The sequence below is a fragment of the Jaculus jaculus genome, chromosome 7 (genome assembly GCF_020740685.1).
Source record: "Jaculus jaculus isolate mJacJac1 chromosome 7, mJacJac1.mat.Y.cur, whole genome shotgun sequence".
Lineage (NCBI taxonomy): Eukaryota > Metazoa > Chordata > Mammalia > Rodentia > Dipodidae > Jaculus > Jaculus jaculus.
Window position 1 is genome coordinate 126,861,668 of NC_059108.1, and position 207,507 is coordinate 127,069,174.

The window sequence follows — 207,507 nt, forward strand, 5'->3', positions numbered from 1 at the left end:
TGGATCCAGCCTAAATGTCCCTCAACTGATGAGTGGATAATGAAGATGTGGCACATTTACACAATGGAATTCTACTCAGCAGTAAAGAAAATGAAGTTATGAAATTTGCAGAAAAATGGATGGCTCTGGAAAGTATTATACTAAGTGAGGTCACCCAGGCCCAGAAAGCTAAGCGCCACATGTTCTCCCTCATATGTGGATCCTAGCTACAGATGATTGGGCTTCTGCGTGAGAAGGAAAATACTTAGTAGCAGAGGCCAGTAAGTAAAAAAAGGAGATATAAAGGGAAGAGAAAGGAAGGGAGGAGGGTACTTAATAGGTTGGTATTGTATATATGTAAGTACAGTGATTGAGATGGGGAGGTAATATGATGAAGAATGGAATGTCAAAGGGGAAAGTGTGGCGGGGGGGAGGGAGGGAATTACCATGGGATTTTTTTTATAATCATGGAAAATGTTAATAAAAATTAAATTTTAAAAATAAATAAATAAATAAATAAGGCACACACATCTGAAGTGTATTTGCAGTGGCTGGAGGTCCTAGCATGCCCCTTCTTTCTGTTTGTCTCTCTTCTCTCTCTCTCTCTCTCCCTGCTTGCAAATAAATAAATAAAAAATAAATGGGTGGGGTGGTGCACATCTTTAGTCCTAGCACTCGGGAGGCAGAGGTAGGTGGATCACTGTGAGTTCGAAGCCAGCCTGAGACTACACTGTGAATTCCAGGTCAGCCTGAGCTACAGTGAGACCCTACCTCGAAAAACCAAAATAAAATCAAATAATTTTTTTTAAAAATCTGGGCATGGTGGCACAAACCTTTAATCCCAGCACTCTGGAGGCAGAGGTGGGAAGATCACCATGCGTTTGAGCCCACCCTGTGACTACATAGTGAATTCCAGGTCAGCCTGGGCTAGAGCGAGACCCTACCTCAAAAAAACAAAATAAAGAAAAAAGATAGGAAGGAAGGAAAAAAGGAAGGAAGGAGAAAAGAAAGGAAATGCTAGGCCAGATATAGTGGTACATGCCGTTACTTCCAGCACTTGGGAGACAGAGACAAGAGGATCACTGTAAGTTTGAGGACAGCCTGGGACTACAGAGTGAGTTCTAATTCAGCCTGGGCTGCAGTGAGACCCTACCTTGGGAAAAAAGGAAAAGAGAAAGGAAATGCTGGCACACTTCTTTAATCCCAGCATTTAGGAGGCTGAAGTAGGAGGATCACCATGAGTTAGAGGCCAGCCTGAGCTATAAACTGAGTTTCAGTTCAGTGTAGATTAGACTAGTGACACCCTGCTTCAATAGAATAAAATAAAGTCACAAAGGGACTTCATTTATTTTAGAAAGTCACGAGTAACTAGAGTGAGAAGGTTTTTGTGGTCAGCACTCCTCATTTGAGATTCAGCTGGTGTTTGCTAAGTGCTCCCAGCATTTTGAGGAACTGTCAGACTGAGCAGTGATTTATGGGCAAGATATGGTTGTGGGAAGCACAAAATCTGTCTGGAGGTTTTGTCAGCAACTCTGGCTTCCTCATCCAGAGCCTGGGGAAAGTGTTCGTGCAGATTCTCCAGGGAGGGAACCTTCTTGAAATCTCCAGCTTGAGCTCTAGGGGAAATCTGATCTTAAGCACGTAAACATTGGAATGGGCTGGTAACAGGAAGATATCCTTTGAAGAGTTTAAGCAAGGCTGGGCATGGTGGTCCCAGCACTCTACCTTGGAAAACAGCAACAAAAAAAGCTATATAACACATGATTCTATTGTATGAAATGGCCAAAAGGGATACATATATATAGAAAGAAGATAAAAATGAGATTAGTGGTTCCTGGTACCTGGTGGGTATGAATGGGGAGAGATGAGTCTGCCTCAGAAAAGCCCAAACAGGGTTGGAGAGATGGCTTAGTGGTTTAGGTGCTTGCCTGCAAAGCCAAAGCCAAAGGACCCAGGTTCAATTCCCCAATGTTCATGTAAGCCAGATGTACAAGGTGGCGTATGTGTCTGGAGTTCATTCGCAGTGGCTAGAGGCCCTAGCACATCCATTCATTTATTTTCTCTCTCTCAAATAAATAAAATATTTTTAGAAACACAAACAGAGGGGTTGGAGAGATGGCTTAGCAGTTAAGGCCTTTGCCTGCAAAGCCAAAGGATTCTGGTTCGACTCTCCAGGACCCACATAAACCAGATGCACGAGGAGGCGCATTCGTCTGGAGTTTGTTTGCAGTGGCTGGAGGCACTGAAGGCCCATTCCTTCTCTCTTTCTCTCTCTCTCTGCCTCTGTCTCTCTCTCAAATAAATAAAGTACATTAAAAAAAAAAAAAGAAACATGAACAGAGCAAGGCAGGGCCACTAGTTTGAAGAAGTCCTGACAAAGATGATATTTTAGGCCAGATTATGTCTTCTCATTTTGTTTGTTTATTTATTGAATTTATTTATTACAGTCAGAGAGAAAGGGAGAGTGTGTGAGAATGGGTGCACCAGGGCTTTCAGCCTCTGCAAATGAACTCCAGATGCGTGTGCCCCCTTGTGCATCTGGCTAAGGTGGGTCCTAGGGAATTAAACCTGGGTCCTTTGGCTTTACAGGCAAGCACCCCACCTGCTAAGCCATCCCTCCAGCTCCCACTTTATTTATTTATTTATTTATTTTGGTTTTTCGAGGTAGGGTTTCACTCTGGTCCAGGCTGACCTGGAATTCACTATGTAGTCTCAGGGTGGCCTTGAACTCATGGTGATCCTCCTACCTCTGCCTCCCAAGTGCTGGGATTAAAGGTGTGTGCCACCACTTTATTTTTTTTAATATTTTATTTTAATTTATTTGAGTGAGAAAGAGAGGGATAGAGAGAGAAAGAGAGGGAGAGAGGTAGAGAATGAGCATGCTAGGGCTTCTAGCCACTGCAAAGGAGCTCCAGATGCATGTGGCACCTTGCATATCTGGTTTACATGGGTCCTAGGGAATTGAACCTGGCTCCTTTGGCTTTGCAGGCAAACACCTTAACCACTAAGCCATCTCTCCAGCCTCCTCCCCACACACACTTTGTGTTTTTCAAGATAGGGTCTCACTCTAGCCCAGGCTGACCTGGAATTCACTATGTAGACCTAGGCTGGCCTTGAACTCACAGTGCTCCTCCTGCCTCTGCCTCCAAAATGCTGGGATGAAAGGTGTTTGTTACCACAACAGGCCCCACTTTGTTTTGAATCTGGCCTTTCTCTCTGGAAATGACTTGGTAGGAAAGTTGCTGTTGATTTCTTTGTTTTTCCTCAGGAAAGTAAAAAGTAAATACCTTCTTTTAGTTTTTGAAAATGTTTGGAAACGATACTGGCTCTGTGAGACTAGGTTGGGAAGTCCTAGGTCAACTGAGCTATTGAAGCTGGCAGAATCATATGACTCTGAATTCAACATTGTTTATTTTTTGTGTGTATAGGTGTGTGTGTGTGTGTGTGTGTGTGTGTAGTGTAGTTTTTCAGGGTAGGATCTCACTCTTGCCCAGGCTGACTTGGAATTCACTATGTAGTCTCAATCTGGACTCAAACTCACAGTGATCCTCCTACCTCTGCCTCTGGTGTGCTTTGATTAAAGGCATGGGCCACCACTCAGGGCTTCAACCCACTCCTTTCAAGATGAGATGGAGTTGAAGATGCCAGGTTCACCCAGGACACGGTGGGGGTTGGGGAGTGCTTAGCTCAACTGAGCTGAAGTACTCTAGACAAATCACCTGACCCGGATCAGTCCACATGGTCATAAGAGAGCCAAAGTCTGCAAAACACACCTGCCCAGCTACCAGGAAATGCTTACAGGACAAAGGAGGAGAGGTCCACTGGGTGGGTAAATAAGAATGACTTGGGCCTGGGATGGTGGTGCCCACCTTTAATCCCAGCACTTGGGAGGCCAAGGTAGGAGGATCACTGTGAGTTCAAGGCCAGTCTGAGACTACAGAGTGAAAAAAAAACAAGCATTAGCTGGCATGGTGATAAAATAGTCAGCCTGGGCTAGAGTGAAACTCCACCTCAAAAAAAATTAAATAAAATATTAAAAAACAAACAAAATAAATAAAAATAAAAACCTCCTAAGTGCTAGGATTAATTAAAGGCATGTACACCTACGCCTGCACCCCCCTTTTGTGTTAAAAGTCTAACTCAGTTACTAATGCTTAAGCCTGATTCCAAAAAGTCACATCTTTTCCTCTTAAGAGCACAGTTTTGCATTGAAAGGGTAACTTTGAGGGGAAAAGTGGAAACTAAAGTAGAAAGCACATACAATGTGGGTAGAATGAATTTGGAAACTGTGAATTGGGTTTCCTTTGGGTGGACCATGAGTTTTCAACGAGACTTATGTTTATTAGTGCGTGTGTCGGGGGGTGGGAGGATCTGGGAAGAGCTTGGTACTGGCCTTCCTCAAGGCGCTCATTCTGCATCATTCCATGACAGAGGCCAGAAGGCAGGTGTGTGTGTGTGTGCAAGAACAAGAATGCTTCATTCATGACACACCCACTCAAAGTGGCCAGTCAGAGGCATTTCAGAGCCTTCTGATTTAAATGATTTTCTTTCAGATTATTTATTTATGAGAGAGAAAGAAAGAATGAGCGTGCAGTACCTCTATCCATAGCAAACAAATTCAAGACATTTGCACCACCTTATGCATTTGGGTTTACGTGGGTACTGGTGGGTATTGGGGAATCGAACCTCTATCCTATCTTTTGGCTTTGCAGGCAAGTGCCTTAACTGCTATGACATCTTTCCAGCCCTCTTTCAATTTTTTTTTTTTTTTCGATATAGAGTCTCACTCTCTCCTAGGCTGATCTGGAATTCACTCTGTAATCTCAGAGTGGCCTTGAACTCATAGCAAGCCTCCTACTTCTGCCTCTGAAGTGCTGGGATTAAAGGCATGCACCACTACTCCCAGCTTCTTTCAGATTTTTAAAAATTATTGTTTTAAAGATTTTATTTCCATTTATTTATTTATTAGAGACAGAGAGGGAAGAGAGAGAGTGTGAGAATGGGCACTCCATGGCCTCCAGCCACTGCAAACGAACCCGGGATGCATGTGCCCTCATGTGCATCTGGCTTATGTGGGAACTGGAGAATCAAACCTGGCTCCTTAGGTTTCACAGGCATGCGCCTTAACCTCTAAGCCATCTCTCCAGCCCTAAAAAATATTTTATTTATTTATTTGAGAGAGACAGAGAAAGAGAGATTGAGAATGTATGGGTGTGTCAGGGCCTCCTCCTGTTGCAAACAATCTCCAGGAGTGGCACCACACATTGTGTATCTGCCTTTACATGAGTCCTGAGGAATTAGGACTCATGTAAAGGCAGATACATTAGGCTTTGCAAGCAAGCACCTTTAACCACTGAACCATCTCCCCAGCCTGCTTTCATATATTATTATTATTATTATTTTAGGTAGGGTCTCACTCTAGCCCAGGCTGACCTGGAATTTACTATGGAGTCTCAGGGTGGCCTTGAACTCACAGCGATCCTCCTACCTCTGCCCTCCTAAGTGCTGGGATTAAAGGTGTGCGTCACCACACCCGGCTGCTTTCAGATTTATTTATTTTGTTTTTATTTATATATATATATATTTATATATATTTATTTGAGAAGGCCAGAGATAATGGGCGTGCCAGGTCCTTCAGCTGCTGCAAACAAACTCCAGATGCATGCGGCACCTTGTGCATCCGGTTTATGTGGGCCCTGGGGAATTGAACCTGGAACTTTTGGCTTTGTAGGCAAGCGCCATAACCACTATGTCATCCCTCCAGCCCTGTTTTGGGTTTTTGAGGTAAGGTCTCACTGTAGCCTAGGGTGACCTGGAATTCACTATGAAGAGTGGCCTGTAACTCATGGTGAACCTCCTACCTCTGCCTCCCGAGTGCTGGGATTAAAGGTGTGTGCCACCACATTCAGCCTCAGATTTTTTTTTTTTTGAAGTAGATTATTCTTTCAGACTGTCTTCCTAGGAGTAGAAACAGATGGCTGTCCCCAGATAATCATTCTCTCTTCCTTTAGTGATAGAATGGCGAAGCATTAGTTCGAAGCCCAATTAATGGCTAAATTTCTTAGCCTCTCTGGATGTTTCCTTTAATAATGTTGAAAGAATCAAGGCAGGTAAGAATAGTACATTCCCAATCATGTAAAGAAAAGCTCAAAGATAGACTACATCTGTTTTTCATAACTATAACAAAACACCTGAGGCTAGGTACTTGTAAAGATATGAGGTTTATTTAGCTCACTGTTTTGGAGGGCTGAAAGGCCAAATCACACAGTGCTGGGTCTGGTGAGGCATCTTCACCCCTGACTGAGTCACCTCATGTTGAATTTGCCTTCTCATTGCTGAGACAAACACCCACCCTCCTATAAACAAACTGCTTTTGGTCCAGGGTTTGTCCAGCAACACCAAGCTGGGAAGATGATTCAAGGCTAAGAGTGCTTGCTACTTAAGTATGAGGGTCTCTCAGGCCAGAGACTGCTGAGTTCAGTTCCCTAGCACCCATGTAAAAAGCTGGACATAGCCATGAATTCCTGCATGTGGCTATTGGAGAAACACTGGAGCTGCTGATCACAGCTCTGGGTCCAGGCAGAGACCTTGTCTCAAGAAAATACATGGGATTGAGTACAGGAAAGGTGGAGAGAGGGCTAATCAAAATCTAGGAGGATATAAATAAACCGTATGGAAACCTACTTTTTTGGACAATGGAACACTCAGGAGCCATAGATTGTTGCTTGAAAATTTTCACTGCCAGTGATGGGATATTCCAGTGAATTGTTGGCCAGGGAGGTCCCTGATGTCTCCAAAACATAATAGGCCATTGCTGAGGCCCTTGGTTTCCCACCAGGAATAGATGGTAAGACCCTATTGCTGAAGACTTCACATACTTGTATTGCAAGGCCACTGAGAAATCCTGCTGGAACTGAGCTGATAACCTCCTCTGTGTAGACCAGCTGACAGAAAGCTGGAAGAAGCCATTCTGCATGCAGTTCAATGGCAGAGAGAGAGAAATCACCAGTGAAGATACTCAAAAGTGGAAACTACAAACCTTATATTTGGCCAGCCAGGGCAAATGAGCCAACAGGTGCAATAGTGGCATGTCTGTCATGGTGGAAACCAACTGCCCTCTAATTGGACTGAAAGCCTGCTCCATGGAAGGGAATACATCCCTGATACTAAAAACTTAAAACAGGGATGTTTGTGAGCCCTAGGAGTGTAACGTCTGCTGCTGTCTGGCTAAATGTATATATTATGCTCACCAAACTGCCCAGGAGGCACTTTTCTTAATATTCATACCCTTATATTAATGCTACCCTCACTTTTGGTAGAGAACCTTCTCTTTTCAGATGGCAGTGACCTTGGGATCACTCAGAAGTCCTCATGGTGCTGGAAAGAAGTGACAGGAGTGCTCAACACTGCAATATCTCTATCATACTTTACAAGGCTCAGGGTCTATTGTGGAAGGGGTAGTGGAAAGAATGTAAGAGCCAAAGGAAGGGTAGGACTCCTTACATCGTGTTCCTCCAGACACAAAATGGCCTGGATATCCATGACCTCACAGTGCCTGACATTACCTACACAAGACCATCACAATAGGAGGAAAAGATGATGACATCAAAATAAAAGGGAGACTGATTGAGATGGGGAGGGTATATAATGGAGAATGGAATTTCAAAGGGGAAAGTGGGGGAGAGGGAGGGTATTACCATGGGATATTGTTTACAATTATGGAAGTTGTTAATAAACTTGAGATAAAAAAAAATTTTGAAAAGAAAATACATGGGCCGGGCATGGTGGAACATGCCTTTAATCCCAGCACTCAGGAGGCAGAGGTAGGAGGATTGCTGTGAGTTCGAGACCACCCTGAGAATATATAGTGAATTTTAGGTTAGCCTGAGCTAGAGCGAGACCCTACTTCAAAAAACCAAAACCAAACCAAAAACAAAACAAAACATGGAAGAGTGATATGAAGAGAGCTGGCATTCTTTTCTGGACTCCATATGCATACACACATGTGCACAAACACACACACACACACACACACATACACACAATTCTTTTGTATATAGGGGTACAGTATATTATACCTGCCTTAATTATACCATTGAAGCCTTTTTTTTTTTTACTGTTTACAGAAATTCTATCTTTATATTTATCTTCTATATTTATTAAACTTAGTTTCACCAGTTATGGTTTGGCATTACACAAATCATCTTAATGACACAGTAGAATTAAAAAGATTTTTATAAACTTAAATGTGATACCCTTGTCTCCAAACATTTTAATTGCCATAAATTTGTTTGAAAATACACATTAGACACTCTAAAATCTCTATAACCTCAACACCACAAATACATATAGTATATTATACAGATGTGGAGAAATCTAGTTAGTAGATAATACTTGGCTCGCCATTAACAGCTTTATTATGTGAAATGCACATGCTGACTTAGAAATCCTAGCTTTGGAGCCCCTAAGTACCTCTGAAGTTTTAATGTATTACAACAACAACAACAACAAAAAATCACAGTATATAATTAAAATTTTGGTTAAAAATGTCAGATGCCTAAATATTTTCAATAAAAGAAACGTCAGACCAAGATTTGGGTCATGTACAAAATAAAGGCATCCTATTAGTCAATAACAGGATCTTTCTGCAGGATCAGCAGGACCATAATTTACCAGCAACATTATGGCCCCTCCAAAGCCTTCCCCAAATATCGGACCATTATTTACCAAATAATTTTAATTTCAAACAAAAGGATTTTCAATAAATATATAAGTGTTTCCACCTTCCATATACAAAATTTCTTAAAACCATTCAAAATGGAGGCTGGAAATTTCCCTAACTGTGCTTACCAAACAGACATCAGCCCTAGAAAGCAGTGCCTCTGTAGCAGGGTCAGCTGAGCATCTCTATTTATTTATTTATTTTTTTTGACATGTATTGTGTATGATGTGTGTGCATGTTCATGTATTTGAGTGCGGGTGCACGTATGCCATGGCATGCACGTGGAGGTCAGCGGACCGCTTTGTGTAGGTGGCTTTCCATTTTGTTTCAGACAAGGTCTTTCATTGCTATGCACCGCTGCTGGATTTAGTTACCAGGGCAGCTGGCCTGTGAGATCCTGTGAGATTATCCTGTCTCTGCCTCCCTTTTCACCATTGGCACACTGGGACTAAAGATGCCCATCGCAGCTTCTGGCTTTTATGTGGGTCCTGGGAATCTGAATTCAGGTACTCATGTTTGTATGACAAACACTTTATCCACTGAGCCATCTCCCCAGACACCTATTTATTTTATAGTGCTAAGAATTGAATCCAAGGCCAGCCAAAGGCTCTACTAATCAAGATGCACCCCAGCCCTATCATAACATTTAACTCCATTGTTATACATTCACTGGATACCTACTCTATGACAGCTGCTTTCATAGTCACGGCAGTATAGAAAATAATCCGGATCTAAATAAGACCATGGCCGCTGAGCAGTTTAAATGTTAATTTTCAGCTGGGAAATTAACAAATTTAGACGTTTAGAGAGAAAAGCTGGAGGAAGGATAGATGGGTAAAATAGCTGTGGGCTGCTTCTGCAGGACAGCTGCTCCGAGGAGGGGCTGTTATCAGGGCCTCTGGAGCCGGCTGTGGGAGCAGAAGAGGAAGGACCCTGCAGCTGACTGCAGATCCAAAGACTGAGCCCTGCCTTGTGGCTGGAGCTGGTGAATGAAGTGGCAGAAAATGAAGTCCCAGGAAGAGGCAGTGATCAGATGATAGTGGCACACTAGGAATTTATTTGGCGATGGATGGAAATAGCTTTGGGCTAGATGTCATGACATAAAGTTTGCAAAATAACAGTTACGACTGTGTGCAAGATAGTGGGTTTCATTGGCACCAGTGATCACGTACTTCAAAATGGTTAACATGGGGCTGGGTGTGGTGGCACATGCCTTTAATGCCAGCACTTACAAGGCTGAGACAGGAGGATTACTGTGAGTTTGAGGTCATCCTGGGACTACAGAGTGAGTGCCAGGTCATTCTGGGATAGAGTGAGACCCTATCTTGAAAAAAACCAGACAAACAAAAAATAAGATTTCCACCAGAAAAGTCCTGGCTAGAGATTGGTGAGGCCAGGTGTGAGCAGGTAATGTCAAAATGTGTTAGCTGACTATAGATATGGAACCATTTCAGAATGAAATATGATTTTCTTTTTCCAGATTGAAATGATTTTATGGTTGAACAGTGAGAATGAAACAGGGTGTTAGGGGTTCAGGAAAGTCCTTGAACCCCAAACCCTAGGTTTATGTCTACCTTTTGAACAGATTTTATTTTATTTTTGAGAGAGAAAGAGAGAGAGAATTGGCAGACCAGGTCCTCAGCCATTGAAACCTAACTCCAGATGTTTGCACCACCTAGTGGGCATCTGTGGCCTTTCTCCTGACTCATCTTTGTGTAGCTTACTTGGGATCTAGAGAGTTGAACATGGGTCCTTAGGCTAAAAGCAAGCACCTTACCAGCTAACAGCTAAGCCATCTCTCCAGCCTTTGTGTCGACTTCTTTTTTGTTTGTTTGTTTTTTCGATGTAGGATCTCACTCCAGCTCCGGCTGACCTAGAATTCAGTATGTAGTCCAGGGTGGCCCTGAACTCACGGTGATCCTCCTACCTCTGCTTCCCAAGTGCTGGCATTAAAGGCGTGTGCCACCAGGCCTGGCGTTGGTAACTACTTTTAACCAAAGAATTGACTAAAATAAGACTGAAAGGATAATGATCAATTTTATTTTTGGTTTTTGAGATAGGATCTTGCACTAACCCAGGCAAACCTGGAATTGACTATGTACTCTCAGGGTGGCCTCGAACTCACGGCACTCACCTCCTACCTCTGCTTCCCAAATGATGAGATTAAAGATAGTTACCACCACACTCGGCTCTTTACTTTTTTTTTTCTGAAAATTGTTGTATTTATTGAGGAAAGCACAGAACCAAGGGAAGGAAACTGAATACACCCGTGTGGTCTGACAGCCCACGAGGTGGGCCTGGAGAAAACATAAAAAGAGCCTTAGAGAGGGAAGAAAAGAAAGTACAAAGAGCTCCTGCCGTGTAGAGGGCAGCATGTGGCGAGTAGGGATCAGAGGGTTCTCCCCTCATGTCAGCCCAGCCGAGCTGAGACAAGAGAAAACTCACCAGAAACTGGAGGTTCACGAGTGGTCAGGCAGCCCAGAGAGCGTGCCCTTCCCTCACAAATGTACTGACAACCTGGCGGTGGTGGGCCCTAGCTTCTGGGACAGGTGAGCCAGAGAGACAGCTGACTGGTCTGGGCTGTCTCAGGAAGAAGCTCGCCATGATGCCAAGTTCTGGGGGCTGAACTTGACCGGCCACAATGTTAGAAGAGATTGAAATCCTAGCAAAGACCTCCCTCCCGGGAGGGGCCCAGTTTGTTGATGGAAAACCAGATCTCCTGTAAGGAGTCAGATCATCCATTGATCTCTAGCACAGTGGAGACTACAGGATAGGCCAAAGACATACCTGCTTCTTAACTTCAGGGGCCCAGTCACCCCCAACTGCTTAACAAAGCTGCCTGATCCCTCTTCTCAAGAGATTAAGTGAGAGATTAAGACTAGAAAGCAAGGCAGGAGAAATGGCTGCCAGCCTGGGTTTGGCTCCCCACACAAATCCTGATGCACAAAGTGGCTAATGTGCCTGGAGTTCATTTGCAATATCAAGAGGCAGTGGCATGTGCATTGTCTCCCTCTCTCTTTCACTCTCTCTCTCATATCTATGTGTTTTCTATTTGTTTTTTGAGGTAGGGTCTCACTCTGGCGTAGGCTGACCAGGAATTCACTATGTAATCTCAGGGTGGCCTTGAACTCACAGCACTCCTCCTACTTCTGCCTCCCAAGTGCTGGGATTAAAGGTGTGCACCACCACACTCAGCTATATGTGTGTGTGTTTTTTAAATAAAATGATTACAAGGCAACCAGGGTTGGGGAAAGTGTAAATAAAGCCTGTGGGTTTGATTGAGAGCACTTTTTTTTTACCTTAGCACTATTGACATTTGGAGTGTGTAATTCTTTGTCTCAAGAACAGTCTTATGATATGATGGAGAGTGGAATTTCAAAGGGGAAAGTGGAGGGAGAGAGGGAAGGAGTTACCATGGGATATTGTTTACACTCATGAAAGTTGTCAAAAAGAAAAAAATAAAAGAACTGTCTTATGTACTGTATTTAGCAATGTCCCTGGCCCCTACCCACCTAATGCAAGTAGCAACCCTTCCCCAAATTGGGACAACTAAATCTCTTCAGGGCTGGAGAGATGGCTTAGCCGTTAAGCGCTTCCTGTGAAGCCTAAGGACCTCGGCTTGAGGCTCGATTCCCCAGGGCCCATGTAAGACAGATGCACAAGAGGGTACACGCATCTGGAGTTCTTTTGCAGTGGCTGGAGGCCCTGGCACGCCCATTCTCTCTCTCTCTATCTGCCTCTTTCTCTCTCTGATGGTCTGTCACTCTCAAATAAATAAATAAAAATAAACAACAAAAAAAAAATCTCTTCAGATGCCGCCAAAAGTCCTCCTGGAGGGGCAACACACACACACACACACACACAGTTGAGAGAATCACCATTTTGTAGACAGGACTGAATAGATTCCTACATACATTTATTTATTCATTTATCCTGTCTGATATGTGATATGAGGCTTGAAAACGTGAACTCTATCCAGAGGGCCTGGATTTCAATCCTAGCTCTGGTACTTCCTAACTATGCGACCTCTGACAGTCCTTTCATCTCTCTGCTCCAGGTAATCATTTGTAAACTAAGGACTGACCATCACAGTGCTCATTTAACCCCCAGTTCAACCATATTGAAAGGTGTGGCCTTTAAGACACACAAGCCCTCATCTCATGACCTAATGGATTAACACTATCATTGCAAGAGGTATCACAGGAATAGGTTTCTGATAAAAGCCTCTTTCTGTCTCTGTCTGTCTGTCTTTCCATGCTCTTGGATTTCCCAGCCTACAGCACTGTGAGCCAAGATAGATTTCTGTTGTTTATTAATGACTCTGTCTGTGTTTTTACTTTAGCAGCACAAATGGACAAGCCAGTATGATGTAATGTAAAAAGCTTAGAGCAGAGTCTTACCGTGCGTCAGCTAGTTAAAAAGTATAAAATAAAGCCGGGCGTGGTGGCACACACCCTTAATCCCAGCACTGGGGAGGCAGAGGTATGAGGATCACAGTGAGTTTGAGGCCACCCTGAGATTACACAGTGAATTCTAGGCCAGCCTGGGCTAGAGTAAGCCCCTACCTCAAAAAGCAACAACAGCAGCAACAACAAAAAAGTTTGGCTGGGCGTTGTGGTACATGCATTTAAGCCAGGCACTCAGGAGGGAGAGGTAGGATTGCTGTGATTTTGAGGCCAGCCTGAGGCTACAAAGTGAATTCCAGGTCAGCCTGGGCTAGAGTGTGATACTACCTTCAAAAACCAAAGCCAAAACAAAACAAAACAAAAAAGTCTGCCGGGCGTGGTGGCACACGTCTTTAATCTGGCGGAGGTAGGGATATTGTTGTGAGTTTGAGACCACCCTGAGACTGCATAGTGAATTACAGGTCAGCCTAGGCCACAGCAAGACCCTACCTTGAAAAACAAAAAACAAAACAAAAAAGTCTAGTCTTCCAAGAGGTCCTGGTTTGCTTATTTTCTCTCTCTTCTTTGTCTCTCAATCTCTATTGGAAAATAAATGAATGATTAAAAAAAACTTAAAAACTAGGCTGGAGAGATGACTTAGCAGTTAAGGCATTTGCCTACAAAGCCAAAAGACTTAGGTTCAATTCCCCAGTACCCACGTAAGCCAGATGCACATGGTGGCACATGTGTCTGGACTTCATTTGTGCACCCATTCTTCTCCTTCTTCCTCTCTCTCTCAATTAAATAAATAAAAATAAAATATTAAAAAAAAATTCAAAAACCTGGCTGGAGAGATGGCTTAGTAGTTAAGCGCTTGCTTGTGAAGCCCAAGGACCTGTTTTGAGGCTCGTTTCCCCAGAACCCACATTAGCCAGCTGCACAAGGGGGTGCACGTGTCTGGAGTTCATTTGCAGTGGATGGAGGCCCTGCTGTGCCCATTCTCTCTCTCTCTTTCTGCCTCTTTCGCTTTCTGTCACTTTCAAATAAATAAATAAATATAAAAATAAACAAGAATACCATAGTATTAAAAAAATTAAAAACTAATCTGAGCCTTGAGGTGGGCTTCTTTTTAAAAATATTTTATTTATTAGGCTGGAGAGGTGGCTTAGTGGTTAAAGCACTTGCCTGCAGTGCCTAAAGACCCAGGTTCGATTCTCCAGGTCCTATGTAAGCCAGATGCACATGGTGGCAGATGCATCTGGAGTTTGTCTGCAGTGGCTATAGGCCCTGGCACGCCCATTGTCACACACACTCTCTCATCTTTCTTTCCCTCTCTCTCTCTGTCTCTAATTCAAATAAAAATAAATCTTACAAAATTTTTTTAAAAAATTTATTTATTTACTTGAGAGAGAGAGAGAGAGAGAGAGAGAGAGAGAGAGAGAGAGAGGGAGGGAGGGAGGGGAATAATGGGCACACCAGGATCTCTAGCAACTGCAGACGAACTCCAGAGGCATGTGCCACCATGTGCATCTGGCTTACGTCGGTTCTGGGGAGGTGGGCTTCTTAAAACCTCTCATCTCTTTGGGCGAGAACTCTGCATTTCTTCTTTCTCTTAAATTCTGGGCTTACCCATTTCTGGAAACTCTACTTTTGTTGATGTTGTTGTTGTTTTTCAAGGTAGGGTCTTGCTCTAGCCCAGGCTGACCTGGAATTCACTATGTAGTCTCAGGGTGGCCTTGAACTCACCGCAATCCTCCTACCCTGCCTCCGGAGTGCTGGGATTAAAGGCGGGCGCCACCACGCCCAGCTCATCTTTTAAATTCTATCTATCTCAAATGAAACTTGTAAACTTTACACTCTGGTCTGTGGATTTCAATTCTTTGAACTCAAGAATCCAGAGGCATCCAACATTCCCATATTGTATCAGTGCATTGGCAGAAAACACCAATTTCTTTATCAATACCATTCTTGTATGAGTGAGTTAGTTCTCCTGAGAGAGGGTTTGTTACCCCAAGATCAAGTTGCCATAACAGTCTGGCTTCCTCAGTGTTCTCTTGCTTCCTTTTGTACCATGTGGCCTTTTCTGACCTTCCATGTTCAAACATAGCACAAGGCCTTGCAGATGCCAGCCCCATGTCTCTCGGGACTCCCAAACTCCTCCAGAATGAACCTTTTTTCTTTTTAAATTTTGTTTTCTTTTCTTTTTTGCTTTTTTCAAAAATATATTTTATCTATTTATTTATTTATGACAGAGAATGTGCATGCCAGGGCCACCAGCCACTGCAAACGAACTCCAGACACATGTGTCCCCTTGTGCATCTGGCTTATGTGGGTCCTGGAGAGTCGAATTGGGATCCTTTGGCTTTGCAGGCAAACACCTTAACCTCTAAGCACCCTCTCTAGCTCACTTTTTTTCCCCTAATATTTTATTTATTTATTCACAAGGAGAGAGGTGGGCAGGAGAGATGAGATGAGAGAGAATGAATGGGTGTACCAGGGCCTCTAGCCATTGCAAATGAACTCCAGATGCATGCACCACCTTGTGCATCTGGCTTTACGTGGGCACTGGGGAATCAAGCTTGGGTCCTTTGACTTTGTGAGCAAGCATCTTAACCACTAAGCTATCTCGCCAGCCCCACTTCTTTTTTTCTTTCTCTCTTTCTTTCTTTCTCTTCTTCTTCTTTTTTGTGTGTGTATAAGGTAGGTAAAAAAAAATATATTTTCAAGAAGTGAGCATGAATGGGCATGCCAGGGCCTCTTGCCATTGCAAAGAAACTTCAGATGCATGTGCCACTTTGTGCATCTGGCTTATTTGGGTACTGAGAAATTGAGCCCAGGGCCCTTAGGCTTTGCAAGCAAGTGCCTTAACTGCTGAGCCATTGCTCCAAGCCCCTCTCATGGGAATTCTACTAGGAGCATTTGAAGAGGCAGACCTCATGTCTACACAGTCTTAGGGAGCCTGGTAACCACCCGTGCAAGGGGTGTCCTGTTTCCTGGGATTGTGTGGTGTTTACACGAGCCAATGGGGCTTCTTATCAGTTTAGTACCTCACACCCTGTGCTGCCCTGTGAGTGGGTGCCAGAGTAAGGCAGTTTCCTCAGCTACTGATTTAATCATATATTCTCCCTCTCTCTTCCCCCCTTCCCTCCCTCCCTCCCCTCCTCTCTCCCTCCCTCCCCTCCTCGCTCCCTCCCTCCCCTCCTCTCTGTCTCTCTCACACACACACTTCAAAATGGTCTCACCCAGGCTGGCATTCAACTCATGACACTCTTCTTGCATCAGCTCCTGAGCACCAGGATTCCAGGTGTCTACCGCCATACCCAGCTACCTAGTTTTCCTCGCCAGAATGCTCAAGTTACACCTCAGTGGCTAAAGAGACCCCCGAACCTAGATGGTAACTAATATTTAAGAGACACATGCTTAGCCAGGTGTGGTGGCACATGCCTTTAATCCCAGCACTTGGGAGGCAGGGGTAGGAGGATTGGCTTGAGTTCAAGGCCACCCTGGACTACATAGTCAATTCCAGGTCAGCCTGGACCAGAGTGAAACCCAACCTTGAAAAACAAAACCAAACCAAAGTGGGGGGGTGGGGTGGGGAGGTGGTGGTGCTTCATGCAAAGCACTGTATTATCAAATTAAAAAAAAATTTATTTATTTATTTTTTTTACAAGGTGGTATTCACTATGTAGTCTCAGGGTGGCCTCAAACTCATGGTGATCCTCCTGCCTTTGTCTACCAAGTGCTGGTATTAAAGGCATGAACAATTACTCCTGGCTCTCAAATTTAATTTTCAGAGATTATTTTTTCCAAGGTAAGGTCTCACTTTAGCCCATGCTGACCTGGAATTCACTCAGTAGTCTCAGGGCGGCCTTGAACTCATGGTGATCCTTCTACCTCTGCTTCCCAAGTGCTGGGATTAAAGGCATGTGCCATCACGCCCATCTAATTTTCAGAGATTTTATAATTTATCATTTGGGGACTCAGCACTAAGAAGCTAAGAACTCGCTCAGGCAAAACATCTTGGCAGAGTTGGGGTCTGAATTCAGACAGCTTGAGAATCCACAGGTGCACCCAGACCCCTTTGCAGGCCCCTCTCATCTCAACCTCCGTGGCCTGGCCAAGCCACCAGTAGGCTACTCCTATCACCATGGCAACCCCTTGCCGCTCCCCCCATAGACTCCCCACTTCCAGCTACTGTCTCCTGCGGCGCTCTTAGCCCAGGCTGTTAGCGAGGGAGAGAGCAAAGGGGCTGTCCTATGCCCTTCATTTGCTGAAACATGCCAGACACCAGACCGTTATTGTTTGTCAACCTCTAAGGCCAAGGCTGACCATTTATCATGAGTGAAGTAGGGAGTGGTGAAGGATATACTTGTTTTCCCTACTAGACAGTGAATTCCCAAGGTGAACAGGTGGTGGGGAGCAATGTCCTATTAATTGCCAAGCTATATCTCGGCACATAAGAGGTGGCTGGCTGGTAGTGCTGAAGAAATGGCTCAGCAGTAAGGCGCTTGCCTGCAAAGCTTAATGACCTGGGTTCAATTCCCCAGGACCCACAGCAGCCAGATTCACAAAGTGGCACATGCATCTGAAGTTTGTTTGCAGGGGCACCCATAGTCTCTCTCTCTCTGCTTGCAAATAAATACATAAAACATAAAAAAGAAAAAGAAAAAGAGAGATTGCGTAGTGGTTAAGGCACTTGTCTGCAAAGCCTAAGGACTCAAATTTGATTCCCCAGGACCCACATAAACCAGATGCATAATGTGGCACATACGTCTGGAGTTGGTTTGCAGTGGCTGGAGGCCCTGGCACACCATTCTCTTTCTCTCTCTGTACCTGCCTCTTTCTTTCTCTCCCTCTCTCCAATAAATAAATATTTGAAAATAAAAATAAAAAAGGTGGCTGGTAAATGTGTTGATCCAGTAGATGAATGAGCTTCAAATTCTCCCCATTGTGGAAGACTTGACAGTACAGTGGTCATGAAAACTGGTTTGAAACACAAGGCCACTTCCAAGCTGTGATCTTGGGCCTTATGCTTAACACAGGACAAGCTTTTTCTTTTCTTTTCTTTTCTTTTCTTTTCTTTTCTTTTCTTTTCTTTTCTTTTCTTTTCTTTTCTTTTCTTTTCTTTCCTTTCCTTTCCTTTCCTTTCCTTTCCTTTTCTTTTCTTTTCTTTTCTTTTCTCTTCTTTTCCTTTCGTTTTGTTTCTTTTCCTCCTCCTCCTCCTCTTCCTCCTCCTGCTTCTTCTTCTTCTTTTTTGGAGGTATAGTCTTGCTCTAGCCCATGCTGACCTTGAATTCACTATACTCTCAGGCTGGCCTCAAACTCATGGCGATCCTCCTATTTGAGCCTCCTGATTGCTGGGATTAAAGGCACGTGCCACCACGTGGCCCACTTTTTCTTTAAAGGGTTAAACAGTAGGTATGTTCAGCTTTATGGCTGTGCACTCTTTTCCAGAACTATTCAACTGTGCCTTGTGGGCAAAAATAGCCACAAACAGTACTTAACCAGTAGGTGTGGCTATGATCTATTAAGCCCTACAAAATGTATCATAAAGAAAAACATCTATGAAAGAAGATCAAAGAAGAAGACCCAGGAAGGTAGCCCTGGCTCATGCCCTTGATGTCTTAGGCAGGATTGCAGTTTTATCACATCAACGCAAACTCAATTTACTCAGTACCACAGCAAGGCCCGCATATGTAAGGTATTTTATTTTCTTTCCATTTCCCTGTGGGATAATGCCAGACATTTGAGAAGTAGCGGTGGTAAGAGATTAAAAACATAGGATTCAGGGCTGGAGAAACGCGGTTAAAGGTACTTACTGGCAAGGCCTGCTGGCTTGGGTTGGATTCCCCAGTACCCACTTAAAGCCAGACACATAAAGTGGTGTATGCGTCTGGAGTTTGCAAGGGCTGGCAATGGCAAGAGGCCCTGTTTTCTCTCTCTCTCTCTTTCTTTCTCCTTGCAAATAAATAAAAATATTTTAAAAGCATAGGGTTCAGGAAGCAGACCGCTAAGGTCCTGATTCTGGCTTGGTCACTAAAGGCATATGGCATGGCATAGTGGGAAAAATTAACCTCCTAGATTGAGCTGACCTCCCCCAATTGTCTTGTCTGTAATGCTGGGGCGGCAGTTACTGGTTCCATCTCTCCTCCAGTTGTGAAGAGGACTGGATAGTTCTACACACCCCAATCTCCTGGGGGAATCTTTGAAGCTTGCAACCCAGACCACAAGCAGACCCATGAAATCCTAACAGCCCTTGACCATGGGGGACAAAGAAACAATCGAATGCTCGACTGTCCCCTGGGCAGGTCCCGTGTACTGGCAAGTTTGGGTGAGCGTGTCCCTTCACTGCCTCTTGCGTCCCTGTAGCTTTGGCTCAGTACGCCAGAGGTGGTCTAGTCTTGGGGGGCTGGGGCCGAAACCGCCGAGTCCAGAAGCCCCGCCCACACGAGCTGAGATTCAGGCCTTTTGGCTCCATTTTCATCTCCTATTGGTTTTCGCAGCTGCCACGCCCCGAAGCTTCACCAATCACCGCGGGCCATAGGTCCCAGGCGTGGGGAGCGGCGCCCAAGAGGCTCAGTCCCGGCTGGGAGGACGTCTGGGGTTGCTGATCCGAGGCTGCTGGGCACCCGGAGTTCCCACGGTCCTGCTGTCGTGCTGTGGCCTCCCACCTCCGCCGCGGTCACCCGCCGCAGGTAACCGCGGGACCCCCGAGGGTGGCCAGGGCTGGGCCCCGCACCCCAGGCGAGGTGGCTCTGGGCTTCTTGGCTGGGATTTTCCCCTGCGCCCTGCCAGCCCCGGGTCTTGATGGTGGCGGATCTCTGGTCGCGCTTGCTTTGGTTGGGACGGCGCTTGTGCTCTGGAGGGGGAAACTGAGGCGCGAGGGGGAGGAGATGCGATTTGCCGAGCGAGCTCGGCCAGGGAGCCCTGGGCTGGCTTCCGATCTTCGCGAGCAAAGAGAGCAGTTCAGGCTGGGGATGCTCGTAGGGGCAGGGCCGTTCCCGACAACAAAAATACCTACGCAAACAGAAACACCCAAAATACCCACTTCGAGAAGTCAGAGAAGCTCCAGTTCTCAGAGCGGAGCTGGTGAATTTCAGAACCGTTTCAGGCTTGAAAGTGAAAGTCAGCGGTGTGTGATCCCCTGCCCCTTTTAGGATTAGAGTATTTTAGTGCGAGCCCCGTAGAATGGGTGGATAGGAAACTTATAGTTGAACGTCCAGGGTTTGAGACTCATCTTGGTCTGTTTCAGAATACCAAAAACAACCCAAACAAACAATAGGCTGAATAGAGCTGCATAGCAAACCTGAGCTTCACTAAGCGTTTGCTTTGTTTTGTTTTTGAGACAGGGTCTCTCTGTGTTGTAGCCCAGAATGGCCTGGAACTCACTGTGTAGTTCAGGCTGTCCGGGAACTCTTAATCCTCCTGCCTCATCCTCCCTGGAGCTGAGATTACAGCTGAGTCAGCCCTTGATTAAGCTTTTTATTTGTTTGTTTGTTTAAATTTTTTTTAAAAAATTACTTGCAAGGAGAGGGAGAGAGAGAGAGAATGAGATGAATGAATCTGAATGGGTACATGCCGGCATCTCCAGTTAATGTGGGTACTGGGGAATTGAACCAGGGTCATTAGTCGTTGAAGGCAAGCTCCTTAACTGCTGAGCCATCTTTCCACCCCCTAAGTATTTATTTGCAAGGAGATAGAGAGAGAGAGAAAAAAAATGAGAAAGTGCACATCAGAAGCTCCTGTTACTACAAATGAACTCCAGATGCATACTTCCCTTTGTGCATCTGGCTTTATGTAAGCACTGGGGAATTGAACCTGGGCCGAGTCTTTCTTTTTTCTTTGGTTTTTTGAGGTAGGGTTTCACTTTAGCCCAGGGTGACCTGAAATTCACTATGTAGTCTCAGGGTGGCCTTGAACTCACAGAGATCCTCCTACCCCTGCCTTCCAAGTGCTGGGATTAAAGGCGTGCAAGCCAGTGCCTTAACCACTGATCCACCTCTCCAGCCCCTGGCTAAGCTTTTTTTGTTTGTTTTCAAGGTAGAGGCTCATTCTAGCCCAGGTTGGTGATGGCACTCTGTAGTTCCAGGTTGGCCTCAAATTTACAGCAATCCTCCTACCTCTGCCTCCCAAGTGCTGGGATTAGAAGCATGTGCCACGATGCTGGGCCTTGGTTAAGCTTCTTTTAATTTTTATTTTATTTATTTATTTGTAAGAGAGACAGAGAGAGAATGGGCATGCCAGGGCCTACAGCCACTGCAAACAAACTCCAGATGCCTGCGACCCCTTGTGCAACTGGCTTACATGGGTCCTGGGGAATCGAACCTGGGTCCTTTGGCTTCACAGGCAAACGCCTTAACACTAAGCCACTTTTCCAGCCCCTTGGCTATGCTTTTTGAGCAGAGATTATTTTGTAAAGGAGAGAAGTAGTCTCTTGTGAATGAATTGTGGGGCATCAGTATACGCGTGTAGAGGAACCCAGCGGGCTGTGTGGGAGGAAGTAGGACTTCATGGAGATGGGGATGCTAGAGTGAGGTAGGAGCAATGGGCAGGAATCAGTCATCTGCAAAGCAGCGTGGGTTGCATTTGGACCTGGAGTTGCAGAGCCTGTTTGGAGCAAGGGACTCCCGTGGGTGAATGGAGTCAGGTTACTGCAGGCCCTGTGGCATGGTGGGGTATAATGATGTTGTCCTGAATACCCAGGAAGCTGCCTTTAGTGTAGATCTGTATCCTAGACACTCTGCAGGATAGAAAAGTGTTGGAGAGAAACCACACTAAAGACCAGAAGGGTATCACTGTAGTCCCCAGGAGAGTTACAGGGAGTTTAAGGACAGATACACTGGAAGGGAGGGGAGACGAAGAGGTTGGAGAGCGGTTAAGGAGAGACTCCACCATACCCAGGGTGGCTCAGTAACCATCCAGTCAGGCACTGCCTAATGACAGGAGGTTCTGAGAAATGTGTCAGTAGGTAATTTCATTGCTGTTCAATCAACATGGAGTGCTTTTTATGAACCTGGATGGTATAGGGTCACTACTGGACATAGCCTCTTTATCTGATAAAGCTGTCCTTCACCTCAGTGTGTGAGCCTGCCATGGGGATCACGTGACAGCTGAGTCACAGAGCATTTTTCATTTAACTAGGAGCACACTGGAATGATAAAACATAGTGCTCTAAGACATACACCAGTTAAGTACCATGTCCTGTGCATGATGGCATGTGCTGGGTTTTCATATGACTGGCAGTCCATCTGTGTGGCAGCGTCACCACAGTATCCTTGGTGATGGGGAATTTTCGCCTCTGGTGTGATCCTGTAAATCCGCTGCTGTGTGTGTGGTGTGTTGTTGGCCACAGTTATACTGTGCAGCGCTGAGTGTTAGGCTGAGCTTTGCCCTGAACTCTCCTCACTAGGACTGCCTTGAGAAGAAATGCCTGTTACTGTTATTGAGATCAGGTCTCACTCTGTAGTCCAGGCCATGTAGAGATCACTGTAGCCCAAGTTGACCTTGAACTTGAACTTGGAATACTGAGGCTGTGTCACCATACCTGGCTTTGGGGTTTTTGTTTGTTTGTTTTGGTTTTTCCAGGTAGGATCTCCCTCTAGCCTAAGATGGACTGAGTTCCCTTGAACTCACCATGATCCTATAACCTCTGCCTCCTAAGTGCTAGGATTAACCCAGCTCGGTATTACTTTTTGTTTTTCGAGGTAGTTTGTTTCTGTTATTGCTGCTTTTGAGAAAAGTTCTGCAGCCCAGTCTGCCCTCACATGTGTATGAGATTGAACTCCTGATCCTCCTCTCTCCAGCTCCATGTCCAGCTCCAGTGTTATTATTTCAAATTACTTATTTGTGTGTGTCTGTATATGCCTAAATTATCTATTTATTTGAGAGAGAGGAAGAGGCAGAGAGAGAGAGAGAGAATGGGTGAGCCAGGGCCACCAGCCACTGCAAACAAACTACAGACACATGTGCCTCCTTGTGCGTATGGCTTACATGGGTCCTGGGGAATTGAACCTGGGTCCTTAGGCTTTGCATGCAGGCAAGAGCCTTAACCACTAAGCCGTTTCCCCAGCACCCCCTTTTTTTTGAGGTAGGGTCTCATTCTAGTCCAGGATGGCCTGGAACTCATAGTGATCCTCCTACCTCTGCCTCCTGAGTGCCAGGATTAAAGGCGTGCACCACCACACCTGGCTCATGTCTGTAAGTATATGTGTGCCACTTTGCATCTGGCTTTATATGAGTGCTGGGGAATTGAACTTGGTCAGCAGGCTTTGCAAGTCAGTGTCTTTAACTGCTGAGCCATCTTGTGCAGTCCTTCAGCATTATATTTATTTATTTATTTATTTATGAGAGAGTGAGAAAGAGGCAGATAGAAAGAGAATGTGCCGGGGCCTCCAGCTGCTGCAAACAAACTCCAAATGCATGTGCCACCTTGTGCATCTGGCTTACATGGGTCCTGGAGATTCAAACAGGCGTCTTTTGGCTTTGTAGGCAAGTACCTTAACTGCTAAGCCATCTCTCCAGCCCCAGTATCATCATCATCATTATTATTATTTTTTTCCGAGGTAGGGTCTCACGCTAGCTCAGGCTGATCTGGAATTCACTGTGGAGTCTCAGGGTAGCCTCGATCTCACGGTGATTCTACTACCTCTGCCTCCCGAGTGCTGGGATTAAAGGCGTGCGCTACTACACCCAGCTGGTCCCAGCATTATTTTTAAGATGCAGAAAATTGCTTAGTAATGATAATGAAATCTCATCTTATGACTGGGAAGTTGTCACATGTATTGAGTGTGTTGAAATTTGAGTGATTAAATGAACATGTGATAAGACTATTTTTTCGAGGTAGGTATCACTCTAATTCAGGCTGACCTGGAATTCACTATGTGGTTTCAGGCTGGCCTCACGTACCTTGGCCTCCATAGTGCTGGGACTAAAGGCTTGTCCCAGCACTCCTGGTCAAGACTAATTTTTAAAAAATATTTAATTAATTTATTTATTTGAGAGAGAGAGAGAAAGCGCATGTTTGCACATGAATGAGTATGCCAGGGCCTTCAGCCATTACAAACTCCAGATGCTTGTACCATCTTGTAGGTACTGGGGAATTGAACCTGGGTCCTTAGGCTTCACAAGCAAGCGACTTAACTGCTAAGCCTTCTCTCTAGCCCGAAAAATATTTTTTATTTATTTATTTATTTATTTGAGAGCGTCAGACACAGAGAGAAAGACAGATAGAGGGAGAGAGAGAGAGAATAGGTGCGTCAGGGCTTCCAGCCTCTGCAAACAAACTCCAGACACGTGCGCCCCCTTGTGCATCTGGCTAACGTGGGACCTGGGGAACCGAGCCTCGAACCGGGGTTCTTAGGCTTCACAGGCAAGCGCTTAACCGCTAAGCCATCTCTCCAGCCCCCGAAAAGTATTTTTAAAATTTCACTGTACAGACCTAAAAATGAGCATGTGTTAAGGATTTCATTTAACTTAATTTGTGAGGCACTTTGAGGTATTACAGCCAGCTCAAAGCATACTCCACAGTACTGTCACATCTGTAGACTAGAAATATTGTAGTATGAACAGGGAGCCCAAAATGGCTAGGAGGAAGGAAGTCCATTGACCCTCCATTTGGTAGAATTCATTTGCATGTCTGGGCAGGAGGTATTTGCATCTCTCCTATTACAGGATACAGAGGTGGAGAATAATTTTGATGGAATCAAAATTAGATAGCCTTGAAGGGTTATTTAGTCTAGAATTTAGCTTGTTGTAAATTTCCCTTATAGGGAAGAAATGATAAGATGATTAGACAAACACACTTTTTCATTTGAGATAAGATCCAGTTATCTTACTTTTATTTTATTTTTTGAGGTAGGGCCTTACAGTAGCTCAGGTTGACCTGGAATTCACCCTGTATTCTCACAATGGCCTCGAACCCACCTCCCAAGTGCTGAAATTACAGGCATGCGCCACCACGCCCAGCCAGGTAATCTTATTCTTTAGCCAGAAAACTGAAAACTTTGAGAACTGAATGAGCCCTTACTATCTCATCCATAGATGGGTAGTTAGGGCCAAGAGAGGGAGATGGTCCCCCTGAATCACAGCTGAGGGTGCTGTTTTTGTTTTCCTTTTTTGTGTATGGTGGGTTTTGAGGTAGGGTCTCACTCTAGCTTAGGCTGATCCAAAACTTATTCTGTAGTCCTAGGCTGGCCTCTAACTCATGGTGATCCTCTTACTTCAGCCTCTGAGGTGCTGGCATTAAAGGTATGCACTACCACACCCAGCCCTCCCCCCACTTTTTAAAGATTTATTATTATTTATTTATTTGAGACATAGAAGGAAAGAGCAAGAATGGGCACACCAGGGCCTCTAACCACTGCAGATGAACTCCAGATGCATGCACTACCAATGTGCATCTGGCTTACGTGGGACCTGGAGAATTGAGCCTGGGTCCTTAGGCTTTGCAGACATGTGCCTTAACTGCTAAGCCATCTCTCCAGCCCTCTCCCCCCTTTTTAAAGGAAATATATTTTTATTTATTTACTTGAGAGGTAGAGGGAGAGAAATACACACACACAGGAAGAGAGAGAGAGATTGAGAACACAAATGAGCACTTGGGTGTGCCAGGGCCTCTTGTCATTGCAAATAAATACAGATGATGTGCCACTTTGTAGGTCTGACTTTATTTTGTAGGTCTGGAGAATTGAACCTAGGCCCGGAGGCTTTGCAAGCAAGTGCTTGTAACTGTTGAGCCATCTCCTCAGTTCTGAGTGTCCAGTTTTAAAGAGAAATGAGGGATTAGGGATGTTGCTCGGTGCTGGAACACCTGCCTTGTGTTCCAGAGGCTCTGAATTCAGTCCTCAGCATCACAAAACAACAACAGGACTGTGCCAGGCTAGGTGGTACCTGACTAGTCCCAGCCCTTGGGAGGGCAGATAAAGGCAGGAAGAGCAGAAAGAAGTTCATGGTCATCCTTGACTCCATTACGAGCTTGAGGTCGTTCTGGACTATATGAGGCACTGTCTACAAAATCCCAAAATCAGGTGGAGACACACAGTGCACTCCTGTAATCTCAGCATTAGGGAATTGAAGTCAGAAGGATTTGTGAGTTCCAGACCACAAAGACTGTCAGCTCAGAAAGCTATTTCAAAGATGTCATCACCTAACTAGCCACTTGGCTTGGCTTTGGTGACTTGCTGTGCGTGTCCCAGAGCCAGCAGCAAATGGAGACTGTCAGTGACAGGTCATGCCTGCGGTGGTTGAGGTGTGGGCATTGATGTTGTCATACCTGACTTTGAACTTGACCTAGCTGCTGAGATTGCCCTGGCTTTATTAGGATTGCTCATGACCTCACTTGGTCCATGACTTTGTTCCTGAGCTAGGGGCAGCCCTGTAGCCCCACCTGGCCCATGGCAGAAATGGCAGAAGATGTACCTTTGGCACTGTTGACTTCTGGACTGTGTGGCTCAGGGTCTCCTCTGCTGAGCAGACAAGCCTTCCTCTTTATTCAGAAACACTTGTGCCTTAAGATAGTAGGTGAGTGACCACCATGGATGTCCTGCTGGAGGAACGGTTGCGGCTGTTTTTGTGCTTGGGCCCCAGGCTAGGGGTACAGTGCCTGTGGTTAGGGAGCCCACCAGCCTTTCACAGTAAGCTACTATTTTTGTGACATGCAGGTGCTGCCGCGGTACAAGCACGATCTATCCAGGCAGATGTGTGTGCTGTTTGTTCCCAGTCATGTCACTTACCAAGAAGTTTTGCACCCCTCCCCCCTCCCCGCTTCGGCTTTCTCCCTTGTCTGAAAGGCGCCACAGCTCTCACAGCAATGCACGTGCGGTAAGAATGAGCTAAATAAAGGGCCTTCAGTTGTGGGGAACGTGCAGCACTTGCACTTATTCCATGCCTGGTGTTGTGTGCCTCTTGGAACTCTTTTTTTGTTCCTTAGGCGGAGTGATGACTCTGCGTTTGTCTTAACCCTTGGTCGTCCACAGACTTTAGGGTATCACTCAACCATGTGCTGTGGAGAGCTTCCACTCCTGGCCCATCGAGACCCGCGTCACGAGTTTCTAAATTCACTTATCTCATCAAAAGGACGTACCTGTAGGAACTGTGGTCAGGCTGATGGGATCTTGGAGGAGCCACCCTGGTACTTATTAACAGGTCAGCAGGTCTTGGCACTGAGGCAGCTTCAGCAGGCCACTCGCCCCAAAAAACAACCCAACAAAACATTTTTTTTTGTTTTTTCTTTTTTAAAAAAATATTATTTTATTTATTTATTTGCGAGAGAGGGAGTGGGGCAGAAAGAGATAGAGAGAGGAGATATAGACAGACCAGGGCTTCCAGCCATTGTAAATGAACTACAGATGCATGTGCCCCCACCTTGTGCATCTGGCTAACGTGGGTCCTGGGGAATCGAACCTGAGTCCTTTGACTTTGCAGGCAAACTCCTTAACTGCTAAGCCATCTCTCCAGTCCTTTTTTTTTTTTTTTTCTCCAGTGTAGGGTCTCTCTCTAGCCCAGGCTGACCTGGAATTCACTATGTAGTCTCAGTGTGGCCTTGAACTCATGGCGATCCTCCTACCTCTGCCTCCCAGGTGCTGGGATTAAAGGCATGCGCCACCACGCCTGGCAAACAAAGCAATTTTTTTAAGCTGTTATCTGTCCATGGACCTTTCAGTGGAGGTAAAGAAATGTGAAGTGAAGCCAGCACTGTGATGTGTGCTGACATCCCAACCATTGGGATGCTGGGAAGGGGAGATGGAGAGTTCCAGGCCAACCTGGGTTATTTAGTGTGAGATCTGTCACACACAGAATGGGGCTGGGGGAATGGCTCAGCGGCTAAAGGCGCTTGCTTACAAAGCCGGAGTTTGATTCCCCAGTACCCATGGAAGTCAAATGCACCAAGCATACACCTGGAGTTTGTTTGCAGTGTCATGCCCATTTCCTCTTTCATTCTCTCTCTCGCCACATCTCTCTGCTTGCAAAATAATAATAATAATAATAATTATAAATAAAGAAGGAAGAGGAGGAAAAAGAAACCTGACTCTGGCACTAATTGAGGCCTATAGATGGAGAATTCAGATGCTGAATCTGGATAGCCCACAGTGATGTCGCCTCCCAGTGCCTCCCAGTATGTTGGCCAGGACACTACTGGGCTAAGGGCCAGGAAGGACTGGAGCCCGTGGGCTTGATGTGGAATCTTTGTCAAAGTGCAACCCGACGCTGGCTGCCTCCGTGTTCCCGGGAATTGCTTCACAGTGCAGACCCTCTGCCAGGCCTGGACTGCGGGTCGGACCCTGCGCTGGGCTCCCCAGCCGAGCCGTGCGCCTCTGGTGTAGCTGCAGATGCACCCGCTCCCCCGGCGCCCCGAGCGCTTTCCACCCTCTCCCCTCATCTCATCTCTCGGTCGTTTGGTGGCTGGACACAGAAGGCTAGAGCTTCCTCACTAGGAGGGGAGCCCCCCCCCCCCCGAGCTGGCCGAGGCTTTGCCTCTGTGTCCGCCGAGTTCCCAGCACCTCAGTCATAACAAGGCGGGCAGGTGTTCACGAGAGTCTGGCCAGGGCAGGAGCAGCGAGAGGCTGAGATGCTTAACCAAGTGGAGGCTGGCTGTGCCCCCACCTTTTGAAGACTTTTTCCTCTTATCACATAGTTGCAGGCTGGCTGTATTTTCTGTCACAGGAAGTAATTTGAGAACAGGATCAGGATATGGGGAGAGTCATGCCTTAACTTGCACAGTGGCAGGACATGGCCCCAGGACTGCCCTATATGTTCACTTCCCCCCCTCCCCCCCGAAGCAGGGTTTTACTCTGGCTCAGGCTGACCTGGAACTCACTCTGTAAATCCCAGGCTGGCCTTGAACTCACAGAGATCTTCCTACCTCTGCCTCTAGAGTACTGGGATTAAAGGTTTGTACTACCATGCTTGGCTCCACATTTTTTGGGTTTTTTTTTTTTTCGAGGTAGGGTCTCACTCTAGCCCAGGCTGACCTGGAATTCACTATGGAGTCTCAGGGTGGCCTTGAACTCACAGCCATCCTCCTACCTCTGCCTCCCGAGTGCTGGGATTAAAGGTATGTGCCACCATGCCCGGCACTGTTGTTTGGTTTTGAGGTAGGATCTCACTTTAGCCAAGGCTCACCCTTGGGAAGCCCCAAGGCACAGTGGCCCGGGTTTACGTTATCCAGGTCATCACGTCCATCTGCACCAAGCTACAGAATCAAGAACATGTGACTGAGGCGCTGTGCAGAGTGAAGTTCAAGTTTGCTGGCCACCAAAAAATCCACATCTCAGAGAAGTGTGCCTCAATACGTTCTGCTCAGATGACTTTGCAGATATGCTAGCCGAGAAGCAGTTCATCCCCGATGGCTGTGGGTCAAATACATCCCCAGTCATGGTCGCCTTGGGGATCCAGGTGCTCGATAGCATCTTGACATCATCTTAGGAGTTCTTGTTCCTTTAAAACCCTTCTCTGCTGTTTGCTTCTAGCTGCTGTGGTGGACGCTGGGGTGCAGAACCATGTGGGAAGCAGCTATATTGCTCAGCCTGGTCCTGGGTGCTGGGGCACTGCCCTTCGGTGTGAATGATCCTGAGGATGGGGGCAAGCACTGGGTGGTGATTGTCGCCGGCTCCAACGGCTGGTATAATTACCGTCACCAGGTAAGAAAATCATTCTCACAGTGCTCCTCCTACCTCTGCCTCCCGAGTGCAGGGATTAAAGGCCTGCACCACCCTGTGTCCTGTTAGAAAATAGTTTCTTTTACGTCACTGCCATTCTGTCAGTAGTCCTGGACATGAATTGTTTGTGTTGTGACAATGTCTCAGTTAGTCTAGGCTGGCTTTGTACTGTTCTTTTCTGCCTTTACTTCTCAAGTGCTGGGATTATGGGCATGTGCCACCACATTTAGCTTTTTTTTTTTGAGGTAGGGTCTCACTCTGGTCCAGGCTGACCTGGAATTCACTATGTAGTCTCAAGGTGGCCTCGAACTCTTGGTGATCCTCCTATCTCTGCCTTCCAAGTGCTGGGATTAGAGGCATGTGCCACCATACCTGGCTTTGCTTTTGAATCTTTTATTTTAAATATACTTTTTAATTTTTATTTATTTACAGACAGAGAAAGAGGTAGAGAGAGAGAAAGAGAGAGAATGGGCATGTCCAGGACCTCCAGCCACTGCAAACAAACTCCAGATGTGTGCGCCCCCTTGTGCATCTGGCTAACGTAGGTCCTGGGGAATCAAGCCTCGAACCGGCCTCCTTAGGCTTCACAGGCAAGCGCTTAACCGCTAAGCCATCTCTCCAGCCTATGCTTTTGAACCTTTTAAACAGAAAGTTATTGTTAGGACTGAAGAGGTTGCTTAGTGCTGAAGGTGTTTGTCTGCAAAGCCTAAGGATCCAGGTTTGATTCCCCAGATCCTGCATAAGCCAGATGCACAAGGCGTTGCATGAGTCTGGAGTTTGTCTGCAGTGGCTGGAGGCTCTGGTGTGCCCATTCACTCTATTTTTCTCCCTCTCTCTCCCTTTGTCTCCTTCTCTCAAATAAATAAAATATTAAACTAAGTAAAAACATATTGTTGGTTGCCCTAGGTAAAATATATATTAAAAGTATGAAATATATATATATATATATATATGAAATAGGAGAAAGGAAGAAACAGAACCAAAGAAGTAGCTATAACCCAAAATCTCTGTCACTGAATAAGACATTGAGGCTGTGTGGTGATCACCTGCAAGGCCATGTCCCTGCTGGGCTCTTGTGTTCCTGACTCTGGAGATTAGTCACTGAGGAACTCTCTACACTGAACCTGGGCAAGCTGTGTGTGGGATTATGTGTGGTGTGTGCACATGTGTGTGTAGGAGTGTGTGTGCGTGTGTGGAGGCCAGAGGAGAATTCAGGATGTGTGAGGATGAGCATGGACTCTCCTTCAACCCCTGCCTGCTGTTTCCCCCGAGAGAGCCCCAGCAGTTCAGAGTGGCTTGAGTGACCACACCCAGCTCTTCACCTGAATTGTGCCAGGCCCGGCCCTCACGCTTTAAGCAGCAAGCTCTGTTAACCCACGCCTCCAGTCTGTGCGGTTGTAGCAGGATGTACTTACAGAGGCTCACAGAGTCCCTGGACGGACAGGAGAGTGCACGGCCCCTTTTGTTTAGGAAATATTAACACATGACTACCACCCCGTTCTTGTGAAGGGCTTCTCTACACTCATCTGTGTGGTTATTTCAACTTTTTTTTTTAAGGTATAGTTTCACTCTAGCCCAGGCTGACGTGGCATTCACTATGTAGTCTCAGGCTGACCTGAAACTCACAGGGATCCTCCTGCCTCTGCCTCCCAAGTGCTGGGATTAAAGGCTCAACTTTGTTTTGTCTGGACCAGATTTCTTTTCCGTCCTGGAACAAAAGCAGAAGGCTGGGTTGGAGATGCTGGCAGGAAAGTCTGCTTCCAGCATCTAGAACGGAGGGAAGGCAGGAGGGTGCCTCTGGAAGCCCAGGGCCTGAGAGGAAGGCCTGGGTGACGGGCTGTGATCGGGAGAGGCCGGAGAGTGAGGTGGGTGGTGTGGAGAAGGGGAATGCCTTCCTGAGAGAGCTGTGTGGAGGGTCTAGCTGTGGTGGTCAGAACTGGGAAGAGGGGCCAGAACTTGTGAATTTGGGCCTGATCCCCCGGGATGAGCCGAGAGGAGCTGAGTGGCGGGAAGTGACCCAAGTGGGAACTGCCTATAAATACTCTTCCTCGCTCATCCTTCCAGGCATTTGTGAGTCAGGTGTCATTCAAGGAGATGGCAGGAAGGAAAGCTCTCTGTCCTGCCACGCCCACCTTCTGGCATGAGCATGCTGCCTCTTACTGAGTGGCAGGCCCAGTACCCAGCACTCCGTGTTTGCCTTCCCACTCACTCTTCAGACCACCTGTGTACAGGTGCTGTGACAGACCCATTCTAAGGCGGGCATACTGAGACACAGAGGTTAGGCAACCTGTCTCAGGTGACGTAGCTGGTAAGAGGGATTTGAAACCAGGCAGTGTGACCATACAGTCCATGCTCATAGCTTCACCCAGTCTAGTGACAGGGATTCTGACACGACTATCACACTTTTGTTTTTTTTCTAGGTAGGGTCTCACTTTAATCCAGGCTAACCTGGAATTCACTCTGTTTTCTTTTCTTTTCTTTGGGGGGGGGCGGTTTGAGGTAGGGTCTCACTTACTGTAGCCCAGGCTGACCTGGAATTCACTATGGAGTCTCAGGGTGGCCTCGAACTCACAGCGATCCTCCTACCTCTGCCTCCCGAGTGCTGAGATTAAAGGCATGCGCCACCACGCCCGGCTTCACTCTGCTTTCTCAGGGTAGCCTTGAACTCACGGTGATCCTTCTACCTCTGCTTCCGAGTGCTGGGATTAAAGGCGTGTGCCACCACACCTGGCTCACACTTTCTTTTAAAAGTTTCTTTCTTCTTTTTTTCCCCTGAGGTAGGGTCTTACCCTAGCCCAGGCTGACCTGGAATTCATTAGGTAGTCTCCCAGTGAAGGTGTGCACCACCATGCCCAGGCCAAGTTCTATATTTTGATGAGGTCTAATTTATTCATATTCTTCTTCTTTTTTTTTTTTTTTATTTTGGTTTTTCGAGGTAGGGTCTCATTCTGGTCCAGGCTGACCTGGAATTAACTCTGTACTCTCAGGGTGGCCTCGAACTCATGGCGATCCTCCTACCTCTGCCTCCCAAGTGCTGGAATTAAAGGTGTGCGCCACCACGCCCGGCTCCCGTCTTCTTTTTTTAAAAAAATGTTTTTATCTATTGTACAGAGAGAGAGAGGGAATGAACACACCCAGCTGTTTATGTGGGTGCTGAGAAATCAACTCAGAAACTCAGGCCCTCATGGTTGAGCGGCAAGCACTCTTACCTGCTGAGCCATGTCCCCAGGCCCTCCATCTGCTGTCTTGTCCCGCCTTTGTCATGCTGGGTGGTTTATACGGTCCAGGCGTTAGGGACCTGGGATATGTGTGTGTTTATTATTCTGCCTACCACAGTTGGTGTTGGAGTGATAGGAACATTTTAACAGTTCATGCACACACAGCCCGGGTCTACCTGTGCAGTGCGTCTTCAGGCAGAAGCTGGATGTGGTGTGTGATGAACTATATTTCCTTCACCCATCATGGTGCCCAGCTCTGTTTGGAGTACCCTGTCGGCCTGAGGGAGGTCGATTCCCGGCCACACTCGGTGCTTACTTGAGTCTTTGTTCCTGGAAAGACATAGTTAACTGTCAGCAGAAAGGGAACATTTTCTCGTCTGGCCTCAGCTGACTTCTGATGAAGGGCAGTGTGAGTCATCTGCAATAAGGAAGCACCGGCCTCACCCTGTGGGGCAAGAATTCCGTGATGGATGGCTTTTTTTTTGTTTTTGTTTTTTTTTTGAGTTAGGGTCTTGTTGTGGTCCAGGCTGCCCTGGAATTAATTATGTAGTCTCAGGGTGGCCTCGAATTCACGATGATTCTCCTACTTCAGCCTCCCAAGTGCTGGGGTTAAAAGCGTGTACTACCATGCCCAGCTGGATGGATTTTTCTTTGTTGTGGAAGTTTACAGTTTTTTTTTTTTTTTTTTTGAGGTAGGGTCTCACTCTAGTCCAGGCTGACCTGGATTTCACTATGGAATCTCAGGGTAGCCTCGAACTCACAGTGATATCATCCTACCTCCATGCGCCACCATGCTCGGCATTATTTAAAATATTTTATTTATTTATTTGCAAGCAGAGAGAGACAGAGAGAATGGGCACTGCTGGGCCTCTGGCCACTGCAAACGAACTCCAGACACATGCACCACCTTGTGCCTCTGACTTTATGCGGGTCCTGGGGAGTCAAATCTGGGCCTAATTAAATAGCACATTTCTTTTAAAAAGTATTTTATTTTTATTTATTTGACAGATAGAAAGAGGCAGAGAGAGAAGGGGGGGAGAGGGAGAGAGAGATTGGGCATGCTGGGGCCTCCAGCCACTGCACACAGACTCCAGACACGTGTGCCACCTTGTGCATCTGGCTTACGTGAGTCCTGCGGAATCGAACCTGGATCCTTTGGCTTTGCAGACGAGTGCTTTAACCTCTAAGCCATTACTCCAACCCAAGGAGCATATTTCTTATCCTCAGCACCTTTGTTTTATGTGTCCTGGGGATTGAACTCTGAGTCTCATATGTGCTGAGTAAGCGCTCTGCCACTTAGTCACACCCTCGGCCCTAAGTTCTGTTCCTCATTCTAATTCCTGACGAGGACTTTTTGTTTTGTGGATTTGTTGTTGTTGTGTGTTTGTATGTTTTGATTTTGGTTTTCTGAGGTAGGATCTCATTCTAGCTCAGGCTGACCTGGAATTCACTATGTAGTCTCAGGGTGGCCTTGAACTCATGGCGATCCTCCTACCTCTCTGCCTCCTGAGTGCTGGGACTAAAGGCGTGCACCACTACGCCTGGCTGTTTTGTGTTTTGAGACAGGGTCTGGCATAGCCCAGGCTGGCCTTGAACTGCTGATCCTACAGCCTCAGCCTCCCTAGCACCATGCCTCGCTCTGAGTTGGACTTTGGAGTCTTCACCCAGTTCTGAGCAGTGACAGGCAGATGGAGTTCCGTAGATCAGAAGGGTCCAGCACAGCTGCTGAGCCGTAAACCTGCTGGTTCATCTGTCTGAATCATTCTGCTTTTGAGACCTAAATCCATGCTTTTAGACTTTGTTTTTTCAAGGTAGGATCTCACTCCAGTCCAGGCTGACCTAGAACTCTGTATAGTCCCATGGTGGCATCAAACTCACAGTGACCCCTCACTCTTTGCCTCCTGAGTGCCGTGGTTAAAGGAGTGCACTACCATACTCGGTTATACTTTTCAACTTTTTATGTATTCTAAAATATGAAAATTAGTTTCTTAGGACTTTCAAAGGCTCTTGCAGATGTGAGTGTGTATACATGGACATCTGCCCATGTGTGAAGCCCACATAAGAACTCCCTTTCCAGTAGGTGAGCATGAGGATAATTTGAGTGATGGGGATCTTTTAAATTTGAGGTGAGAAAACAAGTGATTTCTTTCAAGGTTTTTTTTTTTTTTTTTCTTTTTTTGCTGAGCCAAGGCTGATCTGGCACTTACTTTTATAGTCCCAGGCTGGCCTCAAACTCACAGCAGTCCTCTCTCAGCCTCCCAAGTGCTGGGACTAAAAGTGTGCACCAACATACTTGGCCTGAGAGAATTTATTACATTAAGAGAAGGAAAGAGGAGCGAGTATGAAGAGTTCCTACCCAGCAAAAGACAGGAGGGGAGGATATAAAGCCCCTGGATGATTTTTTAATTTTTATTTATTTGTGAGTGAGAGGGTAGAGAATGGGTGTGCCAGGGCCCCTAGCCACTGCAGATGAACTCCCGATCCATGTACCATCATGTGCATCTGGTTTATGTGGGTCCTAGGGAATCAAACCTGGGTCCTTAGGCTTTGCAGGCAAACACCTTAACTGCTAAGTCATCTCTCCAGCCCCCAGGATGTTTTTAAAAGCAATCATTTTGGGACTTGGAGGTGGCTCAGTGGCTAAAGCACTTGCTGTGCAAGTGAGGGCTTGAGTTCAGATCCCAGCACCCATGTAAATACGCAGTGGCAAGGGCACCCTTCTGTGGCCCCGGCTCTCCAGAGGCAGAGACAGGACACCTGGGCAAGCTGGCTAGCAAGACAGACCAATTCAGGGGGCTTTGGGTTCAAGTGAGAAACCTTGTGTCAGTAAATAAAGTGGGGAGCGATTGAGGAAGACCCCTGACATCAACCTGTGGCCTCCCACACAGGCACACCCCATACATACAGACACACACACGTGCCAGAAAAAGCAACCACTTAGGGCCAGAGAGATGGCTTAGTGGTTAAGGCGCTTGCTTGTGAAGCCTAAGGACCCATGTTAGACTCTCCAGGTCCCATATAAGCCAGACACACAAGGTGACCTGAGTGCACAAGGTCACACATACCCACCAGGTGGTACACACGTTTGGAGTTTGATTGCAGTAGTTGGAGGCCCTGGCACACCAATTCACACACACACACGATTTTCTTTCTCATAAAAAGGGAAAGAAAAAAACTGGGCCTGGTGGTACATGCCTTTAATCCCAGCACTCGAGAGGCATAGGTAGGAAAATCGCTGTGAATTCAAGGCTACCCTGGGACTACGGAGTGAGTTCCAGGTCAGACTGGGTTAGAGTGAGACTCTACCTCAAAAAAAAAAAAAAATTAATTAACTAACTAATTAATTTGACAAGTAAAGGACAATTCACAGCAAGTCTTCTGTGAGATGGAGCTAATGTTGCTTACTGGGGCTCCAAAATAGACCTTCTCTCTGGCAATCATCTAAAAGTTCTGGGATTCTTTCTCTCAGGCAGACGCGTGCCATGCCTACCAGATCATTCACCGAAACGGGATTCCCGACGAGCAGATCATCGTGATGATGTATGATGACATCGCCAACTCTGAAGAGTAAGTAGGGAGCACTTTCAACTTGGCCTCACAGGGCTGCTTGGGACCATGGCCTGATGTGGCAATGGGCCAGCTCCAGATGAAAGGCGGCAGGTGTGCTTCCTGGTGACCTTTGATCACGTCTTAGGGTGTCCTGGCTGTGGCAGTAGATGGGAAATGAGTAAGAGAAGTTGCTTTGAAAGGCTGAAGCAGAGCTGGTCCTTGGAGTCTGTGGAGCCCACCCTAGCCCAAGGAAGGCTCTAGTTTGGGCGGCACAGCTTACTGTGCTCCTTTCTGTACCCGTTTTCTGTTATGGCTTGTGTCTAATCTTACACCTGTTTCTCTTGTCCCTTTATCTGAGTTCTTGAGGAATTGAGAAATACAGATAGAGCGCCAGGCTCATGAGATCCTGGGTCCCTGGCTCCTGGCCACCATACTGAGGTTCTCAAGAGGGCCATGGCATTGTACTGACATCACACTTGGGCTCTGGCAGAACCCATCTGGAGCCTTAGTCAGCTGCCAAAACCTTGCATATGGGTGACCTTGTAGGTGACAAGAAGTGACTTTAACAACATAGTTGTTTGCAAGTTTTTTCACATAGCAAAGGCTTATGTGTGTATGTGTATATATATATATATAATTTTTTATTTAATTGAGAGAGTGGGTATGGGTGCTCTAGGGCTTCCTGCAACTGCAAATGAACTCCAGATGCATGTGCCACTTTGTGCATTTATCTGGCTTTACATGGGTACAGGGGAATTGAACTTGGGCCTTCAGTCTGTATAGCAAGACAAGGGCTTAAAATTTTTTGTTTTTTTACTTCTGTATTTGCAAGTAGAGAGAGAAAGAAAAGAGACAGAGAGAATGGGTGCATCAGGGCATCCAGCCACTGTGCGTCTGGCTTTATGTGGGTCCTGGAGAATCAAACCCAGGTCATTAGACTTTGCAGGCAAATGCCCTAACCACAGAACCATCTTGCCAGCCCCAAGGGCTTGTTTTTTTTTTTTTAATTTTTATTAACATTTTCCAAGATTATAAAAAAAAATCCCATGGTAATTCCCTCCCTCCCCCCGACACTTTCCCCTTTGAAATTCCATTCTCCATCATATTACCTCCCCATCTCAATCATCGTACTTACATATATACAATACCAACCTATTAAGTACCCTCCTCCCTTCCTTTCTCTTCCCTTTATATCTCTCCAAGGGCTTGTTTTAAAGATTGCAGAGACATGTCACATTGTGTGTTTCAATTAATTGTGTCCTTTAATTTTCAGCAACCCCACTCCAGGTATTGTGATCAACAGGCCCAATGGCACGGATGTGTATAAGGGAGTCCTGAAGGATTACACCGGCGAGGTAAGGGCATTCCTGCCTGGCCGTCTCATTGATGTTTCCCTCTTGGAGTTCTGGAATCAGAATTTGACTACACTTATTTTTAGTTAGCATTACATGTTTGTGTTGGAATTTGTGCTTGAGATATAAATGGTGATACGTTTTCTTACGGGGAGAGTGCTGAGGGTCAAACTGTGGCCTCACATGATGGAGGCAGATGCTCTACCAGTGAGCTGCATCCCAGGCTTCCGCTTTCTTTTCCTCTTTTCTTTCTTTCTCTCTCGTTTGAGATGGGTTCTATGTTGCCCAATCTGGCCTTCTCCTGGACTCACAAAATTCTCCTGCCTCATCTCAAGTTCCTAGGGACTACAAGCATGTACCACTATATCCAGTTCAATTATTAAAGTTTTGAAAGCAAAGAAAGATGGGAAATATTCAAGATGAGTTAAAATCTACTAATATTTAGTTTCTAGTCTTTGTATAAGTCAAGGTGGATATTACATTTCCTTCATTAACAACCTGCTCTTCATGAGGTATTGCTGTTGGTCTAGTTATAGTTTATCTAAGTTCTTTCTTAAAAATCCATTTTCTCAGCCCAGGCAAAGTATGATGTGACTTTCCTAAAGATAGGATTTTGGTAATTTTTTTTTCAATTTTATTTATTTATTTATTTGACAGAGAAAGAGGGAAAGAGAAAGAGAAAGAGAATGGGTGTGCCAGGGCCTCCAGCCATTGCAAACAAACTCCAGATGCATGCACCCTCTTGTGCATCTGGCTAACGTGGGTCCTGGGGAATTGAACCTGGGTCCTTTGGCTTTGCAGGCAAATGCCTTAATCGCTAAGCCATCTCTCCAACCCTTGTTAATTATTATTATAGTACCACACTTTTCAAAAATGTTTAGATTCCTCCCAGCTTATTGATACTGTATGAATTGTTCAGCACCAGAATGACTTTAGTCACACATTCTCTGCAATCTAATTTTCTTAACTTCAGAAGAGAAGCTCATATTTATGGTAAAGAAATACTCACCTGAGTTTGGCACTTTCAGTCTTGTTTTACTTTTCCTTTCTTAATTCGGGTAACATTTAGTAGACATGTGTAGCATAGCTGATCCAGGTTTTATCACGTTCTTTCCACATAGTTCTACAAGGATATTTTAGAATCTAGATGGTCAGATTTTGGTGATTTTTCTTCCCCCTTGGTACTTTTTTTTTTTTTTTCTCCTTTTGGTTTTTCAAGGTAAGGTTTCCCTCTAGCTCAGACTGACCTGGAATTTGCTATAGTCTCAGGGTGGCCTTGAACTCACAGCGATCTTCCTACCTCTGCCTCCTGAGTGCTGGGATTAAAGGCATGTACCACCACGCCCAGCTTCCTTGGTACTTAAAAAAAAATTAATTATTGAAGAGAGAGAGGGGTAATATGTGTGCCAGGGCCTCTAGCCACTGAAGTTGAACTCCAGATTCATGCACCACCTTGTGCATCTGGGTTTACATGGGTACTAGGGAATCAAACCTATGTCCTTTGGCTTTGAGGCAAGCACTTTAATCACTAAGCCGTATCTCCAGCCTGGTATTTTTTGTTTTGTTCTGTTTTTCAAGGTAGGGTCTCACTCTAGCCCAGGCTGATCTGGAATTCACTATGTAGTCTAAGGGTGGCCTTGAACTCACAGTCATGCTTCTACCTCAGCTTCCTGAGTGCTGGGATTAAAGGCATGTGCCATCACACCTGGCATTTGGTGCTTTTTTTGTATTGCCTTTAATGCTCAAGTATTAATTTTCAAAATTCTCTCTACATCTGCCTCATTCTTTGGGACCCAGGCTCTGAGGTGGCCAAAGGGCAGACTTGTTGCCCCATTTCTGCTTCCCTCCTTGCCCTGTCTGTGGGGTGTTTTTCTCTGGTGCTGACAGAATCTTTGGACCTCTCCACACACATCCCATAGTGGTCATGATGGGGTGGAAGGCTCGCTGAGTGTCCGTTCTCCAAGAACAAGGTGGTGTTCACACACAGTCTGTACATGGATCTCCAGAACACACCATGCCTGACCTGCCACAGATCCATGAAGATCTGGCCAGAACTAACAGCTGCCTCTGATTTTGACTCCTGATTCTTTGCAGGACGTTACTGCACAAAACTTCCTCGCTGTGCTGAGAGGGGACGCGGAAGCTGTGAGGGGTAAAGGGTCTGGAAAAGTCTTGAGGAGGTAAGGTGTGTTCTGTGTATTCCCCTGTCCTTGACCCCATGCGGAGGACTTACATGGGTGCTGGTATTGGTCCTGGTCACCTGGGAGGCCAGGAGCTTTGTCCACCGCCGGGGCCAGTGCTTGATGGCTTCTTGGAATGACATTCTGTGCCATATTCCCCTGTGACCCAGGGTCCCTCTAAATGTTTTTTCTGGACTGAAGATTGAACCTACAACATCATGAATGCTAGGCCAATTCCCTACCATTGAGCTATGGTCCTTTGGCTCTTTAAAAAGTTTTTTTTTTTTAAATATATTTTTTTTGTTCATTATTTATTTATTTATTTGAGAGCGACAGACACAGGAAGAAAGACAGATAGAGGGAGAGAGATAGAATGGGTGCGCCAGGGCTTCCAGCCTCTGCAAACGAACTCCAGACGCGTGCGCCCCCTTGTGCATCTGGCTAACGTGGGACCTGGGGAACCGAGCCTCGAACCGGAGTCCTCAGGCTTCACAGGCAAGCGCTTAACCGCTAAGCCATCTCTCCAGCCCAAAAAGTTTTTGTTATTATTTATTTATTTGGTTTTTCGAGGTAGTGTCTTACTCTAGCTCAGGTGACCTGGAATTCACTATGTAGTCTCAGGGTGGCCTTGAACTCACTGCAATCCTCCTACCTCTGCTGAGTGCTGGGATTAAAGGCGTGCGCCACCATGCCTGGCAACCCTCACTGTTCTTAAACGTGTGTGTGTGATGTACATATGTGCATGTTCATGTATGAGAGTGCTGGCATGTGCATGTCATGACACACCTGTGGAGGTTCTTGGCTCCCACCTTGTTTGAGCAGTGTCTCTTTTTTTTTAATTTTTATTTTTTGTTTATTTTTATTTATTTATTTGAAAGCGACAGAGAGAGAAAGGCAGATAGAGAGAGAATGGGCGCGCCAGGGCCTCCAGCCACTGCAAAGGAACTCCAGACGTGTACACCCCTTGTGCATCTGGCTAATGTGGGTCCTGGGGAATCGAGCCTTGAACCAGGGTCCTTAGGCTCCACAGGCAAGTGCTTAACCGCTAAGCCATCTCTCCAGCCCCAGTGTCTCTTAATTACTGTTTCATTCACTAGGAGGCCTGTGAGCTTGTGGGAGATTCTCTCTCCTCCTCCAGTCTTATCAAGGGTGTGCTGGGATTATAGAAGCTGGCCATAGTTTCTGGATTTGTCTTTGGGTCTGGGGATTCAAGCACTGTACTGTATGGCAAGTTACCCACTGAGCCATCTCCCCAGCCTTTCTTTAAACTATTTATGCTGGGTGTGGTGGCACACACCTTTAATCCCAGTACTGGGGAGGCAGAGGTAGGAGAATTGCTGTGAGTTTGAAGTAACCTTGAGACTAAATAGTGAATTCTAGCTCAGCCTGGGCTAGAGTGAGATCCTACCTTGAAAAACCAAAAAATAGGGGCTGGGCTTAGCAGTTAAGGTGCTTGTCTGCAAAGCCAAAGAACCCAGGTTCAATTCCCCAGGACCTACCTAAGTCAGATACACAAGGTGACGCATGCGTCTGGAGTTCGTTTGCAGTGGCTGGAGGCCTTGGCATGCCCATTCTCTCTCTCTCAAATAAATAAAAATAAAAGAAAAATAAATTTAACAAAAAAAAAGGTTTGTGTTTGTGGGCTCAGGTTTGGGGACGTATGTGCACATCACACATATTGGCATCAGGTTTCTTCTTGAGTTGCTCTCTGCTTTGTTTACTGAGGCAGGGACCCTCACTTGAACCCAGAGCTCACTGATTCAGCCCCTCTAGCTAGCCAGGTTGCCCTAGGAATCTCCTGACTTTTCCTCCCAAGTGCTGGGGTTCCCCATAGGCCACTGTGCCCACCTGGCATTTTCATGAGCGCTGGGGATCTCAACTCCAGTGTTCAAGGAACCAGCTCTCACTGTACTGAACTGTGTTCCCTGGCGCTTAAACCCACTGGTCTTTGTTGTCAGTGGACCATAGTGCTGGTCTGTCCCATGACCCAGCAGTACACACTGACACAGGTATGCAGTTTGGAGGACTCCAGCCTGTATTCGGATCACAGGTCAGCCCTGTGGGGAGGACTAATGCCCATACTAGGGAAAGCAGCTCTTGGCTTGCTCCTCTGGCTGTGGGCTAGAGATGTCTCACCACTTAGCGTTTCTTTCTGTATTTCAGTATCTCATGAGATATTGGCCACTCTAGTAATATTCCCCCTCTCCATTTTTTGATTTTTTTTTTTTGAGGTAGAGTCTCACTCTAGCCCAGGATGACCTGGAATTTACTCTGTAGTCTCAGGGTGGCCTTGAACTTGTGGTGAACCTCCTACCTCTGCCTCCTGAGTGCTGGGATTAAAGGTGTGCGCCACCATGCCTGGCCTTTTTTTTTTTTTTTTTTTTGAGGTTAATGTTTTGAGACTTGCTTTGTAGCCCAGGTTAACCTGGAACATACTATGCTGGCCTTGAACTCAGGATTGCTGTCCCAGCTTCTTCTTTTTTTTTTTTTAGAAGAAGCAAAACTAAGTTTTATTTTCAGAGTCTTAATTTTAATTCAGACTGAACAAACAAGCAGAAAAGTGAGGAAGCTAACTCCATATAAGCAGACAGATGCGCCAAGTGTGAGACAATGGCTTATTAACAACTATTCACATGCGTATTCACAAGCAACCCTTTTACACATAACTTTTACTTTTAGTTAGTTGGAAAAAAAGATTTGACAGTAGGTAAAAATATTACTTAAATAGGGCTGAGGTGGCACATTATAGTAAAAGTATTAGAAAAGTGACCCTCAAGGTATATGAATTATAAAGCAGATGAAAACTTGAATGACAAATATCTAGTACAATTCTCTAGTAAAAAAGTCAATGCAACCCATGCTACAAAGTAAAATGAGAAAGCTTATAAAGCAGAATAATACACTAGGACTGAGGGTAACAAAGTTAGTCAGGTGAAACAAACAAAAAACAATTCTTGAACTGGGAGATGAAGAGTCTTGGCTGTTGCGCTGGAGTTCTAATACTCCCCCCGCCCCCATCCTCCTAATGTCTGTCCCAGCTTCTTGAGTACTGGGATTGAAGGCATGCTAGTTAACTTGGTTTCTTTTTTTTCATTTATACCAGAAGAGAGGTCTGGGCACCGTCTTGTGAGGTAGATCAGAGGTGGGCAGGGTGAATGGATTGGCTCAGAAGCATGTGTCTCTGCGGCCATGGAACAGTGGCCTCTGAGAGGAAGCCTTGGGTTCATGAGTGGGCGACATCTGAGTCTGAGGTTTGTGGAGAGGCCTCAGGACTAAACCGCCTACAAGTTTGGCTTCCCTTACTCTTTTCTTTTTCTTTTTCTTTTTTTTTTTTTGAGGTAGGGTCTCACTCTAGCCAAGGCTGACCTGGAATTCACTATGGAGTCTCAGGGTGGCCTGGAACTCACGGTGATCCTCCTACCTCTGCCTCCCGAGTGCTGGGATTAAAGGTGCGCACCACCATGCCTGGCTCCCTTACTCATTTTGGCACAGTCTGGCTGGAGACTGTGGCTGCCTGGGTGAGGTCTGATTGCCAAGGACCCCACTGTTCAGGTCATGCCTGGCCATGTGACAAGCCCCCACCAAGCCCCTTCCTCCACGGCAGCTGTCACTGCAGCACAGAACCTGTGGCTCAGAGTCACCGCTGGCAGAGCGGAGGGAGGAGCTGCGCCCGCCCAGGGCCCTCGCTGGGACACTATGATCCTCAAGCTTCTTACCTTTCTGGTGAAAACAGCTTTTCAGAGACAGGGAACTGGAACAGGAAGCAGGTGACCGCTGACCCTCGTCCCTCTGTTCTCTCTGCAGCGGCCCCAAGGACCACGTGTTTGTTTACTTCACTGACCACGGAGCCACTGGGATGCTGGTGTTTCCAAATGATGATGTGAGCTTTTCTGACCATTTTGATCTTGACTGTTTATTGGTTTTGTGGCGCTGAGAACAAATGCAGGATCTCGTGCAAGTTAGTCAAGTGCTCTACCACTGAGCTATAGTCTGAGCCGTTTTTCTTAATGTTTTTTTTTTTCCCCCGAGGTTGGGTCTTGCTCTAGTCCAGGCTGACCTGGAAGTTACTATGTAGTCTCAGGGTGGCCTCAAACTCATGATGCCTCTCCTGCCTATGCCTCCCTAGTGCTGGGATTAAAGGTGTGTGCTACTATGCTCGGCTTTCCTAACATTTTAATGACAAACTTGGAGAGCAGAAAACAGAGTTCACGTGTTGAGATTAAACTTGTAGAGTGCATTTTCTAATGTGCCACCAGGACTGACTCATGCCAACCAGGTGGATGTGAGGAACAAGGGTGGCATCTGGAAGTCTGTCCAGGGCTGTCTCTTCTAGCTGTTTCCTCCACACTTCTCTTCCTGCCGCAGCCATCAGTCCCTGCGTCAGGACTGGGTGCATTGAGCCACACAGTACAGTGAAGTCTCCGAGTGCCAAGGACAGGGTCGTGAATGAAGAAGTGTCATTCTCTTCCTTTATACATGATATTCTGTGGTTTTAACCAATTTGTTGTCACTACCGCTAAGGATTGGAAAAAGGACTTCGGTGGTTCTCTTGGTGTGTTGGGCTGAATGTCCATGTCTTACCTTTCAGCTTCATGTCAAGGACCTGAACAAGACCATTCGCTACATGTACGAACACAGAATGTACCAGAAGGTAATGCCAGTCCCACAGCAGTGCTTACCAGCCCTCTGACTGTGTGGCAAGTCTTCTTTTTTTTTCTGGAAGATTCAGGACATTTATTAGAAAACTTTGCTTGTTCCCAATCCAACCAAAAGGCATCACTTAGCACTCTGGAGGTTGTGTCTTTTCATCTTGGTCTGACTAGAGCAACTCACTGATCCTTTTCTGTCCTGTGCTCTGCTATGAAGAGAGGATGTGTGATCACATCAGTGCATGAGTGACACAAAAGGACACACAGGGTGACATTCGACAGGCCAGATACACCAAAAGGATGGGAGCTAATGGTGTGTGCCTTGTATAAAACCACCCCCAGTTTTCCTAATAGAATTTTCTAATCTTAGCTGTGGCAAAGCTTCTTGAAAGGGTTTTGTGTGGTCAGCTTTGACCGTTGGGGGGGGACCCTGGATTAACCCTTTGTGATCTGAAGGGTTTAGCTATTCAGTCAGACTCTGGGGGAGCTTGTTAGGACATGGAGTGTGGGACTACCCTCAGCTTGGACCCAGCAGCCCTGAGTGGCTGTGCATTAGCTCCTGAGGCTCAGGGGTCAGATGAGGCCCTGCTTGTCCTTAGACTGTTCCCAGTGTGGGACAGTTAGGAACACCCACCATCTTATTCTGTCTTGTCCACTTAGGCCCTCCCTCTTCCCCTGTCATAGAAACTCTATACGGCGGGGTGTTCATGACAGTAAGGCGAAAGGACACTGACCTGTGACGTTACTCTTTGTATTAAGCAGTGAAACCATTTTCCTCAGTACTGTACAGCAACAACATCTCTGAGCTATGCCAACTCGCAGATGATTTTAATCCTTTAGCCATGGAGACATTTAGGTCTGATTTCTCCTCGTCAAATAACTTCCGTAGCCTCTGGCAGCCTGTTATGGCAGCAGCATCTCCCCAAAGGCAAAACAAAAGGCCAGCAAGCAGTGGTGGCAGGTGTGACAGCCCGTGCTGGCTGTGGGGAGCTCAGCTCACCTGTCCTGTCTGCCTCACAGATGGTGTTCTATATTGAGGCCTGTGAGTCTGGCTCCATGATGAACCACGTGCCCCATGACATCAATGGTAAGTGGGGAGCAGAACCAGGTGCTCTGTGTGAGCCGGGCCCTGGAGGACAGCCCAGCCTGCAGACAGGGGGAGTGTTTAGCTCTCGCTTCCTCTGCCATTGAGAACTCGTAGTCGGAGGATAGACAGTCTGCATGTGAGTGTCACAGTGCACATCCCCGTGCAGGCAAAGCTGCCTCATTCCAACACCATGTTGGCTGTGGACCAGCCGGGCTGCTTTGGGATGAGTTAGTCACTTGCTCCCTGATCCGGGGCAAGTGACTTCTCCTCATGGACCTTTGGATGTTCCCATCTATACAGTGGGGATGGAGATGGCATGTTGGGAGCTATATTTTATTTTACTTATTTAAAAAAAAATTTTTTTGTTTATCTTTATTTATTTGAGAGCGACAGAGAGAGAGAGAAAGGCAGGTAGAGAGAGAGAGAGAATGGGCGCGCCAGGGCCTCCAGCCTCTGCAAACGAACTTCAGACGCGTGCGCCCCCTTGTGCATCTGGCTAACGTGGGTCCTGGGGAATCGAGCCTCGAACCGGGGTCCTTAGGCTTCACAGGCAAGCTCTTAACCGCTAAGCCATCTCTCCAGCCCTATATTTTACTTATTTTTTTAAAAAATATTTTTATTGCTGAGTATGGTGGTGCACGCCTTTAAAAAAAAGTTTTTTTGTTTTATTTTTATTTCTTTGAGAGTGACAGAGAGAAAGAGGCAGAGAGAGAATGGGCACACCAGGGCTTCCAGCCACTGCAAATGAACTCCAGATGCTTGCACCCCCTTGTGCATCTGGCTAAGGTGGGTCCTGGGGAATCGAGCCTCGAACCAGGGTCCTTAGGCTTCACAGGCAAGCGCTTAACCGCGAAACCATCTCTCTAGCCCGGTGCACGCCTTTAATCCCAGCACTCGGGAGGCAGTGGTAGGAGGATCGCTGTGAGTTCAAGGCCACCCTGAGACTACGTAGTGAATTCCAGGTCAGCCTGGGCTAGAGCGAGACCTTATCTCGAAAAACCAAGAATAAATAAATAAATAATATGTTTATTATTTGAAAGAGAGAGAAGGACAAAGAGTGAGTATAGACGGGCTAGGGTCTTTTGCCATTGCAAAGGAACTCCAGTCACACGTGCCATTTTGTGCATCTGGCTCTTCATGGGCACTGTAGTCTGAGCCCAGACCAGCAGGATTTGCAAGCAAGCTTCTTTAACCCCTGAGCCATCTCTTCAGCCCAAGGAAGTTGCATTTTACGTGGTAACATGTCTAGCACAGGTCTGAGCCTGTGGGAAATAGAGAGTAAATAGCAGATATTTTAAAGGTTCTGACCTGATATTTTATTTATTTATTTTTTAAGTTTCTGCAGTGCTAGGGATGGAACCCAGGCCCTTGGGCTCGCCAGGCAAACACTCTGCTACATCCCCAGCCCCCGTCTCCATATTTCCAAATAAGTGTTAATATTCTCTGGAAACTACATTAGTCCCACATTCTTCAAATTCCCCAAGCTATTAAAATCTGTGAGACTAGTCTGGCTAGAGAGATGGCTTAGCAGTTAAGGCACTTGCCTGTGAACCCTAAGGACCTACATTCAACTCCTCAGATCCCCCATAAACCAGACGCACAAGGTGACGCATGTGCAAGGTTGCGCATGCATCTGGAGTTTGATTGCAGTGGCTCTCATAAAAAATAAAATAAGATGTGTCAGACTACAGACAGATGATTAAAAATAAGTCAAGAATTGGGTGTATACATATATATATAAAACGTTCACCAACTTGTGCAAGTCTTGGAATCTTTTTTTTTTTTTCCTGAGGTAGGGTCTCACTCTAGCTCAGGCTGACCTGGAATTCGCTATGTAGTCTCAGGGTGGTCTCGAACTCATGTCAGTTCTCCTACCTCTGCCTCCCAAGTGCTGGGATTAAAGGCTTGCGCTACCACGCCTGGCAAGTCTTTGAATCTTATGTTCCTCTGCTGTTGGAATATTTTAATTTTCATGCAAATATTTTCAAGTAATCGCTAAACAAATGCACACCATAACTTTGGTATCAAATATTATTTTTAACTCAAATCTTCAGCTATCCCTCTCAAAAATAAAAATATGTCTGGATTCTTCCATGATAACATGCTCGTTCATTGCTGCCCTGACACCGGGCGTGGTGGCTCACATCTTTAATCCCAGCACTTGGGAGGCAGAGGTAGGAGGGTTGCTTTGAGTTCGAGGCCACCCTGAGACTGCATAGTGAATTCCAGGTCAGCCTGGGCTAGAGAGTGAGACCTTACCTTGAAGAGCCAAAAAAAAAAAAAAAGAAAAAAAAAGAAAAAAAGAGTCCCTTACTGGGTTCTCCTCCTCCCACATTCAATTTGAGAGGCGCATCTCTCTGAGAGGACGAGGCTCACAGCTGCATCTGCATGCTGTCTGTGCTGAGTACAGGTGGTGGTTTCAAGTGCATTGTCAGCTTCATGTTCCTGGACAAATACCTGACCAAGAACAGCTTATGTGAAGAAAGGGTGTATTTCAGGCTTACAAATTCCAGGGGAACACCATCGCTGGGGGAAGAAGCTGGCTCATTTCCATAGGTGCAAATAGAGAGACGTCACCAACACTCTCAGCCACACCACAAAACAGCCAGAGCTCAAAGTGCTCTCTAACAAAACCTTAAGTGACGTGTCCCTGAAGCAGGGATCTGCCTGCTCTAGACTGCAGCAGGAAGTGCAATCTTAGTAAACCACCTGAGGGCTGGAGAGATGGCTTAGTGGTTAAGGCACTTGCCTGCAAAGTCAAAGGACACAGGTTCTATTCCCCAGTACCCACGTAAGTGAGATGTACAAGGTGGCACATGTGTCTGGAGTTTGTTTGCAGCAGCTTGAGGCCCTGGTGTGCTCATTCTCCATCTGCCCCTCTCTCTCTTAAATAAATAAATAAAATATTTTTTTAAAATACCTGAGATATGGGGCCATACATTCAAACTACCACACCAAGGGAGAAGGGGTCAGCTCAGCTTCAAGTGTAACCCTACACAACTCAGAGACACCTTTAATTCCTCATAGTTTATGCAACGACTGCTGCCAACCCTTCTGAGTCATCGTACGCCTGCTACTATGACGACAAGAGGGGGACATACCTGGGCGACTGGTACAGTGTCAACTGGATGGAAGATTCAGACACGGTAAGCCGTTGGGGGCCAGCCACTCAGCTGTGGTTCAGTCACTCTGCAGTCTTCGGAGGACGTCCATGTTTTCTTTCTCTCAGGAGGATCTGACCAAAGAGACGCTGCACAAGCAGTTTCTGCTGGTGAAGTCCCACACCAACACCAGCCACGTCATGCAGTATGGAAACAAAGTGAGTGAGCAGTCTCGCCCTCCCATTCTCTCCTCCTGAGCCCCAGGCAGCCTCACCTGGAAACTGTCTCTTGGCAAAGGGAAATGGGATGGGATGAGAGATGGCCGTGGCAGATGGCACCGCCTCGCAAGCCTCTCCTGTCCTCGGGACTCTGGCTTAGAGCCAGACCTGGCCAGGGGTGCGCTTGTGGACTTCCCACTCTGGACAAGCGCACAGAGAAAGCCACGCATAAGAAACACGCAAGAGGGCTGGAGAGATGGCTTAGCGGTTAAGCGCTTGCCTGTGAAGCCTAAGGACCCCGGTTCAAGGCTCGGTTCCCCAGGTCCCACGTTAGCCAGATGCACAAGGGGGCACACGCGTCTGGAGTTCGTTTGCAGAGGCTGGAAGCCCTGGCGCGCCCATTCTCTCTCTCTCCCTCTAGCTGTCTTTCTCTCTGTGTCTGTCGCTCTCAAATAAATAAATAAAAAAAAAATTAAAAAAAAAAAAAAAAAGAAACACGCAAGAAGCGGTCACGTGACAAGACGTTCCTGGGTCCAAAAGCAGCTCTCCAGGTTTCATGGCTTCGTCCCATAGACCCTCACACCCTGCATTCTTCTCCCAGGTGCTGCCAAACCGCAGGTCATTACCTCTCCCCTCTGGCTAGGAGTTAGAGATAAACCCCCCATCTCTGTCCATCGGTCATCTGAGGTGATTACATAGCTCATCGGAAGTCTAGGGCCTTTGTAAAACTGCGGCGAGCATTGGGATATGCAGCTTGGCTGAGAACCCTGCGCAGGGCTTCTAATGTACCATTTTCCCAGGCCCTAGAGCTTGCCTGCTGAGATCTGTTCTTGGGTGGAAGTCCTGGCATTCTAGAAGAAAACAGGTGTCAGAACATTCATGCTGTATGTGACCCTTCCTGTAGAGTGTGACCTGGGGTACTGTGAGCCGGTCAGCAGTGGGCTAGCCACAGGATGCAACAAGTGTGTACAGGATTGTGTTGTCTGGCCCAGGCACTTGAGCGAGTGTAAGAGGGAACAGAGCAAGGTGAAGGTGGGCAGGTGACTCAAGGAAGGCCTGGACTGCCCTGGGATTTCCATTCTCTGTACAGGTCCTTCATGTGGGTCATTAATGTGATTTGGTGAGGGAGCATGGGTCTTTTGGTAACTTTAAGCTTTTGTGCTTTTAGTTTTAGAATGGTTTGGAAGAGTGTTGCTTTCATTATTGGAGATTGGAGAGATGGCTTAGCAGTAAGGCACTTGCTTGTAAAACCAAAGGAACCTAAGTTCAATTCCCCAGGACCCATGTAAGCCAGATACACAAGGTGGCACATGAGTCTGGAGTTGGTTTGCAGCAGCTGAAGACCCTGGCATGCCCATTCTCTCTATCTGCCTCTTTCTCTCTCTCTCAAATAAAAATAAACAAAATTAAAAAACATTAAGCCAGGCATGGTGGCACACACCTTAAATCCAGCACTTGGGAAGCAGAGGTAGTAGGTTCACCATGAGTTCGAGGCTACCCTGAGACTACATAGTGAATTCCAGGTCAGCCTGGGCTATAGCAAAACACTACCTAGAAAAACAAGACAAAAAAAAAATTAAAAAGAATAAAGAAAGAAAGAAACAAGAGGGCTAGTGAGATAGCTGAGTGGTTAAGGCACTTGCCTGCAAAGCCTAAGGATCCAGGTTTGATTCTCCAGCCAGATCACGTAAGCCAGATGCACATGGTGGCTGATGTGTCTGGAGTTCGTTTGCAGTGGCTAGAGACCCTGGTGTGCCCATCCTCTCTCTTTCTCTCCCTCTCTCTGTCTCTAATGTATAAGTAAATTGAAAATCTTAAAAAAATAAGTAAAAAAGAAACAAGAATAGTGGCAGAGTCTCTTTCCCTGGGACCAGGTCTGCTGTGGTCTGTGCAGGCAGACAGGCTGGAGTCACGCTCGTTTTGTTGGTGCCCAATGCCCAGGGGCAGCCTGGCCTCTGTGGTGCTGCATTGCTGTTCTCAAAACTCAGACATTAGCTCCAGCCTGGGAAGATGCTTGGCACCTCCCTGCTGCTAGACCTTGTTGACAGGTATGGGCACCAGGGAGGCGAGCACCTCCCAGGGTCACCATCTGTCTGTGCAGCTGGTCCGAGCTCTGCTTCGCTGTGGACCAACTGCAGTTGTCTTTGCGTGGGGAAGAGCAGCTGCCTGTCAGGAAGCTTGCTGGGCATTTCTGAAGTTCTTCAGTTGGGGAGTTCAGGCATGCAAGTGGGTGATCTTGCCTGCTGCTGGGGGTTGACCGTGTATTTTCACGCTGTGATCTAGGGCCTTCAAAGGTCCTAACTAAGAGCAAACCGTGCTCCTCCCATGGAGGGACTGAGCTGGGGGTATGTTTGGAACATCTGTCTCACAAAAACATTCCCCCCCCCTTCTCTTTTTCTCTCTCCAGTCCATTTCTACCATGAAGCTGATGCAGTTTCAGGGTACGAAGCACAGAGCCAGTTCTCCCATCTCTCTGCCTCCAGTCACACGCCTTGACCTCACCCCAAGCCCTGAGGTGCCGCTGGCAATCATGAAGAGGAAACTGAGGAGCACCAATGATGCAAGGGAATACCAGCTGCTCAGCAGGCAGATCCAGCACCATCTAGACGTAAGTAGCGGCCGGTGCCACGGCCTGTGTGCATGACGAGCGCCCCACATCCTGACTTGCAATTGGTGCTGCTCAGAACCAGCCACCAGAACCCTGGCCGACCTTCTACGGAAGGCTGTGGGAGGGAGGCCCGCTCCGCTCTGGAGGACAGAGCGGCGATTGTCTTCACTGTCATCAGTAAGCTAACCTTGACCTCTTCAGCAGGAAGCCAAGGTCTGGGAGTCCAGCTCCTGGTATCATGCCAGGAAGCCCTGGCATACAGTTCTCTTGTACCTTATTGCCCAGAAAACATTTCTCTTTTGCTGCTTGTTGACTTACTAGCCAATCATGTTTGTTTCTTTCATGTGTATGTATGATGTATGTGTGTGTGACTGTGGGTGTACACATGCCACAGTGTGCGTGTGGAAGTCAGAAGACAACTTTCAGTGTTAATCCTTACCTCCACCTCCTTTAAAAGCAAGCAAACAAACAAAAAACATTTGCTTATTTGCAAGCAGAGAGAGAGGGGGAGAGGGCAGGAGAGAGTGAGAGAGAGAATGGGCACACCAGGGCCTCTTGTCATTGCAAACGAACTCCAGATGCATGCACCGCTTTGTACATCCAGCTTCACATGGGTACTGGGAAATCAAATCCAGGTTATTACGCTTTGAAAGCAAGTGCTTTTAATTGCTGAGCCATCTCTCCAGCCTTCTACCTTCTTTTTTATTTTTTATTATTTGGTTTTTCAGGATAGGGTCTTGCTCTAGCCCAGGCTGACCTGAAATTCACTGTGAAGTCTCAGAGTGGCCTTGAACTTGTAGCGATCTTCCTACGTCTGCCTTCCAAGTGCTAGGACTAAAAGCATGAGTCACCACGCCTGGCTTCCTTTTTTTTTTTAAAAAAAAAAATCTTTAGGGCTGGAGAGATGGCTTAACGGTGAAGACGCTTGCCTGCAAAGCCTAAGGGCTCATGTTCAACTCTCCAGATCCTACATAAGCCAGATGCACAAATGTGAGGCAAGTGCAAGGCCGCACATGCCCATGAGCTGGTACAAGTGTCTGAGGCCCTAGTGCACCAATTCTCTCTACCTCTCTCTCTTGCTCTCTTTAAAGTAAAGTAAAAAATATATTTTGATTTATTTATTTGAAAGGGAGAGAGGGAGGATGGGTGCACCAGGGACTCCAGTCACTGCAAATGAACCTCAGATACATGTGCCACCTTGTGCATCTTTCTTACGTGGGTGCTAGGGAATTAAAACCTGGCTCCTTAGGCTTGGCAGGCAAGATCCTTAACCTCTAAGCCATCTCTTCAGCCCTTTACCTCCTTTTGAGACAAAGTCTGTCCTTCAGTGCTCCATTAGCCAGGCTAGCTGGCCCATTAACTTCAGGTGCCCTCTGTCTGCACCCCCTTCTCACTGTAAGCGTTTTGGGATTATAGATGCCTGCTACAGGGAATCGGACTCATGCTCACATGACAAGCACTTTATCCACTGAACCATCTCCTCAGCCCTCATGTTTGTTTGTTTGGTTTTTTTTTGACTAGGCATTTTTTTTTTAAATTCTTATTAACAACTTCCATGATTATAAAAAATATCCGTAGTAATACTCCCCGCCACCCTGGTTTTTTTTTTTTTTTAAACTGGAGCAATGGCTTAGCGGTTAAGGCACTTACCTACAAAGCCTAAGGCCCTAGGTTCAATTCCCCAGTATCCATGCAAGCCAGATACACAAGGTGGCGCATGCATCTGGAGTTCTTTTGCAGCGGCTGGAGGCCCTGGCGCGCCCACGCTCTCTCTATCTGCCTCCCCCCCCCCCCCCCAGATAAGTAAATAAATAAAACACTCCTTTAATCCCAGCAGAAGTAAAAGGTTTGCCATGAGTTTGAGGCCAGCCTGAGACTACATAGTGAATTCCAGGGCAGCCTGGGCTAGAGCGATACCCTACCTCCAAAAACAAAAAGCAAGCAAGTCAAACATCCCATCTCCAAAAACATTCTTCTGCCTCAGGCAATCATGGTTGCAGGCTGAAGCTCCCCCGGGCTGTCCTTTACCACCTTCCCGTGTCTTCTGCGGCTCCTCACTTGTTTGGAACTGGCAGAATTCTCGTACTCACTGCATGCTGGCTACCAGGGCTGCCTGTCTCCTCCAACAAAGCCAGCTCTGTGCTAATGCCTGTCCCCAGTCAGCACAGCACGGAGATCACCACACTGAATGCAGATGGATGTTCTGGAAGTTAAAAAGAAAATCCACGATCCAAATGTCTGTTTCAAATGCTTATTTCTTTCTCTCCTTTTTTTTTTTTTTTTTTTTTTTTATTCATGTACGTGTATGTGTAGAGGTCAGAGGATAACTTTGGGTGTCGCCTTTCCACTCATTTGAGGCAGGCTCTCTCATTCTCGTTGTCATTGACCGCTGTGTTTGCCTGGTCTCTGAGCTTCTGGGAATTTTCTCCTGTCCCCTCCTCCCATGTCACTGTCAGGGTGCTGGGCTCACAGAAGTCAGCTGTGGCTTCTGGCTCTTACATGGGGTCTGGAGATCTGAACTCTGGTTCTTGTACTTGAGCAGTTAGTGTGCTGTCCCCAGCTCCTTAAATGCATGTTTCTGATTATCCCAAGAGTGAGTACCCCGTGGGTGACAACTCGGTCAGCAAGGACATGTTTCAAGTTGGTGTCACACACAAGGGACACATGATCCTTGTGCTTCTAGTCTGGGCTTCTGTACACGCCTTAATTATTGATGGCAGGGCGCTTTTGCTTACTACCTATGTCTGCTGATACTCCATTCAGAATTGTAATGATGTAAAACAAAGGACTACCGAGAAAGTGAAAACTGAGATAAAAAAAAAAAAACAAAAAACTTCTGAAATAACTATAACAAACCCATTCGATGTGTATATTTTATGGCCAAAACAAGCACAATTTTGGTGAGAAGAGTGGCATTGCTTCACATTTGGCAAGCTTCTTCCATGTTAAGCATACTAGAAGATAGCTGTGTTTACTCTGGGGACTTGTGGTTTTGGCTGACGCATAGAGGAGACCCTCCAGCCCTGTGCAGACCCAGCAACAAGGCGTGAGAGAGATGTGAAAGGAGTGTTGACCAGGGCTGTAGAACTCTGGACCCTGTGTTCTGTATGGCACCTAGTGGATGAGGAGTGTGGAGGCCAGTGCTGGGTGGACGCTGTGGTTTGAATGTAAAATGTCCCTCGTAGGCTCATGCATTTGAACATTTGGTCACTGATGACTGTGTTTGAAGGCTGCTTAACAGTTCGGAGGTAGAGCCTTGCTGGAGGAAGTGTGTCACTGGGCGTCTTTGAGATTTTAAAGCCAGCCCCACTTCCTGTTTGTTCTCCGCTTCTTGACTGTGGCTGCAGCGTGACCAGTTCTGCCTCCTGTTCCTGCCATCATGACAGAAAGTGCTTCCTTCAAACTAAGCCAGAATAAGCAAGCATCTTTAACCACTGAGCAGTCTCTCTAGCCCCCTGTAAGCCAGAATAAACCCTTTCCATTTTTTTTGTTGTTCTTGTTTGTTTTTCGAGGTAGGGTCTCACTCTGGTCCAGGCTGACCTGTAATTAACTATGTAGTCTCAGGGTGGCCTCGAACTCACGGCGATCTTCATACCTCTGCCTCTCGTGTGCTGGGATTAAAGGCGTGCTCCACCACTCTGGGCTCCCTTTCCTTTCTTAAATTGCTCTGGTAAGGTAGTTTGTCCCAGTGAAGTAACTAGCAGAGTGGGTCAGAGATCTTGATGGAAAAGTCTAGTTTGTATACCTCAGTTCTCTTGTAGCACTCTTCTTAAAAGCATTATGCATTTGTTTATTTACTAAGAGAAAGATGGGGTATAATCAGGGCCTCTTCCCACTACAAATAAACTCGAGATGCATGTGTCATCTTGAGCATCTGGCTTTACGTGGGTCCTGAGGAATTGGATCTGGGTCATCAGTCTTTGCCAGCAAGCGCCTTTAACGGCTGAGTCATCTCCCCAGCCCTGCAGTTACCTTCCTGTTGCTAGGAAAAAACACCCAACCAGAAGCAGCTTATGGAAGGAAAGGGTTTATTATTCCAGTTTACAGTTTCTAGGGGAAGTTTCCTCATAGCAGAAAAAGCACTGCAGGAACAGAGAGCTGAGCATCGCATGAGCCGGGAGGAGGGTGAGCGAGCTGAGTGTGATGGGCAGGGCTGGGCTTTAGCGCCCCAAGGCCCGCCTTCAGCAGCACACCTCCTCCAGCAAGCCTCCATAAACACCACCGCCAGTTGGGGATTAAGTATAAAGGCTTACACTGAAATGGAACTCCAGATGCTTGTGCCACCTAGTGGGCATGTGTGACCTTGTGCTTACCTCATCTTGTGCATCTGGCTTACGTGGGATCTGGAGAGTCAAACATGGGTCCTTAGGCTTTGCAGGCAAGCGCCTTAACCACTAAACCATCTCTCCAGCCCTGTTATACATTCTTTGTTGGTTTGTTTTGGTTTTTCAAGGTAGGGTCTCACTCTAGCTCAGGCTGACCTGGAATTCACTATGGAGTTTCAGGGTGGCCTCAAACTCACAGTGATCCTCCTACTCTGCCTCTGGAGTGCTGGGATTAAAGGTATGTGTCACCACGCCCAGCTCCTGTTATACAATCTTAAAGGACATAATTGATAAGCTTGGAGGTATGTAAATAAACATAATTTCTAAAATGAAAAAACAAAGTATAAGGCTTAATCATAAACACACGAAGGGGGCATTTTTCATTCACCTGACTGCATCATTTAGGGTGCTACTTTCATCCTCCGGGGAGAATATGAAGCCTTTTGTGTCTTCTGTCCAGTTATTGTTGGTTTCTTTTTGTTGTTGTTTTCTTTTCTTTTTCTTTCTTTTTTTTTTCTTCAAGGTAGGGTCTCACTCTAGCCCAGGCTGACCTGGAATTAACTGTGTAGTCTCAGGGTGGCCTCGAACTCATGGAGATCCTCCTACCCCTGCCTCCCGAGTGCTGGGATTAAGGGCATTAGCCACCACGCCCAGCCTATTGTTGGCTTCTTAAGTGGGCACAGATGTCCATGAGCATACAGTACCATCTAGTAGGGTGTCGTTTGAAGCCTGCTTTGGGACATGGGCCTACAACTTCTTTCAGAGCACGTGTAAGCTGCCTTTCAGGTAACTAGGACATCTGGGAAGGTCAGGCACATCCAGCATCCCAGGAGGCATTCACACCTGCTTTCTCTTAGGTGCATTTATTGGCCAATGTTTTAAAGCAGTAAGTGTTGGGGACTTTGTGAAGACAAATCTGCTTTGTTAAATATCTTCTTCATTTATTTGAGAGTGAGAGAGAATGGACTCATCAGTGCCTCTCGTCACTGCAAATGAACTCCAGACCCATGTGTCACCTTGTGCATATGGCTTACTTGGGTACTGGGGAATTGAACTTGGGTCCTTAGGTTTCTCAGGCAAGCACCTTAACTGCTAAGCCATCTCTCCAGCCCTGAAGTCAAGTCTTTAAATATGCCTCCCACTGTTCTGTGGAGCCAAGTGAGAGAGAGAACACTGAGTCGCACTCATTTTGACAAGCCGCGTTTCTCCCTAGGCCAGGCACCTCATCAAGAAGTCCATGCAAAAGATTGTCTCCTTGCTGGCAGGGTCTGAGGACCTGACCAAGAAGCTCCTGTCGGAGAGAGCCCCGCTCACAGAGCACGACTGCTACCAGGCGGCTGTGACCCACTTCCGCACACACTGCTTCAACTGGCACTCCGCTACGGTGAGTCAGCCTCCGTCCCACAGGTCTCCCTGCGCCCGAAATCCAAAAACTAAATTCAGGTGCATGACCTTGTACCCTCTAGGTCGTAGAGTACTGGGTGCTGTAGATTACAACGCCCATGTTTTGTTTTGTTTTTTTAATTTTATTTATTTGAGAGCAACAGATTGAGAAAGAGAGAGAATGGACACATCAGGGCCTCCAGCCACTGCAAATGAACTCCAGACACATGCGCCACCTTGTGCATCTGGCTTATGCGGGTACTGGGGAATCCAATTTTGAACCAGGGTCCTTAGGCTTCAAAGGCAAGCACTTAACCACTAAGCCATCTCTCCAGCCCACAATGCCCATTAAAAAAAATATTTTATTTGTATTTATTTACTTAACAGAGAGAGAGAATGGGCACTCCAGGGCCTCCAGCCACTACAAATGAACTCCAGATGCATGTGCCCCCTTGTGCATCTGGCTAACATGGATCCTGGGGAATCAAACCAGGTCCTTTGGCTTTGCAGGCAACCGCCTTAACCACTAAGCCATCCCTGCAGCCCACAATGCCTATTTCTATTGGCTTCAATTCATTCTTTCTTTTCTTCACCCTGTGCTGATTCCTACCAGACTCCGTCCCTGCCCTCTAATCTCTAGCGCCCAGCTTCTGCCTGTGTCTTCTGACCTTGCCCTCGGCTTTATTGTTGAAATCACTCTCTGGTCCACAGAGAAGGAAGAATGAAGTTTCTGCCAATTATAGAATGCCAGAGTTAGCTGATCCATAACAAGCTCTGTGGTTACTACTGTGTGATGCCTGATTTTGTTAGAGAAAGGTGTGCAAGCCACAGCCCGAGGTCCCAGCCCTGCCCAGGTCCTTTTTCTCTCCTCAGAGCCCACTTGCATTTATGAAATGGTAATAGAACATGGCCACACTCTGCATGGTCACCTGCTGTCCACAGCTGCCGAATCACAGTGATTATTCCATCATATATATCCATATCCATTTGAGACAGAGACAGGCAGGTAGAGAGAGAGAGAGAGAGAAAGAACGGGTGGCCAGGGCCTCTAGCCACTGCAAATGAACTCCAAATGTATGCGTTACATTGTGCACCTGGCTTACGTGGGTCCTGGGGAATCGAACCTAGGTACTTTGGCTTTGCAAGCCAGTGCCTTAACCGCTAAGCCATCTCTCCAGCTCAGTTGTTCCATTTTTCACATGCTCTTCATGTTCTCAGGCTCCCCTGATGTTTCCGTAAGATAAACACCCGGGTTATTTTAGCCTGCCGGATTTGGCAGCTTGCTGATCCAGTTTGGCATTTAGTTACCATTGCTCTGCCCCAAGTGTCTCCCAGAAGGAGGTTCCCAGGCAGACTTTAGGGGAGGTCCCAGGTAACAAGAACAGGGCCATTGGAAATTCTGCCAGGAGCCCTACCTTCTGACAGAGTGAATTAGGAGGCTGCCAGCCCTGTATTTGCGTACAACCCTTGCACGTTTCTTGGGAGCTTGTCTGTAACTATCACCAGAGCATCAAAGGAAGAGGGGAGTTCATGACCCCAAACAGACCCAGGACCCCTCACGGAGCTGCATTGTCTCTGAGAGGACAAACGTGCCATTTCCCCACATCGAGTTGACGCATGGTGGGATGATAACGTTTGGTTCTTTGTTCTCTTGCAGTACGAGTACGCCTTGAGACATTTGTACGTGCTGGCCAATCTCTGTGAGAAGCCATATCCTTTGGACAGGTAAAGCAGCCCTTGGAACCGGAAGGATTGTTGTCATTCTGAAAGCAGAAGGGCGCACCCTGTGGTCTTGGGTAGACTGCAGTTTGGGTTCGGCCAGCCACAGCCCATCTTTGCCAGTGGAATCAGAACGCTCTGTCCACCCACAGTGGTTGTGGTTGAGGTGGGAGAGGGGTCCTAAATGACCTCTGTCTCACACTGAGTTATATCTGTCTTGTGTTCTTAGGTTTGGCCTGACTCACCAAATTCTTCTTCCTGTTTCTTATAGGATAAAGTTGTCCATGGACAAGGTGTGCCTTCATTACTACTGAACAGCTGCCTTCGTGATGATTCTCCAGGGCGAACACCGACCAGAGACTGAAGAGGTGGGGACAGGCAGCCCTTGTGGCCCGGCCTCCCAGGAAAGCAGTCAGGCCACTTTGGGGCCTCACCTGACTTTCCCCCACAGGTTGCCTACCTTTAGCAATTTTCCCGTCTTCTGCAGACCCAGTGTGTGCAAACCTCCAAGGAAAATATAGTTTATATTAAATATAGGGGTGGGAGAGCTGTGGAGAAAGGAGCACCTGCTTCTTAGGATTTTATTTTGCTCAGTGGCTTTCTGGAGAAAGAAGGTCGCCAGGGCTTCCGTAGTCGGCAAAAACGCATCTTTGTTCTGAGAAATTAGAAGTTGAAATCGCTAAGTTTAAAGTGATTTTTCTTGAAGAAGGCTATAACCCCCACAGGGAAAATAAATATTTTTAGAAAATATAATTTTTGATTGCTTTTATATTCTGCAATAATGGATGTCATTAAAAAATAAAAATAAAGATGTATAAGTGAAGCCAAGGATTCAATTGTGGCTCTTGGCCGCGTGGGTTTTGCTTCGGTCTAGTGGGGAGGCACGTCTCCCTCCGTCTTTCCCAGCCTCGGGACTTGCATGTCCCCTCCTGCGCCCTGTGCTGTCCACTCATGTGCCGCGAATGTCCCGCCTCGTCTGCCTGTCCTGCTGGCCGCTTCTCATGCCTTGGAATGGCTTTCTGCTCAGATCCTCAGGCCCCCTCCAGTTGCTTTCCTCTCCATATTGTTCAGATACGAAGTGTCCCCTGCAGGCTCATAGCTGAATATTTGGTCTCCAGCTAGTAGCACCATTCTGGGAGGTGGTGAAAACTTCAGGAGATGGAGGCTAGCTGGAGGAAGTAGGTCACCTGGGTGTGGGCCTTGAAAGTCATACCTAGCCCCCAATTTCTTTCTCTTTCTCTTTGCTCTGCTCCTGCACATGGGACCAACAAATAGGGACTGAAGCCTCTGAAGCCAGGAGGTGAAATCAGTCTTGTCCCCCCTCAGCTGTCCAGGCGTCGTCATAGTGATGGGGAAACTCGACTGGCTCAGAAACCGCCCATCAGAAGCTGCTCCTTAGCGCCCCCTGCAGATCACACATCTCCTCCAGCAGCTTGCGCCTGCAGTCCTTTCTCGGTGCACGGCAGGGAGGGGACATTTCACAGGAGAAATAAGATCCCTGGCAGAAATGATCCAACCCGTTTCTCTTTCCCTGGCTCAGCATGCCACACCCAAGGGCCTGCGATTGGCTTGTTAGAGATGTGAAACCAACACTAACTACATCCATGCAGGCTGCCATAGAAAAGCAGGAAGTACTGAAGTGCGGTAGTCAGGTCAAGCCAGTTAAAAGAAGCCATTCACTGAAGAGCGTGTATTACACAATTGGGTTTATGTGAAAGCCCAGAAGAGGCGCATCCAGAGAGAGCGGGAGAATGAAGCTTATTGGTGCCACAGACTCAGGAGAGGGGAAATGGGAATGACTGCTAATGGGTATCAACCTTCTCCTCTTCCTGCCTCCTTTTTCTCTTTTCCTATGTGGTCTCACCATATTGGTCAGTTAAGCATGGAACTTGGAATTCTCCTGCCTCAGCCTCTCAAGTTGCCAAGATACAGGTGTGAACCACCACAGCTGTTTCATATATAATTTTTAAAAATATTTTTATTTGGGAGAGAAAGAGGGAGAGAGAGACATAGAGAGAAGATAATGGGCACACCAGGGCCTCCATCCACTGCAAAAGAAGTCTAGACACATGCGCCACTTTGTGCATCTGGCTTACGTGGGTCCTGGAAAATTGAACCAAGGTCCATTGGCTTTGCAGACAAATGCCTTAACTGCTAAGCCATCTTTCCAGCCCTCATACATAATTTTTCTTTCTGTAATGACTATAGTATTAGAAAACTGACTGGGGCCTTGTGTGGTGGTACACACCTTTAATCCTAGCACTTGGGAGGCAGAGGATTGCTGAGAGTTCAAGGCCACTCTGAGACTACATAGTGAATTCCAGGTCAGCCTGAGCTAGACTGAGACCCTGCCTCGAAAAAACCAAAATAAATAAATAAATGAATTAATTAAATTAAATTAAAAAGAAAGAAAGAAAACTGACTTAACCCTTGAACAACATAGGCCTGGATTGTGTGGGTTCATTGATAAGCATATTTGTTTGGAAAAACATGCAGATGGACCATATAACCTAGAAATATCAAAATTACGAAACATCACAGATGCATAAAAATATGTGCACGAGAATCTGTTTATACTATAGATGCACAATTCAAGCCTCCACACACAGTTGATCCCTGACATCAGAGTAGAGAGAATAGAAATCAAGTCAGACACAGTATTGAATCGTAGCTGGGCAGTCCTGCCTGTAGCCCACACTGAACTGCATAATTTTGTACTCAATGCTTTCTTTTGTGGTAAGTTCAGATGTTCAAGTCTGATGCCCCCAGATGCAGCCATTCTGTGTGGTCAGTTCATCTTGCAGCCAATTGCATGCTGCAGTAAAAGAAATCTCATGCTTCTCACATACTTTTTTTTTTGGTTTCCCAAGATAAGGTCTCACTCTAACCCAGGCTGACCTGGAATTCACTATGTAGTCCCAGGGTAACTTAGAACTCAAAGTGATCCTCTTACCTCTGCCTCCCAAGTGCTGGGATTAATGGTGTGCACTACCACACCCAGTTTGTTTATTTATTTTATTTTATTTATTTTTTTTTTATTTTGAGGTAAGAGTCTCACTCTGGTCCAGGCTGACCTGGAATTAACTATGTAGTCTCTGGGTGGTCTCGAACTCACGAACTCACGGTGATCCTCCCACCTCTGCCTCCTGAGTGCTGGGAGTAAAGGCATGCGCCACCACGCCTGGCTTTATTTATTTATTTTTTTAATTTCAGAAAGAGAGGGGGAGAGAGAGAATTGGTGTGCCAGGGCCTCAGCCACTGAAATCAAACTCCAGACACTTGCACCACCTAGTGAGCGTGAATGACCATGCGCTTGCCTCACCTTTGTGCGTCTGGCTTACGTGGGATCTGGAGAGTTGAAAATGGGTCCTTGGGCTTTGTAGGCAAGCACCCCAACTGCTAAGCCATCTATCCAGCCCAGGCTTGCTGGTTTAATTGAAAACACAAGGAGCTCCGGGTCCATCAGGAGTCAAGGAAATAAGCCAGGAGCAGTAGAGGACAGCAATACTCTCCTCTGGCCTCTGTACATGTGTGGATTGGTACATACACACTCCTAACTGTGTGTGAATGCCACATACCATAGACCACACATACTACTCCACGCACAGTGGTCACTGTCATCTGTGATAAGCTTTTCTGCTCACAAATGAGAGCAGTACTACTCTACGGGCATAACTATAAGTATGTATTCATTTATTTGTTACTGTTTTTCAATTGTTATTTTATTTTTGAGAGAGAGAGAGAGAGAGAATGGGCATGCCAGGGCCTTTCAGCCCCTGTGAACGAACTCCAGACGTGTGTGCCCTTGTGCACACATGTGAGATTGCATGCTTGGGTTCACTTTTGCATCTGGCTACATGGGGCCTGGATATTTGAACAAGTGTTCTTAGGCTTTGCAGGCAAGTTCCTTAACCGCTAAGCCATCTCTCTAGCCCTATTTTTGGTTTTTTAAAAATGTATTTATTTGAGAGTTGGGGAGGGAGACAGTAGGTGTGCCAGGGCCTCCTGTTAGACTTAAAACTATGTAATAATCTACCTGCTGAAAGCAATGTGACTAGGTGTCCTCTGCCTTGGTGGACCTTTGGCCTGAACCAAGCACAGATGACCAATACTGACAAGCAGTGTTTAGAAATGCTGACTGATCTTGGGCTGTGCTTTCTGTCCGGTTTCCTCAGAGGTCAGGTTGGACTCTCCACTCAGCAAGCATACCTGCATAAAAAGAGCTGGTCAGGGCTGGAGAGATGGCTTGGCAGTTAAGGCACATGCCTGCATAGCCCAAGGACCCAGGTTTGAGTCTCCAGGCCCCACGTAAGCCAGATGCACATGGTGGCACATGAGTCTAGAGTTCGTTTGCAGTGGCTAGATGCCCTAGCATGCCCATTCTCTCTATCTCCCCTCACCCTGTGTCTCTAATAAATAAATAAAAATAAATATTTTTTCTTAAAGAGTTGATCATAGTGCTGAAGACAACAAGTAGTAGTCCCTGACAACAGATCTGTCGAAGACAAGCGGGCTCAAGGTGATTGCGTATGAGCTCAGCGTTTGTGTGTTGTGATCAGTAGAGTCCGCCAGTCACACCCCTAGTCACACCCCTAGATCCCTTCCCTTAACAAATGCTTCAGGATTATTCAAAGTCGAAAGTTTCTCACCCTTCGCTCATACAGTGTACTACTTGTTCGTGTATTACTGGTTTTTTGGCTGTTTGATGAAAAATGCCAACGGCTACCTGTATCCAGAGGAAGCCTCAGCCGCAGTAAGGACCAGAGCAGCGGCGATAGCAGGCGCAGTGGGTTTACTGATGGCTTAAACCAAGCTTCTCTTCAGCTTTAAAAAAAAAAGTTTTTATTAGCATTTTCCATGATTATAAAAAAAATCCCATGTTAATTCCCTCCCCCCCACACTTTCTCCTTTGCAATTCCATTCTCCATCATATTACCTCCCTATCACAATCATTGTTGTTGTTTTTGTTTTTGTTTTTTTTTTGCCTCAGGCTGCTGCCTGGGCACCCTAGCAGTTAGCTCTTCCACTTTTCAGGTTCTGCTCCTAGAAGCAGTTTGCCCAGTTCTGGATAGGAAAGTTCTAAGAGTTAGTTTTCTATAATTTCAAGGCTGTGCCCCCCTAAAAGGACATTTGGTACCTCAGTGTGAGGACAACTTTGGTGACCCTCATTGTGTTTGGTCCCCTCAGCCTAAGTCTCACAGACCAGGTTCACTCTAGAGGTGAGTTAGTCCTTTGACAGAGGCATCAATCAAGTCCCTTGAAGAAGGGACAACTGGAGCTCCTCTTGGTCAGCTTAACGGCAGGCCGACACAGCACTGAGTCTTTCCGGATAGCTCCCACTGGGGTCCACTTTTCTTTCTAATTGAACCTGCTGTATCTGCTGTCACTATTACTCTGGATGCAATAGCTGCTAGCTATTTACGTTAGCATCTGCAGTTGCTATGGAAACACTCCCTCCTCCAAGATCGCTATAGGAGCTGTAATTAAGAGAAATGCCCCATCCCCTAAGGCTCCTGTTCAGGTACAACAATTATCAGCTTCGCTTAAGGGGTTTGGAGCTAGCTAAAGCATTGTTAAAAGAAATTTATAAGGGCTGGGGGGATGGCTTAGTGGTTAAGGTGTTTGCCTGCAAAGCCAAAAGGACCCAGGTTCGATTCCCCAGGACCCACGTTCGCCAGATGCACAAGGCGGCGCATGTGTCTGGAGTTCGTTTGTAGTGGTTGGAGGCCCTGGCATGCCCATTCTCTCCCTCTCCCTCTTTTTCTGTCAAATAAATAAATAAATATATATATATTAAAAAGTCAAAGAAATTTATGAGCTTCTAGCTACTATTCAAAAGAACTTGTGGGGCACTGTGGCTAAGTGGTGAGCTACCTTCCAAAAGACCTACCCAGAGTGTTCAGTTCATGGGACATTAGACTTAATTAAGCTCTTGGGGAAAAAAATGATGATCCATTGTGCTATTTATTAATAAAGAGTAATTAGACTAAAACATTTAACTCTGTGGAGTCAAATTCAGCTAACTTTACAGCCATATCAGAAAAAGGCAAGAGTCAGATAAGAAAGACCTCCTGCTGAACTTTGGCCCCCAGTACTCCTTTTCCCTCACCCACCTCTGCTGGATAAAACACAAGGCACCTTAATGAGGTCAAGCTTGGCCAAGACCCTGGCTGAGCAGAGACTCTGAACAGCATGTGGCAAATCTCTCTCTCTCTCTCTTTCTCTTTTTTTCTTGAGGTAGGGTCTCACTCTAGCTCAGGCTGACCTGTAATTCACTATGTAGTATCAGGGTGGCCTTGAACTCTCAGCGATCCTCTCACCTCTGCCTCCCGAGTGCTGGAATTAAAGGCGTTGCGCCATCACGCCCAGCTTGCAAATCTCTTTTGATAAGGTGCTTTAGTTTAATATTGAGAAAACCAAACTGGGCTATAAAAAGAATTTTTGTTTGCCCAGATGTTCTTGATTCAGATTATACAAGTCAAATTTAGATTATGATTTATTCTCACTTACTTCAAGAAATCCAGCTCTTGGGGGGAAGGAGGGTATTACCATGAGATGTTTTTTATAATCATGGAAGTTGTTAATAATAAAAAAAAATTGAAGAAAAAAAAGTCAGAAAAATAAAGAAATCCAGTTTTGACTCAGTTGGCTCAGTTAATTATTATTCTTTCTCAAGCCTCCCAAGCCCTGGACATTAACTGCCAAAATCAAAATCTTAATCCTGCCTTTAATCCCAGCACTTGGGAGGCAGGGGTAGGTGGATTGCTGTGAGTTTGAGTCTAGCCTGGGATTACACAGTGAGATCCAGTTTGGCTTGGGCTAGAGAGAGACACTACCTTGAAACAACCAAACAAAAAAGATTTACCCCTGGGTGTGGTGGTGCATGCCTTAAGTGGTAGGAGGCAGAGATAGGAGGATCACCATGAGTTCGAGGCCACCCTGAGACTCCATAGTGAATTCCAGGTCAGCCTGGGCTAGAGTGAGGCCCTACCTCGGAAAAAAAAACAAAGAAAAACAAACAAAGATCTACAAATCTCACTATGAATCTTTCATTTATAGCTAGCCCCAGACAAAATTCAATTAGATGTTCTTTATAGATACCTTGTAACTCATCCCTCTATCAAACTTATATGCATTCTAATTTTCTACTCCAAAAAGATTACGTTAAACAGCTTAATTTATTTTTCTTTTTTAGGAAATATAAATTGACTCTGACCTTCATTTGGGAATTCTGTTTTTTTGTTTTGTTTTGCTGTTTTTGCTTTTCAAGGTAGGGACTTGGCGCTAGTCTAGGCTGACCTGGAATTCACTATGTATTCTCAGGGTGTCCTTGAACTCATGGCAATCCTCCTGTCTCTGCCTCCCTAGTGCTAGGATTAAAGGCATGCACCACCACGCCCAGCCTGATCATTTTTTAAAAATTTATTTATTTGAGAGAGAAAGAGGCAGAGAGAGAGGGAGAATGAGAATGGACATGCCAGGCACTCCAGCCACTACAAATTAACTCCAGACGCATGAACCACCTTGTGTATCTGGCTTACATGGGTCCTGGGGAATCAAACCTGGGTCCTTAGGCTTTGCAGGGAGGCACCTTGCACACTAAGTCACCTCTCCAGTCCAAACTGATATTGTTTTCATTCAACACGTTCAGTCCCATACAGAATTGCCCTTCCCCTTACAGAGAACAATCATTGCACGGACCACCCAGTCATGTCTGTCTTCCATCAAGCAACTTCTCATTCACTTTTCCATCAGTGAGCGGGAGAGAGGGGAGAAAATGGCATTTGGGAAGCCTTGATGCCCTTGGAAAGGGGCGACTGCCCAGTGAGAGGAGGGACGTTGGGCGGTGTGGAGGTGTGCATTAAGGAAGGTGTCCTTCCCTCCTCGTGGCTGGGTGGTAGGGGAGGGGTTGTGGGAGAGAGCTCTGGGACTCTGACAACAGCAAGCCTAGGGAAATCAGGTACATAGAACAAGCACTCTCGTCCTGAAAATGGAGAAACTGAGGCACAATGCCTCTAAGTGGCTTGCAAGTGGCTCACAGCTACCCAGGATCCAGGTCGCTGGACTCCTAGGCGTTTCTTCCCACCATCCTACTGAGTAGGTTTCCAAGCCGGAAGCTACGCAGGTTGCGAGGTCTTTGTCCAGGGAAGCGACATTTCCTGACCTATGGTCGCGTGACATCCGTGCAAGGGAAGGGAACCGTGTGACCAGGGCTGAGTCAGCATTTCTCTCTCCTAAATCTCAGCCACAGATTTGCCTCCTGCTCAGCTGCTACTCTTTTCCACCCCAGGTGATGGCCTGGCAGCCGGCAGCCCCAGCCCTGGATCCTGGCCCTGCATGTGCACACGGTGACCGGCGCCCCTTGACGCAGCCTGGGCTATAGAGGGAGTTTCAGGTACATTCGAGAGCGAGTAGGGGGAAGGACTTGGCTGTACGCCAAGGACCCTCCCCTGCCAGTGGGTCTTCCTCCCTCCCAGCGTTTGCTGTGTTCACCTGCAGGCCTGGCAACCAGCATAGTTTTACTCATAACCAGGATGAACTGCAGACACTTGGTGCATGAAGGCGTGGTGGGCCAGATTGGGCCAGGCATTTTCAGGGCCAGTTTGGGGCTTTCTTTTTATTTATTTGAAGAGAAAGAGAGAGAGAGAGAGAGAGAGAGAGAGAGGGCACATCAGGGCCTCTAGCCATTGCAAACAAACTCCAGACGTATGTGCCACCTTGTGCATCTGGCTTACCTAGGTCCTGGAGAATAGAACCTTGGTCCTTTGGCTTTGCAGGCAAGTGCCTTATCACTAAGCCATCTTAGCAGCCCAAATACTTTTATTTATTTTTTGAGGCAAGCCCAACAGACTGGCCTTTTTATGCAAAAGAGAGAGAGAGAAAGAGAGAGAGAGAGAGAGAGAGAGAGAGAGAGAGAGAGAGAGAGAGAGAATTAGCATGCCAGGGCCTCTAGCCACTGAAATTGAACTCCAGATGTGTGCGCCCCCTTGTGTACATGTGCAGCCTTGCACACTTGTGTCACTGTGTATCTGGCTTATGTGGGACCTGCAGAGTCAAACATGGGTCCTTAGGCTTCGCAGGCAAGCACCTTAACTGCTAAGCCATCTCTCCAGCTCCTTTTTATTTTAATTTTTTTAACATACTTATTTATTTATTAGAGAGAGAGGTAGATAGAGAATGGGCAGACCAGGGCCTTTCACCACTGAAAACAAGCTTCAGACACTTGCACCACCTTGTGCATATGGCTTTACATAGGTACTGGAGAACTGAACCTGGGTCCTTTAGCTTTGCAGGCAAGCATTTAACCACTAAGCTATCTCTCTAGCCCTCAGCTTGGGACTTTCTGTAATGAGCAGGAATACATGCCCAGTCATTGTGAGTGGCCAAGCCTGGGCTCTGAGGAAGCCCCGGGTGGCCCTTTCCAACCTTGCAGGCACACCCTCAGGCCAGAGACACGGACCGAGCAGTTGCACAGAGGGAGGGGGACAAGCACCAGCCAGGAGACACCGATGCACTGTGTCAGGACTTGTGACACTCTTGCTCACGCATGCAAAGCTCCGGGCCTGTGGCCCACTCTTGTTCACACATGAACAACTCTGGGCTCCCGACACTTCCCTCAGAGTCATGGAGAGGTCATAGCTCTCAGGCTGGTGTTGCTTCCAGCAGCTAGCTGCCTCAGGAAGAGTCCTCAATAGTAGAATCCTACAGGCAAGGCTTGTCCAACTTTATTTGGTTTTATTTATTTATTTGAGAGAGAGAGAGGGAGAGAGAGAGAGGGAAAGAGAATGGGGCCTCCAGCCACTGCAAATCAACTCCAGACACATGTGCCACCTTGTGCACCTGGCTTACATGGGTCCTGGCGAATTGAACCTGGGTCCTTTGGCTTTGCAGAAAAGCACCTTAACCGCTAAGCCATCCCTCCAGCCTTTGTCCAACTTTATTTACAGATCAGGCAGCTGGAATTGTGTGAGGAAAGAGTCTAGATTTGGGGCTATTTCGGCTGCATGAATGTGATGGTTAGTCTTCTCCATTTGACAGACGCTTAGGAGACAAATCTCTGAGCGTCTGTGGAGGAGTGTCTAGATTAGGTTCACCTTAAATGTGAGTAGCAGCGTTCCATGGGTTGGAGTCCTGGACCGCGTGAAAAGGAGACATAGAGCTGAGTACTGCTCTCTGCTTCTTGACTGCTGATTGAACGTGACCCGCTGCTTCATGCTCCTGTTGCCACACCTTCCCTGCCAAGACAGACTGCATCCCTTTGGACTGTCATCCCAAATAAGCTCTCCTTCCCTTAAGTTGCTTATTGTCAGATATTTTGTCATAGCAAAGAAGGAAAGTAATACAAAAAACTGTTGAAGACGATAAACCTGGCCAATGTGGTTCATAGACCTTCACTTTGTGGTAGGAATGTGGAAGACTTTGGGACCTTATGCTAGAAATGCCCTAGGATATGATAAACGCACCGGAATGTGCCATTCTGGTAGGGATTTGGAAGTCCAGAGAGATGTGGACAGTGGAAGTGCGGCTTGTAGGGTCTTTAGAGGGGAGCAAGGACTAAGTTGGGAGCTGGGCTGCAGGCAGTTTGTGTTCTGTTCTGGCACAGAATCTGGCCATGTTCTTCCTGAGTCCTGAAAACTTGAATGAGACTGATTTTAAAAGTAAGGGATTACTTTGTATGCCACAGGAACTCTGAGGCTAACATTCAGAATGTGTCGTGGTTACTGCTCACTGCTCTGATTCAGGTCTACAGTGAGTAAGGGAAGGGGATGGAGTGCAGAGACTGGAGCAGAAAAATAAAAATGTGCGGTTTAGCCGGGTGCACGCCTTTAATCCCAGCACTCGGGAGGCAGAGGTGGGAGGGTCGCCGTGAGTTCGAGGACACCCTGAGACTCCATAGTGAATTCCATGTCAGCCTGAGCTACAGTGAGACCCTACCTTGAAAAACAAAACAAAACAAAAACAATTTTTTTTTTTTTTTGCAGTTTGGCAAAGCAAAGAGTGAGTGAATTTAGTTATAGACAAGACAGGTTTGGCAGCAGCTGAATTAGCTGGGCATGGTGACACATACCTTTAATCCCAGTACTGGGAAGGCTGAGGTAGGAGGATCACTGTGAGTTCCAGGCCAGCCTGGGTTAGAGTGAGACCTTGCCTCAAGAAAAGGGTGTGGGGGCCGGGTGTGGTGGTGCACGCCTTTAATCCCAGCACTCGGGAGGCAGAGGTAGGAGGATCGCCGTGAGTTCGAGGCCACCCTGAGACTACATAGTGAGTTCCAGGTCAGCCTGAGCCAGAGTGGGACCCTACCTCGAAAAACCAAAAAAAAAAAAAAAAAAAAAAAAGTGTGGGGCTGGAGATGGCTTAGCAGTTAAGGTGCTTGCTTTGAAGCCCAAGGACCCAGGTTTGACTCCCCACATAAGCCAAATGCACAAGGTGGTGCCACCATGCCTGGCTAAAGTTGCTTCTTGTCAGGTATTTTGTCACAGCACAAGGAAGTAATGATCTTGGGCGAGTCTCTGTTACAGACGAAATTGTTCCTCCCACTTCACTAACGTCACCTCAGAACGTGACTAGATTTGGAGAGAGAACCCTTAAAGAAGTTTAATGAGGTCAATGGAGCCTGGCGTGGTGGCGCACGCCTTTAATCCCGGCACTCTGGGGGGTAGAGGTAGGAGGATCAGTGAGTTCGAGGCCACCCTCAGACTACATAGTGAATTCCAGGTCGGCCTGGGCTACAGTGAGACCCTACCTGGAAACCCACCCTCCAACACACACTCAAATGAGGTAAATGGGGTGGCTCTCATCCAGAAGATTGTGTCTGTATAAGATGAATATTGGGATGTATCCAGAGGGAAGGCATGTAAGGACTCAAAGAGAAGTGGCCACTGAAAGCGGAGGAGAGGCCTCAGGAGAACTCAGCCCTCACTGCCACACACCCTTTCTTTCAGTGTCCAGAAATAGCACACCCAAGGACTATTGTGTGCATTAAGTAAGTATTGCTGGAGCCACTAAATAGCTAGGCATCCCAGGGCTGGTGGCTGGTGTCCCGCCCCCCCCCCATACCTCTGTCCCTATCTTCTTTTCTTTTTTTTAAAATTTTTATTTATTTTTTAAATTTTTATTAGCATTTTCCATGATTATAAAAAAATATCCCATGTTAATTCCCTCTCCCCCACACTTTCTCCTTTGAAATTCCATTCTCCATCATATTACCTCCCCATCACAATCATTGTACTTACATACATACAATATCAACCTATTAAGTACCCTCCTCCCTTCCTTTCTCTTCCTTTTCTTTTTTATTTTTGAGGTAGGGTCTCACTCTAGCTCAGGCTGACCTGGAATTCACTACATAGTTTCAGGGTGGCCTTGAACTCACAGCGATCCTCCTACTTCTGCCTCCCTAGTGCTGTGATTAACGCTTGGCCGTCCCTACTTTCCCCCTGAAATGCCCTTTGCACTTGAGGACTGGCTGAGCCGGCTCATGCCCCGGAGCTTAATTCAACTAAATCCAGCTGCCATTCTCTAGATGCCTTGAGGGCAGCCACAGTGAGGCTGGCTCCATGTGACCCTTGGGCTCTCGCTGAGAGGCTGAGGAGAGCTCTGACATTCAGTAGCCTCAACACTGCCAAGGACAAGGAGGAATAGCTCCAGTCAGCTGGGGAAGTGACAACAGCTATCTGATGTGGACACGGATACGGACTGTGAGCTCACCTGGAGGGACAAAGACTGCCAGGCCTTTGAAGGATGCACAGGTGTTGACCCACGTGAACGTCAAAGGGAATGGTATTTGCAGGGAGGTACAAAATGGCTTCAGAAATGATCCAGAGCCCAGGATGACAGGAACCAAGGATCATGGGGATGCGACGGAAGCCTGGGCTGGTGAGCAGAACCCCGGCCCTCCAGAGAAGGACATGCCACTTGCAAAAGGGCTTTTATTCAACTCTCCCTCCCCCCACCCCCTATGTGCAGCAATAGATTCAGCCGTGTGGTGTCTCCACCAGGGCGCCGGCCGTAAGGTTCTCCCTTGGGATAGAAGTGGGACTTGTCCATGGATCTGTGGGGCTGGCCTGGCTTGGCAGTCCCAGGGTGTTTTGGGGGCTTCTGGTGGGGCTCAGGTGTCCTGGGGTTGGGGGGGGGGTGTCTCTGGACACTCAGGCAGCTGAGAGCAGGCTCTGGGGTAGAGATGGGGGAAACCTCTCTTCAACACCAACATACTCCTGTGAGGCTGGGCGGGCCACACACAGCCCAGGCACAAGGAGCAGTTGGGGACGAAGATGCCCTTCCTCCGCCAGTCCAGGAAGAAGTGAAGGATGCGGATACGGAAGGGGCAGGGAGTGGGCTGGTCTGCCGCAGCTGGATGGAGAACCTCTTCCTGCCCCTTGCCTCAGTTTCCCTTTCTGCTAATGACGAATACGATCGAACCCCTCTTGGTGCCCTTCGGCCACTCCTTCAGCATATATATATATATATTTTGCAATCACGCTGCCACAACTGGGCGGCGCATGTTCGGTGGATGGCACCCAAGTGTGACTGGCAAGGGCACGGGCCAAGTGTGACTGCCCCCTCGGTGCTGCCAGTCTGGGTGGGGTGGAGGTGGGGTTGGGGGGAGCCTGCGGCGTCACAGGAAGTTGGGCTCGCGCACGACCAGGCAGGGTGGGCTCCCCGCTCCGCCCCCGTCCCCGTCCAGGGGCCCGTAGACGAAGTGGAAGTCGCGCTTGGGCTCGCTGCGCAGCAGATAGGCCTTGATGCGGTGCGGCAGCGCGTCGTCGGCCAGCTGGAAGCGGCGGCCGTCCACGAGCACGAAGAGCCGGTGCTCGCCGGGCCGCGCCACCGCGAACTTCTCCGCGCACTGCGCGCACAGAGCCTGCGCCGCCGTGTCCGCGCGCGACGCCAGCGTCCGCGACTGCTGCTCGGGCTCCAGGTACGACACGCAGATGAAGTCCTGCGGGGGACAAGGGGCGGGATCGTGGTCGTCACCCCCGTTCCCCCGACCCCCGGTGCTCAGGGGAGGGGCCCCGCAGCGCCGCCCCGCGCCGTTGGTGACACTGGAAGCCGGGGTGCTTGCATCCCCATCCTCTACTTCCCTCCCTCCCTCCCTCCCTCTCTCTCTCTCTTTCTTATATATTGTATTTATTTGAGAGAAAGAGGGGAGAGGCCGGGCGTGGTGGCGCATACCTTTAATCCCAGCACTCAAGAGGCAGAGGTAGGAGGATCACCGTGAGTTCGAGTCCACCCTGAGACTACATAGTGAATTCCAGGTCATCCTGGGCTACAGTGAGACCCTACCTTGAAACACCAAACAACAACAAACAACAAAAAGAGGGGGGAGATTGAGAGAGGGAATGGGCGCGCCAGGGCCTTTAGACACTGCAAACGAAGTCCAGGTGCATGCGCCCCCTTTTGCATCTGGCTTATGTGGGTCCTTTGGCTTTGCAGGCAAACACCTTAATCGCTAAGCCATCCCTCCAGCTCCCCATCCCCTACTTCTTACTCCACCACCGAGTCGGCTGGGTGACTCTACCTTCTCAGGGTTCACCCCCGCAACACACCGGGCTGGCTTTCGCCATGAGGGGCGAATAAATCCCCCCCCCCCCGCCAGTCCTGAGGTCACCATCATCTCTCCCTCGTTAATGGTTCGCACACGCATGCATGCTTTCTTTCCTCTTCGGTGCACCCCAGTACAATCCTGGCATAAAGTGGGAGGTGTAGACCCCAGTCCCCCTTCCCCCATAATTGAGGCCAATGTGACAGCTCCGCTCTTAGGGCTAATTCCGAGGCAGGCTAGGAAGGAGGGAGGGAGGCTTGTAGGAAGTCAGCACTGAAACCAAACAGTTCGCCATCGCACCCTCCACTGACCCGTGAGCCGCGCCCCCTTCCTGGCTTTAAATCCGCTCGCACTCACTGCGCGACCTTGACCTCTGTGAGCCTCTGCCCCGGTACACTGAGGACAGCGGTCCTGACTTCATGGCTGGGTTCCGTGTACATCTGGAGGAGCGGGTCCTGGAATCACCCCTCGCTCCCTCCCAGGCACCCTCCGAGCAGGTGAGACGGTGCGCACCGGGCTGCCTCCTTGTGGACGCATTAGCAACTGCACTCTAATGGCTCCACAACCATAAAGATGCTAAGGACCATCCTGTAGGGTGGTGAGCACTTAGAAGGTGCCAGGCTCTGGGCCTCAGTGGAATCTTCTTAGTGGCTGCCCTCCAACCCCTCCCCCCCCCCCAGAGCTCTTTATTGCTGTAGTTGAGGCGGGTCTCTGGGTTTGCTTTCACTCCCGAGGGAAAGGACTCAAGGCCAGGGATGCAGAGGAAGTGCCAGGAGGGAGAAGAGTGTGCCCTCCCCAGATCCTAGAAACGGTGCCAGTTGGCTCTTCATTTCTACCCAGTCTTCTCTCCCAAGCCTCCACGCTCCCAGGGGATGTGTCCATGTTGGCTTGGCTCAACACTGGGAACCCACAGGGTAAAAACACGGAGTCACGAGTGCCTTGGCCAAGTGGGGACCAAGAGTTTTTATGTCCCCAGGGTAGTGGAAGGACAGGTGTGCTGGGGGAGCCCGTGGTGGATCGGAGCCAGCTCATGCCAGTGAGATCTCCCAACTCTTAGCCCAGGGATGCAAGCTGAAATTGGCCATGCTGGCACCATCTGCACCATGGAAGGGACCGAAAACGAAGCCAGAGCTTTCTTTCCCTTCCCAGTCAGTTACAAGATCTGTTGGTTAGAGGAAGGGACATCAGCTGGGCGTCCTGGAATGGGGACAGAGGCAGAGTTCACCTGGTTCACAGAAGGCCTTCTGGACAGGTGTTTCGGATCATATAGCAGGTTTTGATAGCTATTATCTCTAACTCGTTAGCTCAGAGTTCCTTCTTTTTCTTTTAAAAAATATTTATATTTATTTATTTATTTGACAGAGAAAGAGGGAGAGAGAGAATGGGTGCGCTAGGGCCTCCAGACACATGTGTCCCCTTGTGCATCTGGCTAACGTGGGTCCTGGGGAATCGAACCACGGTCCTTTGGCTTTGCAGGCAAATGCCTTAACTGCTAAGCCATCCCTCCAGCCCTCTTTTCTTTTTTAAAGGTTTTTTTTTTTTAAATCTAAATTTATTAGAGACAGAGAGGGAGAAGGGGGGGGAGAGAGAGAGAGACAAAGAGAGAGAGAGAGCGAGAGAAAGAGAGAATGGGTGCACCAGGGCCTCTAACCACTGTGAACAAACTCCAGACACATGTGCCACCATGTGCATCTGGCTTACGTGGGACCTGGAGAATTGAACCTGGGTCCTTAGGCTTCACAGGCATGTGCCTTAACTGCTAAGCCATCTTTCCACGCCCCCCTCTTTTTAAAAGGTAGGATCTCACTCTAGTCCAGGTAGACCTGGCACTCATTCTCTAGTCCCGGGCTGGCCTTTAACTCACAGTGATCCTCCTATTTCTGCCTCCCGAGTGCTGGGATTAAAGGCGTGTGCCACCATGCCCGGCTATACACTTGCTCTCTTGGCATATCTCCTGGGCTTCTGAGGATAGAACAGCAGGGACCAGAGCTGTGCTGTGTGGGAGGATGTCTTATTCCTCCTATACGCTGGCAGGGGCTGGAATCCCTCCTCTAGTGTGGGATCCCTATTGCTCCCAAGGGCAGGGCTGACGGGCTTAACCAGCCAAAGGGTGTCACGACAGACAGGTGGCATCTGTCCTCAGTCCCAGGCCCCTCCCAGGATGGTCCCCAGCATTACCTGTACAGAGGAGCGTGAGGCCCGGGCCTTGTTGAGCGTGCGCCTGCGTTCCCAGCGATGGATGGAATCCTGCACTTCCACACTCAGCTGCCTGGTCACTGTGATCTTGTCATAGTTCTTGATGTGTTCCAGGGCCCCGTAGGTGGTGGTCAGATAGTAGGAACCTGAAGGGTCAAGGGTGTGGAAGTGAAGCTAGTACCATCTATGTCCAGCCCCACTGGGAGGGAGCTGGTTCAAGTGTGCAAGCCCTGCTCAACCCCTACGACCACCAGGGGGCGCCCACACTCTACCACTTGCTGCAAAGTCCGTTCTCCACCCCAGAGCACCCCGTAGCCTCAATGGGCACCCCAGCAGTCTGGCCTAACTCACAGCTTTTCTCTGTTCCCTTAGGAAGAAAATGCTTGCTCATTTTAAAATCTGACGGTTTAAGATGTTTTTTTTTTCCCAAAATATTTTATTTATTTACTTATTTGCAAGTAGAGAGATAGAAGAGAGTCAGAATGGGCGCCCCAAGACCTCTATCCACTGGAAATGAACTCCAGATGCAGTGTCACTTTGTGCTTCTGGCTGTACGTCGGTACTGGGGAATAGAACCAGGGGTGTTAGGCTCTGCAGGCAGGTGCCTTAATTGTTAAGCCATCTCTCCAGCCCTAAAATGAGTTTTTTTTTAGTTTTTGTTTTTTTAGATGTAGGGTCTCACTCTAGTCCAGGCTGACCTGGAATTCACTATGCAATCTCAAGATAGCCTATAGCTCACAGTTATCCTCCTACCTCTGCCTCCAGAGTGCTGGGGTTGAGGGTGTGTACCACTACACCCAGCTTTTTGTTTATTTGTTTTTGGAGGTAGGGTCTCACTCTAGCTCAGGTTGACCTGGAATTCACTATGTAGTCTCAGGGTGGCCTTGAACTCACAGTGGTCCTCCTACCTCTGTTCCCCTTTCTCCTCCCATTAAGTGCTGGGATTAAAGGCATACACCACTATGCTTGCCTCCTTAAACTGATTTTGCCAGGTATTTTGTCTTAGCAATGAAAAGATGACCAATACCAGATCAATACAGAAATTGGCTTAGAGTCCCTAGTCAGCATAGGGCCACAAAGAACTTCCAGCCAGGAAGCCGTCCCTGGGGGCTCCAGACCTTGCCGCGCCAAGGTGGCACAGCCCTGTTTTCTAACCATGTTGGGGTCCAGGATGTGGTGGAGGGAGATTAAAAACTGTTGAAAATACTAGTTTGAATCACAGGGCAGGGCTTGGCATGTAGCCAGCTCGGCCTCAGTTTCCTCGTCTGCAGATCCCGTGATGGTGTGAAAAGTAAACGAGGTGAATCTAGGCGAGGTGCAGGGCTTAGTAACGCGTGGGTAAAACACGGTGGTTTCATGAGCTCAGGTATGGGTTTGGGAAGCTTCTGGCCCTGTTATGGGCAAAAGGGAGAAACTCCCAAGTCCTACCTGGACCTGTTTTTCCACAGCCAGTAGTGGTCCCTCCCAGACACCTTCCTTGACCAGACTGCTATGGTCCGCTATGACCACTAGGTGGCGACAACACCGTGAGCCTTGGAGACTGTGCTGTCCATTGAGCAACTGGCAGGGAAAAGGAAACCTTGAGGGCGCTTATGGGAGAAGTTTGGATTCTGCGTTGGCTCCCCTGCAGCTTCCCAAGACTGCCCTCTGCACCATGATTTCCTTCAGCTGGAGTGTGGTAGTGGGGGGTGGATCTAGAAGCAGGGTAAGGTCCCACCAGTCCTCCCTGGTGCTATAGGTACCCTCTGATCTCGTCAGCCCCAAAGGATGCTTGACTGAGCCCTCATGGGCGTGGGGCCCTGGACTCTCTGCTGTGAAGGTCACAGGCCTCAGTCACTGGAGCTGTGCTGTATCCACTCTGCCTCCAGCTATGTGGACAGCATGCTGTTCCGGTGAACCATGACACTGGGGAGTCAGAGCCCACTTCTAGCTCTCACCCTGCCTCCAACACCTGGGGCTAAATTCTAACTAACAAGTATGACTCCTAAGTCCCAGGGGACAATACCAGAGGCTGAGCCTTTGGGGCAGTGACTAAGTCTTTAGGGTGGAGACTTCATGAATGGGGTTAGTGCCCTTATTAGAGAGGCCCAAGAGCTGTGTGCCCCTCTCACCTTGCAAAGACACGGTGAGAAGGCCCCATCTATGCGTAAGGGACCCTCAGACACACAGTGTGCCAGTGCCCTGATCTCGAACAGCCTCCAGAAATGTGAGAAATGAGTTTCTGTGGCTGAGAAGTTATCCTGTTTATGGCATTTTGTCACGGCGGCCCAGTGGACTGAAGAACACTGGAGTCCAGCATGAGAGCCTCCAGTCCAGTCCATCTGCCCCTCCTCCAGCCAGAGAACTGGGGTGACATGGGGAGTCTCTGGGCACTCCTGCAGAACCAGCCAGATCCGGTCACCAGGCTGTTCTTCTTGCCTGCCTTCTTAATCCTCCTTGGTTTAGTAACAGTTCCCAAGTCTGTCCCAGATGTCACTGAGATTCATGCAACAGGGAACCCAGGGACCCATGCCCATGGGCACACCAGGACACCAGGGCCTCCAGCCACCGCAGGTGAACTCCAGACACATGTGCTGCCTTGGCATCTGGCTTACATGGGTACTGAGGAACTGAACCTGGATCCTTAGGCTTCACAGGCAAGTGCCTTAACCACTAAGCAATCTCCCCAGCCCTTTTATTTTTATTTATTTATTTGAGAGAGACAAAGAGGTAGCTGGAGAAAGAGAGAGAGAGAGAGAGAGAGAAAGGTGCACCAGGGCCTCCAGCCACTGCAAACAAACTCCAGATGCCACCTTGTATATCTGGCTTACATGGGTACTGGGGAATCAAACCTGGGTCCTTAGGTTTCGCAGGCAAGTGGCTTAACCTCTGAGCCATTTCTCTAGCCCAATAATTTTTAAATTATTTATTTATTTGACAGAGAAAGAGGGGGAGAGAGAGAATGGGCATGCCAGGGCCTCCAGCCACTGCAAATGAACTCCAGACACGTGTACCCCTAGTGTATCTGGCTAACATGGGTACTGGGGAATCAAACCTGGGTCCTTTGGCTTTGCAAGCAAACACCTTAAATGCTAAGCCATTCCTCCAACCCAGCCCAAGAATTTTTAAGTAACTATGCATTTCAAAGAAAACACCTCTAACAGTACGCTGCTGCTGGGCAATCCCAGCATTCAGGAGGCTGAGGTAGGAGGATCATTGTGAGTTTGAGGCCACCTTGTTCGAGACCACCTTGGAATTCACTATATAGTCTCAGAGTGGCCTTGAACTCAAAGTGATCCTCCTACTTCTGCCTCCCAAGTGCTGGAATTAAAGGCCTGCACTACCACACCCAGCTTTTTATTAGCGGGGGGGGGGGGGAGGGGGGGAAGAGAGAGAGAGAGAGAGAGAGAGAGAGAGAGAGAGAGAGAATGGGTGCACCTAGGCTTCTAGGCATTGCAGATGAACTCCAGACACATGTGCCACCTTGTGCATCTGTCTTATGTGGGTTCCGAGGAGTCAAACCCGGGTTCTTAGGCTTCCTAGGTAAGTGCCTTAACCGCTAAACCATCTCTCCAGTCCCCCACCAGCTCTTTTTTTGTTGTTTATTTTTATTTATTTATTTGAGAGTGACAGACAGAGAAAGAGGCAGAGGAAGAAAGGGAGAGAGAGAATGGGTGTGCCAGGGCCTCTAACCACTGCCAACGAACTCCAGACGCGTGCACCCCCTTGTGCATCTGGTTAACGTGGGTCCTGGGGAGTTGAGCCTCGAACCAGGGTCCTTAGGCTGTACAGGCAAGCGCTTAACTGCTAAGCCATCTCTCCAGCCCACACCAGCTCTTTTTTGACATGAATATGTTTTAACTTTTAGAGGGAACCTGTAGCAGCCCTAAGACCACAGTGAAGGTCCTTGGCAGACCACTGGTGGGTTGGTGGATCTCTTAGGGGCAAATACTAGGAAATGGGGTACTCAGGGTGTGGGACAGAAAGCCAGCTGGGCTCCCAGCCTGTGACCTTTGTTGACTTCTTGTTTATAAAAATATTTTATTTGCCAGGCATGGCAGCACACTCCTTTAATCCCAGCACTTGGGAGGCAGAGGTAGGAGGATCACAGTGAGTTCAAGGCTACCCTGAGACTCCCTATGAATTCCAGGTCAGCCTGGGCTAGAGTGAGACCCTACCTCATATACACAAAAAATATTTATTTATTTGCAAGGAGAGAGAGAGAGAGAGAGAGAAAGAGAGAGAGAGAGAGAGAGAAAGAGAGAGAGACGGAGAATGAGTGAGTGAGGATGGGCACACCAGGGCCCCTAGCCACTGTAAATGAACTCCGGATGTATGTGCCACTTTGTGCATCTGGCTTCTATGGGTGCTGGGGAACTGAACCCAGGTTGTTAGGTTTTGCAGGCTAGTGCCTTCATCACTGGGTCATCTCTCCAGCCCCTGTTGGCCTCTCTTGTCTTCTGTTTACCTCCCTCAAGCTGTAGACCTTTCAGTGTTGCCTTGAGGCCCCTGCCCACCTCCTTGCCTGCCTCACTCTCACTGCAGCCCAGTGTTTATCATGGATGATTGGAGGTTGGAGGGATGGTGGGTAGATGAGTAGATACAGGGCTGGACGACAGGAGAGTGGGTAGGTGGGTAGATTTACGGGTGAGTGAATAACAGACAGATAGCTAGATGGACTGGTGAGTATATGGGTGGGCAGGTGGATGAATGAGTGGATGGATAGGTAGATGGACTGGTAGATGGATGGATGGACAGATGGATGGCAGATGGGCAAGGTGGGTGACTGGATAGATGGAAGGACTAAAAGTTTGTTTCTTCTGAAGATATTGCTTCAAGTGCAGGGAAAGTTAACAAACGAAGGAAAAGGTAAGCTGGACGCAGCGGCGCACGCCTTTATTCCCAGCACTTGGGAGGCAGAGGTAGCAGGATCACCATGAGTTCAAGGCCAGCCTGCGACTACATAATGAATTCAAGGTCAGCCTGGGCTAGAGTGAGACCCTACCTCAAAACCACCCCCTCAAAAAAAGGAAGAAGGAAAAAGACACCCCAGGAGTTCCATAGCCACAATCCAAAGGCACATTCGACAGCAAGGCACATGGCTTTCCCTGCTCCCCAGAGTTGTGGAGATCTCACAGAACCACTTCTATAGGATGGCCTTCACCCGGCAAACACAGGCAAGGGGGACCACCTCATCTTAAGAACCACAAAGCCCACAGGGGACACTTGGGGCCCCCAGGCTCCATCTTTCGAGGCTGATGTCCCAGGGGACATGTTGCACCCTCCCCCTCCAGCTTAAATTAGCGCCGCTATTTCTCAAGGAGGGTGGCTAAGGGCCTGGGCTGCAGAAGTGGTGGGAAGGAGGATGCCGAAGGGAAACTGAGGGTGGGGTACAGCAAACCGTACCCCTGCTTCATGCTACTGGGGAGCTCCCAGCCCTGGCATCTCCGTACCTTCCGCCCACTGACAGAGGTCCTAGTCCAGGCTGGGTGAGCAGGGCCTGGAGACCCGGAGGACCCCCATCTAAGAACCGATCATCACTCCCTGTCAGAGCTGCACGCGCTCCACATCAGCTGTGCCTTTTACACCACCAGGGACAGCACCACCACTCCTTCTTCTGTTAGCTTCTTTCTTTTTTTAATTTTTGAGAGAGAGAAAGAGGCACACACACACACACACACACACACACACACACACACACGCAGAGAGAGAGAGAGGTGAGCGCCAGGGCCTTCAGCCTCTGCAAATGAACTCCAGATGTGTGTGCCCCTTGTGTGCATATATGACATTGCACACTTGTGTCACTGTGTGGCTGGCTATGTGGGACCTGGAGATTCAAACATGAGTTCTTAGGCTGTGCAGGCAACCGCCTTAACCGCTAAGCTATCTCTCTAGCCCTCTTTCTTTTTTTAAAAAAATATTTTACTTATTTATTTATTTGAGAGAGAGAAAGGGGGGGGGGAGAGAGAGAGAGAGAATGAATGGGCGCACCAGGGCCTCCAGCCACTGCAAATGAACTCCAGACGCATGTGCCACTTTTTGCATCTGGCTTAATGTGGGCCCTGGGGAATTGAACCTGGGTCCTTTAGCTTTGCAGGCAAGCAACATAACTGCTATGCCCTCTCTCCAGCCCCTATCTGTTAGTTTCTGGTCACCCTTAAATTTTCAGTCTCGTCTTTGTCACTTCCTCCCGAAGCCCTCCCCAGTCTGCACCCACTGGGTAGCTTGCTGTACTGCCCCAGCTTTTGGTGAGCCATTGCCTCTCTTCCTGAGTCCTCTGCCATCCCGGTTGATCAGTTCCCATAAGCAGGGCCTGCACCGGGGGTATGCATGTGGGCACATGCATAACCCTAGGGCTCAGCCCAAGTTTGGTCCCAGAGAGTGCTTGCTGGTCTACCCTGGCTCAGGGGAGGCCCACTCAGGCGGCCTGGAGCTGGCATGGGGACAGAGGTGACTCACCCTCCCCCAGCTGCAGGGCGGGGTCCATGAGCTCCATCATGTACTCCACGTTGAGAAGCATCTCGGTGAGGTCGCTGCGCGCCAGCACGTACATGAGCACGGGCAGGAAGTCGTCGGCGCCGTAGGGCTTCCCTGCGAGACGAGCGAGGCCGTGAGAGCCGGGTCCCCACGGGCGCTCCCAGCCTGGGCGCGGGAGCTCACCCTGGAAGAGGTCCGTTCCCTAGATTTGGTGACTCACTAGCAAGGACCCCAAGGAATCCCAGGGTCAGCCTCCTGGGGATGGGGGCCTGAGCCCAGTGCAAGGTGGGAGGAAGAAACCCCCAAGCCCCCGCCCTCGCCGGGCTCTACTTTACAGCCACGTCAGACTGTGCACTTGCCATCAAGTTCCTGTCATGCTTAATTCAAAGGCCACCACTGCCACAGGGGGTGGGGGGAAGTGTCCCTTACCCACTTGCACACAGAATTTCCTCAGTCCCACAGCAACCTTGAGGGCATTAATTGCCCCTGAGGTCCACCACTGTCCCCAAGGTTCCCCACTGCCCAAGGTCCTCTACTCTCCCCGATGTCCCCCACTGCCCCGGAGACCTTCCACTGCCCCCGGGGTCCTCCCCAGTCCCTGAGGTTCCCTCTGAAGAGCGAGTACCTCTCCTTGCATCACCCACACACGTCTGGCACTTTAAAAGGCAGGACAGATTCTGGAGCACGGCATCTGTGAATTCTCACAGCAACTCTGAGAAGCGAGTGGGAATGGCATTCACGGTGTCCACCTTACAGAGGAGTCCGGTTATTTACCAAGGGTCCGAGGGCTAGGCTGTGATCCCTGGGACTTGAACCTGGGCTTCCCTCACCCATGAGCTCATCATGGTCCTGCTACTTTGTCTTCCTTCCTCCCAGCACCCCCCACAATAAAGCCCTCCTGGGGTGCCTATGTGATGGTGCCATCCTTCAGTGCTGAGTCATGGCCACCTCCCTACCTCCTGTACCAGCTTCCTCTTGTTACCCAGCCTGCTCCAGCTCCAGTCCCTCATGGCCCTCTCCTCACACTGTGAGCCCCCAAGCACAGAGGTGGAGGCTGTGGGAGCAGTCTCGAGTCACTAATCCTCTCTGCCCCTGCCTCCTCATTGTCTTTCTAGCCCCAGCACAGGGTTTGGGATGTTGGATGCTGCTGGGAGCTGAACTCAGCCCCATGCGCTTTTTGCCGGGACCCCAGGGCCACCAGGGTCATGGTCACAGTGTGGAGTCTGCTGTGGGCCTTACACAGCGCTGTGTTGAGAGACGCTGCACAACCCTAGGTTCCATTCTCCAGGACCCACATATGCCAGGATGCACAAGGTGGCCCATGGGTTTGGAGTTTATTTGCAGCAGCTGGAGCTGGCATGGCCATTTTCTCTCTCATATAAATAAGCAATTGCCAGGCATGGTGACACACACCTTTGATCCCAGCATGTGGGAAGCAGAGGTAGGAGGCTTGCCGAGAGTTTGAGGCTACATAGTGAATCCCAGGTCAGTCTGGGCTACAGCAAGACCCTACCTCAAAAAAAAAAAAAAAAAAAAAAAAAAAAGAAAGAAAAAGATCAGCCTGCTGATATATAGAGTTGGGAAGAAATAGAAATACACACAACCACTACCCCCTCTGCCTCCCGCAGCCAGCTGGTACGAGCCCGGTGTAGACTACTAATGGCCTCAGATGCAACAGGCTCAACCTCATCTCAGAGGCCAAGGCTCAGATCTTGGAGGCATGTGCTCCAAGTCCCATAGCTGGTGACCTGTGGGACTAGATCAGGGTCTTTTCTCTTGATGTAGGCAAGGACTGTGCAACATGCTGTCACCCTCCTTTCCCTCCTAGGGCGGCCTGTGCCCAACAACCAGTGCCCCTGGGGTACTGGGCCCAGTGGTGAAACGATGCTTGTGTGATCCTAACACCTGCCTTTCATGGGTCAGAGCTCACGTCCTGTGCTTCTGAAGGCCCTGCCAACAGCATTTCCTGGTGGCTTCGACTTCTGTCTCACCCAGTCCCATCTGTGGGCACCAGTGGGCTGGTCACACTGCCAGGAGCTGGCAGGGGCCTGGTGCATGTCTCATGGGCTGGGAGACTTGGAGAGGACAAGCTCTTGTTTGGAGAAAAATGAGCCACAGAGTGTGCTCTCCTGAGTGCTGCAGACTTCCGAGTGCGTGATCAGAACCTGCCCGCCCCCTCTTCCACCGCCGGTTCTGCCACTTGAGCTGCGTGACTGAGAGCCTCTCCCTAAGCCACACCGAGCCTCAGTGTCCCCAGCTGAACACTAGGAGATATTAATCGGCTCAGTCTGTTGTGTGGGACTGTTGTGCAAATCAGACGCATGGCTGACACAGGTTTGATTGTTTGGGAAACATCTCAGAGAAAGACTAGCAAAAAATTTTTTTTTCCGGGCTGGAGAGATGGCTTAGTGGTTAAGCGCTTGCCTGTGAAGCCTAAGGACCCCGGTTCAAGGCTCGACTCCCCAGGAGCCACGTTAGCCAGATGCACAAGGGGGCGCACGCGTCTGGAGTTCGTTTGCAGAGGCTGGAGGCCCTGGTGTGCCCATTCTCTCCCTCTCTCTCTCTCTGCCTCTTTGTCGCTCTCAAATAAATAAAAATAACAAAAAAAAAATTAAAAAATTTTTTTTCCCATAAAGGACAAGATAGTAAACATAATAAATATTTATGTTTTCCCGGGGCACATGGCCTCATTCCCAACTAATCACACAAGCTGCTGTCACCACTATAAATGAATTGATATGTTTTTTTTTTTTTTCTGAGGTAGGGTCTCACTCTAGGCTAGGCTGACCGAGAAGCTCACTATGTAGTTTCAAGGTGGCCTTGAACTCATGGTGTTCCTCCTACCTCTGCACCACGATCAGCTTGATGTGTTTTAAGTAGAAATTTGTGCATAGGGCCAGGTGCAGGCCGGAGTGGGTGGGACTGATCTAGACTGAAGGATCCGCTGCTTGTGGTGACCACGCCTCCCCCAGCTTTGCTGACCGGCTTATTCCTGAAGGCAGGTGGCTGGTGATGCAGAGACCCTGGCACAGCACCAGGCTCACAACTGGGAAGGGCTTTGGCCTTGGCCTTCTACCTTGACTTGTGCTTAAAGCAACTTCCTTGCTCCCTGAAATCTTCTCTGGAGACCTCCCTAGTACTAGGAATGATGATCTTAAAATGGCTTACTGGGTCCTGCAACTGTTGAGCTGGGCATGGTTATGCACGCCTTTAATCCCAGCACTTGGGAGGCAGAGGTAGGAGGATCGTTGTGAGTTCAAAGCCACCCTGAGACTCCATAGTGAATTTCAAGCCAACCGGGGCTAAAGCAAGACCCTACCTCGAAAAGCCAAAAAGAAAAAAAAAAAAAGTATCAAATATAAACTCAGAGTGTCCCGATCTCACCCCATGTTACCTCTTCAGCTGGTGAAGGGTTTTGTGTTCCCGTTGCCTTGTCTGTTGCCACACTCTCTAGCCACAATGTTAACTTCGTTTGCTCAGTTTCCTCAGCTCTGAACTGGGGATTGTCACAGTACCTGCAGTGGGGTACTTATGAGGATGAGGTAGCCAGAGAGATGGAACCAGGCACAGCACAGAGCCTGAGGAGTTACTGGACTATAAGAAACATTAAGTCTTGAGGCTGTGTATGGTGGCACATGCCTTTAATCCCAGCACTCTGGAAGCAGAGGAAGGAGGATTGCCACCCTGAGATTCGAGGCCACCCTGAGATTACAGAGTGAATTCCAGGTCAGCCTGGGCTAGAGTGAGACCCTACCTCGAAGAAAAATAAAAAAGAATTAGTTTAGGCCTGGAGAGATGGCCAAGCAGTTAAAGCTCTTGCTTGCAAAGCCTAACAACCCGGGTTCAACTCCTCAGTACCCATGTAAAGCCAGATGCACAAAGTGGTACATGAATCTGGAGTCTTTTTGCAGTGGCTAAAGGCCCTGGTGTGTCCATTCTCTTCCTCCTTTTCTCTGCTTGCAAGTAAAAAAATTTAAAAAATCAGCTTAACACAGATTTGTTAAATATTTTACTTATTAAATATTTACTTATTAAGGAGATTATATATCTATATATACATACAGATAGATAGATAGATAGATAGATAGATAGATAGATAGATAGATAGATAGATAGATATGAGAAAGAACAGGCACACCAGGGCCTCTAGCTACTACAAACAAACTCCAGATGCATGTGCCACCTTGTACATCTGGCTTACGTGGTGTTGGGGAATCAAACCTGGGTCCTTAGGCTTCACAGGCAAGTGCCTTAACCACTCAGCCATCCCTCCAGCCCAGTTTAGTTTACAGATTTTAAAAGACCAACAGCAGGCTCTTCCACTCTGCCCCCTCTACCCTCCAGGCAGTGCCACACTCTCTGGGGGCCTCATGGAGGAGAGCTCATCTAATTCCTCAGCCCCTGTCCCTGTCTGGACCATCAGTGGATTCTTGAAATTGTGGTCTCTGCCAGGAGGTGGATGGCAGGGGCCCTGGGTTCCATTACCACGATGCCGGCCTCATACCCGGCTGCGTCTCGGTCAGCTGTGCACACAGCAACCTGCCGGCCATCTGTGCTCTCTCCCAGTCTTCCTGCTTTTATCTTGCTTAAAGAAGGCTTGTCTGGTATCTCTCCTTCCTCCCCTCTGCCCACCTGAGCGGGTGCCCGAGGCTTGATCTGTTCCTCCCACAGGATTGGCTTCCCCTGCCTAGCCCAGGACATCCCAGAGGCAAGAAGGATTGTCAGAGCAATAGTGGATGAATCTGGATCTAACTGCTCTCTCCAAGCCTTGTGATACTTGCAGGAGCCCCACAGTTCCTGAGCATGACACGGCAGAGGCCAAGTTTATCCAGGGACGTTTGTCTCTGTGGCCCCCAGCCTGCCCTTCCTGACCCAGGACCCAAAACTCACGGAAGTGGAAAGTGCATTTGAAGGCCGTATGCTTGGCACGAAATGACCGTAGGTTTTTTACCCTGGTCTTGGACCGAATGACGGTGGTCTTTCTGGAAAGGACAGCATTGCCAGATAGTTCAGTTCCTGTGGCTCCAAGTGCCCCCCTTTTTTCTCACTGTCCTAGCTGTCACCCACAGTCAAGTTGTTTTATTCCTGGTCAAGTGGGTCATGAAAGCGCTGCCTCGAGCTGCCATTGAAGTTAAGCCGCACCAGCACCGTGGTGACGACGCAGGCAGGCGGCGGGCATCCTGGAGAGCTCAGGGTAACAACAGGCGTCAGGTCATGGAGGTGAGGGGGTGCGGGCTGCAGTTCCACACCACCCTGGGATCCCCAAGGGCTCCCAGGCCTTCAGCGCATGGCTGCTGGTCACGGTTTCAGTCACAGGCCATGGGCAGGGTGGCCACAGGGAACACTGGGCGGGTTGGGGTGGAGGGGGTTGGTCTTAAAATCACCCCAGGCCAAGTCTGAAGAGAATTCAAGTCCACTGTGATGTGTCTGAGAACGTGTTGCCCCATTCTAAGCATGAGGAAAGTCTCAGAAACACAAGATGGGAAGTGTGGTTAAAGAAAGAAGGCGTTAGCCGGGCGTGGTGGCGCACGCCTTTAATCCCAGCACTCGGGAGGCAGAGGTAGGAGGATCACCATGAGTTCAAGGCCACCCTGAGACTACATAGTGAATTCCAGGTCAGCTTCAAAAAACAAAAAACAAAAAACAAAAAAAAGAAAAGAAAAGAAAGAAGGCGTGGGGAGGGTAGGAACTCTTCATTTCCATCTCAAAACCATTAGTCATCAAGGAAATGACAGGCCCTGGGAACTGAACACATTAAGGGAGGCTAGATTCAGTGACGCAGGATGCAATTCCTAGGCCTCTGCTGGGTCCACATGGAATTTGAAGAGAATGCTAAGAAGCGACAGAAACACTGCATCTATGGACACTGAGGTAATGGATGAGTCCACGGTGTTCAAACAGGCCTGTTCAACCCGCCACTTCCAGAAGGTCAGCAGAATATACACTCAAGAAAGTAGCAAAGGGAGCCGGGCGTGGTGGCACACATCTTTAATCCCAGCACTCGGGAGGCAGAGGTGAGAGGATCACTGAGTTCGAGGCCACCTTGAGACTATGTGGTGAATTCCAGGTCAGCCTGAGCTACAGTGAGACCCTACGTTGAAAAAAAAATTTTTTTTTTTTAAATAAGAAAGAAAGTAGCAAAGGGGTAAAGGGCATAGCTTACATGATTCAAAGTAAAAAAAAAAGTGTGTGTGTGGAGGATGGGTCTGGCTGGGAGTTGATAATTTACAAGGGTACCGATGTGGTCCTGTTTCAGTGAGCCATCCCGTTTCAAGTTTGAAATTATTTTCAAAAGATATATATATTTTTTTAAGTTCCAGAAACTGTTAATTTCAAATAAAATCCCACATAACACTTCGTGTGTGAAAACAGGCCCAGTGGGGCCGGCAGAGGCGGGGCGGGCCTGAAGCTCAGCTATCCGCCCCTTTCGAGGTTGGTGCTGGAGTGCCTCATGAAACCCTGCTTGGAGCATGGCGAGGTGACAACAGCCCCTGCTCCTCGCAGTCACAACACAGGACTCAGGTCCTTGCATATCCTGAGAGTGGAAACACTGAGACGGGGGCCGGGCGTGGTGGCGCACGCCTTTAATCCCAGCACTTGGGAGGCAGAGGTAGGAGGATCGCTGTGAGTTCGAGGCCACCCTGAGACTACAGAGTGAATTCCAGGTCAGCCTGGGCTAGAGTGAGACCCTACCTCGAAAAACAAACAACAACAACAACAACAAAATTGAGATAGGGAAGTAACACTGCAGTCCCTGGCTGGCTGCTTGGGTGGCAGAGGGCCAACCATGTCCAAGTTTACTGTCCAGAGGTATGGCTTCAGAAGTGGGGTTCAAATGCTAGACTGCAGGGGTCCTGCTCCCTCCCAGGTGAAGATGCTGAGGCTCCAAGTGGGGTGGCCCAGACTGGAATAAAGGCTGGAGTTGGGAGCCGCTGGCCTTCAGTGGAAGACAAGCCCAAGAGTTATCTTTGCAGCAGCCCCAACCTTGTCTGCGTCTCTGGCTCAGAAATGACAGTCTGAGCTGGCCTGAATCACGGGGTGCAGGCCTTGGCCCCCCTACTGTGCAGGGTGATCTGCCTCTCTCTCTCTCTCTCTTTTTTCAAGATAGGGTCTCACTGTGGTCCAGGCTGACCTTGAATTAACTATGTAGTTTCAGGGTGGCCTCGAACTCACGACAATCCTCCTACCTCTGTATCCTGAGTGGTGGGATTAAAGGTGTGTGCCACCATGTCCGGCTCTTTTTTATTTAAGATTTATTTTTGTTTATTTATTTATTTAATTTATTATTATTATTATTTTTTAGAGGTAGGGTCTCACTCTGGCCCAGGCTTACCTGGAATTCACTATGTAGTCTCAGGGTGGCCTCAAACTCACAGCAATCCTCCTACCTTTGCCTCCCAAGTGCTGGGATTAAAGACGTGCACCACCACGCCTGGCTGTTTTTAAAACAATATATATTTATTTTTATTTATTTGAAAGCAACGGACAGAGAGAGACAGAGAGAGAAAGGGAGAGAATCGGCGTGCCACTGCAAACTAACTCCAGACACATGCGCCCCCTTGTGCATCTGGCTAACGTGGGTCCTGAGGAATCAAGCCTTGAACTGGGGTCCTTAGGCTTCACAGGCAAGTGCTTACCTGCTAAGCCATTTCTCCAACCCTAGGCTCACTCTTTTAAGGAGATACTAAATGGTGTTTATAGCCTAGGCCCATTCTCTAGCCTTGACACCCACTCCTGATGGCCCATAGTCAGGCACTTGCCAAAAGATAACTGTGTTCCTTTAGCAGCCCCAGCTGACCCCAGGGAGTCCCTGTGAGCTCAGCAGGACTGACCAGTCAGTATAACTGCCTGGCTGCTCCATGGACCAATGAGCCACCATCACTAAGGACTCTGGGGGCTGGAGAGATGGCTCAGCAGTTAAGGCAGTTGCCCACAATGCCTAACAACCCTGGTTCAGTTCCCAAGTACTCACGTAAAGCCAGATGCACAAAATGTTGCATGCATCTGAAGTTCATTCGCAGTGGCTAGAGGCCCTGGCATACCCATTCTCTGTCTCCTTATACATACATACAATATTTAAAAGAATGACTCTGTGGCCCTGTTAGAGGCTGACCCATAAACCCTCCAAGATTACTTATGCTGAAGCGTCAGCATTCAGCACTTAGGTGACCTTGTTGGAAATGGGCTGTTACAGATATAACTGGCCCGGATGAGGTCATGCTGGAGCGGGGTGACCCTAATCCGTTATCACCCGTGTCCTTACAAGAAGGAAATGCAGACGCAGATAGCAATGGGAGAATGTTATATGCTGACTGGGAGATCTGCAGACAGAGAAGCTGCCAGAACCCGGAGGGCAGCTGGGTTAGACAGCCCCATAGCTCACAGGGAGTGCAGGCCCTGCCTACCTTGACCTTGGACTTTTGGCTTCTAGCACAATACACTTCTATGTCTGAGCTGCCCAGTTCGCGGAGCCAGGATTCCTCAGCCCCTGGCAGACTCATATGGCGCCCTTTCCTAACGCATGCATGCACAGGCATAACCGGCTTCCTGCCTGCCTCCAGGGCCACAGCAGGTATGCTAAGGTCACTCTGAGAGGTACTAGAGAATGGCTTCTACCCATGCCCTGTCCCTGGTCCCCTGGGAGGGTTCCAGCCAACCTACCTGGGTTGCCAAGGGCCATGGAGTCGTAGATGAGCTTGCAGGTCTTGAGCAGGATGGAGATCTTCTTCCCGGGTGAGTAGGCCTTGTACATGCTGGTCAGCTTCTGCAGGATCTTCTCCATGACGGCCACCTCAGGCACGCTGGTGGTCACGCCCAGGTCGGTGGTGGTGGTGGCCAGGATCACCTGCTGGTTGTCCCGGAGTTGCTGCAGAGAGCCGTCCCGGCTGTGGATGTCCAGCAGGCTGGCGTGGATGGCCTCTTTCAAGGGCTTCAGGACACACTTATACAAGGCTGACTCTACGATGGCTTCTGTGGGCAAGAGCACGGGGATGAGGAAGGCAGCTGCCAGGATCCTGGCGCTTGGCGGAGCGGCCCTCCCCTGCTCACCATTCAGGTTCAGTGGTTATCCCCTACGGCCCTGATAGGCGGGACAGAAAGCCACACTGCAGAGGCACTGGCCTCTGTAGTCTAGTGACTTCCCAGGGCCGGGCACAGAGCTTGCCTATGAGCACACATTTCAGAGTGCACCAGCCATGTGTGCATTGCACAATCCTAGGCAGCTGAGAGTCCGGTGGCCCGGTGGATGCTTGGTGGACTTCTTCCTGATGTCTCTTGTAATAAAATTTTTGTTTTTAGCTGGGTGAGGTAGCGCACACCTTAAATCCCAGCACTCGTGAGGCACAGATAGGAGGATGGCCATGAGTTCGAGGCCACCCTGAGACAACAGAATGAATTCCAGCTCAGTCTGAATTAGAGTGAGACCCTACCTTGAAAAACCAAAAAAAAAAAAAAAACAAAAAAAAAAACCCCCACCAAAACTTGATTTTTCCAGGTAGGGTCTCGCTCTAGCTCAGGCTGACCTGGAAGTCTCAGGATGGCCTTGAAATCATGGCGATCCTCCTACCTTTGCTTTCTGAGTGCTGAGATTAAAGATGTGAACCACCACACTTGGCTTTTTAAATTTTTAAAAATATTTTTATTTATTTATTTACTTGCAAGCAGAGATACACACACTCACACAGAGAGAGAGGAGAGCATAGGTATGCCAGGGCCTCTAGTCACTGCCCACAAACTCCAGATGCATGTGCCACTTTGTGCATCTGGCTTTACACGGGTATTGGGGAATCAAACCTGGGTCGTTAGGCTTTGCAGGCAAGCACCTTAACTACCACGCCTTCTCTCCAGCCCCTGATGTCTCTTCTACCTCCCAAACCCTGTTGACTATCATCTCAAAGAGTCTATTCAGAGCCTAACTTCTCATCATTCCCATGGCCTCCGTGCTGCCTTGGGCCAGTCAGGCAGCCCACGTCATCTTTTGCCTGGGTCATGTTAGAAGAATCTTGCACTGAACCTGGGAGTCTGTTCTCCACCAGGAACCAGTGTCATCTAATGACGCGTTGATCGCGACATATCTCTGCTCAGAAACCCGCCAGGGCTTATCTCACACAAGAGCACATCAAGGCTGAACTCTTCTCCCTCTGGTCCTGCAACCTCTCTCGCTCACGCGTTCCTCCATCATACTGCTCCTCAGGCCCTCCAGGCCTGCCTCTGCCTCGGGCCCCTGGCACCTGCCGCTCCCCTTGCTGCACTCTCATGGCTCAAACGTCACCGAATCTGAGAGACAGTCCTGATCAGCTCAGGGGGTAGGAGTCAGTGAGTTTTGATCTCACAATAACTGCAACACACATGCCCCGATCTCCCTCTGCAGTTGGGCCTGCTAAGGCTCTGATAAGGTGAGTGGAGGCCGAATAAGTCTTTGAACTCATGTCCGCTCAACACTGCCCTGATGTCAGCTGCTCTGAGTGACAGCAGGAAACAGTCTCAGGATGCTACCTTGGTCCTAACCCACCTCCATGGAAGAGTCTTGGATATAGGTCTGGCAAGGGGAGGCCTCAAGTCCTGGTCCTGCAGGAAAAGGCTGTACAGTTCTTCTTTGTCATGCATGTCTGGGAGACAGTTCGGGCTGTCCCCCATCACCAGAACACACGCTGTCCCACTGACCTAAAGGCAGAGACTCGAGCTCCCCCATGACCTTGGCCATTTCCCTTCCCTGTCCAGGGCCAATGTGTTTGTTTCTGAGTTTGCAAAATGAGACAGTTGTGCCTCAGCCCCTGGCGTCTGAGAGCGTACTGGGTGCCTCCAGCTGTGGCCTTAGCAGCCACATGTGCCTGGAATGTGTCCCAACTGCTACTTCCTGTCTCCCTGACAGGGCAGGCTACCTCTGCATTTTTGGGCCGTGCCTCTCTCATTGTACACAGCGCAGTGCAGACACAGTTCTCAGAAGGAGGCGGCTGTCTGGTCCAAGCCCAGCTCACCACCAGGCCCGTGTGCACCACGGCTTCCTGGAAGAGTGGAGGCTGGGCCAGGAGGCTGACCGGCACACGGTCTGAAATGCAGCTCCACCGTGATGCCCGTGCAGGGCCCACCTCTCCATCTCTGCAGCCCAGCTCAGCCTCTGCCGCCTCCTTTGCCTGCCCAGAAGCCTCTGTGCCCCGCACTCATGCACATGGGGGCCCCTGGGAACACTGTGCTGGGTTACCTGCTTCGATGGACCCAGAGCCCAGGTGCCAGACTGTGTCCTGAGACAGTGAGATCCCCTGGTGGGTCTGCATCCTGCCAGCTGGTCACAGGGGAGAGGAGGGGGGCTACTGTCCTTCTGCTGTTTGTAACGAAGATCCACCTGTACTGGTCTTGTCCTTTCCCAACACAGGACTCTCCCGGGCTCTTCATGCCGCCTCTGCGCACTTAACGTACCCTTGGTTTCTCCAGGCCAGACCCTCAGCTTGAGTTTCATAGCCTCGCATATGTGGTCCTTCCACCCCCCTGCCTTACCCCCACCCCGTCTCTACCTGCCTTCATCACCATCCCCTCTACCTGGAAGAAGCCCTTCCATCATCTTCTCCACCTCGACCCCTTCACGACCTCAGCTCTCACCCTCTCACTGGAAGGCAGAGCTGACCACGCTTTCTCTAGGCTGCTTTGAGCCTTCCCTGCCATGCCCATCCGCGTTCTCCTGGACTCACAGTGCCTGATGCCCTAGGATTATCTCACCCAGTCTCTGGCTGTTTTTTTTTTTAATTAAAAAAATTTTTTTTAATGAGAACGAGAGATTGAGAGAGAGAGAGAGAAAGAGAATTGGCGTGTCAGAGCCTCCAGCAACTGCAATCAAGCTCCAGTTGCATGGCAACTTGCGTGTTTGTGTCATCTTGTGTGTCTGGCTTACATGGGACCTGGAGAGTCGAACATGTGTCAGTCTTCACAGGCAAGCTCCTTAACTGCTAAGTCATCTCTCCAGCCCTATTTTTTAAAAAAAATGTTTTATTTTTATTTATTTGAGATAGAGGGAGAGAGAAAGAGGTATATATATAGAGAGAATGGGTGCATCAGGGCCTCCAGCCACTGCAAACGAACTCCAGAGGCATGTGCCACCTTGTGCATCTGGCTTACGTGGGTCCTGGAGAATTGAACCTGGGTCCTTTGGCTCTGCAGACAAGTGCCTTCACTGGTAAGCTATCTTTCCAGCCCCATTAAAAAAAATTTTTTTTAGTTACTTGTATTGTTTGCAAGCAGAGCAAGAGCAAGAGCAAGTGTTTGTGTGTGTGTGTGTGTGTGTGTGTGTATGAGAGAGAGAGAGAGGGAGAGGGAGAGGGAGAGAGAGAGGAAGAGAGACAGAGAGAGACAGAGAGAATGGGTAGGCCAGGGCTTCCAGCCACCAAAAATGAACTCTGGATGCATGCGCCACTTTGTACATCTGGCTTTACATGGGAACTGGGGAACTGAACCCTGGTTGTTAGGCTTGGCAGGCCAGCGCCTTAACCACAAGGCCACCTCTCCAGCCTTCTGGCTGCCTCGCTGTGACCAGTGCTCAGGTTCCTATCTTCAGTGCACACTTCTCTCCAGGGCTGCAGACTCAGGCCTCGCTGGCCTCCTCTCAGCCCCGCATGGATGTCCGGCGAGCATCCCGAGGCCTCTTTGGCTTGGCTCCCGAGAAGCGCCTGGCCCTTCTAGGGACACCCACACCGGTCCTCGGCCTCCTCTCTCCCTGCCGGAAGGTGGCCAGCCAAGCCTGCACCCACTTCCACGGGCTGGATCTGAGCTCACTGTGCCACTGGCACTGCCCCTGCCCTCCCCAGCTTCCCTTGATGGCAGCTACTCTGCAGGAGGGCAGGAGTGAGGCTGTGCGCGTGCGCCGCCGTTCTGGTACTCCCGGGCTTGAACCTGCCGTGGCTGCTGTCCCTTGCAGGCTCGCCAAGTCCCGAGGGGGGAGGGGGTCCATGGTACTGTGTGACTGGCCTCCCCCCCAGGGCCTCGCCACCTCACTTCCTGTGTGCTCTCTGCTCATGTCACCACACTCTATGGCTTTCTTGCAAATTTCCTGTCACTTGCCACACCCTGAGAACAGGAAGAGCTTGCGACCCTTTGGCTCCTGTTTTCTTAGCACCAAGACAGCGTCTAAGGTGAGGCTGGGTCCCAGTCACTCAGACTAGCCACTTCCAGGACTTCCTGATTCCCAAGACAAGCTGCAGGGGGCCAGAGCCTCAGTCCCCAGGATGTGGTGACCATTTGTGGAATAAGTCTGTGGCTTCCATGGGGAGGCCTAAAGCATCCTGCCCACATGACTCCTTCAGCCCTGGCCTACTGGGGAGACAGGTGCTGGCCTTGGGCCTCAATCCCAACCTGAGTCACCACTGCGTCAGTGCCCACATACTGTGGCCTGGCAAACATATATCAGCCCTTAGGAGTTGGCCATCAAAATCCAGTCTCCTGGAGAAGGGAATGCATTATACTCTGGTCAAGGAACTTTCTCTATGAATCAGCTGTGCTGCAGAGCCCCAAAGGTATATGATACTTTGATGCTCTTAGTTCCTGGGGGAGGAGGGGGAACAGGGAGGAAGAGGAAGAGGTGGGAAGGTGGTACCTGGAGGGGGTGATATTTATCAAGCAGTCCCAAAGCAGCTCAATGTATTTTGTTGTTGTTTTTGAGGTAGGGTTTCGTGTAGCCTAGCCTGGCTTTAAACTTGATATGTGGCTAAGGCTGGCCTTAAACATCTACTTCTCCTGCCTCTGCCTCCCAAGGACTGGGATCATAGGTATGGGATTATGCCATATCCAGCCACAAGTCAATGTTTTAGCAATGCCTTTGGCCTCCAGCAGTGTGATTAGACTGGGTGTTTTAATTTTTTATTTATTTGGCAGATAGGGAGAGGGGGAGAGAGAGAGAGAGAGGAAGAAAGAATGTACGCGCCAGGGCCTCCAGTCACTGCAAATGAACATGTATGCCCCTTGTGCATCTGGCTAACGTGGGTCCTAGGGAATCAAACCTGGGTCCTTTGGCTTTGCAGGCAAATGCCTTAACTGCTAAGCCATCCCTCCAGCCCTAGACTGGGTGTTTTAAAAAAGTATTTATACAGGTGTGGTGGCACATGCCTTTAATCCCAGCACTTGGGAGGCTGAGGTAGAAGGATCGTTGTGAGTTCAAGGCCACCCTGAGATTACATAGTGAATTCTGGGCCAGCCTGGGCTAGAGTGAGACCCTACCTCAAAAAAACAAAAAAAAAGTATTTATAAAGGTGTGATTGCAGCTCAGTCAAAAAAGGTTGGATTGTTATTGGATTAGAGACTGCAGGGCTATATGTGGATTGAGAGGGGTGGTCAGAGCAGTTTGCTGTGCTGGGTTGGGTCTTTAGAAGTAGAGCCTAGGGCTGGGGAGATGGCTTAGCCGTTCAGGTGCTAGCCTGCAAAGCCAAAGGACCCATGTTCGACTCTCCAGATCCCACTTAAGCCAGATGCACAAAGGTGAGGCTACCGCAAGGTCGCACATGCCTGCTAGGTGGCGCAAGCATCTGGAGTTGGATTTCAGTGGCTGAGGCTGGCTTGGCCATGGTGGTGGTGGTGGGGGGGGACAACAGGTAGAAGGAGTGAGGAAGGTGGGATGAGGCAAAGACTGGCTGGAGCAAAGACAAGGTCCCTGCTGGCCATGGTCTCTCTCCAGATCATGAACTGCACCACAGTGGTCCTGCCTTGAAGGAAGAAGCCTAATCTTGATCCTCCTGTCTCTGCCTCTTCAGCAAATATCCTACCTGCGTGTGCCATGACAAGGGCGGGAAGCCTAATCTGCAGCTCCCGTCGGCATGGCCAGAACCCGCGGCTATGGGCTCCTCTCTGGCCATGCACCATTAGCAAGCAACCCACCCTGCAGCAGCTGGAGGTGGGTGTATGCCACCAGGGAAGTGGTGCCCATTGCTGAGCCTAGTGACCCCTGCGTGTACCCCCCTGCCATCCCTCCCGCAGGCCCTCCCGGCACGGGCACTGACCGAGCTCCTCCTCGGCGTCCAGGGCGGGCTCCGCCAGGCCCCTGAGCTCGGCGCTCTGCAGCAGGTAGCTCTTGAGCTGCGTCATCATGGTGCGGATCTCCTGCAGCATCTCCGTGCTGGACGCCTGGCGTGCCATCATCTCCAGACTGTACACTTTGTAGTCCTGCACCAGGCTGCCGAAGTACGAGCTCTTGTCCTGGGCCAGCTCCACCACCTTCTTAAACAGCTTGCGGTCCTTGGACAGGAAGGCGTGGAAGACGCTGGCAAAGCTGACCAGGCTGAGGCGGTGGCGCGCCTTGTCCAGGATCATGGCGGGTCTCTTCTTCACACTGGGGCTGCTGAACTCCAGCTCCTCCTCGGTGCTGCTGGTCGAGTAGGAGTCCTGATCGATGGCCGAGGCGGGCACCCCCAGGCTGTCTGAGAGCGAAGCCAGGGAGCCCGTGAACTCCGGAGAGCTCTGGGGACAGGCACTGGCCTGGGTAAAGAGGTCCTGAGTCTGGGCTGGGGACACCCCACGTGGGTCTTCTCCGGGTGCACCAGGTGTGGGCTTCTCGGGGGTGGCCTCGTGGGTGGGGTGCTCGGGGCTCTCCAGGGGAATGGGCAGGCTAGGGGCCAGCTGCCGGGAGACTCTCTTTTTCCTGGGGGGCGGGACTGGGGGTTGTCTGGTGTTCCTGGGAGGCACTGGTAAGCTGTCTGGATCTCCGGGTTTCTCTTCTGCATCCTGCTCTGGCTCTGTGGTCCTCTGTGCCACATCTCCAGGGCTGTCTGAGGTCCCTTGGGGCAGTAAGCTGAGCGAGGTTGCCCTGGAAACACCCAACTTATCCCCCTCTGGCAGCATCCTCACACTCTGGCTTTCCAGGGACAGCCTTTCGGAGATGCGCCTTCTGGGCGGAACCGCAGGGAGGCCTTTCTTCACTGGCAGTGGAGGGGCAGGGGCCGGCTGCAGGGGGCTGGAGACTGTCCCTGGCTTGGCATCTTCGTCCCCGAGGGGGCCCAGACCCACAATGGGTCGTGGGAGTCTCTCACAGGCGGTCATGGGTGTCTGGCTAGGGTGGCCTGGGGGCCCTGGGGCATGAGGTGCTAGAGGGGAGCCGGGCAAAGGTAACGCAGGGGCAGGGGGCACAGGAGGTCCAGTGGGAGGCACACTGGGCACTGGGGGTGGGGGTGGAGGCGGAGGGCGGCGTGGGGAGCCCCGGGGGATGGGCGAGGTAGCATTCGAGGTAGCAGGCACAGGGAGTGAGGGGCAGCTGCCGGGAGGCAGTGTGTCAGCGGGCAAGGTGCAGTCCTCGATGAAAATCGGGTTCACAAACCACAGGCGGTCGTTTCCCACCGACAGCTCAATTTCACAGGAACAGTTTGCATAGTGGGTGGTGGGCCGGAGGCTAGAAGCTGTGGGAGCCCCAGGGGCTGGGCCTCTGGGGGGATCGGCTGGGCCTCGTGGGGGGTTCAGCGAGGAGTCCCAAAAGCCTGTGGAAGGAAGAGGGGAGACAGTCAGTGCTCCTGGCATCTGCAGACCCAGCGGGTAAAGAACTTTTGTGTAGGGCTGTTTTAGAGTCAAGCCTCTCCCACCACTTCCTGCCTGGAGGGGAAACCCCGCTCCTCCGTAGGAGTTGGGTGGAACTGGGAGGGGATGTGAAAGGCCGAGCTTCAGTTCCCCCTTGATGTGAATTCTGGCCGTGGAGGGCACCTGTGACTCGGGCCAAGCAAGCTGGCAATGCAGGAGGGCATGCTAAGGATAGAGAGAGCAGAGGACTGGCGTTCCCCCAGTTGCATGGGCTGGACAGGTCACTTGTCTCTTCGACCTGAGTTTAGTCATCTCTACAATGGGAGCCCAAGAGTGTCCACAGCATAGAACGTCAGGAGGGAACCCCTATAGTAGGGAAAGGGCTTGGGCCTGTTTTGGGCACCACAGTTGGCGCACGCAGGAAGAAGGAACCAGTGAGTTGGGAGCAATGGAATCAGACCTGTGCCAGTTTGCTGTAGGCTGACATGATTTGGAGGGTCTGGACCCTAACTCAGAAGACAGCTTTGGGAAGCAGAAGTGGGAGGATCACTGAGTTTGAGGCCACCCTAAGACTACATAGTGAATTCCAGGTCAGCCTGGGCTGGAGTGAAACCCTACCTCGGGGTGGTGGTGGGGAAACAACAACAAAAGACAGAGCTGAGCCAGGAGTGGGCGGGGCTCAGCAAGCAGGGGCAGCTGCCAACCAGTCCTTGTGTGCTTGGCTGTGACAACAGCCACCAAGGCAGGAGTGGCTCAGGAGTTCTTGGCCACTGAGTACCACCCCCAATGAATACCCACGGATGCTAGCACCCTCCAAAAGAGCACAGGGACATTGAAGAACAAGCCACTCTGAGGACCATGGGCCTAAGCCCTGTCCACTATGGTCATGTTAGAGGTACGAAGGGTATGAGCCAGGCTGGTGGGAACAGCCTCTCACCCAGGCCTCAGGAAGCAAGCTAAGGAAATCAATGCCAAGGGTGACACCAGAAGCAGCAACAAGTTCTCCTGTACCAGCCGTGAGCTGTAGGCCTTCCCTGGGTCCCTCTGATGGTCCCTGAACATAGGTTTGTCCCCACTTTACAGATGAAGAGACGTGAGTCAGGGAAAGAGCATTTGTCTGAGGTCACAGGTGGCGAGCGAGGGGGTTAGACTTTGAAGGGTCCCACTAGCCCCGTGTCATACTAAGAGCCCTCCATCACAGGAACTTCCTTGCAACACTTCCTACCTCAGCTGGGAGTCAGTAAGCAGCAGGTGGCTCGTGCCCGAGCTGGGGATGTGGTAAGAGTATGACAGGTACTTTTATTTTTCCTCTCTTGCCCTGGGATTGAACGTAGGGCCTCCCACATGTAGGCAATCACTCTACCACTGGGATACAACACCCCCAGCCTCCCTCCTTTTAACTTCTTCAAAATTTCAGATTAGATCTTGCTAAATTGCTTTGGGCCAGCTTTGAACTCTCTCTCTGTAATCCAGGCAGGCCTTGAACTTTTGATTCTCCAGCTTTAGTTTCCCTCCCTTGTGGCCAGGATTACCTGTGCTACCAGGCATGGATGCAACAGGTTCTCAGGCTCTTTTTTTCTTCTAGGTACTGTCTTGCTCTAGCTCAGGCTGACCTGGAATTTACTATGCAATCTCAGGCTGGCTTGCAACTCATAGCGATCCTCCTACCTCCACCTCTTGAGTGCTGGGATCAAAGGTGTACGCCACCACGCCTGGCTGCACCATGTTCTTGATGTTAAAAGAAAGGGGACATCACAGAATGGTGGGGGACAGGAAGCCAGCGTGACCCTGCTTTTTAAAAGATGACATTCTCAGGGACATGGGCAACTAACTGGCTTTGATGACCTGAGGTTACAAACTCGATCAAGGTGAGCAGGGTGCATTCCTGGGATGGAAAAGCAACTGTGACCCCCCCAGTTGTGGGTGCCCCTTGCTGGGCAGGAGCGTGGGGCGGCTCCCCACGGAGCCCTGCCCTGGGCACAGACCTTGCTGTGTGTCTGGCAGCGAGCCCAGAAGGCCCAGCTGTCACCACAATAACAAGATGACAAGGTTTCATGTGTTGCTTCCTAGTATGCAAAGCTCTGTGCGTGTCATAACTTCAGAAGAAGGCATGTCCAGGCTGGAGACAGTGCTTGCCTGTGAAGCCTAAGAACCCTGGTTTGAGGCTTGATTCCCCAGGACCCATGTTAGCCAGATGCACAAGGGGGCGCACGCGTCTGGAGTTCGTTTCCTGGGGCTGGAGGCCCTGGTGCGCCTATTCTCTCCTCCTCTCTATCTGCCTCTTTCTCTCTGTGTCTGTCTCTCTCAAATAAATAAATAAAAATAAAACAAAAAAATTTAAAAAAAAAAAAAAGGCGTGTTCGTGGTGGTCTTTCCCTTGACCTGGTAGCCACTTTCCATGATTGCTGGGCCATTCACTTTGCCTTCTGGGGCAGCACCTGACCCCTCCATGGCCAACACCCTCCCTCAGGTGCCTGGCATTAAACACACAGATGCTCTTGCTTGGTGAGTAGGCCAGATGCCCGTGTCTACACCAGCCAAGCAGAGCTGTCCCCTTAGAGGCTTTCCTAGTGAAGAGCACCAGGTGACCAGTCTGCTCAGAGGGTAAACTGGCCAGTAGCCCTGGGGAGCTGAGATTAGCTCTGTACTCACTTCTAGAGTCCTGGAAAACTTCTTGGGGGTAAAGGCCAAAGTTATGGGATGGTGTCCAGAATCACCTAGTAGTGTCTGGACACTTTTTTTTTTCTTTTGTATTTGAGAGAAATAGAGGGGGAGATAGAATAAATGGGCACACCAGGGCCTCCAGCCGCTGCGAATGAACTCCTGACACATGCGGCCCCTTGTGCATCTGGCTTATGTGGGTCCTGAGGAACTGAACCTGGGTCCTTAGGCTTCACAGGCAAACACCTTAACTGCTAAGCCATCTCTCCAGCCCTGCCCTTGTTTTTGCCTCTCTCACTATTTCATTTCATCCTCCCACATCTCAGGCTGACCTCACCTTGCCAGCATCTCAGCCCCCAGAATGCCACTTCTGCTCTGGTGATCAGCTTAGAGGTTGGGGCCTGATGCCTGACTCCTGTCCTTATTAAGCACCTGTGAGTATGCTGATGGTGACGCAGCCCGCATTCTAGTGAGGCAGACAAAAGCAGGGAATGGTGGTCCCTGCATTTCAAAAACATACCATGGGACACAGGAGAACAGGAGAGGTCTGGGTGTACCAGGAAGCCTCCTTCTAACAGGCCGCGTGCACCCCAGTCTTGGACCATGAGGTCCAAGTGGGTGGAGAAAAAAATCCCAAGCGGAGGGAACAGAATCAACCAAGACCTGATGGTGGAGTAGCAGGCGGCACGTTGAGGAAGAAGTGAGCAGTAGATGGTGTGAAAACGCAGGCTGGTTAAGGTGCTTGACTGCGAAGCTCACTGCCCCAGGTTTGACTTCCCAGTACCCACGTAAAGCCAGATGCACAAAGTGGTACATGCATCTGGAGTTCGTTTGCAGCAGCTAAAGGCTCTGAAGTATCCATTCTTTCTTTCCCTTACTTTGTCTCTTCTCTTCTGTCTCTCTCTCCCCTTGCAAATAAATACATGTTAAAAATTAAAATTAAAAAAATAACTCAGTAGATGACTCTAGGAAATATGTACAGGGACCAGATCCCATGGACCTTGAATGAGCTAGGCAAGCAATAATGAAAGTGTCCAGGGAGCTGGAGAGATGAATTAGTGGTTAAGGCTTTTACCTGCAAAGCCTAAGGACCCAGGTTCGATTCTCCAGGACCCACGTAAACCAGATGTACAAGGTGGTGGTGCATGTGTCTGGAGTTCGTTTGCAGTGCTTAGAGGCCCTGGCGTGCCCATTCTCTATCTGTCTCTCTTGTCTCTATCTCTCTCTCTCTGCTTGCAAATAAAAAAATAAAAAATAAATATTAAAAAAATAAGGGCAAAGCCGGGCATGGTGGCACATGCCTTTAATCCTAGCACTTGGGAGGCAGAGATAGGAGGATCACCGTGAGTTTGAGACCACCCTGAGACTCCATAGTGAATTCCAGGTCAGCCTGGGCTAGAGTGAGACCCTACCTTGAAAAACCACCAAAAAAAGGGGGGGGGGGCAGAGGTAGGGCTGGAGAGATGGCTCAGTGGTCAAAGACACTTGCTTGTAAAGCCTGATGGCTGGAGTTCGATTCCCCAGTACCTACATAAAGCCAGATACACAAGGTGGTGCATGGGTCTGGAGTTTGTTTGCAGTGGCAGGAAGCCCTGGTGTGTCCATATTCACTCTTTCTGTCTGCCTCTTTTCTCTTTTCTCTCTGCTTCTTTCTCATATATATGTGGAAATAAAAGGAGAGTGGAGGAGCCCCAGGTGGGGAAGGATTGTCAAACAGCCAGCCTGGATGCCACAGGATGGCAGGGCTGGTCCCTTGTAGGCAGGACAAAACGTATTTTCCACTTCTCGTTAGGTTTCTGGCAGCAAAGGAGCCAGAACCCGGTTGAGGGAGATAGGCCCAGGATGCTGATTACCCGCACCCAAGACAGGTCTTGAGGTTGGCATGCATTCAGGCGGGACACAGGCCTCTAAGGCAAGGCTAGTCTAAAGGGAAGGGGATGCTGGGCAGAGGGACGCACCAGGGGGCCCAGAGCTGGGTAAAGGAAACAGGCAGTGAGGGACTTTATGCTAAAGAAAAAGGAAGTTGGTAACTTTCTCTGCAGCCTGCAGAGAGCCAAGACCAGAGAAACGGAACTGTCATGCAATCCCAGGGGTTGGCAAAGCTGTGGGTGCCACAGCCCCATGGCATGGTGCCAAGCCTTGGCTCAACTGCCCAAGTTCCCATAAAGAAGGGCCTGTCCCTTTGACTGAGGCGGCCATTTTGCTGGCCCTGCAGTCTTCTGAGCAGGGACCGAGGTGCGGGCACCTCTTTCCTGGTGTCTGTCTCTATGATGCTCAGAGAGAACGTAGGCTGTGGGACCTGAGGGCAAAGTCAGGTTTCACCCTGGGGAGTCCCAAGCCAGCTGCAGGGCAGAAAGGGACAGAAAATGGATCGGAAGTGCTCCAGGTGCTGTGTCAATGGCTGCAAAGCCTGGTGTGTTCAGGAATGCATTCATATATATATTTCTCTCCAATGTCTGTCTGTCTGTCTGTCTATCTATCTATCTATCTCAGAGAAAGAGAGAGACAGAGAGACAGAGACAGAGAATGGGCACTCCAGGGCCTCCTGCCATTGCAAACTCCAGCACATGCACCACTTTTGTATCTGGTTTTATGTGGGTACTGGGGAATCGAACCTGAGCCTTTAGGCTTGCAAGCAAGTGCCTTTAACCACAGAGCCATCTCTCCATCCCCAATATATATATATATATTTCGCTACATTCTAGAGATGGACTATATGGGCTGTTGGGCTATCATTGAAACTCGAATTTTCAACGAATCTTTACTAACTAGGAAATTTCCTGTCTGCTGTAAAGTGAAAGTGAGGTAAACATGAACTTAGCAGAGCTAGAGAGCATACGCCTTTCTTAATCATAGTTTTAAAATATTAAACAAATGCATTAAACACATAAAATTCCTTTTGCTCTTAGGAGCAACCACCTATGGTGGATCAGTGCTGAATTAAAGCTTATGCTAGTTTTGAGAGCCCAACTCATCAAAGCTCTTAAATCCAAGATGACGCCTTGGGTAGCCTATACTGTTGAACGCTGGGTTTTCCACATACAAACTTGGCCTTTCTTGCTCATAAATAAGTCATCTCTTGGTGTTCAGCCTGCAAGCGAGTAGCTCTTCTTCGTCAACATCAATCCTTGTCCAAACAGTAGTGCTTATTCCACTCATAAAAATCTCAACTGAATGCCAGAAATACAACTGCTGATACTGAGTAAAGAACGGAAGCGCATGCCTCAAACACTAAATATAGTTGTAAGACCATCCAGTGTGCCAAAAACCTGATAAATCTTTACCTTTAACCTGACACTTCTTGATTCCAAGGGTTAGAGAAACAAATTCTGATGGGCTGAGGAGGTGGCTCACTGTCAAACTGTAGCACCCCAGTTAGATCCCCAGACTCCACATAAAAAGTGCAAAGCCACAGTGGGTTTATGTAATTCTAGGACATTGAAGGTGACAGCAAAATGGGAGGTAGAAACAGGAGAAATTCCCATAAGCTGGGAAGCTCGTGTGAGTGCAGCAAAGAACAGCAGAGCAAGAATCCAGAGCCAGTGGACTGGAGAGACGCCTTAGCGGTTAAGGCGCTTGCCTGCAAAGCCAAAGGACCCAGGTTCAATTCCCGCAGGCGCACATAAGCCAGATGTACAAGGTGGCACGTGTTTGGAATTTGTTTGCAGTACTTGAAAACCCTGGCATGCCCATTTTCTCTCTAATGAAATAAATAATAAAATAAAATAATTAAAAAAATAATAAAATAATAATAAGAAGAATCCAGAGCCCAAAACCTACCTCAAATGAGGTGGACAGGCGAGGACTGACCCAAAGGTTGTCCCTCTGACCTCCACAAGCACACTGTGGCATGTGTGCATATGCATGCACATAAACACAATTGAAAGTTAAAAATATGTTTAAAAAAAAACCAAAAAAACCAAGCGAGGCATGGTGAGCAAGACCCTACCTCAAAAAACAAAACAAAAACAAACAAACAAACAAAAACAAACAAAAAAGCCAAAGCAAAGGCAAGATACAGAAAACACTATTTAAAACAATATTTTATTTATTGGGGCCGGGAGTAGAGAGGGAGAGAATAGGCATGCCAGGGTCTTCAGCCACTGTGAACAAACTCCAAACGCATGCACCACCTCATGCATCTGGCTTACATGGGTCCTAGGGAATTGAACATGGGTCCTTTGGCTTTGCAACAAGTGCCCTAATGGCTAAGCCACCCCTCCAGCCCAGAACAGTATTTAAAAATATATATTTTATTTATTTATTTAAGAGAGAAAGAGAGAGAGAGAGAGAATGGGCATGCCAGGGCCTCTAGCCGCTGCAAATAAACTCCAGATGCATGTGCCACCTTATGCATCTGGCTTATGTGGGTCATGGAGAATTGAACCTGGGTCTTTTGGCTTTGCAGGCAAGCACCTTAGCCACTAAGCCATCTCTCCAGCCCCAGCTGTGGAAATTTTAGGAGGTTGGGGCCTAGTTGGAGGAAGTAGATCACTGGGTGTTGGCAGCTTTGAGGTTTTTAGTTTTGAGGTAGGGTTTTGCTCTAGCTCAGACTGACCTGGAATTCACTGTATAGTCTCAGGGTATCCTTGAACTCATAGCAATCCTCCTACCTCTGCCTACCAGGATTAAAATGCCCAGCTAGCAGTGGGCTTTATAGCCTAGCCCTATCTCCAGCCCTTTTTTTTTTTTTGGTTTTTCGAGGTAGGGTCTCACTCTAGCCCAGGCTGACCTGGAATTCACTATGGAGTCTCAGGGTGGCCTCGAACTCACAGCAATCCTCCTACCTCTGCCTCCTGAGTGCTGGGATTAAAGGCGTGCACCACCATGCCCGGCTCTCTGGCCCTTTCTTGTTTCCTGGTCAAGATAGGAGGTATCCTGGCCACATGACCTCACTATGACTAAGCCCCACCGTGATGGACTCGGTCTCTTTAAATTTCCAGTCTGAAGCCAGGTGTGGTGGCACACACCTTTAATCCTAGCACTCGGGAGGCAGAGGTAGGAGGATTGCCGTGAGTTCGAGGCCACCCTGAGAATTCAGAGTGAATTCCAGGTCAGCCTGGGTTAGAGCGAGACCCTACCTCAAAAAAAAAAAAAAAAAAATTCAAGTCTGAATTAAACTTCTGCCAGGTATTTTGTCACAGTGATGAGAAAAGTAACAAGCAAATGTGATATCTAACATGGTTTCTGTCTGAATGGAGTCATTTACAATGGAGTCACACAACATGTGCCTTGCATGCCTGGCGTCTTTGAGCATCATTGTCCTGCTGTATTACCCATTAGGCTGCATTTCCTTTTATAGGTAGATAAGCTCTGTCCATACTTTTGATTTTCCAATGCCTCATCCATCAAGTGGGTTTAAAAATTTTTTTTGTTTATTTTTATTTATTTGAGAACAACAGACAGAGAAAGAGGTAGATAGAGGGAGAGAGAGAGAATGGGCACACCAGGGCCTCTAGCCACTGCAAACAAACTCCAGATTTGTGCGCCCCCTTGTGCATCTGGCTAACGTGGGTCCTGGGGAATGGAGCCTCGAACCGGGGTCCTTAGGCTTCACAGGCAAGCGCTTAACCGCTAAGCCATTTATCCAGCCCTCAAGTGGGTTTTTGAGTGAAAATGAAATAATGGAATTGTGTACCTAGGTCAATGTATTTGCCCTCCCCACCCCCAACTATACTTCTGGGGTTTCTGGAAATGCTGACTACTGTGGGGGGCACCTGGCCCCCATGACTCGGAGGCTGGCCACTGACCATCCCTGTTCTTTTGGGAGGACCTTCATAAAGAGTGGGGAGCAGGGGCTGGGCGAGAGCTGGAGGAGCTCAGAGCAGGATGCTGAGCAGGGGAGGCACCTGGTACAGAGCAGTGGCCACTCGCCACGCAGCCCAGATGACACTCAACTCCGTTCCTCAGGGGCGCTACGCTGTCTTCCCTCTGCCCTCCACGCTAGTGTGAGTGAGTTTCCTTTCCCTGTCTGGAAAGTCTCTTGTCTAGAATAACACATGGTGTGCTGGGTACCATGCCTAAGGCAGCTGGGCCCTTGGCAGACACTGCTGTCTGTATGTTTATGATGACCAGGGCACATGGGGCCTGGAGAGGATCCAGCCTGCATGTGCCCAGGCCAAGCCCCTGGCCTCCAACACCTCCCGTCCATTCCGTCACCATCCACTCAGGGCACAGACTAGAACATCAACCTTTCCTTGGCTCCAGAGCAAAGTCATTCTGCCGAGCCTGGCTCTGTGTCCTTCAGTACTGGGGACACTTTGTCTGAATAGAAACTTCCAGTTAGTTTCCTCAGCTCCAGTACACTCAAGTTTCAGGTAAGTCCCATTCTCAGGGATGTAGGTGGTGACAGCAGAGTCTGCACTGCCCTTGGCTTCCTGCATGGCTTCCTTCTCCAGTCCATGCTCTGCCAGGAGACAGGCCTGTTTCTTCCAAGAGCAGCAGTCTGTTTCAACCTGGCATGTTCTAGCCGTTCCAGCAGGAGGAAGCTGCAGGAAGCCCTAGGCATGTATGTCTGCCCAGGCGTCAAAGCAGGGCCAAGGGTACAGAAAGTGAGCCTAACTGGGACCAGACATTTCACTTGTCTTATCAGCGTGGCGTTCAAAATGACCACTGACCTCTCGTTTCAAAAACAGAGGTTGTAGCCGGGCGTGGTGGTACACACCTTTAATCCCAGTACTCGAGAGGCAGAGGTAGGAAGATGGAGGTCACCCTGAGACTGCATAGTGAATTCCAGGCCAGCCTGGGCTAGAGCGAGACCCTACCTTGAAAATGCAAAAACAAACAAACAAACAAACAAACAAAAAACCAGGTCATGAAGTGTCACCATGGAGCAGTGGAAGGGTTATAAGTAAGAGAGATCCTTGGCGCACACCCTAGCTTTGTTCTTCCCTGTCTGGGGAGACTAAAGCTGGGCTGAAACACATTTCTCTTTTTGAAATGTGTTTTCTCTCTTTCACATACACAAGGATTATATAAAACGATAGGTCTACCATGGTCAAAAGGTGTCATTTGTCATTTGAGACCTCCGGGGAGGCCATTTGTTTTTTTTTTTAATATTTTTAAAATTTTTTATTCATTTTTGTTTATTTAGTTGAGAGTGACAGAGAGAGAAAGAGGCAGAGAGACAGAGAGAGAGAGAGAGAGAATGGGCAAATACCAGGGCCTCCAGCCACTGCAAACCAACTCCAGATGTGTGTGCCCCCTTGTGCATCTGGCTTATGTGGATCCTGGGTAATCGAGCCTGGGTCATTTGGCTTTGCAGGCAAGTGCCTTAACCACTAAGCAATCTCTCTGGCCCACAGATGATCTTTTTGTCCACAAATACGGCCTGGCTCTACGTTCTGAAACCCTGAGCTTCTGCCTGGCCACTGGAGCCTGCAGATGTTGCCGAAACAACTGCCTGAAACAAGTTGTCCTGTATGCCACGCACACAGGAGAATCCCTGCACCCTCCCACCCCCTCATGTTGATAGTGGTAACGAGCCTAGCACCCCCGCACCTGCCAGCTTAGAGATCTTGGCTTGTATTTTGTTTTAAAATATATTTATTTATTTGAGAGAGTGAGAGAGAAAGAGGCAGATAGATGATAGAGAATGGGCGCACCAGGGCCTCCAGCCACTGCAAACGAACTCTGGATGCATGCACCACCACCTTGTGCATCCGGCTTACGTGGGTCCTGGGAAATCGAACCTGGGTCCTTAGGCTTCATAGGCAAGTGCCTTAACTGCTAAGCCATCTCTCCAGCCCGATCTTGGCTTCTTGAAGGTCAGCATGCCAAGGCCCCAGGCCCAAGCTAACACTAGCTGACACTGTCCCTGCACAGTGGTCCGTGTGACCAGACACACGGGAAGCCTGCACTGCCTTTGCAGGCATACGGAAGAACAGAGGTCAGAAGGGGTCCTGACCCCACCTTAGGGTGTGTTGGTTGGGCCGGGGGACCAACAAGGCTGCAAGGGGCATGCTGTAGCGCTTTCCTTATGACGTGGGGAGGGCGTGGTGGCTGCTGGACTGATGCCGGCCACCACTCAGAAGTGCCTCGGTGTTGGCCCCGTATGGTGGTTTGATTCAAATGTCCCCATAAACTCAGGTGTTCTGAATGTCAGGTTCCCAGCTGATGGAGATTTGGGAATTAACGCCTCCTGGAGGCAGTGTATTTTTGGGAGTGGGCTTATGGGTGTCATAGCCAGTTTCCCCTTGCCAGTGATTGGTACACTCTCCTGTTCCTATTGTCCACCTGATGTAGGCCAGGGAGTGATGTCCACCCTCTGCTCATGCTATCGTTTCACCTGCCATCGTGGAGCTTCCCCTTGAGCCTGCAAGCCAAAATAAACCTCCTTTTTCCCACAAGCTGCTCTTGGTTGGGTGATTTCTACCAGCAATGCGAACCTGACTGCAACACCCTGCTGCTCCCAGAGCCACACTTGACGTGGTCAGCCTGGTCACGGGCTCTTGCTATGTAGGAGAACCTGCTGGGGAGTCGTGTGGAGCCCCAAGAATCTTGCTACTAATATGTCTGTAGAGTCCAAGGTAGGGTCTCGTCCAGGGGACTCCTCTGCATAGGCCTTGTGGGAAGTCCTAGTAAGCGCTTATCTCGAGCCCCACCTGCTCCCCAGTCCCTCAAGGAGGACTTACCCAAACCCAAGTTGGAGATGGTCTCGAGGTCCAGGAAGCTGGTGGCCTCCAGAATGGCCTGGGGCAGCCGCAGCGTGGAAGGCAGTAAGTCTCTGCAAAGACATGAGGGCCACGGGTCAGATTAGAGGAGGGGCCGCCGTGCCCATCCCTCAGAACTTCAGGTACCCTGACCAGCCCTCCACATCCTGTGACTGCTGGGTTTCCTTGTGGACTAGAAATTTCCCCCGGGAACTTAGGCACAGGGCTGAGGCTGAAAGAGCCTCCCCAGGTCCCATGCCAGCACCAGGGCGGGACAGTCGGGGATTGGGGACCTGCTGGGCTCAGTCACACGTACTGACCTCTGACCCTCATCGCTCCGTGTGGAGACAGGCAGTGAACCCACAGCCAGCCAGCTCCATCTGTGGGCTAAAGGGAAACTGTTCTGGGGCCCTCTGGGCACAAGCAGCCATTCAGACAGAGGGGAGACGGACACCCGGAGAGGCAAAAGGCTCAGGTGCCACAGTGGGCTGGGGGTAGAGGGGGTTGGATCCTCATCCCTCCAGGTAATGCTGGCCTCGCTTCACTTGGACCGGCTCTCAGTGCCCCTCTCCCACTTCCGGACCCCCTGAGCACCTTTACTCCAATCTCTTGTTTCAAAGTGTGGCAAAATCCACCTCTTGAGTTGCCTCAGTCTACCTGGGTGGCCGTCTAGCTAGCTGGTGCAGTTTCAAATGGTTCCTGTCACCAGCAGAGTGTCCATCACAGTGGTCAGCAGAGGTTACTCAGCTCATGAGCTGTCAGTGTAGTCTCTGACACCTGTCACTCTGCTCAAGATGCTGCAGTAGCAGCTGTAGGTTACACCCCTGGCCTTGAACTCCAGCGGCTCCCTCCCATGGCCCCACATTCTCCCTGTAGAAGTTCCTCCCCCTATACACCCATGGTCCAGTAGAGCGTGCCTTGTCACAGCCACCTCGTCTCCTCCACCCTTCAAGGCCACACCACAGGCCTCCTCTTCCTCCTGAGCCTAGTGCCCAAGGGTTTTGCCCACTTATGCCTCCCTCGTGTTGCCCAGTGTGGGGCTCCTTCCAGGATCCGCCTCTTCCTATGCATGACGTCACGCTGGGGAGCTGGGGGAGTGCCCTCTGTGGGGTAGGTGGTTTGCTGGCCTGAAGTCACCTGATGATATTATTACCTCTCAGCAACCCCACAGGTAGGCGTTCCTTCCTGCTTTACAGACCAGGACACAGACTACCCAGATAGGGAAGTACCTCCAAGAAGGACTATCAATCACTAATTAATTTTTTTCAAGGCAAGGGCCTCACTCAAGCCCAGGCTGACCTGGAACTCACTCTGTAGTCCCAGGCTGGCTCCAAACTCACTGTTTTCTTCCTACCTCAGCCTCCCAAGTTCTGAGGCTAAAGGCATGTACCACCACACCTGTCTGACAATTTTTTTTTTGTTTTGAGAGAGAGAATAGGAATTATAGTCATTTGTTGAGTTTTATCGTTGATCTCATCAATCCTCACCAGAGCTCAAGCTCTAGGCACTCCTGTTCTTAGAACCGGGAGAAGCAAGCAGCTCTGTAACCTGGGGGTGGTTTCTTTTGGAGGGTGACGGTAGTAGGCATAGCACCCCGAGCCTTGCGTCTGCTAAGTGTGTGCTCTTCACCAAGCTTCTTTTTTAAAATGCTTTATTTTTATTTATTTATTTGACAGAGAAAGAGGGAGGGAGGGAGGAAGAAAGAAAGAGAGAGACAGAGACAGAGAATGGGCGCGCCAGGGCCTCCAGCCACTGCAGACAAACTGCAGACGCACGCACCCACTTGTGCATCTGGCTAATGTGGGTCCTGGGGAATTGAACCTAGGTCCTTTGGCTTTGCAAGCAATGCCTTAACCGCTAAGCCATCCCTCCAGCCCAGCTTCTTCTTCTTCTTTTTAAAATTTATTGGAAAAGAAACATATCACTGTTACAGAGTTAAATAATATCAAAGTGTTTACAATAAAATGTGAATAGGTCTTCCCCCTTTAGTCACTGTTAAGGCTCTAGGGGCAGCTGACCTCCCCTTCTCTGCTGACCCAATGGTATGGGTATGCACACACGAATCTGTTTTAAATTTTTATTTATTTATTTGCACCATGTATATATATACACACACACACCAGAGTCTCTTGTCAGTGCCAACTAATGCTTGTTCAGCTTTACATTGGTGAATGAGGTCCTGAACCCTGGCTAGCAGGCTTTGCCAGCAAGTGACTTTCGCCATTGAGCAATCTCCCTCGCCCCAACCATCTATTTTAGAAGTCCAGTGTGCTATCCATTGCATCACAAAGCCAGCTCCAATGATCTACTTTTAAAAGCAAAACGGCAGAATGTTTCTATGCTTTGCAGCCTGCTTTCTTCATGCAACAACAGAGCTAAAACTAGAGAATAACCAAGTCCATATGCTAACCTTGACCTCTTTGTGTGTGTGTGTGTGTGTGTGTGTGTGTGTGTGTGTGTGTTTTAATCGAGGTAGGGTCTCACTCTAGCCCAGGCTGACCTGGAATTCACTGTGTAGGCTCAGGGTGGCCTCGAACTCTCAGCGATCCTCCTACCTCTGCCTCCTTGAGTTCTGGGATTAAAGGCATGCACCACCACACCTGGCTTGACCTTTCTTTTTTTATTACGTTTTTCTCTTTCTTTCTTTCTTCTTTTTTTTGGCTTTTCGAGCTAGGGTCTCACTCTAGCTCAGGCTGACTTGGAACTCACTATGTAGTCTCAGGGTGGCCTTGAACTCTCAGCGATCCTCCTACCTCTGCCTCCCAGGTGCTGGGGTTAAAGGCGTGTGCCACCACGCCCAGCTCTTGATCTTTCTTTTCCTGTGTTGCAACGTACTCCACAGTAAGAGTGTCATTGACTTGTCTTCTGAGTCACTACGCTTGTTTCTCCTTTCTTCTGTTCATGCTAACACGTACAGAGCTCGTGCGCTTCCTGCTTCTATCCTAGTATTTTACACAGATTGTCTCTCAACTGTTCTCAATGGCTTCACAAAGTGGTGCTTTCCCCACACCTACTTCACGGTTGAACAATCTGAGGCTCAGAGAGGCTATGTGGCTTGCCCTGCCCCACATTTTTGAACTTGAACATAGGAAGACTCCAAGGTCTTCACCCCTAGACTCGACTGGCCTTTAGAAAAGAGAATGAGAATGAAAATACTTAGTAGCAGAGGCCAGTAAGTTGAAAAGGAGACATAAAGGGTGGAGAAAGGAAGGGAGGAGGATACTTAATAGGTTGATATTGTATATATGTAATTACAATGATTGTAATGGGGAGGTAATATGATGGAGAATGGAATTTCAAACGGGAAAGTGTGGGGGTGGGGAGGGAGGGAATTACCATGGGATATATTTTATAATCATGAAAAATGTTAATAAAAATTAAAAAAAAAAATCTGCCCCCCATTTTTTTTTTTGTTTGTTTCTTGAAGTAGGATATTACTCTAGCCCAGGCTGACCTGAAATTCACTATGTAGTTTCAGGCTGGCTTTGAACTCATGCTGATCCTCTTACCTCTGTCTCCCAAGTACTGGGATTAAAGGCTTAAGCCACAATGCCTAGCCCTATTTCTTGTTAAAAAATATTTTTATTTTACTTTAAAAAGTATTTTATTTATTTATTTAAGAGAGAGAGAAAAAGAGAGTGTACACACTGGGGCCTCTTGCCACTGCAAATAAAGTCCCGATGTATCTGGCTTTACATGGGCACTGCGGAATTGAAGTCAGGCCGGTAGGCTTTGCAAGCAAGCACCTTTAACCACTGAGCCATCTCTCCAGCCCCCTAATCCCTATTTCTAACTCACTTGATCAAAAGCAATGCAGCCAAGAATAAGTTTACGTTCCTATTATTCTTGCCAGGAAGATTTGTAGAGTGAGTCTGCTGGGCCTCCGAGTACTAGAAATATGTATATACTTAATGTTATTTTACTTTATTTATTGGAGAGAGAGAGAGTGGGGCAGATAGAGAGAGAATGGGCGAACCAGGGCCTCCAGCCCCTGCAAACGAACTCTAGACACATGTGCCACCTTGTGCATCTGGCTTACATGGGTCTTGGGGAATCGAATCTAGGTCCTTAGCTTTTGCAGGCAAGCACATTAACTGCTAAGCCATCTCTCCGGTCTATGTATGTATGTACGTATGTATGTATGTATGTATGTATGTATGTATGTATGTGTATATATATATATATATATACATATATATAAAATATATATTATACATATATTATATATATAATATATATATTATACATATATTATATATATAATATTATATATATGTGTGTGTGTGTGTGTGTGTGTGTGTGTGTGTGTGCGTGTATATATTTAAATAAAATGGAAAGCAATCGGGGAAGACTGCAGACATTAACTTCTGGCCTACACACACATGTGAATACCCACTTACCCTCCAACATTCTCTTCAACACCAACAACAACAAAATGCAGCCTCCTGTAATCAAGCCCAAGGATTCCTGGTATCAGTGTGAGGGAAAGCCTGCATGTGGGTGTGCGTATGTGTGTGTGTGTGTTGCAAGGGGTGGAACTCAAGGCCTCGCCTGCTAGGTGAGTATTCTAAGTACTCTACCTGAGCAAGCTGCCGCCTCTGCATTTAAAAAAAAATATTTTATTTTATATTTTTATTTTTGGTTTATTATTATTTTATTTTATTTTTTGAGGTAGGGTCTCACCCTAGCCCAGGCTGACCTGGAGCTCACTACGGGGTCCCAGGGTGGCCTCGACCTCACGGTGATCCTCCTACCTCTGCCTCCTGAGTGCTGAGATTAAAGGCGTGTACCACCACACCCGGCTTAATATTTTATTTTATTTTTTTAAATATTTATTTATTTATTTATTTGAGAGTGACAGACACAGAGAGAAGGACAGATAGAGGGAGAGAGAGAGAATGGGCGCGCCAGGGCTTCCAGCCTCTGCAAACGAACTCCAGACGCGTGCGCCCCCTTGTGCATCTGGCTAACGTGGGACCTGGGGAACTGAGCCTTGAACCGGGGTCCTTAGGCTTCACAGGCAAGCGTTTAACCGCTAAGCCATCTCTCCAGCCCAATATTTTATTATTTATTTGACAGTGAAAGAGGAAGAGAAAGAAAGAGAGAGAGAGAGAGAGAGAGAGAGAGAGAGAGAGAGAGAGAGAGAGAATATGGGTGGACCATGGTCTCCAGCCACTGCAAATGAACTCTAGATGCATGCGCCCCCTTGTGCATCTGGCTAACGGGGGTCCTAGGGAATCGAACCTGGGTTCTGTGGCTTTCCAGGCAAAACGCCTTAAGTGCTAAGCCATTCCTCTAGGCCTCCTCTGCATTTTTAGACAGCCGATAAGAGGATCCTATTGCATATAGGCTTGGGTGGGGATCACAGACCCCTCCCTAGAGCAAAGGCTATCAAACATTAAAATTAAGCAAATTTCCAGACGCAGGTACATATTATGTCTCTCTCCCCCTTATGAACTAGTAAGCCCTATGAAAAACATAAAAAAAATAGAGATTTTTAAAGTGGGATTTTCAGAACAAATGCTTTAATACCTTCCTGGCACTCTGGAAATTTGGCTTGTATAGTTTGGGCTGCCAGTGCCTCTCTATGGAGGCCCCAGTTCTAGTTGACAAAGTACCATACACATACACATGCACACCACACCACACCACACACACACACACACACACACTTGCTGCTACTACTGCTACAAGCTAGGTAACACAAGACTTATTCTAACTACATGGGGCAACTTCTGGTATGTTCCAATCCTGCTTACTTTTTCATTTTAAAAAAGTGCCAGAGATGGAGAGATTGCTTAGTGGTTAAGGCTCTTGCCTGCAAAGCCAAAGGACCCAGGTTCAATTCCCTAGGACCCACGCAAGCCAGATGCACAAGGTGCATCTGAAGTTCCTTCGCAGCGGCTGAAGGCCCTAGCATGCCCATTTTCTCTCTCCCTCTATCTCTTTCAAATAAATTAAATTAGTTGGCAATGGTGGCACACACCCTTAACCCCAGCATTTGGGAGGCAGAGGTAGGAGGATTGCCTTAAGTTTGAGGCCACCCTGTGACTACATTGTGAATTCCAGGTCAGCCTTGGCTAGAGCAAGACCCTACCTACCTTGAAAAACAAAACAAAGTAAAATTAAATTAAAAAAAATTAAAAGCTAGTCATAATCTACAAAACTGATTCTGGGCCCCTCAGAGTCTTCTGCATCACTCTCCAGTCTCTAATCTCTGGACACTCAGCATCCAGCCATTCAGCCTGGTGCTGACTCTGATTACCTGGAGCTAGAGTCAGCCTGCAGATTCCAGGGCTCAGTCGGTCCCACAACGTCCCCCACTTGCAGTGACAGCCCCAGGTTCTGGGCCACTGGCCTTTCTGGGCCACTGACTGTGGCCAGGTCTTCCCAGGCACTGTTTTCACAGGCAGGGCAGCAAGGACCCACACTTTCATTGAGGAAAGAATGGTGGTGGCTTAGTCATAGGCTGGGGCGTATACGAGGGAGGGACCATTCCTTCCTTCCTCATTTTGAGCAATGTCACCCACACGAAGGCCAGTGACCCTCTGCTCAGGGTTATATTGAGGACTTCTCAATATAGCTGAGCAGCTGGCATGCATAGGCATGCTCAAGAAATGATGGGACTTAAACACGGCGATCCTCCTACCTCTGCCTGGCACGTGCCACGATTAAAGGTGTGCACCACCATACCTGGCTTCTAGCTCTTTTTTTCTTTTCTTTTTTTTTTTTAATTTTATTTATATGTTTACTTGAGAGAGAGAGAGAGAGAGAGAGAGAGAGAATTGCTGCGCCAGGGCCTCCAGCCACTCAAATGAACTCCAGATGCATTCACCACCTTATGCATATGGCTTATATGGGTCCTGGGGAATCAAACCGAGGTCCTTTGGCTTTGCAGGCAAGCACCTTAACTGCTAAGCCATCTCTCCAGTCCTCCAGTTAAAATTTATTTTTATTTTTTAGTAGCTGTCTCTATATTGAATCCCACTCAACCACTTACTAGCCTCAGTTTCCTCATCTGTACAATGGAGCTGATAAGAACATTTTATACAGGGTATCTCATAGAGTTTTGGGCAAGGTTTTAAAAGACAGTGGTAGGGCTGGAGGGACAGCTTAGTGGTGAAGGCACTAGCCTGCAAAGCTAAAGGACCCAGGTTCACTTCCCCAGCTCTCATGTAAGCCAGATGCACAAGGTGGCGCATGCTTCTGGAGTTCATTTGGAGCAGCTGAGTGCTCTGGCACACCCATTGTCTCTCTAAAAAAAGTAATAAAGTGGTATTAAAACCCTCAGTGCCATGCTTGGTGCCCGCCCCAGGTGGCAGCTGTAAGTATCAGTTATGATTTATTTATTCTTGGTTTTTCGAGGTAGGGTCTTTACTCTAGCTCAGGCTGATCCGGAATGCAAGTCTCAGGGTGGCCTCAAACTCACGGTAATCCTCTCACCTCCGCCTCCTGAGTGCTAGGATTAAACGCGTGTACCACCATGCTTGGCTTGTATCAGTGATAATTATCAGTGCTTCTGTGCCCACGCATCAGGCCCTGTGGGCCTGGGGGGGTAGGGTAGAGATGTTGTAGGTTGAACATGGGTTTTGGTAGAGAAAGGCATCCTGGGGTGGAAGACCCCAACTCACTAGGCCTATCTTCTATCCAGCCCTTGTTAAGGCCCCGCAGCTTAAGCCATTGGCTTGTGACACCCAAATGTATTTTTAAATCCTTGCTGATTGGAAATCAGTTCTGAGTGAATGGAGCAGAACTGAGAGTGTTTACCAGCAGCTCAGCTAGCTCTGCCCGGCAGCTAATGAATAATCCTGCTCCCGTCACCAAGGAGCATCAGAACCTCTTGCTGTCCCTACAGGAAGTTCCTGACGCCCTGGTATGGGTCAGCAGGCCCTTTGGCTGACCCTGGTGGTGGCCACATGGGAAGCAGGGAGCCAGAGGGGCTGCTAGGACTGGAGGAGGGGCTCTTACTAGAGAATCCAGGAAGCACTAAAGCTAATCCCTCCCCTTGTGGTGACTGGGGCAATGCCAAGGGACCATCCCCTCTCTGCATCCTCTGGGCTCCCTTGGGGGCTTCCCTGTGTCCTCCCCACTCTACCCAACATACACACCCAAGGTTGCATGGATATCTGTTGCAACCAGCTGGCTGTTGTAACAGGTAACCGCCCCCTGCAAACCTGATAAGACAGAAATGGAAGACCTTCCCAGGACCTCCTCCAGGCCCCGGCCTACTCACCTACTGACACAATAGAACGCGACCAGTCTGAAGATGTCCTCAAACACAAGAATGGAGCCTTCCAGGTACAATACTGGGGAGACACAAGAAAGGCCGTTGGATCAGTTTCCTCCAAAGGCAAAGGAAAGGGGGCAGTAGCTCCCTGAGGGGCTGGAGGCGTGGAGCATGACTTCCATATTCACTCTGGGTCCCGGCACCTCCCATAGTGCCTGGCCTGAATGACCCCATAGATACTGCAGCCAACTGGACCTCAGGTCAGTGCGCAGTGGACCTCAAGGATGTGAATGCATCGAGAGTTCAAGGCATGACACCCTCATCATTTTTTTCTGATGAAAAGTGTAAGGTTCTAGATGGTCAAAACAGAATGACAGTCTTACAACATGCCAATTCTGAGGACAGTCTGGGTCAGCAGAGGAAAGCGGCCCAGTCCTGCTTACAGGAGATGTTTCGATCCCAGGGTGGTGAAGAGGGGTCACTGGTTTTTCCCCAAGATTCCCAGGGTCTATTTTGGCTGCACAGGCAATCCAAGGGTAAAGGCAGCCCCAGGAAGGAAAAGAGGTCAATACTTGTGCCCCAGACCCCATTCTTGAGTGGATAAGGGCAGTGTGGCAACATGTGGCATTTGGTACCTGAAGCTGAGAACAGATTAATGGTGAAGAGATTCCCATCATGCTCTGCTTTGCAGCCTTAAGAGATGAGACACACAAAAATGTAGCCGGTTGTTGGAGGTGGTCCTGGCAGGCACCCACCTCCATCACACCAAACGCTCTTGTCCATGTCCTAACCCCACCTGCCGCTTTCCCAGTACTCTTGAAGCCACACTGGCCTTCCCTGGGCCTCAGTGGGGGCCAAACGACATGTGAACATCATGGCTAAGTCCTTCCAGCTTCCACGTAATGTGACTCGGAGGGGAAGGCAGGGCAGGGATGGCGGACCTGGCTCTGACCCTGGACCCGACAAAGTGACTCTGAGTGCATACCTCTCCTCTCCGCACCTCTGATTCTCCACCTGCAAAGGGAATGTGCCCTTTCAACCCCAAAGACAAAGGCATCTAGGTGACGCCAGCTCACCACCCAGCGTGTAAACCCTAGGCCTTCACTGGGCTGCAAGTTGGGAAGAAGGTTGTAGTATATGGCATGGGCCAACATATTCCGATTGTTGTTGTTTTTTCTTTCTTCCTTTTCTTCGGTATCTTAAGCACATGATTTAAAACAAACAAACACCTTACATTCCACTGCTTATGACAAAGAGATCACAGGTTCCAATTAGGTTAAACATTTGTAAAGAGTTTCAAGAAAACTAGTAAACACATGACCTAACTTGCCAGCCCTTGGTATTTCTAGCCTTTGTGAATTCCGTGTTGTGGATAGGCGGGGGCAACCCCTGGGGGCCCAGTGCCATCTAACCTAGAATCCTGCCTTCTGGACTGCCCGCTATGGAAGAAGCCCAAAGGCAGGAGCCCAGAGATCCTTGTAAGGAGAGGTAAAGGACACTCTATCTGGAAAATGGGGGAAGAAAGACATTTCCCAGGAGTGCCTCCTGTGGGCCATGGCCAGGCCAACATCATGAGCTCCCCCACAATCAGAAGTTGTCTGTGGCCACTGCAACATGGACTGACCTTTACAGAACCTAGATTAAACCTGGAAGATCACGTCTGTCATTCCCCTTCTGGTGAGCCTGGGTAGTGTACACCAAGCGTTCACTGTCTCACAGACTAAGTTTCCCTGGCCCTCTGGGTGCCACAGCAGCTCTCCCGTGCAGACGCCAGGCGGCACCAACTTTCACTGCGTTCTCGACACAGGCCCCACAGCCTTTCTACTGTGGAAACGACGTCTTCGTGCAAACGTCAGCAACGAGCAAGGCTCTCGTCTGTTCCTCTTCTCCCCCCCAGCACCCTCCTCCCCAGTCCTGAGATATGAACTTGTCCCTTCACACCGAGGTCACCTTCCCAGCAGCACCCGGGGTAAGGGCTTTGCCCATCTTTCGGGGTCTTCTTTAGGACGTGGCATGATACATGGCATGTGGTCTGAGAGGTTAGATGCTCACAAAACATTTAAAAACGTCACTCCTCCCACTTTGGGAGGGACACCACAGATGAATAGAAGCTTTGAGGGCACCTGGGCCACAGTCTTGGAATTCCCACCATGTGGCTAGTTGCCCTTCCTTCCGGGAGTTCAAAGGGACACTTAGGACCTGAGAGAGTCTGGACAGAGACTCTGACTCTGCCAGAACTGAGGAGGGCATAAATTGCTATGATAGATGGTCCTTTGTTCCAGTGGTTGGTGGAGTTAGTAGGCCCTGTTCCTATACCACACTTGCCTGGCGGCCTGTCTATGGACTTCTGCTGGAGTGTGGGCATGTCTCCATCAGGCTGCCCTCTCTGTCCCTCAATTTTTACAGCTATGAAACGGCAATAAAGTACCCATCCATAGAGGATGGAACTGTATCCCCCAGAAGATATCTTGCAATCGCATCTTGATCCTTAGAGCCTATGAATATGAGTATTTGGATTATCATTTTCCAGGTACAGCATCCCCTTTGCCTTTCCTTTGCCATGGTTTGTGTCCTTTAGGACGTGAGACACAGAGGCTTAAGAGGGCAAGGCCATGCGAAGACAGAGGTAGAGAGCGGAGTGACTCAGACACAAGCCAAGGAATGTAGGGCAGGCAGTAGCCATGGCGAGCTGAGGGACCTGGCACAGGCTGCCTAATCCCCAGAAGGAACCAGCCTCATCCACGCCTTCAGTTAAGATTTCTGGGAGCTGGAGACTCAGCAGTTAAAGGTGCTTGCTTGCAAAGCCTGTTGGCCCAGGTTCAATTCTCTAGTACCTGTATGAAGCCAGATATACAAAGTGAAGCAGGCATCTGGAGTTCCTTTACAGTGGCAAGAGGTCCTGGCACACTCATTCTCTTTCTAATTCTCTCTATTCACAAATAAATAAAATAAAAATATTTTAATAAAAGATTTTTGGTTGCCAGGATTGTAAGAGAAAAAGTTTCTTTTGTTTTTAAACTTAAAAAGAATTATTTGAGAGAGATAGAGAGAGGCAGAGAGAGGGAGGGACAGAGGGAGAGAGAACGGGCACTCTAGGACCTCCAGCCACTGCAAAGGAACTCCAAACGCATGCACCATCTTGTGCATCTGGCTTACGTGGGTTCTGGGGAATCGAACAGAGAGGTCCTTTGGCTTTGCAGGCAAAGGCCTTAATCAATTAAGCCACATCTCCAGCCCTGTAAAAGAATAACCATTTTTCACTTGAAGCCACCCAGTTTTGGTCTTTTGTTGCAGCAGCTACAAGAAAGGAATGCACAATACCCCGTAAGTGTGACATGAAGGACTTCTCGGAGCCGCTCCTAACAGTGTGGGGCACTTCCAATCAATAGCATGATTCCCGAACTGTCAACACGCAAGCTTAGAGTGAGGCGCTGGCAGTGGAAGCGTTTCGTGGCCTCACATGGCCACGAGAAACTGCTTCACAGAACCAGTGTCCCTCTGTGGGGCCTTGCTTCCCCCCACCACATTTCTATCTCCTAGCTTTTGTGGTGGCTGACTTCTTGCCCTCAGTCTCTCAGGGCCTTACTACCCCCAGTTCCCCAGTGGTGAGTAACAATGAATACAATTAGATTAAGACATTAGCCATGGGTGCATCACTGACCTAATTTAGATGTCATTCACGTTACATGCACTTGCTGTGTGTGCATGTGTGTGCAAGCATGTGTACATGAATGTATATGGTATCAGGCAGCTTTGTCTGCATGAGTAGTTTTGTGTAACCACCATCAAAATTAAGACAGTCAACGGTACCATTAGAACAAGGGTCCCCATTGCCACCCCTGTATAGCTAGATCTAATTCTCCTGCCACTGTGACCTGGTGACCACTCATCTGTTATTTGTCTCTATGATCACGTCATTTCAGGAATGTCAGATACAACGGTTTCCCTTTACCTGAGGGAGATAGTTCCCAAGACCTTCAATGGATTCCTGGAACCTCGGCTACTAGCAAACTGTATGCCTTTTTCCCTATACATATGTATCTGTGATAAAGTTGTATTTGTAAATTAAGCACTTCAAAAGATTAACAAACAAAAGATTAACAACAGGACAATTATAACAACATACCATATTAAAAGATGTGATGTGGTCTCTTTCCTGCTCAAATATATCTTATTGTACTATAGAGCTTAGCAACCTCAACACAACATTATTTTCCTTGTTAATTTGAGAGCTTTTACCTTTTTTAATATTTTATTTTTATTCATTTATTTATTTGATAGAGAGAAAGAGGCAGAGAGAGGGAGAAAGAGGGGGGGAGGGGAGAATGGGCATGCCAGAGCCTCCAGCCACTGCAAATGAACTCCAGATGCATGCACCACCTTTTGCATCTGGCTAACATGGGTCCTGGGAAATGGAACCTGAGTCCTTTGATTTTGCAGGCAAACACCTTAACTGCTCCAGCCCCCCCCCTTTTTTTAAAGGTAGGGTCTCAGTCTAGCTCAGGCTGACCTGGAACTTATTCTGTAGTCCCAGGCTGGCCTCAAACATGGTGATCCTCCTACCTCTGCCTCCTGAGTGCTGGGATTAAAGGTGTGTGCCACCATGCCTGGCTTTTCAACTTTCTTTCGTTTTTTTTTTTTTTTTTTTGAGGTAGGGTCTCACTCTAGCCCAGGCTGACCTGGAATTCACTACGTAGTCTCAGGGCGGCCTCAAACTCACGGCGATCCTCCTACCTCTGCCTCCCGAGTGCTGGGATTACAGGCGTGCACCACCACGCCTGGCTTTTTCAACTTTTTTTTTGCTTAAAGGAAGCACTTAGGTCTTTATGAGGGGCTTATCTGACATTTGCCAACACTACTCCTATTGCATTTTGGAGCCATTATTTAGTAAAATAAGGGTGACTTGAATACAGCACCATATTACATGGGAGACGGTCTGATGGCATGGACAGCTAAGTGAATAATGGGTGTGTCCATTGTGAAAGTACTAGATGGAGATGATTTGTGTTCCAGAAGGACAGAGCTTTACCCAATGGTCAGTTCTCCTATCTACCGAAATGGTTAATCATATCTGCCAAGTGGATGAGATTCCACATCACCAAGGAAGACCCAGGCTGCATGTGGGTGGCACTGTAAAAGGAGAATGTGAGCTGAGCACTAACATTTCTCTCTCTCTGCTTCTTGCTTATGGATGCAGTATGACCAGGCACTCCTGCCACCGAGCCTTCTCCAATGATGGCTTCACACAGGGAGCCAGAATAAGCCCTTCCTCTCTTAAGTTGATTTTTTTGTAGCCTGGGCTAGAGTGAGACCCTACCTCACAAAAAAACCAAACCAAAACAAAAAACATGGTGGGACTTTTCATCTTTTTTTTTTTTTTTTGTTTGTTTTGGCAGGTAGGGTTTCACTCTAGCCCAGGCTCACCTGGAATTCACTATGTAGTCTCAGGATGGCCTTGAACTCACGGTGATCCTCCTACCTCTGCTTCCCGAGTGCTGGGATTAAAGGCGTGCGCCACCATGCTAGCCATTCTTCTTCACAGTGGTGTGGAAGTTAACTTCGACACACCTGATTTCAAGTACTGTTCCCAGCAGAACAGCTGCAGCCGGGACAAGGGAAGTACAGACCATTCCCACTGCCCAGCCAGGCCTCTCAGTCTTCCAGGCAATAATGACTGGAGCAAGCTTGGATGAACTCTGGTTTTCCTTGGCAGGCAAAGCCCAGGTGGACATAATATTGACCTGGCAAGGGGGGTCTTAGTTCCACCAACCACGTACTTTCTGAGATTCGCTGTCTCTGAGTGCAGGGAGGGTCTTGTAAGGTCCCCAGTAACTGGCCAGGGCTCCGTGGATTACTGTGCACAATCTGTAACCAAGTGAAGGACAGCAGTCACTCCACTCATGACGTGGCAGATGACCTGAGAGCCTGGGGATTGAGGAGCCAGGCGAGGCTCTGGCACTTAGGAAAGGATGCTGTTCACAGTGTGCTGGCAAACCTTCCCTTTCTCTCTGGCTATTAGTGATGATTTGGGAGCCCCTCTACCTTCAGCAGCCTCAGGGCGTCTATTGAACTCAGTCAATGTGGGCCTACCTCACTGCCACCAGAGACCTTTCTCCTGTGGGCTGCAGTCTCCCCTTCCATGGGAGGCCTCAAGTTCCCAGTGGAGGATGCCATCCTGGGCAGGGTCTGGCCCCTCTTTTTGACCTGGGCACAGGGTACACTCTGCTCCCCAGAGCAGAAGCTGTCACAGGCTCTTATCTGGTCCAGAATGAAGTTCTCTGCACTCCGGGCCTGCCTTATTTCTTCGCACTGTCCTGGGTCCAGGATCATTTTGTGACTATTTCTCATGCTTCGCTGGGTTTGTGTTTGCTGAAGACGTCATCTCTGAGCCTCATGTGGGCAGTTGCACTGCGGTGACTCCCCAGTACACTGTTCTTGCTAAAATAAAAGGTTCCTATTTTTGGAAGCTGCTCTTTCTGATCGAGCAAGTGCAAACATGAGACTTCAAGACTATGAAAAAGAAAACAGGACAAACTGTCACAATGCAGACGGGACTTCATCTGGGAACTATTTACAGGCTCCGATGACAAAACAGAAGGAAGCATTGGGCAGATTTTTCAAATTGCCAAGTGTCAGGGAAGACTAAATAAAGAGTGAGAGATGGGGGAGGCTCTTCCAGGAGATGGGGGTGGGGGGGGTGCGCAGGGTGATGCTGAGCAGAGTACAGGTGAGCTGCAAACAAAGGAAAACCACACCTTCTCTCTGCCACATGGAATGGGCCAGAGGAAGCCTGAGGTGGCACACGTCTTGAAAAGAGAGGGGCAGGTGGTACAGGGCAACACTTCAATAGGAAGACTGGCCCGAGTGCCATGGCGGGGCTTACCACAAATGTGTAGACAGTGCCAGCAACTTCAAGATCTTACCAAGTGCGCACAAAATACAAACATCCCAAGAAACTACTAACGAGACATTCTGCATCCTTTTCTCATGCTAAGTGCTCAAATCCCGGAGTGCATTTTACATTCACCTCAGTGTCGACCAGCTACATTTCAAAGGCTTGAGAGCCGCCATATTGGATAATAACCATGGGTCTCACCCAGGAGCAAAGTGATCCCCTCAGGATGCTCGGCAATGTGTCTAGATACTTCTGGTTGTCACAGCTCAGGGATGGTACTACTGGCATCTAGTGGCCAGAGGCTGGAGGTGCTGCAAACTTTCTCTCCTGCTCAGGATAGTCCCTCAACACAGAATGAGCTGCTCCAAATGTCAATAGTGCCAAGTTTAAGAAGCCCTGGTCTAGAGTAGGAACCAGCGTGTGCACCTAGAGGAACCCATCAGTGCTGTGATAGAAGCTCCTAGCCTGCTGCCTGGCATACCGTGGGCAACCATTATCAAGGATTGGAACTGAATTCAGCGGAAGGCAGCAGTGTCCACTAGGACATTGAACTAGGATCTCAGCCCCAGAGGGACCAGTTTCCATCTCCTTAACCAGCAATGCAGAACTAAACCATGAGTCATGAAATCAGGAACAAGGAACTGGTCTTGGTCCGAGATTGTACTGAGCCATGCTCATAGACATCAGTTTTCCCTTGGCCCATCTTAGCATTCCGGGCAGGCTCAGCCAGGTTTCTCCAGCTCTGGGGAGCAGAGTCAATGGAAGGTTTGCTTTAGGGCAGTAGATGGTGGCCTGCATCCCCTGGTCAGGCTACTGATGCTTACTTCCATCTTGCTCACCTTGTCTGTTCCAGCACAGGCTCTGAGTATAGGTGGAGGAGAAAGGCAGTGTTGGGGCAGAACCCCACCCTCCTCAGCTCCCTGCAGCTTCTGATTCACTCCAAGTACCCCTGGTCAGGATGGGGGTGCCACTCTTACTGCAAAGAAATCACTTGGAGCAGGCATTTCCTGTGTCTTTCCTTCCAGCTTGCTGGCTGGGACTTGGCTAGATCTCATGTTCCTCTAGCTAACTGTCTCAAATGCCCCTTAGTGAGCAGATGTCAAGTTTACTGCCAGGAAGGGCAGAACAGACTTCCCTTTAGTCTTGGAGTTGAGCTGAGCCTCTTTACCCCTAAGGACAAAAACATCATGGCCAGGCATTGCCTGGTTTAGCACCTCACCCTATGGGCCCATGCTAGGGACCCTCAAATTTGTACCCTGACCAAAGAAAGGTGTAGCAGACAGATTTCAGGTTCGCTGAGATGAACTTCCAGACAAAGCACAGTAATGGAGGCAGGGATATTTATTGAAGCTTACAGATCCAGGGGTAGTTCCATAAATGGCAGAAGAAGCTGGCCTGCCTTCACAGGACCAAGTGGAGAGAGAGAAGCACAAGCCTCAAGGTCAAAAGTCACACAGCAGGGCTGGAGAGATGGCTTAGCGGTTAAGCGCTTGCCTGTGAAGCCTAAGGACCCTGGTTCGAGGCTCAGTTCCCCAGGTCCCACGTTAGCCAGATGCACAAGGGGGCGCACGCGTCTGGAGTTTGTTTGCAGTGGCTGGAAGCCCTGGCGTGCCCATTTTCTCTCTCTCCCTCTATCTGTCTTTCTCTCTATGTCTGTCGCTCTCAAATAAATAAATAAAAAATGAACAAAAAATATTTAAAAAAAAAGTCACACAGCACACTTTTGCAACTCTGGCTAGGTGCACTTTGCATATCTTTAGACTGAAATCTGAAACCCACCACCACACCTAAAGATCCACCCAGTGACATTGCCTCCAGCCAGGTGGCTGCAGAATGCAAACTACAAACAAATAAACAACTGAATATATTGGGGGCTATATATTCTATTCAAACCACAGAAGGCTAGGACTCCTTACAATGCACTCTTCCAGACACAGAATGGCCTGGATAGCCATGCACTTGCAGTGTCTAGTGCTACCTACCCAAGATCAGCATAATAGGAGGAAAAATGATGACATCAAAGTAAGAGAAAAAAAGTAAGAGAGACTGATTGAGAGGGGAAGGAGGTATGATGGAGAGTGGAGTTGTGAAGAGTAAAGTGTGTGGGGGAGGGGGAGGGAATTATCATGGTTTATTGTTCATAAGTATGGAAGTTATCAATAATAAAAAATAAAATTTATACCCTGGATGTTACCTTCCCCATCTGAAGGGCACATTTAATCTTTTTCTTTTCTTTTTTTTTTTTTTTTGGTTTTTTGAGGTAGGGTCTCGCTCTAGCCCAGGCTGACCTGGAATTCACTATGTAGCCTCAGGGTGGCCTCAAACTCATGGTGATCCTCCTACCTCTGCCTCCCGAGTGCTGGGATTAAAGACATACGCCACCACGCCTGGCTTTCAATCTTCATTCTATAACAATTTGTGGAACACCTATGGTGTGCCTGTGTCATGGCAGGCACCATGGCCAGCCATGTCCCTTGTTTTCTCTCCTATAGCACTTCCCTGGGAAGGGAAGGTCCCTAGTCCAAGGAGGAGACTTGGAGGTACTCCTGATTCCTCTTCTATCTTCAGTGATTTCTGCTGGTCAGTCTTCTTAAATATCTCTGGAGCATGTCCCTCTGCCCCATGCTCATCAAAACTGTCAGGCGTAGCCCCACCACACTGTCCCTGAGCACTGCTGTCATCCCCCCTCTATCTTCATCCTCAGGGCCTCCTCTGTATGGCCTTCATACTACCCTCCAGTGGTGAGCAACTTCTATGTGAAAAGCACATCAGATCAAACCCCCACCCAAACGTCCTTCATTAGGTTCTGACAAAGGCTAAGCCTCAGGGTTCTCAGTCCCATAACAGCCCTGTGGATGCAGACTGGCATTATGGTTCTCTGTTTTACCCTCCCTTCCACACATCCACATTCAGGTCATACTGAACTTCTTTTGGACATACCAGTCACCCTGGCACTCTGCCTGTACCCTGGTGAGCTATTCTGCTTCTTCATACACACTTCCTCCCTTGTCCAAATGCCGTTTCCCTTCACCCTATGTCTGCTCCACTTACAGATCAGTCCTTTCTTCTGAGGGCAGTATAGTCTTAATAATCATCTATGCTAGTTATTAAATTGAGTAAATAAATGAACTAATGTAACTCTCTAATTATGGAGGATGAATGGTTCTGAGGTAGAAACTTCCTTAAGAGCAGAAACATGATTTTTTTCTTTTCTTTTATCTTTTTTTAAAAATTTTTGTTTTTTGAGGTAGGGTCTCACTCTAGTCAGACTGACCTGTAATTCACTATGTAGCCACACCTGGCTTTCTTCTTTTGACTTTTTTTTTTCTTTTGACTTTTTGATAGTGTCTCATTTTGTAGCCCAGGATAACCTTAACTGAACTCAGGATTTTTCTATCTTTGCCCCATCCACTTCTGGGATTTTAGGTATGTATCACCACATGGAGCTCAGAAGCACATTTTCAACTCAAGAACAGCACTGTAGAGGGCTAGGAGTATGTTGCTGCCTCTACCACTCACTAAATCAGTAGGCCTCTCTTTACCTCTGTTTCTGTAAAATGGGGTTACGACTATCGTGTTATCTATTGCTGTATAACAAGTCTTACAAAAATTTAGTGGCTTACAGATAACCATTTTACTGTGGTTCATGATTTGTGGGTCAGAAACGTAGGCAGGGCTCAGCTGGGCGACTCTTCAGCTCCTTGGGGGAACTGATTCCATCACTGGATGGTATCAGCTAGAGGCTGGTCTGGTCTAAAGAATCCATGATGTCTTTCTCAAATATAGTTCCTTGATAGGGAAAGCTAAGCAGCTGGAGTCAGCAGGCCTGTCTCCCTCCTGGGTCTCTCTCACTTCGTTTCCAAGTCTTTTTCTCTAAGCTGGTGGCAACTCAGAGCTTTTAGAGTCCAAGTGAAAGCTACCAACACTCTGAAAAACATGGAGCTGTTATAATGTAACTTCTGCATTATTCTGTTGGTCACAGAAGTCATAAGATAGCACAGATTCAAGAGGAGAGACAATAAGCTCCACCTATTAAAGGAAGGAAGACATGTCAAAGAATATATACCCTTAATCTGCTACACTGTGATGCTCAAATCAAAGGATTCACATGTAGAAGAGCAAGGTGTAATAGTTCATACCTGTAGCCCCAGCAATTGAGAGGCTGAAGCAGACATTGTAAGACCTTGTCTTGAAAGGATAAAAGTTGCCCTATTTCTGCTGCCCTGTTTTCTAGTTGCTCTGCTAACCTGCCTTTTTAAGCTTCTGTAATATGGCTTGCTTGCTGCTGCACTGAATCACAGAACTGCCATTTTGCAACTGCCTCCATTTTGTAAAAAGTATACCATGAGGACCTGACCTTTTGTACGCCCTACCCAATGCCTAAATTCCAGGAACTCGAGCTGAACAATCAACACCTAGTTCCTCATAAAGACACAACCAATCAACGGTCAACACATATCTGAAGTCCCTAGACACGAGCCCACCCCGTGGGCCCCACCCAATCAGAAGGACCCACGGCTGAAAAGCCCCTATGACTGTGCATACCTGTGGTTTTAGCCTTTATAAGCTGACCAAACTCGTGGCTAGGGGCTCTTCACCCCTCCTGCGAGAGGAATCAGTGTTGAGCCCCGATGCATCGGATTCAATAAACCTCGTGCGGTTTGCATTGAGAGCGTCCTGCGTGAGTGTTCTTGGGGTCGCGTAGACAGCCCTGAGCGGGGACCCCTCTGGGGAACCCCACAGTCTCAAGCCAGGTGTGGTGGCACATGCCTTTAATCCAAGCACTCAGGACACAGAGGCAGGAGGATTGGTATGTGAATCCGAAGCCATTTTAAGAATATATAGTGAATCCCAGGTCAGAATGGGTTATAGCAAAAAACCCTACCTCAAAAAAAAAAAAAAATGCTTTTTCAAAACACTGAAAAACAGGGTTAGAGAGATGGCTTAGTGGTTAAGGCACTGCAAAGCCTAAGGAGCCATGCTTGACTTCAGATCTCACTTAAGCCAAACACACAAGGTGATGCAAGCATACAAGGTCATACATGCGCACAAGGTGCTGCATGCATCTGGAGTTTGATTTCAGTGGATAGAAGCCCTTGTGTGTCGGGCACTGCCAGGCATAGGCTGGAGCCTTCAGGAGAGGGGCCTGAGCTGCCAGGCATGGCTAAGGACCCCCAGGCTACAGGAGGGCACTCACTCTCTAAGCTCAGCACACCTGAACTTAGGCTTTGCCCATAGCCCGGTGACCTTTGGCCAGTTGCCTAGGAAACTCCTACTCCTTATCAGCCTTCAGATAGCCCATCCCCCTGAGGCCCTAGATCACCTGTCCCTCTCCATTGCCTATGTGCTAGAATGAATGTCCTCATATGCTAATTAGGCATCAGAAATGAACTTGGTATGTCCAGTCCCCTTAGGGTCATCCCCCACACCCTCAGATGCTTATAAACCCATTTCCCCTGACAATAAACTAAGAGAACTGTTCATACTGAAACTCTTCCTCAAAGTCTTTTACTTTCACATGCGCACCCACCTGGTTTGCCTGGGCATCTTCGGGAGACCATGACCGGCCCCAGAGCAAGAACCCAGGAACATAAACTGGTGCACCAGTTCTCTCCCTTCTCTCTCTGTTTCTGTCTTTCATAAAAAATTATTTAAAAAAAAACACTGAGCCTGGGTTACCTGACTTAGTATAATACTTTCCAGGTCCATCCATTTTTCTGCAAATTTCATAACTTCATTTTTCTTTACCGCTGAGTAGAACTCCATTGTATAAATGTACCACATCTTCATTATCCACTCATTTGTTGAGGGACATCTAGGCTGGTTCCATTTCCCAGCTATTATAAATTGAGCAGCAATAAACATGGTTGAGCATGTACTTCTAAGGAAATGAGATGAGTCCTTTGGATATATGCCTAGGAGCGCTATAGCTGGGTCATATGGTAACCCAGGCCCAGAAAGCCAAGCGCCACATGTTCTCTCTCATATGTGGATCCTAGCTACAGATGACTGGGCTTCTGTGTGAGAATGAAAATACTTAGTAGCAGAGGCCAGTAAGTTGAAAAGGAGACATAAAGGGTGGAGAAAGGAAGGGAGGAGGATACTTAATAGGTTGATATTGTATATATGTAATTACAATGATTGTAATGGGGAGGTAATATGATGGAGAATGGAATTTCAAACGGGAAAGTGTGGGGGTGGGAAGGGAGGGAATTACCATGGGATATATTTTATAATCATGAAAAATGTTAATAAAAATTTAAAAAAAATAAAAAAAAACACTGAAAAATAAATAAACAATTCATATAAAATGCTTATCAAATAGCTGCTATTTTTAGTCTAGTTTCTTACTCTCTCTCTTACTGTAGCTATTCAAAGCCTGACACTAGCAAAATCTCACTGAATTTGTGCGCCATAACTCAGTAAAGGAAGAGACCTATGGACCATGTTCAAGGTTGGGAAACACAAACCATAAGCCACATTCTACACACTGGGGACCTGCAGCAGTCTAAGACAGTGGTAAGAGACCAGAGTTGAGAGGCCCAGCAGAGATCAGCAGCAACAAAGACTCAACACATTCTTGGGTATGCCCCAAACCCTGCGAGGGAGCTCCCTTATTTTACAGGTGAGAAGACCAAGCTCCTGCCCAGGTTCAAACAGGTAGTAAGTGACCATCAGACTTCAAACCTAAGTCTGTTGTATGTCCGCCCTTCCCCTGACCCTGCCATTTCTCAAAGGAAAACATGGACAATCTCCACGGCATCTTCCCAGCGAGTGTCAGGCTTTAAGTCCTTAGGTGCCCACTAGGAAGTTCTTTTTTTTTTTTTAATAATTTTTAAAAATTATTTATTTATTTATTTGAGAGCGACAGACACAGAGAGAAAGACAGATAGAGGAAGAGAGAGAGAATGGGCGCGCCAGGGCTTCCAGCCTCTGCAAACGAACTCCAGACGCGTGCGCCCCCTTGTGCATCTGGCTAATGTGGGACCTGGGGAACCGAGCCTCGAACCGGGGTGCTTAGGCTTCACAGGCAAGCGCTTAACCGCTAAGCCATCTCTCCAGCCCAAGAAAGTTCTTCATGATCCAAAAGGTCAGTCAAGAATAGCTTCCAATCACATCATGCACCTGATCTCTCCAGAAATCTACAGCTTTACATCTCGTGCCAAGATTCCAATTTCATTTTGTTTGTTTCTTCAGATATAGCTTTTCATATAAGAAATATAACAATTATAGACAAATATACAACATGTCTACCCCAATACACACGCATACAAAGAGTTCTTTGAGGTGGATGTTTCCAGATGGAAACTGTGCAGCAGTGTGCTGGCCAATGTGTAATAGGCAGCTGTCAGGGGTTGGGCGAGGCTGGAGGTGCACAGTAGGTTCTCCCCAGTGGATCTTGGTCAGCTCCAGCCCTGCCGGAGGCCCAGACCAGAGACAAGCCCCCACGCACTCAGTCATCACAAGGCGCCCCTTCTGCCCAACTCAGGTTCTCCACCTTGAGCACAAAGCCCTTTGCTACACTCCCATTAGCTTGTTCTTTGGACTCTGAGGGCCATTTTAAGTTCTTTATCAAACAAGTCATCTGTCCAAAGAGGAAAGGCTGACACAACCATGCCAGGGGAATTAATGACTCTAGTATTTCTGTTTTACTTCCCTCTCTGCTGGCCTTCCCTGCCCTTGGCTTGCAGTCAGGGAGGTTAGAGTGGAAATAACCTGGCTTAGGTCAGAGCCTTGACAAGTGTTTCGGGTCTGGGCTGAATCCCAACTTACATTCTTGAGTGTGATTTCCTCAGCCGCAAAGTGGCCAGCATCCCATGTCTTTCGTAGGTGATGAAGACAGAAAGGCCCAAAGCTGCACGGTGCCTGCCATACAGCAAGTCCCTAACAAGTGGGGCCGAAGCCTGAAGAAGAGCTAGTCTTCAAGGTCTAGTGAGGGGCACGGCTGGGTTTCACCTGGAGGCTCCTGCGCTTCTGTCGATGCCAATGGCAGCCTTGGACTGGGAATTACATGAAAGGAACAGTCCAGCAGGGGAAATTCCTCTGGGATAACTTCCCTAAAAGCTGATGATGTAAAAACAACTAAGAGCAACAACGACAGGCACAATAAAATAAAGGTTGGCTCAGGTCTGCCAACAAGAGCAGTGCAAACCATTGATTGATTCCAGATGGGCCAGGAAAGATGAACATAAAACTCCAGTCCATTCCTATGGAACTTTTCAAACACTGCATGATTTATCTTTTAACCTTGTTAAAATGCAAATTAACATAGCTATTCCTGCTCTATTTTCATTTCATTTTAATTTTGTAAAAGGTCTATTTATTTGAGAGTGACAAGGAGAGAGAGAAAAGCAATGGGCTCCAGGACCTCCTACCACAACAAATGAACACTAAATGCATGAACCACTTTGTGCATCTGGCTTTACATGGGTACTGGGGAATCAGACCTGGGCCCTGGGCCCACAGGCTTTGTACATAAGCACCTTTAACTGCTGAGCTATCTCCCAGGCTCCTCCATTCATTTACTTCTGATCTGAGTCTTAATATTCAAAGTGAATTCTTTTTTCTTTTCCCCTTTGGTTTTTCAAGGTAGGGTTTCACTGTAGCCCAGGCTGACCTGAAATTCACTATGTGGTCTCAGGGTGGATTCAAACTCATGACAATCCTCCAATCTCTGCCTCTGCAGTGCGTGCACCACCATGCCTGTCCAAAGTGAATTCTTTTTTTTTTTTTTAATTTTTTTTACTTTATTTTTATTTATTTATTTGAGAGACAGAGAGAGAGAGGCAGAGAGGGAGAGAGAATGGGCGCGCCAGGGCCTCCAGCCACTGCAAACGAATTCCAGATGCATGTGCCACCTTGTGCATCTGGCTTACATGGGTCCTGGGGAATCGAACCAAGGTCCCTTGGCTCTGCAGGCAAACGCCTTAACTGCTAAGCCATCCCTCCAGCCCCCAAAGTGAATTCTTATAAGCAACATGTGGTTGGGCTTTGTTTCCATTCTGACAAACCCCGTTTCTTACTGGTTGCATTTAGAACACTGACATTCAGTCATTATTGACATTGTTGGCTTCTGTTTTGGAAACAAAGTGTCCACCAAAAAGGTTCACGTGTTGAAGGCTTGGTCCCCAGGAGGTGACACCACTGTGAGGTGACTGGATTACAGGGTATTAACTTCACCAGTGGATTAATACAGTCATGAGTCCGTAGCTGAAAAGCTATTAGAAGTGAGGGGGGTGCTGACTGGAAGAAGTAGGTCTCTGGGGCATGCCTTTGAAAGGTATATCTTGTTTCCAGCCCCCTTCTCCCTTCTAATGCTTTTCCCGAGTTGAGCTTCTGCCTTTACCATTTTCCTGTTCGCTAAAGGAAGGCTGACACTTGCAAGTCAGGTCTACTGGCAGCAATTCCTCTGCTTTGTGCTTGAACTTCTTTATGTTTAGAGACTCATTTTGCAGGAAATACTCTATTTCTCTGTACCCTCTTGCTTGAACGAATTCTGAAGAGAAGCTGGTGGTATCTTCTTTCCTTCTTTTTTAAAAAAAATTTATGTTTATTTATTTATTTGACAGAGAAAGAGGGAGGGAGAGAGAGAGAATGGGCGCGCCAGGGCCTCCAGCCACTGCAAACGAACTCCAGACACATGCGCCCCCTTGTGCATCTGTCTAATGTGGGTCCTGGAAAAATCGAACCAAGGTCCTTTGGCTTTGCAGGCAAACGCCTTAACTGCTAAGCCATCCCTCTAGCCCCCTTCCTTTCTCTTTTAAAAAAATGTTTTATTTCTTTATTTATTTGAGAGAGAGAGAAAGAGGAAGAGGCAGGGAGAATGGGCATGCCAGGGACTCTAGCCATTGCAAATGAACTCCAGATGCAAGCGCCTCCTTGTGCATCTGGCTTACGTGAGTCCTGGGGAATCGAACCTGGGTCCTTAGCCTTTGCAGGCAAATGCCTTAACCACTAACTAACCCTTCTTTCCTTCTCTAAGTGAGCGGCTCTTAGCCCGGGCTTTGTGCACTATGCTTTTCCTAGACTTATACTTTTAAAATGACACACCTGGGGTGGGGGGTAGGGAGTGGGGACATGGGGGGAGGGGTTTGCTTTGTTTTCATGTTATTATTATTACAGGCATTCAGCCTGCCCAGGGTTTTCTGACCTTTCAGGATCCATGGTTTGGGTTCTGACAGTAATTTGGGGAGATTAATTCTTTAAAACTTCTGTTTCTTTCTTTTTTTAAAGAAGAGAGAGAGAGGCAATGAATGGGCGTGCCAGGGCCTCCAGCTGCTGCAAATAAACTCCAGGCACATGCACCACTTTGTGCACCTGGGGAATGGGATCCGTGGTCCTTAGGCTATGCAGGCAAATGCCTTAACTGCTAAGCCGTCTCTCCAGCCCAACACTTCTGCTTCTTTCTCTGTCTCCCTGTGGTCCAAGTATGTGTGTGTCACACTTGTGATCACCCACAGTGCTTGAGCACTCTTTTCTGTCTTTATTCTCCTCCTCCCCACCAGGGTCTTACTCTAGCTCAGGCTGACTCACTCTGTAGTCTCAGGGTGGCCTTGAACTCACTCGATCCTCCTACCTCTGCCTCCCGTGTGCTGGGATTAAAGGCGTGTGCCACTGTGCCCAGCTTTCTCTTTGCTTTTCAATGCTGGTTGCAGGGAGTCTTTGCTTAGCCTTTTGGTCTACCAGTAAGCCCCTTGGAGGCATTCTTCATTTCTGTGCCTGTGCTTTTGAGCTCTGGAATTTATTTATTTATTTAAAAATTTAATTTTTATTTATTTATTTGAGAAAGAAAGAAGTAGAAAGTGAATGAGAGATAGAGCAAGCGAATGGGTGCGCCAGGGCCTCCAGCCACTGCAAATGTTATGTGGGTCCTAGGGAATCGAACCAGGGTCCTTTGGCTTTGTAGGCAAGCACCTTGACTGCTAAGCCATCTCTCCAGCCCTAGAATTTTAAAAATATTTTATTTTAATTTATTTTTTAGAGAGAGGGAGGGAAGGAGAGAGAGAGAGAGAGAGAGAGAGAGAGAGAGAGAGAGAGGAGAGAATGGGCATGCCAGGGCCTTAACTGTTGAGCTATATCTCCAGCCCTGGAATCTCTTTTTGGCTGTTGCTTACTGGCTTGTCCCATTAGAGCCCTAAGCATCTTTATCATGACTGTTAGAATTCCCTGGGCGTCTAGTCCCTACATCTTTGCCAGATATGAGGAAGTTCTAATGCTTGCTCTCTCCCAACTGCTTTGCCTTGTTTTCCTCCTGATGTTCCAGATGAAAGGGACCGCCATACACAAATGTTCTGCGATGTGGTGGTGATGGGTGGGGGAGGCGAGTCCTGTGTGAAGGTTTCAGTGGGTTAGTGATTCTGTGACTTTCCCTGGTGCCTCCCTGTCTTCCTCCTCTTGGTGGGACAGTCACGGAAACCGGCAGGTCCTCAGTCTTTACGTCCCTCGAGCAGCTCCTCAGCCAGGGTCTGGCTTCCCCGCTTGCCTAGTGCCTGGAGGTCTGCACCGTGGGAAATGCATGCGCCTGTCAGTGTTCTGGTTGTGCATGCAGTGGGTTCCCTGTGATCCCACCTCTCTGAAGAATCTATTTGCTTAGCTTTATTTTTAAAAAAAGATTTATTTTTATTTATTTATTAGAGAGAGAGAGAGAATGGGCACAACAGGGACTTCAGCCACTGCAAATGAACTCCAGAAGCATGACCCTGCCTTGTGCATTTGGCTTATGTGGGTCCTGGGGAATCAAATCTTCGCAAGCATGCGCCTTAACTACCATCTCTCCAGCCCTGCTTAGCTTTTCTTTTCTTTTCTTTTTTTTAAATTATTTATTTATTGGAGAGACAGAAAGAGAGAGAGAGAGAGAGCGAATGGGCACTCCAGGGCCTTTAGCCACTGCAAACGAACTCCAGAAGCATGTGCCACGTTGTGCATCTGGCTTACATGGGTCCTGGGGGATTGAACCTGGGTTCTTTGGCTTTGCAGGCTAGTGCCTTAACTGCTAAGCCATCCCTCCAGCCCTTGCTTAACTTTTTGCTTGTTAAGATAGAATGATTGCTTTCAACTTCTTACATAAGAGGCAGAACCGATTCCAGGCTTTTGGTCCCTAAGAACCAGGCCCCATGTGATGAAGGGAGTGGTTAAAGATGGATGGGAGCTAAGTAACATGTGTGTGTGGTGTTGGGGATTGAACCTGAAATGGGAAGGAGCCTCCACCATCTCTCCCTCAAGCCCCTGAGCCTTTCATATCAATCACCTGCTACCCCTGGGCCATGCCCACAGACCGTGGCAGTAGTGGTTCAAGAGCAGCTATGGGGGGGCCAGGCCCTACCATGCACAGGTCTTATTAACCAAGATCACAGTCCACTTCATAGCTGAGAAAAGCAAGGCAGAGGGCTGAGCAGCAGCACTGAGATCTCGCGCACGGATGAAAGCGATGAGGCGCGATCTGGACTGGGGCTCACTGGGCTCTGAAGACCACTTTCTTAGTCTTTCCAGTTCAGGCTATCTCTCTGTACAAGCGTGAGGTGGTGGTTGGAACCATCTGACCAAGGTCCTGGTGCTGATGAGTGCCTACAACACAGCGTCCCCTCTGCAGGGAATGGGGGATTCACCTTGCCAGATATAAACTCTACTCTTAGAAGCTTCTAGCTTGGCAAGAAATGTATCATCGCCATACACCCAAGAAGCTCCTCTCTGATGAGTGGAGTTAAGGCTTTAATTTAATATAATACAGCTGAATTAATTTTTATTTTTTATTTTTTTTGGTTCTGGGAATCAAATCTTGACCTCACTCATGTGAGGCAAGAGATCTACCACTGAGTAGACATTGTAGGCCCAAGGTCTTCACAAGAGACCTTAAACAATGCCCGGTTCACTTGCCCTTTCACCTCCTGCCACGTGAGGACACAGCTCAGCTCTCTGCCCCACCATAGGATGGAGCAGTAAGGTGCAGTCATGAGGCCGAGAGCAGCCCTCAGCAGACAACGGATCCTGCCTGTGACTCAGTCATGGTCTTTTCAGTCTCCAGAACTGTGAGATTGATATGTTTGCTTTTTCGACCTTACCAGTCTCAGGCATTTTGTCAGAGTGATTCAGATGTGACTCAAATACACACTGACCAAGAATACCTATGCCCAGAGCTCTCCTGACATAGGAAGCCTGGCCCTGGCATCTCCTGTAGTTATACTCACAAGGGGTGATTGAGCAGAGGCCCCACCCCCTGAAAGGTGGCAGTTCATGTTCACACCCACCACAGCCACCTGTGACACCAACTCATCCCCCTCACCTTCCTCCTCTCGCCTCTGAAGTCTCGTGTTCTAGATCTTTCTCCACCTCTGTCAGGAGCCCCATGTAAGTCCAGTTCTCTCAGAGCAAAGCACACTCCTTCCAGCAACTCTGTCCACATTCACTGGAGAGGCCCTGTCCCACCCAGAGGGCTTCCCTTCTTACCTATGGAGCTTTCTACCCAACTAGGGGTTCTCACTTCCCACTCAGAGGATACTCCTTGTCACCTTGAGGGCTCCCTTCCTACAACAGTCTCTGCTTCCCACCCAGGAACCCCCTTCCAGCCAGCAAGGACCCTCTTCCCATGGCGGTGAGCTCCATGCTGCCCTCCTCTTAGCTAATCCAGTACCTGTTCCCAGGCAGCCATCGGATTGTTGTTACCTTGGACCATTTTCTCCCATCCCTTCTTCCTCTTCTCTGTTTTTTTTTTTTTTTTTTTTTTTGAGGTGAGTCTCACTCTAGCCCAGGCTGACCTGGAATTCACTGTGTAGTCTCAGGGTAGCCTCGAACTCATGGTGGGTGATCCTCCTACCTCTGCCTCCCGAGTGCTGGGATTAAAGGCATGCGCCACCATGCCCAGCAATCTTCTCTGTTTTGACTGGTCACTGTCTGTGGTAGTTTGAATGTAAATCCCCCATAGACTCAGGTGTTTTATTTAAAAAGCTGGTAACTTGGATCAACTTGGTTGGAGGAGGTGTCAATGGGGACAGATCCTGGGGTCCAGCACCTTAGTGTGTTTGGGAGCAGGTGGGATTTCCAGCTTGAAGGTAGGCAGAAAGGTATGAGCTCTTCCCCAAGTCCCTGTTCGCGGCTGGTTTTGCTTTTGTTGCATTTGGAGTTTGCTGGCTGGTGATGCTCTCTCTCTCCTTGCCTGTAATGGAAGCAGCTTCTCCCAGCACTGATGGAACGTCTGTCCTGGGTCTGTAAGCTTGGAATAAACCTCTTCTTTCTGTAAACTGTGTCTGGATTGGATGCCCATCCCAGCAATTTGAAGCTGTCTACAACACTGTCCCTTTCAGCTGTCACATAGCCCAGTGCTTTGGAAGTGTGATCTTATTGGGCCTGTTCAAAACGTTTGTGTGACATTATAAACAAAATCCATACTATGCTCTCTGCACATTCCCTCTCAGTCTGGTCTCTGTATCCCCTTCTGGTCACTTCCTTGCTAGCACACCCTTGCCCTGGACCAATCACTTCCTTGTCTCTGAGCTTCAAGGTTGGCTATGGCCTCACACCCCAGACCTGCTCCCCAACTACTCTTCCTCATAATTGTTTTTCAACCTCCAGGGCTCAAAGGGGGCCCAGTCATTTCCTCCAGTCAAGAGTCATCAGCTTTGAGGCTCCAAGACCACGCCAACATCCTGGCCCTTAGGAAGGACAGTCAGCCTTGTGTTTGTGGCTAAGTGTGCCTGTGTCTGTCTACACCTTGGTCTAATGTCAGAGGTTTTTCAAGGTAGGGTCTCATTCTAGCTCAGGCTGTCCTAGAATTTATTATGTACTTTCAGGGTGGCCTCGAACTCATGGCGATCCTCCTTCCTCTGCTTCCCGAGTGCTGGGATTAAAGAAGTGCACCACCACGCCCAGCTCCAAGATGTATTACTTTTTTGGTTTTTTTTTTTTTTGATTTTTGAGGTAGGGTTTCACTCTAGCCCAGGCTGACCTGGAATTAACTCTGTAGTCTCAGGGTGGCCTTGAACTCACTGCGATCCTCCTACCTCTGCCTCCCGAGTGCTGGGATTAAAGGCGTGTGCCACCATGCCCGGCTTTTTTTTTTTTGGTTTTTTGACGTAGGGTCTCACTGTAGCCCAGGCTGACCTGGAATTCACTATGTAGTCTCAGGGTGGTCTCAAACTCACGGCGATTCACCTACCTCTGCCTCCCGAGTGCCGGGATTAAAGACGTGCACCACCATGCCTGGGTCCAAGATGTATTTTCTTTCAAAGTCAGGCATAATGGTATACGTGATATACAGCACTCAGGAGCAGAAGATTGAGAGCTCCAGGCCAGCTAGAGCTGCACAGTGAGATCCTGCCTCAAAAAATTTAAAGATGGGGGGGGGGCTGGAGAAATGGCTTAGCAGTTAAGTGCTTGCCTGTGAAGCCTAAGGACCCCAGTTCGAGGCTTGATTCCCCAGGACCCACGTTACCCAGATGCACAAGGGGGCACATGCGTCTGGATTTCGTTTGCAGTAGCTTGAAGCCCTTTCTATCTGCCTCTTTATCTCTCTGTCACTCTCAAATAAATAAATAAAAATTAGCAAAAAAATTTAAAAAAAAACTTAAAGATGGGGCCAGAGAGATGGCTTAGCTGTTAAGGCCTTTGCCTGAAAAGCCAAAGGATCCTGGTTCAACTCTCCAGGACCCATGTGAGCCAGATGCGCAAGGAGCACATGCATCTGGAGTTCACTTGCAGTGGCTGGTGGCCCTGGCACGCCCATTCTCTCTGTCTCAAATAAATAAATAAATAAAATATATTTTAAAAAACTTTAAAGATGGGTGGTGGAAGCAAAACAGAGAGGGAGGGAGTTAGCAAGCTGAGTACAGAGGCACATGCCTGTAAGTCCAACATTTGAAAGGCGGAGGCAGGAAGATAGTGTATTTGAGGACAGCCTGAGCTACACAGAGTGAGACCTTGTCTCAAAAGCCAAATAACACCAAAAAAAATGTCAGTTAAGTTAGTTCCGCAAGGTTTCACAATTTTTTTTTTTTTTTTTTTAAGGGTTAAAGGTTCTTTTCTGGGTTGTTTCCCATCTTGGTACAAACCCAGGCTTGGAAGCTGGAAGGGGGATGAAAGCAGAAAGGAGCTAATTGCGGCTGCATTAGCCTGTGGGTCCTAAGCAGCGTGTGATTCCTGAATTCCTCAGAGGAGCCCTTCAGGGATGGGCAGGGCAGGAAGTGAGGGGTGTGGAGGTGTGAGCTGCATGGTGCTGCTCCAAGCTGTGGTGTGCACCCAGCGCTTTCCACATACACGTTGACTGTGAGGACATTTCCAGGAATGTCTGCATGTTGAGCTAAAGCTGCCCCATGCTTCCTGTGGGCCAGACGACCCTGCCTGGCTCCCTCATGGGCCTCCCAAAAGCTGTGCACATCACCAATGGGGAACAAGAAGATAAAGTAACTTGTCTGATTTCATGAAGAAAAGCCTAGAATAAGACAGTCATTTCAAAGCACACGTTCTCAAGCTGGAGAGATGGCTCAGCGATTAAAGGTGCTTTGCTTGCAAAGCCTGACAACCTGGATTGATTACCCAGTACCCACATAAAACCAGGATCACAATGTGGCGCATGTGTCTGGAGTTTGTTTGCAATGACAGGAGGCCCTGGCACGCCCATACTCATTCTCCCCCCACCTCGAATAAATAAAACAAATAAATATTGCCTGCAAAGTTTATGTTCTCAAAAAAAAAAAGAAAAAAAGCATGAGGTGGTTGTGCCGACAAGCTTGCAGGATCCTCCACGAGGCGATCAACACTGTCTCCTGCTGAAATGCTGATGCTGCCTTCTTCATACCAACCCAGCCTTTACCGGTGACAACCACTCCTCACCTGCTCCCGGACTTCACCCATCTTGATTCAAAACAGGTGACTGAGGAGAGACCTCAGTCTAGGACAAGACTCACTCTCAAGCAGTCTGGCGACGCTCTGCCCATCTTATATGGCTCTCTACTGCCCAGGAGGACTCAGCCCGGGAATCTCCTCCCGTCCAGTGATGGTCTCCAGCACATTCAGCGTGAGGATGCGCCGCGTTGGCCCAGGACGCAGGCTAGTTTCCCAGTGCTAATCAAGGCAACTTGCCCTAAAACTATACTACTGAGAGTGGGAGGTTTGCTCGGGGTGAGAAGACATCTCCCTGATCTGGGCCGGCTTTTCTGAAGTTAGGGTGTGTGGGGGGGGTCAACAGACAGAAAGGACCAGGCAGGAGAGGAGTGGGGGCTGGGGTGACCGTGCGTGCTGGGCGGCTCACTTCCTGCACGGCCAGCCCACACCACCGTCCCTCACTCAGGGTTCCTCTGCTGCGGATGGGGTCAACTGATTTTCTTTCTCTTTGTTTCTAAGGTCACATGTATTTTCCTAACCCACTGGGCAGGGAAGTGGCGGCTGTCACCACTTTGTGGAACTTTCCAGAGCCATTATGGAATTCTGCTTTTTTATTTTTTTCTTTTTCTGTCGTGTTTTCTGTCTCAGATGGGTGGGACACTACCAGCCACACTGTTGTGAGAAGATGTTATGTCATGAGATAAATACATTCATATTACTTTGCATAAGTACATCATGGCCATACATAGACCACTAATACTTCCATATATCAGGGTACCAGCCACTGGTGGTTAGGGTTGTTACCACTGCAATATTGGCCCAGCTGACTGGCTTAGGGGTTTACAAACAACAAAAAAAAAAAAAAAAAAAAAAAAAGGCTGGAGAGAGGGCTTAGCGGTTGCCTGCAAAGCCCAAGGATCCCTGTTCTACACTCCAGAACCCACGTAAGCCAGATGTACAAGGTGGCTCATGCATCGGGAGTTCGTTTGCATGGCTGGAGGCCCTGGCGTGCCCATTCTCTCTTTCTCTCTGTCTGCCGCTCTCAAATAAATAAAAATTAAAGAAAAAAAGCCTCTTCACAAGTAACCAGGAGGTACTCCAAAATGCCCAGAAATGCAGATGTGGTCAAAACAAACAGTGCCGGGCCACAGCTGAGGCTGACCACTCATTTTCGGGGCATTCCCTAGTCTCTTCCCCTCACCTGCGCTCTGGGAGGGAAAGCCCAGAGAGCTCCTCTTGTAGGCCCAGGCCTTTCTCTTGTCCACTTCCTCCTCAGTCTACCACAGCTGTTAGCCATCTCAGCCACGGTGTCTCTCATGTCTTAGGCAACCTAGACACACTCCCAGGACCTCCAAGGGAGGTGCCATCTTTATCCCTACCTCACAGGCAAGAGTGCTAGGTACTGGAGAGACAGAGTTCCTTGTTCCTGGTCACACAGGTAGCAAGAAGTAGAGCTGGGTTTTGAATAGGTTATGTGGTTTCCACAGTTTGTGTTGGGTCCAATGCCAGGAACAGCAATAACAATACAGAGGTCAGTGAGACGATCAGCAAGTTGCCTGGGAAGAGAGGCCTTGCCCTGATGGTGGACAGCAGGGAAGGAGGTTTGGGGGAGCAGTAGAATAAGATAGGCAATGAGCAGATAAACACATGCAAATGTGTGGACATCCGTGTCTTGTGGTGAATGTGTGTGAATAAAGATTGAAGAGTTAGGTTATACAAAGGACCTTAGTTTGGGTTTTGTTATCTTCTGAGCAAAGCTGAGCATTGATTTTTTTTTTTTTAATGATTACTTATTTATTTATTTTGGTTTTTCGAGGTAGGGTTTTGCTCTAGCCCAGGCTAACCTGGAAACACTATGTAGTCTCAGGGTGACCTCGAACCCTCTGCCTCCCGAGTGTGAGTGCTGGGATTATAGGCGTGCACCACCACGCCCAGCTGATTATTTATTTATTTGTGTGTGTGCATGCACGCGGAGGTCAAAGGACAACTTTTCAGTCAGTCTTCTGTCTTTCTGTCTCATTTGAGGCAGGGTTTCTATAGATTCTCACTCTGCTGCACTAGCTGGGAGCTTCTAGAACATTCCCCTATCCCTGCCTTCTTTCTCACAGTTGGCATCAGCATGCTGGGTTTACAGATGGCTACCAGGGCTTGCGGCTTTTTACAAGGGTCTGAAGATGGCGCTCAGGCCTGCTTAAGCTATGAGTGTTTTATCCATTGAGCCACCTCTCCAGCCCATAGCGCCGGGTGTTTCTTTTTCAAGATTTAATAGGCACATGGCCCTGGCAGGAAGATAAGAACCTAGGGTACTAACTCTTTTTTTTTTTTTTTTTTTTTTTTTGAGGTAGGGTCTCACTGTAGCTCAGGCTGACCTGGAATTCACTATGTAGTCTCATGGTAGCCTCGAACCCACAGTGATCCTCCTACCTCTGCCTCCCTCCCTAGAGCTGGGATTAAAGGCATGTGCCACCACTCCTGGTTTAACTATTTGAATGTCCTTCTTTGTCCCTTGGCCTCATCTACATTCTTGTGAGGCTCCTACTCCTCTTTGAGGTGCCTCTGTGGAATTCCTTGTAAAATCCTTTTTGAATAAGAATTCTGATGAGCCAGCATAGCAGAAACCTCCACCAGCATATCTGATCACCCTACACAATGGATCAGGTTTCCTCTTCTCTACTATCTCCTGGGTGTGTGTGTTGGGGGGGGAGGTCTGGTAAGTATCCTGCTATGTCAGTTGGGACACAGCCTCATCCCTTACCCTCCTGATTCCCCAAGTAATTTTCTATCCATTGCCCCTCCCCCCCACCGCCACACCTTGCTCAGCCATAAATTCCTATTTGCTTGTGTTGAGTCTGGATTTGGGTGAGTTCTACACCCAGGGCTCATTTTCCTTATTGCAATGGTTCGAACACCCGACCAAGACTCTGACAACTGTAACTACTGTCTTGGCTCCGGTTTGACTTTGACAGGCTTCCAATTGGAAACGAGACATGGGATCAGACCTGCTACCCTGCTTTCCCCGGGGCACACTGTATGTGGGGTATAGAGCCAGGCAGGCAGCTAGGACAAGAGCATGGGACAAAGGAACTCCAGAGGCTGCTGGGCCAGCCTACTCCTTTGTATCTTCTCCAAGAAGCCTTCCAGGCCAGGCTTTGAAATAGAACTCCTTTCCTAGGCCCCTGGGGCATCTACCCTGTTCTCACACCTTTCCACTGTAGGTGCTGAGATTCAGGTCAGTGGGGGGACCCAGGTTCTTAACAGCCTGGAGGTAACTAATGTTTCCCATTTAGTTCCAGAAAGCTGGTTGTTCCTGCACCCCTGGACTCTAGGCCAGGAGCAGGTGACCTGCTGGTCATCTCAAGTGGGGCCCTAAGCAAAAGTAGGGCCTGTATGGTCCAAAATACCTGTGATGAACTCTTTTTCCTGGCTGAATGAGAAAGGACTCAGTTCCTTTAGGAACAGTAGACTTCCCAAACAACTCCCTCTTCTGGGTCATCAGTGTACCTGGGTGGTTTGGGGTAACACTCCACTCCCTTTTTTTGAGAACTCCACTTCACCCTTCCACTCCACATGATGGAGGACTTGTTTAAGTTGACAATACAAACGAGGAACATTTTCTCTAGCCTCACCCTCTCCAACCCCCTACCCAGGGAGCAAGCAGAATCCTAGCAGTTTGTTAAAACCTAAGTGCTGGGAGATGAGAGAAGGCGGACAAAAGAAAAGTAACGGGAGAGATTATGATCAAAACATTGTATGTACGTGTGTGAAAATTGTCAAGAAAAAGTTGGTTAAAAAATCCAAGAGTCCATTCTCTCTATCTCAAATAAATTATATATATATAAATATATATATATATAATATTATATATATATTTATATATATATATTTTTTTTTTTTTAAAGAAGGGCTGGAAAGATGGCTTAGTGGTTGAGGTACTTACCTGAGCAGCCTAATGGCCCAGGTCCTATTTCCCAGTACCCATGTAAGCCAGATGCACATGTGGTGCATGTGTCTGGAGTTTGTTTGCAGAAGCTACAGGTTCTGATGCATTGTCTCCCCCCACCCACCCTTAGCTAACTAACTAAATCTGCTTTTTCTGGGCATGTGGTTGGACTACATTTCCAAATCTCCCTTGCCGTTAGGTGTGGCTATGTGACTGAATTCTAGCCAACAGAGTGTAGGTCCAGAAGACACCCTTTTAACCCCCTTCTTTCCCTCCCAGCCCATTGGCTTGCAGCAGCCCTAAGAGGCAGAGGTCACGTGCTGAATGTGGTAGAGCCACGAAAGTCTTGCAAGTGAGAAGCTAGCTTCCCACTTTAAAAGCCACAACGTGTCACTGTAGCAGCTAGAAACTCTTCCGTGCATCCACGTTCCCCGTATCATGACTCTCCCGGTGACCCCGCGTCTTCCTTTCTCACTGTCTCCTCCGTCGGTCTGAAGCGCACTGAGAAGCAGGCACTGCGTGCTCCCGCCACAGGCTGCACAGTCTGTAACTGCGTGCACAGGACATGACTGGGTGGCGTGTTTTGCTCATGCTGTGTGGCCGGGGTCGATGGAAAGCCCTCTCCCAGCAGAAGGAACCAGCGCTGCCTTCACTGTCTAGAAAACTAGCCGTGAATTGGGCTAAGTACATACACCTTCCCCTCTTCAAGACACAGCCTGAACGCTTCCGGCTTTTGGACACCAACCCGATGATCCTCTCCACAGAGATCTGTGCCCTCTGTGCCCCTTGTCAGCCAGGTTGTCCCAGTGTGTAACATCAGACACACTGCACAGCAAGGGATGTCTGTCTCTCCTGCCCTAGTCCAGGCCCCATGCCCCCCAACCTGACAGGAGGCCCTCAAGGCCAAGACCTGTCGTACTCATCCAAGCATTTGCATGTGTCTAGAGAAACAAGCATGGGAAAAATCTAATGAAGCTTCTTTAATTGCTGTCTGATTAGGGGTAAAAATCTTCACGAATCACCCTGGAGCCATTTCTAAGGACATTAGCTGGTGCTTGGAATATTCCATGGATTCCTGCCACAGGTCTTTTGGGTTTTACATCTTGCCAGGGGTACACATGGCCTCTGAGAGGAGGGGGGAAGGCTGGTTCATGCTGTGTGAGTCCAGCAGCCCAGATAAGGCCTAAAATTCCTGCCAGGTGTGGTGGCACACACCTTTTAAAAAAAAATATATTTTATTTATTTGAGAGAGAGAGAGAGAATGGGCGTGCAACAGCCTCCAGCCACTGCAAACAAATTCCAGATGCATGTGCCACCTTGTGCATCTGGCTTATGTGGGTTCTGGAGAGTCGAAACTTTGGTTTCACAAGCAGGTGCCTTAACTGCTGAGCCATCTCTCCAGCCCCCTAAACTTAAGCATGTTAGTTATTTAGATCAATACAAACCCAGAAATCAGGCAAGGCAGTGCATGCCTGTCCAGCAGCAGGGAGTCTGAGGTGGGTTTGTGAGTACAAGGTCAATGTAGACTGTATAGACAGTTCCAGGCCAGCCTGGCTTAAAGACCCCCAAGCACTTTCTTCCTCAGCCCAATTTTACTCTGGCAGTCGTATGCACACCCAGGATTTTTGCCTTTTTAAAAAATATTTTATTCATTTATTTATTTATGAGAGAGAGAAGGAAGAGGAATAGGAAGAGGAGGAAGAAAGCAGATAGAGAAAGCATGGGCTTGCTAGGGCCTCCAGCCACTGCAAACAAAGTGTACCTTGTGCATCTGGCTTTACGTGGGTATAGGGGAATTGAACATGGGTCTTAACTGCTAAGCCATCTTTCCAGACCGGCTTTTGTCTTTTTTGTTGTTGTTGTTTTTAAGGTGGGGTCTCACTCTAACTCAGGCTGACCTGGAATTCACTGTGTAGTCTCAAGGTGACCTCGAACTCACGGTGATCTTCCTACCTCTGCCTCCCGAGTGCTAAGATTAAAGGCATGCGCAGCCATGCCTGGCCTGGTTTTTGTCTTTTGAGGTGCCTATCCATTTGACCCTCTTAAAGGCTCTGAGATATAAATAGTCCATTTGACAGAAGAGAAAGCTAAATTCCAGATGTTATAGGATGTGTGTCAGATCATGGTTTGAGGATGTGCTGGGACCTTGGACAGATAACTCATTTCCTCTCATTTTCTTCTTCCCTGCCTCCAACATGTGAACATGTGTATTCTGGCTGAACTGACTTGCTTTTTTTTTTTTTTTTTTTTTTTTTTTTGAGACAGTGTTTTGCTATGTAGCCCTGAAATTATGTAGACCAAGCTGGTCTCAAACTTGTGGTAATCCTCCTGCCTCAGTATTCCAAATGTTGGGCACCATTATATCTGTTAAGTTTGACTTATTTATTTATTTAAGAGAGAGATAAAGAGGGAAAGGAAGGGAGGGAGAGGGAGAGAGAGAATGGACGCACTAGGGCCTCTAGCCACTATAAACGAACTCCAGATACATGGGCCACCTTGGGCATCAGGCTTCACATACGTACTGGGGAATCAAGCCTGGGGCCTTAGTCTCTGTAGGCAAGCACCTTAACCACTAAGCCATCTCTCCAGCCTCAAACTAGACATTTAAGTGATAAACTGCTGAGTTTAGAATAAGCCTGGCCAAGCATCACCCTTCTAACTTTTTTGTTTTGCTTTGTTTTTTGTTTTTCAAAGTAGGGTCTCACTCTAGCCCAGGCTGACCTGGAACTTACTATGTAGTCTCAGAGTGGCCTCGAACTCATGGTGATCCTCCTACCTCTTCCTCCAGAGACCCTTCTAATTTTAAACACAGTGGACACAGAGGAGTTTGTGGCTAGCAGGTACCACATCTGCAGCTGCAGCTGCTAGGAGGGAAAGGCGAGAACTTACTGGATTTTTCTTCTTTGATGGGGTACTCCAGCACCTCAGAGGAGCTGTCCTTCTGAGAAGGGAAGTGGACACAGAGCACCCGGCGCTTCAAGCTACTGTCCCGACGGACCAGGAACATCTGAAATGGAAGCAGGTGGCTCTATAACTCAAAGACGTGGGTGCAGACCGGGTGGGGGAGGTAACAGTGAGGTGGAGACCATCTTTAGGGTTTCTGGAACACCAACACCGGTGAGTGGTCAAGCTTCCCCCAGGAGTAAGCCAATGCCCCAAGAGCCATGTGGGCCATATTCAAATCGAGGCTGCTAAGTCCTAATTTCTCATTTGTCCTGAGCATACCAACCACTGATGTTGCTCACGGGGTACTGTACAAGGCACATGGGGTGGGGGCTCCACAAGCCGCGCCCCACCTTGGAAGTGCTGCTTCTCACGCAGCTCCTTCACATCATAGTCTAGAGCTGGTTGAATTTCTGCTCTCATGCAGGTACAAGACACATTGACTTTTGGGCAGAGGCTTTTTGCCCTTTGCCTAAACAAAAGAGGTGGGGCTAGAGAAATGGCTTAATGGTGAAGGTGCTTGCCTAAAAAGCCAAAGGACCCAGGTTCAATTCCATAGGACCCATGTAAGTCAGATGCACAAGATGGTGCATGTGTCTGGAGTTTGTTTGCAGTTGCTGGAGGCTCTGGCATGCCTATTCTAATCCCCCCCCCCCCACCTTAAACAAAAAACAAAAACTAAGAGGAAAATTCTTTCCTTCTCTCTCATTTTCCACCCACCCAGAGACTGAACCTAGGACTTTGTGCATCTTAAGGAAGCACTCTACCACTGAGTGACATTACCAGCCCTCTTTGTTATTTTTCTTTGTTTTGACACAGGGTCTCAGTAACTTTCCCAGGCTGGCCTTGAACTCACTCTGTAGCCCAGGCAGACTTTGAAATTGTAATCCCCCTGCCTTAGCCTTCAGAGTAGCTAGATTTATAGGCTACACCACAAGATGCTGTTAAAAAATGACCAATACTTGGGCTGGAGGAATAGCTTACCGGTTAAAGCATTTGCCTGCAAAGCCAAAGGACCCAGGTTTGATTCCCCAGGACCTACGTTAGCCAGATGCACAAGGGGGCGCACGTGTCTGGAGTTTGTTTAACGTGGCTATATGCCCTGGAGCACCTATTCTCTCTCTCTTTCCCCCTCTTTCTCTGTCAAATAAGATAAAATAAAATATTAGAAAAATGACTAATACTTAATGTAGAGCTCTCTATGCCAGGGTCTATCAAGATATGTTACATACACTAGCTGGCTCCATCTCCATCACCCCGTGATGTGAGTTTCGTTACCTCCATGATACACATGAGGAAGGTGAGGGCCTGGTCATCAGGGCCTACTCCCTCAGGAGGGTGTGTGGTGACTGAGCAAATGCCTGGGCCCAAAGGCTGCACTTGGCAAGGTCAGCCTGGCCAGGGTGTGCTGGCTGTGAGGAGAATGGGATCCAGCCCTTGGCCACTGCTGTGACCTCCATGCCACAAAAACCTCTCTGCGCAAACCACAAGTGATGCTCCGTGAGGCTTCCTCCAGCTGAGCTTCCCTCTGCACTGACGGGACCACCCTGAGGGTCAGAGAACTGCTGTGTCTATGCGCGACTGGGTGAGCACTGGCTGAGCTTGGCGTCTGAGCCAGAAACATCCATTCACAGCCTCCCAGGCTGCACTCCCTGTTCAGGCAGTGGCTCCATTCTAGGTAGAGCCCAGAGGTAACGGCCTCTCCTGGGAAATCTCAATGCCAGGCCTCTCCCTGCCAGTCACAAAACTGCTGTGTTACATGTCCTTTTTAGTCTTGGCTGGACTTGTCCTGGTTCACCCTTCCTTCCCAGGTGATGCCTTCTGGAATGTCCCCAGTCTCTTGGGGCACACTGCCCAGGAGAGGGGAAGGGCTTGGCCAGCATCCCCTTCCTGTCACCCTCACTCTGCCGCTGGACTCTGTGTGCTCCTGGCTCAGGCCCTGAGTGCCTGTCTGGAATCTGTCAAACCAGGAGTGTGGCCAAACTGGGGAGGACCGGCTGGGGAGCGGGGCCACTGGGACTTCCCCGAGCATGACGACATGGCCTCGAGCATGGGAGACTGGAAGAAACTTCCTGTTAGGCTCCAAATTCTTTTTTTTTCCCCCTGCCTTCTTTAAATTTTGTTTTTTATTTGAGAGAGAAAGAGAGAGAGGAGAGAAAGAGAATGGGTGTGCCAGGGCCTCCAGCCACTGTAAACGAACTCTAGACGCATGCGCCCCTTGTACATCTGGCTTATGTGGGTCCTGGAGAGTCAGACCTGAGTCCTTGGGTTTTGCACGCAAGCACCTTAACTGCTAAGCCATCTCTCCAGCCCTCTTCCCTCCTGCCCCCCGCTTTGCAAACTAGGGTCTCACTCTAGCCCATGTTGACCTGGAATTCACTACATAGTGTCAGGATGGCCTCAAACTCACAGCGATCCTCCTACCTCTGCCTCTGAGGGCTGGGATTAAAGGCGTGTACCACCATACCTGGCTCCAATTTCTTTTTATTATTATTATTATTTTATTTTTTATTGACAACTTCCATAATTATAGACAATAACTCATGGTAATTCCCTCCCTCCCAACTTTTTTTTTTTTTTGAGGTAGGGTCTTGCTCTAGCCCAGGATGCCCTGGAATTCACTATGTAGTCTTAGGGTGGCCTCCAACTCACAGTGACCCTCCTACCTCTGCCTCCCAAGTGCTGGGATTAAAGGCGTGCACTACCACGCCTGGTCAATTTCTTCTTGTTTTTAATATTAACTTTTATTTTATATTAGTTATTGCAGGTTATTCTCTTTTATCCACTTGCCCCAGCTCCCATTACCCTGGAGACCCTCCTTAATGGGGGATTATGGTTTCAACGAAGGGTCATGAAGGCCTCAGTCAGTCCCTGTAGGGGTGCGGGAAGGGGAGGAGGACAGTGCATCAGGATACCCCTGTCCCCTCTGTGGCTCTTACAACCTTTCTGCCCCCTTTTCCACAATGTACTTTGAGGCTCCAAATTGTGCTGCATGGCTCCTGGTTCCTAACCTTCCCATAACAGTGTCCTATCAGCCTCACGTACTTGTTAGTTAAACGTGGCATGGATGGCACCATTCCTGATTCACAATAGCCGGCACAGACCGCCTCCCCAGTTATCCCCGAGCACCTTACCCCAGTGCGCCAGATCCTAGGGACCCCACTTAGTTCTCATGCTGAATCTATGGGTGATGTTGCCATTCCCGTTTTGTAGATGAGGAAACTGAGGCGGAGAGAGGCAAGTCATGCTTGACATCACAAGGGAGGAGGTATTGGGGGGCTGGGTTGGGCTTCAGGCCCTCGGACTCTGGATCCTGGACACGGTCTGTCTTTCCTTATACACACACACACACATACACACACACAGCACTTCTGGGATAGCCATACAGTGAGCCGAGTATTTTCTGAGCCAAGGTGGGACAGGAGGTAGCAGCTTTCCACACGAGCAGGACAGGGTGAAAAGCACAAGAGAGCCAGGAGCAAGCGGAAGTGGTAAGGGGGAAGGGAGAGGGAATCGACATCCTGTCGACTCCCTTCCAGAAGCTTCCATTGCCCTTGCTCCCTGCCACAGACAATTCCTAGGTTCCCATCACAGATGTATCCTACACATTATCCTGAACTTGAACTACCCCCAGGATATCTTTCAAACAGAAGGAACTTTTGTTTCTTCTACAGAGGTCAAGGTCAACCTGCCTTTTTGCCCATCAGACTCATGGGAACCAGGACTGTTCATGTACCAATGAATGTGTGGGTGAGTGTGGCATAACAGAAAATACAGATGGTCCTTTGTCCCTAGTTCTTGATGGAGCTTCAAAACCCTGGGAGAGTTTTTGAAGCAGGGGTCTGTCATTCACAAGTTCCCCTTCTGACCAGGATTGACGTTACGCCAACAGGAAGCTACCAGGAACCTCCAGTTTCAGAGGAAGGCCACAGAGACCCAGCACGGGATTCAGGCAGTGGCAATTCCAGCCCCACCCCTGACCTGGGGGAGGTGAGCTGGGTTGGGATGGGTTCCTTTCCGCTGCAGGATCTGGTGGCACTGTAACTCCAGCACGTAGGAGGTAGAACCAGGAAGATCAGGAGTTCAAGGCCATCCTTGGCTGCAAAGTGAGTTTGAGGCCAGCTGGGGCTACATGAGACCCTGTTTCAAATAAGCAAACTTGCATATATACATACCATCTGCCTGGGTCTCAAGACACTTCCTGGTTGGTGATACACTGATGTGCAGGGAGAACTCCAGACACATGCACCACCTTGTGCATCTGGCTTACGTGGGTGCTGGGGAAATCAAACCTGGGTCCTTGGGCTTCATACGTGAGTGCCTTGACCACTAAGCCATCTCTCCAGCCCCAGTGTCTCATATTGAACCCAGAGCTCACTGATTCCACTAGTCTGGTTATCCAGCAAACCAGATGGTCCTCCTGTCTCTGCTTCCCCAGTACTGGTGCCGCAGGTACGTGTCTGGCTTTTTTTTTTTTTTTTTTGGTCTGATGTGCACGGCCATGTATGTAAGTGCAGATGGGCCTATGCTACAGCACAGGCCTGGAGGTCGGAGGACAATTTCTGTGTGTCAGCCCTTACTTCCAGCCTCACTTGAGGCAAGGTGTCTCGTTGCTAATACTCTGTTTTCCGGGCTGGCTGACCTGCAGATTCTCCTGTCTCCACCCTCTCTCTTGCTCTAGGCACCCCAGGATTACAGACGCTACTGCTACAGAAGCGAGGCCAGAGCAGGAGCCAGTGAAACCCCAGGAAGTTCCTCAAAGCAACCTTTGATCCTTGACCCCAAGCCAGGGCAGAAGTGGGGCTAAGGCCATCCTGAACTGAAGTCAAACCAGGGAGAGTGTCTTTTCTGGAAGAGTAGGCCCGGTGAGCGTGCAGCCCAGCCGTCCAGGTCACGCGGGGAACTCAGGCACACAGTGGAGCAGCCCTCGCCTGCCTGCGGGGGTCAGAAATGGCACAGAAAGTGAGGGCAGTGTTTCCCAAAACATGGACCATGACCCTTCAGTGTGAACGCTACCAGCATTTAAAATTTTTAATTCATTTTTATTTGAGACAGAGAGGGAGGAAGGGAAGGAAGGAAGGAAGGAGAGAGAGAGAGAGAGAGAAAGAAAGAGAGAGAGTGGGCACACCAAGGCCTCTGGCCACTGCAAACGAATTGCAGATGCATGTGCCACCATGTGCATCTGGCTTACATGGGACCTGGGGCATTGAACCTGGGTCCTTAGGCTTCGTAGGCAAGTGCCTTAACTGCTAAGCCATCTCTCCAGCCCACTACCAGCATATTTTTTTTCCTCCCTGAAGTAAAGCAGGAGAGTATAAAACAGAAGCTGTTGGCGGCCAGGCCTGGCTCGCAACGTACCAGGGCTCTGTGTTCGTTCCACTCGTGACTTTCTCACCATGCTGGTCTCTCCATCACAAATCATAGTTGCCAACCTCACCTGGGGTCACCCTTCATGTGCCCTGCAACCTACTGGTCTCCTTCATGCTACTTCTAGACTTTTCTACGTTATGTTGTATGGAGGCAGGGGAGAAGACAGAGCTCTGGGCAGCTTCCACATGGCCCTGAGGAGCCAACTACCAGCTCGGTGACCGTGGTTACTGTGTGGCTTCCCTGAGCTTCAGTGTTTGATCTATCAGTGGGTATGATAACACCCACTACTACCAGGAAGCAAAAAAACCTGACACCCCAAACTCTCATGTGAGAAGAGCTGTTGGGGTGACAACATTAACTAAGCCCAGAGTCTCCACTGATCCACTCCCAACCCAGAGCTGAGCTTCCCTCTTGGGTCTCCTGGTCTCGGCTCGTCACCCTTATCAGGTGGGGCTAAGCAGAGGATGAAGACCTCCTTCCAAAGAGCAGAAGGGAAAGAGGGGGGCAAGAGTGGGATTGAGGGGGACAGAAACCTGACAAGCTGTGAGCAGTGATCAAGGTCAACATCACCAGGGTAAATCACTTCAGCAGGAGATACCTTTCAAGGTTTGAATAGGAAATTCAACCCAGGCCCACATGTTGAGGCCAAGATCCTCAGCTGGCAAGGGCTGGGCTGAAGATGCTGGAAGCTTAGGTGGTAGGAACTAGCTGCAGGAAGTAGGTCACTGGGGGTGGGCTCTTGTCTTGCCCTGGTCCCTTTCTGTCTGGCTGTTTCCTGTCCATCATGAGGTGATGAGCTTTGCTTAGTCACTGACTTCCTGCCATGATGTGATGTTCAGTTTCACCTCAGGCCCACAGCAATGGTGCCAACTGACCATGAGGCCAAGAAAATCCTTTCCTTTCAATTTTTTTGGGGGGTGGGGGTTTCGAGGTAGGGTCTGGCTCTAGCTCGGGCTGACCTAGAATTCACTATGTAGTCTCAGGGTGGCCTCGAACTCATGGCAATCCTTCTACCTCTGCCTCCCAGTGCTGGGATTAAAGGTGTGCGCCACTACATCTGGCTCAATTTTTTAAAAAAATATTTATTTGTTTAAGAGAGAGAGAAAGAGGGAGAGGAAGAGGGAGAGGGAGATAAAATGGGTACACCAAGGTCTCTAGCCACTGCAAAAAAAACTCCAGATATATGCCACAAAATATGCATCTGGCTTACATGGATTCTGGGGAATTGAACCTGGGTCTTTAGGCTTTGCAGGCAAGTGCCTTAACTGCTAAGCCGTCTCTACAGCCCCCTTTCCAATTAAAAAAATTGTTTTTGAGAGAGATTATGGGCATGCCAGGACCTCTTGCCACTGCAAATAAACTGTAGATGCATGTGTCACATGGTACAGCTGGCTTTAAGTGGCATCTGGGGAACTGAACCCGGACCTGCAGGCAGCATTAGCAAGTGCCTTTAACCTCTGGGCCATCTACCCAGACCATCCTTCCTTCTTTTAACTGTTGTCTCCCTCAGGGATTCATTGCAAAATACGAACAGAGCCTGGCATACAGTGTGCTGGGAATGTCTTTGCCTCTGTGTTCCTCCTTCGAAACCCCTCGGCCCCAGCCTGTCCATTAGACAGACCAGGGGCATTGAGCCAAATGTCCAAGCTGTCTTCCTCAAAACCATCATGGCCATTGAGAACAGAGGAAGTCTGAGAAACTGTCACAACCAAGAGGAGCCAAAGGATACATGGCGACTGCTTGGAATGTGGTGGCCGGGGTGGGTTCCTGTGACAGAATGCAGCCACAAGGTAAAAACGAAGAGCTCTGAATCAAGTCTGGCTTTTTAGTTGATATTAATGTCCTTAGATCAAAACAGCAAATATGGGACTATCTCACTCCGCAATTGGAGGCTGACAACAGGAGAACCTGCTTGAGGGCAGGATATACGCTGCTCTATCTGTGCAACGCTTCTAAGTCCAGAGCCATCCTCACTAAAACAATCAACCAGCCTGAGAGCACAGTAGTTAAAGGAGGCTTTTGGACACCTTGTTCCCAGTGCTTTATCAGAGAACAGGCTACAGCCGGGAGTGGAGACAGCTCCTGAGGAAGTGAGTGGTCAACAGACTTTGGGGACAAGGGAACTGATGAAGTGTTGGCACTTTCTCACTGCTGCCCTGGGAGGTCTCTGAGTGCTGTCACGGGGCAGAGGTGCCCGTGTCATTCAAAATGGCACTGTGCTCTCAGGATTTCAGACCCTTCTGTGGGAACCTTATTGTGCACTAAAGGACTTCCCCAGCATCCTGAAGACACATTGTTTCATTTTTCTTTGGAACAAGGTCTTCCACCGTAGCCCAGAATGGCCTGGAACTCACTGAGTCCCCTTCCTACAAACTGTGTGACTTGAGGCAAATGAGTCAACAGCTCCGTGCCTCCATTTCCTCGTCTGGAAAGGGGGACGCTAATGATGTCTACCTGACAGAAAAGCGGGGAGAGCCAATCAGCACTGGGCAATGAGCCACCTTAGCTTGTGTGAGCGCACGCTAGCGTACTGACGGGCACAGTGACAATTAGTCCAAAGGAAGCATTTCTCAGAGCCCAGCCCCATCATTAAGCAACACAACTGAGCTTGCGTACAACTCCCTCACATCCTCCTGCACACTAAACACACCATCTTCAGGTCACATATAATCTCTGACAGTGCAAAAAAAAAAAAAAATGCTGTATAAACTGGTCAGTATCATTTAAGGGACAGAGGGTACACGTGCTCAGGGGGACACAATTATTCCCCTGAATATTTTCCACCCATGGTTGAATGTGTAGGTTCAGAATCAGGGGCTCTACAGGAAGATGGCCGTATTTATTTATTTTAATATTTTATTTATTTATAAGCAGAGACGGATAGAGAGAAGAGAGACAGACAGAGAGATTGGGCGTGCCAGGGCCTCCAGCTGCTACAAATGAACTCCAGAGGCGTGCGCCAATTTGTGCATCTGGTTTTAAGTGGGTCCTGGGGAATCGAACCCAAGTCATTAAGCTTTGCAGGCAAGTGCCTTAGCTGCTGAGCCATCTCTCCAGCCCAGATGACCATATCTGTTCGCTTCCTGATATGCTTTTGTGGAGGGCTGGGCTCTGGCCTAGTTGGGACTGGGCTCGGGCTCAGCCCTGCCACTTACTAGCTGGGAGGAGTTACCTCATTCCCGGTTGGTGGCAGCCTGGGGCCAGCGCTCTGTCCCCCAGCCAGGCCTCAGTAGCCAACGCTGTTATCTCTTTGCTCCAGGCCTACTCCTGGCAGGCATCTGTTCGCACGCAGGGCAGAGACAGGGGCTGGAAAATGAATCCCCAAACACCACAGCCTCGTGATGGTCAGGAGCTGGTGAACAGGGCCGTGGCTCCTGGGCCCTTGGGTACCAGAGTCCCTGGGTGTGTGCTCAGCCTCAGCTCCCAGAGTCCCCAGCAGGATCTAGCTCCCGTGTTCCCAAGGGTAATTTGTGTAATCGACCCTCTCTGGTCATCCTTCCTGTTCCCTTTCCCTGGGGTCCCTATTCAGGAAATCGGTGGCTCTGAAGCCTTGTGTTGGGGAAGTTCAAACTCAGGCCTTCTTGTGGCTGGGAAAGAGGAACAGCACCAGCCCGCTCGATGGCAAGATGGTGCTTGAAGAGGATTGGGACGGCAGTGACACGCACTCCCCACAGAACCCCTGTCACTAGAGCTGTCATGTGTAGTTGTTTTGCTTTTTTTTTAAATGAGAGAGAGAGAGAGAGAGAGAGAGAGAGAGAGAGAGAGAGGGAATTGGCACGCCAGGGCCTCCAGCCACTGCAATCGAACTCCAGATGTGTGCGCCCCTTGTGAGCATGTGCGACGTTGCGTGCTTGTGTCACCTTGTGTGTCTGGCTGACAGGGGACCTGGAGAGTTGGACATGAGTCCTTAGGCTTTGCAGGCAAGCCCCTTAACCTCTAAGCCATCTTTCTAGCCTGTAGTTTGCTTTTTGAAGAGAGGGGTGTACCCCGGGCCCATGTATGCTCTGTCACTGAGCTCCACCCCAACCCCAGGACTGCGCTTCTGACAGCGTGGTCATCTCTCACACCACCCAGCACGCACTGGGGCCCCCACCTGCATCTCTCACCGCAGGCCTGACAGCCTCATCCACACACACAAATCCTTCTGGATAACTAGCCATCGGTTTGCTGTCAGCCTGCTTTAAAAATATATATATTTTATTTATTTATTTGAGAGAGAGAGAGTAGAAGAGAGAAAGAGGCAGAGAGAAAGAGAGAATGGGTGAACCAGGGCCTCCAGCCACTGCAAATGAACTCCAGATGCATGCACCCCCCCCCCTTGTACATCTGGATTACATGGGTCCTGGGGTATTGAACCGGGGTCCTTAGGCTTCGCAGGCAAGCGCCTTGAGCGCTAAGCCATTCCTTAGCCTTCTCAGCCTGCTTTTGAGCTGCAGCCTCCCAAGCAGAGGGGGAAACCCATCCCCTCAGAATGTCACGGGGAGGGTGACTGGGTGCTGTGTGAGCTCAGTCACTCTATGACCGGAAACCTTTGGTGATGGGAATAAACACTGGCGCTATGTCTCTCATGTAAGTCAACGCTTCGTTTCCTCCCTGTCACCTGCTGCACGGCCCTCTGAGCAAGGGGAGTCTGTACCAGGCTGACGTGGGCTGGGCTGGGCTGGGATGGAGGACACTGCAGTTTCCCTGGCCCCATGTCCTGTGACAAAGGAGCTGGGACTTTGTTGGAGGCCACATGGGTTCCAGTCATTCCAGTTTGCAGGTATAAATGCTGGCTGGCTGGATCTTCTTTGCTCTGGGGTGAACAAATCCCCTAACAAACTGAGCCCCGAATGCGTAGGACCGCCGACTACTCTTCCTGTGAGAGGGCCATAGTGTTCCTATAAGAGCAGCTCGGTGGTAGGTGTCCGTGGAGGGTATGGTACAGAACCCAGGAGCATCCAGATGATTGAAGTTCAAATCTCAGCATCACCACTTCCCCACTGTGCCCCCTGAGAAGAAGCAAAACAAGCAGACAGCGGGAGGGAGTCCTGGACACGGTTCCTTGGGGACACTTTGCGGAGAAGAGAACTGCAAAGAAACATGCCCTCTGCCTGAATGATTTCTGGAAGCTGATGGAGGTGCTGGGGGTGAGAAAGGCACGTGGACAGGACCTGCTCAGTGGAGCCAGGGTTTCAGGGTTTCTTTTGTGGTGATGAGAAAGCCTTGCAACTAGATAGAGGTGGGGGTCATGACATGGTGGATGCTGAGGGTCACACACTTCACATGGCCTTTTTATTTTTATTTTTTGGTTATTTATTTGAAAGAGAGAAAGAGGCAGCTAGAGAGAGAGAATGAGCACACCAGGGCCTCTAGCCACTGCAAATGAACTCAACACATGGTACCACCTTGTGCATCTGGCTTATGTGGGTACTGAGGAATTGAACCTGGGTCCTTAAGCTTCACAGGCAAGTGTCTTAACTGCTGAAAACTGCTGTTTTTTTTTTTTTTGTTGTTGTTGTTTTTGAGGTAGGGTCTCATTCTAGCCCAAGCTGACCTAGAATTCACCATGCAGTCTCAGGGTGGCCTTGAACTCATGGTGATCCTCCTACCTCTGCCTTCTGAGTGCTGGGATTAAAGGTGTGTGCCACCATGCCCAGCACACATAGCTTTTCTTATGGGATGTGAATTTCTCCTTCACTTTCTTAAAGAAACTTTCTGGGGAGTTGGGCAAAAGCAGGTGGAAAGGACTTATGAGACAGTTGACTTTTTATAGTTTTGTTCATATTTTTTAAAAATGACAAATATGGGTTGGAGAGACGGCTTAGTGGCTAAGGCATTTGTCTACAAAGCCAACGGACCCAGGTCTGATTCCCCCGGACCCTCGATAGCCAGATGCACAAGGTGACACATGTGTCTGGAGTTCATTTGCAGTGGCTAGAGGCCCTGGTGTGCCCATTCTCCCTCCCTCTCTCTATCTGTATCTGCCTTTCTCTCTCTCAAAGTCATTTTTTTTTAAAGATTAGCATATAAGAGAAAATATGTGGGGGTGTGTGAGGAGGCCTGGCTCACAATTTTTTAAATTTGTTTATATTTATTTATTTATTTGAGAGCAACAGACAGAGAGAGAAAGAGGCAGAGAGAGAGAGAGTGAGAGAGAATGGGCGCACCAGGGCCTCCAGCCACTGCAACGAACTCCAGACGCATGCGTCCCCTTGTACATCTGGCTAACGTGGGTCCTGGGGAATCGAGCCTCAAACCAGGGTCCTTAGGCTTCACAGGCAAGAGCTTAACCACTAAGCCATATCTCCAGCCCCCTGGCTCCCATTTTATATCTATCTATCTATCTATCTATCTATCTATCTATCTATCTATCTTCTATCTACACATTACCTACTAACCTATCTATTATATCTATTATATGTCTACCTATTTATCTACCTTTCTATCTATCCATTCTATGTACCCTCTCTATGCTTATGTCCATCTGTCATGTATCCATTTCTATCTTTCTATTTCTCCCACTGTCCCCACTTCCCACGTACTAGGAACAGCACCCCGGGAGGACATGTTAAATTCCCCATTGCAAAGCCACAAAAGCAAGGCTCAGAAAGCTTGTGCCATTTGCTCAACTCGAAGCCCACCTTTCAAAACACCGGTGGACTCTATCACACGACCTGTTACCTTTGTCTGTAAAACAAGGGGGTCTAAAGCACATCTCCTCTGACATCCTGTTCCCCGGCCGGCCAGTGGCACAGCTCTCCAAGTCAGAGCAGGTCAACATGGTTCCATCTCGAGCGCCAGAAGACCCAGCAAGCCATTGCTAGCCACGCCCCCCAGGCTACCCAGAGTCCCCGCTGCAGACTCTGAAAAATCACCATCACTGAAGAACGGAGGGAAGCAAAAAAGGGAGCGCAGACAGGTAGCAGTCTGAGTACAGTGACTTCCACAGAAATACCCCAAGTTCCTCAAGGCTGTGCCAGAGGTGACTCACCCCGGCGGCCTCCCGCTGCAGGATCCTGGCCGCCTCTACCCGGCTCAGCCCCAGCTGCAGCCACACGGGGCTGGTCTTCACCAGCTTCTCCAGGACGCTGATGCCCCGGCGAGGGACACAGTTCTTCGGAGCAGCGGGCAGGCCAAGCCGCATGCTACCTTCCTCCTCGTCTTCCTCTCCGGCTCCTTTGTCAGGATCTGGAGTAGGACTGCGAACAGGACACGGAAGGAAATGGTCAGTCTGTTCTGCGCCCCGTCCAGGGAGGGCTTACAACAAAAGTGTCACTTATGTGACAAGGGATCTCTGGGGAGCGACAAAACCAACAGATGACTGTCGTCACCTACAGCACTCCTCACAGGAGAACAGCCAGCTACAGGGCCAAGAGCGACTAAATACAACAGGAACACAGTGACACAACCAGGTGGGCACAGCAAAGCACGGTGGCATTTGAGTAGAACACTGGAGAGGATTTTTTTAAAATATATTTTTGGTTTTTCGAGGTAGGGTCTCACTCTATCTCAGGCTCACCTGGAATTCACTCTGTAGTCTCAAACTCACAGTGATCCTCCTACCTCTGCCTCCCAAGTGCTGGGATTTAAAGGCATGCGTCACCACGCCCAGCCTTGAAGAGGATTTTTAAACCTTTTAATTAATTAAATGGTAACTGGGGCACAACGAGACGCACAGGTTGCTATTGAACAGTTGTCTCCATTTTTCCTCATCTACACCCATGTAACTATCTCCTGAGAGACTGTCCAACGTTACTTGCCACCAGTGGGTTACCGGGCTGTTAAAAGTGGCTGGTCCAAATTATAATTACAAGCTGGGGATATGCTGGCCCCAGCATTCAAGATCCTAGTTTCAATTCCTAGTACCACAAAAACAATCAGTCAAACAAACAAACAAAAACAGAGTGAACTAAAATAGGATTTCAAAGACTTCAAATTCCAAGGAAAGAATGTAAAATAACTCATTAATGATATTGTACATTGATTACATGCTAAAATAATGCCTAAACATCTTATTGTTCATGTGCAAAGCAGTAAAATTAATTTCAACTTTCATTCTACTATTTTAATGTGGGTTGAAATTATTATGAGGCCTACATTGTAATTCTCCTCTGAGAGACACTAAAACAGCAGAGGCCAGCATTACCCAGCAAACGAGTGCCTGGATGCCATGTTCCTCCAGTCCATGGCAACAATAGCTACCTGGCTCCCAGAGCCCGGGAGTCACAAAATAGCAGTATAACAAGGGCAGAGCTATTCCTTCCTCCTCTAACCACAGTGCAGGCCTTGGCGGAGGGCTTCCCTCCCAGGGCCTTGGTTTCCTCATCCGCACAACTGGAGGTGGGCTAGTGGATCCCTTTTTCTTCTGGGTGGCCCCTGGGCTCATCCTGTTTCCTCCTGTGGAACCAGAGCTATAGTTAAGCAAGTGCTCTGGGGAAGATTAGGGAGGCGGCCTCTCCAGCACTCAGGCAAGAAGAGCTGCTGGGGACCCACACGTTCCAGATACAAGTCCAAACCCAGGTGACGGCAGTGAACAAAATGGTAAAAACCTTGCAATTTGCAACCCATGGGGAGTGGATGGGAGGCCACAGCCAGTGAGTGAGTAGAGGACACGGGACAGTGAAGAGGAGCCCCGCCGGGCCAGGGAAGCCGCCAGTGCAGAGGCGACTTTGTACTGGACCCCCAGTATCTGGAGGAGAGGTGGCCAGATAGAAGGAGAGACACGTTCTCACGCCATACAAGCTCTTGCTCCTGAAAGGACTTGGAAGGCAGCTATGCCACCAACACAGATTCCTGGAAGGACTGGGACGGAGGGTGACAGAGAGTGAGAGTGAGAAGTGAGGCCAGAGGGGCCCTATACCGTTCTACAGCCTCAGGGCTGAGGGACAGGCTAACCTCTGGCTACTTGTGGCCCAAACCAGCCCTGGGGATTCCTGAGACCCGCTGGATCTTTGTGGAGCCACTCCTCCCATAGTCTTATCTTACCAGCGTATCCCCAGCCTGTAACCTTAATTTGGACCAGCCACATCAGGAGGCACAGGCTACCACTCTCTCCAAGTCACAGTGTGAGTCTTGAGGATTGAGCTGTGGGCCTTTCTTGCTCTGAAAGCTCCCTTGGTTCCCAGTGTCTAAAGAACCCAGGCCAGGCCTGGAGAGGAGGCTCAGTGGGTAAAGTAGTCCCTGTGCAAGACAAGTACTTGAATTTAGTTCCCAAGAGCCCACAGAAAGCCGGAGGCAGTAGCAGGAGCGGCGGTCATCCCAGTTCATCTACGGTGAGAAGGGAGGCTGAGATTGATGAATCCTTAGATGCATGTGGGCCAGCTAGCCTGGCAGAGGTAGCGGGGAATAACCAAAGACAAGGCCTGAAACAAGGCGAGGGCACACCTGAGATTGTCCTCTGATCTCCACACACAACACCGTGTGGCATGTGCATGTTCACACTCACACACACCTTACAAAAAAAATCCAGCTTAAAGGCCGGGTGTGGTGGTGCACGCCTTTAATCCCAGCACTCAGGAGGCAAAGGTAAGAGATCACCATGAGTTCGAAGCCAGCCTGAGACGACATAGTGAATCCCAGTCCAGCCTTGGCTAGCGTGAGACCCTACCTCTAAAAACAAAAGAAAAAAAAAATCCAGGTCAGTTTCCTAATATTTATTTTTTTATATTTCTTTTTTGTTTTAGTTTCCTAATATTTAAAGCACTGTCCCCCTAAAAGCTGCTGTTTATCATCTCAGCAGAAAGCACAACCCACCCCAAGCTCCTCAGGATGCTCCCCCTGTGGTGGTGGCTCCTGGAGGGCTCCGGTCTTTCTTCCCAAGACCCCTTCCCACTGGGGAAACAAATGTGAATTAGCTTTCTTTTTTTGGTTTTTCAAGGTAGGGTCTTACTCTAGACCAGGCTGACCTGGAATTCACTACGGAGTCTCAGGGTGGCCTCGAACTCACGGCAATCCTCCTCCCTCTGCCTCCCAAGTGCTGGGATTAAAGGTGTGCACCATCACACCGGCTGAATTAGCTTTTAAAAAATATTTATGTATTTATTTGCAAGCAGAGAGAGAGAGAAGAGAGAGAGACATAAAGAATGGGCACGTCAGCATCTCCAGCCAAATGAACTCTGGATGCTTGCACCACTTTGTGAGTCTGGCTCTGTGTGTGTACTGGGGAATCAAACTCCCGTTGTTAGGCTTTGCAGGCAAGCTCCTTAACCACTAAACCATCTCTCCAGCCCAGGAATTAGCTTTTTTTAAAAAAAAAAAATTTTTTTGTTCGTTTTTATTTATTTATTTGAGAGCAGCAGACAGAGAAAGAGGCAGATAGAGAGAGATAGTGCATGGTCGCGCCAGGGCCTCCAGCCACTGCAAAAGACCTCCAGACGTGTGTGCCCCCTTGTGCATCTGGCTAACATGGGTCCTGGGGAATTGAACCTCGAACCGGGGTCCTTAGGCTTCACAGGCAAGTGCTGAACCGCTAAGCCATCTCTCCAGCACCCCCTTTTTAAAAATGAATTAGCTTTTAAATTGTCTGCCCATCAGGATGGGAGAAAGTATTTCTCAAATCTACTCCACAGAAGATGGACAAGTCAATGCAAAAACGGAGAAATCAGCCGGGCATGGTGGCGCACGCCTTTAGTCCCAGTACTCCGGAGGCGGAGGTAGGAGGATCGCCATGAGTTGGGGGCCAGCCTGAGACTCCATAGTGAATTCCAGGTCAGCCTGGGCCAGAGTGAGACCCTACCTCAAACAACAACAAGAAAACCAAAATGGGGAAGTCAGAAGATTTATACCGATTCTCTGGGTCGAGAAGGAGGTGAAAAAGTGCTCAGAATTCTTAGTAGAGACATGCAAATTAAGACCACAGGGTGACACCGCAGAGCGACCACAAGAACAACCAGAATTGGAGAGACTGTCATGGCGTGTTGCTAAGGGTGGTGCGTCAAGAGGATGCTTGTGGATTGTTGGTACAAACATAAATTGGTACAACTACTTAACCCCATTTCTCTGTAAGAAAAAAAACAAAAATGAAAGGCTAGGTCCACAAAAAGATTGGCACAAAAATGGTGCTGGCAGGTTTCCCTATAAGAGCTCAAGGCAGGCCCAGGTCCCTGTCAGCAGGAGAGGGATGTGCAGGCTGGTTTGCCCACGCCAAGGAGCAGGTACACAGCCACGTGGGAGAATCACGGCGCTGAGCCAAAGCTCAACAGCCCATGAATCAATCTGAAATTCAAATGGTATACCTAGACATGGTGTTTGCTTTTCTCATCGACTTGACTAAAGCAATAAAAAACCATGACCAAATATTGAACTCTGGTTAATGATATGCATGCATGCTAACAAAGTCACTGAGGTCTATAACTCTCTTAAGTGTGAAAAAAAAAAAAGAAAGAAAAGAAAGGGCATTGTGAATGGATATAATAAAGCCAACAGGAAAAGCCATTAAAGCTGTGTTCTTTTTTCAAATTTTTTTTTGTTCATTTTATTTATTTGAGTGCGACAGAGAGAGAAAGAGACAGAGAGAGGAGGGGAGGGAAGAATGGGCATGCCAGGGCCTCCAGCCACTGCTAATGAACTCCAGACGTGTGCACCCCCTTGTACATCTGGCTAACGTGGGTCCTGGGGAATCGAGCCTCAAACTGGGGTCCTTAGGCTTCACAGGCAAGTGCTTAACCACTAAGCCATCTCTCCAGCCCTAAAGCTGTGTTCTTACCTGCAAAATTCTCTCAATGCTTCTGCAAGTTTTAACTTTATTACTTTATTTATTTTGTTTTTTAAGGTAGAGTCTCACTCTAGCCCAGGTTGACCTGGCATTTACCCTAGTCCAGGCTGGCCTCAAACTCACAGTTATCCTCCTACCTCTGCCTCCAAGTGCTGGAACTAAAGGCATATGCCAACACGCTTAGATATTTATATTTATTTTTATTTATTTATTTAAGAGAGAGAGAGAGAGAAAGAGGCAGATAGAGAGGGGATGTGGAGACAGACAGACAGAATGGGCATGCCAGGGCTTTCAGTCATTGCAAACGAACTCCAGACATATGTACCACCTTGTGCATCTGGCTTACCTGGGTCCTGGGGAATTGAATCTGCGTCATTTGGCTTTGCAGGCAAGTGTCTTAACTGCTAAGCCATCCTTCTAGCTCAGGTTTTTTTTTTTTTTTTTTTCCGAGGTAGGTTCTTACTGTAACCCAGGCTAACCTGGAATTCACGATATAGTCTCAGGGTGCCTTGAACTCACAGTGACCCTCCTGCTTCTGCCTCCCGAGTGCTGGGATTAAAGGCGTACACCACCATGCCCAGCTTAACTTTTTATTTTTTTTCTATAGGAAACTTCAGGGAATAAGGCGCTCTCCCTCGTCTAAGACCCATGCAATGAAGCCTGTCTTTTATGCCTGATGTCCTGGGTCTGAATCCAGGCTATGCAACTTCTGGTTAGTTACTTTACCTCTCTGGAATTCAGTTTAATATGAAGCAGCGTCTGCTAAGGACTTAGCATCATGCCTTGCCTATGACTGATTCAAGAAATGTTAGCTATTGCTTTTCCACCCCTCCAACTCTCTAGCTGACCCTCTTATCTTCCTGCTACATTTCCCTGACACTCTGTACGTAGCCTCGATCTACAGATTCAGCACACTGGATCGGCATCAGCGGGGTTCATGTCTCAGTGTTGCTTCTCATGTGCCCAAGACAACATCTGGCCTCAGTGGTAACTCTCAAGTTCAAGTTCTTGGGGGGGAAAGTGGCCTGACATAAACACAGACACAGTTGCCAAGAGAACCCAATTTCTTTGGCCAAGCAACAGTCTTCTGGGAGCCCAGCTGGCGGAAGAGACAGGCCCAGCTCATCTCATCCCAGACACCCATGGGTCGATCTAACACTGGGGAGGACAGCGGTTCCGAAAACGCTTTCTAGAAACCCCAGCCCCTGCCAGGTCTATGCTGAGTGTAGGTGTGACAACGGCTTGCTCCCAGCACCCAGGGTCTAGAGAACTCCGCGAGAGGTCAAAGGCCGCAGCTCCCTGCCTCTAGGCAAGGTTCAGAAGTTAGAGGAATGGCTAAGTCTGGACCTTGCTAAGTCACAGGAGAGACTGAGCTGCAAGGACGAAGCCATGTGGCACCCGTTAGGACCAAGGCAAAAGAAGGGTGAAGCGGCCAAGGAGACTTGGGCTCTCTGGCCATCTGCGTTGAGGACGGGGCTGGGAGCAGACGGGGAGGCTGGCTCGAGTCTGCCCACGCTCGGGCTGTGATTCCTGCTGTCAACCAGCCCAGTCACATCAGCTCTTGCCGCCGGTGACGGTCGCCGAGCCCAGTAGGCACTTTGCCCGCCATCTGTTGGCAAAGCAGGGGCATCGACACCCACACCCTGTCTCTCTCTCTCTTCCTGAGCCTCCCACAATGGAGGCCACTGTGCCCTGATATCCTCGATGCCAGACAAGGAGACAAGCAGGAGCTGCTTGGCTGCCATAAGCAGCATGCCAGCACAAAGTGCCTCTGCCAGGGGCTTCGGAGCAGCTCTGCAGTCACTGTCCGGCTGGCTGCTGAGCCCGTGGTCTCTCCCACCCACAGCTATCTGGGGATGATGTCCTGCTGCCCCAGGTGCTGAAACTTGGTTGCTCTGGAAGCCACGGGTGCTGTGGAAGCCCACCGAGCATGAGAGTGTTCCGAGTGGCTGTTCTGGAAGAAAGGGGACGGCCAGCTTCAGGGGAGCGAAGGGGAGCGGGTCTGGTCTCTGTCACAAGCCTCTTAAGCTTGGGTGCGAAGAAGCCCTGTTGGGGCTGCGGGGTGGGGCTCGAGTTGGCTGCCGCCAGCCTGGAAGGTGGACGTTGAAAAGTTTCCCAGCCACAAGCCAGCAGCGTTGGCTGTTTGGGGAACCCTTGGAGCTTCCTGGGATGGAGGGGGCGGCAGGGAAGGGTAACTGAGGCTCCTTGTATGGACCTGGCCAGAGCCCAGAGGGCGTGTGGGATGGGAGGGCTAGGAAAAGGCTGCAATCATCCCGCCCTCTGTCCGGAGCCTGCCTCAGGCCGGCCAGGGTCCAGCTTCAACAAGACCATGGGGTGTCAAGGGGGTGGGGAGGCCTCATCCCTGCACTCACGGGGCGCTCCGGGGTGGGGGCTAGGCGTGGGTCGAGCCGTGTCCTGTGGAGTGTTCCAGGCCTTCTCGGCAAGGCTGCAGAAGAGCAGAGAGGACACGAGGAACTGCTGGGAAGCACGCTGACAGCCAGGGGGCCAGCCCCCCCATCCCTTTCACCAACACAGAGGCCACAGCACTTACTCGGGCCCATGTTAAGCCCCGGGTACATTTTGTGGGCTTAGTGACCCAGCCATACCAGAACGAGCTGTGTTCTCAAGAGACATAATCCAAATCTCAACCCCAATGCCTGTGGCACAATCTCGAAGGCAAGAGTCTAAGATGAGACCATCCTGGGGTAAAGGCTCTGGAGTCTGGGTTTCTAACCACTGCACTAACCAAATTAGAAAATGTTTCAGCTTTTAACTTTAGAAAAAAAGTGTTTTTTTTTTAAGTTATTTATTTTTCAATCAGAGAGAAAGAGGGGGGAGGAGAGGGAGGGAAGGAAAGAGGAAGGAAAGGAGGGAGGGAAAGAATGGGCCAGGCTAGGGCCTCTAGCCACTGCAAATGAACTCCAGACACATTCGTCACCTTGTGCACCTGGCTTTACATGGGTCTTGGGGAATCGAACCTGGGTCCTTTGGTTTTGCAGGCAAGCTCCTTAACCCCTAAACCATCTCTCTAGCCCGGAAAAAAAAAAAAAAGCTTTTATAATAAAGTTTGTATATCCTTATAGTACCCTGCAAAAAGTTTATTATTACTATCTTTGCGTGTGAGTGTGTGTGCATGTGGGTGCACGCATCTAGAAATCAGAGGACAATTTCAGGTGGTGGTCCTTGCTTTCCACCTTGTTTTGGGCTGGATCTCTTTTGGCCTGGATTCTCCTGTCTCTGCCTCCCATCTTGCTGTAGGAGGGCTGAGATGACAGACACCCACTGTGGCGTCTGACTTTTACATGGGTGCTGGAGACCTGAACTCAGGTTGTCACGCTTGTTCAGTAAGTGCTTTTGCTCACCAAGTCATCTCTCTACCTCCTCAATATTTTTTAGTATTTTGGGTATGTGTAGGGGCAAGTGGGCCCTGAAGTCAATGAGAGGAATGCTTATAGGGAGAGACAGGACACAGACAACCACATCAAGGAGGAGGGGGAGATGGGTGCCCAAGAAACACTCGGATGACAGTCACCGTCAGGAACCAGGAGGGGTGCAGAATGGATTCTCCCTCTCGATATCGGACGTGAATTTCTGATAGTCAGAACAGTGAGAAAACAAGTCACTACTGTTTTAGTCTGCAAATCAGTGGTGACTTGCTAGCGCAGCCCTAGGAAAGGAGCAAACTAACCCTTACACCTGATCATGCCATGAGAAGATGGACGCTGTGAGGCTCCGAGAGGTCAGGTGACTCACCCTAGGTCACAAAGCCAGCAAGCGGCCGAGCTGGGATTTAAACCCAGATCATCTTGCTTCAGTCTGAGCTTCTAACAACTGCACTAGAATGTTTCAAAATGTTTAAACCTTTAGCTCTAGAAAGTATTTGTTTTTAAGTTCCCACGTCTGTGCATCCCTAGAATATCCAGCAAAGACGCATTCAGTGATATTTTTTTGTTGGTTTTTTTAAAAAACATTTTTATTTATTTTTAAAGAGAGAGACAGACAGAATGGACCTACCAGGGCTTCTAGCCACTGCAAACGAACTCCAAGTGCATGTGCCACTTTGTGCATCAGGCTTAACGTGAGTACTGGGGAATCTCACTGGGGTTGTTAAGCTTTGTAGGCAAGCACCTTAACCACTGAGCCATCTCTCCAGTCCTCTTTTTGTGTGTGTGTGGGGGCGGGGGGCGGGTTTCGACGTAGGGTCTCGCTTTCTAGCCCAGGCTGACCTGGAATTCACTATGTAGTTTCAGAGCGGTCTCAAACTCATGGCCATCCACCATGCCTCTCTCTTTTGTGATTCATACAGAGACAAATGAGTATGTACAGGGAGCATTTCCAGAAGGCCCTGAAAATCATCATCACAGATGGTTGCTTCTGAGCAGTGTTGGAGGGGGGGGGTTGGTTGAAAATCTTATAATGACGTAATTTTTCTATAGTGAGAAGTCATGTTAAACCAGTACTGCAGAGCTGGTAATGGCTGGCTCATGGAAATAGCTCAGATAGGCTGTTGCTGTCCCTGGGTAACTTTATTTTTTTAAAAAAATTGTTTATTTTTATTTATTTATTTGAGAGACAGTGACAGACAGACACACAGAGAGAATGGCAGAAAGTGAGAGAGAGATAGAGGCAGAGACAGAGAGAGAAAGAGAGAGACAGAGAGAGAGAGAGAGAGAGAGAGAATGGGCGCACCAGGGTCTCCAGCCATTGCAAATGAACTCCACATGCAAGCAGTGCCATGTGCATCGGGCTTACATAGGTTCTGGGGAATCGAGCCTTGAACAGAGACCCTTAGGCTTCACAGGCAAGTGCCTAACTGCTAAGCCATCTCTGCAGCCCTCTGGGTGACTCTTCCATGTGTGGTCATGCTCGCTTCCTACACTGCCCGTAGAGGACGCTCTCTTGCCTCGTCCCACAAGGTTGACCTGGTCCTGTCCCCCGCCTTCCCGCTCTGCAGTGGCACAGGAAATGGGCAGAGGCTGGTGGGAACCATCCCTCAGCCCTGAAAATGCCACTGTAGCACCCAAGGGACACGCCCCAAGAGTAAAAACAGCTGTGCCCACCCGCATGTCAAACTGTCAGACCTGAGCACCCAGATGCTGTCACCTAATTCCCAGGAGCCCATCTGCTTGTGACAAAGTCCACCACCGCTGTAGCGAGAACAAGGAGGAAACGGGAGCCAGTGTCCACCTGGAAGGAAGGGGTAGACGGGCTGTGAGGCTGTCACACAGCTGTCTCAAGGCAGGAAGCAATGCCATGTGGGTGCTGGGAAATTTCAGGATCCCGAGGACTTCATCAATGTTAATTCCCTGGTTTTTGGCCCCAGGACTGAGGTTAAGAAGCTGTCCTTGAGTTTGAGAAGTCCCTGAGCAAAGAGCCACAAGGTCTGAAGTTTACTCCAAATAGATCAGGAAAAAGAAGAGGGGAGGAGAAGAGGGAGAGAGACAGAGGGAAGCACGCAGCCGGGATGCAATGCTGAGAGGTGGTGCCGGGGTGAGGGGCTGCCCGCCCGCAGGAATTCTTTGTGCCCTCCCTCCCCCCCGCAACGACCCAGGAGTCTGAAATGAAGTCAAAAGAGAAAGTAAAAAGACAAGTCCTCAAGTCAAACAAACAAAAGAGCCACAAGTGCAGTACAATAAACAAACTCCAGAAGGAACGTAAACAAATCCAAAAGTCTGAAAACATGCAAGGCAGCTCTTCAGCTCTGTGGACACAGCTGCGTGTGTGTGTGTGTGTGTGTGTGTGTGTGTGTGTGTCTGTTTGACACTTTAGCCAGCTCTCCAACAGTTAATGAAAAGGAAAGATTCAAGACCATAAAATATGGCCTTCACAAGCTGAACCACGGCTGCTTGGGGCATGGCGATGTTTTTCTCTATTATTTCTCAGTGCTTAGAATATTTGATTCAAAACAAAATAAGAAATGGCTCAGTGGTTAAAGGCACTTGCTCTGCAAGCCTGTCAGCCGGCCCTCTGACCCCCCAGTACCCATGGGAAAAGGCAGACCTGCCTGGAATCTCACTGTGCCTACAACAAAAGGGGATGGAAGAGGAGAACCCCAAAGCTTGTGGTCAGTGAGCCTGACCCGCACAGCGGCTAAACGAGAGACACCTCCTGGCCCAACCTAGGTGGAAGGGGAAGACCAACACCCCAAAGTTGTCCTCTGACCTTCACGTACAAACTGTGGCATTCGTCCACCCCTCCCCCACACTTACACACACTCATTTACACACACACACACACACACACACACACACACACACGACAATAAGAAGAAGAAAAATGTCAAGGTGTGGGGAGAGGTGGCGTGCAGGCCCCTAAGCCTGTTTGTTCTGCCAGCACAGCCTGCATGACACCCCACACTGAAGTCTGCTCAGACGCCCACAGACCTGCATTGGGAAAGACTCAAGAGTCCAGCCTGGGAGGCAGGAGGATCATCACAAGTTCATGGCCGTCGTGGGCTACAGGGTGAGCCTGTGTCTCAAAGTCAAAACAGAACAAAACTGAACAAACAAACACCTCCTCAAGACTCAGGTATTTTCAGTGAAATGTTCAGACAGCCATTCAAGGCCATTAGTGCAGAAGCCTTGAGGAGGGTCACTGAAGACTGTTTCCCGTGGCAGTCACAGGACTTGAGCCTAAAAAGCAACAGCTGACATGGGTCAGAGGATATCAGACACCCCCCCCCCCCCGCAAAGCCCTGACTTAATGCTCAGGCAGGCATGCCAGGTGTCAGCAGGCCCAGAGCGGGGATAGCCCCTCATGCCAGGGCCATCACACCCTGTGAGCCCTGTGTTCTCAATAAAACAGAGAGACCATGCCATCTGCCTCAAAGGTAAGTGGGGACTGAGACAGGGTGCGTCTGTGGAATTTGGCCCACAAGTGATGCGGAACGAGGGGCAATTGCTGCATCAGTTGGAGGATCTTGGAGCATTGCCAGACACAAGGCAATGTCGAAGTAACAAGAGGCAGGGTTGGGAAGGAAGTCCCACTGAGGGCAGAGGCCAGTCTGGGGAGGTGTAGAGACGCCCATGGGGTGCAGGACTTGAATTAGGGAGGGGCTCTCCAAGCACCTGCCTAGGACAGTCAGCAGATCAAAAGCCAGAGCCCCCTCTCAGCATAGTGGTGCATGCTGCGATCCCAGCACTTTGGAGGCTGATGCGAGAGGCTTGGCATGAATTCGTAGTCAGCCTGGTTTACCTGGTGAGTTTCAGGGCCAGCCCAAGCCACAGTGAGAACCTGTCTTAAACGAAACAAAACAACCAACAAAAAGCAGCCAAAGTGGTAGACAGCTGACAAGGGGTTTCCATGGCACGAGCCCTCCTGTTATCCTGACGTCACGCTGCTCCGTGGCCCAGCCTCCTGCTCTCCAAGCTTCTAGGCATTGAGCATCAGGCCTTGGTGAGCCTGCCAGGTGCAGCGTGGCATACTGTCACCTCAGACATTAGGGTGACATAGTGCTCCTCAGCACTGCTTCCCCTCTGACCATCCCCACTCAGCAGTGGCACTCCTTTGAAGGCCTCTAGGGATGGGAGCTCCTTACCTCAAGGCAGCTCACCTGCGCACAAGTCTCATTTTCTATGCAGACAGCACCTCTTCTCTGCAGCCACATTCCCCACAGCTGTGCCCACCCTACAGCTGTGCCCTCTCTGCAGCTGCACCCTCCCTGCCTTTTCCTTTATTATTATTATTTTGGTTTTTTGATGTAGGGTCTCACTCTAGCCCAGAATTCACTATGTAGTCTTGGGCTGGCCTTGCACTCATGGTGATCCTCCTACCTTTGCCTCCCCAGTACGGGGATTAAAGGCATGTGACACCATGCCTGGCTTTTTAATTTATTTATTTGACAGAGAGAAAGAAGGAGAGAGAATGGGTGCACCAGGGGCTCCAGTCACTGCAAACAAACTCCAGACGCATGCGCCACCTTGTGCATCTGGCTAACGTGGGTCCTAGGGCATAGAACCTGGGTCTTTTGGCTTGGTAGGGAAATCCCTTAACCACTAAGCCATCCTCCAGTCCCTCCCTGCCTTTCCTACACTTTACAGGGGTTCAGAGACAACCTCCTTAGCTCTGTGACAATGACCCATACACCTTCCTCCTGGGGCCCTCTGCCACCCAGCTGGACAGGCTCCTCCCCACGCAGCGCCCAGTGGCAGGCCTGCCAGCAGCTTCTCTTGGACGGACACTGAGCTAGGTGCTGACACACACTGTCCCTGGGAATTTGCAAACCAAGCGGTTTCTTTTAAAATAGCCTGTAAAGTATCTAATACCATCACAAGAGTTGGACAGCCATCCTTGTCATCGACTTTAGAACATTTCCATCACTCCAGCCCCTGGCAGTGAGTCATCTGCTTTCTGCTTTCACAGACTTGCCTGTTCTGAATATGGCCTATACATGGACGTGCACACTATGTGGTCCCTGCTGGTGAGTTTCTTCCACTTGACATAACATTCTCAAGGTTCACCCACATCAAGAGGCTGTGAGAATCCATCAGTGTTTCTGCAACAATGCTCCACTTCTTTTTTTTTTATTAAAATGTTTTATTTATTTATTTGAGAGCATCAGACAGAGAGAGAAAGAGGCAGCTAGAGAGAGAGAATGGGCGCACCAGGGCCTCCAGCCACTGCAAATGAACTCCAGACACATGCGCCCCCTTGCGCATCTGGCTAACATCCTGAGGACTCGAGCCTCGAACTGGTGTCCTCAGGCTTCACAGGCAAGCGCTTAACCTCTAAGCCATCTCTCTAGCCCATCCACTTCTTTTTATTGACATTTTTTATAAGGGCAGACTACACTGTATCCATCCAGACAACAAGTTGGACATTTATGTTGGTCCCACTAACAACACTGCTAATATTCATGGGCAGATTTGTTTTTTTGAGGTAGGGTCTCACTATAGCCCAGGCTGACTCGGAGTTCACTGTGTAGTCTCAGGGTGGCCTTGAACTCATGACAATCTTCCTACCTCTACCTCTGGAGTACTGACTGGGATTAAAGGTGTGCACCACCATGCCCGGCTTGTGTAGGTTTCTTGTATGGATACGATTTCTACTCTCTCAGATGTCTACCTAGGTGTGATACTCCTGGGTCCTGTGGCCAGTTATGGTTAGCATTTAAGGAGCTGACTGCTTTCCAAAGTGGCAGGAACATTTTATATTCCCAACACAGCAGATAAGGGTTCTAATTCCCTCACTACCTGGTATCATCTGTCTTTTGATCACAGCCATTCAGATAGGTGGGAACTGGCATTTCACAATGGTCTTGATTTGCCAACCCCTTGATGGCTATTGATGGAGGGCATCTTTTCATTATTGGCCATCTCTAGATCTCTCAATTGGAAATAGTTATTGACATGCATCACCTGTCTTTGAACTGGATTGCTTGCTCCTTAGTTGAGAGTTCATTAGCTATTCTGAACACAAACCACCTTGTCAGACATATGGGTGGCAAATATTCTCTACCATTCTGCAGCTCACCTTTTCAAATTTCTTAAGTTTCCTTTGAAATATAAAAGCTTTTAACTTTAAGCCCGGCATGGCAGTATATGCCTGTAATCCCAGAACTTGGCAGGCAGGGGTGGGTAGATCAGGAGTTTAAAACCATCCTTGGCTACATATCATATTGAGTTTGAGGCCAGCCCAGGCTACCGGCTACATGATACCTTGTCTCATTAAAAAAAAAAAAAAAAAAAATCACCTGTTTTCTTTTTTTAAAAAAAAACTTATTTTATTTATTTATTCGAGAGAGAGAAAGAGAGAGAGAGAGAGAATGGGTGCACCAGGGCCTCTAGCCACTACAAATGAACTCCAGAAGCATGTGCCACCTTGTTTAACTGGCTTATGTGGGTCCTGGAGAATTGAACCAAGATCCTCTGGCTTTGCAGGCAAACACCTTACCTGCTAAGCCATCTCGTCAGCCCTCACCAGTTTTCTTCTAAGAGTTTTATGGTTCTAGCTCTTTCATTAGGTGTGTGTTGAGCTAATTTTTACGTATAGTGTGAGACACGTGGACAGAAAGTTTTCTAGCTCCACTTGTTGAAAGGACACTTCTTTTTTTTTCTTTTTTTTTAATTAATTAATTTATTTATTTGAGAGCGACAGACACAGAGAGAAAGACAGATAGAGGGAGAGAGAGAGAATGGGCGCGCCAGGGCTTCCAGCCTCTGCAAACGAACTCCAGACGCATGCGCCCCCTTGTGCATCTGGCTAACGTGGGACCTGGGGAACCAAGCCTCGAACCGGGGTCCTTAGGCTTCACAGGCAAGTGCTTAACCGCTAAGCTATCTCTCCAGCCCGAAAGGACACTTCTTTATTCATTGAATTGTCAGCTTTTCAAAATCAATTAACCATAAATAAAAGATTTTTTTAAATCAATTAACTGTAAAGAAATGGTTCTGAGCCACTTGCCATACTCTTTCCTTTTAACTACACAAGGCATCTTTCTGTCCTGTTCTCTCAAGTGTGGAGTCCTCAATGGAAATAATCAACTCCCGGGATGTGCTCTGAGCATCCCAACAGGGGTTTAACTGTCATCTCCCTCAATCCAGCTACTCTACTCCTATTACCAAGAACCTAGGGCAGCATCTTTGTGTGTGTGTGTGTGTGTGTGTGTGTCTGTGTGTCTGTGTGTCTGAGTGTATGTTTTAATAGCTTGTCAATACTTTGGGAAAACTGTGGCAAATTAATCTGGATTCCAGGGGTGGAGATATGTTGTAGAAATGAAGGGAGACAGAGATTGTGAGATGATTATCGCATAACACAGGTGGCATTGAGCACGGTGTCCAGTCATGGCCTGCTTCTGTCGTTTTTCATGTGACACTGAACGCCTCATTCCCCCTCTTTAGGTTCAGTGGGCCCTTCAGGAAAATGAGAGGTCTGGCCCGGATCAGAGACAGCCAAGAGGCTGAGGTTCCATGCAAACCTCAGCTGCTTGGCAGTAGCTCACAGACGGTGATACTGACGGCTTTTGGCTCCACTGAGAGAGGATGTGGGGATCTGCTAATGATGTCTTCCAAGGTCTCTGCATGGGATTGCAGCCACGGCTGGGCGCTACATATTGACTGTGCCTGGCTCATACTAAGGTTCCTTCCAGCCCTATGAATCCCATCTCTGTGACTCAGGTGACCCTTGGCTGGGGCAGGGGGCCACTGACATAAGGCTTCTCTTCCCAGCCAGTATGGCCCTGCCCAGCCAGCAGATAGCCAGGGAAGGCAGGCTGCCAGGCCAGCTTCCTCAGTATCAGATCCTTTTTTCTGTGTGCAGAGCTCAGCCCCAGCTGCTGCTTCACTGCACCTCTGGCCCAGGGCTCCAGGATCTCATGGGATGGTGAGCGTAGAAGCAGCCGTTTTGGAGACTTTCACCAATACTCCACAGACACCTTCAGCCCAGCACTAGGCTAGAAATAATGGCATAAGGCCCCAGCAGGTTCCCATAGACACTGTCCTCAGGTCTAAGGACAGTGACTGGGAGACTAGCCTCTGGGTTTCTCATTATCCTGGACACTGGAGGCCCTGTACCAGTGACGCGGGTCCTCCAAGGCTGCGCCTGGCATCAGCCAGCACTGTGGGCTACCCATGGCCTTTCCAAGGGTAGTGAGCCTGAGCAGGTCTTCCAGCCCCCGGAAGTGCTGAGAGCAGACTCGTCTACCTCAGGGCACACGTCACAACCCACATCAAGGGATGTGGCAGGTCAAAAGCCTTCTAGCTTTCCATATCGGTATACTGCAAACCTTCATCTTCTCCAGGAGAACAGGCCAGTTCCCAGCTCTGCCTCCTGACTATGGCATGGGCTCCGCTGTGTCTCTAGACCCTGCCTGTCTGAAGTGACCCCCACGTGAGTCTGCAGAGGCGAAGGCTTCAGTGCTGAATCCCTTCTAGTGGCTGCTCTCACCAGGGCAGGCCACTCTAGCCACGTGCCTCAGACACCCTGACCCATGGCTCACACCCTTGTGGCACTCACCTGCCACTCTCTGCTCACCTTGGGTTCTGCTCGCGGTGCCCACAGCTCATGAGACCTGAGCGGAGCTCTTTCACCTCTTTCTAGCACCTCGTCTGGCTCACAGACTCCAGCTCCTAAACTGACCAGTCAACTCCTGCTGATTTCACTGGACCCAGTTCACAGGTGATGGTACCAATTCTGCTGCAATACCGTGTGTACTTAGGCCCTTAGTGAGATGAAGGCTGGGTGGCCTGGTGGTTTAGGTGTGAGCTTGAAAACAAGGCAGCCTGCAAAGTGACTGCTCCCCGTTGGCCGGGGGTGCTGATATTTAAATGGGAACATAAGCATGACAGCTTTACGTTAAGATGGCACTTAGCAAGGGAAGGGTGGGACTCCTCACCACATGCTCCTCCAGACACAAAATGGCCTGGATATCCAGGACCTTGCGGTGCCTGGCACTATCTACACAAGACCATCATAATAGGAGGAAAAGATCACAACATCAAAATAAGAGAGATACTGGGCTGGAGGGATGGCTTAGTGGTTAAGGCATTTGCTTGTGAAGCTAAAGGACCCAGATTCAATTCCCCAGGACCCACGTTAGCCAGATGCACAAGGGGGCACACATGTCTGGAGTTCATTTGCAGTGGCTGGAGGCCCTGACGCACCATTCATTCTCTCTCTCTCTCCCCCTCTTTCTCTGTCAAATAAATAAATATAAATAAAATAGTTAAAAAAATAAGAGAGAGACTGATTGAGAGAGGGAGAGGATATGATGGAGAGTGGAGTTTCAAAGGGGAAAGTGGGGGAAGGGAGGGTATTACCATGGGATATTGTTTAGGATTATGGAGGTTGACAATTAAATAGAAAAGAGTTATTTATAACAACACTTCCAAAACAAACCTTATTGACCTTCGACCTAAAAATAACATAAAATACAGAGCCACTTCAAAAAAAAAGATGGTGCTTAGCATACAGTAATATTCAATGACATTGGTGTCATTCATTCATTCATTCACTCATCTACCCCATTAGTACTGAGTCCCACCTGCTTTGAATTTGGCCATTCAAGGCTGATCATAAGGGTCACACACTGGCAAAGAGCAGCTGACACCCTGCATCTGCCCCACAGAGATATCCAGAAACATCGCTAGTCACAGAGATGGTCAGTGGAGAAGGCAGGAGGATTCCAGGGCCCATGTTCTGGCTGGGACTGACGCTAAGGCCTAAAAGAACAAGACCCAGGTGGCTGTCCAAGGGCCCTGTGCACACCTGTCACAATTCACACTAGAATGAGCCGAAGCCACCTGTGCAAGGACAGAGGAAAGAGGGTGACCAAGTGGTACCCAAAGGGCACAGAAAGGCTGGTGAGGAAGGAAGGGATGGAGGGAGGGACGGAGGGAAGCTCTTCCCTAGCATCTGTCTGTGTTTTCTGATTTTGAAACATGTAACTACGCTGTCCATTCAAAAACACAATGACAGACAGACTCATGCCTTTAATCCCAGCACTCAGGAGGCAGAGGGGTAGGAGGATCGCCATGAGTTCAATGCCAGCCTTAGACTACATAGTGAATTCCAGGACAGCCTGGGCTAGAGTGAGACCCTGCCTCGATAAACCAAAACCAAGCAAACGAAACACAATAACAGCTCCTGGAAACTTCTTAGGAGGTTTCCGCATGCGTGGCTGAGTGGTCTGCTGCAGGCCTGCTCACAGATGCTAGCTCTCTTTTATATAAATATATCTTTCTATAACCTACCTCAAAGAGATCTTTTATATATATTTTTATTTATTTGATAGAAAAAGAGGGAGGGAGGGAGAGAGAGAGAGAGAGAGAGAATGGTCACGCCAGGGCCTCCAGCCACTGCAAACTCCAGACGTGTGCACCCCCTTGTGCATCCAGCTAACGTAGGTCCTGGGGAATTGAATCTGGGTTCTTTGGCTTTGCAGACAAATGCCTTAACTGTTAAGCCATTGCTCCAGCCCTCAAAAAGATCTTTTTAAAATGCAAATAAAACTTAATTGCTAAAGATGCTCCCTGCAAGGTGACTCACAGTTGTGGAGATATTAAATGAAATGGCAAAACAGAACCCCTGCTGTGAGCTGCCGCCCCGCCCTGGCCTGTGTTCTGGTTCCAAGCAAGTCTATAACTGTGTGCTCAGGCCCAGCACAGAATAAGGGTTCAAGGAAAACAATGACTGAGGGGATAAGGAAATATTAACATCACAGGTAACTGACCATAGCCAACTATTCTTGACCTGACCTACAGAGAAAGCATTTTTTTAAACTGTACATGCAATGTTAATACAAACACTGAAATAATACACAGCCATTAAAATGCTCCCTAAAGCAATCGACATACTGCTGGCAGGATCCATCAGTATAGCCTCCATGGAGGGAGACTTCTAACACAACAGAGATGCACGTGCCCTTTGGCCCAGGAGACGTCACACTTACCTTTACAGATGGAGTTGCATGTGTACAAAATGACACACGGCTAGCCAGTCCGCATTGATTCACCAGAGCTTTGTCTCTTCCAGAGACAGGACTGGAAAGAACCTAAATGTCCACCAGTAAGGGACAAGGCCAATGATGGAAGTTGATGCCACTAAAAAAAAAAAAAAAAAAAAAACAAAGAAGAAAAGAAAAGAAAAAGAAAAAAGAGGAGGCTGTGCCGGGAGGGCAGAGTGCCGGAGGAATGGTGAAGTAACAAAAGGAAAAGCGTGTGCCCGGTGCTCCTATGTTGAGAAGGAGGAAGGAGAGAGGAGGAGGGGAAGGAAAAGAATGAGTATTTGAATGAAAAAAATCTGTGGAGGAAGACACAGGAAACTAGCTGTGAGAGGGCCATATGGGGACACGATTTGGAATACTTTTTTTTACCGTACATTTTTTTCTTTATGTATTTTTATTTGGAATAATATAATCATATTATGTAGTCAAAAATAAATTTAAGGGCTGGAGAGATGGCTTAGCAGTTAAGCGCTTGCCTGTGAAGCCTAAGGACCCCGGTTCGAGGCTCGGTTCCCCAGGTCCCACGTTAGCCAGATGCACAAGGGGGCGCATGCGTCTGGAGTTCGTTTGCAGAGGCTGGAAGCCCTGGCGCGCCCATTCTCTCTCTCTCCCTCTATCTGTCTTTCTCTCTGTGTCTGTTGCTCTCAAGTAAATAAATAAAAAATTTTTAAAAAATTAATTTAAGGGCTAGAGAGATGGTTTAGCAGTTAAGGCGCTTGCCTACAAAGCCTAAGGACCCAGACTCGATTCCCCAGGACCCACGTAAGCCAGATGCACAAGGTGGCACATGTGTTTGGACTTTGGCAGCAGTGGCTGGATGCCCTGGCATACCCATTCTCTCTCTATCTGCTTCTTTCTCTCTTTCAAATAAATGAAAGTACTTAAAAAATATAAATAAATTTGCCGGGCCTGGTGGTGTATGCCTTTAATCCCAGCACTCGGGAGGCAGAGGTAGGAGGATCACCAAGAGTTTGAGGCCACCCTGAGACTACAAAGTGAATTCCAGGTCAGCCTGGGCTACAGTGAGACTGTACCTTGAAAAACCAATAAATAACTAAATAAAATATCCATAGGTTGCTACTTCCTGTATGCCATACATCTAACTGCTCTGCATACAGGCAACTGAGCTAGTCCTTGAAGGGAACTTTATAAGGCCACTGTGGGATGGCACCTGCCTTATGGGGACAAATGGAGACCGGGAAGGGGAGCAGGTCACCAGTATGGCAGAGTGAACAGAGGCAGTGGGACGGCAACCCCAGTAGCCAGTCTCTACCTGCGTCCCTAATCCCTCTGCTAAGAAATGCTGGGGCGGCTTCTGCCATGACAGCCAACTTTTACTGAAATGTATTGAGCTTAGCACAGAGTATGAAGACCCAGGGAAGGAGGGCAGCTCTTGTCCCATGGGCAGAGACCTTCATGTCATCAAGACATCGTTTCCACACAAATTGACCCACAGAATCAGCGTTGTCCCAGTTAGATCCTGGCAGGGCTATGTAGAAAGACAGAGAGGGAAAGGGCGGAGGAGTCAAGGTGCCCTTAGAAAGGGCAGGATGTGTTCCGCAGGATGCCAAGGCTTCCTGTGGCCACAGCCATGATGACAGAGGGCGTGGGTGCAGGACAGATACACTGGACAGACCCAGACATTAACAGACTCTCCTCCCCGCCCCCACCCCAGCCACTTGATTTCTGAATGGCCACAGCTGAACCAGGTGTTCAAGAACTAGGTGTCCTTGTGGGGACAAAGGACACTTGGCCTTCTCCTTTACAGGACACATACAAATGGGCTGCAGGTATCTTCTGCCCTGACCTGAAGGCGGAGAGCCAAACAAGCTGGTGGGAGGAAGGAAAGGAGAAGGGCTTGGTACTCTCATGTAGAGACTTCTGGACACCGCGGAGTTAGTCATTCACACACACAATACACCTGACCTGGAAACAAAGGGCTGAAAAAACTGAACGCAACAGAACAATGACTTTCTGTTCATCCAGACACCAGTGAAGGCTCGGCGGTCGAGGTCCTGCCTAGCATGCAGGAGGCTCTGGACCTCACCCCATACCATATGCAACCAGTGTGGTGGTACATGCTTGTCATTCCAGCGCTCAGGAGGTGGAGGCAGGAGGATCAGAACTCCAGGATCATCTTTGACTACACAGTGCATGAGACCCTGCCTCAAAGAGAGAGAGAGAGAAAAGACAAGACATCACTGAGTGCGTGGCAGAGAAGTGGGGGAGAGGAACATTTGTAAGAGCAAAACCACAAGGGCTCTGCCCCTCGTGACCCCATTCTACACACAGCTTGTGAGCGCAGGTGAGGGAAAGACAAGACCACAAAGGACAGCGTGGCCGATGGCTGGCCACGGGCCGCTTGGCATTGCAGAGATCCCAATACCAGGAAGGATCAGGAGCTCTGACGCTGAAACCCCTCCTGGAGCCCGTGGAGATGATGTAAAGTCAGACCTGCCGGGGAGATAGGGTCCCTGCTCTGCATGGGAGGCCACGAGCCCACTCTGCACCCACCACCATGCTCCGTCTCACCTCGCAGCACCCCAGAAACAGTGAAGCCCAGTGACCAAGGGCGGAGACCTCTGAAACTGAACCAGTGTGACCCCCCCCCTTCCTCCTTTTAAGTTGCTTTTCTCAGGTATTTTGTCTGAGCAACAAAAAGATGACTAATCCATTCAGTTTCCTTTTCTGGCTAAAAATAAAAAATAAAAATAAAAAGTGAAGGGAATCCCGGCGTGGTGGCGCACACCTTTAATCCCAGCGCTTGGGAGGCAGAGGTAGGAGGCTTGCTGTGAGTTCGAGGCCACCCTGAGACTACACAGTGAATTCCAGGTCAGCCTGAGCCAGAGTGAGACCCTACCTCAAAAAAAAAAAAAAAAAAAAAACAAATTTAAAAAAAAAAAACAAACCGAAAAAAAAAAGAAAGAAAAAGTTAAGGGAAAACATTCTCAACTATCCTTAGGGCCAGAAGCTGGACAGATCAGATGGAAATATGTATGTGGAGTTGTATAAACTCAGGAATGTCGTCTCCATGGATACCACATGTGCATCAATACATAAGACAGTTCCAAAGGAATCAAACTGATTCCAAAAAAAAAAGCTTTCTTTTTTGGCTGCTGGCAGATTTTCCCAGTTCACAGTCTGCCTGGCTATTTACAGGAATCCCATGTGACAATGGAAGTGTGTTACACCTGTGCTATCGAATGGCATCATTGTCACATGCCAACTTAGCATGTGTAACGTGACTAGCGACTACTTCATTTTCATCCATTTATCTTGTCAAAAAGCTACATGAGGGCTGGAGACATGGCTTAGCAGGTAAGGCGTTTGCCTGCAAAGCCAGAGGATCCTGGTTCGACTCTCCAGGACCCACATAAGCCAGATCCTTTGCAGTAGCTGGAGGCCCTGGTGCACCTATTCTCTCTTGCTCACTCTCTGTCCCTTTCTCTCTCAAATGAATGAATAAATATATATTTGTTTAAAGCTGCATGAGGCTGGAGGCTAACATACCTGACCAGGCAGGTCTACATTTTCCTGTCAGGTAAATCTTTGTGTGAACTCACGTAGGGAAATGAAGGAGGAGGGAGACTTCATTTATGCTGAGGGTTATTACCATCGGCGTTGCTCTGGAACGTTCTTTAGGATAAAAGATGTAAGTCAAGGCCCCCTAGGCCCAGTGTCTGACATTTCTCAATGCCATGTCCTGGCCTTGGCAAACAGATGCCAGGCCACAGCCATCCCTAGGTTTGTCCTCTACAGCACTCCCTGGGCTGCCAGTGATTCCTTTTGTGTCTGTGGTTCCCCCCCAACCCCCGCCCGGTAGAGCAGGCAGGACAATAGGAACAGGGGGGCTTGCACGGAAATAGCTACCAGGGATTGTGGAGGTGGGGCGAGGGAGTGTCCCTGGCTAGGCATGCCTTCCCACTTCATGGCGGCTCAGCACATAGACCCCCACTTTCCATCATGACTCCATCTCTGGTCCTGTCTGCTGTTTCCTGCGGGTTCCCATTATATGAAGCTGAGGTTAGAAAGGGAGAGAGGTGTTTCCCCCCTGCCCTCATCCTGCCATGGGGGCTTAAGAGGGGAGGGGGACACACCGCACCCTGGAAGAGGACAAAGGGCTTTGGTGTCCTCGTTCAGGTGCCTGCTGGCAGCTCTAGGACTAGCTGGTCAACCTTCCCAAACAGTATCAACCCCACCCTGCAGGGCTGCTGTGAGCATCCAGAGCTTAGTAAATGGCTGCTACTCACCCCGGGCAACTCAGGGTGCAGTAGAAATAGCTGCTAGAGTCCAGTCTAGCCTCGACTCCTGCTCACTTACTGCGTGACCTTCTGGCAAGTCTCCCTTCCTCTCTCAGCCTTAGCTTCCTCGGCAGCAAAAGAAAAGAGAGGTTTCTGGCCTCTATTTACTTCACAGGACTGCTGGGAGGGTGTGACTGTTCGTGGGAGGTGTAAAGTACGCTATGATAAAGTGAACCCCATCTGTGAGCTGAAAATAGGGTCAGGATGCAAGGTTGGCTCTTGGTAGCTGAGTCCCCACAGTCAGCATTGAGAGGGCGTGCACAGGTCACCGGCCGACCTGCTACCAGCAGAACCCATCCCTGGATCACAGTCCCTCCCACACCAGTGACACTGAGTCATCCGGCACCCTACCACACAGGGCTATGACTGCATTTCCTCTGCTGGGGGACAAGCGTGTTGAGTGTGTGCACCCCAGGCTGAATGAGATCCTGCCACGTCAGCACAGGCTGCCTCAGAGAGCCTTCTGGTGTCCTCACCTAAAGCCCCTCCATTCTGTTTCGCTTCCCATCGACACACGTACGCGGCGCCCTCATGAAACGGGTCGTGCGTGTTCCCGTGGAAGAAAGGAAGCCAAGGGACACTGGCTGCCACAGACCTGTTCTATCAGCTACCTTCTCACTTGCTGAGACAAAATATCCAATGGCAAGCAGCTGAAGGAAGGAAAAGGTTGATCTGGGCTTAAGGTTCCAGGTGGTCGAGTCCATCGTGGTGGGGAAAGCATGGCAGCAGCAGACAGCTGGTATTGCATATTCACATTGGCAGGGGAGAAGTAGACCAGCTAAAAGCAGCAAGTGGGGCTGGACCGGAGCACTTTAAAGCCAGCCCACCCTAGTGACACACTTCTTCCAGCAAGACCCCATCCCTCAGAACACTCCACAATCTTCCAGAACAGTGCCACCAACTGGCGATTAAGTAGTCAAACACTTGAGTCCATGGGCAATATTTTATGTTCAAACCACCACAGTCAGGCTGGAGAGATGGCTTAGTGGTTAAGACGCTTGCCTTTGAAGCCTAAGGACCCAGATTTGATCCCCCAGGACCCACATAAGCCAGATGCGCATGGTGGCGCATGTGTCTGTAGATCGTTTGCAGAGGCTACAGGCCCTGGCATGCTCATTCTCTCTCTCTCTCTCTCTCAAATAAATAAATAAATAAACTAACTAAAATGAAAAAAAAAACAAAAAACCCACCACACCTGTGTCTGTGAGCTCCTAAAGGCACACCCTGACCCCTCACTTTCATGGGTTGATATTGGGGGGTGGACATTTGGGAACTGGTTAGGGTAAGAGAGTAGAACCTTGTGAATGGGTGCTTGCTTTGTAACAGGGGCTCCAGAGCACTGCCTGGCCTTTCTGCCATTGGAGGACATGGCACTACAGGTCATGGCGAAAAGGAAGCTGGCTGAGGATCAGAAAGTGGACCCAATGACACTGATCCTGCTGGCATCTTCACTTTGGCCTTCCTACCCTCGCTGTCCATAAGAAGGCAACCACCCACCATTGTTTAATGGCGTCTGGTCCCTGGCACTCTATCACAGCAACTGGAGCTGGGGAGGGGCTTGAGAGGCACTGGGTAGGAAGGGTGGGAACTGTAATAAGAAGCCCTGAGGCATGATGGGTATGCTCTATCCCAACTCAGGTTCAATGCTCTGCCCAAGACCTCAAGGGCAGAGGCCAAGAAAGGGAGGCAGGCCTAGTAGTCTTCTGAGCCTCCCAGCTGGGGTGTCACCTCTCAGCTGGGGTGGGGGAGCAAAGAGGGCCTTGGGAACAGCAAAGGAGATGGGCAGCAAAGCCAAACAGAGACTCTGGCCCTGGACACGCTTGAATCTCGGTCCCAGCTCTGCTGTTTGGGTTTTCTTGCCCGTCAACAGGACACAGGAACCTCAGCCACAGAGAGCTGTGACAACCACCTGAGGCAGCGGTCCCAGCAAAGTGACCTGAGGTTGATGCTCAGGATGTAACCAGGGGTTACTGGAGTCACAGTGTGAGTGTCAGGAGCCCCCTTTTGTTGTCTGCATCGGCCAGCAGCACTGACCAGCGGCCTCCTCAGGAGTTGTCCTTCTCAACCCTTGAACTTTAGTGGAAGGGAGGGGGAGAGCCAGACTCCAGGACAGTGCATGTCCCAGAAAGACCATAGAAAAGATGGCCACATCTCAGCCCACAGGCCCAGGTGGAAGAGACACCACCAGAGTTAACGTCCATGGTTTGTGGTACTGAGGTCTCCGTGCACACGGAGTTAGCAAACACTGAACTGTGGTTCCCAGGCAAGTCTGGGCTCAGGTTCCTGCACACGTTTGGCCAGACAATCACAACCAATGCCTATCCTTGGATTGTAGGTGTTTTTTAGGGAATGAACATCCTCACTGGTTAACTGGTCACTGTAGCACATGCCTAAACCCAAATATTTTCCCTGAAGTACATCATGGCCACTTGTACTCAGAAATGCAGAGAACATATCAATACTATGTATGGGGCCATGTAAGGCAATAAAATTACCAGGTTTTTTTTTTTTTTTTTTTTTTGTGAGGTAGGGTTTCACTCTAGCTTGGCTGACCTGGAATTCACTATGGAGTCTCAGGGTGGCCTCGAACTCACGGCAATCCTCCTACCTCTGCCTCCCCGGTGCTGGGATTAAAGGCGTGTGCCACCACGCCCTGCTAGTTTTTTTTTTTAAAGACTAAGATTCCCAAAACATGACCCAAAGGGTGCCCTGACAAAGACACTTTGGTGTATTTGCTGGAATAAGACGACGGAACATAGGTTTCTGGTCGATGATAGACCCTTTCCCCGAGCAGACAGAAGCCACTAGAAATGTCCCTGTTATACTGGGGCCAACCATGGCCGATGCTTACACGCCTGGCCTCTGTGGAGGCTCTGCACACTAGCCTTGGGACCACAGTGGAGATGGAACTGGGACCTGCTGTGCCTCTCTCTCTAGCTCCAGGCAGATACAGAGGATGCATGTGGGAGGAAAGGGGAGGATGATGTCAATGGCAGTTGCTCAGGGGAGCCTCTGTCAGCCCCCAAAAGTGGGGATGTCCCAAAGCCACACAGCTGGGCTTCTCCCATCACATCTCACACTGATCATGGGTCACTTGGGGGCTGAGGCCACCTGTCACTTCACTCAGTGCCTGGCACACAGGGGCCTCGGCACCTCCCTGCTGCACTGACAGAGGAAGCAAATGACCAGACGGAGAAAGCAGGCAGCCCCAAATCCCAAAGCAAGTCAGGGCTAACCTCGGACAGGGCACTGGCTTTCAAGAAACTCACCGACAGAGAGGGAAGAGACATGGACAGGAGCGTGTGGGGCCGGTGGGGGGGGCGGCTTTAGAGGACCACCGAAAACGGTCCCCATTCTGGAACACTTGCTCTGAGCCCAAGCTGCTAAAGGTCCTATTAGGGGACAAAATCCAACGGTCAGGGGTGAATTCTTCCTAGGGCTGTCACACCCACCGCGTGAGCAGAGGCACGCACTGGCCAATCCCTGGGCACGTATTCCTCCCTAGCCTTCACCACTGTCTCTCAACACACCCAGTGCTCAAGGACACTCCACACCCCGGCAGGCAGGCAGCATCCTTGCCAAGAGCAGCACACAGGGCGTGACTATCCAGCAACAGCCCAGCCATCCAGGATTTCAGTGTCGCGGAGTGTCTTCTGCCAGCCTGGGTTCCCGACTGCCTGGTCCAGAGCCTCTGTGCAAATTACAGAGAGGCACTCCTGGCTCCTGGCGGGTGCAGCTCAGCCTAGTCCACCTCCCACCGAGCTGCCATGACACTCAGCTCTGGCCAAGATAATTCAATCTCCTCCCACATACTGTCCCTTCAGCCAGGTGCACGGGAGCAGCAAGCGACCCACCGGCATAGCCGCAAGCATCAGCCTGCAGGAGGCCCCCACACCCCAAAGGTGCTGGCAGGAGGTGGGGGGCAGGGTGCATACATAGGCTGAGGCCCTGAGGCAGGGAAGAGTTCAGCACCTTCCAGAAGCTTGGGGGAGGGAAGAGGAAGCAGCCAATGAAGCTGTCTCCTTCACCCTTGAAGTCCCCCCACCCCTTGTGGAGGAGTGGCCTGGGTGCCACCACAAGCCAGGGTCCAGCTCAGGCCACAGAAACACTTCCCTTCGCTGAGCCAAGAACTTATCTGTGGGCAGGGGCTGCATCAGGGGGGCCCCAAGAACATGAAGTCTGATGATGCTGGGGCCTGGGGTGTGTTTGTCAGGAAAATGAGCTCCATGGCTTTGCTTTGTTTTGTTTCTTGAGATAGGTCTCTCTCTAGTCCAGGCTGATCTGGAATTCACTATGTAGTCTCAGGCTGGCCTCGAACTTGTGGTGATCCTCCTACCTCTGCTTCTCGAGTGCTGGGATTAAAAACGTGCGCCCGGGCTGGAGAGATGGCTTAGCGGTTAAGCGCTTGCCTGTGAAGCCTAAGGACCCCAGTTCGAGGCTCGGTTCCCCAGGTCCCACGTTAGCCAGATGCACAAGGGGGCGCACGCATCTGGAGTTCGTTTGCAGTGGCTGGAAGCCCTGGCGTGCCCATTCTGTCTCTTTCCCTCTATCTGTCTTTCTCTCTATCTCTGTCGCTCTCAAATAAATAAATTAAAAAAAAAAAAAAAAAAACGTGCGCTGGCATGTCCAGCCATGGCTATCCTTCAAGTCAAGCCCTTGGCCAGCCCACCCTGCTCCACCCCAGGCTGTTCCCAGGACCTCCCTGCATGCAGGGGTGATTCTGAGCTATGTGAGCACCGAGCAGGCTCTTTCAGATCACGTGTGTGCTTCTCTGGAGCAGGAAGACAAGACTCAGGCATGTCTTGGCAAACCTCTCCCAAGGCTGGGTCAAGAGGTGAGGTGACAGCTGAAACCCCAGGGCCAGGGGTCAGCACATACCCAGGCTAGCTGGCATCCTGCTTGATAAAGAGATGGTGGGTCAACAATGCAAAGGGACAGCCGACCAAGAACACCGGCTTTTCACATCCAGCCACAGACCTTTCCCGGACCACTGTTCCAGAGACCCGCTCCCAGGAGCCACAGAACACTGGCATAGGGAGAGTGGAACACAGAGAGATCTGGATCTAAAGCTCACAGGGCAGGGAAAGACAGGCCTTGATCAGCAACAGCCAGCTTGGCCACAGATACAAATCAGAAGAAACAGCCCGGAGCGTCCAAGGAATCTAAAATTCACAAACACTCCACCTGCAGAATGTTTGCCATCTAGCCCTTGAGGCAGAAGTCTTTGCTCTTTTTCCTCCTTCCTGCCTCCACTAGGAAGCACAGCCTTGCATGCAGCCCTGCAGAGCAACTTAGGATTTCTAGTGCAGAGTCTTTTTTTTTTAATTAATTTATTTGCAAACAGAGAGAGAAAGAGAGGGAGAGAACGGGTGCGCCCGGGCCTCTAGCCACTGCTAGGAACACATTCCAGACCTCACGCGCCACCTTGTACACCTGCTTCATGTGGGTTCTGGGGAATCAAACCCGGGTCCTTAGGATTTATAGGCAAGTGCCTTGACCACTGAGCCATCTCTCCAGCTCCCTAGCACATAGTCTTGTTGCTAAGGACAAAGGGTATAAAACTCTTAGGCATGAGTTTGTGACCAAAAATGTAAAATGACAGTGATTTAAACAAAATAAGTTTTTGTCTCAGACAAAACTGTGGACAAGCAGTCCAAACCTAAAAATGATGCTCCAACCTGGTTGGGACCCTCACCACGCTGTCATCCCATCCCACACAGATTTTACTCCAAATACTTTGCACCCCAGGGTCCAAGACAGATTCTGCAGCTCTGGCCAGGGTGCCTGAATTTTCCAACAGGGAAGACACTCCTTCACTTTAAGAGTCTCTTGAAGCAAATGTTACTCTCTGCTTTCACCTAACCTTAATCTATTTAACACGGCGGGGGGACTTGGAATGAGGTGAGAAGTCAAGTCAGGCAAGGACTAAGCTGACTCCGGAGGGGCCACGGAGGATGGTTGGCAGGCCACTCGCATCCACATAGAAACACGGGCAGGAAGTAACCCAAGGTAGAAATTGGCATGAACACACAGAACATAATGATAAGAACACACTTTTGTCAGGGTACAGATTAGGAATAAAAGTGCTTGAGGCTTTTGGTGGCACTGTTTTTGTGTGTCGATTGTTTAAGATACATGAGGTTGTCTTTGAAAATGGTGCATGCTCATGCAACAGCGCAACCACACACTCAGAAGGGGAGAGTGTGGGGAGGTAGTAGGCTGTGGTGGTTTGATTGTGTCCCCCCCATAAACTTAGGTGTTCTGAATGCTAGGTTCCCCAGCTGATGGAAATTAAAGCCTCCTGGAGGCGGTGCATTGTTGGAGGCGAGCTTATGGATATTATAGCCAGTTTCCCCTTGTCAATGTTTGGCACATTCTCCTGTTGCTATTGTCCACCTTATGTTGGCCAAGGGGTGATGTCCACCCTCTGCTCATGCCATCGTTTTCCCTGCCATCGTGGAGCTTCCCCTTGAGTCTGTAAGCCAAAATAAACCTCTTTTTCCCACAAGCTGCTCTTGGTTGGGGGATTTCTACCAGCAATGCGAGCCGGACTGCAGCAGTAAAGTGGTACCGAGGAGAGGGATTGCTGCTAGACACCTGACTGTGTGGCTTTGGCCTTTTGGAGCTGATTTTCAAGAGGAATGTGGAAGGATTTGAAACTTTGGCCTAAGAGATGCCTTGCAGTGCTGTAAGTACAGCTTAATGGACTATTCTGGTCTGAGCTCCAAGACCTGAATGCAGTAAGAACTATGGACTGTGAGGTTTGGCTTATGAGGGTGAGAAAGAGCTTTGCTTGGACCGGGCTAGCAATTTCTGTGAGAAGCTTACTGTTCTGCCCATGTCCTGAGAAGTTGTGCAAAGTTGCTTTGGGTAGAAATGGTGTGAACAGAAGGATATGGCACAGAAAAAATGAAATATTTGGGTAAACTGCTGCCCATTCAGCTGCAATTGAGAGATTACAACCTTTGAGATTGGGCCAGCTGACCTGCACCAGGGCAACAGGAAGAATGTAGACTCTTTTGAAGGGACCTGAGTGCTCAAGGAGTGTCCTGTTCTTCAAAGTCTGCCTTATCCCCCCTGGATTAACAAGTTGGCAGTGATCTCACAGCCCAAAGAGCTAAGTGAACCCCGACAATACCTGGGAGGTAGAGACACCCCCACTAGCAACTGGGAAAGAAGAAGGCACCCAGGCAGGTTCAAGTCCGTCATCGTGCCCAGCACTGCTGAGCTGCTGAGCACAGGATCAGGCCTGTGGTCTTCGTCACCATGGGAAATAAAAGTGAAATGCCCACCTGTAGCCAAACAGACCCTTCCCTCCCACCCCAGCCCCTGCTGGGCCCCAACTTTCTACTTCCCACTCACAACTGACTCTTTTTCTTTTTCTCATCCTATTCTGGATCACAACATTTACATCCTCGTCCTTCAAGACCCAACCCCAAAGCCATCACTGCCAGGAGGTCCTCCTAGCTCACCACAGCCAGGGACAGTAGCACCCTTGTCTATAATGTCCTCCACTAGTTACGCACACAGCTCTCCGACTTTCCTTAGCAGATAAACTGGAAACTTTGCGATGTTCAAGTGTTTAGTGGGTGGACGGATAGACAGAAGGAAGGATGGACAGATGGGCCAGGAATGAAGGCTGGATGGCTGATTGGACAGGTGGACAAATGGATGGATGGCTAGAAAGGAATGGACAGATGAGTAGATGGATGGTTCGACAGGTGGCCACACAAATTGATGGCTAGACAGACATGGATGTACACATGAATGGAAAGATGGGCAGATAGATGGATAAGTGGAGAGTTGAATGGATGGCTGAGCAGATGGGTGGATGGGCAGGTGCTGATGATGAGCAGGTGGTTGGATGCAGAAGGATGGACAGGAAGACATCCACTGACAGAATGCCAGACTGCGCTTTAGGCGGATGGTGTGCCCAGCATGCGAAGAGCAGGAAGACACAAGTGTCACTGCTATTGTCTGTCGTCCTTGCTTTGAACTTTACCATGCTAGAGACATCCACGTGACCACTCTGTCACGGAGGCAAAGGAAATGTCCATGAAGCTGGGGAAAGAGTAGGGGAGATCCCCTCCTGACCACCTGAACACTGGCCAGGCCCCTGTCCGTTCTGTCCCTGAGCGCTGGGAGCCTGCAGCGCGCTGCCCTGCTGCCTACAGGCCGCCTCCGCTGGGCCTTCCAGGTGACTTGACAGAAAACAGCCACCTCCCTTGGGGGACACTCCTGTCAGATGTCCTGTCACTTACCAGTCAAGGTGGAACCAGCCACCTGGTCTCATTTCTGATGAGGGAATAAGAAGGTCTCGGCTTGGCTGAAGGTCCCAAGCATTAGCCGTAGCACAGAGCTTGGGGGCACCCTCCAGCGGGACACCCCCGCCGACGCAGCCCCCACTAATGGATCCACGTTTACCATCCTCTTGTGGACTCTTTCCTTCCTGAGCCTTAGACTTGTGGGGGAACTCGGCTCTGGGGATCTGTCCTCTTGCCTGGCTCCCCAGAGGAGGGAAGACACTGCCTAGAGCCACCATCCCCACCACACATGGCCTGAGACGGAGATGGCCCCAGCCACACAGGCCCTGCCCAGCCCTCCAGAGCCGGCCCATTTCTTCCACAGGGAACTGAGGCGCAGGGCGGCTCGTGCTCGCACCATCAACTGCAGTGGTATGACCTCGCGGGAGTTGTCGACACGATCCCACAAGAGGTTCTGTGGCCACTTGCAAAGCGACATGACCATGAGAGCGCTGTTCCTGTCCTGCGGTGGCCGCTTTCTAGCCTGACCTGGGGACGGGAGCTACACCTGAGGTGGAGGCCCAGATGTTTCCAGAACTTCGATGAAAAGTCAAGGCTGGCAGCAGCCGCACAGAGAGGCTGTCAGGAAGGCCCTCCTTGCTGCCCTGTGGACACTTGAGGCGACTCCTTTATGCTCAGCCACCCTCCTCTCGCTCAAGGGCACTCTCAGTCTTGTGGGTGATGCTGAGTGGAGGTAGGGGACTCGATGACACCATTCACTCACGTGCCCGGGGACAGGCTGGTTGTCCTGGTGCAACTCTGGACCTGCAGCAGGGAGGCTACAGGATGACGGGAGCCCTCCCCAGGCAGGATCTCCTCACCCCTCGCCTCTCTCCATCCAAGCAAGGTCTGGCATCACAGGAAACTTCTACACAGCTGGGACACCTGAGAGCAGGCTGCTGTCCCTGGCTGCACCCACCTGGATGGTCACTCCAATCTGCCTGATGGCTCCTGCCCCAGGGAATCCCTCCCACCCACCAGCAGCCCAAAAGTGCCACCAGGAAGCCATCAGCCTTGCCTCACAGTGGACTGCAAACTAAACATGCTTTTTCAATACCAGTTTGGTCAAAATAAACCCATAGCAGTGAAAATGCATTTCCTCCCAGGGGCTTACATAGAGATGGCCCAGGAGCCTCTTCCCTGTGTTTTGTTTCTTTTTTTTTTTTTAATTATTATTATTTTATGGACATACTTAGTATAGACACATCATGTGTTTGTACCATTCTTACCCTCCTCCTTGGCCCCATACCACTGAGGGCCCTCCTCAATGGGGTTGCTGGTACTCCCCATTGTGGATTATGCATTGTAGGAGCAGCACTAAGACATTGGGGGAAGGCAGTGCCTCTGGGGACGACGTCTCAACCTGTGGCGCCCACAATCTTTCCGCCTCCTCTTCTGCAAAATTCCCTGAGCCGTGGTGGGTGTGTTTTTAAGTCTACTTTAGTCAGTGTTTTGTTTCTTAGGAATGATAACTGCATGTTCCAGACTGTTCCAGGGGTTGCCCTTCTGACAGAAGGAAGTAGTGCCTTGTGTGTGGCTGGGGTTTAGTCATACACGGAACTGTTAGGATCCCACTTCTGCTGCCCATGGGCCAATACTTGAGGGAATAGTTGAATGTCAGATGGGGCAGGAACTTGGAGGTCAAGAACGCACTTCTCATGTGGAGACTCTGAGACCACAGAGAACAGGGGGCTTAGTTACTTGGAAAGGAACTCCAAAATCCCAGGAGGAACAGCACCTTACGATGTCCTCCAGCTCTGCTGAGGGCCTGCAACATGCGAGTCCCCACAGCCTCCAAATTAGAAAGAGGCGGGTCACCCTGAAGACAATCTGTCTGTCTGCTGTTTCTCTCCATCCTTAAATTCTTAGTTTCTCAGGAAACCAGAGACCTGCACCTGAGACCCCCTTCCCCTGCCCACCTCATTCTTGTGGTTAAGGAGCTGCCCTGCCCCCTCCCTGAGAAGATCCAGCATCCTGGGAAGGAAGCAGTTAAGGACCAGGTCCCCACTTGATGCCAGGGTGTCCAGCCACCTCTGTCTTTCAGACTGGGGAAGGTGTTTTGTCCTTGGGAGGAGAGACAATTGTCTGCTAAAAAGAGGATGTAACCCAGTCTGGAGTCTCATCCCACAGTCTGGATTTCCCTGAGGAATACACACACACACACACACACACACACACACACACACACACACTTATTTTCAAGGAGAAAGAATGAGCATGCCAAGGTCTCCAGCCTCTGCAAACGAACTCCAGATGCATATGCGACACTTTGTGCATACGGTTTTACATGGGTACTAAGGAATCGAACTCCGATTGTTAGGCTTTGTAGGCAAGTGCCTTAAACCACTAAGCCACCACCCCAGCCCCTGGAAGAATCTTCTAAACAAGAAAACACATCTCACCACGTGCAGGTGATCAGGGACTACAAGGGACATGCTTTTCTCCCTTCTTAGTCTGAGGGTCCTCTGTCAGGGGCTGGAGCAGCCTGTCAGCAAGCTAGCGCCACTGAGAGGTCACATGATGGGGGGCGTGGCCCCCTGTCCCACTCCCATGCTAACAACAGATTGTGTATGTGCAGGTGGGGTAGAGGGCGGGGAGAGCTCAGGCGCTTGGCGGGGTCACCTAAGCATATAGTCTCCCCAAACTCCTGCCCTGATGGGGGCAGCCCCCTTTGAATGCCTGACCCTTTTCCATCACCCCTCTACCCACCACCGAGTCTGCCTTCTTTCCCCCAAGCAAGATCCTCTGGCACCTGTCACTCTGAGAAGCTACACAGTCCTCCACTTACTGGTGTCTTCAGGACTATAGCCTCTCCCTCAGTGCCCATCTCCTCCCTTCTTGGTGGCTGCCTGCCAATTCAGTTCCTTTGTCACTGTCTAGTGATATGAACTGAGGGGATGACTCACTGGTGTGACAGGTGGAATCTGGGGGCGGGCCAGGGGAGGAAAGTGCCGTCAGTCACTCATTTTTACCTTTTTCGGCTCTGGCCTCACGTCTGGAGACCCTGCAGGTCAGCTTGGCCTCAAGACTCCATAGACAACTGAGGGAGGCCAGAGAGGATGCCAAAGGGCCTTCCTTGAATACCACACCTCCTTCTGCTTCCAGCATACTGCTCCCTTATGGATTTCCATTTGTGATTTCTCGATCCCCGGGCTTAGAATTCAGGTACCCAGTTATATCTCCCTCCCTGCCCTCCCCTGAAAGATTGGGTCTTGCTCCAGCTCAGGCTGACCGAGAACTCACTAAGTAGTCTCAGGCTGCCCTCAAACTCACAGCTATCTCACTACCTCGGCCTCCCGGGTGCTGGGATTAAAGGCATGCACCACAACACAATGCCAGTCGCGCGCGCTCTCTCTCTCTTCCAAGGTAGGAGAACTCATTCTAGCTCAGGCTGACCTGGAACTCACGCTGTGGTTCCAGGCTGGTTTTGAACTCACAGTGCTCCTGCTACCTCTGTCTCCAAAGTGCTGAGATTAAAGGCGTGCGTCTACTTGAATCTTAAGTATTGAGCACAGGGGCCCCAGCCCTGGACAAGGAGGTCTCAAGGGAGTGGGAAGAGAGCCGAAGAGCTGCAGGGGTGAATATGCTGCAATGTCCCCCTGCTTGGCAGAAATATACTTCTTCCCCTGTACTCCCAGGGGCTCCTGAGGCTGGGAGACCAGACCTACACTGGTAAGGGTCTTGGTGCCAGCCAGGACCACCTGATGGTGTTAGGCTCAGATAGCCCAGGTCTAGCCGGGTGTGGTGGCACACACCTTTAATCCCAGCACTCAGGAGGCAGAGGTAGGAGGATCTCCGAGAGTTCGAGGCCACCCTGAGACTCCATAGTGAATTCCAGGTCAGCCTGAGCCAGAGTGAGACCCTACCTCGAAAAACAAACAAACAAAAAAAAAAAAAAAAGAAAGCCCAGGTCTGGAGCTGTAACCCTCCTCTGGGGACTCCACCACAGAAGAGCCCCAGCTTCAGAGTCTGCAGTGGCTGAGGGCTCTTCTAAAGAGCCCTGCATAGCTGGACAAGATGATGTATGCCTTTAACCTCAGCACTCAGAAGGCAGAGGTAGTTAGAATCACGAGTTCGAGCCTAGCCTGAGACTACATAGTGAATTCCAGGTTAGCCCAGGCTATAGTGAGACTACCTCGAAAAACAAAATAACAACAACAAAAAAGAATCTTGGGCTGAAGAGATGGCTTAGCAGTTAGGCGCTTGGCTGTGAAGCCTAAGGACCCAGGTTTGATTCCCCAACACCCACGTAAGCCAGATGCACAAAGTGGTGCATGCGTCTGCGGTTTTTGCAGGGGCTACAGGCCCTGGTGTGTACATTTTCTCTCTCTCTCTCTCTCTTAAATTAATTAATAATAAAAAATTTTCTTTTTTAAAAAGAGCCTTGGCAGGATCCTTTTAAGTCTGACCCAAGGCTGGGGAGACCTGAGTTCACCTTCCTCTTTCAGGATCTCTTTGTTTCTTCATTGTTACATTAGAGACAGTTTAGGTCAGGGCTGGCCACATTGTTCCAAGAGTGGAATGAATTCTTTTCAAATGCAATCTTAAGTAAACCCCTCCACCCAGTAACCCTAGGAAAAGTGCCTGGTCTGCTAGCCATGCTGAGGCAGTGTGGGGAGTCTGCCAGGTCTTCCCCAAGCCTCTAAAACCCTTAGGCTCCAAGAGGCAGGCATCATTATCTGAGACTTCACACAGCTGGGGTCTGACCCCAAGCACTGGCGCCTGTGGCCTCTCTCAAGTCCCCTTCAGCAACTGTTTCCTTCCACCCCGCCTCAGTTCATCACAGTGTATGCCCACGCTCTAGCTTCTGCCTCCGCTGCCCTCCTGGATCCAACCTATCCACCCCCAGGCCTCTGCCTCTGCTGCCTTTCTGCCTGCCTGCTGGCACCCTCTCCAAACTCCCGCTGGGCCCTGGCCCACTCTGAGCACCCGGCAAAGCTCTTCCAGCCCCTCTCGGCAGTCTCCGTGCTCCTACTTCCTGCTGAACATCCTCTCAGGCCAGAGGCCGTCTGCCATCAGCGGTTCAGAATCTCACTTACTATCTCAGATCCTTTGAGGACATCAGCTACCCGCATGGAGACTGGGGGAGGGCGGGCGGGGACTAGCTCAGGACTTGTTGACTGAATCTTAAGTGAAGGGTAGAAACCTGAAGAGTGAGCCAAAAAGTAGCTGTGCCCAGCATAGCAGGCAACCTGTTTTCTCTCTCCTCAACTGTTTTGACAAGAAGCAGAGTTTGCTTGCAAAGGCTTTCAGGCTCCTATTCCAGGGACCAGTGCTCAAGATACACCATTCTTCCTTTTTTATTTATTTATTTTGTTTGTTTGTTTTTTCAAGGTAGGGTCTCACTCTGGCTCAGGCTGACCTGGAATTCACTATGGAGTCTTAGGGTGGCCTCGAACTCGCGGCGATCCTCCTACCTCTGCCTCCCAAGTGCTGGGATTAAAGGCGTGCGCCACCACGCCCGGCTTTTTTTTTTTTTTTTTCAAAGTAGGGTCTCGCTCTAGCCCAGGCTGACCTACAATTCACTATGTAGTAGTCTTAGGGTGACCTCAAACTCATAGCGATCTTCCCACCTCTGCCTCCTGAGTGCTGGGATTAAAGGCATGTGCCACCATGCCCAGTTTATCACTTTTTTAAAAAATTTATTTTAGGGCTGGAGAGATGTCTTAGTGGGTAAGGCACTTGCCTGTGGATCTATGGACCCATGTTTGACTCTCCAGGTACCACATAAGCCAGATGCATAAAGTGACAAAAGCAGGCAAAATTGCATATGTGCACAAAGGGACACCCCCCCCCACACACACACACACGTCCAGAGTTCGGCTGCAGTGGCTGAAGGCTCTGGCACATCAATTCTCTCTCTCCCACCCTATGCTCTCTCTCTCTTTCACACACACACACACACACACACACACACACACACACACACACACTCACTCTCTACCATAAAAAAAAGCCAATCTCACAGGGCGTGGTGGCACACGCCTTTAATCCTAGCACTCAGGAGGCAGTGGTAGGAATATTGCCATGAGTTCAAGGCCACCCTGAGATTACCTAGTGAATTCCAGGTTAGCCTGGGATGGAGTGAGACCTTACCTCGGGGGGAGGGGGGGAGCCAATCTGTTGGGCTTGTCTCAAAACAAAAAAATTTTTTTTTTTTATTTGCAAGAAGACAGAGAGAGATCGGAAAAAGAGAATGGAAGAATAGGCATCTAGGGCCTCCAGCCGCTGTGCATCTGGCTTTATGTGAGTACTGGGAATTCAAACCAGGGTCACAGGCTTTGAAGGCAAGCACTTAACTGCTGGGCCATCTCTCCAGTCCCTCTATCACCCAGGACAGTGGGTGCTGGAAAGTGACCTCTAGGACATGAGAGGGATTGACCCTGGGGGAGGGAGGGGCGACCAGGTCCTCCTTGAGAAGCAGAAGTCAGATGGAGGCCGACTTTGGTTTCTGCCTGCAGAGGCCACTACCAGCGACAGCAAGCCCTCTGTGACTAGAGGAATGCACGCACACTTGGAGAACGTTGCCAAGGGGTTCCTGTGCCAAGTGCAAGGCTCTGTGCAGGCCATCTAGAAATGCTTCTCACCTAATAGGGCTTCCGCAATAACAGTGCTTTGAGAAGCAAACCCATATTCACTCGCAGAGCACTAAGCATGTGCCAAGCACTGTTCCAGGTAGGCCTGAGCGGTGCCCACACCTAAGCTGCCTTAAACAACAACTCACCCAATCCAAGGAGAGTCCTGTGAAGTAGGGGAACAGGGCCTTCACTCCTCAGGTGAGGCACAGGCCAGCCCACGTGGCCTAGTTACCCAACCAATGATGATGATGGAGAAAATACTAAGGCTGTCCCCTCAAGCTGATTACTGAATGAACTTTTTTTTTTTTTTTCCTTTTTGGTTTTTCAAGGTAGAGTCTCACTCTGGCTCAGGCTGACCTGGAATCCACTATGTACTCTCAGGATGGCCTGGAACTCACGGCGATCCTCCTACCTTTGCCTCCCAAGTGCTGGGATTAGTGCGCCACCATGCCCAGCCCTGAGTGAACTCTTAACCAATTTACTCCTCAAAACAACTTGTAAAGGATAGTCACTAATGCTCATACTCAAAAGTAAACTGAGGCACAGATTAAATCACTGGGCCAGGCATTAACCCCTTCCCCCCCACCAAAAAAATGGCGAACCAGGTCTGGTCAGGTCATCCCCGGGAGAAATGGGAAGTAGGTGAGGTCAGGACCTGGCTTCCCTTAACTTCCTTTCCTGGCCAGCTCAATCCTGCTGTCCCGGGTATGTCAGACATTGGGCCTTGGAGGACCCTCCTTCCCCTAGGGAATTCCCAATCCCCCACTGGACGGCTTTACAAAGGCATTCAACGCAGAATTTCCGGGCTGCTTCTGCAGCTGTGGGGGTGAGGGGAGGAGGAGGAGGCAGCCAGGACCAGATGACTTAAGGGCCACTCCCAGCCCCGCCCACCCAAGTAGGGGCCAGTCACCTCCAGCTGTCCGTCCCCCCGACCTCTCCCCCCCCCCCCTCCAGAACAGCACAAGATCAACCCAACTATCTTGTTTTACTGGGTGGAGACCTGAAGCCCTGGGAGATGATGTCAGAATTAGGCCAGGCAGCCCCGGGTGTCCAGCAGGGACCAGACCCGGGACTTTTAAACGGAAAGTCAGGGAATGAATGGTTCCCCAGGCGCACCCATCAGCCTTGGCACCCCAAAAGGTCCTGAGGGGCTTTTCTGGGAATCATTTCCGATTGGGATCCTCTTCGGACCGGGCAATCCCTTCCCTCCCTCTCGGCCCCCCACCCCTCCGCGGCTCTCCGGACTGAGCGGGGCGGGGCGACAGGACCAGCTCTGCGCACGGTTCCAGGTCGACAGGTTGGGGGTAGGGAAGGAAGTGAAAGTGGGGATCCCTTTCCAATGCTGGCTCCTACACCATTCGGCTTCATTCACTCCTCCGCCTGGAGATCCCATAAACCATACGCACACCCGTGCACCCCGCATCCTCCCCAAGCTCAGCAAAGAAAGTCCAGTGCAAAGGTCACTGTCCACCCCAACCCCCCACGTTGGGCCAGTGGGGCTGGGAAGGGATCCTGGTGGCGCCTCAGTCCACGCAAGCGGGTCAGTAGCTGGGTCGTGCGCCTAAATCTGTCGGGGCCTCGGGTCGGTCACTCCTCCCCTAGCCCAGGCCCCAGGGCCCCAAGGGCGCACGCGGGGACGCAGGCGGAGTGGCGGTGCTTAGCGGTGCCTCGGGGTTGGCCGGACCAGGACCGCGCGTGCCCACATCCAAAGTTCGGGCCAGAAGCGAACCAGACAAGGAGCCGTGTCTAATCCGAGCACCCGGGCTCCGACAGGTCCCCGACGCCCTCCCGAGAACCCCGCCGCCAAGAGAGTGCGTCTCTTTCCAACAGCCAAGTCCGAACTTCAAAGTTGAGTCCAAACGTCGGTGGCTGCAGAGTCACCAGGGCCACCCCTCCCTTCCAACACTGGCCGTGAGCCCGGGCTGGGAGTTGGGAGTGGATTCCATCTCAACCTGACACCGCCAAGACCCCGCGACTTGGGGAGGAGCGGGGGGGGGGGGTTGTCCTTCCTGAGTTGCCAAGACGAAGTGGAGAGGGACAGCAGCCAGGACGCGCGGGCCACCCGGGTTGCCCGCGAGCACCCGCCCCGACTTACCCGTCGGGGTCCGCGCGCTCGGGTGCCCCGGCCCAGGGCATCATGCCGTCGGCGGTCGGGAACGCGGCTGGGAGGGCTCAGGCGCGCGGAGAGGCGGGGCGCGGGGTCCCCGGCGCCCGCATGGCCCTGGCGCGCGCCGAGTGGGGAAGCGGCCGCCGCGCGCCCGGGCGCTCGCTCTCTCGCTGCTACTTCCTGTATCGGAGCGAGCCGGGCTTTCAGGAAGAGGCTGGCCCTGGTGGTCAAGGGGGTTTTGTCCCCAGCCATTCGGCGGCGGCTCGCTGGCTCGCAGCCCCCCTGGTGCGCACGGAAGCCCTGCCGGCCGCGCCCCCGCCGCCACCCACTTCTTTCCCCGGGGCAGGGCCTGGCTAGCGGGCGGTGCCCGGGGCTCCAGTCGCCAAGCGCGGGCGTGCAACCCCGGGGTGCCGCCTCTGCGAGCTGGGGCTGCGGCCCGCCGGAGGGGTGGGGGGAGTCCCTGGCAGGAAAACTTAGAAGAAAGTTTCCAAGTTGGCCCCGAGGGAAAGAAGGAGCCGGCAGGTGAGGAGTTTCAGGATCCGAGGGGTGTGCATCTGTTCCACAGGGAGCCGTGGTCTTGCCTTGTGTCCAGAGGGACTTGGATGTCGCTCAAACACAGCCCCAGTCCCCGAGGCAGAGAGCCTTCTCCACATCCCCGACAGGTGGCCCTGCAGCAACCTCCTTTAGGATGTCTCCTGGGTGGTTTGTGAACTCACTAACAGAGTGGTCTGGGCATCCGTCAAACCTGGCATCTAAGGCATCTATGCTGGGCAAACACAGCCCAAACGACTCAGGTGGCAATGAGAGGCCTCTAAGTGGCAGGCCCTCGAAAGTACCTCCTGAGTTGGCTCTGTAACTCCCAGTGACTGGGTAGCACAGAATCCTAAATATTAACATTGGTGCAAAATGCAGGTTCTCAGCCTGGGCACTATTTAGGCGGGGACAGATCATGTGTCGTCCTTACAGCTGTTTTGTACCTTGGAAGAGACATCCAACGCCCACCAACATCCTGGGTCTCTACCCACCAAGTACCGGAGACATGACCCTATACTATGACACCCCAAGGTCCCTCCAGAACATTCTCAGGTGTTTCTAGAGACAAAAATCACTGGTGAGACCCACTGGTCTACCATCTTCATTTCACAGATAAGGAACACTAAGTCTAGAGAGAGGAGGTGAATTACTGAGGCCACACAGCATGTCCGGCAGACAGAAGCTCAGGAGAATGCACCCCAGGACCCTCAGCCCTCCATACCCCGCCTCTCCTGGCATCTCCTTCAAATCAGCTTGTGGAAGTCGGAGAGGGAAGACTCTCATCTGAGCAAAGGAGGAAAAAAAAAAAAAAGTTCATCCTCCCGGTGGGGATGTGAAATGGGGCCGTAGGGAGGTCCACTTTGGAACCCAGAATAGCAGTTCCTCAAAAGTTGAAGCAGTGTTACCCTGTGACCCAGAGATTCCACTTCTAGGTGGACACCCAAAGGAAATGGAAATGTCTGTCCCTGAAAAAAAAAAATAAACTTGTACACCGGTGTACATGTCAGAGTTATTCATATTAGCCAGTGTAAGTGAGCAAGCGAGTGCCCATCAACTGGGGGTGTGGGTAAACACAATGTGGCATAGTCATGCAAGGGCATATTATTCACCCACAGAAGGGAACAAAGCCCAGTAACATGGTGCTTTACAGTGGATGAACCTTGAAAATGCACTAAGTGAAAGAAGCCGGCATTCCATCCGCATGAAGTGTTCAGAACAGGCCAATTCACGGACAGAAAGTTAACTGGTGGTTGCCAGAAGCTGGGGAGGGAAGTAACTGGTAATGGTTACAGGGTTTCTTTGGGGGTGATGAAAATGTTCTTAAATTGGCTGTGGTGACAGTTGTACAAGTCTGTGGCTATACTAAAGTGATTGGATTATACGCTGTTAAGCGGGTGAATTGTACGGTATGCAAATGGCATTCCAATCAAACTTTTTTTTAAGGTGCAAAGTGCTGCCTGAAGGCCACCCTGGCTGCTCCCCCTTCACACTGTCGCCCCCTCTGCACTCAGATACGTGCTGCCCTCCTACCTGGGGAAGACGACCCCCATCACCCACACACCTCCACTGGCTTTTCTCCTCCACCGCCAATCTGGCTTCTCCCTGGGTGGCAGACACCCTTTTCCTCAACTCCTTTAACGTAGCTGCCAGTTTGAAAGCGGGGCATGGAAGCCAGCCCATGTTCAATTGCAAGCCCAGGTCCTTCTTATCTGTAAGAAGGTGAATATGAACAAGTGAGGAGCCACCCCTCTAGGATGCCATCTTTATTCCTCTGTTGCTCCTCAGACAAGCCTGGAGTCCACCCCCAGGTGTCCCTGGGCCCCCCGGGCCAGTGGTCTTTCCTAATGCTGCACCCAGACTGGCTTTTCAGGCTGGTCTTCATGAAAGATAGCCCCGTGCTATCAGGTCCCCCTCAGGAAAAGTTTCCATTTAGCCCCAGGAGGAACAGTCAAGACCCAAGACAAACTCCTTGCAGCCTGGGTTCCACAGGACAGCCCCAGGCTCTCTTCCCAGAGGCCCCGTGAAGGCGGCTGCTCCCCTGCTCCTAGAAGCTGGAATTCCTCAGGTGTGCATCACTGAGGCACTATTGCTGATAACTGATCGAAAGATGAGGCTGCCAGGAATCCAGAATGCTCAGCAGCCACTGTTAGTGACATGTGGCCAGCTTGCCCTTGGTTCCCTTCCTGGATTCCCTTTCTACTCCCAAGTCCTCACGCCCACTCTCTCCTCCGGGCCATGCATCTCCAGGACTCCTGGCAGCAGTGGGAGGACCCTCTGTCGTGGGGGCCCGCTGGCTCCTTCCTCCTCTGCTCTCATCTCTTTCATAATAGAACCCAGTTTCCCTTTAAGAAGTCTCCACTTTTCTCCTCCCTTTCCTCATCCTCACCTACTGGGTTCAAATGGCCCGCCTGCCATTTTACACAACACCTGTGACTTTCCTCTGACCAGACTCCTCTTGTGATGGGCTCATATTGAGTCAATAACTCAGCTGTGGTCGATAAGACCCCTAAAATCCATGGGATTTTCGCTGCCCAAATATTCCCCCACCCTGAGCACCTGCTAAACTGGATGAGTACAGACTAGGGGTAGAGAAAAGCTGCCCTGGGCCACCATGTTCCAGAAGAAGACTGCTGGAAAAGAAAAGAGAGAGAGAGAGAGAGAGAGCAAGGTGCTCCTGACCTAGTGACACCGTCTAGGAGGCCCACGTGCGCTGTTTCAAGCCAATGGCTCAGGTTAAAAGAACCAGTGCAGACCTTTGTTATTTTTTTTTTCCTTCCTTTTTTTTTTCCTTCCTTTTTTTTTGTCTTTTTTTTTTTGAGGTATGGTCTCATTCTAGCCCAGGCTGACCTGAAATTCACGATGTAATCTCAGGGCAGCCTCGAACTCATGGAGGTTCTCTTACCTCTGCCTCCCGAGTGCTGGGATTAAAGGTGAGCTCCACCACGCCTGGCTTCCTTTTTCTTTCTTAAAACATCAATCTTGTCCAGACAGGCTTCTGTTAGCTGTAATGGAATGACTGCAGGCTGTGTGGGGTGACAGCCCCCACCCCACCGCCTCCAGCATCTTCTCTTCCCTCAGTGGGTCCTGAGGTTATCCAGGAATGAGGCGGCCACCCCAAAAACAAAAGCCTGATTTGCGTCTCAGGATCCTCGTAGGGGGCTGTCACCACCCCACACTCAACTTCCCCCCTCCATGTGGATAGTGCCTTGAGCAGGAATCTGGCTTTTCAAGGAACGGCTACTGGGAGGGGCCCAACTCTGAGTCTCACTGGAGTTATAGGAAGCTATTAGTGAGACAAAAGTCTCAAATCCCAGACACGTTTTTCAGCACCCCCGCAACCTTTCTCTGGTAGGTTTGGCATAAGACGCTGCACAAACAGTATGTCCGGTGAACATGATGTTTCCTGCTCTGGAGGAGAGTGGGGTTTCGCTTAGGCCACCAGGGCTGAACGCCCAGCCGTGTCACTCACTGGTTGTGTAAACTTGCAGCTTGAACTAGTTTACTTTACCTCTGCACCTCAGTTTTCTCTCCATGGGGTGGTACTCGTGCCTACCTCATCTGGTGCCGTGAGTGTTGCTGACTGATGGAAGTAAGGCCCTTTGGACAGAGCAGCCGTGCAGCCCGTGATCGAGCCGTGTTGGGCGTTTGCAACATGGCCAGGCTCCCCCCGTACCGCTGAAGTCTCCTGGGAAGCACTTGGCTCTTCTGATTACGCTGACTTGAGAAGAATTTAAGACTAAGACATGCCTAGGAGCTGGGTGTGGAGGCACGCCTGCGACCCCAGGACTCTGGAAGCTGAAGCAGGAGGATGACAAGTCCCAGGCCAGCCTGGGCTCTGTGGGGGGACTCCTAACAGAGAGAGGAGGGAGAGACAAGGGAGATTGCCGTGACCTTCACGAGCACAGTCTGCCCTGTGATGACCCCCAGATGGAGAGCTCGTGACAACCCTGGGGGAGCCAGGCAAGAAGGTAAGCCCTGGGCTCCCCTCACTCCTTGTGACCCCATTGCTACACTCAGCTGGAAGCTGGAGGACTGGACTGGGTAGGGAGATTGGGCCCCAGGGGTGACACTGTGGAATCAGTCTGGCTCCAATCCCATGAGGTCTTTGGCTATGAAGCTTGGGCAGATCAGCCAAGGCACTGGACACATCAGCCTGGCTGTTCTTAGCTAAATGTCACTTAACTGCCTCAGCCGATGTTGTGTGTGACAGAAGACTCACCCAACGAGCCCTGCTTGAACACCTCTCCAGGGAAATTGTGCAAGGTGGTTGCTGTTTGAGAGAGTTCTAATTTTGCAAGAATGCATCAATAGCAAGCAGCTTTGTGGATTTGCACCTCCTTCTGATGCCCAACAGGCTCTCCTATCATCATTCCTAAATTTCAGAGATGCACTCTATTATTAAAAATTCACTCACCCCATTGCCAGGGTCAGACAGGAACACAATGCATGCCCTGGCTGGGCAAGGGTGTCTAGGGGGATGTGTCACCCAGCTCTGTAGAAGGGCATGAGGGCCTGGGCTCTTAAATGATGAATGCTCAGCTGGGGTGGAGTCTGCTTCCAAAAAGACAATTGGCAGAACTTGGGGCAACTTGAGGGCTTTTGGGATAGGGGGCCTCACGTGCCTCCCTCAGCACTTCTCCATGTAGGATTTTCCACAAGTTTTCTTGATGCTTCAAAGCACGCTGACTTGGAAGGCAATAGGAAGAGAGAGCTCCCGCTGAAGTATGGAAGACCTGGTCTTGTCAACTTAGTCATAGAAGTGACACCCCACCATCTTGCCCTTTCCGTTGTCAGAAGCAAGTCACAGGCATTGTTCACACCACTGAGAGGAGTGGGTGCAACCCTTGTGGAGCAGCCACTGATGGCCATCTTGCAAGTTGCCCATTGCAGGCCAAATCCACATGCAGAGCAAAATAGGTTGGATGTTGCCATCAGCCACTGAGGTTTGCTCCCTCTCGTTGGTCTGACCTCATGTTGGCCTCATGGTAAGTCTAATGCTATGGTTCCAAGGTAACTCCTCATGGCAATAGGGATCCTGCTGCCTGGTCCATCCTGTGGGAAAAGAAACAGCTTCTCTCGGTCATGGAATGGAAGTCCTACAGTATGATTGGCCAGCAGAAGTCACATGCCTGTCCCAGTATCTTGGTGAACACCGGGCGCTGATTGGCATATGATGATTATAGTTGGGGGTGACTTTCTCCCAGATCATGTTGAGGAGAGCTTGAAACCTGATCAAAAGGTCCATTT

At 49.3% G+C, this 207,507-nt stretch overlaps 2 protein-coding genes across 2 annotated transcripts; one reads left to right on the top strand and one right to left on the bottom strand.

The window, feature by feature from the left end:
* Positions 1–19,625: 19,625 nt before the first annotated feature.
* Positions 19,626–59,953, top strand: Lgmn (legumain). The gene is made up of 14 exons (XM_045155396.1): positions 19,626–19,781; positions 29,553–29,723; positions 36,429–36,526; positions 37,782–37,863; positions 39,955–40,040; positions 43,845–43,920; positions 44,629–44,691; positions 45,710–45,776; positions 48,804–48,922; positions 49,006–49,095; positions 51,503–51,703; positions 57,242–57,412; positions 59,069–59,136; positions 59,402–59,953. Exons 2-14 carry the CDS (start codon positions 29,583–29,585, stop codon positions 59,442–59,444), a joined length of 1,305 nt encoding a protein of 434 aa, XP_045011331.1. The 5' UTR covers positions 19,626–19,781; positions 29,553–29,582; the 3' UTR covers positions 59,445–59,953.
* Positions 59,954–71,426: 11,473 nt separating this feature from the next.
* Positions 71,427–201,745, bottom strand: Rin3 (Ras and Rab interactor 3). Its single transcript, XM_004649326.3, has 10 exons — positions 201,715–201,745; positions 161,276–161,483; positions 148,879–148,996; positions 118,349–118,421; positions 110,098–110,189; positions 97,300–98,766; positions 90,986–91,294; positions 82,307–82,438; positions 75,851–76,014; positions 71,427–73,069 (listed from the first exon to the last, which is right to left on the bottom strand). The coding sequence occupies exons 2-10, from the start codon at positions 161,426–161,428 to the stop codon at positions 72,746–72,748; spliced, it is 2,832 nt and encodes a 943-aa protein (XP_004649383.1). The 5' UTR covers positions 161,429–161,483; positions 201,715–201,745; the 3' UTR covers positions 71,427–72,745.
* Between the last annotated feature and the right edge of the window lie 5,762 nt (positions 201,746–207,507).

Coding starts and splice junctions, on each gene's coding strand:
- Lgmn (XM_045155396.1), top strand. CDS start 29,583: ATGTGGGAAGCAGCTATATTGCTCAGCCTGGTCCTGGGTGCTGGGGCA. Junction 45,777..48,803: donor CGTGCCCCATGACATCAATG/GTAAGTGGGGAG, acceptor AATTCCTCATAG/TTTATGCAACGACTGCTGCC. Junction 57,413..59,068: donor TCAACTGGCACTCCGCTACG/GTGAGTCAGCCT, acceptor GTTCTCTTGCAG/TACGAGTACGCCTTGAGACA.
- Rin3 (XM_004649326.3), bottom strand. CDS start 161,428: ATGCGGCTTGGCCTGCCCGCTGCTCCGAAGAACTGTGTCCCTCGCCGG. Junction 148,997..161,275: donor TGCAGCGGGAGGCCGCCGGG/GTGAGTCACCTC, acceptor CTTCCATTTCAG/ATGTTCCTGGTCCGTCGGGA. Junction 82,439..90,985: donor CATGGCCCTTGGCAACCCAG/GTAGGTTGGCTG, acceptor CTCGTCTCGCAG/GGAAGCCCTACGGCGCCGAC.